Below are 261,378 nucleotides of genomic sequence, written 5' to 3'. Positions count from 1 at the left end.
AATTGGATTTTGACTTCATCCAGACTTCAGCAATGCTGGGAAGTTTTGTGTCACAGCACATCTGGAGTCCCAGTTGGGAAAGGATCCCAGGCAGCGTGTCACACCACCTTACTCCATGGCATACTTTAGCATTGATCTCATTGCTTTCTACCTAAGTCTGGATAAAGCTTCATGATTCAGCACAAGGTACAAACAAATTTTACGAACTGGATTTGACATTCATCATGAAAGGATCTTTTCAAACTCTAAACCAGTACTCAAAGCAGTGGTGACAGTCCGCATGGAGATAAAGAGCTTGCACCAGAAAGTTATATAGTACACTGCTTCCTTCACTGAGAAATGCTTGCTGTGTAAGAAATATCGGTTGAATGAAAGTTTAGTGATATTGATTTATGGTTTCTTCCAAAGTTCCTTTCTCTTTAAGAAACGGTAACAGTTTATGGACCACAATGTGAGTAACACTGTCATAGACCATAGACACATGCTGGTAAGGTACCTGCTATTAGCCATTTCTGTGTAGCTGGTACCCAAGGCACATGGACACATCAATATTTATTGATGCAGACAGGAGGTTGGAAAGAGAAAATGAGATATGGAGAAGTGGCTGGTGGGTCTCGGATTCTCGACACCTACCACACTGATTTGCATCAAAGATGGATGGATGGGGAGTGACCAAGATGACAGACTAGGAGGACTTGAGTTTGCCTCTCCCCAAAGGCACACTAAAATTGCAACTATTTACAGCGCAGCTATAGATGAGGAAGGCCTGAAGACTAACAGAGAAGATCTCCTATATCTAAAGATATAAAGAAGGAACAGCAGGAGAATTCCCTGGTGCTACAGTGGTTAAGATTCCACACTTTTGACACAGGGGATGCGCATTCTGTCCCTGGTCAGGGAACTAGGATCCCATGTGCCGCTTGGCCAAAAAAAAAAAAAAAAGTATGCCAATATCATCATAATAATTTTTTTAAAAAAAAAGAAGGAACCACAATGAAATGGGTAGGAAGGGCAAAGATGTGGTATAATCAAGACCCATACCCCTGGATAGATGACCCACAAATGGGAGAATAATTACAATTGCAGAGGTTCTCCCCCAAGAAGCAATGGGTTTGAGATCCACATTGGAGGTGGGTGGTGGGGGGTGAGGGGGGAGATGGGAGGTGCTTTTTTTCCCCCAGTTTTACTGAGATATAATTGACATATAACACTGTCAGTTTAAATGTATGGATTGATTTGATACAATTGCATATTGCAAAATGCTTACCACCATCTACTATCTTGCATAATTATCATTTCTTTTTTGAGGTGAAACACCAGCATGAGTGCTAAGTCACTTCAGTCATGTTCGACTCTATGCAACCCTATGGACTGTAGCCAGCCAGGCGCCTCTGTCCATGGGGTTCTCCAGGCAAGGATACTGGAGTGGGTTGCCACGCCCTCCTCTAGGGAATCTTCTCAACCCAGAGACTGAATGTACGTCTCCTGTGTCTCCTGCATTGATAGGCAAATTCTTTACCACTGAGCCATCTGGATCTATTTTATTGTTGATGTTTTTCACTCGTTTAGTTGTGTCTAACTCTTTGTGACCCCATGGATGGTAGCCTGCCAGGCTCTTCTGTCCATAGGATTATCCAGGGAAGAATACTAAAGTGGGTTGCCATTTCCCACTTCAGGGGATCTTGCCGACCCAGGAATAGAACTCACAGTCCTGCATTGGCAGGTGGATTCTTTACTATTGTGCTACCTGGGAAGCCCTATCTATCCTGAAAGCTCCCTTCTGTATCTCCCAGACACTCCCTTCCACCAAGAGAAAGCAGATAAAGTCCCTGCAGTGAAGGCAGACAGCTCCTACCATCACCAGGCAGTAGAGAGAGGGAGAGGGAATCAAGGAAGACTTACAGAAGGAAATGTTTTCCTGCTGTGATTTGAAGAGCAAATTCCTGCCCTGCAGGAAGGGAGGCTGTTTCAGGCAGCAGGAAAAGCAGAAATGTCAAAGAATCTAGTATAGGGGGTGTCTGTGTCTCTCTTTGCCTCCCATCCCATCCTCTGGGAAAACAAAAAGCTGGGACTTCCCTGGTGGTCCAGCGGCTAAGGCTCTACGTTCCCAATGCCCAGGGCCCAGGTTCAATCCCTGGTCAGGGAACTAGAGCCCACATGCTGCAATGAAAGACCCCACACAGTTAAATAAATAGCTATGTACTTTAAAGTACTTAAAGAAATCAAAAAGTCACCCTAACACCAACCACTTTCTGATTAATATTCTAAGGATTGATATTTTAATATTCTAAGGAGAACTGTGAGCAGCTCTTAGAGACCACACTATAAATAACTTCAAGACAAGGCACCAAGAGAAGGATTTGTGGGTCTTACTGAATCAGGGCGCTGGGTCAGAGGTTCCTCTTTGGACACCTTCTAGCTTATTCCTTCTCCAAATTTGGCACTGGGGTGGGTAGGTGATGGTAGGGAATTCAGAATAGATGAATACTCTGGGGGTTTTCCCCAGAAAGGAAGGGTCCACCCCTACCCCCACCCCCCCTTCTGCATTGTGAGCAACAGAATGATGTCACAGACCCCCGGCCCAGCCCCTTCTCCCTCTCTCTGCCTGTGCTTGCTCCAGGCCCAGCCTCTCCACTCCCACCTCTCCCCCACCCGCACCCCAGAGGAAAGTAGTCAGCTTTGCCAAGCAGCCCAGGCAACTACTCACAGCCATGGATCCAAATCAGGGCAACCCCTCAGAGCCCCAAGACTCTCCGGAGATCCCCAAGCCTAGCCTGAACCTCAGCTCAATCCTGGCAAAAAGCACCCTCCCTCAGGAACCCCCCAGCATGGTGGGCGACAGACTGCCCCCAAAGACTGGGGCGGTGGTCATCGACATGGGCACAGGCACGTGTAAGGTGGGCTTCGCCGGGCAGGCCCGGCCCACCTATACCGTGGCCACCATCGTCGGCTGCCAGCCCCAGAAACCGGCCACCTCAGGGCAGCCGGTGATGGAAACCTTCATCGGCGAAGCAGCCCGCAAACGCCCAGAGCTGACGCTAGTGCAACCGGTGCACAGCGGCATCGTGGTGGACTGGGATGCGGCCGAGCTCATCTGGCGCCACATGCTGGAGCATGACCTCCGCGTGGCCACCCGCGACCACCCGCTGCTGTTCTCCGACCCGCCCTTCAGCCCCTCCACCAACCGCGAGAAGCTAGTGGAGGTGGCTTTTGAGTCGCTGAGCTCCCCGGCCATGTACGTGGCTTCTCAGTCAGTGCTGTCGGTCTACGCACACGGGCGGGTCAGCGGGTTGGTGGTGGACACGGGCCACGGAGTCACCTACACCGTGCCCGTCTTCCAAGGCTACAACCTGCCCCACGCCACACAGCGCCTGGACCTGGCGGGCACCCACCTGACCGCCTTCCTGGCGGAGATGCTGCTCGGCTCTGGGCTACCCCTGGGACAGCAGGACCTGGACACGGTGGAGAACATCAAGCACAGATACTGCTACGTGGCCCCGGACTTCCTGAAGGAACAGGCCCGGCCAGAGCTGGAATGCCGCCAGACCCTGAAGCTGCCAGACGGACGGACGGTCACGCTGGGCAAAGAGCTGTTCCAGTGCCCCGAGTTGCTGTTCAGTCCCCCGGAGATCCCAGGGCTGTCCCCCGTGGGCGTCCCCACCATGGCCCAACAGAGCCTTTCCAAAGTGGCCGCGGAGCTGCGGACCAACTTGGCCCAGAACGTGCTCTTGTGCGGGGGCTCTTCTCTCTTCACCGGGTTCCAGGCGCGTTTCCAAACAGAACTGCTCCGCAATCTGCCACCAGAGGCACACGTAGTGGTGATGGCCCAGCCAACCAGGAATTTCTCCGTGTGGATCGGGGGCTCCATCCTGGCCTCGCTGCGCACCTTCCAGTCCTGCTGGGTCCTGCGGGAGCAATATGAGGAACAGGGGCCCTACATCGTGTACCGCAAATGCTACTGACCGGGGGCGGGGGTGGGTGTTGGCGAGGTGGGGTGGCGGGGAGACAGTCCTGAGCAGTAAAGTTTCTGCTACCCAAGCTGGTTCTGTCCTGCCTTCGCCCAGGTCCACTGCTGAACCCATCCCGAGGCACCTGGTTCCCACGCCACAGACTCACCTTCCCCCACCCAAGGTGGTCTGCCTCTCAAGATATCTCTGGTTCTTCCCTGCCTGCATTCACCTCCCATGAAAGTGAAAATTTTTAATTACTCAGTCGTGTCCGATTCTTTGCGACCCTATGGACTGTATCCTTCCAGGCTCTTCTCTGTCCATGGGATTCCCCAGCAAGACTACTGGAGTGAATAACCATTCCCTTCTCCAAGGGATCTTCCTGACCCAGGGATCGAACCCATGTCTCCTGTATTGCAGGCGGAGATTCTAGTCTGAGCCACCAGGGAAGCCCCATGATACACCCCAATTCTGACTCCCAGAACCCCCCTCCCCCACAATCAGTCCACACTGCACACACACACATACCATCATGTCTTAACTCTGTCAGACCCAGCTTCCATGATCCAATGGCAACCCACTCCAGTGCTCTTGCCTGGAAAATCCCATGGATGGAGGAGCCTGGTAGGCTGCAGTCCATGGGGTCGTGACTGGGTGACTTCATTTTGACTTTTCACTTTCATGCATTGGAGAAGGAAATGGGAACCCACTCCAGTGTTCTTGCCTGGAGAATCCCAGGGACGGGGGAGCCTGGTGGGCTGCCGTCTATGGGGTTGCACAGAGTCGGACACGACTGAAGCGACTTAGTAGTAGTAGCAGTAGTAGTAGGATCCTAGTCTCCTACAAACTCAGGTTGGGGTCTACTTCCCAGGCCCATCCACAAAGACATATCTGGTTCTGGGCACCTCAAATCCACCCTCTCATTGGCCTTTCAGTTCTCATTATCCAAAATTTTCTGACACCCTGATGTCCTGAACATCTCCCCAAGTGCTGAACCCCCACACCCATTACAAAGATCCCAATTCTGACCCTCAGGGTCTCTCCCTACAGTGACTCACTAAAGGATCCCATGTTCAAAGCTCATCCCCTAAGTTCCACTTCTGCCCACCCTGCATGATCTGTTTTCCCAAACTTCTTCCATCCAGATGCTCCCACAACCCCACCCCATCTGTACTCCCAGAGGACACCATGCTCTGAGACCACCCCATCCCCCTCCCCCGCCCCAAGAATGGTGCCCTCTGCTCTCAGCCCTCCCCCTTGCTCTGCAACTCCCCCAGAAACCCTCCCACATGGTTTCTCAATGTACTTCCGGATCACATTCTTCAGCCCCTGGAATGATCCTAGGAAAGCTCCAATCTCCAGGATCATCCTGTGACGATCCCACTAACACCCTAGGCTGACCCCTGTGTTCTGATTCTCCAACTGCCTCCCCAAAGACACTTTCCCAAGGCTGCCCTATGGTGAGCCCCAGAACACCCACCCTGGGGTTCTCAGACTCCCCAGAACTCACCCCCAGGACCACCCCCCCCAAGGTCCCATCCCTTTAATTGAGACACCAATGGCCAGTGACATTCACAAGAGCGGCCCAGGACAATGTAACCCTGAGGCATGCTTGGGGTAGAGGGGGGCTCCCCCTGGACTCTGGCTCCCTCCTGCCACCCCCATACAAGTCTGCAGGGGCCTATCGTCCTGGGATGTCCATTCCCCATTCCTTCCATTCCTCTAGTAATTCATTCCAAGTTAACTCCATCTCCCCAAACCTCTTTCAACCTATTCCTACTATGCCACCCCAGGGACTTTCTCAGGGACCTGCCTGAGGACACCCTAGGTGGTCTCTCGTACCTCACCTGCTGGGGAGGGGCCAGACATTCTCCCCAAAGGGTGCCCTCAGTCCCCTCCACTCCACCCTGCCACCCTCATCCTCAGACACCTGGGCCCCTGCTGGAGGCAAGACTCTTTGCCTTTATGCCATCCAGCCTGGTGAATATCAGGACCCCTGGACACATCCTCCCAGTGTATCAACAGAATTAAGCCTGAGCTGCCAGAGCTTTATCCATGTTTACATTTGTTCCAAGGGATCCTTCATTCATTCCTTCAACCAATCATTACTTACTGAGCATCACTGCCTGTCTTTGTCTCTCCGTGAGTCTTTCTGTGAGTCTCTTTGTTTTGGATTTTTATTTGCAAACTAGATGTGTCCCTCTGACTCACCGCCTAGCACTACTTCTTCTTTTTTTATTTTGTTAACAGTTTAAAAAAAAATTTTTTTTATTTGGCTGCACCGAGTCTTAGTTGCAGCATGTGGGACCTAATTCCCTGACCAGGGATCGAACCTGTAGCCCACCGCTTTGGGACTACAGGCAGAGTCTTAGCCACCTGACCACGGGGGAACTCCCAAGAGGTTAGGAAGTGGTGAGGGGAATTGCTCATTCTTCCCACCAGGGGGCAGCCCCTCCAAACACAAGGCTACCGGGGAGCGCAGCACGGAATTTAGAACCACAATGACTGCAGCAAACCTGGCACCCTAGACCCACCCACACCACAATATTAGGGCACTGCCAGGCACACACACACACACAGAAGGGATGTGGGACAGGCTGAGACTCAGAAATCACAGAAAGTGATGATGCAGAAATCCCCACGACCCTTGGGCTGCTGGGAAACCCAAAGGACTCTCATTTAGACCACACTAAGCTTCTCCCAGCTCCAAACCTTCCCTGGGACAGAGATTTGCTCTACAACCCTCTGGAAATGTGCCTCTCCCACTTGCATACTCCTGGGAACAGGGAGCTCACTACTTCAAATCTGTTAGAAATAGCAGTTCCTCCCAGCAGACTTAGGTAAACCTCTGCACTCTGCTTGCCACCCTCAATCCAGAGGACTGAGGGCTACAGAGACTCTGAGTTCCCCCCACCTCAGGCGCACGAGCACCCGTGGAGTCTGCTGCTGCTATTGCTGCTGCTAAGTCACTTCAGTCGTGTCCGACTCTGTGAGACCCCATAGACGGCAGCCCACCAGGCTCCCCTGTCCCTGGGATTCTCCAGGCAAGAACACTGGAGTGGGCTGCCATTTCCTTCTCCAATGCGTGAAAGTGAAAAGTGAAAGTGAAGTTGCTCAGTCGTTTCCAACTCGTAGCGACCCCATGGACTGCAGCCTACCAGGCTCCTCTGCCCAGGGGATTTTCCAGGCAAGAGGACTGGAGTGGGGTACCATTGCCTTCTCCACCCGTGGAGTCTACTCTCCCAAACCCAACATCATCAAATTTTCCCACTTCTGGTTTTAAGTCATTCATGCATCCAGTCCAGAAACATTCACTGGCCACCCACTACATGTCTGGCATTCTACTCAAATCTAAGGAAATGAACAGTGAACAGGAAATGCAGTCTCAGCCTACCAAACCCTCCTTGGAAGGTCCTACCAGAGAAAGTGGGTTGATCACTTTCCATCAATTTCCCACTGGCTGATATCTGTTCCACACACTGACCCACAAGTCCTTCCCTTCTTTTTTTTTTTTTAAGTAATTTATGTATTTGTGGGTCTTTATTGCTGCACGTGGGCTTTCTCCACGTGTAGCGAGCTGGGGCTGCTCTCAAGTTGCAGTGCATGGGCTTGTCACTGCAGTGACTTCTCTTGTTGTGGGGCATAGGCTTTACAGCATGGGCTCAGTAGTTGCAGCGCACGGGCTCTGTTGCTCCAAGGCATGTGGGATCTTCCCCAAACAGGGATCAAACCCATGTCCCCTGCATTAGTAGGTGGATTCCTAACCACTGGACCACCAGGAAAGTTCCAGTCCTTTCCTTCTTGTGGCTTCAAAACCACCCACTTCCTTCCTTCGCACCCCAGCCCAAGTCCCTTCATTGCTCACTTGGAAGATCAGGGGAGCCTCCTCACTGGCACTTCGGTCACCCCTCTCACCTTCCAGAAGACCTTGCAGAGGATTTTTGCAAACTGCAACTTAAAACACTCTGGTGGAAAAGAAAAAACCAAGTTCTCACGACAGCTCTGAACCCTCTGCCAACCTCTCCAAACTTTTCCTTGGCTTTCCTTCCCACCACCTTCTTCTTCTGGGCTTCCCAGTTGGCACTAGTGGTAAAGAACCCACCTGCCAATGCAAGAGACATGGGTTCTATCCCTGGGTCAGGATGCTCTCCTGGAGGAGGCAACCCGCTCTAGTACTCTTGTCTGGAGAATCCCATGGACAGAGGAGCCTGGTGGGCTACAGTCCATGGGGTTGCAAAGAGTCAGACATGACTGAGCACATCTTCATCGTTACCACACCAGTCACATCTTTGTTCCTCAAAGGGAGTACTGTCGTGGCCTGCACTGTGACACTGCCACCACCCCCCACCCCGGCAAATTCGTATGTTGAAACCCTAACCCCAGCACCCCAGAATATGACTGTGTTTGGAGATATGACCTTTAAAGATATAATTAAGATAAAGCCATTAGGGTGGGTCTTAGTCCAATATGGCTAGAGTCCTTATAAAGAGGGAGAAATTATTATACCACTTGGAGAAAACAGCCTCTGAGGACACAACGAGAAGACGGCCATCTATAAACCAAGGAGAGAGGCCTCAGAAGAAACCAGCCCTGTCAACATCTCAGTCTTGAATTCCTAGCCTCCAGAAATGTGAAAAAATTAATGTCTGAAGTTTAGGCCACACAATCTGTTAAGTGTTTTGTTATGGCGACCCCAGGAGACTAAGAGAAATTTGGTACCAAGGGTGGCTCAGAAGGTAGTTATAAATATCGGCTACAACCACGTGACAAGTTACACAAGAAATGACTACAACTCTCATGAGAATTTCTCCCCTGTTTTGTTATGAATATGTGTGGATAGTACAAATTTACACATATAATTGCTTCCCAGGTGGCTCAGATGACAAAGAATCCACCTGCAATACAGGAGCTGTGGGAGACGCAGGTATACAAATTAAGCAAATACCTTTGTTTTCCTCCCTTTTTTATTTCCATATCATGTAACAGAAGATGTGTTGACTTTATAACATAGTGTTTAAGTATCATTAACTTCACATCGTAGTATTTTTTTAATTCTTTATTTGTTTTTGGCTGCGTCGTGTCTTCGTCGCTGTGCACGAACTTTTCTCTAGTGGTGTAGAGCAGGGGTTACTCTCCAGTGGTGGTACACAGGCTTCTCACTGCGGTGGCTTCTCTTGCTGTGGAGGGGCTCCAGGGCGTGCGGGCTTCAGCAGTTGCAGTTTCCAGGCTCTAGAGCACAGGCTCAGTAGTAGTGGTCCATGGGCTTAGTTTCCACATGTCATGTGGGATATTTCCAGACCAGGGATTGAACCTATGTCTCCTGTCTTGGCAGGCAAATTTTTTACCACTGAGCCACCAGGGAAGCCCCTAGACCGTAGTATTTAAATTAGGATATCAAAGAGAAGGGTAAACATCACTCAAGGACTTTGTCTCCTCTTCTGAGGCAAGGGTTAGCATGTTTTCAGTCATTTGCAGGACAGTTTTATCATATTAGGTGGGAGCATCATCTTGTTATTGCCTTTTTTTGCAGATTAAGTGTGGTTTAAGGAGTTTGTGTGCATGTCAGGTTGACAATGGGTAGATTTGTGATGGCTTATTTTATGTATCAACTTGGTGAGGCCATGGTGCCCAGAGGTTTTCAAAGACCAGTCTAGATGTTGCTGGGAAGGTTTTTTTGTTTTTGTTTTTTTTAGATAAGATTATCATTTAAATCAGTAGACTTTGAATAAAACAGATTACCACCACCACCCCCCCCCCCCCCGCCAATAATGCAGATGAGTCTCATCTAATCAGTTGAAGGTCTAAGGAAACAAAGACTGACTGCCCCCAAGAAAGGAGGAATTCTTCAGCTGACTGCCTTCAGATCAAATTGCAACGCTTCCAGGGTCATTAGTCTGCTGGCCATCATGCAGATTTTGGACTTGTCAGCCTCCACAACCACATGGGTCAATTCCTTAAAATGATATTCCCTCTCTATGCACACATCCTGTTGGTTCTGTTTCTCTGGGGAACCCTGACTTACATACCTCAGGATCTTTGCACCTGCTACTCCCTCTACTCAGAATGCTCCTTTCCACCTCCTATCTTATCAAAGGAAGGCCTGCCTTGTCAGTATAACACAAAGCTCTGATGCCATAAAAGGAATAACTAGAATAGTTATCTCATGTAAACATCAAAAAAAAATCTGGTAAAAATCACCCTGAACAATGTTAAGACAAATGACAATTCAAAAATAATAAACTCTTAAAAGGCAAATGACAAATAATAAACAAAGGGGCGTAACACAAAGGGACAATGTCCTTAATATATAAAGAACGCTTAGAAACAATAAGAAAAATATTACAACAGTCCATAAAAATGTGAACAAAGGATATGAACTTTGAGCTCACAGAGGAAGAGAAACAAATGGTTCTTAGTCACAAGAGAAGATTCTCAACTTCATAAGGGAAGTGAACATTAAAACTACACCACAATGCAATGTTTAACCGATCAGATTGGCAAAGATCAAAAGGTTTGATAACACCTCCTGTTGGTGAGGCTCTGAGGAAACTGGCACTCTCTTATTCTGATGATGAAGAAGGAAACTGGTATCAACTCTATGCAGAACAAGTGGTAATATCTACCTAAATGACAAATGCACACAGCTTCCAAGCCAGTTATCACATTTCTAGGAATTTCTCCTTCAGATACAATCGCTTGTATGTGAGATGACGCAAATGCACTTGTCCATCACACACTGCAGCACTTTATTGTGGCAAAAGGTTGGAAACAACATTATATGTTGCCAACATCATGTGAGCATCCATGAGAACACATCCATGAGAACATACATTTCATTCAAACATAGAGGAATACTGCTGCTGCTGCTGCTGCTGCTAAGTCGCTTCAGTGTCCGACTCTGTGCAACCCCATAGACGGCAGCCCACCAGGCTCCGCCGGCCCTGGGGTTCTCCAGGCGAGAACACTGGAGTGGGTTGCCATTTCCTCCTCCAATGCATGAAAGTGAAAAGTGAAAGTGAAGTCACTCAGTCGTGTCCGACTGTGCGACTCCATGGACTGCAGCCTACCAGGCTCCTCCGCCCATGGGATTTTCCAGGCATAACTCTAAAAAAGGGACCAGCAAGCTCTGTTCACTGACATGGAGTGTTCACCAAGATATACTCAAAGTGAAAAAAAAGAAGGCCACAGGATGGTTTGTGACCATTTATGCTAGAAATATAAATAAATAAAGGAGGGGCTTTCCTGGTGGTCCAGTAGATAAGAATCCACCTGCCAATGCAGGGGTCACAGGTTCAATCCCGGGTCCAGGAAGATTCCCACATGCCTCAGAACAACTGAGCTAGTGCTCTAGAGTCCATGAGCCTCAACTACCAAGCCCATGTACCACAACTACTGAAGCCCGAGCACCGAGAGCCTGTGCTGTACAACAAGAGAAGCCATTGCCACGAGAAGCCTGCGCACCCCAATGAGGAGTAGCCCTCACTCGCCACAACTAGAGAAAGACCATGTGCAGAACAAAGACCCAGTGTAGCCATAAATCAATCTTTTTTAAAAAAATGAATAAATGGAAGTGTAGGTATTTGCTTGAAAATGCCTAGAATATCTCTGGAAGTTCTCAGAAAAAAATCTGAGTAGTGGCTGCTATTAGATCAGAGGTTCTCAAACTTTATTTCATTATTACACATTAAGGAGCAATCATTTTTAGACATTTTTTAATTGCCCTGTATAAAAGTTTAATGCCACAGAACCAGTATGTATCTACCATATCTAAACATATACAGTCTATGTATGTCTGTGCACATATCCCCAAACCACTTTTCACTCTTTGAGGATAATATCAGGCTGCTCAGGTGGCTCAGTGGTAAAGAACCCGTCTGCCAATGCAGGAGACATAAGAGATGCAGGTTCGATCCCTGGGTCAGGAAGATCCCCTAGAGGAGGGTATGGCAACCAACTATAGTACTCTTGCCTGGAGAATCCCATGAACAGAGGAGACTGGCGGGCTACAGCCCATGAGTTCCAAAGAGTCAGACACGACTGAAGTGACTTAGCATTTCATGAGCCAGAGAAGGAGCCACAGGAGACCTGGATTTGATCCCCGGGTCTGGAAGATCTACTAGAGGAGGAAATGGCAACCCACTTCAATCTTCCTGCCAGGATAATCCCACGGACAGAGGAGCCTGGCAGGCTAAAGTTCATGGGGTTGCAAAGAGTCAGACACAACTTACTGACTGAATAAGTCTGAACAACTGAAAGATTGCATCTTAAAATTTGACACTTTGTTTATCATGGAATTTTTTGCATTAATGTTGATTTTTTTACGTGCATTGATGCCAGGAGCTGAGGGTAGAGAGGGATACAGAGTGATGTCTATGGGTATGGGGTTTCTTTCTGGGATGATGAAACAATTCTGGAGGAGACAGGGGTGATGGCCGTACAACCTCATGAATATACTAACTGCCTCCGAACTATACACTTCCAAAGGGTGAATTGTATGGCACAGAAAACACTCTCAATTAAAATCATTGCATTGGGACTTCCCTGACAGTTAGGACTCTGCTTCCACTGCAGGAGGCATGGGTTCAATCCCTGGTCAAAGAACTAAGATCCTACCTGCTACATGGTGTGACCAAAAAAAACCCCAAAACAAACAACAAAAAACATTGCACTGAAATATTATTTACTTTATAAGCCCTAGAGATTTAATGCACAGTCTAGAGCATATAGACAACAATACTGTAATCATCAAATTTGCTGAGACTGGAACTTTATTATTCTAACCACTAAAGAGAAATTATAATAATGGAACAGAGGTGATAATGATAGTGATGTGCGTACGTGCTAAGTCACTTCAGTCGTGTCCAACTCTTTGGACCCCATGGATTGGAGTGGGTTGCCATGCCCTCCCCCAGGGGATCCTCCCGACCCAGGGATCAAACCTGCATCTCTTAAGTTTCCTGCATTGGCAGACAGGTTCTTTACCACTAGCTACCTAGGAAGCCCCAGTAATAGTGACAGAGGTATAAATATTACTACAATGGCAATCATGTTACAATGTAGCAATATATCCAATTAGCATGTGGTACACCTTAAATTTACACGATGTCATATGTGAAGCATATTTCAAGGTTTATTCACTTTGATTACTGAGCTGTCAGGCAGAATGCCTCACTCGCCTTGCCCTAATCTCAGCTGTGTGGATGAAGACAGGGGAGGCGGTGAGGCACTGAGACAGTGTGCATGAGGCTGGCCCAAGAAGTAGAGACTGGAAGGTCAGGCTCCTGGAGACCCTGGCCACAGGGCTTCCCATGGAAACCAGGAAGTCATCGGCACCGCCACCCATACCCACGGTGGGACACCTGCAGCTGCTTCTTGGCCCCCGTCCAGCTCACTGCCCCAGGAGAAGAGGGACACAGCCAACACTCACCCCACCCAAGCACAGTGTAATTAAATTCTGGTTTTAGCAGGACTGTTCACACAATCACACATGTATTCCTACCCCTATTACCTGAGGTCTCTTGAAACTTTGCATGGACAGACATGGCTGCCAGATGGGGATGGGGAGGTGGAGGGAGTACTGGGCCAGGTGACAGGGTTCAAGGTCAGGGGGACTTTCCCTCCACCTCAGGACCTTTGCACAAGCTGTTCCCTCCACCCAGAGCACTTTATTTTCTCATCTTTCCCGAGTTAATGCTATGCCCCTGCTTCAGATCTCAGCTCTGGGAAGCCCTTTGTGACCACCCAGGCAGGTCAAGTCCTCCAAGCACCAGGCTTCAGCCTAACATGTATCAGGATTATACATTATGTCTGTCTGCCCAGGTGACACAACTCACTTCAGCCTCCCCCAGTGAACTGTGACTTCTGGGAGGTCTGGACACTGATACATAGTAAGTCCTCAGCCAACACTTACTTGACAGTTTGAGAGCTTTCTGCCCAGTGGAAGAAACAGATAATAAACATGGAAAGAAATAAGACACATGGTAGAAAACGCCCTGAATAAAATTAAACAAGGTGATGTAGGACCTCCCTGGTGGGCCAGCAGTTAAGACTCCTCACTATCAATGCAGGGGGCCCAGCTTCAATCCCTGGTCAGGAAACTAGATCCCACATGCCACAACTAACACGTGCCACAACCAACTAAGTATGTATAAATAAATAAGAAAACAAGAAAATTAAACAGGGTGACGGGATGGGTGATAGGAGAGGATCCAAGAAGATGAGGGAAAAGCATTCCAGACTGAAGGACCCACAAGGACCAGCTTGACGGGTTTGGAGATCACAGTGGATTGGGTGGGAGGGAGCAAGGGAGGGGTGACCACAGGTCATGCAGGCCCTTATGAAGCACAACAATATTAAACTTGCCTGAGACTTCAATATTAACAATATTAAACTGCATTGATGGTACAGTGGTTGACAATCTTCCTTCCAATGCAGGGGACATGGGTTTGATCCCTGATCAAGGAGCTAAGATCCCCCATGCTGCAGGGCAACTAAGCCCACACACTGTGAGGGAACTAGAGAGAAGCCCAGACCCCACAACAAAGACTCAGCGCAGTCAAAATTAAATTAAAAACATATTTAAAAACAATATTCACACATTATAAATCAACAATACTTCAATTAAAATAATTAATCTTAATAAACATACTTGGCTGTATGTGAAATAGAACATACTCCAAAACATGTAAAAATTTTTTTTTAAATAAACTTTACCAAAGCTCTGTGATCTTGGAAAATGCTGAAGATTAAGAATCCCCTTCCCAACCTCTCATGTTCCACCTTTCACGGTTACTCTAAGGAACCACCCTCCCATATGACTTAGAGGAGTCCCACAGACAACATGCTCTGATGGTTAATTTTATGTCTCAACTTGACTGGGCCACAGGGCCCAGATATTTGGTCAAACATTATTGTGGGTGCGTTTGGGAGGGTGTTTGTGCATGAACTAACATTTAAATCTGTAGACTGGGTAAAGCAGATTGCCCTTCCTGGTGAGGGTGGGCCTTGTCCAATCAGTTGAAGGCTGACTAGACCAGAAAGCTGACGGTCCTCCTACTAAGACAGAATTCCACCTGCCTGAAAGACCATCTGTTTTCTGGCCTTGGGACTTGAACTGAAACCTCACTTCCTCCTGTTGATCTCAGTTGAGCCTGTAGATCTTGAGATTTGCTCATCTCCATAATCACACAAGCCAACTCCTTATAATAGATATTCCAGGCTACAGACATATATCTAGAGCTACAGGTAGATCTATAGACAGATATTATATCAAAGTGGATAGATATCTAAATAGATATAGATATACATATGTAGTATGAAGTGAAAGTGGAAATCACTCAGTCGTGTCTGACTTTTTCCAGCCCCATGAACTGTAGCCCACCAGGCTCCTTTGTCCCTGGGATTTTTCAGGCAAGAATCCTGGAGTGGGTAGCCATTCCCTTCTCCATGGGATCTTCTCGACCCAGGGATTGAACCTGGGTCTCCCACTTTGCAGGCAGATTCTTTACCATGTGAGCCCCCAGGGAAGCCCAATATATAGTATAGATATGTAATATATAGATATATTATGGATATGGGCTTCCCTCGTAGCTCTGTCAGGAAAGTATCTGCCTGCAATGCAGGAGATGTCAGCAATGCAGGAGACTCGAGTTTGATTCTTGGGTCAGGAAGATCCTCTGGAGAAGGAAATTACAACCCAATCCAGTATTCTTGCCTGGGAATTCCCATGAACAGAGGAGCCTGGCTAGAATGTATAGGTATATAGAGATATCTATATTAAGATTTAGACAGATCTATAGATATCTCTAAGATCTATAGATATCTATATTATATAGATATTATCTATATATTTATAGCCATATGAAAAGTGAAGTGAAAATGTTAGTTACTCAGTCATGTCCAACTCTCTGTGGCCCCATGGACTGTAGCCTGCCAGGCTCCTCTGTTCATGGAATTCTCCAAGCAAGAATACTGGAGTGGGTTACCATTCCCTTCTCCAGGGGATCTTCCCAACCCAAAAGTCAAACATGGGTTTCCCGCGTTGCAGGCAGATTGTTCACCCTCTGAGCCACCAGAGAAGCTCTTATAGCTGTGTAGAGATAGAGAGATAAATAGATAGAGGTATATATAGTGGATAAAGAGAGACAGATGAAACTGTAGATTGATAGAAAGATGATAGATAAATAGATAGATGATTGAAGATTGATAGATGATAGATAAGATAGACTGATCCACTCTATCTGTTCTATGAAGAATCCCAATACAGATTTTCTTGTGTGCCTGTAACAAGACCAGATGCCAACCCTCCAAATTTCCATTCTTTGCCTCCTAAATGAGTAGCTGGACTGGGTGTCCCCACTGACCAGCTAGAACAAAATGCTTGCCAACCAAACTTTGCTTAACTCCTCTCCTTCCTTCAGGTCCCTGAACCTAAGCACCAGCAGACAGCCCACTGAGAACAGGCTGGCCCAGCGCAAAGTATCCTCTCATCCGGTATTTCATCCTGCCCCTCTCTCATCCCCTCCCTACACCTGGTCCTCTTCTGCCTTGTTCACTGTCTTCATGAAAAGAGCACCCTCTGGCCTCACTCTTGGGAGGCTTGCAGACTCCACAGTCAGAGCCTTCTCCCCAGGGCATCATCTTTCTCCTCTCCCCTTGCCATAATCCTTTTGAATAAAGGCTCTCCTTACTAAGTCTGGGCTTCCCTGGTGGCTCAGACAGTAAAGAATCTGTCTGCAGTGCAGGAGACCTGGGTTCGATCCCTGGTCCAAAAAGATCCCCAGGAGAAGGAAATGGCAATCCCCAACAGTATTCTTGCCTGAAGAATCCCACGGACAGAGGAACACGGGAGGCTATGGTCCATGGGGTCGCAAAGAGTCGGACACAACTGAGCGACTAACACTAACTAACTTACTGAGTCCAGATTTGTTTTTTTAACTGACAGCTGCAGGGAAGACTTCAGATTTTTTCTTCTAGGAGCAATAGGGCCCCATGGAAGGCTTGAGAGCAGGGGCGGGGCGCCTTTGGGACAACCAAGTGGATTCAGGGAAACCATGAAAATGCTCAAGCTGTAGATCTAGCTGGAGAATGGACAGATTTAAGCTGCATTTTAGAGGGCGAGTGGGCAGAACTATGAGAATTAGAGGCAAGTCTCTGGAGGTCTCCAAACCTCCAGCAAGTTAAATTCCAGAGAGTTCCACTGTTTGTGGCAAGAACAGCCCAGGAAGGTGGCTTAGCATCGGAAAATAAGAGTAACCTTGAGGCAGAAGAGTTGTTGTTCATCAAGGAGGCTTAGAACCACAGAGCATCGGAGCGCTCAAGGAAAACTGGCTGCCCGGTGCGCCCTCGGCACAGCCGGATTCGAACCCAGGTTCCCTGTCTCCCAGATCCGGCTGGTCCCACTGCTCTCCCTTATTTCCGGAGAATCTGAAATTTGAATGATTCCTAGGTTTCACCAGGGAGACAGGAGACAGACATTCTGGGTAGCAGACCACCAAGCTTCCGTGTGGAAGCTGGAGGCAGCGGGGAAGTGGGGCGGAGCTAGGGGCAGGAAGTGGATAATAATAGCCTCTAGCCCTTCCTACCTGCCAGACTCAGCTGCGCTCACCGCCCAGTGCGAGTCACCACCTGCACTCGTCTCTCTGAGGTTGGGACTAGTTGATATTATCTCCGTTCTACAGAAGAGAAGACTAGGGCCCCGGGAGGGGATGCTAAGATCCCTGAAGCAGTCCAGAGCCGCCTCGGCCTGGGACCCCGGGGCTAAGAGGGCGTGGCTCCCAGCCATTCCCCCGACCCCGCTTTAGAGCCCCCCACCCAGGCCCCAAGACAGGAAGACAGTGGCCAGGACAGCCCTGCTAGAGGGCGGGGGAGGGGATGCGCCAAACCGCGGACAGGGTTTCTCAGAATTTACAGTAGGATGGGGGGAGGGGACGCTTGGGCTGCCCCCCAGGGCCTGCGCAACCACAGGGAGAGTGGGTGCCGGAGAGGCGGGTGATGGGGGTGGGGAGGCCCAGCTCAGGCCTTATGAAAAGGGCCTCCTCTCTCCTCCATCCCTCCACCTCACCCCCCACATAATGAGGAGACTTGTGGGGCCCCCTTTACACTAGGCGTTAGCCTGTGTGTGCATGTGTGGTTCATGTCTCCACGGAGGCCCCGGTACACAGGTATACATGCATGTCATGTCACACATGCACACCCAGGCCAGGGGGGTGCGCGCGCACATACGCGCGCACACCTGCTCAGTGAGTCAACTCAGGTAGACCCAGGCGTTTCACCCCCAGTCACCCAGGTACCTCACAAAACCCAAGATAGATAAGCCCCCAAGCTGAGCAGCTGGAGTTCGTCCCCTATGAACAGAAACTCCAAAATAGCAGAAGCTAGAGCAGAGTTGAGCCTTGCCCAGATAAGACCGCAGATTTCTCATTCTGGAAGTCAAGGAGACCTTCCTGATTACACAAGCGCAGAAAGGCTCCTTGGAGGTCAGAAATGGAGTGATGTCAGCCTACTGATAGGCCTCTTTGCTGGAATTCATCTTGGCTAAGAGATGCGCACGCACACAGGAGGACGCTGGGATACACCCAATACGGGCTCAGGAAAAGCAAGATGAGAGGCCAGAGGAAACCCGGAAGACATGCCCCATAAAAGTGATTCAAACTACCAGGAGGGTGCGACTCTCTCCGAGCCCACCCGTGTGTCTATCAACACGTACCCCTTTTTCCTCCTAACAAGCACTTTACTTGTTTCACTACTTTCTGTCTCTGTGTGGAAATTCATTTCTGCACAGCTGACGGGCCAGGGGCCTGGTCACTGGCCAGTGGTCCCTGGTGGTCTGGTGGCTAGGATTCTGTGCTCTCACTGCTGCAGCCAGACTTCAGTCTCCGGCCGGAATCGAAACCTTGATTCTAGCGGCTGCAGGCTGAGGCCACCGGAGATGGCCCCCGCCCCCATCTCCCTGAGGGCAGTGTGTACAGGCTGGGACCAAACCCGGGGCCATGTCCTTCCTTCCACATTCCCCCTGCAGGTTGAACCCAGTTCTCTGGCCAATTTCTTCCTTTCCATCCCTCAATTGGCCATCAGTCCTCTGTGCAGGACAGACTCGATGGCAAATTTTTTTTTAACTTGAGGTGAAATTCACAAAACAAGAAAAATTAACATTTTAAAGTGAACGATTCCGAGGAATTTAATGCATTCAGCACCACCTCTATCTCAGTCCAAAACATTTTCATCACCTCCAGAGGAAACCCCCTGCTCAAGAACTCATCACTCCTGACTCCCCCCTCCCCACCCCCTAGCCTCTGACAACCAACCATCAACCACTATCTGCCTGTGTGGATTGGTCTATTTTGAATATTTCATATAATGGAATCATACAACACGTGGCCTTCAGGGACTGGCTTCTTACACTTATGCTTTCTAGATCTCAGATCAAATGTCACCTCTTCCAAGGGACCTTCCCTGACCTCCCCCATCCCCAGAAACCTTGGCCCACAATCCTCAGCAGCATCTGACATAGTCTTGACCTTCTGATTCCCTCAGTGGTCCTTCTCCCCAAAGGCACAGGCTCTAAAGGACAAGGACAGGTTTCATCCTCTCTGGAAAGTTGTCAGTGACTGAATGAATGACCCGTGTGACTCTGTCCTTTCCTGTCTCTCTCTGCCCGGTAATGTAGCCTCAACTTCCTCTTCAATCCTCAGATTCAGTACAACAGTATTTAATCATGCACCTACTGCTTGAGAGGTCCTGTCCCAGATACTGGGCTCCCCCAGGGGAAACAACAGGTGGGATTCCCTTCCCCACAGCACCTTCATCATCCAGGTGGAAGCAGTCTACCTGGTGTCAACTTAAAAACTATTTACAACCTAAAAGTTGAGAGTTATGTTTTATTCAGTGGAAATTTTTAAGACTTTAAACCTGGGAGACAGCATCTCAAATGACCCTGAGAGAACTGCTCCTCTGAGGAGGCAGGGGAGGAGACAGGTTATTTAAAAGTTTTGCAATAAAAGATAAGTAGTCTGAACATCAAAATATGATTGTTAATTAAAGAAAACCAGATATCCCAAGTTAAGGAATTTAGCACTTTTCTATGTAGGGGAACATGCAAGAGCCTGGAGTCACTGAAATTATTCCTTTCTTATGCAGCTCAGCTCTCCAGGGCCAGTAACCTTTGTTTTCACATCTTGAGCTCCCTTGGTGCTCACCGTAGGGAGTGGCTGCAGTCACTGATAACTGCTGAACATGTTAGTTGCTCAGTCATGTCCAACTCTCTACGACCCCATGGACTGTAGCCCACCACGCTCCTCTGTCCATGGAATTCTCCAGGCAAGAATACTGGAGTGGGTAGCCATTTGCTTCTCCAGGGGATCTTCCCAACCCAGGGATGGCTGCTAGACTGTAGGTATTCTTCTCCTTCCTGAGTGCTCTTAGGGCTCACTGGCTCACCTTGGAGGGTTGCAATCGCTGATAAACTGTGACATCCCTGTTTACTGATATGGCATAAAATAGTCAATTTCTCACTGCCGACACAGGATTTAACTGCAATCAAAGTTGTTACTAGAAGGATCAACTGTTCCTATCCAACTTGCTTATTCATTCCACAGATATTTATGGAAAACTTACTGTGTGTAGGATTGACATAAATATTAATATCTGGTATTTTACAGTGGGTGTTGAAGGATAGTCTTGCCCAAGAGAGCAGTGTTTGGGACTTCCCTGGTGGTCTAGTGGCTGAGACGCTGCACTCCCAATGCAGGGGGTGGAGGTTCAATCCCTAGTTGGGGAACTAGATCTCCCCTGCCACAACTAAGAGTTTGCATGCTCCAACTAAAGATCCCACATGCTGCAACCAAGACCTGGACAAGCCTAAATAAATAAATAAATAAATATTTTTTTTTCAAAAAAGTAATGTTTGAACCAAGAGAGAGTCATTTAAAGACTGAAGGTAAATAAAGCATTATAGGGAGAAGGAATAGAAAGGACAGAGACCTGAGGATTTCAAGGAGGAGAAAGTTGGCCATGACACCAGTGCAGTGATGAGGGGGATGAGTGGCCCATTCGCTGCTGACTGTTTGAGGTTAGGCAGCATACATTTAACTGCCCCAAGCCTCAGTTTCTCTGTCTGTTCATGAGGATATAATAATGAAGCCTTTTGTAGAAGATGAAACAAAATCCAGTGCACAGGGACCAGCTCAGAACTGGTAGCCGAGAGATGAGCCCACCTGTCCTGGGGGATGGACTCCAGGGGGTCACGGCCGTTGTCAGGTAGGTGTAAACCTCTGCCTCCTCCACCCTTTCGTCTTGCAGAGCCAGTCTCCCACTGTTGCCAGCTGGAGCCAATTATCTACAGCTTATCTACAGCCCCTCCAATTTACCTGAGCCCCCTCCACCTCAACTATTCCTGCTCACTACCTTGCTGACCTTTCCCCCCAGCCTCAGCAGGTCCTTCATCTTTCTGGCATTCCACCGCTCCCCCCATGCCAACACACACACATCTGAAAGCCCACCCTCTCACACTTGCCCTAAATGGGTTTTTGTGGAAGGCAGTTTTACGAAGCAGAAAAGAAAACCACATGAATTTTCCTTCCATGAATCCTCCTCATGGAGCAGCTTTACCTGCTTCATCCCCTCACAGCTCAGAGAGGGTCGGAAACAGGGATAGATGAGCAATTTGGCAGGAGGGCTGAGGGGGACGGCCTTTGGCCACCCGTGGGAAGATGAGGCACAGCAAGGCTGTGGTCAGTCACCCCTTTTCTCAAGATGATGAGCCAGCCAGCTCTCCTGTGCTTGTGTGGTGGCTTTATTTATTTTCACTCAGTCTCACACACCACAGGATGGAGTGGGGTGGGAAAGAAGGACAGTTATAGCAGAAATACACTCAGAAACTCCCCGGCACCCCCATCTCACTCAGAGAGGAAACCAGAGTCCTCACCTCGACCCACAGGCCCTGCGTGACCTGCCCCCCATCACCTCCCTGTCCCCACCTCCTCCCACTCTCCCCCTCCATCACAGCCTCAGCCACATGAGCTTCCTCTATGTTTCACCAACTCACCCAGCATGGTCCCATTTCCAGACCTTGGCACAGACAGTTCTCTTAGCCAAAGGAGGGGGTCTTCCCCCAGTACATATATAGATCCCTCAACTCTGTTCAAATGTCATCTTCTCAGCAGGGCCTTTCCTGATCTCTCAATTTCAATTTTTATGACTCATCCAACACTACCTCTCCCAATCCCCTTACCTCTTTGTTCTCCATGACGTTTATCACCACTGACCCTGCTATACATTTTTTCTTGTTTATTTCTTTTATATGTCTCCCTCACTAGGCTGCTGGCACTACAGAGTCAAGATTGTTCATTGCTCTTTCCTCAGTACCTGGAACATGGTATCCGATCAATAAATATTTCCTAAATGAGTAAAGGAATTTTCTAAATGAATGAATGAATGAATGGTTATGATGACTGAGCTGTAAGTTTAGCCCCAAGCCCCCTGGTGGCCAAAGCAGAAAGGGAAACAAGATTAGTTACATTCTCTGTGAGGATGAAGGGCTTCCCTGGTGGCTCAGATGGTAAAGAAAGGCAGGAGACCTGCAGTTGGATTCCTGGGTTGGGAAGATCTCCTGGAGAAGGGGATGGCAAGCCACTCCAGTATTCTTGCCTGGGAAATCCCATAGACAGAGGAGCCTGGCAGGCTACAATCCATGAGGTTGCAAGAGTCGGACACGACTTAGGGACTAAACCACAACCCACCACAAAATGACACACACACATACACAAAGAGATGGGTTAAGCAAAACTTATAAACATTTATGGGAACATTTAGGAGACTATCTTTATGACCTTGAGGCATGGAAGGATTCTTAAAAAAGACAGAAATGTACAACTGTAATAGAAAAGAAGGATACATTTGGCAACATCTGATTTTAGAACTTGTCTTCAACAAAATCTGCCAGAAAAAAGATGAAAAGACAAGTCAGGCAAGAATGCTGTGATGTTCACATGTGACAGAGGATGTATATCTGAAATATATAAAGAGCTCTGAGAAATCAACAAGAAAAAGTTAAATATCCCAGCAGAACAGGCAATTCATAGAAGAGGAAACCCAAGTGGTCAACAGATTTTGGCAAAGATGTTCAGCAGATGAATGCAGGTTAAATTCATTTTACACTCACCAGATTGACAAAAACCAAACAGTTCATAAAAATCATTATATGTCAGCACAACACGGACATCCTCTGCATACAAAGGAGTGTGGATTGGTAATACCACTCAGTGGAACACTTTGACAGTGTCAAGGTTGAAGACAAACACCATGCAAGTCTGCAATTTCTCTCCTGGGTATATACCAACAGTAAACTATGGCCCTTGGGCCAATTCTAGCTATACCTGTTTAGGGAAATAAAGTTTTATTGGAACACAGCTATGTCCACTTATTTACATACTGTCTATGGCTGCTTTCGTGCTACAATGAAAAGGTGGAGTAGATGCAACAGCGGCCATCCCACAAAGTCAAAAATATTCACTCTGTGGCTGCTCCGTACAGGAAGAGTTTGCCAAACTCTGCTCTGGGTCACTGCTTCTCAAACTTCAGTGTGCATACAGATCTCCTGGGAACCTTGTTAAAACACAGATTCTGACTCAGCAGTTCAGGGAGGAGCCTGGGACTCTGCATTTCTAACAAGCTCCCAGTGATCCTGATGATGCTAGCTCATAGATCATGACTTGAGTGTCAAGGATCCATGTAGCACAGGATTCCACCAAGATGTGTCTGTGAACCCTTGCAGACAAAACTGAGAAACGTGGCCTCATCAACATTTTCAACTCATTTTATCTCTGCCCCAAGAAGTCATCATTCAGGTGGGCAGAAACTTTCATTCAACATCTGTTGCACATTCAGTATGAGCCAGGCACACCCGAAGCAGGAAGGGAATCTCATGCATTGATAGCCAAAGAAATCTCCCCAGCCTACAAGGATGGGTGGAAGAGGAAACATAACATGTGGTCGCACAGTGTCCTAAAATCTGGTCCCCAATTCAATCATGTTGTTGCACACATGACCCAAGGGGCCCGTGGATGCCCCAGGGTGGAACATGGCATGGGATAGTTCTTACAGCAGCAACTCCCAGGCAGCCACATGGAAGGCTGCAGTTGCCTACTGGCTATCAGAGGGCAGAGGCCACACCTACGGCCCCAGAGCCCATCAAATGAGTAATCGAGAACAGTTTAGACATTTGTGCAAGTTTCCACTTGCAAACACTTCAGTGTGGAATACTTCTTCCCTCATCCAGTTCCTGTTTGACACACAGAAGGAGATTAAAAAAAAACATTTATTGAAAAATATATATGCATTTGATGAATGAAGAAATGATTCATATTCAATCCCAAGAACCATCATATATAAATGACATTGACAAAAAAATAGTAAAGAGCCAGGTCAGGGTGAAGGGAAACAATTTTGAAGAATGAGAGGACATTTCCCCTGAAGACAGCACTACTCTGGGGTTGGGAGCGTGAGTGCTTTCTAAAAAGGAAGAGAGAGGAGTTAACATCTGTCGAACACTTGTGTATGAAATGCTACACATTAGTAAATGAGATTTAATCTTCTCAAACCATCTGAGGTAGGTGTGGTGGTCTCTACTTTGGAGAAGAGGAACCAGAGGCTCCACAGGTCACCTCCAAGTAGAGGGAGGGGTGGGGCAGGGGGTCTGAGTGGTCCCCTGTGGTAAGAATAGGATCAGAGGTAGAAGTTTTCAAGCAGTGGGTTTTGGCTCTAGAGAAGGAACAGTAATGGGGTTTTGAAGGGAGTGAGTTCTCCGTCCCTAGAGGAATTCAGGTAGAGACTAGATAACCACTCATCACTAGATTCTCGGAGCCCCTCCAGATGTTGAAATTCTATGACCTGTTTTAGGCAGATCCTTCTCTGGGCTTTTCCAACTGGAGCTGGAAGGTTAAAAGGGACTTGAATGATCCAAGGCCTCCAACCCCCATTCCCCTGAGTACATGGGGTGTGAGTGAGCTGGGCTCAGACACTTCAGACACACCAAGTGAGTGGACTCACCAAGAGGAAGCACCAAGCTACCCACATCTCCCAGAGGTGGTATGCTACGCCCTGACTTCCTTCTTCTGTCTACTTGTCAGCATTTTTTAACATTTCTAGGGCCAAGCCTGCATTTAAGGCCTCTATGCATGATCACCCACAACTATGTGGCATCTTTATGTTGAGAGCCAACTTCTCTGCACCCCCAGTCTACCCCTTTCCAACAGTGGGCTCTGGCTAAGAAGGGAACAGGCTAGAGCTGCCACCTCCAGGCAGCCCTCCTTCCTGTCTCCTCAGGATCTTCTTGGGAGATGTAAGTCTTCAAGCCCAGGATGTGTTCTGGGGCTGAGAGGTCTTCTAGGATACAAGTAGCCAAAGAGAGAGAGAAGACTAACATACACACCCTTAGATACTGAGGATCTGTTCCAGAGGCTTGGGCTGTGACTCAGCACACAGAGGAAGCCACCTGAACTGGGTAAGTCTGACCTCCACACCAGGTGGTAAGTACACACACCCGATCCTGCAAGAAGTGAGGAGTCAGACATCCTAAAATTTTAATTCCTCCTTCAGTATGGCCCTCAGTGTGTCTGTTCCCAGTCCCCACCATCCCCCTAGAATAGGAACCCCGAAGCCAGGAAGCTGTTCTCATGCTTGTTACTAAGCTGGGCACTATGAGTTGTAAATAAATGAGTGAGAGAATGAATGAATGATCAACTGAGCACATGAATGAGTGATTAAATGTATAAAAGTATTGATGAATGGACAGACATATGGGTAGGTAGATGAATGGATGAATGGATAGGTGTGTAGATTCAGAGTAAAGTGGTTGGGTGGATGGATCAATAGATCTAAGGATGGATAGATGGAAGGAAGGGTGGGAGAAAGGGAGAATGGGTGGGTGAGTTGATGTGATTAGATGGCTGAGTGTTCAGATGAATGAATAGACAAATAGAAGAATGGAAGGAAAGTAGGATGAATGGACAGATGGATGGACAAATGCATAGATGGGTGGATGGATGAGTGGACAGATGGACACATGCAAGGATCAGTGAATGGATGAATGGATGGGAGGGCAGACAGAAGGATAGACGGATGGATGGATGGATAAATGGAAAGAGGAAGAAAAAGTGACTACCCAAAACATATTTCAGGCAGAATAGGAACCATGATATGACCCAAGGTCCCACAGACTGTCCTCTTGAAAATCTGGTCTGGACACTAAAAAGTGGATTCTATCCCCAGCCTTGCCCAGTTTTTGGAGCTGGGTCAAAGCCAAGCCACTCATACTCCCAGACAAACCCATGATCAGTCCCCACTACAGCCTTGCAGGCCTGGCCTTGCCCAGGGGAAGCTTTCAGATGGGGCTCCCGCCACTCTCCCAGCCCCAAGGTACTCTGCTGGAAGCTCGGGACTTGATTCTCAATTTATGGGGCAGGGAGGCCTGAGCCAGATCCTCCTGGGGATGGTTCTCAGGGACCGGGCAGGCCACTCTGGGAGGCAACCCCATGGGATCCACACCGGCTGTCAGCAACACGTCAGAGGACCCTGAGGCCTGGTATGCAGTGGATATGGGTGACCACAGCCCCCAGCAGGGCCTGAGCTCTGGTCTGGGGCCCCCATGCCTATCCAGGAGGTGACAGCTGAAGAAGGCAGCAGGCAGGGCAGCCTGCAAGGCCATGTCCACTCTTTTTGAGGCAGGGTCCTGGAGGGACCTGGGGGGAGTGGCCAGGCTAGTCCACCTGTGAGCCACTAGGCAGCGCCAGCATCCTGGAACCCCAGCGTCCGAGGAACACGGTCTCAAGAGGCAACCGTGGGAGCCAGGTAGAGTCAGGGTCTGATCAGCCCTAGGACTGGAGTCCCCAGGCCAGGGGGAATCCCATAGCAGAGCAGGCAGGGTCCGGGTCCCACCCGTGGCGGGCAGGAGGCCAAAGCGATGCTTGAGCGCCCGCAGCTCAGCCCTGAGCAAAGCATTCTCCTCGAGCAGGGTGGCCAGCCGGCCCTCCAGGGCCGCGTCATTGAGACGGCGCTTCTCGCGGGATCTCTTGGCCGCCTCGTTGTTCTTCCTGCGCTTCTCCCAGTAAACCGTGTCCTTCTTCTCTTCCGGCGTGAACTCCCGCTGCCGGCGCACGGCCGGACCGCGGACCCGCGCTCCCGGCAGAGTTTTGCGGTGACCCTGGGGTACATCCGGGAGGACCAAGAGACCCACATCCATGGTCGCCTGGGAGCCCTGGGGGAGGAAAGACGAATTCTTGGACTGGAAGCAGGAAATTGCCCTGAATGAGTCCCTCTAATTTATCCTGTATCTCCACCATCCCCAGGGGAGGGGCCCAGGAAAGAGTGGAAATTGGGCTGGAGAGCTGGGTGGGGGCAGAAAGGAGTGTAGCAGAAAGAGTGGGGAGCTGATGGGATGGTTTGATGTCTGAGGGAGAAGTGGGTGAGGCTGCCAGAGAGAGGATGGATTTCGGGCTTAAAAGGAAGCCACTGGAGTCAGGGAGAGTAGGTTGGGTACCATATCCTCAGGAAGACGGAGGCTCTTTCCCAGGAGTTCTTACTACTGAGGAGGTCAGCACACAAGCCAAGGGCTCAGTTCAATCTGAGCTTCAGGGTAGGATTCTTGGAGACCCAGAGAGACACAGGAGGAAAGCCAAACCTAGAAAAAGAGAATATGTGTCCGTGGAGTTAAACTGAGCCAAGGTGGGGTCAGAAGATAAGCCACTACTCACCTGAAAAGTGCCAAGGTTGTACACCAAGATCTCCATCTGCAGCCAGAGGTTTCCACCTGCCCATCCACCCTACTTATATATATTCATAAGGTCTTCTATTCGCCCACTCACTCAGTCATACACCCTTCACCGACCTACCTAGCCAGCTCCCATTCCATCCATTCATCCCTTCATCTACCAAGCATCTATTTATCCATCCATCCTGGTCCCATCACTTCCTGGCAAATAGAAGGGGGGGAAGTGGAAACAGTGACAGATTTTATTTTCTTGGGCTCCAAAATCACTGCAGATGGTGACTGCAGTTATGAAATTTAAAAACGCTTGCTCCTTGTAAGGAAAGCTATGACAAAACTTCACAGTGTGTTAAAAAGCGGAGACATCACTTTGCCAGCAAAAGTCTGTATAGTCAGAGCTATGTAGTCATGTACAGGTGTGAGAGTTGGACCATAAAGAAGACTGAGTGCCAAAGAATTGATGCTTTCAAATTGTGGTGCTGGAGAAGATGAGAGTCCCTTGGACTGCAGGGAGATCAAACCAGTCAATCCTGAAGGAAATCAGTCCTGAATATTCATTGGAAGGACTGATACTGAGGCTGAAGCTCCAATACTTTGGCCACCTGATGAGAAGAGCCGATTCATTGAAAAAGACCCTACCTAATGCTAGGAAAGATCGAACGCAAAAGAAGGAAGTGGTAGAGGATAAGATGGCTAAATAGCGTCACTGACTCCATGGACATGAATTCCATCTCCATGGATATGAATTTGAGCAAACTCCAGGAGATAGTGAAGGACACCCATCCATCCCCCATTTGATTGTACAATCCTCTGTCTATTCCTTGCCCAGTCACTCATCCATCTGTCAATTCATTCACTGTTAGCTTTATTTTTAAAATAATATTGTGCCTACAGGAAAAATAAAAAATAGACAAATTGGACCTCATGAAAATGTTTAAATTTTGCACAACGAAGGACACTATTCACAGAATAAAAACGCAACCCACAGAATAGGAGAAAATATTTGCAAATCATAAAGCTGATATAATTTGCAGATTACATAGGTATTTGTATCCAGAATATATAGGAAACTCCTAAAACTCAACAACAACAAACACCAAACAACTCAATTCAAAAACGAACCAAGGACTTGAGTAGACATTTCTCCAAAGAAGCTATATAAATGGCCAAAAAGTACATGAAAAGATACTCAGTATCACTAATCATTAGGGAAATAAAAATCAAAACCACAATGAGATACCACCTCACACGTCCTCAGATGACTACTATCAAAACAGCAGAAAGTAGCAAGGGTTAGCCAGGATATGGAGAAACAGGAACTTTTATGAACTGCTTGTGGGAATGTAAAATGGTGTAGCCATTGTGGAAAACGTTACGATGGTTCCTCAAAAAAAAATTAAAAATAGAATTACCACATGATCCAGCAATTCCACTTCTGGCTATACCTGCTAAATCACTTCAGTCGCGTCTGACTCCTTGTGACCCCATGGACTGTAGCCCACCAGGCTCCTCAGTCCATGGGATTCTCCAGGCAAGAATACTGAAATCAGTTGCCATACCCTTCTCCAGGGGATCTTCCCAACCCCAGGTATTGAACCACCCTCATCTCTTAATCTCCTACATTGGCAGGTGGGTTCTTTACCACTAGCACCACCCGGGAAGCCCACTGGATATATACCTAAAAGAATTGAAAGCAGGGTCTCAAAGAAACATTTGTACACCCATGTTCGTAGCAGCATCATTCATAATAGCCAAACGGTGGAAGTAACCCAAGTGTCCATCAACAGATGAATGGATAAGTAGTCCATCCATACAGCAGAATATTGTCCAGCCCTTAAAAGGAAGGAAATTCTTAAAAGGAGACCCTGCTTTCAATTCTTTTGGGTATATATCCAGTGTATAAGGCTTCCCATGTGATGCCAGTGGTAAAGAACCTGCCTGCCAACGCAGGAGACATAAGAGAGGCATTATCCATGCCTAGGAGTGGCTTGGCAACCCACTCCAGTATTCTTGCCTGGAGAATCCCATAGACAGAGGAGCCTGGAGGGCTACAGTCCATAAGGTCACAAAGAGCAGGACGCAACTGCAGTGACTTAGCACACACACTCATGTGTATAACCAATGTACTTAGTTGTACTCCTGAACCTGACACAACGTTATACTACAATAAAAAGAATTTTTGTAAAAAAAGGAAGAAAATTCTGACACGTGCTTCAATGTGGACGCAATTTAAAGGCATTATGCTCACTGAAATAACCCAATGACTAAAGAATAAATTCTCCTTTCGTATGGTTCCACTTATTGGAGGGACTTAAGGTAGCCAAGAACGGTAGCCCACCAGGATCCTCCGTCCATGGGCTTCTCCAGGCAAGAACACTGCTGTGGAGCTCCATGCCCTCCTCCAGGGGGTCTTCCCAACCTAGGGACTGAACTTGGGTCTCTCTCACGGCAGGCAGATTCTTTACCATCTGAGCCACCAGGGAAGCCCTGAGTAGTCAAAGCCACAAAGACAGAAAGTATTGATAAAACGTGGTGGTTGCTGGGGCTGAGGGAAAGAAGTGAGTTAGTGTTTAACGGATATAGAATTTCAGTTTTAGAAGATGAGAAGAGTTATGAAGACGGATGGTGGTGATGGCTGCACAATCTGTGTCACGTGAACATACTTAATACCACTGAACTGTACGCTTAAAAATGGTTAAGGTGATAAATTTTATGATATGTGTATTTTACCACACTAAGAACATTTTAATAATAATAATTTTGTGCCTTTACTAAGCGCCAGGCATCTTTCCGTCCATATATTCATTTACTGGTCCACTCACCCGCCTTCTGTTCCTCCATCCTCTCATCCATCTAACACATCCTTCCTATGTGCCAGTCATCCTTCCACAAATCCATTCATTCATCTCTATATCCCTCCATGAGTCCACCCATCCACCCAACTAGTAAGAAAGCAATTGATAAGAACTTCCCACATGACTAGTGTTGAAGAACCAGGATGTTAAGAATAGGAGCAAGGGACTTCCCTAGTGGTCCAGTGGTTTAGAATCCACTTTGCAATGCAGGGGATGTGGGTTGGATTCCTGGTCAGGGAACTAAGGTCCCCACATCCCCTGGAGCAACTACTGAGCCCACACGCTCTGGAGCCCAAGTACCACAACTCGAGAGCCTCTGTGCTCTGGAGCCCCACACCACAGCTGGAGATCCCGCATGACTCAACAAAGGTCCTACATGTCACCATAGAGACCAGATGCAATCAAATTTAAAAAAATATTAAAGAAGAGGAGCAGATGAGGACTTGCCTGGTAGCTCAGCTGTAAAGAATCCACCTACAGTGCAGGAGACACGAGTTTGAGTCCTGGGCCAGGAAGATCCCCTGGAGGAGGAAATGGCAACCCTCTCCAGTATTCTTGCCTGGAGAATCCCATGAACTGAGGAGCCTGGCGGGCCACAGTCCATGGAGTGTCAGACACAACTACGGGACTGAGCAGACAGAAGAAGCAAAGTCATTAGATTCCCAACCCCTAGAGTGCAGCTCAGAAAAGATGCCCCGGGGACACCCCAAGGATGGGGAACCACCTCTTTTACCATAGCCCATTTCCCCATGTTGGTTTTCCTGAATTTTCTGATACAAAGATCCGGTCTCTACTGAACCCCTGGGTTCCTGGCACCTAGGATGTCATCACCTTCTGTGATTCTGATGCAAAACAGGATGAGAGGAAAACCAGAGCAAGGTATGAGCATTCTGACTCAGCATGGGCTCAAGGGAAAAGTGGACACTGGGGGCTGACAATTTTGTTCCAAAAAACCACTGAAAAACCTCCATGAGGACAGCATGTGCCTTTTTTTTTTTTTTTTTTTTTTGGTCTACCATTGTACTCCTGTGCCTGACATTGGGCTCATAGATAGTACTGGGTAAATAAATATTTGTTGAATGAGTGAATAGCCACATAAATGAATAAAAACAGAATCTTGTTCACACATAGAGAATGTTTGGCCCTCCCATTGAACTGCCAGTCTAAAACTGTGAAACCCACTTCATCAGCCTCCTTGCTTTGGCCACCAGGAAACTCAGCACTGGGTTTTGAGATGAACTCTAGTGGTTTCTTGAGTTGGGAATGCAGTTTTTCTCCTCTAATGTTATTGTTTGAAGTTAGTCTTTTATTCTGTGCTCTTGGCCGTGTTTGAAAAAGCATGGAGGCATAAACAGTCAAATAACAACACTCCTAGGAATTCTGACCATAATCCTAGACCCACATTTTGCAAAAGTTTATTCTCAAGAATCCCAGTGGCCCAGCTTCCCTGATGGCTCAGTGGTAAAGAATCAGCCTGCCAATGCAGGAGACAACGGGTTCAACCCCTGGTCCAAGAAGATCCCACGTGTCGCAGAGTAACTGAGCCCATGCACCACAGCTATGAGCTTGTGCTATAGAGTCTGGGAGCTGAGACGCAACTACTAAGCCCACTCGCCCTAGAGCCCATACTCTGCAACAAGAGAAGCCTCTGAAATGAGAAGACCAAGCACTGCAGCTACACAGTAGACTCACTCACCACAGCTAGAGCAAACCCCGTGCAGCAACCAAGATCCAGCACAGCCAAAAACAAAGAAAATTATTTTTTATAAAAGAATCCCAGTGGCAACAGTGTTCTGCCAAAAACAAGAGATAAAAATATATTTGAAAAATATTGCAATCCTTGTTCTTATATGAAAATCACAAACACGTGGGAATCATTAAAGGCTCTGACGAGTCCTGCAAAAAGGTTTAACTTGTGTTTGACTTGGAAGTTCTCAAATGTATTTGGCCATGAAATATTAACTTCACAAAACATCTTGGGATATATATTTATTCATTCGCTCATACAACACTGTGCCAGGTTCTAAGGTGGTTACTGGGCTGGCAGAGGAAAACTGAACAGTCTCCCTGCCCTCACAAAGCCAGGAGATGACGGGTGTCAAAGGCATATCCCAGGACCCTGGGACCAGCGTCCAGAGGGCACCATTCTGGCTCGGGGAGAGAGGATGGGGGCCAGCTGGGCTGGAAAGGGAGAAGGATGGCCTAAGGGTCACCTAAGCCTAAGTCAAAGCCAGCAGATGCCCAGGGAAGGAGGCAGTGCGTGGGCTGGTGGTCAGTTACAAGAGGAACCGGAGGCTCTCACGCTATGCCCATGAGGCCGACAGGGTTCAGCCTCACTGTGCGGCTCCCTGCCCGAGTCCCCTCCTCTCTGTGGCTTGGCCAGAGGCCCCCCTAACCACCACCCCAACACCTCCACAGGAACCCAGAGGGAGATGGGGCAGTAGATAGCTCAGCTGCCTGAGTTTATTTAGAGAATACGCAGCGAGCGCTGGGCTGGGCCTTCCTGTGGTCGTGGAGGAGGTGCTGGTGGGGGCAGGCAAGTCAGGGGACACTTCCCATGAATCGGCCAGTGAGGGGAAGAGGAAACCGGAAAATCTCCCTCAGAGATGGCCCAGCACAACTCCACCCCAGCCCCATCACCCTCCACTGACTGACTGACTGGTGGCAGTCAAGGCTCTTCTCAGTTCCCCCAAGTGACGGGGAACTCATTCACTAAAGTCAGCCGCTGCGAGGCTGGGTGACTTCTCATAGTCAAGAAGGTCTTTCTGACAAATACCATATGGTATCACTTATATGTGGAATCTAAGATAGGACTCAAATGAACTTCTCTACAAAATGGAAACAGACTCACAGACGCAGAGAGCAGACTTGTGGTTGCCAAGGCAGACGGGGTGGGGAGGGAAAGGATTGAGAATTTGGGATTACCAGTTGCAAATTATTATATATGGGATGGATAAACAACAAGATCCTACTCTAGGGGCTTCCCTGGTGGTTCGGTGGTAAATATGGGTTCAATCCCAGGTACAGGAAGATGCACATGCTCCAAAGCACCCATGCTCCACAACTATTGAGCCTGTGCTCTAGAGTCTGGGAGCCATAGCTCCTGAGCCCATGCACCATAGAGCCTGTGCTCTGCAACAAGAGAAGCCACGGCAAATGAGAAGCCTTCACACCAGAACTAAAGAGTAGCCCATGGAGAAGGCAATGGCACCCCACTCCAGTACTCTTGCCTGGAAAATCCCGTGGACAGAGGAGCCTGGTGGGCTACAGTCCATGGAGTCGCTAAGAGTCAGACACGACTGAGCGACTTCACTTTCACTTTTCACTTTCATGCATTGGAGAAGGAAATGACAACCCACTCCAGTGTTCTTGCCTGGAGAATCCCAGGGACTGGGGAGCCTGGTGGGCTGCCATCTATGGGGTCACGACTGAAGCGACTTAGCAGCAGCAACAGCAGCAGAGAGTAGCCCCTGCTTGCCTCAACTAGATAAAAGCCCATGCAGCAACAAAGACTCAGCACAGCCAAAAATAAAAATAGAAATAAATTAAAAAAAATTTTTAAGATCCTACTGTGCTTGCCTGGTGGCTCAGATGGTAAAGAGTCTGCCTGCAACGCAGGAAACCTGGGTTCAATTCCTGAGTCAGGAAGGTCCCCTGGAGGAAGGCAAGGCAATCCACTCCAGTAATCTCGCCTGGAGAATTCCATGGACAGAACAGCCTGGTGCGCTATAGTCCATGGGGGTTGCATAGAGTCAGACATGACTGAATGACTATCACTTTCACTTTTCACTGTATACCACAGGAAACTGTATTCAATATCCTGTAAAAAAAAATCATAATGGAAAAGAATATGAAAAAAATATATGTGTATAACTGAGTCGTTTTGCTGCAGAGTATAAATTAAACACTGGAGAAGGAAATGGCAACACACTCCAGTATTCTTGCCTGGAGAATCCCAGGGACAAAAGAGTCTGGCAGGCTACAGTCCATGGGGTTCACAAGAGTTGGACATGACTGAGCAACTAAACCAGCACCATAAATTAAACACAACATGGTAAATCAATTATACGTCAATAAATTTTGTTTAAAAAAAAAGAAGATAAAGAAGAAGAAGGGGAAGAAGAAAGAGGAGGAAGGGGAGGGGAAGGAGGAAGGGGAGAATGAGGAGGGGGGAGAGGTCTTCCTGGTACAGAGCAAAATCCACCTTCACCAGACTTTTTTCCCGTTAGAATGTGTTCTCTGTGTGAGTGTTCGAGAAACTCCTCTCTCTGGCCCCTAAAGATGTGATGAACTGACATTCACATTCCTCTATTCCTATTCCAGTCTCTAAGGAAAGTAGTAATGTTTACTGAGCACCTACTGGCATCTGCGTGCCAGGCATATGCAGTGTCTTACTCTGCACTCACCACCACTCAAAGAGAAACACTCAGTTATTGTCCTCATTTGACAGATGAAGAAACAGCTGAGAGACCCCGTGACTTACCTGAGTCAGCAACAGACACCAGAGCCCACACTTGAACACATCCACTGAATCCTCCCGGCTTTTCCCCTACTTCTTCCACTGAGGACAGAGTTTTGCGTTTGTTTAGCACCTCTGAAGAATAGAGGTCGGTGTCCACAGAGGAAAAAGGGGTCCAGCGACCGAACAGCTGGCAATGGGCAGGGCTGAGATGAATGTCCAGGCTGTCAGAATGATGCACGGATGGACAGAGGAAAGAGCTTCAGCCAGTTCTGCCTGGGTTCAGATTTTCCCTCCCAGCTAAGTGTGTGGGGGCAAGTCCTGTCACCCCTCTGAGCTTCCAATGCCTCATTTAAACTGAAGGTAATAGTGGTACCTACTTCACTGGTTCTATAAAGAATGAGATCATAGGTGTGAAGAGCCAGTACATAATAGTACAAAATGAGCCACAGGGTTATTTTTTATTTTATGGTGATGGTAGAATCCTCTCCCACTAAGCTTCTGCTGCCAGACCCTAATGGTTATCTGTGTTGAAAACACCCACACAAAATGGAAACAGACTCACCGACCTAGAGGACAGACTCTGTGGTTGCCAAGGAGGAGGAGGTGGTGGGGGAAGGAAGGATTGAGAGTTTGGGATTAGCAGACGCAAACTGTTATATATGGAATGGATAAACTTACAGTCCATCCAACACAATGGTATCGGTTTATAGATGATGAAATTGGACTTCCATCCAAGATGGCAGACCAAGTACCCACAGAGACCTCCCTTGTTCCTCCTCCAAACACTTGGACAGAGAAGCGCCAATGTGAACCAGAGATCAAAGCAGAGATGCCCAGTGACAAGGATGCCCCCACCCACAGAAATGTAGGGCCCCTAATATAGGATGTCAAAGATGCACATTCTCAGAAGACTCAGAGGACAGGGGAAGAGATCCTGAAGAGATGAGGAATTCACAACCACTTCATGAAGTTGCCAAAAACTCCCCAACTGGAAGAATTTACATCTGCAGAAATAGAGATAATCAGTGCAATCTTCAAAGAGTTTTACAATGAATAGATAAAGCGATTCAAAAAGATAAAGGAGGGAATACTAACCATAAGACCAGAACAGGAGGTTATAAAACAAAAGGAAGTAGATATTTTAAAAGAATGAATTTCTCAGCTATGAAAAATATAGTTACTAAGAAAAAAAAAAAAACAAAAAACAAAAAAAACTCAAGACATGGGTTGCCTAGTAGAAGCAGAAACCGAGATCCAGATTTGGGAACAGACTTACCAAGGTCAGATGGAATTTTAGTGGCCAAAATGGAAATAGTACTCAGAGCTCAGCTTTGAAAAGCCCAGAACTGAAGTCTAGCTCAGGACCTGAGCCTGAGGCCATCTATGACTCTCCAAGAGTGTTCCATGGCTCCCCTCTCTCTCTTGTCTGTTTTTCTTTCCTTTCCCTGTATTATAAGGTTGCTGCTGAGCTGAACTTCAAAGTTCCTTCCTGATGAGAAACAGGGCTTCCATTGTCTGACTGGACAGGGTGGGAATGAAGGGTACGGAGCAAAGCATGGCCCTCTCCTCCCAAATTAGAATTTAATTAAACAGAATCTTAATGTCAGAAGAGGAATAGTTAGTATTGGCCATGGGATGCTGGTCTCTGAGCCTCTGATTCCTCATCCATAAAATGGGTTCACTTCACTGACAAAGATCCATCTAGTCAAAGCTATGATTTTTCCAGTAGTCATGTACAGATGTGGAAGTTGGATCATAAAGAAGGCTGATCACCAAAGCATTGATTTTTTCAAATTGTGGTGCTGAAGAAGACTCTTGAGAGTCCTGTGGACTGCAAGGAGATCAAACCACTCAATCCTAAAGGAAACCAACCCTGAACATTCATTGGAAGGACTGATGCTGAAGCTGAAGCTCCAGTACTTTGGCTACCTGATGCGACAAGCTGATTCACTGGAAAAGACCCTGATGCTGGGAAAATTTGAGCACAGGAGAAGAGGGTGACAGAGGATGAGATGGTTGGATGGCGTCATTGACTCAATGGACATGAATTTGAGGAAACTCCAGGAGATGGTGTAGGACAGGGAAGGCTGGCATCCTGCAGTCCTTGGGGTCTCAAAAAGTTGAACAGGACTTAGCAACTGAACAGCAATAAAAATGGGTTCGAGGGGCCCTATCACATGGAGATGTTTTGAGAATTAAATAGTAAGTTGTGTGTACAAGACACATGGCATGTCCAGATGGTCTCACACAGAACACTGGAGCTGAGCAAACTCCTTCCTTGAGCCCAAAGACACCCCAGATAAGAACAAACTACAATCACTTGGGGTCTCAACCACCAAGACAGCAGAGAGAAAAAGTTTGAAAGGAAAATTTTAAAGGTGAGGGGAAGAAAAAATGAATCAAAGAAGAGACACTATGCCCATAAATTCCGCACCCATGTGGCCAAAAGGAGCCCACAAGCTTTCCCCTTGTTCCATGCTAAGTGGGGAGCTACAAATGACCACAAACTCTCCAGTGGGTGTAAGACTTCTTAACACTTAACAGCAAGAAGTGGCATTCATGTGGGTGATGCACCTCTGGAAAAATGGTTTGCCCCCATAAGAGGAATACTCATTTGTTTTCATTTACACAATGAGATACTGTTTTTTTCCAACTGAAATTGGCAAAGATTTTAAAAAACGATAAAACCCAATGCTAGCAAGGATGCGGTGAGATGGGCACTTCTATATCTAGAAGGCGGAGGTGTCAATTGCTTCCTGGCAAAACAATTAGGCAATATGAAACACAGTTAGGCTTAAACCCTGTCTGAGGAGTAAAAGTGCCCCTTTCTTCCCACCTGGATCACTGCTTCAAGCATCTCCCTATTTTGCCCTCAGTAGCCCCAATATCCCTCAAATACACCATTCCAGCCAGTTAGAACCTCTTTCATTTACTGAAAAGATGTTCTCTCATCTCTACATGCTGTTTCTTCTGCCTGAAACATTCTTTCTCTTCCCTCACCAATTCTCCAGCCAAATCTTATTCACCCTTCAGAACTGAGCCTAGATTTTGCTTCACACAGGAAGCCTACCAGACTGATCCCTCTTATCTAGACCAGGAGCATCTTCTGGCTCCCTGTACCCAGGGGCTTTCACCATCACCTCCACAGGGATCACTCTTGAGTCTGCCTCCCCATGTCCACCGATCTCCAGAATTTGTTGTCCTTCAGTTGCTAAGTTGTGTCTGACTCTTTTGTGAACCCACGGACTGTAGCCCACCAGGCTCCTCTGTTCATGGGGTTTCCCAGGCAAGAATACTGGAGTGGGTTGCCATTTCCTTCTCCAGGGAGCTTCCCTACCTAGGGATTAAACCTGTATCTCCTGCATTGGCAGGCAGATTCTTTACCATTGACCCACCAGGGAAAACGCAATCTCCAGAACAGATGTTCAGTAAATGCAGGAGGAGTGAAATATTTGGAGAAGGGATGTGCTCTGTGTAGTCCCAGAAGGCAGAGAAAGAACCACAGAGAGGGAGAAATTTTTCTTAAAATTCCAGCAGAGGCTGTCTCGAGTGGTAATGAGCTGCCTGTCACAAGAGCTATGCAACTGGGGGGTCAGAAACTGCTTCTCTCAGTCCCTCTCTCTGACGTATCCACCCTTCCCTGCACAGATTCAGGGCCCGGGGGTGCCTTCCTCCCCAATCTGTTCATGTGGCCCTCCTCTGACTCAGAAGGTGACCCAGGGAAGAGAGAGGACTCACAGGAGCTGTTCCCACGGCCCTAGCGCAGCCCAACCCATTCCACTGAAGAGTCGCAAGAGGCTACATCCTCACAGAGTTCAAGGCGCCGAATAGCGCCTCCGGGCCGCGCGCTCTCGCTCTGAGAGAACCCTACTTCACAGAAGCTCCAGCGAAACCTACCTCTAAAACCGAGAACCCTGTGTGGGAACTCAGATTTCAAGGCGAAAAATGCAAGGCACTCTGGTCTGCGGGCAGCCCTCCCCTCTACCCTCCCGGGGCGCAGGGAGTGGCCGGAAGCCGTTGGTACCTCTGTGCCCAGCCCACAAGCCCAGCTGGAGTCCCCGGAGCCAGGAACTGGCAGGAAAGGGGCGGGGAAGATGGGGGAGGGGTGTCAGGAGCCAGGCCATGGGTTCGATCCTTGAGGTGGCAAGGCACATATCCTAACTTGACACAAATTCCTGGTCTTTGCCAAGCCTGTCTTTTCACCTGTCAAACGGGTACAAGGTCGGTGCCTGTGTTGGTAAGTAACCCAGGTACACACTTAGTCCCAAAAGGTAGTGGGTGTTGCTTGTCAATGCCAAGCTTCAGGGAGGCACACAGGACTCACGGGGAGGGGGGCGGGGGTCTGATCCAAGGGCAGGTTGGCTGCCTGTGAGTGACAGCCCAATGGAAATTCACCTCCTGCAAGTCACATGGAAAAGAATCCATCTCTGGTACCTAAAGCCTTCCGCCCCTGACCAAACAAATCCCTCAGGCTCTGCGTCCCCATCTCTCCAGCCCAAACCAGAACAACCCCCAAAACAAGAGGAACCCCAGCTTCTCAGTGCCTGGCAGGCTGGGGTCTGGCTGCCAGTTAGAAGCTCGAGGCCCTCCCTAGCCCGGAGGTGGTGTCACTGGAGGGGCTGAGGGTACCTGGCCTCAGTCACCACTCACACCATGTCCCACCAACGTCAGGACCCAGCCAGCCCCTGGGCCCACTCAGTCTCCTGCCGGGAGGGTCTCTCTGCCAGGCAGCCAAGCCTGCAAATGACTCTGCAGGTGACCAGACCCCATCCAGGCCCCCCGGGGCCTACACACACCTACACTGAGCCTAGTAGCTCTGGCTCCCCTGGCTCACCCTGCTCTAGCTGCACAGGCCTCCTCACTTGTTCCCCCAACACACCAGGCCCGGTCCTGCCTCAGGGCCTTTGCAGAGGCTGTTCCCTCTGCCTAAAATGCTGTTCCTCCAGATGCACACGTGGCCCCTCCCTCACCTCCTAACAGGTCTCAGTGCCTCAGCAAGATCTGCCCTGACCCCCCCAGGCTAAACTGCCACCCACACCCCCATTCATTTTCTCTCTTGCTTTGCATTTATTGGATGAACGTATCACTGTTTTTGCTGTTGTTCAGTCACTCAGTCGTGTGCAACTCTTTGCGACCCCATGGACTGCAGCACACCAGGCTTCCCTGTCCTTCATCTCCCAGAGCTTGCTCAAACTCATGTCCACTGAGTCGGTGATGCCTTCCAACCATCTTGTCCTCTGTCGCCCCCTTCTACTGCCTTCAGTCCTTCTCAGCATCAGGGCCTTTTACCACTCCCTTATTATTACTTTTTTTTTTTTTTTTGGCCATGCCATGCAGCATGTGGGATCTTAGTTCCCCAACCAGGGATCAAACCTGTGCCGCCTGCATCTTGCCTTGGAAGCATGGAGTCTCGCCCACTGGATCACCCAGGAAGTATCTCCCTTACTTTTTCATTACTGACTTATTTGCTTAGTGTCTTTCAGTTTCTAGAATGCCAGCCCCTGGGCACCCTTCTCTGTCCCCAGTGCCTACAACAGCACCTGGCATGCAGTACGTGCCAAATAACTATCCATATAGCTATTTATTGAGTGAATGAACCAACGTGAACAATCTTGTTTCATTCTCATAGCTTCCCTGGAAGTCAGGTTCTCCCCTTTTTTCCACAGAGGCTCAGAGAGGTACAGTATCTTGCCCAGAGTCACACAGCAGGTCATGGGTGATCTGGACCCTGGAGCCCACTCTCTGGAGCCTAAGATACAGCCAGGGGTGGGGCATGGGAGGTCTCGAGCCACCTTGAGGCTGTTACACGGCTCCTGGCTCAGGATTCAGTGTCTGTGGAGCCCCAGAGCCTCCGTCTTTCTACTGAGCCAAGCCCAGGAGCATAATGAGAGTAACAGCTTCCGGCCCTGGGAGGCCTGCCCTCCAGGCCAGGAGTACCGCTCCTCTGCCATCTCTGCAGCTGCCCTCAAAGTAGAGACACCCCACTTTCCCAGCCCCCACCCTGAGCTGGATACTCTGTGGTTCCCAGGGACAAGCTGGAGCTGTCCCTGGGGACCTCGACACAAGCAGTGACTAGACCCTGTGATTTCTCTGGGTTCCCCAAACCCTCACTGGCATCATCGGGGGCCCTATTTGGGTGCCCAACCCTGCCTGTGCTAAGCACTTTACAGTCACTATCTGTTGGAGCAATCTCTTTCAACACACAAATCAGATTATGCCACTTTCCAGTGAAAAACCCTCAACAGATCAAGACCGAAGCTCCCACGCCCCACCCAGGGGACCCTGCGCAGTCCAGATGGAGCTGGCCCCCTCTAAGGTCCCACCACACTGGCCTTCTGACCTCTCCAACCCACCACAGGGTCTTTGCACATGCGGCCCTTCTGCCCGGACCACCCTTCCTTGGTTCCCCTGGTTGCCCTGTTCTCATCCTAGGATTGCAGCCTCTCTGAGGAGCCCTTGCTGACCTCCCAGGATAGTTCACGCGCCCCTGCTCTGCACCTACTAAAACAAGGTGTTTCCGCTGCTTAGCACTCATTACACTCACTTGTGTAATTCATTGACTCACATCTCTCTTTCTCCTTTGAGACCAGGGCCTGGGTTTCTTCTCCCCAGTGTTTTCCCACCCCTGGGCCAGGCACATAGTAGGCGCTTGATAAACAACTTGTCGAATGAATGAGTGCATGTACTGAATCCTGGCATCTCTCCCAGGCTCCCATTCTACAGGTGAGGAGACCAAGGCTTGATCACCTGAGGTGGTACCAGGGCTCCTGACTTCTCTTCTGCAAAGCCTGCCCCACCCCCAATCCCACAGCATCCTCTCACCTCCCACTCCTGCTTTAAGACAGTGGTTCTAAACCCAGGGGATGTTTGTCAATGTCTGGAGACATTTGTGGTTGTCATCACAAGGGGAGAGTGTCTCTGGCATCTAACGGTAGAAGCTGGAGATGCTAAACATACCATAATACACAGGACAGAAGACTCTCCAGCACCAATGTCAATAGTGTGTGTGGAGAAACTCTGCTTTAAGGGAGGTGCCCACATCCAAGCCTGATTTATTAAGACCAGGTAGGTCTGGGACTTCCCTGGTGGTCCACTGGTTGAGAATCCACCTGCCAACTCAGGGGACACAGGTTCGATTCCTGGTGTGAGAAGATCCCACATGCATTAGAAGCCACAAGTACTGAATCCCACGCATCTGGAGCCCATGATCTACAAGAGAAGCCACCACAATGAGAAGTCTTCACACCACAGTGAAGAGCAGCCCTTGCTCACCACAATGAGAGAAAGCCCGTACACAGCAGCGAAGGCCCAGTGCAACAAAAAGTTAATTAATTAACTTTAAAAAAAGACCAGGTCTGGTCCCAGGGGCTATTTTATTGGATCAGAAGCGGCACTGGTCTGGTTGGAACCCTGTGCTGTGCTAAGTCGCTTCAGTTGTATCCAACTCTGCGACCCTATGGACTGTAGCCCACCAGGCTCCTCTGTCCATGGGATTCTGCAAGCAAGAATACTGGAGTGAGTTGCCGCGCCCTCTTCCAGGGGATCTTCCCAACCCAGGGATCAAACCCATGGTTCTTACTGTCTCCAGCATTAGCAGGTGGGTTCTTTTCCACTAGCGCCACCTGGGAAGCCTAGGTCCCCAAGATAGAGCTCACCTGGACCCAGCTTCCAGGTGGCTCAAGTGATAAAGAATCTACCTGCCGATGCGAGACACGGGTTCAATCCCTGGGTCAGGAAGATCCCCTGGCGGAGGAAATGGCAACCCACTCCAGTATTCTTGCCTGAAAAATCCCATGAACAGAGGAGCCTTGCAGGCTACAGTCCATGGGGTTGCAAACGGTTGGCTACAACTGAGCACATAACAGTGGTGCTAGTGATAAAGAACCCACCTGCTAATGCAGGTTAGACATAAAACACACAGGATCTATCCCTGGGTTGGGAAGATCCCCTGGAGGAGGAAATGGTGACCCACTCCAGTATGCTTGCCTGGAGAATCCCATGGACAGAGGAACCTGGCAGGCTGCAGTCCATAGGGTCGCGCAGAGTCAGACACAACTAAAGTGACTTAGCATGAGCACACGACAGCACACACATGCACCCAGCTCTTGTGTATCAAAAGACACTATCCACAGAGTAAAAAGGTGACTCACAAATGGGAAAAAAAACATTTGCAAATCATATATCTGATGAAGGATTAATATCCAGAATATATAGAGAACTATGATTCAACAACAACACTCAATTTTGAAAATGAACAAAGAGCTTGAAAAGACATTTCTCCCAGGAAGATACATGAATGGTCAATATGCACAGGAAAAGATGCTCAACATCAATCATCATTAGGGAAATGCACAGTAAAACCAAAATGAAGTCCTGAAACTAACACAACTTTGGAAATCAACTATACACCAATAAAATTTAAAACAGGAAAAACCACAATGAGATACCACTTCATACCCATTAGACTTCTATCGAAAGACAGAAAATAGTAAGTTGGCTAGGGTGTGGAGAAACTGAAACCCTTGTACCTTGTTGGTGGGAATGCAAAATGGTCCAGCCGTTGTGGAAAACAGTCTGGCAGTTCCTCAAAAAATTAAACGTAGAATTACCATAAGAGCCAGCATTTCCACCTGCAGGTATATATCAAACAGAATTGAAAGCAGAGTCTGGAAGAGATAGTTGTAGACCATGCCCATAGCAGCATTATTCACAATATCTAAAAGGTAGGAACTACCCAAGTGTCTATTGATAGATGAATGAAAGTGTGAAATGGGATCCTACTCAGCCTTGAAAAAGGAAGGAGATTCTGACACTTGCAAAACATGGATAAACCTTGAGGACATGATGCTCAGTGAAAGAAGACAGACACAGAAGGACAAATAGCCTGATTCCATTTACAGGAGGTGCCTAAAAGAGTCACCTTTTAGAGACAGTCACCTCATAGAGACAGAAAGTAGACTGGAGATAGGGGCTGGGGGAGGAGACCTTTTATAAGGTGAAAAGAGTTCTGCAGATGGATGAAGTTTATGGGACAAAGCTTGCCCCGGGGTGGGAGAAGGTCTCTGAGACACAAACCTCCAGCCCATTTGCTCCAAATGAACATGCGACTCCACACTCCATGCCCACCATTAGCCCCCAGGCACCCACTGTGGCCAGATGGTAGCCACATCATCAAGCATGTCGATCAATGTGGACTGCAGTGGGACAGAGAAAGAAGAGGAGAAAGAGATGGACAGAGGAAGCAGAGAGGGAAGGAGAGACAGAGCAAGTGAGAGAGCTGATGGCCACCTACCCACACTCCACACACCCACACTCCACACACCCACACTCCACACACCCACACTCCACTGCTGCTGCTGCTAAGTCGCTTCAGTCGTGTCCGACTCTGTGCGACCCCATAGACGGCAGGCCACCAGGCTCCCCGTCCCTGGGGTTCTCCAGGCAAGAGCACTGGAGTGGGGTGCCATTTCCTTCTCCAATGCATGAAGGTGAAAAGTGAAAGTGAAAAAGTGAAGTCGCTCAGTCGTGTCCGACTCAGCGACCCCATGGACTGCAGCCTACCAGGCTCCTCTGTCCATGGGATTTTCCAGGCAAGAGTACTGGAGTGGGGCGCCATTGCCTTCTCCGCCCACACTCCACAGACCCCAGCAAACAGCCACCCATATCTGCAAACCGCCCATATCCATCCTCCACGGCCGCTGGAACCTCATCACCAACATGCCAGAGCCCAGAGACCCTCAAATCCTTACAATAACTGGCTCCCCACAGTTATTACCTAGTCAGACCCCACAGCACACCAACCCTGAGCACACATACCCACAGGTCTGCACTGCAGCTGGAGCCGCTTCACCACCAGATCCCAGAACACAGTCGGACTCCTGAGAAACAAACCTGACCCTCCCCTACAGCCGGACCCCTTACAAGACCACCCAAGAGCAGACCCTCCCTGGTCCCTGAAGCAGCCTCTTCTGAGACCTCAACCCCCCACCCAGTCTCCCGGCCACCCACCCCCATCCCCAGGAGGCTGCAGTCTCCCTTAGGGACCCACATTCTTGGGTCCTTTATGGATATGCACAGAGCCTGTGTTTTTTCATCCCATTAGAGCTGACCAGGCTACAGCTAGCCAGACATCAGCCATCAGCAGTTGCACCATGTGGAGGACAGAGACTGGGTTTTAGGGGGTCGGCAATACCCACCGAAGGAACAGAAACACACGACAGGAGGTCAGGAGCCCTGTGATGGGAGAAGCGGCAAGAAGCAAGGAGAAATGTGGGCTTCGGGGAGAAGAGGCTGCAAAGTGGCCCCCCAAACGAATGTCAGCCTCATTCAGGGTCTGAAGCCTGATGCCCCCCACACCGGGCTCCATGGGGCCTGGGCCTGGCGCCACCTGCACCAGGCGGCCCTCCCGGCTCCTTCACCAGGACAACACCTACCACCTTTCTTCCCCTCACGGGCAACATGGGCAGAGGAGGCAGAAACTAAGAAGGGAGAGGAAGGGGACCCTCGGGTTGGGGTAAGCCTGTTCTTCCCCGCCCCCACCGGCGGGAGAGTGGGGGTTGGATGGGACAGAAGGGACAGTGGCAGAGAGAGAGAGGGACAACCAGGGCAGGGTCACTAAAAGAGAAACCCGAAGAGCCACAGATTCTCAGATCCAGAAACCCAGAGAGAGAAAGAGCGTGCTAAGACAGGGAGAGAGACACATTAAGTGCCGGCGCCAGGTAGGAAAGCGAGAAAGGACCTTGTCGAGAGAGGGCCTGAGATGCCAGGGGGAGATGGTCACGGTGTGGATTCCCGAGGCCCCCCGAGCCTCCCCACCCCGCCCCCGCCACCAACCCGGTCCCGGGACGTTCACCAGCCTGGCTGGGCCGCTACCTGCCTGCGAGGATTACCTCCGGGTTGCAGCATCCGTGGCGAGTCCCCCGTGAGCCACATCGGCCTCACGGGGCCTCAGACTCCTCCGCGGAGGAGTCAACCAGGGCTTCCGTAGAGGCAACACCCGGCCCCCGCCTGTAGTTCGTGGCTTTCCCTGCAGGGCTGTGCTCCCCCGCACACCTGGTGTCTGCCCAGAGAGCAGGTGCTGTGGGCTGGCTCAGGCTGGGGTCGGGGGCAGGGGTATCACCAGGGAGCAACAGCCCCACCAGGAGGGTACATGGGGAAGGGGCACCCGCTGATCTAGCCACTGGTCACCAAGGTTGGAGAGAGTATCGGGCTGAGCAAAGTTATGGCCTCTCACTTTCAGCCCCTGAAGACTCTTCTAAGTTAGATCAAGGGGCACTTGATCTACCCGCAGGGACACTGTCCTGCTCAAGCACCTTCTGTGGCTCCCCAGTGCCCTGCAGATCTTCTGATTCCTCCGTTTGGACGTAATTTCTCTATCCAGGCTTCCCATCAGAAGAAACTAAGGCACGGAACACCAGGAGAAAGTGGGTCTAGGGACTTCCCAGGCAGTCCAGTGGGTAACACCTTGCTTCAAATGAAGGGGATGCAGGTTCAATCCCTGGATGGGGAGCTAAGATCCCACATGACTCATAGCCACGAAAAGAGAGAGAGAGAGATAATATAAACAATGGAAGCAGTATTGTTCTGCATTGAAAATGGTCCACATCAAAAAAAAAATTTTTTTAAGGGAGTGGGAGGGGGCCTTCCCAGGTGGTAGTCCAGTGGTTAAGAATCCACCCTGAAGTGCAGGGGATGCGGGTTCAATCCGTGGTCGGGGAACTAAGATCCCACATGCCACAGAGCAACTAAGCCTGGGTGCCACAACGGGGACCTGATGTAACCTAATTCATTAATTGTGTGCTTAGTCGCTCAGTCATGCCCAACTCTTTGCGACCCCATGGACTGTAGCCCACCAGACTCCTCTCTCTATGGATTTCTCCAGGCAAAAATACTAGATCCCTTCTCCAGGGGATCTTCCCAACCCAAAGATGGAACCTGGGTCTCCTGCATTGCAGGCAGATTCTTTACCATCTGAACCACCCAGGAAGCCCCCAATTAATTACTTTTTTAAAAGATAGAAAGTAGGTCTAAATCTTTCCAGTATGAGTTTTCTGAGTGAGCATCAATAAACAAGAATAAAAACATTCCAGGAAGGGGAAATAGCTGGGCAAAGGCTCAGAGGTAAGGATCAGCAGCTGTACATTCAGAGAGTCCTGCAAGGTGAAGGGAGGTGGGCAGAACTGCTTGTGGGAAAGATCTCCTACGTGGCCTCTGGAGGGGAATGAACAGACTGAAGAGGCAGGATGGGGACCTGGAGGGGGCGAATAATCTGAGGCTCCCTCTGCATTCTGTGTGTGTGTGTGTGTGTGTGTGTGTGTGTGTTAGTCGCTCGGTCACGTCCAACTCTGACACCCCAAGGACTGTAGCCCGCCAGATTTCTCTGTCCTTGGGATTCTCCAGGCAAGAATACGGGAGTGGGTCGCCATGCCCTACTCCAGGGCATCTTCCCTACCCAGGGATAGAACCTGGATCTCTTATATTGCAGACAGATTATTTACCGTCTGAGCTACCACTGAAGCCCCTCTCCACCCTCTGTTGGAGCCCAAAACCTGGCCTGATTGAGGCAGAATCGTTCCTCGGTGGAATTGAGCAAGCCTTGATTTGGAAACAGCGGCACCTGGTGGGAGACGTTTGAAACTGCACCCTTATTCTTGGGTTCCTCACAGACGGTTATTGCAAGCCCAGCGGCCTTGGAAAGAAAATCGACATTTTCCAGTCCTGTGGCCACTGCTGATTTTCCCAAATTTGCAGGCATATTGAGTGTAGAGAAGCTCTATACAGTCAGCAAAAACAAGACCGGGAGCTGACCGTGGCTCAGATCATGAGCTCCTTATTGCCAAATTCAGACTTAAATTGAAGAAAGTAGGGAAAACCACTAGACCATTCGGGTATGACCTAAATCAAATCCCTTATGATTATACAGTGGAAGTGAGAAATATATTTAAGGGACTAGATCTGATAGATAGACTGCCTGATGAACTATGGACAGAGGTTCGTGACATTGTACAGGAGATAGGGATCAAGACCATCCCCATGGAAAAGAAATGCAAGAAAGCAAAATGGCTGTCTGCAGAGGCCTTACAAATAGCTGTGAACAGAAGAGAAGTGAAAAGCAAAGGAGAAAAAGAAAGATATAAGCATCTGAATGCAGAGTTCCAAAGAATAGCAAGAAGAGATAAGAAAGCCTTCCTCAGCGATCAATGCAAAGAAATAGAGGAAAACAACAGAATGGGAAAGCCTAGAGATCTCTTCAAGAAAATTAGAGATACTAAGGGAACATTTCATGCAAAGATGGGCTCGATAAAGGACAGAAAAGGTATGGACCTAACAGAAGCAGAAGATATTAAGAAGAGGTGGCAAGAATACACAGAAGAACTGTACAAAAAAGATCTTCAAGTCCAAGATAATCACGATGGTGTGATCACTCACCTAGAGCCAGACATCCTGGAATGTGAAGTCAAGTGGGCCTTAGAAAGCATCACTACGAACAAAGCTAGTGGAGGTGATGGAATTCCAGTGGAGCTATTCCAAATCCTGAAAGATGATGCTTTGAAAGTGCTGCACTCAATATGCCAGCAAATTTGGAAAACTCAGCAGTGGCCACAGGACTGGAAAAGATCAGTTTTCATTCCAATCCCAAAGAAAGGCAATGCCCAAGAATGCTCAAACTACCACACAATTGCACCCATCTCACATGCTAGTAAAGTAATGCTCAAAATTCTCCAAGCCAGGCTTCAGCAATATGTGAACCGTGAACTTCCATATGTTCAAGCTGGTTTTAGAAAAGGTAGAGGAACCAGAGATCAAATTACCAACATCTTCTGGATCATCAAAAAAGCAAGAGAATTCCAGAAAAACATCTATTTCTGCTTTATTGACTATGCCAAAGCCTTTGACTGTGTGGATCACAATAAACTGTGGAAAATTCTGAAAGAGATGGGAATACCAGACAACCAGATCTGCCTCTTGAGAAATTTGTATGCAGGTCAGGAAGCAACAGTTAGAACTGGACATGGAACAACAGACTGGTTCCAAAGAGGAAAAGAAGTACATCAAGGCTGTATATTGTCACCCTGCTTGTTTAACTTCTATGCAGAGTACATCATGAGAAACGCTGGACTGGAAGAAGCACACGCTGGAATCAAGATTGCCAGGAGAAATATCACTAACCTCAGATATGCAGATGACACCAGAACTAAAAAACCTCTTGATGAAAGTGAAAGTGGAGAGTGAAAAAGTTGGCCTAAAGCTCAACATTCAGAAAACAAAGATTATGGCATCTGGTCCCATCACTTCATGGGAAATAGATGGGGAAACAGTGGAAACAGTGTCAGACTTTATTTTGGGGGGCTCCAAAATCACTGCAGATGGTGATTGCAGCCATGAAATTAAAAGACGCTTACTCCTTGGAAGGAAAGTTATGACCAACCTGGACAGCATATTGAAAAGCAGAGACATTACTTTGCCAACAAATGTCCGTCTAGTCAAGGCTATGGTTTTTCCTGTGGTCATGTATGGATGTGAGAGTTGGACTGTGAAGAAGGCTGAGCACCAAAGAATTGATGCTTTTGAACTGTGGTGTTGGAGAAGACTCTTGAGAGTCCCCTGGACTGCAAGGAGATCCAACCAGTCCATTTTAAAGGTGATCAGTCCTCTGTGGTCTTTGGAAGGAATGATGCTAAAGCTGAAACTCCAGTACTTTGGCCACCTCATGTGAAGAGTTGACTCATTGGAAAAGACTCTGATGCTGGGAGGGATTGGGGGCAGGGGGAGAAGGCGACGACAGAGGATGAGATGGCTGGATGGCATCACTGACTCGATGGACATGAGTCTGAGTGAACTCTGGGAGCTGGTGATGGATAGGGAGGTCTGGCGTGCTGCGGTTCATGGGGTCGCAAAGAGTCGGACACGACTAAGCGACTGATCTGATCTGATCTGATCTGAACTGATTCGGAAACAGCGGCACCTGGTGGGAGACGTTTGAAACTGCACCCTTATTCTTGGGTTCCTCACAGACGGTTATTGCAAGCCCAGCGGCCTTGGAAAGAAAATCGACATTTTCCAGTCCTGTGGCCACTGCTGATTTTCCCAAATTTGCAGGCATATTGAGTGTAGAGAAGCTCTATACAGTCAGCAAAAACAAGACCGGGAGCTGACCGTGGCTCAGATCATGAGCTCCTTATTGCCAAATTCAGACTTAAATTGAAGAAAGTAGGGAAAACCACTAGACCATTCGGGTATGACCTAAATCAAATCCCTTATGATTATACAGTGGAAGTGAGAAATATATTTAAGGGACTAGATCTGATAGATAGACTGCCTGATGAACTATGGACAGAGGTTCGTGACATTGTACAGGAGATAGGGATCAAGACCATCCCCATGGAAAAGAAATGCAAGAAAGCAAAATGGCTGTCTGCAGAGGCCTTACAAATAGCTGTGAACAGAAGAGAAGTGAAAAGCAAAGGAGAAAAAGAAAGATATAAGCATCTGAATGCAGAGTTCCAAAGAATAGCAAGAAGAGATAAGAAAGCCTTCCTCAGCGATCAATGCAAAGAAATAGAGGAAAACAACAGAATGGGAAAGCCTAGAGATCTCTTCAAGAAAATTAGAGATACTAAGGGAACATTTCATGCAAAGATGGGCTCGATAAAGGACAGAAAAGGTATGGACCTAACAGAAGCAGAAGATATTAAGAAGAGGTGGCAAGAATACACAGAAGAACTGTACAAAAAAGATCTTCATGACCAAGATAATCACGATGGTGTGATCACTCACCTAGAGCCAGTCATCCTGGAATGTGAAGTTAAGTGGGCCTTAGAAAGCATCACTACGAACAAAGCTAGTGGAGGTGATGGAATTCCAGTGGAGCTATTTCAAACCCTGAAAGATGATGCTGTGAAAGTGCTACACTCAATATGCCAGCAAATTTGGAAAACTCAGCAGTGGCCACAGGACTGGAAAAGGTCAGTTTTCATTCCAATCCCAAAGAAAGGCAATGCCAAAGAATGCTCAAACTACCACACAATTGCACTCATCTCACACGCCAGTAAAGTAATGCTCAAAATTCTCCAAGCCAGGCTTCAGCAATATGTGAACCGTGAACTTCCTGATGTTCAAGCTGGTTTTAGAAAAGGCAGAAGAACCAGAGATCAAATTGCCAACATCTGCTGGATCATCAAAAAAGCAAGAGAGTTCCAGAAAAACATCTATTTCTGCTTTACTGACTATACCAAAGCCTTTGACTGTGTGGATCACAATAAACTGTGAAAAATTCTGAAAGAGATGGGAATACCAGACCACCTGATCTGCCTCTTGAGAAACCTCTATGCAGGTCAGGAAGCAACAGTTAGAACTGGACATGGAACAACAGACTGGTTCCAAAGAGGAAAAGAAGTACATCAAGGCTGTATATTGTCACCCTGCTTATTTAACTTCTTTGCAGAATACATCATGAAAAACGCTGGGCTGGAAGAAGCACAGGCTGGAATCCAGATTGCCGGGAGAAATATCACTAACCTCAGATATGCAGATGACACCACCCTTATGGCAGAAAGTGAAGAGGAACTAAAAAGCCTCTTGATGAAAGTGAAAGAGAAGAGTGAAAAAGTTGGCTTAAAGCTCAACATTCAGAAAATGAAGATCATGGCATCTGGTCCCATCACTTCATGGGAAATAGATGGGGAAACAGTGGAAACAGTGTCAGACTTTATTTTGGGGGGCTCCAAAATCACTGCAGATGGTGTTTGCAGCCATGAAATTAAAAGACGCTTACTCCTTGGAAGGAAAGTTATGACCAACCTAGATAGCATATTGAAAAGCAGAGACATTACTTTGCCAACAAAGGTTCGTCTAGTCAAGGCTATGGTTTTTCCTGTGGTCATGTATGGATGTGAGAAGTGGACTGTGAAGAAAGCTGAGCACTGAAGAATTGATGCTTTTGAACTATGGTGTTGGAGAAGACTCTTGAGAGTCCCTGGACTGCAAGGAGATCCAACCAGTCCATTTTAAAGGTGATCAGTCCTCTGTGGTCTTTGGAAGGAATGATGCTAAAGCTGAAAATCCAGTACTTTGGCCACCTCATGTGAAGAGTTGACTCATTGGAAAAGACTCTGATGCTGGGAGGGATTGGAGGCAGGAGGAAAAGGGGATGACAGAGGATGAGATGGCTGGATTGCATCACCGACTTGATGGATGTGAATTTGAGTGAACTCCGGGAGTTGGTGATGGACAGGGAGGCCTGGCATGCTGCAATTCATGGGGTCGCAAAGAGTCGGAGACAACTGAGTGACCGGACTGAACTGAACTGAACTGAATGGTTTAGTGGTTTTACCTACTTTCTCCAATTTTACCACTAGGTGGCAGGAATTCTTTATCTGACCCAAACTTAACTTAAGCTAGAAGTACTCTTGCCTGGAAACTCCCATGGACGGAGGAACCTGGTGGGCTGCAGTCCATGGGGTCTCGAAGAGTCGGACACAACTGAGCAACTTCACTTTCACTTTTCATTTTCATGCATTGGAGAAGGAAATGGCAACCCACTCCAGTGTTCTTGCCTGGAGAATCCCAGGGACGGGGGAGCCCGGTGGGCTGCAGTCCATGGAGTCGCTAAGAGTCGGACACGACTGAGCGACTTCACTTTCACTTTCACTTACAGGCTAAGGAATCAATTTGTACATTTACTTCAAAAAAAAACCCACTATTATCTTTATCTTGGAAATCATTATCTCAATTTTGCAGATAAGGAAACCAAGGCATAAGGAGATTACATCTCTTGCTGATAAGGGATGGAGCCAGGGCTTGCATCCAGGCAGACTCTGCAATTAATAATTACATTGGACTGACACCCAGCTCTATCAGATTTTCTGTGTAACCCTGAGTAAGGTTGCTATGCTCTTGTGCCTCTGTTTCATTTCATGCAAAACGAGAGAACCAAACTAAAATCAAAAGTTCCCAACCTGGAATGAACAATCATGATGACATGTAACTGTCCAAGAGACACAGATATAGATGCCAAGGGGGAGAGATGGGAGTGGGATGAATTGGAAGACTGGGCTTGACATATATACATTATTGATACCATGTATAGAATAGATAACTAATGAGAACCTACTGCATAGCTCAGGCAACTCTACCCAGTGCTCTGCAGTAACCAAAATGGGAGGAGAATCCAAAAACAAGGGGATATATGTATGCATAGAGTTGATTCACTTTGTTATACAGCAGGAACTAATACGGGCTTCACACGGGGCACTAGCGGTAAAGTACCTGCCTGCCAGAGCAGGAGACATAAGAGATGTGGGTTGCATCTCTGGGAGTAGCATGGAGACCCACTCCAATATTCTTGCCTGGAAAATCCCACGGACAAAGGATCCTGGAGGGCATAGAGTCGCAAAGAGCTGGACATGACTGAAGCGACTGAGCACACACACACACAGAAACTAACATAACGTTGAAAAGCAACTATACTCCATGTATGTATGGCCAAGTCTCTTCGTTATTCACCTGAAATTATCACAATATTGTTAATCAGTTATACCCCAATACAAAATGTTTTTGGTGTTTGAAAAAACATTTTAAAAACTAAAAAATAAAGCAACTATACTCCAATTAATATTTTTTTTAATTTTGGAGTAAATATATTTGGACGTGGGGGGAGTTGGGGTCAATGGATTGGAGGTAGTCTTTCGATTCAATTAGATTTCCAAATATGTCTGTGATCCAGAGAAGGTTCAGAAACATTGCATGATATCCTCTTCAATTCTTATTCCAGGTGTCAGCTTCCTATTCGAATTGATACCAAATGCCACAATTACAATTGTGCAGGAACCAAGCAAACCTTACAGAGAACAGTCTCGGTGACAATGTGGTCTGGTCCGTGACACAGCAGTACTGGACTGTGCTCAAGGCCAAACATGACCCTGGTCTTAATCTCAGGCTTGAGTAGAACACTTCTTTCTAACACACCCTCTATTCTTCTCTTGGAACTTAACCAGTTCTGGGCTTGTCACGGTGTCATGGTGGGGGCGGGGGTTCAGTGAGGGGCGTTGTTCTCACCCTGCCCCATGCAAGGTTCTGTTGCTACAACTTTAACCTCTGAGCCTTACGTCTATATCCACACCCAGAACAAGCAGTTAATGATCACGTGCTGCATGTGGAGTCGCTGTAGCCCACCAGGCTCTTTTGTCCATAGTATTTTCCAGGCAAGAATACCAGAGTGGGTTGCCAGGTCCTCCCCCAGGGGATCTTCCTGACCCAGGGATGGAATCCACGGCTCTTACATCTCCTGCATTGGCAGGCGGGTTCTTCACCACCGGCGCTATCCAGCAAGCCCCAGCGATAATCACAGGAACTACCAAAAAAAAGTCTACAGCAGATTCTGTCTGAAGCAGCCCTTGCCTAATCTTCCAGGAGTCTGAAGTGAAGTGAAGTGAAAGTCACTCAGTCACGTCTGACTCTTTGCAACCCCATGGACTATGCTGCTGCTAAGTCACTTCAGTCGTGTCCGACTCTGTGCAACCCCATAGACCGCAGCCCACCAGGCTCTGCCATCCCTGGGATTCTCCAGGCAAGAACACTGGAGTGGGTTGCCATTTTCTTCTCCAATGCATGAAGTGAAAAGTGGAAGTGCGGTCACTTAGTCGTGTCCAACTTAGTCGTGTCCAACTCTTCTCGACCCCACAGACTGCAACCTACCAGGCTTCTCCGTCCATGGGATTTTCCAGGCAAGAGTACTGGAATGGGTTGCCATTGCCTTCTCCCCCATGGACTATACCGTCCATGGAATTCTCCAGTCCAGAATACTGGAGATCTCCCCCTTCTCCAGGGGATCTTCCCAACCCAGGGATCAAACCCAGGTCTCCCGCCTTGCAGGCAGATTCTTTACCAGCTGAGCCACAAGGGAAGCCCAAGAATACTGGGGTGGGTAGCCTATCCCTTCTGCATCAGATCTTCCCTACCCAGGAATCAAACCAGGATCTCCTGCATTGCAGGTGGATTCTTTACCAACTGAGCTAGCAGTCCTGGATTCTGACTCATTGTAAATGTTTCTGGTGGCTTGGTGCTTCCCTGGAATAAGCTGTTATCTCTCACAGCTGCTCACCGCCCACCCTCACCTCCACCCCCACCAGCCTCCTCTCTGTTCTGTGCCTGCTCCTATCTGCCCCTGCCTTGACTTCCGACAGCCAACTTTGGTCTTCCTACCTGCCTCAGGATCTTCACACTAACCTGATATCAAAAGCTCCTACAGCTGTTCACAGCCACTAGCCTTAGGTGTCCCCCGCGAGATCCCCCTCTGCCATGACAGCCCAGTTCACCGTAAGTTGCTCATAAACTTTGCTGTGTGGTGCGAGAAGCGTGCAGACTTTTCCTCTGGGTGGTGGAATTTTTGCCAAGCAGTGTCTGACCAGAAACTCAAACCCTGTGAAAGTCTTTGGGATGGCAGGATCCCAGGGAGAGCATCCCATCTTGCAGGGGAAAGGGTGGGGCACCCACAGGCAATCAGGTAAGTATGCAGAGATCCCACGTGGGTGGTCTGTGAGAAATCAAGAAAACAGAACTGGTTCCCCTAAAGGGTTGGGCCCCGGGGAAGGTGGGTTCCATGGGGCAGAAACTTGGGCCAAGAAGCAAGCAGGAGAACACAGGCCCTAGAAATTTGCAGAAATCTACGGGGCAGGCTTGGGCTCCCCGCAGGTTGTAGGACTGAGGCAGACACCAAATCTATGAGGCCTGAGTAACCCTGGCTGACATCTGGGTAACAGCTGTTATACAAAAGAGCCGGTCCCAGCCAGAGAGCAATAACCCCAGCAGGGCTTTCAAACACCCAGTGTGGTGTGTGTTTTTTTTGTTTGTTTTTGGGGGTTTTTTAAATAGGTTTAGAGAGATTCTTTCACAACAACAAAGTCACTAGGAGCCTTGGCTCAGCTGCAGGGCAGACACACCCCGAGACACACATGTCCACCACATAGAACGACAACCTAATGTTTCACATGTGGGCAGCGTGCATCGGATTCTGCACTCTCTCTTTACACATAGTAATTTATGCAATTCTTTTTTTTTTTAAGGAACCATTTTTTTAAATATTTATTTCTTTATTTGACTGAGCCGGGTCTTCGTTGCAGCAGATGGGGTCTTCAGTCTTCACTGGGGCATGCAAAGTCTTAGTTACAGCACGTGGGATCCAGTTCCCTGACCAGCAATCCAACTCAGAGTCCCCTACATTGGGAGCAAGGAGTCTTAGCCGCCACTAGCTCATCAGGGAAGTCCTTCAATTGTACAATTCTTTTTTTTAATATTTTAGTGTTTTCTTAATTTTATTATTTTGGTCTGTGCTGGATCTTCATTGCTGGACACGGACTTTCTCTAGTTGGGGTGAGGGGTAGGGGGCCACTCTTCCTTGCAGTGAGCAGGCTTCACATTGAGGTGGATTTTCTTGCTGCGGAGCACGGGCTCTGGGCTTCCCAGGTGCTCGGTGGGTAAAGAATCCGCCTGCAATGCAGAAGACACGGATCCAGTCCCTGTGTTGGGAAGATCCCCTGGAGAAGGGCACGACAACCCACTTCAGTATTCTTGCATGGAGAATCCCATAGACAGAGGAGCCTGGTGGGCTATAGTCCATGTGGTTGCAAAAGAGTCGGACACAACTGACCATACACACATGGGCTCCATGTGCACAGGCTTCCGTGGTTGCAGCACACAGGCCCATGGCTTGTTGGCTTAGTTGCTCCACGGCATGTGGAACCCTCCCAGACCAGGGTTCGAACCCATGTCCCCTGCAATGGCAGGAGATTCTTAACCACTGAACACCAGGGAAGATGCTAATTCATATAATTCTTATAACAACTCCTTAGAGTCAATGCTGTCATCATCCGCATAGCAGGCAGGGGACTTGCTTCAACACCCTCCCGGGGTGAAAGCCCAAGCCCCTCTTCTTACCCATAGAGACCCGCATGACCTGCCATGTCCCCTCCCTGCCCTCACCTCCTCCCACTTCCCTCCTCGCTCATTCTGTTTCACCCATGTGAACTCACGGAGCTAACTCCTGCCTCAGGGCCTTTACACATGCTTCTCCCTCTGCCGGGGGCTTCCCAGTGGGTACAGAATTCATCTGCCAATGCAGGAGACATGAATCTGATCCCTGGCCGGGAAGATCCCCTGGAGGAGGGAAGAGGGGGATGCCTAGATGCCTTCACTGATCCCCACACCCCAGTCCCTGGAGCCATTCATTCCTTGGATGAATGGATGTTGAATTCTTTTTTGATTTTGTCTTTTTTTAAAAAAAATCTTAAATGGTGGGTAATTACTTTACAATATTGTGATGATTTTTGCATACATCAACATGAATCAGCCGTAGGCATACAAGTGTCCCCTCGCCTCTGAACTCCGCTTCCACCCCCATTCCCCGCCCCATCCCTCCAGGTGTCACAGAGCACCGGCTTTGGATGCCCTGGTCATACATCTAACTGTTGAGTTCTTACTGTGTTTTAGACCAGGTGTCGAGGATAGGGGATGAAGAAGCAATCATAGTCTCTGCCCTCTTGAAGATTACACTCCAGGGGAGAGACAGGAGTGCAATGAACATGGAAGAGACAAAAATCATGATGACAGATTGAGGTAGGTACCACCAAAGAAACAAACACGGATCCGTGCAAGGGAAGACAGGTGGCTGTAGCCCAGTGTCATCTTCTCTGAGGACGGTAGGGCTCACTGTTTACAAAGCCAGAGGTGGGGCTTCCCTGGTGGTCCAGTGGCTAAGAATCCGCCTGCCAATGCAGAGGACACAGGTTCAATTCCTGGTGGGAGAACTAAGATCCCACATGAAGGGGGCAGGAAGTTGAGATGGGCTGAGGGGGAGTGGGAGGGCAGGGGCCACTAGGACCACGCCCCACAACTACTGAGCGCACATGCCCTAGAGCTGGTACTCCGCAACATGAGAAGCCACCACAGTGAGAAGCCAGACCACTGCAACCAGAGGAAGCCAGCATGCAGCAACGAAGACCCAGTGCAACCAAAAATAAATAATAGAAAACTAAACAAAGGAAGGAACTTCCTTTAAAATAAAATAAAAAGGAATGAAATGATGATACACCAAGACCAGCAGTGAATCTCCAGTGCATTCTGCTAAGGAAACTAAGCCAGACTCAAAAGGCTATGTGTTGTATGATTCTGTGTGTACACTATTCTGGAAAAAGCAAACTGTAGTAACAGAGCTCAGACCAGTGGTTGCCAGAGGCTGTGTATGGGGCCATATTCTGTATCTTGACTGCGGTGGTGTTTTTGCAACTGTTGTTGTTCTAAGTCATGTCCAACTCTTTGCTGCCGCAGGGACTTCAGCACGCCAGGCTCCCCTGTCCTTCACTATCTCCCAGAGTTTGCTCAAACTCATGTCCATTGAGTCAAGGCTGCTATCCAACCATCTCATCCTCTGCCACCCCCTCCTCCTCCTGCCCTCAGTCTTTCCCAACATCAGATTCTTCCAATGAGTCGGCTCTTCGCATCAGGTGGCCAAAGTATTGGAGCTTCAGCTTCAGCAACAGTCCTTCCAATGAATATTTGGGGTTAATTTCTTTTGGGATTGACCGATTTGATTTCCTTGGTGTCTAAGGGACTCTCAAGAGTCTTTTCCAGCACCACAATTTGAAAGCATAAATTCTTCGGTGCTCAGACTTCTTTTATGGTCCAACTCTCACATCCGTACATGACTACAGGGAAAATCATAGCTTTGACTACATGGATTTTTGTCAGCAAAGTGATGTCTCTGCTTTTTTAATACACTATCTAGCTTTGTCATAGCTTTTCTTCCAAGGAGCAAGTGCCTTTTAATTTCATGGCTACAGTCACCGTCCACAGTGATTTTGGAGCCCCAGAATGTAAAATCAACCACTGTTTCCACTTTTTCCCCATCTATTTGCCATGGTACAACTATATGTATTTGCCAAATACCAGAACTGTATACTAAAATGGATGGATTTTACTGTGTGTAAGTTACTTTACTTTTTTTTCATGAAAGGGGGGGATAGAGCCAGTAGGAAAGACATACTATCCAGTGAAAATAATGGCTGAATAGGAAAGGAAAGGCTGTCTGTACTCCACAGACCCACTTCCTCTCCCCCAACCTCTTGTCCAGGCTCACAGTCTATTCCTGATCAGACCATGTTACCTTGACTGGTTGTGCTTATGCTTAGTTGCTCAGTCGTGTCTGACTCTTTGCAACCCCATGGACTGTAACCCACCAAGATCCTCTGTCCATGGGATTTTTCAGGCAGGAATACAGGAGTGGGTTGCCATTTTCCTCCTCTAGGGGATCTTCCCAACCCAGGGATCGAACCTGTGTTTCCTGTGTCTCCTGCATTGCAGGTGGATTCTTTACCCGCTGAGCCATCGGAAAAGCCCTCCAGCTAAATGGCTAGGGCCATCCTCTCGCCCTGCTCATTCTCCTTGCCCTTCTTGTTGCTAAGTCCCATGGATATTGGTGAATACTCTCTTCTGCTTGAGACTCAAAGCTCTCTAGGATCCTTATGCAACTTCTCCCGCTTGCCTCCTCCATCACTGACAGCTCCTGTTCTGTCTCCTCCCCAACTCCTCAACAAACACACCACCCCCTGACCTGGGCCATCCTGTTTGTGGCTTCACAAATTAAAAACATACCAACCATACCCAGGTCCTCCACACCCCATCCTGGTGTCTCTTGAGTTTAATTTGTACTGGCCTCACCTCCTTAGTTGTCCATGACATATTTCTATTAATATGACCTGGGATCCAGATTTGACTCACATTGTGCCTTGTGGTTGGTTGAACTCCAAGCCTGTTTCCCACCTAATCTGTGCTTTGAAGTTTCAAGATAATGTTTGCCAAGTCTTCCCTGAACTTTCCTTGCTCAAAAATCTCTCATGGGATTAAAGACCTAGAGTTAAGAGTTAAAACTATAAAACTCTTAGAAGAAAATATTGGGGGGGATTCTTAGTAACATTGTGAGAAATCATGACGTTGAATTTGGCAACTGTTTCACCTATCAATGTGCCTGCTCAGTTGCTGAGTCCTGTCCAACTCTTTGTGATCCCCATCAGGTTCCTCTGCCTATGTGATTTTCCAGGCAAGAATACTGGAGTGGGTTGCCATACCCTTCTCCAGAGGAAATTCCCAACCCAGGGATCGAACCCTGGTCTCCTGCATCTCCTGCATTGGCAGGTGAATTCTATACCACTGAGCCACCTGGGAACCCCAGTGTGTCAAAATATGACATTAAAAGCACAGGTAACAAAAGGCAAAAGTAGATAACTTGAACTTCATCAAAACTGAGAACTTTTGTGCATCAAAAAACACAAGAAAGCAAAAAGACAACCTACAAAATGTGAGAAAATATTTGCAAATCATATACCTGATAAGGAATTAGCATCTGGGATATATAATGAATTCTCATAACTTGACAATAACAAAAATTCAAAACTGGTCAAAGAACTTGAAGAGACATTTCTCCAAAGATGGCCAATAAGCACATGAAGAGATGTGTAACAGCATTAGTCATTGCTGCTGCTGCTGCTGCTGCTAAGTCACTTCAGTCGTGTCCAACAATTAGCCACTCCATGGACTGCAGTCTACCAGGCTCCTCCGTCCATGGGATTTTCCAGGCAAGAGTACTGGAGTGGGGTGCCATTGCCTTCTCTGGCATTAGTCATTCAGTTCACTTCAGTTCAGTCACTCAGTCTGAAAGTGTCCGACTCTTTGCAACCCCATGAATCGCAGCACGCCAGGCCTCCCTGTCCATCACCATCTCCCGGAGTTCACTCAAACTCACGTCCATTGAGTCGGTGATGCCATCCAGCTATTTCATCCTCTGTCGTCCCCTTTTCCTCCTGCCCCCAATCCCTCCCAGCATCAGAATCTTTTCCAATGAGTCAGCTCTTCGCATGAGGTGGCCAAAGTACTGGCATTTCAGCTTTAGCATCATTCCTTCCAAAGAAATCCCAGGGCTGATCTCTTTCAGAATAAACTGGTTGGATCTCCTTGCAGTCCAGGGACTCTCAAGAGTCTTCTCCAACACCATAGTTCAAAAGCATCAATTCTTCTTCACAGTGCTCAGCCTTCTTCACAGTCCAACTCTCACATCCATACATGACCACAGGAAAAACCATAGCCTTGACTAGACAAACCTTTGTTGGCAAAGTAATGTCTCTGCTTTTCAATATGCTATCTAGGTTGGTCATAACTTTCCTTCCAAGGAGTAAGCGTCTTTTAATTTCATGGCTGCAAACACCATCTGCAGTGATTTTGGAGCCCAAAAAAATAAAGTCTAACACTGTTTCCACTGTTTCCCCATCTATTTCCCATGAAGTGATGAGACCAGATGCCATGATCTTCGTTTTCTGAATGTTGAGCTTTAAGCCAACTTTTTCACTCTCCTCTTTCACTTTCATCAAGAGGCTTTTGAGTTCCTCTTCACTTTCTGCCATAAGGGTGGTGTCATCTGCATATCTGAGGTTAGTGATATTTCTCCCGGCAATCTGGATTCCAGCCTGTGCTTCTTCCAGCCCAGTGTTTCTCATGATGTACTCTGCATAGAAGTTAAATAAGCAGGGTGACAATATACAGCCTTGACGTAATCCCTTTCCTCTTTGGAACCAGTCTGTTGTTCCATGTCCAGTTCTAACTCTTGCTTCCTGACCTGCATATAGGTTTCTCAAGAGGCAGGTCAGGTGGTCTGCTATTCCCATCTCTTTCAGAATTTTCCACAGTTGATTGTGATCCACACAGTCAAAGGCTTTGACATAGTCAATAAAGCAGAAATATATGTTTTTCTGGAACTCTCTTGCTTTTTTGATGATCCAGCAGATGTTGGCAATTTGATCTCTGGTTCCTCTGCCTTTTCTAAAATCAGCTTGAACATCTGGAAGTTCACAGTTCACATATTGCTGAAGTCTGGTTTGGAGAATTTTAAGCATTACTTTACTAGCGTGTGAGATGAGTACAATTGTGCAGTAGTTTGAGCATTCTTTGGCATTGCCTTTCTTTGGGATTGGAATGAAAACTGACCTTTTCCAGTCCTGTGGCCACTGCTGAATTTTCCAAATTTGCTGGCATATTGAGTGCAGCACTTTCACAGCATCATCTTTCAGGATTTGAAATAGCTCAACTGGAATTCCATCACCTCCACTAGCTTTGTTCGTAGTGATGCTTTCTAAGGCCCACTTAACTTCACACTCCAGGATGTCTGGCTCTAGGTGAGTGATCGTACCATCGTGATTATCTTGGTCGTGAAGATCTTTTTTGTACAGTTCTTCTGTGTATTCTGGGCGAAGGCAATGGCAACCCACTCCAGTACTCTTGCCTGGAAAATCCCATGGATGGAGGAGCCTGGTAGGCTGCAGTCCATGGGGTCGATAAGAGTCGGACATGACTGAGCGACTTCACTTTCACTTGCACTTTCTGTGTATTCTTGCCACCTCTTCTTGATATCTTCTGCTTTTGTTAGGTCCATATGATTTCTGTCCTTTATCAAGCCCATTTGCATGAAATGTTCCCTTGGTATCTCTAATTTTCTTGAAGAGATCTCTAGGCTTTCCCATTCTGTTGTTTCCCTCTATTTCTTTGCATTGATCACTGAGGGAGGCTTTCTTATCTCTTCTTGCTATTCTTTGGAACTCTGCATTCAGATGCTTATATCTTTCCTTTTCTCCTTTGCTTTTCACTTCTCTTCTTTTCACAGCTATTTGTAAGGCCTCCCAGACAGCCATTTTGCTTTTTTGCATTTCTTTTCCATGGGGATGGTCTTGATCCCTGTCTCCTGTGCAATATTACGAACCTCCGTCCATAGTTCATCAGGCACTCTGTCTATCAGATCTAGTCCCTTAAATCTATTTCTCACTTCCACTGTATAATCATAAGGGATTTGATTTAGGTCATACCTGAATGGTCTAGTGGTTTTCCCTACTTTCTTCAATTTAAGTCTGAATTTGGCAATAAGGAGTTCATGATCTGAGCCACAGTCCGCTCCCGGTCTTGTTTTTGCTGACTGTATAGAGCTTCTCCATCTTTGGCTGCAAAGAATATAATCAATCTGATTTCGGTGTTGACCATCTGGTGATGTCCATGTGTCAAGTCTTCTCTTGTGTTGTTGGAAGAAGGTGTTTGCTATGACCAGTGCGTTCTCTTGGCAAAATTCTATTAGCCTTTGCCCTGCTTCATTCCGTATTCCAAGGCCAAATTTGTCTGTTACTCCAGGTGTTTCTTGACTTCCTACTTTTGCATTCCAGTCCCCTATAATGAAAAGGACATCTTTTTGGGGTGTTAGTTCTAAAAGGTCTTGTAGGTCTTCATAGAACCATTCAACTTCAGCTTCTTCAGCGTTACTGGTTGGGGCATAGACTTCGATTACTATACTATTGAATGGTTTGCCTTGGAAACGAACAGAGATCATTCTGTCGTTTTTGAGTGCATCCAAGTACCACATAATGCAAATCAAAACCACAATATGATACAACCTCACATCTACTAGGATGGCAATTAAAAAAAGAGAGAGAGAGAAAGCAAGTATTGATGATAATGTGAAAGAGGAGAGTTAAAAAGCTACCTTAAAACTCAACTACTGCTACTGCTACTGCTAAGTCACTTCAGTCGTGTCCGACTCTGAGTGACCCCATAGAAAACTCAACTAAGATCATGGCAAATAGATGGGGAAACAATGGAAACAGTAACAGACTTTATTTTGGGGGGCTCCAAAATCACTGAAGATGGCGACTGCAGCCATGAAATCAAAAGACGCTTGCTCCTTGGAAGAAAAACTATGACCAACCTAGACAGCATATTAAAAAGCAGAGACATTACTTTGGCAACAAAGGTCTGTCTAGTTAAAACTATGGTTTTTCCAGTGGTCATGTATGGATGTGAGAGTTGTGCCATAAAGAAAGCTGAGTGCCAAAGACTTGATGCTTTTGAACTATGGTGTTAGAGAAGACTCTTGAGAGTCCCTTGGACTGCAAGGAGATCAAACTAGTCAATCCGAAAGGAAGTCAGTCCTGAATATTCATTGGAAGGACTGATGCTGCAGCTGAAGCTACAATACTTTGGCCACCTGATGCAAAGAACTGACTTCTTAGAAAAGACCGTGATGCTGGGAAAGATTGAAGGCAGAAGGGGATGACAGAGGATGAGATGGTTGGATGGCATCACGGACTCTATGGACGTGAGTTTGAGCAAGCTCTGGGAGTTGGTGATGGACAGGGAAGCCTGCTGTGCTGCAGTCCGACAAAGAGTTGGACATGACTGAGCAACTGAACTGACTGATGTGAATGTGGAGAAACCAAAACCCTCACACATTACTGCTGAGAATGGAAAATGGAAAACTATGGAAAACAGTTCGGTGGTTCTTCAAAGAACTAACTGAGAGTTATCCTATGACCCAGTAATTCTACTCTCAAATACATACCTAAAGGAATAGAAAGCAGGAACTCCAAAACAAAAAATCTGGGGACTTGCCTGGTGTTCCAATGGTTAAGATGTTATCACTGCATGGGGTATGGGTTTGATCCGTGGTCAGGGAACTAAGATCCCTCATGCTGTACATGACTCTGCATAGCAGCATAACTCACAGTAGTCAAAAGGTGAAACAACCCAAGTGTCCTTCAACAGATGACTGGGTAAATAAAGTGTGGTCCATCCATACAATGAAATAGTATTCAGCTTCCAGAAAGAATGAAATTCTGACACATACTACATCACGGTTAGACGCTGTAAACATGTAAAGTGGAAGAAGCCAGACATAATGAACAAATATTATATGATTCCTGGTGCTAGTGGTAAAGAATCTGCCAGTGTAGGAGATGCAAGAGATGAAGATTTGATCCCTGGGTCAGGAAGATCCTTTGGAGTATTTTGCACTTTCCTAGTGTCTCACATGGTGAATCTGCCTGCAATGCAGGAGACCTGGGTTCCATCCCTGGGTTGGGAAGATCCCCTGGAGAAGGGGATGGCAACCCACTCCGGTATTCTTGCCTGAGAAATCTCATGGACAGAGGAGCCTGGCAGGCTACAAGTCCATGGGGTTGCAAAGAGGCAGACACGACTGAGTGGCTAACACACACACACCACTTACATGAGGTCCCTAGAAGTGTCAGATTCACAAAGATAGAAAGTAGGATGGGGGACCAGGGGGTAGGGGAGGGGATGAAGAATGTTTCCCAGCTAATTCCCGATGCAGCCAGCTCTGCACCTGGCTCCACTTTAATGGAGACAGTTTGAGTTGGGAAGATGAGAAAGTCCTGGAACCGTACGGTGGGGATGGCTGCTTGGCACTGAGAACGTGCATAACACCAGTGAATTACACACTTAAAATGGTTACGATGGTAAATGTTAAGTTAAAATTGTTAAATGCAATTTTACCACGATTTTAAATCTTTTTGATTCCCTGGAGGTCCAGTGATTGAGACTCTGCCTTCTAAGGCAAGGGGCACTGGTTCAACCCCTGGTTGGGGAACTAAGGTCCTACCTGCCTCAGTGTGCAGCCAAAAAAAAAAAAAAACACCTTTTTTTAAGAGCCTGCCATGACTCCTTATCACTTCACTGACTCTTAAACACCCCAACCCTCTGCTCCAGCCAGCTCCTCGCCTTCCCTCTAACACCCGCTCCCCACACCTTTGCCCACGCGGTGCCCCCCACCTCCGTCTTCCCAGATCAACCAGCCCTGCCTTGCAAACTCACAGACCTGCTCCCTCCTGGAGAATGAGGGCAAGGCAGCGAGGTGGGGGCTTGTCCTAGGATCTGAGAGGGGTAGTAGCAACACTGGTGTCGGGGCAGCAAGTTGAAGCAGGAAACCACCCTTGGTGTATAGTTAGAGAGGCTGCTCCCCAAGACAGCTGCAGATGCAACTTGAGAAGCCAGAGGTGGAAAAGGCAGAGACAGGGGCAGGGGCGGATCCTTCGAGCCCTAGCAAGGGCCCCCAGGTCAAGGCATCTCGGAAACCAAGCATTTTCTCTGCATCCTGAACTGTGTCCCAGCATCTCTGTCTCACTGGCAATAACAGCGACAACAGTAATCATAATAACAGCCCCGGGGCAGCCAGCTCTGCATCTGCCTCCACTTCCCTGTGCCTTCCTGGACGGCACTTCTCGGGGCCACCCAGGGGCGAGACCTGGAGTGACTGAGTCCCCGGGGTCCCCACAGCCAGAGATGGTGGGAGAGGCCAGAGTGGGTGGGCAGAAGGAGGTGGAAGGTGAAAGGCAGGGAGGGGGGAGGCTGACCTGCCAGAAGGGCCGCAGAAGGGGGCTGGGCACAGGTCTAGCGGCTGGACCGAGGTGGGAACCAGGCCAGCAGGGCGTGTTTACTTTCTGTGGCCTCCCACTGCGACCCGGGATTGGGGGCCCGCGGGGGACCAGATGTTTCTCTCCTGAGCTAATCTCTGGGCTTCATCCCAGGGGACTCTGCCGGTTTCCCAGAAGACACGCCCACCTGGAGAACCCTCTGACACCCAAGAGCCTGATCCGGTTCGCAATCTTGCCTCTCCGCCCCACCCCTCCAGGAGTCCCACAACTCCAGCCCCCAGTCCCGCCTGGGCTGACCCCGTCCAGCCTCGTCCTGAGCTCCTAATTTGGCTGCCCAGAGTTTGCAACCCCGCTGGGCCACCCCAGAGAGAGCCGCGGGATGCCAGCCCTGTTCTCAGGTCCTGGGAAGAAGAGGAGAGGGAGGAAAACTCTGATGCTCGGCCAGAGCCTGTGCCTGAAATTCCGTCATTCAAGTTTCCCCTTTGGGTTAAAGCAGTTGTTTCCTTTACCTATTTCAGAAAAAACCCTCCAGTCCCTCCCAAAAATGCTTCCGAGGGGGAAAAAAATGCCAAGGGGGCACATAGGTTGTGGAAAGTTGTGAGTGAATGAAAGGCTCTGAGAAGACCTGTGTGGAATGGCCCCATTTAGCTCTGCTAATCACCACACTTGGCTCCAGTTCCACAAAACATGCTCTGGACGTCCACAGCCCCAATTAAATGCCCATTGTGACAGCCCGGAGGGGCGGAGAGCCATCAAACTGCAGAGAGAGGAGGTCAGTTTGACTGGACCTGGAGGGAGGGAATGTGGGAAACAAAAGCCCCGAGAGCTACCGTCAGTGAGAGACCAGAAACAACCACAGAGGGCAGGAGAGGGGGCTCAGCCCTCCTGCCCCAACCTTGGTCCTCGCTCCAGCCCCTGGCTCTCTGATCAAACCCTCAGTCCTGCACCTGAGATCTCAGATTCCCCCAGCGCCTCCTGCTGTCCCTACACCCACGTGGCCATGGCAGGGGCCATGCTGCTATCCAAGGCATGGCAGGCGTTGTCAGTGACCCAGATGCCATGAGGGCACATTATAAAGACCTATGATAGCAGTTAGACTTTAACGAACACCCTCATCTCTTATTCCTGACACCAGGACAGACAGGTATGGATTCGAATTGTGAATGGAACATGATTGTTCAGGGAAGAGTTAGCAGCTGTGTGATCCTGGGGCCACAAATTAAATCAGTTGGCAGACCTCATCTGGAAAATGGGGCCAGCAAATGAATCCATCACTGGATGAGGACGAGGGTTCTGTGAGATACGGAATCTGCTCTTGCGCTATTTCACCCTTCTGTGGAGTCTCCTGTCCCTTCTCTACCCACAGCCCTCCAGGGCTCCCACCTCCCTTGGGGTAAAAGCCCAAGTCTTTTCCCTCCTTTCTCTCCCCACCTCACTCAGACACCTGTGTGAGTTGTTCAGTCATGTCCAACTCTGGTGATCCATGGACTCTAGCCCACTAGGCTCTTCTGCCCATAGATTTCCCAGGCAAGAATACTGGAGTGGGTGGCCATTCCCTTTTCCAGGGGATCTTCCCTACCCAGAGATCCAACCCCAGTCTCCTGCATTGCAGGCAGATTCTTTACCATCTGAGCCACACATTGGCCTCTTAATGACCCCAGAACAAGTCAGGTACATAGTCCGACCTCAGGGCATTTGCACCAGCTGTAACCTCTGCCTGGAACACTCTTGCCCCAGATCTCCCACACTTCCATCAGGTCCTGTTCAAATGTCACCTCCTCCAGGAAGCCATCCATGATGTCCCACACTGAAATAGCCCCTGGACTAGGTTGGATAGTTGTTATTGTTGTTATTTAATTGCTCAGTTGTGTCTGAGTCTTTGCTACCCCATAGACTGCAGCACACCAGGCTTCCCTGTCCTTCACTATCTCTGGGAGTTTGCTCAAATTCATGTCCACTGAGTCGATGATGCCATCCAACCATCTCATCCTCTGTCGCTCCCTTCTCCTCTTAAACATGTGGCTTCTAATTCAGGCCTGGAGGAGGCCAGACTCCCACTGATGGCCAAGACAGGAGGTTTTGCCAAGAGAAAGAGGTAGTAGATGGCCAGCCTGGCTGGATGGAGGACAGACAGGCCAGAGGGTGGTCAGGCACGTGGTTCTAGGAGTCTAGACAGACTCCTAGATGAGCAGGAAGGCCATCCCAGCCATTCAAGACACTCACACTGTCACACACTAGCCTTTCTGAGCCTCCGGGTCCCTCTCTGATGATGGTTGTTGATGGAAGTGCCAGTAGGGCAGGACTTTAAATGTTCACTAGTGATTGTCTGATGCTAGGGGTTTTCCAGTTATCAAGGCTCTTTCTTCATTTCAGTAACAGCTAGGAAGATACCTTGGAGAAGGAAATGGCCACCCACTCCAGTATTCTTTCCTGGGAAACTCCATGAACAGAGGAGACTGGTGGGCTACAGTCCGTGGGGTCGCAGAGTCAGACACGTCTGAGTGATTAAATCACCACCATAGCTACTGGGTTCTGTTCTAAGTGGTATGAGGGTGGCCGCTCACCTGGATGAGCCAGGGGGCAGGATGGAAGTCCAGGACAAGAAAGGAGGCTGCATTTGAAGTTTACATCAAAGTGACAAACTGCTTGAGTAGGATCGCCCCCCACCGGCTCTGAGGGTGGCAGAGGAGGACAGCTGAGACGTCTGTGTCCCAGGAGCAGAGGGGAAACTGAGGCCAGCCCGCAAATCAACACTCTAGGATCAAGAGTGATGTCCCTCACATGCACGCACACCAAGTTGCTTCAGTTGTGTCCAGCTCTCTGCAACCCCATGGCCTGTAGCCCTCCAGGCGCCTCTGTCCATGAGATTTTCCAGGCAAGAATACTGCAGTGGGTTGCCATTTCCTTCTCCAGGGCATCTTCCCAATCCAGGGATCGGACTGGCGATTCTTAGATCTCCTGCATTGGCAGGTGGATTCTGTGCTACTAGCAGAGGGACAAGGGACCTGTGTTGGGGGTGACTGGGGAGGAGGGGGTGCTGGGGAGGCAGTGGGAGGGAAAACCTCCAGGGCTCATTGGAAACTGAGGGGGAAGGTGGGAGGGGTGTGTCACCTTTACAGGGCAGACTTTGGGGGTTTGGACTTGTTGTTTTTCCTGCAGCTTTTTAAAAGTATGACAGTGCTTTTTAAAAAATAATTTTATTTATTTATCTATTTACTTTTGGCTGTGTTAGGTCTTCATTGCTGTGCAAGCTTTTCTCTAGCTGTAGAGAGCAGGGGCTACTCTCCAGCTGTGTTAATTGTGGTCCTCAGGCTTCTCACTGAGGTGGCTGCTCTTGTTTCGGAGCACAGGCTCTAGGGTGCACGGACTTCAGTAGCTGTGACTCTGGGGATCTAGAGCGCAGGCTCAACAGTGATGCCACACGGGCTTAGTTGCTGTGTGGCACGTGGGATCTTCCCACCAGGGATTGAATCTATGTCCCCAGCTTTGGCAGGCAGATTCTTTACCACTGAGCCCCCAGGGAATCCCTCCTCCAGCTTTATTGAGATATAAGTGACATGTAACATTATGTAAGTTTAAGGTGTACAACTGCAATAATGTAATACAATTCTATGACATTAGCTAACATGTCCACCACAACACATGATTACCATTTCTTTCTTGCAGTGAGAACACTGATGGTCTACTCTCTTAGCAACTTTCAAGTACTCAGTACAGAGTTACCTGCAGTCATCATGCTGTCCATTACATCCCCAGGGCTTATTCATCTTCTAATCAGAAGTTACCCCCTCTGACTGACATCTCCCCCCTTCCCCAAGCCCCAGCCCCTGGAAACCACTATTTTACTTCAAATCCACACAGAAGTGAGACTGTACAGTATTCGTCTTTCTCTATCTGACTTTTGGGGAGGAATTTGAATAAATATTCACTCCAGACACAGGAGTGAATCCAACATTCCCTTCCCTCTCCCACCCCAAGCTCTGCACTTGCTGTGTTCTCAGCCTGAACTCTCTTACCTCTTCGATTGCCTAGTCATTCTACAGATCTCTTATAGAATGATGTCTCCAGAACTTCCCAGTGGTCAAGAATCAGCCTTCCAATGCAGGGGACATGGGTTCAATCTGCAGTCAGGGAACTAAGATTCCACATGCCACAGAGCAATTAGAAAGAAGCCCGCATGCTGCAGAGAAGATCCTGCATGCCATAATTAAGACCTGACACAGCCAAATAGATACTTTAAAAAAGAAGAGGAAAAAAATCAACTTTCAACTTAAAATATATATGAATATGTATGGCTGAGTCCATTTGCTGTTCACCTGAAAATATCACATCGTTGTTTGTTAATTGGCTATACCTCAACACAAAATAAAAAGGTTAAAAAAGTAAATCTGTATTAAAAAAAAGTTGTGGTTTCCTCTGGAAAGCCTTTCCTGACCCTCTGACTTAGGAGCTGCTACTGCTGCTGCTAAGTCACTTCAGTCGTGTCTGACTCTGTGCAACCCCATAGACAGCAGCCCACCAGGCTCCCCCGTCCCTGGGATTCTCCAGGCAAGAATACTGGACTGGATTGCCATTTCCTTCTCCAAGGCATAAAAGTGAAAAGTGAAAATGAAGTCGCTCAGTCATGTCCGACTCCTAGCGACCCCGTGGACTGTAGCCTACCAGGCTCCTCCGTCCATGGGATTTTCCAGGCAAGAGCACTGGAGTGGGGTGCCATTGCCGATTTTCCAGGCAAGAGCACTGGAGTGGGGTGCCATTGCCTTCTCCGAACTTAGGAGCAGATGGTCTTTTTGTCACTTTCAGCTGACCTTGAGCAGGTGCTATTTGTCTCAACATTTAAGGGGATACCAACCATGTGGCTGGGAAAAATATCTGGCAGGCGAGCTACAGATGGGGGCTCCAGACTCCATGATCCTGTTAGGGCAAGCACCCTGATTGAAACCATCCACCCTGGCCAGGTACCATAGTAACTATTTGCATAAGTTCACAGGAGGTCCCAGTAAGCAACACGGAACTAATAAGCCTCCACCAACCGGAAGAGTTCAGGAAAGGTCAAAAAGAGACACCACATGTCAGACCACCTCTCAGAATCCTTCCCCTGGCATCCATCTTGGCTGAACAAGGCGTGCACCACCAGGAAGGACTCTGAGTCAGAATGATTGGCTAAAAACAACCCAGAAACTAATCCCATCACCATAAAACCAGACACTGCGAGCCACGTGGCAGAGCTGTTCTCCTGGGTTCCCTTACCCCGCTGCTCTCCACCCAGGTGCCCTTTCCCGATAAAATCTCTTGCTTTGTCAGCATATGTGTCTCCTCGGACAATTCATTTCTGAGTGTTAGACAAGAGCCCAGTTTCAGGCCCTGGAAGGGGTCCCCCTTCCTGCAACAATCCCACTCTTCCACCTCGAAGCTCACCTGCCTTCCCTCTAGATGCTGCTGCTGCTAAGTCGCTTCAGTCGTGTCTGACTCTGTGCAACCCCATAGACCGCAGCCCATCAGGCTCCCCGGTCCCTGGGATTCTCCAGGCAAGAATACTGGAGTGGGTTGCCATTTCCTTCTCCAATGCATGAAAGTGAAAAGTGAAAGTGAAGTCGCTTAGTCGTGTCCGACTCCTAGCAACCCCATGTACTGCAGCCCACCAGGCTCCTCCATCCATGGGATTTTCCAGGCAAGAGGACCGGAGTGGGGTGCCATTGCCTTCTCTGCCTTCCCTCTAGGTTGTCAGGTAACTGGTGATTTGTACCTTGGTTCTATTCTGGTTCTGCCACTCCTCAATGAGCAACCTTGAGCCTCTCCATGGCTCAGTTTTCTCAGTTGGAAAATGGCTGGGCTGATGTGAAGTTAAAACGATGCTTCAGCATCGCAGGCATCGTCATTATTTTCCTATCTTCCCTTTTGCTACAGTCCAACGGCAACAATGAGGATCCACTGCGCCCTCCTGTGGCATCACTGGAGTACTGCATCCCTTCAGGCCCAACTCATTACATCACTCCGGATTCTAAAGGTTGCAAGTTACCAAAAAAAAAAAAAAATCTTTTAAATCAGTCCAAGCTGGTTTAAATCAAAAGATAATGTACTGGCCATAACAACCTCTGCACTTGCTGTGCCCTCTTCCAAGAATGCCCTCACTCCCCGCCCCCACTTCCTCCTCTTTAACATTCAAATCACAATGTCTATGCCACCTCCACAGGGAGCCGTTTGCCAGCTCCCGGTTTAGTCAGTACTAAGCACCAACTCTGGGCCAGATCCTGCTCCAGGCACGAGGGATACTGCTGTGGACCACACAGATGAAGATTCTGTCCTCAGAGCTGACATTCTGATGGGAAAGATTGAGAATCAACAAATACAAGTATTCCATAGAGTATGTCAGGCGGTGACTCACGCCGAGTAAAAAGTCAGAAAATGGGAGAGAAGGAGTGGGGAGGGGAGGCTGTAACCTTGAAGTGAGAGGGGGCACAGTGCGGGTCTCACTGAGGGGGCTACACTTGAGATTAGACTTGAAGAATAAGATGCAGTGGGCATTCCAAGCAAGTGGCGATTGTCCAGTCACCAAGTCCCACCTGACTCTTTGCAGCTCCATGAACTGCAGCACGCCAAGGCTTCTCTGTCCTTCACTATCTTCCAGAGTTTGTCCCAAGCATAGAGAATAAAGAGAACAATAAGTGCAAAGGCCCTGAGGCAGGTCAGTTACCTTTGGGGGATGGAGATTGTCATTGCTCCTGGCTGTGTCCCCAGTACCTAGAACAGCACCTAGCACAAAATAGCGCTTAATAAAGATTCCCTGAATGGAAGCCCAGCTATGGGTTTCAGGAACAGCTAGTTTAGGGCTGAAATGAGGGCCCTGAGGCTATTACCCTCCTCTACCTGGTGGTCCCGGTCACTGTTTGTTTGTGTTTAGTTGAAGCATAGTTGATTTCGGCTTCCCTGGTGGCTCAGGGGTAAGGAATCTGCCTGCCAATGCAGGAGATGTGGGTTCAATTCCAGGGTCTGGAAGATCCCCTGGAGAAGGAAATGGCAACCCACTCCAGTATTCTAGCCTGGGAAATCCCATGGTTAGAGGAGACTGGTGGGCTACAGTCCATGCGGTTGCAAAGAGTCAGACATGACTCAGTAACTCAGTGACAACACAGTCGATTTACAGTGTTGTGTTAATTTCTGCTATTCAGCAAAGCAATTCAGTTATACATACATACATTATTTTTCATATTCTTTTCCATTATAGTTTATCACGGGATATTGAATATAGTTTCCTGTGCTGTACAGTAGGACCTTGTCGTTTATCCATCCTATAGGTAACAGTTTTAATCTACTAATCCCAAACCCCAACCGTTCCCTCCCCCATCCCCTTCTCCCTTGGCAGCCACAAGTCTGTTGGCTTCAGTCTTCGAAGATGTCTCTCCCATTGTCTAAGATGGGGTTGTTGTTCAGTTGCCAAGTCATGTCCGATTCTTTGCAAGCCCATGGACTGCAATACACCAGGCCTCCCTGTCCCTCACAGTCTCTCAGAGTTTGCCCAAGTTCATGTCCACTGAGTTCATGTTCCCTAAGATGGGGACTCAGTTTCAAATGCTACAAAAGTCTGTTTCCCAGGATTCCACGCAAAAGCCCTGACATAGCTTATTAAGGGTGGTTTTCGGGCCCATCCTCCCATCAGTCCAGGAACCCAGGAGATGGGATGTGGGTGTGGCTTACAGCCAAGTTACACGCTTTACCCAGACCACACCTAGTGGGGAGAAAGAGCACCCAGAGGACATGTGGGCCTGTGGCATAGATGCAAAGAGCCAGTTTCCCAGATAATTATGAGGTTTTACAGCTAGTAAGTGGCCGAGCCTGGGAGCTCTCCCGGCTGAAAGCAGCTCAGAAATTCTCGGTGCTGTCTGGTGGCCACCCATCAGCAGACTAAGGGCCTGTGGCTGGACCAGACTGGGCTGAAAGGAGGAGCTTCTAGCATCAGGGCAAACAGAGAAGACAAAGGCAGCCACCCCCCACCTCGGACGGAGAAAGAGGTAAACAGAGGCACCTCGGGGCGGGCTCCCAACAGGCCCACGAGGGGAACAGAGGGTCAGGCTGGCAGAGGCAGAGAGGGCTCATTTAGACTTGCTCCTCCCTGCCGCCAGTGGGTAGCAAACATGAGGATGGGCTGCCCCTCCCCTCTGGCGGGGTGGGGGGGGGCGGGGGTGGGGGGTGGAACAGGGTGGGATGGAGGTGGAGGGTCAACTTGGTGGGAGCTCCAGGAGGACTGTGGTATTTACAGAGCACCTACTGTATGCAGGAGCCCTGATATGTCATTCCAAGTTCAAGGCAAAAACAAGTTTGCTACAAGGAGAACCCCTCCCCCAGCGGCCCAGTAAAGGCTACTACCGGCCCCCTCAGCCACCCAGGGATGAGGAAGCCGAGGAGGCCAAGGGCAAGGCCAGCCCAGCCTCTGCATAGCTCCCTGGGGGCCAGGCCTGGAAAATACCTGGAATGGTGAGGTCTAGGGGTCACCGCCTCGTCCTGTCCGGGAGCTTCAGCCTCCTGGACAGATGTCCAGAGGCCTGAGGGGGAGCCGGCCACGTAGGGTTTGAATCCCAACCTTGCTCTGACCTTCCAGGTCACCCTTGTTCATACATTAGCTCCTCTATGGCACACTGACCCAGGGGTGTCCAAAACCCACAGGACCCCTACTCTCAGAGAGCGTTCACTCTCCCCCCACTGTCTGGCCTCAGTTTCCTCTTCTGTGAAATGGGCCCAGTCAGGCCATGCCCAGGCTTAGGGCTGGTCAAACTCCCAGAGGGTAGAGCTGGGAGGGAGCAGGTTGAGATGGATCCAGCCTCCCTGGGCACTGTGCCTGGCACACGGGAGGCGCCCAATAAATGCTTGCTTGAGCGAGGAGGAGCCTTCAATAAATAACAGCTGTTGTGGACGCTGTGGATGCTAGCGAGGGAGTGGGCCCTCCCCTCCCCCTCCCTGTTCCCCCTTCCCTGCCTCTGATCCCCCCACCCGATTTTGCCGCCTCCCCCTCACCCCGCCTCTTTCCCTTCCATCTCCCCCTCCCCCGACCAGCCCCCTGCTCCCCTTTCCCCGTTTCCCTTACCCCTGCCTAATTCTCCCTCCCTCCCGATACCCTGACCCTCCCCTCCCCCACTCCTCCGCCCCCTCCGCTCCCCCAGCCCCCGCCCACTGTCCCCGCCCCCACTGTGTCACCCCCCTCTTCCCCCACCCCTCCCCCGCCCCCACGGCGGGGCGCCGGTCCGGGCGGGGCCGCCCGAGCTCCCGGGGCCCTGGCTCGGGTCCAGCCCGCGGCCCAGGCCGGGCGGCGGCGGGCGGGGTCCTGGCGGCGCGCGGTTTGGGGGTTTTTTATAACCCTGGCAGGCGGCTCAGGAAGTGCCGTCCCCGCGCCCCCTCCCCCGGCCACGCCGCCGCGCTCGCTCCCTCCCTTCCTGCGCGCGGGCCGGCGAGACCGCGGCGGGACAGCAGGCGGAGGCCCGGGCGGGCGGCCGGCCGCGGGTAACGGAGCGGGCGGGGCGCGGCGGGCCGGGGGGCTGCGGGCGACCCTGTGCGTCCGCGTCGCAGCCCAGGGGTGTCCCTGGGCCGCGGGACGGGGGACGTCGGGCCGTGGGGGCCGCAGCGGTGTGTGATGTCCCTGAGCGTGTGCGACACTCAGCGCGCCCCTGAGGTCCTGGGAGCTCCTGTCTGGGTTTGTTTGCTCCGTGTGTGCGTGTGTGTGTGTGTGTGTGTGTGTGTGTGTGTGGATGTGGATATCCACGTCTGTATAAATGCCGTGTGTCGGCGCCTGTGTGCCTACGTGAAAATCTGAATGTCTGGCTGTGTTTGAACTTGTGTGTGATGTGTGATGTGGGTGTTGTGTATCTGCGGAAGTGTGAGCGTAAGCCAATGTGTGCACGGAGTTCAGTGTCTCCTGGGTAAGTGTCCGGATGAGTGTGTATTTGCACACATCTGCCGGCGTGTCTCCCTGTGTGTGTCAGGGTGTAAGGAGTGTGTAAACGCCTGTGGGTACATACATCTGGTGGGTCTCGAGGCTTGCAGGATTGTGTGAGTGTGTTCCTGGTCTGTTCTGAGTGTGTACGTGTCTGTGCACGTAGGCCCGGGTGTGTGTGTCTGTCTGTGGGGTGTGTGTGTGAATGAGTGTGTATGCACACAGATCTGGGGAGTCTGTGGTTGTGTCTCTGGTGTTGGGATGTGTGAGTGTGTACTGAGTAGGGGGGTTGTCTTGTGGGTCTGGGGTGTCTGATTGTTGGTCCCCCTGCTGCACAGGTATGGTCACCCTCAAGTCTCTGTATATGTGTGTGTGTGTGTGTGTGTGTGTCTGGGTGTGGGAGGGCCGCCGCCCACTTCCCCTGAGTTGGTGACTGGGGCCTCGGAGACGGAGGTCTGTCTCCGGTGTCTCCAGCCAGGGGCTCAGGGCCTTTAATTAGCGGCTGGCTGCGTACCCACCGGGTGCCTGGGTGCCGGCCTCCTCCGGGCTGGGCCTTTGTCTGCTCTCCTCTCCAGGCAGGGACTCCTGCCTGGCCTTTGCCCCAGGGCAGCCTCCATCTCGGCCTTGGCCTCCACAGGGAGGCTCTGTGGCCCTGGCCCCCAGCTCAGCCCTGGAGTCTGGATGTAGAGCAGCGGGGGTCCCCCCAGGATCCCCAGGATGGGATGGAGTCTCCGTAGAGGCGGTTTCCGTCCGGCATTTCCTCCCCCAGCCTCCAGCGAGCTGGCACCCTCCCCCACACCGGCCACCTCCCTCCTGCCTTCCAGGAGGAGGAGCTGGGGGGAAGGCCAGGCCTGGGTACACACACACACACACACACACAAACACACTCCTGCAGCCGCGCGCAGGGTCACATGGGCAGACACCACACACAAAGTCACCCAGTCGCAGACGTGTGATCACCCCCCACATGCAGCTTGGGGGGACCCCCTGCTGACATGCTGTTGCCCCCACCCCTAGAGGCTCAGGCCCAGGAATCCTCTACCTGTCCCCTGGCCTCCTCTCTTCCCTGCCCCAGAGCAGCCAATCTGTTCATGGGCCCCACCCCCCACCCCCTGCACAGGCTGTCCCCCTATTACAGATGCTGGCCTCCCCCTGGTAGACCCTTCGTACCTGTACCCTCCCAGGCTCCTCCCACCCCACACCCCACCCCACCCCACCCATCACCTGTGCTGGGTCCTCCACCCTCTCCACTACACCCCCTTGAGCTGGAAGCACCAGAGGTGGGTGAGGTTGTTGGGGAGAGGGGCCCAGCTTCAGAGGAATGAGGTGAGGACTGTACCAGGCCTGGCAGTGCGAGGAGTAGGAGGAGGAGGAGGAGAGACAGGACTGGGGCGAGGCCAAGGGGCTCCAGCCTCATTTGCAGTGAGAATGCTGCCGCCTGGACATGGGGAGGTGGTTAAGGCAGGAAGGGGCTCAAGGGACCCCCACACAGGGAGGGCTTGAATCCCAGAGCTAGTCAGGGATGGAATAGGAGAGGAGATGGGGGTGGGGTGGGAGAGGGGGACAGAAGTGGGGGAGGAGGGAACTTTGGGGGAACGGGGGCTAGGAACCAAGGGAGGATGAAAGCCAAAGGGAGGTTGACCAGGGCTGGGGAGAAGGTGTCCTCAGTGACCCCTGAACTGCAGCCCCAGCTCCTCTCTCCTCACTGCCCCTTCCCACCCTGTCCAGGCTCCCAGAAGAGGCGCTGAGGCCCAGAGGGACCCGCACACAAGGGTTCGACACCGCGCCACCAACTGAAGCCCCCGTAAGGTAAACAAGAGGGGGAAAAAGAAACCCCTGGGGTAAACATCAGCCTGTCTGAAAAGAGCAACACAAAGAGTGAGAGTGAGCTCCCCATCACTGGGCTGGGCCGAGGGGCTCCAATCAGAAGAGGGGAGAGGTCAGCTTCTAAGTCAGCATCTATCTGGCTTCATCCCTCAGGAGCTGAACTGCCCTGTTTGGGGATCAACTCTCAGACTTGGCCAGGCTGCAAAGAAAACAAGACAGTGTGTGATTAAGGGGGAAATTGCACAGAGGAGGAGGAGGAGGGCGGAGACAGGAGGGGGTGGAGGGCTTGGCACAGGGCGGTGGCCCAGAGCGGTGTCTGTGGCAGGCTGGCCCAGGGTAGATGCTGGAGAAACAGACCAGGGTAGATGCTGGAGAAACAGACCTGCCCCGCAGGCCTGAAGCTTCGAGGAAGAATCGGAAATGAGAGGAAGCGGGACTAAGGGCCAGGCTGGAAGGGCAGGGTGGAGGAGAGGTCACAGGAACAGAGATCAGGATGCAGGGTGGGGTGAGTGGTGCTACCCATGGCAGAGACTCCCAAGGCAGGACCCCTCACCCAAGGTGGGAGGGGCACCAAGCACTGGCCTTGGGTCTCCTCTGGGTTGAAAATGCACGCTGACCAACCTTCATGTGTCCCAGGCCAGTCTCCCTCTCCCCTTGTGGTCCTCCTGCGCTGGCCCTCAGGGTCGTGGGTCCGCACCAAGCTCCTCCCTGCCCCCGGGACCTTGCCCCCTGCTGCTCCTCCACCTGGCACACCCTCTCCTGTCTCTTCATCCTCCCACCTCCACTTCCAAGCCTCTCGGTTATTTCTCATAAAGAGCATGGCCTGATCTGAATCATGTGTCTCTTCATTTACTGGTCTGTCATCTTGCTCCTGGGAGATTGAGACCCATGGGTTGAGGGGGGAGTGGGGCAGAGACTGTATTCATATTATCCATGGACTGTACCCTGCCAGGCTCCTCTGTCCATGAGATTCCCCAGGCAAGAATACTGGAGTGGGTTGCCATGCCCTTCTCCAGGGGATCTTCCCGACCCAGGATTGAACCTGTGTCTCTTGCATTGCAGGCAGATTCTTTACCGCCTGAGCCACCAGGGAAGCCTATATTATGTAGTCACCACCTGATGAATGAATCCTAAGGGTTATCATGGAGATGAATGTGCTTGGCCAGTAGCCAGCACATAGTAGGTGCTCGTGGAGTCCAGATCCTCAGCTGTCCTAAGAGGATAAGGGGGATGCTGGGGGCGTGGGGGGAAGGGGAGGGAGTTTGCTGAGCTAGAGATGCGTTCAGAGTCTTCAAACCTGGATTGGGAAGAGGGTTGGTTGCAGGTGCCCTTGTCCACCTGGCAAGGGACCTTGGCACTGCTCCAGCCGGCAGTAGGGCCAGGCCCCCCTGACCCAGCTCCCCACCCTTTCGCCTCCCAGGAGCCCGGTGATGCTGTCCAGGCTGTGAACAGGGAAGGCAGCGCTGCATGGGCTGCCAGCAGCCGGGGCTGGGGAGAGACATGTGGACACGTGGCCTCTATGGCTCCCGCCTGCCAGATCCTCCACTGGGCCCTCGCCCTGGGGCTGGGCCTCGCATTCGAGGTCACACACGCCTTCCGGTCTCAAGGTAGGCCCAACCCAGGGTGGGGGGTGGCAGTGGGAACTGAACGGAGATCGTGGGCACTGGGGAGGCCCTGGGGTTGGTGAGGCCAGAGTCTTGCGGCCAGTGACCCAGATTCAGGGGCCACTGAAGCCAGCCTCACTCACCCTGCAGCCAAGCAGGCAGGACACAGGGCTCCTTCCCGGGGCCCACCCCAGGCCTCTGACCCTCACCCATAGATGAGTTCCTGTCCAGTCTAGACAGCTATGAGATCGCCTTCCCCACCCGAGTGGACCACAACGGGGCGCTGCTGGCCTTCTCGCCCCCGGCCCCCCGGAGGCAGCGTCGGGGCACGGGACCTCAAGCAGAGTCCCGTCTCTTCTACAAGGTGGCCGCACCCAGCACCCACTTCCTGCTAAACCTGACCCACAGCCCTCGCCTCCTGGCGGGGCACGTGTCCGTGGAGTACTGGACTCGAGAAGGCCTGGCCTGGCAGAGGGCCGCCCGGCCCCACTGCCTCTACGCGGGCCACCTGCAGGGCCAGGCCAGCAGCTCCCACGTGGCCATCAGCACCTGCGGGGGCCTGGTGAGTGGAGGGTTCTGGGAGATAGGGAGGAACGCCTACAAGCTTGGGAGTTAAGAAAAACACTTATATAGGTCACAGAAGGAATCACAGTGGCAGGGGTTTTTATTAATTCCAACTTTTTTTCCCCCTCTCTTTCTTCCTGTCTTTATTCAGCTGTGCCAGGTCTTAGTTGCAGCACACGGGATCTTTAATCTTCATCGTGCATGCCGCATCTCTAGTGGCAGCACGCACACTCTTAGTTGTTCCATGTGGGATCTAGTTTCCTGACCAGGGATTGACCCCGGGTCCCCTGCCTGGGAAGTGCAGAGTCTTAGCTACTGGACCACCAGGGAAGTCCCCTTCCGTGGGAGTTGTTGAAACATTTTGAGCTAACCGAGAGGATTAGCTATTTTAAGATGCAGCTAAAGCAGGACTTAGAAGAAAATGTGTAGCCTTAGGTCAGGCTGAAAATTAATGAGCTGAACACCCATCTGAAGAAACTGAAAAGGCAGTAGCAGCGTAAACCAAGTAAAACGGAATCAAATCAGAACGACAGAGATAGGGCCCCAGGGGTCCCGGGACCCGGAACCTGACCGAACCTTCTGTCCCACTTTCCCGACCCCCAGCACGGCCTGATTGTGGCAGATGAAGAAGAATACTTAATCGAGCCCCTGCAAGGGGGGCCCAAGGGGCACCGGGGACCGGAGGAGAGTGGCCCCCACGTGGTATATAAGCGTTCCTCTCTGCGTCACCCTCACCTGGACACAGCCTGTGGAGTGAGAGGTACAGCTGTCTGTCTGGGGCTGGGCAGAGGCACAATACCTGTGCCTCAAGATAGAGGTGCATGCTGGGGTCCCTCCACCTGGAAGGTCAGCTGCGTGCAGGGAGCAATGCAGACGGTCAGCAGGGCAGTAGGCAGTGGACAAGCCCATCTGTCACTTCCAGAGTCCGATGGCCCAACAGTGAGTGAGAAAGGCAGCTGGATAGCCAGCCAGGTGCTGTAAAACCATCCATCTGTGGGATTATCGTCTGATCAGACAGTTAAGCAGCAGGATAGTGGTAGCAGATACTGGAGCAGTTGCACAATGGAAAATGTCAGGAGAACTTAACCACCATTTGGGAGATCAGATTTACAACCAGATGTGCAGGGGGACAGTTATAACACCAGATATTTAGGGGATGGGAAAGGAAGTAAAGTGTTAGTTGCTCAGTCGTGTCCAGCTCATTGCAACCCCATGGACTATAGCCTGCCAAGCTGCTCAGTCCATGGAATTCTCCAGGCAAGAATACTGGTGTTGGTAGCCTTTCCCATCTTCAGGGGAACCTTCCCGACCCAGGGATCAAACCCAGGTCTTCCACATTGTGGGCAGATTCTTTACCATCTGTGTTACCAGGGAAGCCCCAAGAATACTGGAGTATGTAGCCATTCGCTTCTCCAGGCGATCTTCCCAAACCAGAGATTGAACCCAAGTCTCCCACATTGCGGGCAGATTCTTTACTGTCTTAAGCCATTAGGGGAGCCAGCTGGACATCAGTGATTCACCAGGATAGTCATAGAGCTAAAAACAATAATCTCTGTCCGTGAAAATACAGACCACTGGAATGTTGTTAGTTGCATAGCTGACAGTCTCAAAGTAGCATATCGTGGCAGACACACAACCACAGTGGGTTGTACTAACAGAAAAGTGGTGTCATAGTTGGATGACCAGTGAGACAGCTGATCAGAAAAGACTGTCAGGCAGGGGGATTATTCTACAGCCAGACAGTTGGGCTGCAGGGTGAGTAAAAAGTTGCCCAGTCAGAAGGCCAGGGAGCCATACCAGCACACAGTTCTGGCAGTAGAGCAGGCTGCTACACACCTCTATTTGGGCAGTAGAATTGTCGGGAAGCTGCATGGTCATGTTAATTGTCATGGGATGCTGGGTGGCTGTTCGACCAATGAGTTTGGCAGTGGGGCAGCCTCACCACTGTAGAACCAAGAGCAAAAGAATGAGGTGTTGGACAGGCAGATGAACCGTCAGACAGGGACTCGGACAGCTAGAGAAAGCAGCAGAATGACCAGAAATTGCCCATCCAGATGAGAAACCGTGGAAGGGGCGGCCGTGGTGGCTGCGCACCCTGAAACCGCCACCTGCCCGGCCCCTCGGGAATGAAACAGAGCGTGGCCAACCAGGCCTGAAGCGCTCCGTCAGCCGAGAGCGCTACGTGGAGACCTTGGTGGTGGCTGACAAGATGATGGTGGCCTACCACGGACGCCGGGATGTGGAACAGTACGTGCTGGCCATCATGAACATTGTAAGTGCCTCCCCCTCCCTGGACATGGACCCCCAAAAATGTGGAGCCCACCTCCAGAGTCAGGAAAAGGGCTGTCACCATCCCCCCCATCACTGATCAAATGCCAGTGAAACAGAATGGGAAGGGGACAGGGTGACTCAGAAAGAAAGCCTGTTAGTGAAAGTAGCCTAGCACAGTGGTTAGGAGCATGAACTCAGGAGCTAGCCAACCTGGCCTTAAGTCTCAGCTTTGCCAATCTTTGACTGTGTGCCCTTGGGCAAGCTACTTTGCCTCTCTGCCTTGGATTACGCACCTGTAAAATGGGTTTAATCATAGTACCAACTTCATAAGGCTACGTGGATACAGTGAATTGCTAAAGTGCTCACCATACACCTAACTCATAGTACTTACCCTATAATTGTTTACTGTATAAAATTAAACAGGCAGCTTGCAGGTACTTGTTGAGGTTAGCAGTACACTTATGGGCGTGCGTCTCTCTGCATGCAGGGCTCACCCGAGCACCTTCCTGTAAATTCATACAAGATGAGCTGGCTGACTCACACTCAGAGTTGGTGCCCGTCTTGGATCTTGATCAAGACTCTGGACCTTTCTGAGCCTCAGTTCCCGCCTCTGTAAAATGGGATTCTAATAGTACCTGTCACAAAGCTGTGGTGGGAGGGAAGACAGCTAGACAACTTGGCATGTAGTCAGGGTTTGATGAGTGATGCTGTTGTTCCACTGAAGCAAAAAGGGAAGAGAGAAAGTTTAGCACAGACAGATGACCTATTATGTAGACATAATATCATGCCTAACCCCACTGGTTTCTGCCCAGGCTCTGCCTCCCTTCCTTGGGCTTCCAAGTTTCCTCAAACCTGCCAGGGTTTCTGGGGAGTTTCCACATGGGATGGTGATGGCTCAGGGCTTCAAGGTCATTGCACAGAGTGGCCTCAGTCATCCACCTCCCCTCTGACCACTGGCTCCAGAGCTTCCAGCCTCCACACATCCACTTTCCAGTGGTGATGCTCAAATCGGTGCCTTCAGACAGTATGGAATGAGGCCAGATGTGCACATCTTTCAGGCCGCCTCTGGGCAGAGACAGCTATTGGGTGGGCCTCGAGGATGGAGGACAAGTAGACAGGCTGAGCTGGGGGTTTGAGTCAGAAAGACAAACGCTAGCAGGAAGGCTTAGCCAGACTGGAGTTCCACTTTCAGCACCTACTAGCTGTGCGTCCTGACCTCTCTGAGCATCGGGTGGCTTATCTGTAAAATGGGAATACTAATATCTACTGTGAAGATCTGGGCGGCAGGCATAGCCTGAGCCCCAGCACTCAGTAGGCTCTTGATTGATACAAGCTGTTGTCCTCATTTCTTTTTGTTTCCTATTCTGGGCCCCTCTTAAGACTCGGTCTCTCTTGTTTCTTGGAGGTCAGGTTGCCAAACTTTTCCAGGACTCGAGTCTGGGAAACATCGTTAATATCCTGGTAACACGCCTCATCCTGCTCACAGAGGACCAGGTGCGGGGGTGGGGGGAGGTTCCCCCACCTTCCACCACCACAGAATTCAGCACTGCCTGCGTTGCCCCCGGGTGGCTGGTACCCGCGTACCTCACTCTGTCCATCCTCAGCCCACCCTGGAGATTACCCACCACGCCGGGAAGTCCCTGGACAGCTTTTGTAAGTGGCAGAAGTCCATCGTGAACCGCAGCGGCCATGGCAATGCCATTCCGGAGAACGGTGTGGCCAACCATGACACGGCAGTGCTCATCACGCGGTGAGGGGCAAGGAAGGCTCCGGGGGGCGCCTTCTGTTGGGGAGGGGGCCGGGGGAGGAGCAAATGGTCCAGGGGATTGCCCAGGTCCAAGCAGAGGTCACTTCTGCTGGGAGATGGGAGAGACCAGGACTGTCCAGTCGCCCTGTCGGGGAGCCAGGGAAGGGGAGGGGCTGCTGCAAGCCTGAGAATGTGGGGAGGCAGGTGGGGATCTATTTGGGCACTTGACGCATCCCTCACTCTGTCCTTTGTTCAGTCGGCCACTCGTGCACCCCAGCATCTCCAAGGCTGGCTGGGAGAAGAGCATGAGGTTTCGGTTCAGGGGCAGGACTCAACCGTGAGAGGGTTGAGGGAGGGCGGCCCTTAGGGAGGCAGCCCAGCCTCCTGACTCCTCCGTCTCCTCCCACAGCTATGACATCTGCATCTACAAGAACAAACCCTGCGGCACACTAGGTACCCGGGTCCCCTGGGTTTCAGGCACCTCTGAAGGCAGTGGGCTGGGTGACACTGGCCCCGGTGGGGGTGGGGACCTGGCAGAGTGGACAGAGCCGACAGACACAGCCCTGAGCCCCCAGCCCCGCCCCACCCCCACGCCCATTCCCCAGGCCTGGCCCCTGTGGGCGGCATGTGCGAGCGAGAGAGAAGCTGTAGCATTAACGAAGATATCGGCCTGGCCACGGCGTTCACCATCGCCCACGAGATCGGACACACGTGAGGCCGGGGACACGGGAGGCGGCGGGCAGGAGGAGCAGGGAGTGTCGCCCGGCACCTGGTGGAGCTGCTCACTGGCCCTGTCCCCAGGTTTGGCATGAACCACGACGGCGTGGGCAACAGCTGCGGGGCCCGTGGCCAGGACCCAGCAAAGCTCATGGCGGCTCACATCACCATGAAGACCAACCCGTTCGTGTGGTCCTCCTGTAGCCGCGACTACATCACCAGCTTTCTGGAGTGAGGATCTGCCCGCCCGCCTGCCCATCCCGCCCAGGGTCTCACACTCATGTTGCGGGGAGAGGGGCTGCCTCCGAGGAGGGGGATACGCTCAGGGCTGCTCCCCAGGGCCCCTGTGTGCTTGGCCTGCAGCCCTCCAGTGTGACAGCCGCACTCTTCTCTCCACAGCTCAGGCCTGGGGCTCTGCCTGAACAACCGGCCCCCCAGACAGGACTTCGTGTACCCAACCGTGGCCCCTGGCCAGGCCTACGACGCGGATGAGCAGTGCCGCTTCCAGCATGGAGTCAAATCGCGTCAGTGTAAATACGGGGTAGAGAGAGCCTTCCTGCTTTCCTTCCTGGGAGGGGAGGGGGCCCACCACCACCAGGGTCAGGGGTGGGGTGGGGAAAGGGGGTGGGGATGGGAGAGCTGGGAAGGGATGTGAGCCTCAGTGGCGGGTTCAGGGACAGAGATGGATGGGAGGGTTATACAAATGTCATACGCAATCTCAGTGCTCAAGGACAAGAATGGGATCCCCTTGCTTCTCCAGACCCCTGTTTTGGGGGCTGAGCTGGGGAGAACCTGGGGGATACCCCTTCTGTTGCAGCAGGACCAAAGTCCCAAGATCCCTAACGGGGCCATTTTTAACCAAACATCCAGACTTGGTGGAAATAGTTTCCCAGGGGATGAACCATCTTCCCCACTTGGCAAAAAAATGGGACAAAGGCTTCCAGGGACACCCTGTCTTCATTCCCTGCATCCCCCGCTGACTGGTTCACAAGATCTCTTGGCCCCAGTCCTTAGCTGGACAAGCTCTGAGCCTCCTGATCACGCCCCACTCTTTCTTGAGGCTTAGGCTCAGCTCCCAAAGCCCCATCCACCCAAAGAGAAGCGAGCTGGGGGTGCCCTCCCAGCTCCTCCCAGGAAACTGGTGCCCCACTGGCTTCCCTCTTCAGCCACCAGGGACCCCCGGCTCATCTAGGGCCTGCCCCTCCCCTGCCCATCTTCCCCAATTCCCTGAACATGCTCCCCAACTCGTTACAGGCTCACCCCAAATAGCCCAGCCGCAGCCCTTCACATCTTCAAGACTCAAAAAGATCAGTTTGAATGTCCAAGCTGAGGCTGTGTCAACTCCAAACAGGGAGCAGGGAGGTGTTAAAAGCCCTCACTTTATTCCAGTGCGAGACAGGGAAAGAAACCCTCAATCCATTAAATCTTTTTAAAGATTTATTTTATTTACTTATTTAGCTATTTTTGGCCGTGCCAGATCTTTGTTGCTGTGTGCAAGCTTCCTCTAGTTGCAGAAAGCGGGGGCTACTCTTCGTTGCAGTGTGTGAGCTTTTCGTTCCAGTGGCTTCTCTTGTTGCAGAGCACAGGCTCTAGGCACATGGGCTTCAGTAGCTGTGGTTCCCAGGCTCTAGAATGGTGGCTCAGTAGTTGTTGCGCGCACAGGCTTAGCTGCCACATGGGATCTTCCCAGACCAGAGATCAAACCCGTGTCTCCCGCGTTGGCAGGCAGATTCTCAACCACTGTACCACCAGGGAAGCCCCTTGATCCGTTTATATTTAACCCACTCTTGCCACCCCACTCCACCCAGCTTGGCTCCCTCTAGTGAATTCCTAAAGAATTCAGAAGCCACTTGAGCCTCTGCTGTGTCCCAGGGGTCCTAACTGTGACGGTGATGGCAGACACTTACTGAATGCCCACTAGAGGTCCAGCATGCCATACCTATCATCTCAGTTAAACTCCTGACAATCCTGACAGCCACACATTGCGGGGGGGACGGACTGAGGAATAGGAAGAAGGCCTTACCCAAAGTCACAGTTCAAGAACATGGTGGAGCCAGGATTTGAGTCGAGGTTTTTTTCTGAATCCAAAGTTTATAATGAGGTAGGGAGGTGGAGGAAGTGCCAGATTATCAAGCACAGACCACTGCTGGTTGTATGTTGCATAGACTTTTCCTTTTATTTTTCCAAGGAACATCTTCTGGGTCCTCCTGGCAAAGGGATAAATAATGGACTACATGTAACTCAGTTAATATGTGTAAAGAGCTGGACCTGAGGCATGGTCCAGAGGTAGTCGCGGCCTTTATCACTCTGTAACAAGATGTTTGTGCAAGCTCTTTCATACTGACTCTGTCATCACATGCCTGTCAGGCATATGTAGGCAAGGCCCATCTTACAGACAAGGCCCAGAGAGGGGGGATGTGTTGCAAATCAGTGGTGGAGTTAAAGTCTCCCAGAGTTAAATGAGACCCAGGGCTCATTTCTTACAGACCATGGCACGTCCTTGTGGAAAGGAGGATGAGCAGAGCTAGACTAGGCAGTTCTCTTTAAGAGGTGTCAGAAGTGGGATCTGTCATATTTTAACAAATGGCCAGGAGAATATAACCCAAGTGAAGCCAGAAAACCAGGCTGAGGTGTTTTTTTTTTTTTTTTTTTTTAATAATTTTATTTATTTATTTATTTATTTTTGGCTGTGCTGAGCCTTCATTGCTGTGCGGGGTTTTCTGTAGTTGCAGTGAGCGGGCGCTACTCTTTGTCACAGTGCCCAGGATTCTCATTAAAGGAGTTTCTCTTGTTGTAGAGCACAGGCTCTAGGGTGAATGGGCTTCAGTGATTGCTGCACACAGACTCAGAAGTTGCGGCTCCCGGGAACAATAGTTGCGGCACACTGGCTTAGTTGTCCCGAGGCATGTTGGATCTTCCCAGACTAGGGATTGAACCCATGACTTCTGCATTGGCAGGCAGATTCTTTACCACTGAGCCACCAGAGAAGCCCCAGGCTGAGTCTTTAAGATGAGAGTATCCTTTGAGGGAGCAAGTTTGAGGACCACCTTGTAAGCTTCTCATATGTGTGCAGTTGTCTCAGAGGCTGACACAGGAAATGTCCCTTCCTACAGCCATTGATGGGTCCAATCCCAAATCTTCAAAGCTTAGGAGGATCAGGTTCGAAGAGAAGATTACATGTGATTGTAAAATGAGGCAAGAAGGATTTCCACATCTCAGAGGCAAGACTCTAGGAAATGAACAGGATGTAGGCTAGAAGGTCAGATTTGGCCACACCTGAACCCAGTAAAGCTTGTCCAGGGATATTAATTAACCTGGACCTAAAGGGTCAGAATGGCTCCCTGGGACTGATCCAGCTTCCTGCCATGGACAGGACCTGCTGCCAGAGTCTTTGTGTTGTGTGTTTAGTCACTCAGTCGTGTCCAACTCTTTGTGACCCTTTGGACTGTAGCCCACCAGGCTCCTCTGTCCATGGGATTTTTCAGGCAAGAGTACCAGAGTGGGTTGCCAGGGTCTGGGCCAGCCCAAGTAAGACTCAGGAAGAAGATGGGCTGATTTTTCACTGGGAGAACTAGAGCAGCTTTCCACACAGACCTAGCCTGGCCTTATCCCCTCTCAACCTTCCATAGATTAAAACTTTGAGGAGCTTCGCCAGTTTAGGTTGGGGAAACAATAAGAACCACCTGCTGGGGGAATAAAAAGTTAGAGCTGGGGCCCTTGACCTGAGCCATCATCAAGCCTGGATTTTTCAGAACCACAGCTCTTGAGGTGGGCTGCTTTGCCCACTCTAAAAAGAAATCCAGCATCCTTCCTCCTTATTCCTCAGCCGGTCCCAAGTTTCCTTCTAGAAATTTGGGAAGTGCCAGGGGTTGAACTCCCAAAAAGATCCCCTGGGGAAGGAAATGGCAACCCACTCCAGTATTCTTGCCCAGAAATCCCATGCATAGAAGGGCCTGTGTGCTAAGTCACTTCAGTTGTGTCCAACTATTTGTGAACCCGTGGACTGCAGCCTGCCAGGCTCCTCTGCCCATGGGATTCTCCAGGCAAGAATACTGGAGTGGATTGCCATGCCCTTCTCTAGGGGATCTTACCAACCTAGGGATCGAACCTGTGTCTCTCACATCTAACCTGCATTGGCAGGCAGGGTTTTTACCGCTAGTGCCATCTGGGAAGCCCAATCCATGGGCTTGGGCTACAATCCATGGGGTCGCAAGGGTGGGACAGGACTTAGCTACTAAAGAAGGGGCTGAACTACAGAGGGATTAGATCGTAGACCCAGCTATCGATTAAAGTTCTGGGATAGAATCCAGATTGCCTCCTTAGTAGCTGTATGACCTCTAGCAAATGACCCTACCTCTCTGATCCTTGGTTTTCCCACAGTAAAATGGAGAGTATAGTGCCTAAGGGAGTTTGAGGGTCTCCTAGGTGTTCGATAGGACTTCCCTTGTAGCTCAGCTGGTAAATAATCTGCCTGCAATGATGGAGACCTGGGTTTGATCCCTGGGTTGAGAAGATCCTCTGGAGAAGGGAAAGGCTACCCACTCCAGTATTCTGGCCTGGAGAATTCCATGGACTGTATGTATAGTGCATGGGGTCGTGAAGAGTCGGACCCGACTGAGCGACTTTCACTTTCACTAGGTGTTTGATAAGAGCTGCTTATAGCCCGAGAAGAGGTCCCTTCCTATACCCTGCCAGTAGTTGCAAAAAGAAACCCAGGAAAGGAAGGCTGGAGCCCCACTGAGCGGGTCGCCTGGGTTCTCCCAAGGAAGGTGGGAGGGAGGGTCCGAGCCTGAGCGGGCACCTTGGCCCGCAGGAGGTCTGCAGCGAGTTGTGGTGTCTGAGCAAGAGCAACCGGTGCATCACCAACAGCATCCCGGCCGCCGAGGGCACGTTGTGCCAAACACACACCATCGACAAGGGGGTGAGCCTCGACCGGCCTGGGCCACCGCCGGGGCCCGCCATCGGCTTTGGCCACGCCCACTGCCTGCAGGTCCCGCCCCCTGCCCGAGGCCACACCCCTCCCAGGCTACTCCCTGCATGCTTGGCCCAATACTAGCTCCACCCACTGCTGGGGACTGTGCTTAGGCCACGCCCCCACATTACCCTGTACTATCCAGGTCTACGGACCCCACCTCCATCCTCCCCCTTTCGCCCCACCCCCCGAGGGCTTAGAGCTCCAGCTGTGGGCCTGGGGAGGGGGTGGGAATGATCGCCAAGGCCTCGAGACTGCAGAGTCCGACTCACCTGCCTCATCATCCCACCCGCAGTGGTGCTACAAGCGGGTCTGCGTCCCCTTCGGGTCGAGGCCGGAGGGCGTGGACGGCGCCTGGGGCCCGTGGACCCCGTGGGGTGACTGCAGCCGGACGTGCGGTGGCGGCGTGTCCTCCTCCAGCCGACACTGCGACAGCCCCAGGTCAGTTCTCAGGCCCTTCTGCAGGAGAGGCGGGCGGCCCCTCCCCGCGTCCCCCCTGCCCCATTTCTCTCCTGTCCGCCCCCGCTTCCAGGCCGACCATCGGGGGCAAGTACTGCCTGGGAGAGAGACGGAGGCACCGCTCCTGCAACACCGAGGCGAGTTCCCCCAGGACCTCAAGCCGGGTCCCTCTGACACGAGGAAAGAAAGGCATAAGTCAGTTTCCAGTGAGCTCTGACCGGGTGGCCACCATCTCTTTGGAACCTGCAGCGGCCACCCGCTCCTTTCCGGGCCCTCCCCACACCTGTCCTGGGTCCCAGCTCCTTCCAGCTCACACATTTGCAGTAGATGCATCTCGCACCAGCCACAACGGGCCCCTTCCTTTACTGCCCAATTCTACTCCCCACCAAAGCCCCACCCCTGCTCCAAAGCTGACCCTGTGCTCCTTGCCAATCCAGTGGCCAGGTTTTCATTGCATTCCTTTCTGACCAGGGATCACCGTCTCCTGTCCAAAACTCCCAGCCACAAGTCCCACACGCTCATGAAGAGTGTGCTTGACTCCTTTCTAGGCCCGCTCTCTCAAGAAAGGCCCCATGGTCTGAAGCCAGAAACCCAGGTGTCATTCTTAGCTTGCCCACAAACTCGAGTGAGTCACCTACTCCCATTGCAGAGGCACCTGTCCCTCGGGCCTCCTTCCTGGCTTCCCTGCCTCCAGTCTCAGAGCATGAGTTCTCCAGCCTCTGGGCCTCTGCCCTAACTACATCCCCCCATACTCCGTACCTGGCCTCCTGACTTCGCCCTTCTGGTGCCCCCCAGGACTGTCCCCCAGGCTCCCAGGACTTCAGGGAAATGCAGTGCTCTGAATTTGACAGCGTCCCCTTTCGTGGAAAATTCTACACATGGAAGACATACCGGGGAGGTGAGCAGGGAACTGAGAAGGTCGTGGAGTGGAGGGGGACAGCTGCAGGTGGAGGCAGGATCATGGGTTTTGTCTTGAGCAGCCCCTCTCCCAAGGAACCAGAGTGCCCATGAGTGCCTGGACTATACAGCGGGGACCCCACTTCCTCTGCTCAACCTGCCCATCCTCGTTGGGTCTGGGGTCTGGCCTTTGGTCTAATGGGGCTGTGCCCCCCAGGGGGCGTGAAGGCCTGCTCTCTCACATGCCTAGCAGAAGGCTTCAACTTCTACACGGAGAGGGCAGCAGCTGTGGTGGACGGGACTCCCTGCCGCCCGGACACAGTGGACATTTGTGTCAGCGGCGAGTGCAAGGTGGAGGGGACTCCCAGAGAGAGGGCAGGGGAGGCGGGTGGCTGGAGGTGGGAGGCGGCTCCCTGACACCCCCTCCCCCACCACTGCCCTTCCCAGCACGTAGGTTGTGACCGCGTCCTGGGCTCCGACCTACGAGAGGACAAGTGCCGAGTGTGCGGGGGTGACGGGAGTGCCTGCGAGACCATTGAGGGGGTCTTCAGCCCAGCCTTGCTTGGGACTGGTGAGAGACCCCAGCTTCTCTCCTACACTCCCCCATTTGGCAGCTGGGGGCACAGTTCACCCCAAAAGATTCAGGAGTAGTGCCCCAGGTCACAGTCAGGAACTGGCTTGGGCTCTGGTGCCTAAACCTTCACATTGAAAGCATCCCAGGGGGTGGGTACCTAAATCTCTCCCATGCCCCATCCTGAGGGTCTCATGCCATCTTGAGGAGCCAGGAGCATGACTCTCCAAGGGGACTGAGGGGCTGTCTGTGCCAGACCACAAAGCTTACTAGGGGCAAGGGTAGCTGCAGGGTGTGGTAAGTCGAGGGCTTCCCAGCCTTGGGCTGAAGGAAAGAGACCCCAGGGAGTGTTTGGGGGGCGGTGAGAGTGGGAAAGTGTTAGGGGCCCAAACAGCCACTGAAGCCCAAGTGTGGCGTCCAGGGGACAGGCAGTTAAACCAGTATGCATGGGGGATGCAGGTGGGCAAGGATAGAGGGTCCACAGGGGCCCAAGATCATCCAGGTCATAAGTGATGGAGCCCACTGCAACCTGACTCTGACTGCTAAAACCATCAAGTCACCGTATATGGCTCAGGAACCCCATGGTACCCCCTTCCCTCTGCCCAAAGCTCAGTCCTGCTGCTTGTCTTAGGGTGGGGGTGGGTTGGACCATTTTAGTGGTTTGAGAGGTAAGAAAGTTGGAGGTCAAATCCCAGCTGAACCACTTCCTAGCTATAAAACCTAGGCAAGCTGTTTCATCTCTTTGAGCCTCAGTTTTGTCATCTGTAAAGTGGGTATGATGACGTGTCTACTTAACAGAGCCAGAGACACAGTGGGCCTCTCTGTAAGCGCTTAGCACAGTAATGGTTACCTGCTGTCATCAGGGACCAGGAGTGGGGGGTGGGGTGGGCAGGCAGGTACAGGGACAGACCAAGCCTGTGACACCTGAACTCCCCTCTCCAGGGTATGAGGAAGTCGTCTGGATCCCCAAAGGCTCCGTCCACATTTTCATCCAGGACTTGAACCTCTCCCTGAGTCACCTGGGTGAGCCAGAGGTGGGGGAATGAGGACTGGGGTTAGCGGGGGTATCAGTGTGGCTGGAATTCTGACCTCTTTGCTGTCCCCCAGCCCTGAAGGGAGACCAGGAGTCCCTGCTGCTGGAGGGGCTGCCTGGGACCCCCCAGCCCCACCGCCTGCCCCTGGCCGGAACCACTTTTCAGCTCCGACAAGGGCCGGATCAGACCCAGAGCCTAGAAGCCCTAGGACCCATTAATGCATCTCTCATCATCATGGTAACGGCAGGGCTGGGAGCACGGTGCAGGAGGACGTTAGCATCCTTTTGGGATCTCAAACTTGGCTTCTATTTGATTCTCCCCCACCCCCCATCCCCCACCGCTGCGACCCCAGGTACTGACCCAAACTGAACTGCCTGCCCTCCGCTACCGCTTCAATGCACCCATTGCCCGTGATGCACTGCCTCCCTATTCCTGGCATTACGCACCCTGGACCAAGTGCTCAGCCCAGTGTGCAGGCGGTGAGACCCAGGAGTGGGACGGGATGGGGCAGGTTCTGGTCACCAGGCTGACCTTTTGGGCCAGGCAGGGCTGAGCGGGCCTGTCACCCGCCCCCAGGCAGCCAGGTGCAGGCTGTAGAGTGTCGGAATCAGCTGGACAGCTCCGCCGTGGCCCCCCACCACTGCAGCGCCCACAGCAAGCTGCCCAAGAGGCAGCGTGCCTGCAACACGGAGCCCTGCCCACCTGAGTGAGTGCCGGTGGGGTTGCAGGACCGGGGCGACAGGCTCCTGGGGTCAGAGGAGTCAAGGCTCCCTAAGGTGCAGACAGGGGTGTCCCAGAGTCAGACTCAGAGCAGTGGTGCTCCCTGATGTGCCTCCCTGCCCCCAGTGAGGGTCCAGAGTAAAGATGTTCTGAGTTTGGGGTGTGGGGTGGTGGGAACAGCAGGCATTCGGGTGCCAGTTTCCATAAGGATGCTGGTTGTTAGGCGGGAGGACCTGCCAGTGCCCCGAGGTCAGGGTGCTGCCCTGCCTACTGTCTCAGACCGCTCCTCCCCCCACAGCTGGGTGGTAGGGAACTGGTCGCGCTGCAGCCGCAGTTGTGATGCAGGCGTGCGCAGCCGCTCCGTCGTGTGCCAGCGCCGCGTGTCGGCGGCCGAGGAGAAGGCGCTGGACGACAGCGCTTGCCCGCAGCCGCGCCCCCCAGTACTGGAAGCCTGCCACGGCCCTGCCTGCCCTCCGGAGTGGGCCGCCCTCGACTGGTCGGAGGTCAGCCGCCCCTTCCCGCCCGCAGCCCACCCACTACTCCCTAGGCAGAACAGGGAGGGGCCGGGGTGGCCCCACGTCGGGTGCCGCCCCCCCAGGCGCCTCCCCACTCCCGCTGGCCCTAGTGGGCCCCCCGTGATTGGTCCTAAGTTAGCTATACCGTCCTCCATTCCCACTGAATCAGCATCCTCCCCACGGCTTGTTCAAGCGGGGAGCAGGGTGCCCACTGAGCATGAAACGCCCCCTCCCAACTGCAGTGCACCCCCAGCTGCGGGCCGGGCCTCCGCCACCGCGTGGTCCTCTGTAAGAGCGCAGATCACCGCGCCACACTGCCCCCCGCGCATTGCCAGCCCGCGACCAAGCCACCAGCCACCATGCGCTGCAACCTGCGCCGCTGCCCTCCGGCCCGCTGGGTGGCGGGGGAGTGGGGCGAGGTAGGCGCGTGCACCCTGCCGAGCGGGGACCCAGGGCAGGGGTGGCAGGGTGGGCGGCGGTGCCAGGCTTCCGCTCATCGGCGACTCCCCACAGTGCTCCGCGCAGTGTGGCTTCGGGCAGCAGCAGCGCCCTGTGCGCTGTTCCAGCCACACCGGGCAGCCCTCGAGCGAGTGCGCCGAGGCCCTGCGGCCACCCGCCACACAGCAGTGCGAGGCCAAGTGTGACAGTGCGCCCCCGGGGGACGGCTTGGAAGGTTTGTGGGGCTGGGGGGCTGAGGGGCACTGGGAGGGCCCTGTCCAGAGGATGCCATAGCTAGGAGAGCTGAGGGACCCTTGTCCCTAGGGTGCCTCCAAACACTGACATCCCTTTCTCTGTCACCTCCAGACCATCTTTCATCATCTCCTGCCTGCCAACATGTATTGGGTACCACTGTGTGCCAGGCGTTGTAGGAACCTGATTTTTCTGGGGGTCCAAACTCAGGTCATTCCTTCAACCACCTCCTTGACTCTAACCCTCCCTGTTCATTTCCATCTATGACATTTGCTGTTGTTCACTCGCTAAGTTGTGTCTGACTCTTCGCGACCCCATGGAAAAATTGCCCTCCATTCTTTCCCAGTGTGAGCTTCTCTTGTGGTTCTGACTAGCAGAGAATCTGCCTGCAATGCAGCAGACCCAGGTTCGATCCCTGGGTGGAGAAGATCCCCTGGAGAAGGCAATGGCAACCTACTCCAGTATTCTTGCCTAGAAAACTCCATGGACAGAGGAGCCTGGCAGGCTACAGTCCACAAGAGTTGGACAAGACAGCGACTAACACTTTCACTTCCCCAGTAGAATATTGAATACCTTCTGATCTGGGGGGCTCATTTCCCGTGTCCTCTTTTTGCCTTTTCAAACTGTTCATGGGGTTTTCACAGCAAGAATACTGGAGTGGGTTGCCATTTTCTCCTCTAATGGACCACGTTTTGTCAGAACTCTTCACCATGACCTGTCTGTCTTGGGTGGCTCTGCACAGCATAGCTCATAACTTCATTGTTATGCAAATCCCTTCACCATGTCAAGGCTGTGATCCATGAAAGGGATCTGCTACATTATCTGCCTGATGTTTTTCTTTCAATCAGTTTCTCAGCCTCGGGCACTATTGATGTTTGGGGCCAGAAGGTTCCTTGTCTTGCGGGCGGCCCTGTGCATTGTCAACGGTTCAGCATCCCTGACCCTGCTAGATGCCAATGGTACCCCTCCTCCCAGTGGTGAAAACCGAAAAATGCTTACAAACATCTCCAAATATCCCCTGGGAGGCAAAACTGCCTCCCTTGGAAACCACTGCTCTAAATATACCCATCTCTTTCTACCTAAGTAAATGTATATTTCATAGACAGCTATAGGTTACTTACTCCAGGCACTGGGACCAAACTGCCTGGATTCATCTTCCATCTCTGTGTCTTGGTTTTCTTATCTGTCAAGAGGCAGAGGAGTGGTGGTATGTGTTAATATATTAACTGGAGGTAATACCACCTTAAGCTGCTGCTGCTGCTAAGTCGCTTCTATTGTGTCCGACTCTGTGTGACCCCATAGACGGCAGCCCACCAGGCTCCTCCATTCCTAGGATTCACCAGGCAAGAACACTGGAGTGGGTTGCCATTTCCTTCCCCAATGCATAAAAGTGAAAAATGAAAGTGAAGTCGCTCAAGTCGTGTCCGACTCTTAGCGACCCCATGGACTGCAGCCTACCAGGCTCCTTCGTCCATGGGATTTTCCAGGCAAGAGTACCAGAGTGGGTCACCAGTGCCTTCTCCATACCACCTTAAGGAGAGAGACTAAATCCACGTGAAGCTCTGTATTAGCCCAGGCTCTGTCATACGTCAGTGACTGCTAAGTGAGAACCCTGGTCCATTGTCAGGAACAGACTGTCAGTTACCCTGAACACAGAATACACATATACCCTAAGAGGAAGGACCACACTGGAGTTCAAGGTCCCCAGTGTGTGACAAAGGGAAACGAGCAAGGGTTATATACACCAAACGGGTAATTGGAAAAGGAACACTTTTCTCGTCATTTTAACACGGTGTCCAAGCCCCAGACCTGCACTCTCTTTCAAAATTCTCCAGAGAGCCTAGTGACATGGTTACTGTTAGAAGCCCCACTTTGAGAGCTGAGAAGCCAAGGCACAGAGAAGCTAGGAAGCGGTGTGCAGCCATTGGTCGCACTACGGGGGGAGGGGGGAGGCGCTGAGACCAGATTCCCCTCCCCTTCCTCTTCTCCCGCCCCTTTCAGAGTGCAAGGATGTGAACAAGGTCGCCTACTGCCCCCTGGTGCTGAAATTTCAGTTCTGCAGCAGAGCCTACTTCCGCCAGATGTGCTGCAAAACCTGCCAGGGCCGCTAGAGGGCGCTCGGCCTTCGGAGCGAGCCCTGGATGTGCGCGGGCTGGGGGTGGGGGGAACCAGGCCTGCAGCTGACCAGCCTGAAGGAGCCCGAGGGGGCAGGAACTGGGAGTGAATGGTGAGATGGAGCTGGAAGTTATTTATTGGAAACTCCTGCAGGGCTCCTGACTGGGGGCGGGGGGAGGGGGTGAGGGAATGGAGAGGGGCTGGCCACGCCCACGGCCCCTCCTCTGCGCACCTCCCAGTTCACAGAGAGACCACCCCCTCCAGGGTGAGCTTGAGTTGGAACAGTTGCTCTCCCTAGAACTCTTGCCACCCACCTTTAGGGAGCCCCCCCTACACAACACCCGCCTTTGATCGGAATATGTACTGTGAAGAGTGGGGGTGGGGAGGGGGTCAGCCGGTGCCCTGCCCCCTCCAGCACTGCCCTGCCCCTCCACTCTGAGCTGGGGGGGGGGAAATCTATGTCCGCTATGGGGGAGGGGATTAGCACCACCTCCCTGACACCCTGCCCCCAACCAGACCAGCTAGAAGCGGGAGGCAGAGCTGGGAAGACCCACCCCATTCTCTGCCTTACCTGCCCCAGGGGGACCCCGTCATCCAGGCTACCCCCATGATGGTGCTACAGGCCCTGCCCTGGGGCCCACACACCCCCTCACCAGGAAGCCCTACATCAATAAAGTTCTGTCTTGTGTAGATTTCTGTGCCCGACTGTGTGTGTGTGTGTGTGTGTGTGTGTGTGTGCGCGCGCGCGCGCGAATGGGTCCCATCCAATTATCCCCCCGCCCTGGAAGCGGCCACACCCCCTCACAGGTCGGCCCCAACAGCCCAAAGGGGACTTGTACCAATACAGACTAGAGCCCAGTAACCTTAGGTCAAAAATACAGTTGCTTCTTGGACTTCCTTGGTGGTCCAGTAGTTGAGCGTCCGCCTGCCAATGCAGGGGACACAGGTTAGATCCCTGGTCCGGGAAGATTACACATGCCCGTGGGCCAACTAACCCCGTGCACCACAATTCCTGAGCCCGGGCTAGAGTCTGTGTGCTGCAACTACAGAAGCGGACCAGCCCCATACTCTGCAAGAGAAGCTACCGCAATGACAAGCCCACACGCAATAAGGAAGAATAGCCCCCACTCGCCGCAACTAGAGGAAGCAGGGTGCAGCAAAGAAGACCCAACAGAACCTAAAATAATCTTTTTTTTTTTTTTAATACAGCGTCTCTTAGAGACTCTCAAAGCAACGCAATCTGGCACCTGTTACCCCAGCCACCACACTCCCTGTGACTCTGCCATCTCCAGCCGCCCTGGACTCCTGAAATTTCCTCAGAGTCCCCATCTTCCCATCTTAAGGCCTTTGCTAGAGCTGTTTTCCTCTGCCAGGTGTACCCTCCCGTTCCCCCTTCACCTGGTTAACTCCAGCTCACTTCGCGGTCTCAGCAAAAAAAGTCGCCTCCTCCCAGAAGCCTCCCCTGACGCCCTCAACAAGGTGGGGGGCGGGGGTGTCGACCTGACTGTTCACTTCTAGTGCCCTGGAGACATTGCTGAGGTTTGCAGGCACCAAGCCCATCGGTTGAGAAACGGGCTGCTCCCCAGATGTGGCCACTAGGGGGCGCCGCGGCACTCCAGTCTCCGCGCAGGATGCGGTGTGTGGCCTGGAGCGCGGGGATACCCGGGTGTGCAGGCCTTCCTGCCAGGTTCTCCCAGGGTCTGTTTCTGCCTCCGCCACTTCCCCACTGTGTGTGGCAGACGACAGCCTCTGGGAAATGCCATTTCCTCAAACGTCAGGAGGAGACCAGCACACGGCCTACTGGTCTCCCAAACATCAGAAGATGGGCCATCATTTGATGGATGTCATGTGCTTCCTTGGTGGCTCAGACGGTCAAGAATCTGACGGCAATGCTGGAGACCCGGGTTCGATCCCTGCGTTGGGAAGATCCCCTGGAGGAGGGCATGGCAACACACTCCAGTGTTCTTGCCTGGGAAATCCCATGGACAGAGAGGCCTGGCGGGCTACAGTCCATGGGGTCACAAAGACACGACTGAGCGACTAATACTGATGTGCGCGCCAGGCGCTCCCGGCAGGATCCCCAGCCCCACCGCCGCCGTTTTAGGATGAGAAAATGAAGAGAGCTGGGGCGGCGGGTGCAGTCATTAATTCTAGACGTAACATTCAAAGTCTGGGACCTTCCAAATGCCCCTGGCTCTCGGGACCCTCCACTCCCCTGGCAGAAACGCACCTGATTCCCAAGGGCCCTCCTGGAAGAAGGACCAGCGGAAGCGGCTTCGGAAGTGAGAGTTTGCCCAGGGATGCCCAGAGCAGATACACATCTCAAGTGGGTCTGGAAGACTCCTAAGCAGCCCAGGACAGAGCAATCAGTCCGCAGCCAACGGATCCTTGTCCCGCCTGCTGCAGCCGCGTCCCGCGGGGAGCGGGGCGGGGCGGGGGGCGCGAGGGAGTTGGAGACTCGGTTTCCTGGGGTCTGGCAGCTGCTGCCTTCCATCCTTAACCTCTCCCTTCGGGCTCTGGGCTCCAGACCAGCAGCTCCCTCGGGCCAGTCTGGGCGCTCTCCCCGCCCCCAGGCTCAGCTTCCCTCCCCGGTAGCCGCGGGCCCCTCCCGCCAAAGGAAGTGAGAAGGGGGCTGTTGTAAGAGGAACTAGGGCCGGGAGTCTGCCGGAGGAGCAGGAGCAGGGCCATGCCCGAGCCGCCCCCAGGAGCTTCCTGAGCCTGCACCCCTTCCACGACCCCTCCAGGCACCTCCCCAGGGACCCAGACACCAGCCCCTACCATGGTAAGTCATTCAGGGTGGGCCCTGAAGTGCAGCAGTCGGGGGCACGAGTCAGATGGAAGTGCCTAGAGGCCACCACCAGAAAGTGGGGCCATGGGAATGGGCACAGCAGACCCTTCGGGATTCTGCAGTACAGCTCAGGTGCTCCAAGCATCCCACACCGGGCACCAAGCTCCCACTGGATGGTGGACAAGATGCCAGGGTGGGGATGGGGCACCAAGGATGGAGCAGTAACCGGAGGACAGAAGGTGGTTTTGAAGGCTCACACAGTGCCTGCAGGTGCAGGGACAAACCCCTTTTCTGGGGCGTGGGGAACCCAGTTCCTAGTCGAGTTTGGTGCCTCATCTCCGTGTGGCCTTGGGCCAGTCACTTCCCCCTCTGCGGGTCTCAGTTCCCACACATCATATTTGGAAGTCTCTCAGGATGTGGAAGGTGTTTGGGGGCTCCTCTCCATTGGAACCTTCAGAGGGTCTTGGGATCCAGCCTCTGTGAGTCCACCAGAGTTGGGAGAGAAAGCTGGGTCAAATGGGTGGTGGGTTGCCATGATGGTGGCATGCCGGCATCCCAGTGTGGGTGACAGGGTGGTTTGGCAGTAGTCATCACAGAAGCGGGAATGGGTGAGATGAAACATTCCACACCACCACGGGTTCCTTCTGCTGGAGGACAGCAGGGAAAAAACACTACACCCAGAAGCCTCACCACCTGCTGAGACTGAGGTCTGATGATGACTGTGGTGATAAGGCTGTGGAGATGGTCATGGTCCTCGGTCTAGATCCAGTAGCATCATGTCACACGCATGAAGAGGAGACTTGGCTGGCTATAAATGTCACACCTCCGTCCCCCGCAGCCAAAGTTCCATGGCTCTGCAAGCCACTTCAGCTTTCATTTTTTGTCAATCTGTCCATGAGGGCGTGTGGCTGGGGTCAGTCACAGAGCTAAAAGTGACAACTGCAGAGTTGCTGGCAGTTGCCGCAATGTGGAGGCAGGGGTTGTGAGATCACCCTATTTCAGAAAGCCAGTGATAAATGGGGCACCACGGGCCACGGACCCCTCTGGTTAACCGGCAAGCAAACCATCAACTAGAGCTCTGGGCTTGAGACAGAAGCCCTTCCAAGACAGAGCCAGGCCAGGAAGACTCCTTGATCAAAGAAGCACAGGAAATAATTTGCTACTTCAGAGAAAAGCAACCCCTCCCAAGGAAACCATGTGAAATGCTGAGTCAATGATCTCCTTGGCCAACTGGGTCTGGGAAGGGAGAAACTCACCCAAAAGGATCATGAATTAAAAAAAAAAAAAAGAGTGGAATTTATCCATGAGGTTAATACCTCTGTCTAGAGGTGCTGACATCTTTCTGGAGGAATGCTGGATGCCAGAAAGAGGTGTTGAAAGATTCAGTGAAATGATGTTCGTCAAGTGCTTCACAGAGCACATAATGTGCTCCATACACCGCAGAAGCCATATTCACGGTGGGAGTTAGCCATGGTGATGGATGGATGTGGCTTCATTCTTGGTTCCTGTAGAAGAATTGGGCTGTTGATGTCATTGTTCATGATGGTGGTCATTGCTGTCCGTTGTCCCATGTTGGTGGTGTGGTGGTGGCAGTGATGGCTGCTTTTAGTGCCAGCTAGTGTTCAATAATGGTGGCTGGTGGTTGCTTGTTTTCCGCTGGAGGGTTGATCTCTAGAATAATGGCAGCTGGTCATCGTTTGAAGTTGGGTGGTGACAGTGATGTTCGTTTGCTGTTGGTCATTCATTGATGATCTGGGTGACTGTCTTGGGACTGGCGGTGATGCACTGTTGGTTTGGAAAGGGGTACGATTGAAGGCTGAACTTCCTAGGTGGCTCAGTGGTAAAGGATCTGTCTGCCAACACAGAACACTGCATTTGATCCCTGGGTCTGGGAGATCCCCTAGAGAAGGAAATAGCAACCCACTCCAGTATTCTTGCCTGGAAAATCCCGTTTACAGAGGAGCCTGGCAGGCTACAGTCCACAGGGGGTCACAGAAGAGTCTGTGACTACTAGTTACGATTTAGTGACTAGACAACCACGACTGCTTCAGTGGTGGTAGGTTACCTGTGTTTGTTGATGGCTACTATTGTGATCGTGGTTGTTACTGTCCATGGTGATTGGTTATTATGGGTTGTTGGTGCCGGTGGTAATGCGTGCTGATGGTGATGAGTGATGGTAAGGAAATGGGTGGTGGAATCTTTTGTACTTCTGCTTTATATTAGCTGGCATTAAGGTTATCAGCAGTTTCTGTTCGACTTCGGCTCAGGGGCAGGTAAAGGCAGCAACTGGTTGTCCTCAGTTGATAATGGTGGTGACATGAGGGTAATGGTGGTTGTTTTGAAAGTACAGATATGAAGCTGGGAGGCCAGTAATGTGGCTGCTTGATCCAGGGGCAGCAGTCACAGGGATGGACAGAAAAGGCTGGAGGCCAAGAAAGGGTGAAGGAAAAAGATTCTAGAAGGACAAGGATCCCCAGATGTTGGAGAATGGCCTCTGGTTAGGGTCAAAGAGCCTGAGACACCCCTCCCAAGGGAGGGGGAGACCTGAGAGCTGTTGGAGGTGAGAATGTTGTTTGCGTGGGGTAGAGACACAGGGTGTGTCCCCAGAGCCCCACAGAGCAAGACCCAGGCTCCAAGGGCACATCAGGGGGCCAGGGTGGGGCCAAGGGCTGAGGGCAGCTCCAGCAGCCACTGCCACAGCAGCTTCACCTCACCACCGGCTGGCAACCACAGCACACAGGACCCCGGAGAGGAAGGAAGTGGCTGTTTCGTTGTTGTCTCCAGTCTGGGGCTCTGCTCATCACCACCCAGGAGCAGGGAGGCCAGAGCAGTTGGTGCAGATTGCAAAAGCTGGCTCCTCCAGCCCTTCCTCCTGGCCCTGTGTCCCGAGCCTGTGGGATTGGCCAGCTTAAGGCTGCTGCTGCCACTGGCGATGGGGAGAGAGGCTAGTGTTTCCGCTTGACAAGCTTCACCTCGTTGAATCTGCACAGCTGCCCACGAGGCCCATAGTCCTCAATGTTCCCATTTGCCCGATGAGAAAACAGAGGCAGGGAGGTTCAGCTAGCTGCAGGACAACCCAAGATAGTAGAGAATTTCAACCAGTGATCCCCAAGGTCACACTTTGAACAGCCACCTTGATCGACAACCTCTTCCTCCTCCTTCCAGCTGAGAAGCTACCTGAGGGTGTGGGCTGACTCCTATAGTCTAGTTTTAATTCAAGCAACAAGAATGCTGGTGTGCCACACACACCCAAGGCCTTCTGGCCCATCGCTCCAGCTGCCACTACTGACAACATTCTGAAATATTCATGTTTCAAGGTCTATCTCCTACAGGAAGCCTGCTCTGATTGCCTCAGCCTCCTACAGGAAGCCCTCTCTGATTGCCTCAGTTCTTCTTCGTGCAGTCTGATTGGGATCACTGTCTCCCCTGGACAACTCACTTCTGAGCTACTCAAGAGCAGAGTCTAGGCCTGGTCCCCACAGACCTCCACGCACAGTAGGAGTTCAGAAAGTGTTTTCACTACAGGGCTCCAATGCCCCAGCCCTTGGTTCTCCCTTCTTTGGCACCAGGGAAGCTGCAACCCCATGCCTCTACTGTAAGTTGCGGGGGGGCGGGGGGAGCCTCTCTGAAGAGCTGAAGTTAGAGACTATGTTCTCTTCTGTCCCAGTCACCTCGCGCCCCTGACTATCTTTCACAAGAACTCCAGCCTCTTGAGTCATATCTGACTTGTGGTCAACTGTGACCACAAGCTCTCTGTTACACCCTCACCCCTAAGGGAGGAACAAACAGCTTCAGCTTGACCCTCGGAGACTTGGGGGACACAGAGAGATGGATACCAATGACACAGGATAAGAGACAGTCTTATTGCAATGATACTTCATTCATTTATTCATTCAACAAGTGTACATTGACCAGTTCCTCTATATTATCAAACACGGACCACTTTCACTAAATGCTCCTGGGGACACTGGCTGCCATTTCCTGAGGTAACCCAGTAGGTCTTTTCTCAGCACCGGCTTGTTTATTTTCCCCAGCAAGCCCACGGAGGAGATTTATTATGGCACCCGTTCTACAGATGGGGCAACTGAGGCTTGGAGAAGTGAAGTGGCCTCCCTAGGGTCCCATAGCCAAGTGTCAAGCCAGGCCTCACACCCAGTTCATCCCTTGCCAAAATTCTCGACTCTCCTCACACTATACCCTCTTGAGCAAAACCTCTCTCTCCGCCACAAACAACCCATGGGTTTTTTTGTGTGATTGCGTAGAACTCGGCTGGATCCAGGAGTCCCAGCTTCCTGGGGCTGGACACAGAAGGAGGGATTGCTAGAGGCAGAGGCCCATTCCACTGGGTGGGGAAAGAAGGGAGGGACAGGAAGAGGAACCAAGTTCTCCGGGCCAGGAGAGCCAGCCAGACACAGCCGGCCTCAGGGCCTCTGACCTCAGAGAAAGGAAGTGGCCTGAAGTCTCAGCTGAGCCCGAGGGGGTCCCAAGAGCATGGACATCAGGATGACCCCAAAGAGGAAACCCTGGACAGGACAATGTGTGTCTCCTCCCCGTCCTCATCTGACCTATAGCACCAACCCTGGCCATTCCCGTCGCAGACCCGGCTTCCCTTTCTGCTGTTTGACCTTAGAGAGGACACCTAACCTCTCTCTCTGGGCCATAGTTTTCTCTTTCGCAAAATGGATCTAATCAGAGCAATGACCCAGTCGCGTGCCCAGAGGATGCGATGAGATAATTCACGGAAAAAGCTTAGACCAGAGTCTGGCACAAAATAAGTGCCAGTGGGGCGTGAACTTTTGTTACCTATTGTTGTTCCCTGTTACCATAGTTACCACCCACGCCCCACCCTTTGAGGTCTTCAGAGAGAGAATCCACTTCCAGTTCGCCCACCCAACCTCCCCACCCTGACTCAGGGAAAGGACAGCCCCAGCAGGTCCCTGAATGACACCACTTCATCCCCTGTATTTAAAATTTCATCGGCTCTTCTCACCAACAAACCAGCTGGTCTCCTTATTTTAAAAGCAGAAAATACACTCCCCTGACCCCTCTTCCCCACAAGCCTATTTCCCTCTTTCCCCTTCTTGGCCAGACTATCCAAAAGCAGTCCTCTCCCTGTCTATAGCTCCTGACCTCCCAAGTTGACTCCTGACCCTGAGGTGTCCATGGGGGACCCTCTGAGCCTCCAGTGAGCGTAAAGTTCTTTAGCATCTGGGGGTCCAGTCGACAGCTCCCTGCTTCTCCAAACCGGCCACCCCAGGTCCTGGCTGTCTCCAAACTCAGCCTCTTCCGTGGGCATGCTTGCTAACCCCTCCACGCTGCTGTTTCCGAAACCTTGTCCTCCCCTACCTACCCTTCCTGCTGTATCCCAGGGCTCTCAGCGCATCACACCAGCTGTTGTTGTTGCTCAGTCACTGTCTTGTCTGTCTCTTTGTGACCCCATGGACTGTAGCCCACCAGGCTCCTCTGTTGATGGGGTTTTCCAGGCAAGAATATTGGAGTGAGTTGCCATCTCCTCCAAGGGATCTTCCCAACCCAGGGAGAAAACCCACGTCTCCTGTATCGGCAGGCGGATTCTTTACCACTGAGCCACCTGGGAAGCCCATTACACCCCCTTGTACCAAACATCTTAGCAGGCCCCCTTGAAACACTGAAATGAAATTCACATGCAGCAAAACACACTAACTTCCATCTTTCAGAAACATTGAATGTGGTCCCCCACAAGACCAGGAGAAAGTCATTTAGAATAAAATGTGCACGAAAAGATGAAAGTGCTCGGGCCAGTGGCCCAAGAACTCTCACTGGAGTGGCCGGGTGCTCACACCTCAACACAGGTGTGTCTCAGCCCGCGAGACAGCCGCAACCCCTGCCCCAAGTAGGACACACACATTAACCTCACGAGCAACGTAAGCTTCTAAACACTGGATGCTTCTTTCTTTTTCTTACATTAGTTAATTTACCTCTTTATGGCTGCGCTGGGTGTTGTTGCCTGTGGGCTTTCTCCAGTTGCAGTGAGCAGGGGCTAATCTTTGCTGAGGTCACAGGCTTCCCACTGTGGTGGCTTCTCTTGTTGCAGTGCCCGAGCTCTCGGGCGTGCAGACTTTACTAGTTGTAGAGCGAGCTTAGTTGCCCCACCACCAAGTGGGATCTTAGTTCCCAGATCAGGGATCAAACCTGTGTCCCCTGCATTGGCAAGCGGATTCTTAACCACTGGACAACCAGGGAAGTCCTCGCACAATTCTTAAAGCACCCCCAGGAGCAGTATACCCCCAGATAGCACTCAGAACATCCAGATCGGGGATGGGGTTATGGAGAGGGATGCCCAGAGAGTTGGCAGATGTAGAGGGAGCGCTTGACCTGGACTGGAATCAGGGAGGTCTTCTCGGAGGAGGTGTCACCTGAGCCGTGTCTAAAGGCAAAGGTTGGCTTTTTTATTTTGGGGCTGCACTGAGTCTTTGCTGCTGCATGTACGCTTTCTGTAGTTGCCACGAGCGGGGGCTCCTCACTAGTTGAGGTACAAGGCCTTCTCATTGTGATGGCTTCTCTTGTTGCAGAGCATAGGCTCTAGGCACACAGGCTTCGGTAGCTGCAGCAAGCAGACTCAGGAGTTGTGGCACATAGGCTGAGTTGCTCCGCAGCATGTGGGATCTTCCCAGACCAGGGATTGAACCCGTGTCCCCCACATTGGTTGGTGGGTTATTAACCACTGGACTGGTAGGAAAGTCCCTAGATTGGCATTATTAACCAGGCAGGAAGGATGTTCTGGGCAGAGGGCTCAACATCTGCAAAGACTTAGAGGCAAGGTAGTGAGGAACTGAGTTCTTCCTGAAGTCCTAGGTTACTGGCGCAGACTAGGTGCTCAAGAAATCTCTGTGGAGTGGCTGCATGGGGATGGCAGTGATGGGAAGCCACCGACAGAGAGATGGTGTCATAATTGCCATTGGAAAAATTCACACTTGGGACTTGCCTGGCGGTCCAATGGTTAAGACTGCACTTTCAATGCAGGGGGCATGGGTTAAATCCCTAGTCAGGGAACCAAGGTCGCAAATCTGCATGGCACAGCCAATAAATAAATTAAATAATAGTAAGAATAATAAAATCGTGTTCTTTTTTAAAAAAGAAAGAAAATCTCACTCTCAATAATCAGGCTAGAAGCAGTCTCAGGGGTTCCAGCCCTGCCCCTTCCTCCCCGCTACCCTCCCCAAAACACTCCCTTCTCTGCCTTCTCTTCTGCTTCAGTCACACCTCTGCATTTGCCCTGGCAGTTCACTCTGTCTGGTGAACCTTTTCTCCCTGTACTTGATCAAAACCCTTCTCAGCTTTCACATACCATCCCCAAAGACCCCTGGGGCCCAGCCACTCACGACTGTAGATGCAAAAACCTGGTCTTTGCTGTCAGATGACCCCAGATTTGAACCCCACGTCCTTGGAACCAGGTTAGCTGCATCCTTAGTCAAGGGTCAAATCCCTCTCAGGCACCAATCTCCTCCCCAGACTTTACCACACTGAGCTATGACGATTGCCGATAATATGGGTGACATTTTGCATGGCTGAGTCCCTTCACTGTTCACCTGAAACTACCACAACATTGTTTTTTAATCAGCTATGCTGCTGCTGCTGCTGCTAAGTCGCTTCAGTCGTGTCCGACTCTGTGCGACCCCGTAGACGGCAGCCCACCAGGCTCCCCGTCCCTGGGATTCTCCAGGCAAGAACACTGGAGTGGGTTGCCATTTCCTTCTCCAATGCAGGAAAGAGAAAAGTGAAAGTGAAGTCGCTCAGTCATGTCCGACTCTTAGCGACCCCATGGACTGTAGCCCACAAGGCTCCTCTGTCCATGGGATTTTCCAGGCAAGAGTACTGGAGTAGGGTGCCATTGCCTTCTCCGGTTAATCAGCTATACCCCAATGCAAAATAAGTTTTTAAAAAAATCAGCAACACGTGCTTCCAGCATCGGGCATGTCATAGATGCTTGGTGAATGTTAATTCCGTCAAGTGTCCCTCTTCCAGGAACCCTCCCCCTTCCCCACTTTGTTCCCCCAGAGCAGCTAATCTCTCTTATCAACCCTGGGAAGTAAGGCTGCTTCTCCCTTTTTACAGATGAAGTCACTGAGGCTCAGAGCAGTGTTAGGTCACACAGCCAGGATCAGAACCCAGATCTACCCCACACCCAAAACTAGGCTCATTTCCTGTCTCTGGATATTCTTCCATGAATCCCACCCCTCCCCCAACCTCAGGGACTGTCAGCATGACCAGAATCTGAGCTAGCACCTCCCCTGCTCAGGAACCTTCTATGGCTCCCCAATGCCCCCTGGGGAGCACTGGGTGGAGACTGGCTTCTCATCTATCTCTGCCCTGGAGTTGCCCACACTGACCCTCCCGCTTGATCTCTGCCTGAATCCCCTCCCAGATGGGCCCAGCACACCATCTCCATTTCCCTGGCAAGTCCTGGTCATCTTTGAAGACCTGACTTTGGTTCCCAGTATCTTTGCTCTTGAGCTTCCCAAGTGGTGCTAGTGTTAAAGAACCTGCCTGCCAATACAGGGGACATAAGGACTGCGGGTTCGATCCCTGGGTCGGTAAGATCCCCTAGAGGAGGGCATGGGAACCCACTCCAATATTCTTGTCTGGAGAATCCCATGGACAGAGGACCTGGTGAGCTACAGTCCATAGAGTTGCAAAGAGTCAGACATGACTGAAGGGTCTTATCACATATGCATTTTTGCTCTTGGGGGCTTCCTCTGAAGCTGGGTTTCTTTCTTTGCCCTTGTCCCTTGCTAGGCCCTCCCTGCGGGGGCTGAGAAAGGACTCAGTCCAAATCCCTGTCCTCCAGGAGCTCCAGGTCTGGGGCAGGTGTGGGGATTTCTGCAGGAGGGACACCTTGTCTGAGCATGAGTTACCAGCCAGGAGAGCTCCAGGTCACCACCGCTCTGTGTGCCAATCCCTCCGTGACAGGGTGTATTGAACGGAGGCAGAGAGGGCCTGTGAGAGTCAGTGTGCTGAAGTGTTTAAGGTGCCGGATGAGCTCAGCTGGGCTGAAAGGAGAGAGCATTCCTGGCAGGCTTCCTGGAGGAGGAGTTTAAATGGGGAACCTGTGTCTGAGTCTCCTCCTTGGGGCCTACGGAAGGTGTCAGCTGATGAAAAGCTGAGGGAGAGAATTAAAAGGGAAAGTGGGAGCTTGGAGTGTGCCAGAACTGGCTCTCTAAGGATGGAGACCACGGCAGAGGTGGTGGGAAGCCTGGGGGACCTGAGGACCAATGTCATAGCAGGGCACTGAGACATGGTGACTGAGAGAATCTCAGGGGGATGGGCCAGGAGGATGCCAAGGTAGGAGGAAGCAAGTGAGGGGGAAGAAAGTCATCTTGAGGTGAAAACGTTGTTGTTGTTCAGTCACTCAGTCGTGTCCGATTTCTTTGCGACCCCATGGACTGCAGCTTTCCTGTCCTTCACTATCCCTAGTTTGTTCAAACTCATATCTGTTGAGTTGGTGATGCCATCCAACCATCAGCTTCTGCTGCCCCCTTCTCCTTTTGCTTTCAGTCTTTCTTAGATCAGAGTCTTTCCCAATGAGTCAGCTCTTCACATCAGGTGGCCGAAGTGTTGAAGCTTCAGCTTCAGTATCAGTCCTTCCAATGAATATTCAGGGTTGATACCCTTTAGGATTGACTAGTTTGATCTCCTTGCTGTCCAAAGGATTCTCAAGAGTCTTCTCCAGCACCACAGTTCGAAAGCATCATCAGGACTCACCCTGCTTTATGGTCCAACTCTCACATCCATACATGACTATTGGAAAAACCATAGCTCTGACTATATGGAACTTTGCCAGCAAAGTGATGTCTCTGCTTTTTAATACACTGTTTGTCATAGCTTTATCTTTCAAGGAGCAAGCGTCTTGGATCAAATACCAGGGAGAAGTCAGGAACTCAGCCTGGGCCAAGGGAGGGAGAGATGGGCTGGGGATGTGACAGAGAGGGTGGGTGAGCTCCCCCATCAAGCCTTCGCTGATCCCCTCCTCCCCTCCCACAGTCGCCAGATCCCCAAGCACACTCTGCCCCACTGGACCAGGCATCACCCTCTGCTCCATGGCAATGGGATACAAAGTGGAGGGATGCTGGTACCAAAAGAGAGAGGGCTGAGGGACACATCCAAGCTGTCATTCTGTCTGTCCTCCTCTTTGGGGAGTAGACCTTGTCTCCCTCTCCTGTCATCCCTGAGATGGGGAAGGAGGGAGGGAGGTGGCAGGTGGGCAAGGGGACAGCATCAGAAGCTGATGATGTAGGTGAGCCAGGTGGGAAGGGGAGGAGTGCTCAGGCACCAGTCCCCACCACGCCCCCTGCAGGGGCTCATCATCACCCCACCGCCCCCACCCCCAGGGCAGCAAGGAGCGCTTCCACTGGCAGAGCCACAATGTGAAGCAGAGCGGCGTGGACGACATGGTGCTTCTACCCCAGATCACTGAGGACGGCATCGTGGGCAACCTCCGCAAGCGCTTCATGGACGACTACATCTTTGTACCCTGGGCCGTGGGCGGGGTGGGCAGATGCAGGACTCAGGGACAGAGGACGACTGACCAGCGGATGGAGGGATGGTGGGTGGGTGAGGGCAGGGGAGGATGAAAGAGAGGCTGTAGCACAGAAGGGACACGCATACCTGAGCACAGGAACAAAGTGGGGATGGGCAGCAAGAGCAGGGGGCGTTAGGACACAGGGGACAGCAGAGTAACAGCGGGGCTCCAGCTGGGAGTGGCCGTGGCTCTCACTGCTCCCTCTGCTCGAGGGTGACTCAGGCACAGCACCCTCTGTTCCCCTCAATCTGGATCCAGCTCAGTTTTTCCCTAAGACACCTGGAGTATCTCCATCCTTTCCTCCAAGCCACGGGGCTCTAGGAGGCCCCAAGGGAGCAGGAGGAGGGGGCAGGGCCCCTTGAGGGACTCAGCTTGCCAGGACGCTGCATGGCCCTTAACCACCTCCACCCCAGACCTACATTGGCTCCGTGCTCATCTCCGTAAACCCCTTCAAGCAGATGCCCTACTTCACAGACCGCGAGATCGACCTCTACCAGGGCGCGGTGAGGCGGGGGCCGGGTGGGAGCCACAGCCCCAAGGCCTCCCCCCGACCTTAGACCTAGGCTGAGCCCTGATCTCTCCCACCAGGCCCAATATGAGAATCCCCCGCACATCTATGCCCTCACCGACAATATGTACCGGAACATGCTTATAGACTGTGAGAACCAATGTGTCATCATCAGGTACAGAGTGGGAACCCCAGACCCTCCTCCCCAAGGTCCCCTCAAACAGCATCACCACCCCAGGGAGGTTTAATTGGAATTCCGGATCCAAACAGAGCCTTGCTGTCCCTCTCCACCCCCAGCCCCACTCTACTTAGCCGCTCACCACCTGATCCATGACGTATTTTATGCATTCATTCTGTTATTGCCCACCTGTTCCATCTAAGGGTCAGGAAATTTAGATCCATCTTGTTCACTATGGTATCCCCAGTAGCCTGGACTATTGCCTGGCACCCAATAGGCGTCAATGAATGAACAATCAGAGCCCCAACCGGAAAGGGCACTTCCTCCACCTCTGATCACTCATCATCCTTTTCCCTCACCCATCCTCAGTGGAGAGAGTGGAGCTGGGAAGACAGTGGCAGCCAAATATATCATGGGCTACATCTCCAAGGTGTCGGGCGGAGGCGAGAAGGTCCAGGTAAGGCAAACCAGGAAGAGGGGCTGGGTCTCCCCACACAGAATTTCATCCCCTCACCTCCAAACTCCCACACCCTACCTCAGTCTGACCTCTTCCCGCCCCCACCTGCCTCTTTCCCCAGCATGTGAAAGATATCATCCTTCAATCAAACCCACTGCTGGAAGCCTTTGGCAATGCCAAGACAGTGCGCAACAATAATTCCAGTCGCTTTGTGAGTCTCTGTGGCCTCTACACTGTTTGTCTCTGTCTCTTTCCTTTATCTATATGCTCAAGAGTACAGGAAATACCTGCTCCTCAATGGGAGACTGGCTTCCTGTTCATGATCCCTCTGGAAAAAAAAGTCCCCGATCAGCAGTTCTATGGAGGCCAGGACATGTTCGTGTACCATTCTTGAATACTCCTCCCATGGCTGCAACTAGGCTATTCTGTTCCTACTTGCATTTCAGGTCCCTCGTTCATTCTTTCTTTTATCAAATGCTTCTTGGAGTCCTTCTCTGTGTCAGGTGCTATGCTGAGCCTAATGAAAGACAGGATAGGTAAACAGACTTGGGCTTGTCATCATCTTCTGTCACTGTTTGGATGTGTGGCTTGGACAAAAACAAACCAATGTAACCTTGTGGGTCTCCTCTGTTGGAATGGGATGGTGTGGTGGCTCAGACAGTAAAGAAACTCCCTGCACTTCAGGAAATCCAAGTTTGACCCCTGAATTGGGAAGATTCCCTGGAGGAGGGCATGGCAACCCACTCCAGTATTCTTGCCTGGAGAATCCCATGGACAGAGGAGCCTGGTGGGCTGTGGGGTCGCAGAGAGTTGGACACAACTGAGTGACTAACACTTTCACTTTCATAGACTTCAATAATTTCAGTAAATGCTTGAACATGGAAATGGCTTAATGAATTCTGACACTAATGAGATTTTTTCCCCTGGATATTATTATCTATAATATTAATTATATTTTATTTTTGAATATATTTTAATATAATTATATTTGAAGTATTTTCTCCAACATTTTATTTTAAAATTTTCATATACATGGAAAATCTAAACACTACAGTAAACGCCTGTATGCTCATCTCCTAGATTCTACCATTAATATTTTACTATTCTTGCTTAATCATATGTGTATCGATCCACTTTTTTTATGCACTATAAGTTAAACACCATACCTTTCCCTCAAACACTTGAGCATGCAGATGGTTAATCAGAGTCCAATATAAATTTGAAGCTCTCTTTCATTTCTTTTAAAGTTAAATTTGCATATAGCAAAAATGTAAATCTAAAGGGGACTATTCATTAATTTAGATGAGTGCAGACACCCATGCAACCAACACTCCTATCAGTACACAGAATATCACCATCTCTGCAGAAAGTCTCCTCTTGTCTCCTTCTAATCAACCTCTACTTCTACCTTATCCAAGAAGAAGTCACTCTAATTTTTTTTTTGCACCGTAGATTAGTTTTAATAGTTTCAGAATTTCATATAAATAGACTCACACAGTCTGTGTTTTCAGACCACTAATATACAACAAAACATGGATGAACCGCAAGAACATGTAATTCTATTTTATTTTATTCTATTGCTGCTGTTGTGCTCAGTGGTGTCCAACTCTTTTGCGACCCCATGGACTGTAGCCTGCCAGGCTCCTCTGTCCGTGGGATTTCCCAGGCAAGAATACTGGAGTGGGTTGCCACTTCCTTCTCCAGGGGATCTTTCCAATCCCCTGGATCAGACCAGAGGTCGAACCCAAGGTACTTATGTCTCCTGCATTGGCAGGCAGATTCTTTACCACTGGTGCTACCTGGGAAGCCCTTTATTTTATATAATTTTGGCTCAGACGGTAAAGAATCCACCTGCAATGCAGGAGACCAGGGTTCAATTCTTGGGTTGGGAAGATTCCCTGGAGAAGGGAATGGCAACAGGGCTAGAGGCCCCAGGTTAGGGCTTGAATCATCAGGGAGCAAGGAAAAGGTATTCCTGGCCCAGGACCCATTTTAAGCAAGGGCTGGAGGAAAGGAGCTGGTGAGAAGAACAGTAAGTGGAAGTTGGGGAGAGAAGAGCTACTTGAGGTCACTTGGGGAAGAAGGCTCATAAGACCCATCCCCTGTCCTTCCTCACCTGCAGCCCTGGGACCCTGGACAGGTACTGATGTGCCTTTCTTGGGTTCAGGGCAAGTACTTTGAGATCCAGTTCAGCCGAGGAGGGGAGCCAGATGGGGGCAAGATCTCCAACTTCCTGCTGGAGAAATCCCGCGTGGTCATGCAGAATGAAAATGAGAGGAATTTCCACATCTACTATCAGGTGCAAGGAAGGTGGCCATGGGCTGGGGCAGAGGGAGCCTCGCTGGAGCCCAGGGGGCATACCATGGGAGGGTCGGTGTTTGGGAGCCCGTGACGGCGAGGACTGGGGGGTTACGAGGGCTGCACCCGTCCACCACAATGGGAATGAGCTTCACTCGCCCTCCAGCTGCTGGAAGGGGCCTCTCAGGAGCAGCGGCAGAACCTAGGGCTCATGACTCCCGACTACTATTACTACCTCAACCAGTCAGACACCTACAAGGTGGACGGCACCGATGACCGGAGCGACTTCAGTGAGACTCTGGTGAGCACCGTTGTCGCTTCAGCCCTGGGAAACCTTCTTGTATTACAAATTGGGAAACCAAGGCCCAGAGAGGGACAGGGACTTGCCCAAGGTCACACAGAAAAAAAAAAAAAAAGCCAGGAGAGGGGTCCAGGTGTCCTGATCGTTCCCCCTGCCCAACATGTGTGTGCTGTGGCCACTGAAGCCTAACCCGCGGGTCGGCTGGAGGTCAGCCTTTGCACCACAGGCTCTGTGCCCCATGTGCCTACAGAGCGCCATGCAAGTCATCGGGATCCCGGCCAACGTCCAAGAGCTGGTCCTGCAGCTTGTGGCAGGCATCTTGCATTTGGGAAACATCAGCTTCTGCGAAGACGGGAATTATGCCCGGGTGGAAAGCGCAGACCGTGAGTGTCGGTGCTGCGGAGGGTGTGGTGGAGGCGTGTGTGTGTGTGTGTGTGTGTGAACTGCTTCCTCCCAGTTGTGGCCCCCAGAAGCTGAGGACCTAAGTGGACAAGATCGATGTCACGGGGCAAAAATGGGGAGAGATGGGAGCCCCCGTGTGAGGCCCAAGAACCCGACCGGCTGCTCCCTTTCTCCCCACCCCACCACCTGGCAGTCCTGGCCTTCCCCGCCTACCTCCTGGGCATTGACAGTGGGCGGCTGCAGGAGAAACTGACCAGCCGCAAGATGGACAGCCGCTGGGGCGGACGCAGCGAGTCCATTGACGTGACCCTGAACGTGGAGCAGGCAGCCTACACGCGGGATGCTCTGGCCAAGGGACTCTACTCCCGTCTCTTTGACTTCCTCGTGGAGGCAAGTAGGGCTCTGAGGACAGGGGTAGGGGAAGACGGGCTCTGGGGCAGCACCAGGCCCAGGGCTTGGACCAGCCAAGAGGGGGAGGGGGAGCGTCTTGAGTGTCATGACCTCGCTAATGCTCAGCTTGGGGAGGTACCACATAGGGCAGGAGGTGATTTGATGGGACATTTAAGGTCTTCCTTAAAAACTAATCTGTGGGCTTCCCTGGTGGCTCAGACAGTAAAGAATCTGCCTGCAAAGGAGTGAGATTTGGGTTTGATCCCTGGGTAGGAAAGATCCCCTGGAGAAGGGAATGGCAAGGCACTCCAGTATTCTTGCCTAGAGAATCCCATGGACAGAGGAGCCTGGTGGGCTACAGTCTATGGGGTCACAAAAGAGTAGGACACAACCGAGTGACTAATACTTTCACTTTCACTTTGGCTGTTGCATGGAGCCCAAGCAGGAGGGGGCTATGGGAAATGTCCAGGCCTGGATCAAGAAGGGGGCTGCTGGAATGGAGAGGGGTGGGTGCCTTAGAGAGAGCCACGAGAGCGGCTGTCAGAAGGACAAAGTGATGGACCAGGTGATGGTGGATGAGAACAGGATTTGTCAAGGTCAAGAATGGTGACTAAACGTGCAATGATTGCAAACAGCAGCCTCCTTGGTAGTGTAGGTGGCCTGTTGCCTAAGGGATCTTGGAGACAGTCCTTTCCAGGGGACATTCATGATGGACATGCTGCCCCCTCTCCCCAGTCTAGGCTCTAGACAGGTGTGCAAGGTGCCTTTGGAAAGCCCCAGGGCCCAGTGGCCAGGGTCCACCCTGGCCAAGTCATGATGTCCATCCGCACCAAGCTGCAGAATAAGGAGCATATGTTTGAGGCCCTCCACAGGGCCAAGTTCAAGTTCCCTGGCTGCCAGAAGATCCATATCTCCTAGAAGTGAGGATTTACTAAGTTTAATGCAGATGAATTTGGAAACATGGTGGCAGAAAAGCGGCTCATTCCAGATGGCTGTGGGGTCAAATACAGCTCTAATCACTGCCCCCTGGACAAATGGTGGGCCCTGTGCTCACAAGAGCCTGGGCACTGTCCCCTCCTGATTCGGGCGTGCTAAGTCACCTCAGTCATGCCTGACTCTGCGACCCTATGGCCTGTAGCCCACCAGGCTCCTCTGTCCATGGGATTCTCCAGGCAAGAATACTGGAGTGAGTTGCCAGTTCCTCCTCCAGGAGGTCTTCCCAACACAGGGATAAAACCTGTCTCTTGCACTGATAGGCAGATTCTAGCACCACCTGGGTAGCCTGCTCTTTACTCATGCCCACCAATAAATCCCACTTTCCTGTCAAAAAAAGAAAAAAGGATTGTGACTGTAGTAGTCAACACTCCATAGCAATTAATTCATACCAGCTATGGTTCCGTTCTCCATGCACTGATTTATTTAATTCTTAAGAAAAAGCCCTCTAAGAGAGATGCTACTGTGAACCCATTTTAAAGATGAGCAAATAGAGGTGCAAAGTGGTTAAGGAGCAGAGCCAGCTCCCAAGGCAGGAACCCTAATGTCCTAACACCTGGTTTCTTGTAGGAATGATGGACAGGGGTGAGGGTAGGTACAGCGATGGGGAAGGCAGGAGAGACACTGGTGGGAGGGGACAAGAGCATTTCAAGAGAGTGGCAGGCCTGTGTAGCCACTCACCTAGTGTCCCTGTGCATCACAGGCCATCAACCGTGCCATGCAGAAGCCCCAAGAGGAGTACAGTATCGGCGTGCTTGACATCTACGGCTTTGAGATATTCCAGGTATGACCCTGTGGCCAACCCACACCCACCCTGAGGGAGGGGGGGCTCCAGCATCACCCCACTGAGAGAGGCACACTTTTCCTCCCTTGGCAGAAAAACGGCTTTGAGCAGTTCTGCATCAACTTTGTCAATGAGAAACTGCAGCAGATCTTTATTGAACTCACTCTGAAGGCTGAACAGGTGGGCAGGGGAAGACAACTGGCCAGGGCCAGGGGTCACTGGGGAGGAGATGTGGGACCATGAAGGTTGCCAAGCAACCAGGGACACCTCAGCCCCACATGGACACTTCTCTCTGCTGACATGTCCAAGCTCCTTCTTCATAGGAGGTTTTCTACCTCTAAAGCTCTGATGAGGGCTGGAGCATTGCCTCTTTGTTCAAACCTTCAATGGGCTTCCTGGTGGCTCAGACAGTAAAGAATCTGCCTGCCAATACAGGAGACATGGCTTTGATCCCTGAGTCAGGAAGATCCCCTGGAGGAGAGCATGACTACCCACTCCAGTATTCTTGCCTGGAGAATCCCATGGACAGAGGAGCCTGGCGGGCTACAGTCCATGGGGTTGCAAAGAGTCGGACATGACTGAGCAGCACCTGCTAGTAGCAGGCACTGTTTGCAGTGCTGAGAAGACCCCCATGAATGGGATGGACAAAATCCTGCCATTTTCATTCTACCCATCCTGCAGAGGCAGAGCCTGCGACTAGGATTCAGGGCAAATACCAGGAGATGATTGAAGAAGTGAGAAAGGGATTTTTTTTTTAATTATTTATTTATTTTTGGCTACACCACACTGCATGTGAGATCTTAGACTCCCACCGGGGATTGAACCCATACCCCCTGCAGTGGAAGAGCAGAGTCTTAACCACTGGCCTTTCAGGCTCTGAAAGGGATTTTTTTTTTTTTTTAAGAGGCAAATGGGATGTATTCACGAAAAGATCACACTTCGGGTAACTGGGGCTGAATTCTGGGACCCCAGAGGGAAGGTCTGACCTCCAGAGAAATGAGATTTGTTATCGGAGACAGTCCTAAGTGATGAGACTGGAGGGACAAGTTATGGGGGGGACATCTGTCACACTTCCTCCACCCATGCTTGTGAAACTAACATTCTAGAAACACTCACATCTTTGCCCAGATGCCCGGTCCCATCCCTGCCCCCTTTGCCACCCCCAGGAGGAGTACGTACAGGAGGGTATCCGCTGGACCCCCATCCAGTACTTCAACAACAAAATCGTCTGTGACCTCATCGAAAACAAGCTGGTAAGGGCTAAGCCAGATTTGGGGGTTCTCGCTGGGCCCCAGTCAGAACTAGGCTTGGGAAATCACTGTGCCCCTGAGCTGGGCTTGGAAGAGCTGGGAGAACCCTGGAGGTGGGCCGCTATAGACCCTTCTAACCCACGCTCCCCCTTAGGCAGATGGAGGCCCACGGACATACGCATCAGCCACCACGTCCATTCACTCTGCTCACCTGTCACTTATTCACTCCACAAACATGGCCCCCAAGGCAGGCTGCGGGGAAGAGAGGGGTCAAAGTTGACAGGTCCCCCTTCATCTCCATCTGGGGAAAGGATAGAGGCACGGATCCCTTATGGGGTTCCCCACCCCACCCTGTACCAGAGAGCTTCTACAGCATCCCCACACATCGGAGCTTCCCATCACTTCCACTCCCTCCCAGGAGCGGCAAGGGGTTGGGGCCAGGCCGGGCTGAGCCCTTCCCCACCTCCTCACCCCACAGAACCCCCCAGGCATCATGAGCGTCCTGGACGACGTATGCGCCACCATGCACGCCACGGGCGGCGGCGCCGACCAGACGCTGCTGCAGAAGCTGCAGGCAGCCGTGGGCAACCACGAGCACTTCAACAGCTGGAGCGCGGGCTTCGTCATCCACCACTACGCTGGCAAGGTGCGCCCTGTCCCCGTCCCTCGGACCCCGCCCCTCGGATCCTCAGACTCCGCCCCTCAGACCCGACCCCACCCATCAGACCTCGCCCCTCGGACACGCCCCCTCAGACCTAACCTGACTCCTCCCCTCGGTCTCCGCCCACCAAGACCCAACCCCGCCCATCAGATCCCACTCCCTCGGGCCCCGCCCCCACTCCTCAGACCCTATCCCTCGGACCCCGCCCATCAGGCCCCGCCCCTCAGACACCCCCACACACACCTCCAGAGGCTTTTTCCCGCTGCAGCCTCCCAATCTTCCAACAGGAGTTTACCCAGACACCAGCCAGTGCTAAAGAACACTAATCCCCTTCTCGATCCTTTCCCCTACTGACCAGAAATACGATGCCCCCCTCCCACTGACCCCCAGGAATTGGCCTAGCCCCCCCACTATCATGGCCTTTCAGCAGGGCTGGTAAACCCACTGTCCACTCCCCTATCAAGGCCACAGCGCTCCCAACTAACAGGACGGCGACACTTGCCCCTTACAGACTTCTTGGGTGGCTCACTGGTAAAGAATCTGCCTGCCATTGCGAGAGATGTGGGTTTTATCCCCGGGTCAGGAAGATACCCTGGAGAAGGGGATGGCAACCCACTCTAGTATTGCCTGGAGATTCCCACGGACAGAGGAGCCTAGTGGGCTACAGTCCAAAATGACTGAGTATCCCCCCCCACACACACACCCTACAGGATACAAACTCCCTCCCATCAACCCCAAATTAGGCAGCAGAGCCCCCTAAGCCCTAATCTGAGCTATAAGCCCCAGTGTCCCCCTGACCCAGAACATGGCCACCCTTCTTCTGATCCCAACTTGGAGACCCCTGGATCATGCTGCAACCTACCACCTCAGACAGACCCCCTACAGACAGACCCCTACCCAAAGTTTCAGAAACCCACTGTCCTCCCACCCTGGCCAAGGTCCCCCTCCCCAGTTTACAAGACTGCGCACTTTCTCTTTGATCTTATCATGGGCAGTAAACAGTCCCAGTGGTTCCCTGACTGTGCTGCAGCCCACCATTCCTAAAATGGGCTGGGGCTCCATGCTCCTCATCCTGAGAGTAGCCCGACCAGAACTATAGGGAGCCTGCACCTTGGATGCAGACCCAGTCTACATGCCAGGCTGAAACCCCCCCACCCACCCACCCACCAAACTCCAGTCAGTGCTATAACCCTCCTGACACAATCCCCCAGGCTCCCAATCAACCAGAACACAGAGGCTCAATGTGACCTTTTGATTCCAAATTAATTAGCAGACACCCAGGGACTGCTCCCCCCTACCCTCACTCCCCAAGCTGGGCTATAACTGTCACCTCCTCCTTCCTCTGATCCAGCCTGCAGCTGCCTCCCCCAATCTGGACTGTAACCCTCCATCTTCTCTCCCCTCTGACCCAGACTGCAGTCCTAACCCTCCAATCTCACCTTGAACATGAGACCTCCAGGCTGTCCCCCAACCAGGTCCATGCTGCTCCCGACTGCCTAATGTGAACCATAGATACTGCCCAGTCTTCTCACCCCAGAGCGGGTCCCCATGGGACCCCCCATCCCTCACTTCAGATTCTCACTCCTCCCCGTGCCACCTTCTTCCAGGTCTCCTATGATGTCAACGGCTTCTGCGAGAGGAACCGTGATGTCCTCTTCTCTGACCTCATAGAGTTGATGCAGACCAGTGAGCAGTGAGTGGTCTCAGGCGTGGAAGTCTCTGGGCAACTCCCCGTGGGGATGGGGGAGGCCCAGGGACCACCTCACCTTCCCCAGAGCTCCCATCACTCCATAGAGTTTGTGGGGACAGCTGTTTCTAGTCAATTTTGTTGTTCAGTGGCTCAGTCGCTTCTGATTCTTCATGACCCCATGAACTGCAGCATGCCAGGCTCCCCTGTCATTCACTGTCTCTCGGAGTTTATTCAAATCCATGTCTATTGAGTCGGTGCTATCCACCCATCTCATCCTCTGCCACCCCCTTCTCCTGCCCTCAATCTTTCCCAGCATCAGGGTATCTTCCAATGAGTCAGCTCTTTGCATCAAGTGGTCGAAGTATTAGAGCTTCAGCTTCAGCATCAGTCCTTCTAGTGAATGCTTAGGGTTGATTTTCTTTAGGATTGACTGGTTTATCTCCTTGCAGTCCAAGGAACTCTCAGGAGACTTCTCCAGCACCACAATTTGAAAGCAAATGGAATATAGCACAGGGTGAATGTTCTAAGACAGTGGTTCATAAAGTGCTGATATTGTGGTTTCTAGAATGGTAACATGAGCATCTTCTGAAAGAAAGAGAATCTCAGGCTCCACCGTAAACTGAATGACTCAGAGTCTGCATTTTAACAAGATCCCAGGAGCCATGTGTACATTCGAGTTTGGGAACCACTGATTTAGAGCAACACTGTCCAATATTACTCCACATCCAGTAAAACTGAGTCTACACAGACACTTATTTTTAAATGGCCTGATTCAGATATAAATTGCATTCCATTAAATGCATCCATTTTTAGAAATGATTTTTAATAAATGTACAGAATTGTACAGCCATCACCACAATCCAATTTGACACATGTGCCTTACCCACAAAGATCCCTCATGCAAAACTGCAGTCAAATCCCCATTCCTATCACTTGTGTGGGCTTCCCTGGTGGCTCCAGCAGTAAAGGAACCCGCCTGCAATGCAGGAGACGCAGGGGTTCCACCCCTGGGTGGTGGGGAGAAGATCCCCTGAAGGAGGAAATGGCAACCCACTCCAGTATTCTTGCCTGGAGAATCCCATGGACAGAGGAGCCTGGTCCATAGGGTCGCAAAGAGTTGGACATGACTGAGCACGCATGCGTGCAAACACTAGTCTGCATCTCACTCAAGGGGTCCACTCATTCTGGATTATAGCCCTCAGGGAGGATCTCATCAAAGAGGAATGTAACAATGAACATAACAATGTAGCCAAACCAAACTCAGGCCTGTCCACCTGACTCACTGCAAAGTCAACCTACCAAAACTAGGAGGCGGTGAAGGAAAGTACAGCATTAATTGCAGGTCCAAGCAAGAACAGGTAGGTCTACTCAAAAGACCCCAAACTCCCCAAGGGCTTTCAGGGAAGGATCTTTACAGTGTGAGAGAAAGGGTCACAGGGTGTGATCCTTTCACAATTTTCTGATCAGTTGATGGTGAGGTAACAGGGTGATGTTTCAGAAATCTTAATCAACCTGGTTCCAGCTAGTCTGGGGTTTACATGCTGCTGGTCAGAATGTATTTAACTTCTTCTACCTGGCAGGGGTTTTAGTATCTGCAAAACAGCTTAAGGATATGGCTCAGGATATTATCTATAGCCTTTTGTTGTTGGTTGCCAAGTCGTGTCCAACTCTTTGCGACCCCGTGGAACTGTAACCCCTCAGCCTCCTCTGTCCATGGGATTTCCCAGGCAAGAATATTGGAGTGGGTTGTCATTTTTTTTTTCTCTCCAGGGAATTTCCCAATCCAGAGATTGAACCCTTGAACCCTCATCTCCTACACTGGCAGGAGGATTCCTTACCCATGAGCCACCAAGGAAGCCCTCTACACCCACTGAGGAAGAATTGAAAGTCTTCAACTTTCTTTTACAGCTAAACTATCATTATTTTTTCCTGCTTGACTGCTTTCCTTTGTTTCTTTATTTTCTCACTTTTCTGATTAAATTTGCCCTTTGGATTTCAGAGAAGGCCTAGGAGGTTAAAACTTTCAAACAGAAAATAGGCGGGGGACATGGGAAGGAGGAGGAATTGTCTGTCTTTGGGAAGTTCCCCTCAAGGGTCCTGCTCAGGTTCACCAAAGTGAATTTAACCAATCCCCTGTTGATGGACACTGAGGTTGTGCCCATCTGTGGGTATCACCCACGGGGCTGGAGCATCAAGGTCCTTGTCTTTATTTCCCTGCACGCATGTGCAAGCCCCTGCCTGTAAGACATTTCCTCCAAGGGGACCTACCTGTGATGCCAGAGATGCCACATCACTTAGTCAAACTGTCTTCTTTTACTTGCTACCCAAGTCATGCACAGTCACGGAGGGAAAAGTAACAGTACAAATAAATCAAGGAACCAAAAGGATGAAACCCACCCTCTGGTTCTCATCATCACACCCACCAACCTTCAGGGAGAACCGCACATGTACAGCATGGTCTCTGGGTCCCAGACACCTCAACAGCCCCACCTCCAGGAAGGCACCCAAGGTTCACCTGCACCTCCAAACTCCTTCTCTTCCCCCACCCAGGGCCTTCCTCCGGATGCTCTTTCCCGAGAAGCTGGACGTGGAAAAGAAGGGCCGCCCCAGCACTGCCGGTTCCAAGATCAAGGTGGGCATGGGGAGGGACAGGCCCAGTTCTACCATTCCTGTGTCCATCTCTCCCCATCGCAGAGCCTCTGCCCCTCCCTCTGGCATCTCCTATTCAACAAGGGCTTCTTCCAGTGCTGGGGTTGGGGAGCTTGGACCAGCTTCCTTAATGTCCTCCTAACCCCCTAAATCCATACATCAGCCATCATCCTAATGATTTTTTTTTTTTTTTTTGGTCTTTTGGTCATTTGTCACTTTCTTCTTCGTTATGGTAAAATACACAAAAAGTCAAAGTGTTAGTCACTCAACTGTGTTCAATTCTTTGGGATCCCATGGACTGTCACCAGCCAGGCTCCCCTGTCCATGGGATTCTTCTCCAGGCAAGAATACTGGAGTGGGTCACCATTCCCTTCTCCAGGCAATCTTCCTGACCCAGGGATTGAACCCGCACCTCCTACACTGTCCGGAGGATTCTTTACCTTCTGAGCCTTAACCATTTTTAAGTGTACATCTCAGCGGCATGAAGGACATTCACATTCTTATGCAACCATAACAACCATCGATCTCCAGAACTTTCTCACCTTCCCAAACTGAAACTTTGTCCCCATTAATCACTAATTCCCCATCCTCTTCCCCAGCCCCTTGCACCTGCCATCCTGCTTTCTGTCTCTATGGGTATAACTCTTCTGGGGATTTCCTATAAGTGGAATTGGACACTTATGTGGCTGGTTTATTTTCCTGAGCATAATATCTTCAAGGTTCACACATGTGTCAGAATTTCCTCCCTTTTTAAGGCTGGATAATATACCATGGATATAATGGATATTTTCTTATGCATTCCTCCACCGATGGACACTTGGGCTGTTTTTACCTTTTGGCTATTGTGAAGAGTGCTTTTATGAACATGGGTGTACCATCATAATAATACTTTAATAACAGTATATTGGGCACTTCTCAGTGCTGGCAGCAGACACGAGACACTTTACAGACAGGAGATTAGTCCCACCTGGCAGATGGGAGGCCAAGGCTCAGAGAGGTGCAGTCACTGGCCTGGATTGCACAGCAGAACTGTGATCCATGCCAGGCTCTCTCTACCACTCCTCCAGTCTTCCCCCTTGGAACGATTTCCTTTCTAGTCTCCTCTAGAGACTACCTCTCAGGCATACACGTGTGATTCTCTGCTTTTAAAACACCTGTGCCCCAAAGGACAGGCAGAAATAACCAGGGAGTGTGTGCTCCCACGTGCTCAGCTATTCCATCAACAAACCTTCGCTGAGCACTTACTCTGCGCCTGGCTAAGCAGTGAGTGCGGCAGGGGTTCAAGGGTCAGGTACACACACATGATATCAACCCCATGTGGTATGTGCTAACAGAGCCACACAGGGACCAGGGATACCTGAGTCCATCAGGTGCCACCCTCCACGTTCCCGTGCAGCATGTCACAGTCTCTTGGGGCTGTATTCAGAATGGGAAGAGAGAGGGGCCAGAGGGTTGCATCTGTGCCCCCCATCCCCCATCTTCTCTCCCCTCCTTAGAAACAAGCCAATGACCTGGTGTCCACGCTGAAAAGATGCACTCCCCACTACATCCGATGCATCAAGCCCAATGAGACCAAGAGGCCCCGCGACTGGGAGGAGAACAGGTGACCCCACCCCACCCCCGCCCCATCTAAGCCAGTCCACACTGCCTGTCCCCAAGACTGACCCTCCCTCGCAAACCTCCCCCCCCCACCCAGGGTCATGGAATCCATCACAGGTCTCACCCAGGCTAACCCCTAGGACCAGCACAAATTTACACCTAGCACTGACCGAGGTCTCCAGGGAGGATCCCAGACTGTCTGTGGAACTAATAATCCAGTCCCCCTCATTCCCCAGACCCCAGGACCCACCCCTAGAATTGATCCTAAAACTGACCACGAAGCAAACACCGACCCCTCCCCCTAGAAGCCAGGCCCCCAGTGCACAGAACTAACTCCCAAGTGGACCCCTGGACCAGCACTGAACCCCCTCCCTAGACCTCAGAACTCACCCCCCAAACTGCTCCCAGCATGAATCCAGACACCCCCGGAGCGGTGAGGCCGCCACCAGGGGACTCAGGCTGCCCTCTCCCCAGGGTCAAGCACCAGGTGGAGTACCTGGGCCTGAAGGAGAACATCAGGGTGCGCCGCGCGGGCTTTGCCTACCGCCGCCAGTTCGCCAAGTTCCTGCAGAGGTGAGCTATCTCTGCCACACTCACCCACCGCCCGCCCCACCCCGTTCCCCCGTCTGCCCCCCGCCCCCCAACTCCAGTCGCCCCACCACCACCCGACGCTCCGCCCACCCTGCCCGCAGCCCCACCAGCCGCTCAGACCCTCCCCCGCCCCGGCCTCAGGTATGCCATTCTGACCCCCGAGACGTGGCCGTATTGGCGCGGGGACGAGCGTCAGGGGGTCCAGCACTTGCTGCGGGCAGTCAACATGGAGCCGGACCAGTACCAGATGGGGAGCACCAAGGTCTTCGTTAAGAATCCTGAGTCCGTAAGTGTGTGGGAGAGACAGACAGACACCAGCATCACTTGCATGGTCCTGTTCTTCAGGTGCCTGGGTGGCCGTGGGCACGTTTCCTCCCCGCCACCCTCAAGCCTCGGTTTCTCCATTTGGAAATTGCAGAGAGTCCTAGTCACCCTGCAGGATCAACGTAAGAATTAGACAAAATGGGAAGTCCGAGGCACAGTGCTCAGGAAAACTAAGTTAGTGGGACTTCCCTGGTGGTTCAGTGGTTAAGATGCTGAGCTTCCAATGCAGCGGGTGCAGGTTTGATCCCTAGGGGAGGAACTAGGATCCTTCATACCAATGGGCATGGCGGGGGAAAAAAAAAAAATTAGCTAGAGGGTCCTTGGGGCCAGGAAGCTGCTGGAGAAACACACATCCACCTGCGGTGATAGCCCGTTGGAAGGGACCAGAATGTCTTTTTGTCCCTTCCTTTCTTTGTTCTTTCCTCCATCTCCTTCTATCATCTTCATTCCTTCCTTTGCCTTCCTTCCTCTTGTCCTGTTTTTTCTCTCTTTTCTTATTTCATTCCTTCATTCATGAGTACCTGGACCAGAGATTCAGGTCAAAGTGGCAATTTTCTTAGTTTATTTTTATGTGTTCTTTGGCTATGCCACACAGCATGCAGAATCTTAGTGCCCTGATCAGGGATCGAACCCAGGCACCCTGCAGTGGAAGTGCAGAGTCTTAACCACTGGCCTGCCAGGGAAGTCCCAAAGTGGCAATTTTCTTGTTATAAGACAAACCTCATTTCACATCCTCCAACATAGAAATAATCCTTCCAGCACACTGTCATCAGTTTCTAGCCTTTTATCAAAAGGCTAGACGCACCTGAAACTTTATGCTGCCTCTACTTTCAGGAACAAAAGCAACAACGAGTTCTAGGGATCTAATGTACAGGGCAGTGTGGTGATTAAGGCTGGCAGTACTGTATTATATACTGGGGGCTTCCCTGGTGGCTCAGACAGTAAAGAATCTGCCTGCAGTGTGAGACCTGGGTTCGATCCCTGGGTTGGGAAGATCCCCTGAAAGAGGTCATAGCAACCCACTCCAGTATTCTTGCCTGGAGAATCCTCAGGGACAGAGGAGCCTGGCAGGCTATAGTCCATGGCATCGCAAAGAGTTGTACATGACTGAGTGACTAAGCTGCTGCTGCTGCTAAGTCGCTTCAGTCGTGTCCGACTCTGTGCGACCCCAGAGACAGCAGCCCACCAGGCTCCCCGTCCCTGCGATTCTCCAAGCAAGAACACTGGAGTGGGTTGCCATTTCCTTCTCCAATGCATGAAAGTGAAAAAGTGAAAGTGAAGTTGCTCAGTCGTGTTCGACTCTTAGCGACCCCATGGACTGCAGCCTACCAGGCTCGTCCACCAGTGGGATTTTCCAGGCAAGAGTACTGGAGTGGGTTGCCATTGCCTTCTCCTGAGTGACTAAGCACAGCACATTAAATACTGGGAATTTGCTTAGGGAGTAGATCTTCAGTGGTCTTGCCACAAGAAAGACATGGTAATTATGTGGTAATTATGTGACAGGACAGAAGGGTTAGCTAACCTATAGTGGTAATCATTTTGCAACATAATAGGTGTATCAGATCAACATATATGTGTACACTTTAAACTTACACAGTGCTGTATGTCAGTTATAGCTCAATAAAGCTGGGAGGGGGCAAGTTTTTAAAAAAGCAACAGTGACAAGAATAACAAAAAGAAACCAAGGTGACGAAGCCCCTAAGGGCCTGTCTGGCCACCTGCTTTGGTGTGAGGACTGGAAAGTACACAGAGAGATGACCATCTCAGTGAACTGGGCCAGTTCACCTGACTTCCAAAGGAATTAGGTTCCAGAGAAGCTGGAGCACGGGGGCAAGGTGTGCTGGGGGTGTGGGCCACGCCCAGCTGTGTGCCCATCACGTGCATAATCACGTCACCTGCTCCATAGCCTCTCAAGGACTTTATGAATACAACCAGGGGATTGTCTGGCTGATTCCCTTAATGTTACTATAACTTACAAGTAACTGTTCTCTCAGCAAAGCAAAAACGTAACACAGTGGGGTGGAGGCTTTAGAGAGATTCCATAGCTACAAAAACAGTCTCTTTCTTGGAAGGTCCAGATTCTTCATCCCCCAGATATGTTGGCCTTTACCTCCTAGAGCTTTTCACTATGGATGTACTTTGCTCCAAAGAATAAAAACAGTTATAGAATCACATTCAAGATAGATATTGTTAGTGATAGAAACTTGGGCTGCTCTGGTGGCTCAGATGGTAAGGAATCTGCCTGCAAAGCAGTGAGACCTGGCTTTGATCCCTGGGTCGAAGGGAATGGCTACCCACTCCAGTAAACAGAACAAACCAAAACTGTCTGAGGCTAAAACTGCACCTGGAAGAATTTAAGTGTTAACACATAAGAAAGAGAAGAGAGAGGGAGGGGTAGGAAAAAAGAGGAAAACGGGAGGGTGAGAGAGAGAAAGAGAATCCATCTTGCTGGTTACGGGCAAGTTGGAATATGTGACTCTGAAAGGAAAAGATAAAAATTGACACACACACACACACAGACAAAAGAATGCTCAGTTCAGTTCAGCTGTGTCTGATTCTTTGTGACCCCATGAACTGCAGCACACCAGGCCTCCTTGTCCATCACCAACTCCCAGAGTTTGCTCAGACTCATGTCCATAGAAATCAGTGATGCCATCCAACTATCTCATCCTCTGTTGTCCCCTTCTCCTCCTGCCTCCAATCTTTCCCAGCATCAGGGTCTTTTCCAATGAGTCAGGTCTTCCCATCAGGTGGCCACAGTATTGGAGTTTCAGCTTCAACATCATTCCTTCCAATGAACACCCAGGACTGATTTCCTTTAGGATTGACTGGTTGGATCTCCTTGCAGTCCAAGAGACTCTCAAGAGTCTTCTCCAACACCACAATTCAAAAGCATCAATTCTTCGGTGCTCAGCCTTCTTTATGGTCCAACTCTCACATCCATACATGACTACTGGAAGAACCATAGCCTTGACTATATGGACCTTTGCAGCAAAGTAATATCTCTGATTTTTAATATGCTGTCTAGGTTTGTCATAGCTTTTCTTCCAAGGAGCAAGGGTCTTTTAACTTTATGGCTGCAGTATGAAAAGAATGCTAGCACTGGCTAAGACAATAGAGGTAAAATCAAATTTTGACCAAAATTGCGCTCTGCACATTTTGAGGGGGGAAAGGTGAACTAGCTGGAAATAATGAAGCTCATAAAGGTAAAAGCTTGGTGGGAAAGTTTTTAAACTTTAGTTTGTTTAATTTTTGGCCCCACGCTGCAGCATGTCGGATCCTAGTTCCCCAACCAGGGATCAAACCCACACCCCCTGCATTGGCAGGTAGACTCTTAACCACTGGACCACTGGGGAGGCCCCTGGTGGGAAAGTCTCATAAGGAAAAAAAACAGAGACTAAAAATTTGCACAGGAAAAAAAAACCAAAAGAAAACTATTCCTAATGAAAATAATTTTAGTAAAATGGAAACAGTTAAACTGTGGTTTCTCAAAAATTGATCAAAGAATTAAGTTAATTAATGGAGTTGGAGCTTTTCTCAACTACAGATGCACTTATTTAGAGTTGGGTCTTGTTTCTTGTAATCATGAATTCAAAATGCCTCAAATGTTTAATACATTTGGCGACCCATTATCCCAAGCTTCCCGGGGATGCTGTAAGAGAGTACCACAAACTGGCTGACTTAACCTAGTAAAAATTTATTTTCTCAACGTTTCTGAGGCTTGTGCTTATGCTCAGTCATGTCCAACTCTTTGCTACCCCATGGACTGTAGCCCACCAGGCTCCTCTATCCATGGGATTCTCCAGGCAAGAATACCGCAGTGGGTTGCCATTTCCTCCTCCAGGGGATCTTCCCAATCCAGGGATCAAAGCTGAGTCTCCTGCATTGCAGGCAGATTCTTTACCTTTGAGCCACTTGGGAAGCCCATTTCTGGAAGCTAGAAATCCAAAATCAAGGGCTGTGAGCCCTCTGAAGGTGCCAGGGAAGAATCTTTCTTTGTTTCTCCCTAAATTCTGGTGGTTGTCAGCAATCCTTGCCATTCCTTGGTATACAGATACATCATACCTATATTGTTGGTGTATAGTCTCTGCCTCTGGCACCACATGGCCTTCTTCTCCGTGTATCTGGGTCCAAATTTCCCTCTTTTTTTTTTGACACACCATGGAGCATGTGGGATCATAGTTTCCTGGCCAGGGATCAAACCCACACCCCTTGCATTGGAACCATGGATTCTTAACCACTGGACCACCAGGGAAGTCCCTCCTTCTTATAAGAACACCAGTTAGATTGGATTTTGGATTCACCCTACTCCAGTCTGCTGCTGCTGCTGCTGCTAAGTCTAACCTCATGTTATCTTGATTACCTCTGCAAAGATCCTCTTTCCACATAAAGTCACATTCACAAGTTCCCGCCAAGTGCACCTAAGTTTGGGGAGAATGATATTCAGTGCAGTCAAGCTCAGATCTGGGGTGTATGTGTCATCCACCTTAAGCACACCCACCCCTGCCCTTAGCAGCATGGAAAGAGATGCCTTTAATACTGTGGAGAAAGAAAGATTTTATTTCCCCAGCTGAAACCAAACCCTCTCTCCTGGGCAGAAATAACAAGGTTGGAAGACACTTGTCCTGGTTGACTGGTCTGCCCCTAGTTCTGCACGGCTGGTCTCCCTTTACTCAGACCTGCCATTCCCTCAGCAAACCACAGAATGCATGTACGTGCCCTCCAGACACCCTATACAGGCATTACTTGCACAAGATTTGCACACAAACTCCTGGATCCACAGAGTACTGGTCTGAGAAATAAAAGAATATGTAAATACCACTCATTGGAAAAGACCCTGATGTTGGAAAAGACCCTGATGCTGGAAAAGATTGAGGGCAGGAGGAAGAGGGGACAACAGAGGATGAGATACTTAGATAGGCATGAATTTGAGCACTCTCTGGGAGATAGTGGAAGACAGAGGAGCCTGGTGTGCTGCAGTCTATGGGGTCACAAAGCGTCAGACAAGACTTAGCGACTGAACAACGACAAAATACCCCTCAATCGCCTGCAACCTGCAACAGGTTGTTTTTTCCCTCTGGTGAGAAAGAAAACCTACTTTTTATGATCAGTTATGAACACTGTTGACTTAATAGTCACAACCGAAAAGTTGAGAGTTATGTCTTGCTCGGTGGGAATTTTTAGGACTTAAGCCCGGGAGACAGAATCTCAAGTGACCCTGAGAAAACTGCTCCAAGGAGTTAGGGGGAGGGGTCAGTTTACGTAGAAGTTTGCAACAAAGAACAGGTAGTCTGAACGTCAAAAGTATTTTGTGAATTAAAGAAAACCAGACACCCCAAGTGAAGGAATTTAGCACTTTTCTATGTATGGGAAGATGCCAGAGTCTGGGCTCACCGAAATCACTCCTTTCATACGCATCTCAGCTATCTGGGGCCAATATCCAGTGTTTTCATATCTAGAGTCCCTCAGTGCCCACTGTAGGGAATGGCTACAGCCTGATGACTCTCAGGTCACACAGGTATTCTCCTTCCTGAGTGCCCTTAGGGCTCAGGTATTTACATTTGGACGGCCAGAATCACTGATGACTGAAATCCTTGTTTACTGACATGGCAGGAGATACTCCAGTGTTCAATACTCACAGATCTACAAGCCCTCCAAGATATTATGTATTTTTAAAGTGAGCTTGAACCAAGTACCGGCAGGATTCTTTTAGTCCTGCCAGGGAAGTCTGGGGTTTCTAGGAGACATTAGCCATCAGTGTCATCAAAATGGCAGGCTTTCAGCAGTGATGTGATGTTTGTGTATTTGAGAAAACCCTCTGGCTGAAGTGCTAATTATTTTTTTCTAAATAAAGCCCAAGTTTATTTTCAATTATTTTCCCATCGTCACTGATTGACCATACTGTCCTTTTTGTCACTAAATTTCCATTTGAACTACAGTGTTTTCCAACTATCTGTCGTGGTCCAAGGTTGTTCTATTCTTTGATCAACACTCCATTTTTTAAATTACTGTTATTGTTGTTCAGTGTCTTACTGTTCACAACCGCACGGACTACAGCATGCCAGGCTCCCTTGTCCTCCACTATCTCCCAGAATTTGCTCAAATTCACGTGCATTAAGGCAGTGATGCTATCTAACCATCTCATCCTCTGCTGCCACCTTCTCCTTTTGCCTTCAATCTTTCTCAGCATCAGGGTCTTTTCCAATGACATTTCGCAGCAGGTGGCCAGAGTACTGGAGGTTCAGCTTCAGTATCAGTCCTTCCAATGAATATTCAGGGTTCATTTCCTTTAGGATTGACTGGCTTGATCTCTTTACTGTCCAAGGGATCCTCAAGAGTCTTCTCCAGCACCACAATTTGAAAGCATCAATTCTCCAACGCTCAGCCTTCTTTATGGTCCAACTCCCACATCCATACATGACTATGGGAAAAACCATAGCTGTGACTATACAGGCCTTTGTTGGCAAAGTGATGTCTCTGCTTTTTAATACGCTGTCTAGATTTGTCATAGCTTTCCTTCAAGGAGCAAGCATCTTTTAATTTTATTACTGTAGATTTGTAATATTTTATCCCATAGGTTCCTTCCCTGATATAGTCGCTGGTTATTATTCCAGGTGACTTGCTCTAATAATTTATTCTCTATATCCTGTCTGGGTGGAGACTCTTAAAATTCAAATTTTCTCTGCTTTTCTATCAGGGCTTCCTTTCAGGGGCTGCCATGCATGGGTGTGCAGGTTGTATCCTGTACAACCACATGGTCACTAGTCACTTCAACAGGCCTGTCTGTCCAATTTTCATATTTACAGTACTTTTATTGGTTTTCCAAGATGCACATTGGTTCACATTTCTAACATCTCTGAAATGGATATGGACCTCCCACGGATGGTAGGCCATAGCTTAATAAGGGTGAAAAGTCATGATGTTGTAACATTTCTGGCAAGACCACATAGGTGGTAAGTGACAGAGCTGGGATTTAAACCCAGCAAGCAAATCTACAGTTGTAATTTAATGCAGAAATTATGCTACATATTGGGAGGGATTCCTGGGTCTGGTCATTTGGAAAAAGACAAAATTTTTTGTCCATAACGTAAAAGCATGTATGCAGGTGCCTGTCAGCAAAAGCACATGGGTGGGGTGGAAACACAGAGGAAACTGGAAACTGTGCCCCCTGGGTAGATTCCAGGACCCACCAGCCCTCCTTCTCCAGCTCTTCCTACTAGAGGAGATGAGAGAGCGCAAGTTCGATGGCTTTGCCCGCACCATTCAGAAGGCCTGGCGGCGCCATGTGGCAGTCCGGAAGTATGAGGAGATGCGGGAGGAAGGTGAGAGGCTGCAGGTGGGAAGCTGGGGCTGAGGACGGATTGGCTTGGGGGAGCCAAACCATGACCTCTGCCCCCCTGACCCTGTGCCCCCACAGCTTCCAACATCCTGCTGAACAAGAAGGAGCGGAGACGCAACAGCATCAATAGGAACTTTGTTGGGGACTACCTGGGGCTGGAGGAGCGGCCGGAGCTGCGTCAGTTCCTAGGCAAGAGAGAGCGCGTGGACTTTGCTGACTCAGTCAACAAGTATGACCGACGCTTCAAGGTGAGGTACTAGCAGGCGGCCATATCCGGGACCCTGCCCATGCCCCACCAGAGGTACTCCTGCACCTTGCCCAAACACATCTGCCCATGGACATAGGCTCAACTAATGTAGATATGGCTGTATCAGATATATCCTTATATATAGCCCAGACACACTTGTCCATCAGATATATCCTCACCAGGTCAGACACATCTGTCCAGAACTGCAAGTTTACCTTGTTCAGCTCTGACCATGGGACCACCTTCACTTATCCAAGACACACCTATCCATTAAGTATCCTCTCACGCAGTCTAGACAGGCCTCTCAATTAAACATACCTTCACCTAGCATGGATATATCTGTGTACAGGTAAACTCTCATCAGGCCTTTACACTCATGTCCAGCAAACATACCTTCACCTATCCTGTACCTGTTTATTCCCCACACTCCTTTCTAGCCAGCATAACCTTATTTAACTTCCTGTTTCTTATAAAAAGTAGCCACTCATATACCTTCATGTAGAGGGACCCTCCCCTGACCTGTCCTTCATCTGACCTGCCGACACTACCCCTCTGCCTGGGCTGATGCCCTGAGGCCAGGCTTCCCATGCCTCGGGCTCCTGGCACCAGCCTCTCTGGTCTTGTATCCTCATAGCCCATCAAGAGGGACTTGATCCTGACACCCAAGTGTGTGTATGTGATCGGGCGGGAGAAGGTGAAGAAGGGGCCTGAGAAGGGCCAGGTGCGTGAAGTCCTGAAGAAGAAGCTGGAGATCCAGGCGCTCCGGGGAGTTTCTCTCAGGTGAGGCCCCCTACTAGCACCCTTCATCATCAGCTGCCCTCCTGTCACCCCATCTGTCACCCTGGACATGTTACCTTCTATACCTGCAACTTTCTCTTGGTCCTATCTGTCACCTTCACTTGCCCTCAAATTCATGGTCATTTGCCAACAGCACCGGTCCCCTCCCCTGACTCTTCTCTATTACCACCTTTTCTAGCTCCTTGCCACCTCTCCTGTTTGCCCCCATCTGTGTCACCCCTCATTTGCCCCTTCCCTGTTGCATCTCAAATATCAGCCCTTCTGCCAGCCTCACCTGTCACTCTCACCTGCTTTTCCTCCCGCCCCTCCCCCAGCACGCGGCAGGATGACTTCTTCATCCTCCAAGAAGACGCGGCCGACAGTTTCTTGGAAAGCATCTTCAAGACTGAGTTCGTCAGCCTCCTGTGCAAGCGCTTCGAGGAGGCGGTGCGGAGGCCCCTGGCCCTCACCTTCAGCGACACGTACGACCCCCACCTCCGTACCATCCTCTGGCTTGGCTTGGCACAGCGCCCCCTCTCCCGCTTCCCAGACTGACCGCAATGCGCCCTTGCCTTGTCCCCTCCCATCTCAGCCCGGGTCCGCAAGGATGGGATGAGGAGGTGACCCCTGCTTGGCGGGTGGGGACAACCACAGCTTCCTCCTCTCCTCACAGACTACAGTTCCGGGTGAAGAAGGAGGGCTGGGGCGGAGGTGGCACCCGAAGCGTCACTTTCTCGCGTGGTTCCGGCGACGTGGCGGTGCTCAAGGCTAGCGGCAAGGCCCTCACAGTCAGCGTGGGTGACGGACTGCCCAAAAGCTCCAGTGAGTCTGCGCAGAACCAGGAGATTGGAGCACAAGGGGCTGGCCCTGTAGGGGGTGGGATCAGAGACAGGGACCAATCAAAACCGTGGGGCGGAGCCAGTGAGGGAGGTCAAAAGTGGGTAATGGACGAGGCCACGAAGAGGGCAGGGCTAGAGAGGTGACCAATAAGTGAGCGAGAACTATGGAGGGGCGTGGCCATAGAGTAGACACGTGTGTCAGTTGCTGAATGGGAAGATCTTTGGAGAGGGCGGTCCCAAAAGCCAACGAGGGGTGGGTCCTGGGGAGGCGGAGCCAATTATTGGGGCTTCCCAGATAGCTCAGCTGGTAAAGAATCCGCCTGCAATGAGGGAGACCTAGGTTCGATCCCTGGGTTGGGAAGATCCCCTGGAGAAGGGAAAGGCTACCCACTCCAGTATTCTGCCCTGGAGAATTCCATGGACTGTATAGTCTACGGGGTCGCAAAGAGTCGGAGACGACTGAGCGACTTTCACTCCCTCAATCAGTATTCCAGTAATTAAGGGGCTCTGTCCTGATGAGAGAGCCAGTGAGTTAGGGGGCGGGGCCCGGAGTAAACCGGACTTGGGGGTGGGGCCAAGAATCTAGTGTGGCCACCACTCAAATCCCTATATCTTTTCTCCTTTCCCTTTCAGAGCCTACACGGAAGGGGATGGCCCAGGGAAAATCTAGAAGGCCAGGCCAGACTGCTACCCGGGCAGCTCCTGGGCCCCCCAGAGGTGAAGAGACACCCGCCACTAAATGTCTTCCTTGCCTAAGACAGACCTCCTGTCAACGGGATCTTACAAACAGTGGACCACTCTCTTCTTTTTTGTCCAGAACTCTCTATAGTCCCCATCTCCCATAGAATAAAGGCTAAGCATAGTTTGGTATTCAAAAACCCTTCAGATTCTGACCCCAGCTAACCACTGACCTCTTCTCTCCTGCCATCTTAAACTCCTGTCATGCAAGCTACATCTTATTTTGCCAATTTACCAAATTTTGTCTTCCCTCCAGGCCTTTGCTTGAGCTGTTTGCTCTGCCTGTCTCCCAAACTCCTATTCCATATGAACTCCTATTCATCCTAAGACCCACCCACAAAAGCCCTCCTACAGAAGTAGGTGGGGGAAAATCTTACCCCTGGCAGAGTGTCAATCTATGCCTTCCTAACCCCAGGGTCTCTTTCTCCAGGCCAGTCCTTATCATACAGGGTTGAGAGTAGCTGCCTCTTCCCTCAGGGAACTTGGAGCTAAGTCCTCCTCAAATCCTGCTAGCATCACCCTGACAAATGCTCCCATCCTTACTCTTGCTGCAGGCCTGGACCGCAATGGGGTGCCTCCCTCTGCCAGAAGGGGCCCCTTGCCCATGGAGATCACATCTGGAGGGGGCTCCCAGCGGCCACCACGGGGCCCTCCGTCCTCAGCCTTGGGGGCCAGCAGACGCCCACGGGCACGGCCCCCCTCGGAGCACAACACAGAATTCCTCAATGTGCCTGACCAGGGCGTGGCTGGGTAGGTGGTGTGGAAGGACAGCCCCAGGAATGGGATGGGGAGTATCTGGGGCTGTGATGAGTGCCCTCATGTGCCCACAGCATGCAGAGGAAGCGCAGCGTGGGACAGCGACCTGTGCCTGGTGTAGGCCGACCTAAGCCCCAGCCACGGATCCATGGCCCCAGGTGCCGGGCACTGTATCAGTATGTTGGCCAAGATGTGGATGAGCTGAGCTTCAATGTGAACGAGGTCATCGAGATCCTTATGGAAGGTGTGTGTGCCAGGGCAGAAACAGAAGGACATCTCCAAGGTCTGGAGGTCACCTCCTAAGCAACCCTGGGAGCCTGGCCTGACTGTATCACACCCAAAACCCCAGCCTCATTTTCCCCACCTGTCAAGCACTAGGGCCACTAACAGACCTACCTTATGAGTTGGAAATGGGCCTTGTCTGGATGGCCCAGGCCACCTCCTACTTTGCCCCTAGGTTGCACCTAGAGGAGCTTCAACAGCACCCTCTGCAGGTGGGTGGGGAATATCTTAGGAGTTATTCCTGGGTCCCCCGTGGGGATCATGGGGATGGACCTATATGAGAAGGATGAGGGAGTAGCACCAGTGGATGGTCTAGAAAAATGAAAGTGTGAGCCAGGGGCAAGGCAAATGCACGTGCAGCTCCATCCCTTCTTTCTGTCTTAGAGAAGACAGTCTCTGCCCTATGCCGGGCCAGTGGAGACAAGACAGACACAGAGCCAGCATGAAGGCTTTCTCTGGGGCGAGCTGGGCATGGGATTATATCTTCTCCTCTCCCACAGATTCGTCAGGTTGGTGGAAAGGCCGGCTGCATGGCCAGGAGGGCCTCTTCCCCGGAAACTATGTGGAGAAGATCTGAGTGGGGCAGGGGCCTGGGACCCTGCCCTCCCACCTGCCTACCTGGATCCTGCAACATGGGTCTCGTTTCCCTCGGCTACATTGGCCAGAAGGTCCAGTTCTGTGACCTCCAGCCCGGCCTAACCCAGGCCCTGGGTCTAGGGGTCACCACTGGAGCCCCTGTCCCCCCGCCCTGGACCCTGGCCTCCCGCAAGTCACACCTGTTTCCTCCTGTGTGAAACAGGGCTAACACGACCTACCTCACAGCTGCCTTGTGAGTAGGATATGAGCTGTGTCCCAGGGGCAAAGAGCCAAGCACATTTGGGGGGACCTTGACAAGCTTGACTTCCCTCCTCTCATAAACGAGGCAATAAATGTTTGCTGAGTGAAAATATGAATTAACTTACTGAGTACCAACAAGGACTGCCTTCTCATAACTCTGTTAGGTAGGATCAGCAAACAACCCCGTCTTACAGATGGAAAAATGGAGGCTCAGGGAGGTTTAATCACTCACCTAAGATTCCACAGAGCCAAGTCTTGAACTCGGATACACTCCCGTCCCTCACAAAGCTTGAGTTTGTCTCACTTGCTGGCTTCCAGAAGCTTCATGCCAGCTCTCCTGCAGAAAATGTTCTGGTGGGCCCTGTCAGCTTCTGAATCTACACACCTCCCCAATACCAAACCCAGCTGGGACCCTGAGGAAGGAGGCAGGTCCCACATGTCCCCCCCATAATCGACTCAGAGTCATCCCTGGACCCTGCCCCCACCCCACGTCTCTTTCCTTAGCTGTCACTCACCTGGAGTATGGACGGGTTCTGACATTTGAGGGCTTTCTGCACTTATGTCATGGTGAAGGAGGGGTCGGCCTGGCTACCTGTCCACCCCTTCCAGCTGTCCCAAAACCAGTGCTGGAGTCTGAGCCTTTCAAACCTCCCCATACATGCAGGTGAATCCTTGGATCTGAGCCTAAGGATGAACACCCCCTCTGTGCTCAGCTCCACAAAGAGCAGTCCGTCTGGGAGAGATGGAACCAGATAAGTGAGGTCAGGACTGAGCCAGAGAAGGGACTGGGGCTAGAGCAGGGGACAGGAGTGCAGAGAGAGTGTAGGCGTTGCTGGAGGAGCCAAGAAGGATGAAAGGGTCAACAGATCTTGATGGTGAATACTACACAGAGTGATCTACGCTGTAATGGAAGGACTCCAGATGGAAGACACCTACCCACCTGGAGGATGGGAGATAGGTATCGAAGAAAAACTGGTCAGAAGAGCCTTCTTCAGGATCCAGATCTACCTGGAAAGCTGAGTGTGGCTGGAGAAAAAAAAAAATCCCAATTGTGCCTCAACAGCCCTGTTATTAGTCTATCATTACACAAACATTTAACCTGTCTCTTGAACTGGGGGCTTCCCTGGTGGCTCAGACAGTAAAGAATCTGCTTGCAATGCAGGAGACCCAAGTTTGATCCCGGGGTCAGGAAGAACCCTTGTAGAAGGGAATGGCAACCCATTCCAGTATTCTTACCTGGAGAAACCCATGGACAGAGGAGGCTGATGGGCTATAGTCCATGGGGTTGCAAAGAGTCAGGCACGACTGAGTGACTTTCACTTTCACACTTTACAATCTCTTGAATGTCCCTGGTTCCCTCCATCTATGATTTTTGCCCCTCCACTGCCCGGCTACCACTGTGCCTGTCTCTCAGCAACAGTTAGATTGGGGGACAGACTGTGGGAGGACTGTGTGAGCCACAACACCATCAGTTGGGCATTTCCTGGTATTGAAGGGGAATGAAGGCTTCTGTCTCCTCTCTGCCTTAGAACTCACCATGCAGGCTGCCCCTCTTCCCAGTAAGGGGTATAGCCCTGACGCCCTACTGCAATAACCATCACCACGTTTTCAGGAAGTAGGGCTATTCACTGGGGATGAAGAGGAGAGTAGGTTTGACATCTTCTAGCAGACAGCATCTCATATCTAGGTTATAGCATCTTCAGACTGCAAACCTCAATCATCTCAGCCCCGCCCATTCAGCAACATCCTGTTGACTCTGTTACAAAGTTTCTTAAATCGGGCCCCTCCTCTCCCTTTCTTGGTTCTCTGTCCTTTCTGAGACCTCACTCCACCCTTGCCCAGATTGCACCAACCTCCCCTGCACACGCACACACGCACACACACACACACACCTCCACCCTTCCTAAAAAGGATTTTTTAATGAGTTTTTAACCATATTAATGATAATCAAAAGAAAATTGTTTTTTAAAATTCAGACAGCCCAAAAGTGTGAAAAATCTGTCTTCCCTCTCACTGCAAAATTCCTGTCTGTCCCCCTCCACCCTAGTTTGTTGATGTCTCCTCCCAATGATATTCTTGGCATATAAAAGCAGATAGGTACATATTAACGGAGTAGAAAATGGCAACCCCCTCCAGCATCCTGGCCTGCAAAATTCCATGGTCAGAGGAGTCTGGCAGGCTACAGTCCATGGGGTCGAAAAGAGTTGGACATGACTGAGCCACTAAGCACTCACACGCACATCTTATGTACATAGACGGAAATACATTGTATATAAAGCCAACACTTGCCTAGAACTCTCAAATGCTTAAATAATGTATTCCAGAGATCTTACAGCAAAGATCCACTTTACTGTCCCAACAATGATGCATCCTCCAAAGGACACCCAGCAATCAGATGGTGTACCTCCCCCTGCTAAAAATTCATCAGCTAGAATAGAGACCACACACCTCTCTTTCCACGGTTTACTAGGTCCCTGAATGACCTTTCTTGAACCATGTCTACCTTCTGATCTTCACTCCCTGCCTCCACCTGGCTCCAGCAGTGAGCTGATCACTTCACTGTTTCTTGAAAAAGATAAGCTTGTCCCTCCCCAACTCAGGCCACTTGCACCAGCTATTCTTTCTTCCCACAGCGATGTGGCCTCCTGAACTTCCATTGGGTAACTCCCTCCTGACAATCAGGCAACAGCTCAGAAGTCATCTCACAGAGAAACTTCCCTGGCCCATGACCATCACATCCTTCTGGGCTTTTTTCCCCCCTTTATTGTGCTCAGCCAGTCAGTCAGCAGTGACTCTCTGCAACCCCATGGACTGTAGCCTGCTAGGCTCCTCTGTCCATGGGATTCTCCCCAGCAAGAATACTGGAGCGGGTTGCCATTTCCTCCTCCAGGGGATCTTCCTGGCCAGGGGATCAAACCAGCGTCTCTTACATCTCAGCATTGACAGGCGGGTTCTTTACCACTAGCGCCACCTGGGAAGCCCTTTTTCCTTTATGGCACTTAATATAACCATAAGATCATTTCCCGCATTTGTTGATTCATTGTCTGTTTCCCCATTTTAAAACTTGAGTGCCCCCTGAGAGCAGGAATGTTGGCCTGTCCTGTTCATCTCTGGATCCCCAGAGCCTAGCACAAAGTAGGCACTCAAGGAACGTAAGTTGGATAGGTGACTCATTTCATGCCAGGGCTCTCCACCTATCCTCCTGAAAACACACACTGCTCCATCTTTAGGCTACGCACGTTCCGGGTGTCCTGAGGAAGGATAGTGAACTTGTTTCCCGCCCTTGGCTATCTCAACAGATCCATTCCAACTTCCGGACTAAGTGCATTGAAAATGTTGAAGTCTGTGGCAATTTCCCTCCAAAGACGCAGCCCTCTAAACATGACCTTCTCAAAACTTGAGAACTGCTGTTTATCCTCCTTCGAGATATGGTGACGGGACGGGAGAAAATGAAGATGCTCATTTTGCACAGGAGAACACAAAGGCCCGGGAAAATTTTAATCCTAGATCTCTGCACACATTTTCTGGGCATAGCTGCTGCTGGGGCTGCTGCTGCTGCTAAGTCGCTTCAGTCGTGTCCGACTCTGTGCGACCCCATAGACGGCAGCCCACCAGGCTCCCCAGTCCCTGGGATTCTCCAGGCAAGAACACTGGAGTGGGTTGCCATTTCCTTCTCCTATGCATGAAAGTGAAAAGTGAAAGTGAAGTCGCTCAGTCGTGTCCGACTCTTCACGACCCCATGGACTGCAGCCTACCAGGTTCCTCCATCCATGGGATTTTCCAGGCAAGAGTACTGCAGTGGGGTGCCATTGCCTTCTCCCTCTGGGCATAGCAGTTCGGGAGAATCCTGGATCTCAGGCCCCGCCTCCTGGCTGAGCACAGTGCGCGTACCCCGCCCCCGTTCTCGCGAGACCTAGGAGCCGAAAAAATGGCGCCGACGTGAGCGCGAGCCCGCGGCCACCGAAGGAGTCGCCGCAGCCTTAATTGGAGCCGCTGAAGCCGCGGGAACAAGAGGCTGAACCAAGCTGAGGATGGTGAGCGCGACACCGGGGATGCGGACGCGGCGAACAAGCAGGGACTGGCGGGGAGCGGCCTTCTAAGCCTCCTGCCGACCCCGCCTCCACATCCGGGCAGTCGCCCGCCGCTGTCACTCAGGGAGCACCCTACCCCCTACTTCCGGTCCTGGCTTCGACTGGGCCACGCCTACAGGGCTCAGGCACCGCCCCCTGGTCTTTATATGTTTGGGGTCCCAACACCTCCAGTTCGCCTGCACAGCTCGAACCCCTCTGGTAGCTATATCTCCGTTCTCAAACACCCACTTGGCCACTTCTGGCCCTCCAGAATCTTCCTAGCCGCGCCCTGTTCAGAGCCCCGCCTTTGCACCGCCCACTCCCTCTGGGCCACGCCCCAGCCTTGTAGTGGGGGGGGGCCCCCCAGCTTTCCAAGTTAGGATCAGAGCATGCTTATTTCATATAGGGGCTTCCTGGAAAGGTACCCCCTTCTACATTTGGCACACCTCCCAACTCTTCCAAAGGACGGGGACACTGGAGGCAGACGTTCAACCCCCTCACCCACTACCTCTCCCTATGATGGGGGCCGACTGGGTGATGTCTCCGGGGCATTCGCTGTTTCAGAAACACCCAAGGGTTATGGAGGGGTGAAGGGATTCCTCTAGCTGGCGCAGGCAGACCTGGGCCCAGGGGGTTCTCCCCACCTCTTCCTTCCACCAGGATGAGGAACCCTCGGGGCCCAGCCTGGACATGCCGGCTACTGCAGAGCCCAGCTCCAGTGAGACCGACAAGGGGGTGTCCCCAGTTCTGGCTGCTATAGACAAATCCTCTTCTATGGAGGAGGAGCCGGGCCCTGACCGGGCAACCACACCCCCAGTGTGGGAACGTGGAGGGCCCACCGGAGGGACCCAGCAGGGTGCCTCCCCAGCCCCAGACAGTGGCCATCCCGGACCTGGACACACCCTTGGCCCAACCAGCACTGTCTCCGGGACCAGTGAGGACCTGCGGCCTCCCAGACGACGCCCACCACCAGGTGACACGTGATGGGACCTTCTGGGGGATCACAGGCCTGGAACAATAGAAGTGCAGACTACTGAGTATCTCCAGACTGGGGGCCCACCTAGAGGGAATCACCACTTGCTGAGCCCCATTGTGTGCCAGGCTGTGGCTCCAACGAAGAGCCAGGGAAACTCAGCCGCTATTTTCTGGTGGGGGAGGCAGAAGGTAAAGGCCTCAGTAAGAAACCATAGTTAGTAGTTGCAGGGTAGTTGCAGCCCCATAAATGCCTCTCTGGGGCAGAGCCCTGGACAACGTGGATGACGAAGGGATGGTGACCCTCCCCCTGCTTCTGTGCATCCTTCAGGGAAGCAGATACCGTGCTCCAGCCCAGGCTGCTGCCTCAGTTTCCCCAGCGTTCGAGACCTGGCACAGCATCTGCGTACCCACTGCCCACCCACACAGTCCCTGGAAGGTAGGGCCAGGGTAGATGGTGGGGAGGCAGGTTAGGGTGGGAGGCGGGCAGAGCCTCCCGGCCAATCCTGGCCACCCAACTCCACTCCTCTGTCATTCATCCCTGCGCCGCCAGGCAAGCTCTTCCGCTGTTCCGCCCTGAGCTGCACCGAGACCTTCCCCAACATGCAGGAACTGGTGGCCCACGGCAAGCTGCACTACAAACCCAACCGCTACTTCAAGTGAGACCTGGTCCACCGTGACCTCTGCTGGTGTGGGGGACCAGGCAGCTCCCCCTGACCACCGATTTTGACAGCTACTACCTGGGGTCCTGGCTTTTCTCCCTTCCTTTTCCGAGGGGGTTGAATCAGGAAGAGGACGTGATCTAGGGCCAGCCTTGCCCTTACCTGCCCAGAAGAGACTGGTCCCTAGAGCCAATTCCAGGGACCCCGAGGGCGGGGCTTGGGAGGGAGTATGTGTGTAGAGGGGGACATACATGGCACGACTCCGCCCAGTCCTCTACTTCCCAAGAGGAAAACTGATAACCTAAGTCAAAATTGAGACTTCCTTCCTCTTCCCAGGGTTCCGACCTGGAGAAGTCCGGAAGGGTCGCGACCACTGTGGGCGGCCGCTTAGGGCAAACTCCTCCCCCGCAGGTGGGGGAGTCAGGTTATTTGGGCCCAGGGTCCTTGACCACCCTGGAGCGGCGTATCTCCAGGTTACCGCGGATAGGCCCCTCCCTGGCTCCCCTGGGAGACCCAGCCCAGCCCTGTGCTGCCCCCCAGGTGTGAGAACTGCCTGCTGCGCTTCCGCACTCACCGCTCGCTCTTCAAGCATCTGCATGTTTGCGCCGAGCATGCGCAGAGCCCAGCCCCACCGCCGCCACCCCCGGCCCTGGACAGGGAGTCGCCGGCGTCCGAGCGCCCCCCGGAGTCCGACCCTGCGCCGGCGCCTGGCCTGCCGTACCCGCTGCTCGAGCCGTTCACGACCCCTGCCCCTGCCCCCACCGGGCCCTTTCTGCCCTACCTGAACCCCGCGCCTTTTGGCCTAAGTCCCCCACGCCTGCGCCCCTTTCTGGCCGCCGCTCCGGGGCCTCCTGCCTCCAGCGCCGCCGTCTGGAAAAAGAGCCAAGGTGAGTGTGGGCTATCGGGGCCGCCTTCAGGGTGGGCTGGGCTCACTCTGGCTTCTGACCTTGACCCGCCCGTTGACCGCAGGTGCAGGCGGCAGCCCGCGAAGACCCCAGGGCGGCTCCGACGCGCCCTCAGGTGCGTGCAGGTGACCACCAGGGAGGGTGGAGGGGATTTCTTTCCTGCGCCCGGCGGGACCTGGGGATACCCACCCCCTTTCCAGGTGCCCAGAAATGTCTCCCCCGAAATACAGGATTTTGCCTTTAAAATTGCGGCCCCTGCTCCTTCATCTGCGCCGGCGTTTCCGTGTAAAACTCGCGCCCGGATCCGGAGCCCTTCCCTCCCACATGGGTTCAGAGGATGGGAGGAGGGGACGCGGATAAGTCAAGTTTAGTGCCCCCAGACACTTGGGGAAACGATCGGGAGAAACGGATCGGCCAGGCCAGCGCCCCCCGCCCCACGCCCCCACTCCCGGGAGCTGATGGGGAGGCTGGGAAAGGTCCGACCCGCCCTCGCCCAGGGCCGGGGCTGACCGGGTCCTGCCTGCCCGCAGGGCACGCGGCTCCCAGCCGCATCGTGTGGGAGCACACGCGCGGCCGCTACTCATGCATGCAGTGCGCCTTCTCCACGGCCTCGCGGCCCGCCATGACCCTACACTTGGAGGACCACCGCCCCGGCGGCCCCGCGGCCCCGGCGCCCGGGCAGCCGCGCCCCGACGCGCCGGCGGGTAAGGCCAGGGGGAGCGCGCGGGTGGGAAGGGTGGGGGGCCCTGAGGCGAGGACCGGGGCTGAGGCTCAGGCGCTCTCTCCTCTGCCACCCAGACCCGGCCCCGCTGGCACCCAAGGCATCGCCGCTGCTGTCTGAGGGGGAGTGTCCGGTTTTCTCGCCGCTCTGAACGCCGCCGCGTAGGGAGCGGGCTGTGGGTAATGGTGTCGTTTTAGGGAAAGCCTGAGATGGCAGGGGTGGGGGGCAATAAAAGAGGCAGATGAGCCAGCTGTAGATGTGCCGTGTGTCTGGGTCCCTTGCTCCTCCACTGCAGTCCTGGGGCACCGCCACCTTGGGAGGAGGCAGGTCCCCCCTCACTGCCCACCTGTGTCCCGCCTCCCCTGTCACCTCAACCCTGGGACAGCTGTTGGTGACCTTCCCTTCTGTCCTACCACTTCCAGAAACCAGATGAGATGGCACTTGCCAGTTTTATTTGAAAAGTCCCAGGAGCACCCAGCCAGAACCCCCCAGATCCTGAGGCCTGTGCCAACCCTCAGGGAGGTGACAGAGCAATCCTGGCAAAAGTGGTGCCAGGTCACCCGGGCTGGACGCTGTGTGGCAGGCTGGGGCTTAGGCCTCATAGCCACTCTCCCTCCCTGTCCTCTGGACTGTCACTGTGGGCTGCCCATCTCCCCTTTTATCTCCAGCCCTGAGGATGAGGCTGGGTGTTGGCCAGTCCTCCAGAGCCTGGCTCCCTCCCTCCTCCTCTCCCCCATATAGGTTCTCTCCTTCCTTTTCTTCCTGGGAGTCAGGTGGGGGCCAGGGTTCAAAATCTGGTCCCACAGCTGCTGTCACCAGAACCCTGAGGGTCGAACCTCCAGGGTATGGAAGCCCCATCCCTCTGGGCCTGGCTTTACCTGCTACATCTTTCTCCCTTCCAGCCCTGTGGCCCCCTAGCCCAGACCTCATCTTGCTTGGTCCTGGGCACCAGAAGCAGTCCTCCACCCCCCGCCCCCACTTCCATCCAGTCTGAAGACCCCTGGAAACAAGTCTCTTCCAATCGTGCCCCTTCCCATGCCTAGTACCCCTATCGCTCCTCTCAGCTCTCTGGATGAAGATCCTGTCCTCCTAGTAGCCCACAGGGCCCCATCTTGCACATCTTCCCCTCTTCCTATCAGGGCCACACTCACCATCCCTCTCCTCTTCCTCCTGGGGAACCTAGACATCCTGTGAGCAAGAACCCAGCGACTCCTAGCCCCACCCCACCCCGTTTCATCCCTTACCTCCTCCATCTTCCAAGTTATCAGGGTTGTCCTCTGTCTGCCACCAACAAGACACTGGTCACCCCCTGGGGGGAAGTCCCCGGGCCCCACCCCTCACCCAGCAGCAGCCTCCTGTCTTCCTCTTTTCTCCTTTCCTGTCCTCCCCGAGTCCTCCTCAGAATCTTCATCTCTCAGTCTCAGAGCCAAGCAAGGTCCTCAACATGGAAGCCATCCAGGTAAAGCCTAGCTGGGGTATCGGCTCAAACACCTGCTCCCGTTAGTGTGGCCGCTGTGTCTCCTCGAAGTTGAACACTTCCAGGTTCCGAAGGCCCTTCTGCTTCTCCTGGGAAGGGCAGTAGGGAGATCTGGTGCCCTTAGGACCTATCCCACCTGGACATCCAGGAGCCGGACTGCCTGCCCTCCATCCTCGGGCTCTCAAGGGGCTTCAGGGCTCCAGTGTTCTTGATGGGGTTGCAGCTGAGGCCCAGGTAACTCCGGCCAGGTGACCACGCTGCCACCATCTCCAGGCCCCCAGGCCCCTACTGAGGCAGCTGACACTGAACACGAGCTGTGGGACCATTAGGGAACCCTGGGGGCTCCAGACCCCCATAAGCTCCCCCGACACACACTTCTCAGCCAGAAGCCTTGGATCCACAGCTGGGTGACCCTGGGGAAGATTCAGCCTTTTGGGGGAGCCTTTTGGGTATGACATGCAACATGTGGGACTTTAGTTCCCTCACCAGGGATCAAATCCATGCCCCCTGCACTGAGAGCACAGTCCTAACCACAGGACTGCCGAGGAAGCTCCAAGACCGACCCTCTAAGTATCTCACTTTTCTAGTCCTTAAAGTGGGTGTCATGACAGTCTGCCTTTGGAGTTCTTGTGAGAATTCACAGAGGGATGGGGAGAGAGGGAGGGGGCTTGAGAAACGTTGGCCAGCAGTTGACATCCCTCCAGCCACCAAGCCTGTGGCTGGCTGCCTGGGGCCCTCTCAAGAACCTGGGGAGGAGGTGGGTCAAGGGCCCACTGTACAGATAGAGAAGGCGAGGCTAGGTTGGTAAGCTGACTGAGCCCAACTCTAGCCAGGCTCGGTTCCAAAGTCACACTGATTTCTACACGACCCCAGAAGTGGGACACAGTTACCACTGATGAGAAAACCCAGGCACTCTCACCTTTTCCTGCACCTCCAAGGCCCTAGACACCTTTGGGAATATGGCCCTAGGCTCACCCTTTCCTGCATCTCCAAGGGACCAGGGTCCCCCAGCGCCTAGAAGTCTTCACCCTAAGGCCCTCGTTCAGCCACCCCCGAATCCAGGCCGTGCCGTGTGTCACTTCCTAGTGTGTCAGGACCTTTCCAGAGAGACTCAGAGCCAAATGTTGGCCCAGGTACCTGCCTCCCAACTCCATCATCCACGTAGATGCAACAGCCCCTCCCATGGGTACAGTGGGTCCACGGTCCCCATGCTCCCCGGGCCCCTCGCTGGCCTCTGGAGCAAGCTGAAAGTGCTCTGAGGCCTGGCGAGTTGGGTCACTGGAAACTGCCTCCTACCCTCGTGCATGTGTGTTCAGTCGCTCAATGGTGTCCAACTCTGTAACCAGTAGCCTGCCAGACTCCTCTGTCCATGGAATTCTCCAGGCAAGAATACTGGCATGGGTTACCATTTCCTCCTCCAGGGGATCATCCCAACCTAGGGGTCGAACCCACGTCTCTTGTGTCTCCCACATTGGCAGGCAGATTCTTTACTACTGCGCCACCTCCTACCCTCATCCCCTCCCAACTCATGTCCAATCTTTGTCTGCTCGCTTGGGAAGTCTTACTGCTCCCAATGTCCCCAATGTGCCTTATGGGCCTCTGCAGCCCCTGGCCTCTCTCTGACCAACCAAGCTGTGACCTCAAAGAGGGTTCCTCCACAGCCCCACCACCTCAACTCCAAGATGCCTGAAAGCAGTCCCTCTGAGGGCCCCAGCTCCGCCCAGCAGAGGGCGCTCAGGAGTGTCCATCTGAAGGGAGGATGAATGAGGGGCCCACGTGTCCAGGCAGGCACCCACCTTGTGCAGCTACCCGAGGGCGCAGGTTGGCCAGAGACTGTAGGTTCCCAGGCTCAGCAGCTCTGGGACACAGACCTCTTCATCCTCAGCCTCAGCCTCCTACTCGGAGGGGAACCCACACCAGGAATGTGACCCAGAGTGCATGTTGGTCTGTGCAGGGCCCTAGGGGCCCCAGAATCCCAGAGCTCTGCTCTTAGAGCAGACACACAGGCGGAGTCACTGCCAACTGCTGTCTGTAGCCTTCTGGAAACTTCAAACATCCCTGCTAGTCTAGGTGTGATCCTTGGACCACAGTATGGGCATCATCTGGGATGCTTCAGACTCTGACAGACCTGAGGCACAGCTCACACTTTATCGGGATCCCAGGGTGACTAGTGGACACAAGTTCTTTCCCAGCTTCACATTAGAATCACCCTGAGGGTATGTAAGAAATCCCCAGGCTCAGGCCACAACCCAGACCAATTAAGTCAGAATCCCCAGGAACAGACTTCCCTGATGGCTCAGTGGTAAAGAATCTACCTGCCAGTGCAGGGGACATGGGTTTGACCCCTGGTCCAGGAGGATCCCTCATGTTGAGGGGCAGCTAAGCCCCTGCACCTGTGCTCTAGAGCCTGGGCCCTGCAACTACTCAAGCCCCGCCCCAGCTCCCTAGAGCCTGTGCTCTACAACAAGCGAAGTCACCACAATGAGAGAAGCCTGCACGCTGCAACTAGAGTATCTCTGCTCTTTGCAACTTGAGAAAGCCTGCAAAGACCCAGTGTAGCCAAAAAGTTTTAAATTAAAAAAAAAAAAAAAGGATCTCCAGGAGTTTCTGTTCACCTCTGTGAACTCTTCAAGGGACCCCGACGGTGTGGCCAAGCTGAGAATCAGGGCTCTGCTCTCCCCCACTGGGTGTTTTCTCCTTTCCTATGAGCCCCAAGGTCACTGACCTCTTGGGAACCAAGCCAAGCCATCAGGGTTTCCCTCCAGACAGTGCTGGTCTTGTGCCCCACCTTTACCCCCCCTTTGCCGGTCTCCCAGCCACCCCCATTTTCCTCCTTCCCTAGTCCTCTGGGAACCTGGACACTGCCCACCCATCCGCCCATCACCAAATCTGCCACCCCACCTGGGCCGTCGGCCTGTGTAGCAGCTGTCCCTGCAACAGGAAGTCCTGAGTCCTGCTCAGAGCTGGAAATCGGGACTGCAGGGAAGTGTTGAAATGAGGAAGGCATCTTGAGGCAACAAGGGCCAGCAGGAGGGCCTCACCCACCCGGCTCACTCCGACTCCCGAGTAAGCGTGAAGCTTACCATGTCCCTTCCCTACTGAGAACTACCCCTCCCCTCGCACGGAGGCCCTGGCTGGAGGTGGCCTTGGCCTGCCTCTGTTGGCAGGAGGCCCTCCTGGCCTGGCACAAGTCCTCCCTGGAGTTCGGAGGCCAGCACACGGCAGGACTGGGGTGGCAGTGAGAGGGCAGCGGAATCTAGAAATGAGTGACTGTTGGGAGGGATTCTGCTAACAGGATGCCCAAAGCTTGCAGGGCAGGACAGGAATTCAAGAAGCACTGACAGGATCTGAGACCAGGCTGGGGCTGTCCCCGCCTCTGCCCCTTCCTCCCCTCCCCTCCCCGCCTGGCCAGCAGACCCCACCCCGTGGAGCAGAAGCCACAGTCACTTCCTGAAGGCAGCGGTCCTGGCCTGGGTCCCACTCGCCTTGTGGTCCATCGCCCTCCTGCAGCCATGGTGAGTGAGTCTCCAGGGCTTGGGAGAGCCCCACACTGGCTGGAGGTGAGGGATGCCACGGGTGGAAACCAGAGGGGCATATTCCAAAAGTGGGGCGGCAGAAGGGCAGGAAAGCTGTTGGGGACATGAGAAAGACCGCCACAAATGCCCAGAGGTAAGAAGCAGCCGGAATCCACTTCTGGGACAGCTCAGGCTCCGAGGGGCGGCGATGGGCTGAGGCTGTGACCAGAAGGGGAACAGGTGGGCCTGCTGGGGTGACTCCCCTCCCCCAAGGTCAGCATGAACAGCCACCGGGTAACAGGCAGCCAGGGTGAGTGGCAGGGACTTCCTGTGGGTGACAAAGTAGGTCATATACCTGCTTCCCACCCCGCCCACCCCAGCAGTCCTCCAGGCCCTGACCTGCTGACCTGACTTCTCCGGCCCCCTGGGTCACCTGGGAGCCTATCCCAGCCCAGCTGGTGGGGGGTGCTTTCATAGGTATCTCAGGCCCTAGGCAGGAACTGCCACCCTTCCTTGTTCTCTGGGTCAGGGGAGAGTGAAGCTCAGACAGGGCAGATGAGTGAGGTCCTACCCTTCCCCTCCCCAATCTCCTAGACCCCAGGTGAAGCCAGGCCCAGGGGCCTGTGGCAGGGCCACTTCTGGGGTCATTTGTCAGTCAGAGCAGCCCTGGCCTACTTGTGTGTCTCCTGTGTCTGTGACCGAGGGTGTAGGTCCTGTCGAGACGGGATCCGGGATGGACTTCATGTGCCAGGGCTGGTGCACCACATCAGACTGGATGTGGCAGAGTATATGCTGTTTGTCTCAGTGTCCAGTATATATATATAGATAGATAGATAGATTTTTTTTTTTTTTTTGCCGTGCCACACGGCATCATGTGGGATCTTAGTTCCCCAACCAGGGATCAACGCACCTCCTGCATTGGAAGCATAAAGTCTCAACCACCGAGCCACAAGGGAAGTCCCTAGTAGATTCTTTATTTCAACAAATAGTTACTGAGCATCTTACTGAGTGCGAGGCACTGGGAAGACAGCAGCGCTGCTGCCCTCGTGTCACGTTCAGGGGCAGCGGGGGAGGGAGTTGACACACACACACACAAACCCTAAATAGTCAAGACATTTAAAAAACAGTACTGGGTGGCAGTGTAGCGGTTACGACTCCTTGCTTCCAATGCAAGGGGCACTGGTTCAATGCCTAGTTGGGGAACTAGGAATATATAGTAGCACATGCTACGTGGCATGCCAATAAGTAGTAAAAAAAAAAAAATAAGTAAAAATAAATAGGATGATATAGAGTGGTAGGCACTAAGAGAAAAATCAGGCAGGTTGGGGGGATCAGAGTCCTAGGGGGATCCTTTTTTTTTTTTTTAAATCAGGGTGTTCTGGGAAAAAAGGCCTCTACCACATGGAATAAAGGAGTAGAAACCCGGAAGAGGAGAGAACGTGCAGTGGGAAGTGTGGCCCAGGCAGGCCAGGCGGCAGGAGCCAAGCAGGAGAGGGAGGCCAGGGAGGCGGCAGCAGGGGGAGGTCAGGCGTGCCGTTCAGGGGGTTCGTGAGCTCTGGAGCTTTTACTGTGGGGAAGTGACAGAGCACACCCAGATTCAGTGCAGACAGACTCAGGCCTCCTCTGGCTGCTGCGGGTGCACTGACCCGGAGTGGGGGTGTGGGGCGTCGGGGGCAGGAGAAACAAGGAGGAGCCTCTTACAGTAATGCTGTTGCAGGGGAGGCCGCCTCCCCTGGGTGGATTCCAGGACAGGGGTGCAGGTGGTCCGAAGTTGTTCAGTTCCAGATATACTAATATACATTTCTTGCTTTTGGCTGCACCGGCTCTTACTGGTGGCACGCGGAATCTTCAGTTGAGGCACATAAACTCTTCATTGTGGCATGTGGGATCTACTTCCCCAAACAGGAGCTAGGAGACTTAGCCACCTGACTGCCAGGGAAGTCCCTCCAGATACATTTTGAAATAAGAAAAGAAAGGCCTAGGGACATGCAGGAGGGGAGGAGGAGCTTGAGGATGCTCTACAGAGTTCGGGTGGGGGCAGGTATGGGAGCAGAAGGCCACAGGGGACCCCAGGAGCGTGGGTCCAGAGTGGGGTGAGGTTGGGTGCACATTCTGGGCTTAAGTGATGAGGTCAGAGGGTGTGTGGTAGTTCAGGAAGAGAGCCTGGCACTCTCACGGGGAGGCTGGAGACAAAAACATGGGAGTCTGGTCAAAAGAAGAGAGTCAACGGCAGAAGGCCGGGAGGAGGACGACAAGGGTGTGTGTCTGTGGTCGGTCTGCTTGTCCCCACGTCCGTCTCTCCATGGCCCCCATGTGTATGAGTCCCTTGCCTGCCTGTGTCCCCTAGGGGAGTCATCAGGACTTCCGGAGCCTTCAAGCAAAGTTCCAGGCCTCTCAGCCGGAGACTGGTGACCTCCCCAAAAAGCCCCCGAAGCCTGAGTTCCAGAAACTCCTAAAAAAGTTCCCACAGCCAGAGCTAGGCGAGCACCCCAAGAAGCCCCCACAGCCTGAGTTCACTGACCTGCCCAAAAAGCCTCCCAAACTTGAGTTCAGTGAACTCTCCAAGAAGTTCCTGCAGCCCGAGGCCACGCCGCTCCCCAGAAAGCCCGAGGTCCCTGAGGCCCCCTCTCAGCAGCCTGAGCTCAGCAACACCCCCAGGCCCCCCGTGGAGCCCAAGTTCAGTACTCCTCATAAGAAGCCCCCGCAGCCTGAGTTCTGTGGGCTCCCCAGAAAGCCCCCACAGCCTCAAGTCGGTGGCCTCCCTAAGAAGCCCCTGCCGCAGCCCGAGTCCAGTGAGATCCCTCCAGTGCCCCTCTTAAAGCCCGAATTCAGTGAGCCCCATCCCCACTCCTCAGAGCCTAACTTCAGTACTCTTCCCAAGAAGGCCCCGCAGCCTGAGTTCTGTGAGCTCCCCAGAAAGCCCCCACAGCCTCAGGTCAGTGGCCTCCCTAAGAAGCCCCTGCTGCAGCCCGAGTCCAGTGAGGTCCCTCCAGTGCCCCTTTCAAAGCCCGAATCTGGTGAGCCCCACCCCCACTCCTCACAGCCCGACTTCAGTACATTTCCCAGAAAGATCGCCCGGCCTCAGCTGAATGACCTCCCCAAGAAACCCCTGCCACCTGAGTTTGGTGACCTCACCAGGACATCCTCGGAGCCGGAGGTCAGTGTGGTTCCCAAGAAGCCACGCCAGTGTGAGTTCAAGGTGCTCTCCAAGAAGCCCCCGCAGCCCGAGCCCACCAGCCTCTCGAGGACATCCTCGGAGCCCGAGTTCAGCGTGTTCCCCTCAAAGTTTCTGCAGCCCGAGTCTCGGGGGCCCCCCCGCAAGCTCTCCCAGCCGGAGCCCGGTTCTCTTCCCAGGAACCTCCCAAGAAAGCCCCTGCTCCCTGGCTCCTTTTCAGAGAGCTCGCTGCCCTCTGCAGTAGCGGGCTCCAACCCCCGGGTCCCGCTCAGCCCAGGGTTTGGGGCACGGCAGCAGAGATCAGGAGCCCTCGCTCGGAGTGCTGGCTCCAGGCTGGGTCTCAGACCTGGTCACCTGCCCCGACGGAGGCCTCTACCCCCGGCCAGCAGCCTGGGCCCTCCCCCAGCCAAGCCCCCACTGCCCCCAGGCCCCAGGGACATCCAGAGCTTCCGGAGAGCTGCAGCAGCAGACACAGGTGGGTGTGGATGGCCCAGGTAGAAAGCAGGGGCAGGCAGGTCGATGCTCCCTGGCCTACCCACGTCCCCACCTCCCATCTCATCTCTCCGCAGCTCTGCCCAGGACCTCCTCTTCTGCTGGCCTCTACTTAATCCCACAGTGAGCATGGGGAGTCAGGGAGCACAGGCATGGGTCACGGGGCTGAAACAGGCCCTCACTCACGTCAGGTATCCCTGCAGGGACCCAGACGAGGTGTACGATGATGTCGAGCCCACAGACCACTCTGGACCCGGCCCCAGGAGCAGAGGTGACAGAGCGGGACACTCAGCCAGACCAGTCTGCTGAAGCATCCAAGGAGGGGGAACAGTCATCACAGGGGCCTATTCTGTCCATGTTGCTAGTACCAGGCCCCATGACAACCCATATGCCTGAGGGATTGAAAGCAGAGCTGCTGCTGCTGCTGCTAAGTCACTTCAGTCGTGTCCGACTCTATGCGACCCCATAGACGGCAGCCCACCAGGCTCCCCCATCCGTGGGATTCTCCAGGCTAGAACACTGGAGTATAGCTAGGGGAGAAAAAAAGAGAGAAAGGGGTCAGAGAGGTCATGGCAGCTCCTGGTGGAGGAACAGGAAGGACAGCCAGAGGCCAGCAGCCTGACCACGGTGCGGCCAAGCCAAGGGTTATGTCCCAGGGTGGTGGCCGTAGACATGTAGAACAGGGGAAGAATCCCATAGAGGGGCATTTCCCTGGTCTAGTGGTTAAGACCCTGAACTCCCAACACAGGGGGCACAGGTTTCATCCCTGTTCCAGGAATAAGATCCTGCAAGCAGCGTGGCCAAAAAAAAAACAAAACCCAAAACCGGCAAGGATGTAATGGTGTATCACCAGGGATGATAGCAAGCAAACTCAGGATAGGGATGAGGCTTAAATGTTGAGCCTGCACCTGGGTGTCAAGTGGAGGTGACCCTGAGTAAGGAAGAGGTGTCAGGAGATCCACAGCACTGGAGGTGCCTGAGGGGAAGGGCTTGGGCCTGAACTCAAGAAGGAGAGGGCTGGAGCCAGGATATGGCCGACCCTCCAGATCCATGTGCTCTGGGTATCCAAGGCCCCTTTTGTCTCGTTTTCCATGCCTCCGCTCCTGGAGAGCAGGAGGAAGGCCAGGCAGGTCCAGCTCAGGGAAGAGGCATTCACCGACCTCACATGAGAAATGCACCCCATCTCCCCACCAGCACTTAATGGATGTGCACTGTGCCCCCCCACCCCCATTTTACACAAGTGGAAGCTTGAGACATGACTTGCCCCAGCTCACAGCCAGCACATGGGAGCCTCTGCCCCCAGGCTGCTTCCTGCCCTTATCTCTGGAGGATCTCCTGCCAGGCAACCTCTTGTCAGAGGTACCCGAGGGGTCCCCAGCTGCTGCCCCTCCTCACCAGCCCAGCCCCCAAAGCCTGCTGCCTCTATGGCTTGACTCCTTCCTGGGCCCTGCTACTTCTCCTGGGCTTGCTTTCCCCAGGGGCTGCTTGCAACACCTCTGTGAGCACAGAGCTTCCTGACAGGGCCCCTCTTGCTTCCGCTCTAGTGAGGCTCTGTGGCTCGGGTCTGGAGGGGGCTGCCACTCCTGGGGATGTGGACCTCTGAATGCGCCACCTCCAGCAACTCTGCAGGCATGAGCCCACCCTTTTCTGTTTCCCCAACCCCAAGTAGACCAGACACATCCTTAGCTTAGCTCACTGTCCCCCATCCTGTGCCGGTCATTCTCCAAGACTCTGACCCAGTACCACACGCTTGCCCAGATCTCTCCCTCTCGAGGGGTGGGGGTGGGTGCTCACAGCAGTGCAGACTGTCCCAAAGGCTGCTCTGCCCCTTTCGTTTATCCCTGACCTGAGGGACTCTGGGTGCCTCCCTCACACTCTCTGCCTCACTCGGAGCAGTGGCAGCTCGCTGCACAGACAGGGAGCTCCTCAAGGGTCAGGAGCTGAGGGCAGCCTGCTCAGGATCTCACTGCCCAGGGTGCCGGGGCTATAGGGCGCCAGGGTCTGCCCTGCTCGGCTGCACCCAGGGCTGTGTGCACTTAGGTTGCGGGAGGTGTATAGGAGCCCTGGGATGAAGTCAGTACTGCTTCCAGCTGGGTGACAATCTCCAGCCCGGGTGGCCTCTGGGTGTGACTGTCACTTCAGTACCAGGCTGAGGCTGGAGGCAAAAAGTGTCTGGGGAGGGAAGAGTGCACCATGCAGATATGCAGCCCCCTCCCCACCCCAGCGTGGTCTGGTATGCCCAGGGCGGCACTTCAAATCGTTCAGAGAGGACTGCAAGAAGAGCTGGGGGCTACAGGTTCTAGATCCTTCACTCACCCAGTGTTCATGAGGCTCTCACTGTAAGCAGACCCTTGGCCAGCAGTGCCCTCACCTAAAAAGCTGGTCATCTGCCAGGTAGTGAGTGGGCTGCCACCTGGGTGACTCCTTCCAGTCCAGTCTCCTCATCAGCCAGACCAAGCAAGAACCCCAGCCAGACACAGCCCCTTCTCAGAGGCAGGCTTTGTTTGCTTTGAGGAAACACTTTTCTTGGCCTTCTTTTTTGACCCATGCCTCATTAGAATTCCCAAAACCTACGTGCTGTAGGAGGGAAGGGTGAAACTGCCTCAAAAGCTAACAGAGGAGCCCTGCCTCTACCATTTAATGGCTTGGTGGCCTTGGGCAGGCTGCCTTACCTCTCCAGCCCTTGCTACCTCCTCAGCAGGCAACTTGGGATGACAGCCATCAAGAAAGTTGAAAGAAGGGACTTCCCTGTTGGTTCAGCGGCTAAGACTTCACATTCCCAATGCAGGGGGCATGGGTTCGGTCCCTGGACAGGCAATTAGATCCCACATACTGCAACTAAGACCCAGAGCAGCCAAATACATTTTTTAAAGAAAAGAAAGTTGAAAGAAATGGTTAACGGTTTCTGCCGTGCCTGGCCTGTGGCAGGAGTTAGGAAAATGGAAGGGAATCTACTATGAGAGGCCTGGGCAGCTGAGGGTGAGGAGGAGACTCAAGTCCTGAAAACTGACCAGAGAACATCAGGCCACCAGAGCCAGAGGCCCACACTCAATGGCCCTGCCCTAACTCGGCACTCTGACTGTCCCAGATGAAGCTTTGTCGGCTCAGCAGTACCCGTGGAGGCCACCTCAAAACCCAGAGCTCAGGTACCAGAGGGAGGTGGGCAGGGCTGGGCTGAGCTGGGGAGAACAGTAAAAGGGGGTCCCTGAGAAGCATAAGCACCTAATTCCTTGGGGGGGCGGGTGCTCAGGAAGGAGAAGGTGCCCCTCCAGCCACCGCAGGTGCCGCCCACGGACCTGAAGTCCCTGAAGCAGCTCCGGAAGGCAGAGAAAGCTGAGCGGGAGTTTCGGAAGAAGTTCAAGGTGTGAAGAGTCCTGGGAGGGCTGGGCTCGGCCCCAGGTGGCCACCGCCCCACACGGGGTTCTGAGGGCAGCAGGGCAAGCAGCAGCTCTTGTGTCCCCCTCCCCAGTTTGAGGGAGAGATTGTGGTTCAGACGAGGATGATGATCGACCCCAATGCCAAGACTCGCCGTGGGGGTGGCAAGCACCTAGGGATCCGGCGTGGGGAGATCCTGGAGGTGATTGAGTTCACCAGCAAGGAGGAGATGCTGTGCCGGGACACCAAGGGCAAGTGTGAGTGAGTCACCAGTGGAGGGCAGCCTGGGAAGGCAGGCCACCCAAGGAGGGAGGAGACCTCACCCACCCACCCTGCTCTCTTCACAGATGGCTATGTGCCTAGAACAGCTCTACTGCCCTTGTGAGTGCCAGCGCTGACTGGGGACAGGGGGTGGGGGTGGGGGTGTGACAATAGGGCAGGGTGACCCTGACCGACCCAACTGTGCTCTCCACCAGGGAAACGGAGGTGTACGATGACGTCGCTGCCTGGGGTATGCAGATGCTCTGGGTGGATGGGACGGGTGGGGCGAGGTCCTCTGCTACTCCTCCAGGGGCTGCTGGCTACCTGCTCACAGGGAAAGGGTCACTGAAAGTCACCTTTCTTGGCAGATCCTTTGGACAGCCAACCATTGCCCTAGGGACAGTAAGGCTGCAGGTGTGGGGATGAATGGACAGCCCACCAGTCCAGTCACCTGCTAATCAGGAGCTCTGGATCCCAGCGGTTGCCTGGGCTCCTGTCTGGCCACGTCCACAGACCACATAAAGTCCCTCTTTTAAAGTGACTCCTGTGTCTTGTCTTTTCTTTCCCTGCTAATGACCACACACAGTGGAGCCATGATCAAATACTGGGGGGAAATCTGTGAGGTCCAGGTCTCCTCACCCCTCAAGGATAAAGGCCAGAAGGGAAAAAGGAGGGCAGGGGAAGGTGGCAAGGGAGGGGGCCACTCTTGGAAGCTGAGCTGAGGGACCCTCTGATGGCACCAGGTCAGCTGCGGTCAGCGAGCAGAGGGAGATGCTTGGGGGCCCTCCACGTCCAGCACGACAAGCAGCTGCTGCAGCTCCTCACGGGCAATAGCCCAAGTCAGTCACATTGTGGAGAGAATGTGACCCAGTTCTGACCAAGTACAGTATCAAGTTCAGCCGAAACCTCTGACAGGGCAGAACATGCTCAGAAACCTACACTCTTCTTGGTCTGTTTTAGCAAAGAAAAGCTGCTATGGACTGAAGTTTGTGTTCTGGCTGTCAAAAACAAATTCCTAAATTGAAAACCTACCCCTCTAGGTGATGGCACAAGAAAGCATGAGGTCCAGAGGCAGAGTCCTCGTGGATGGGATTTGTGCCCTATGAAAGAGGTCTGGGGACTTCCCTGGTTGTCCAGTGGTTAGGACAATGCACTTCCATGGCCAAGGGCCTGGGTTCAGTCCCCATCCTGTTTGGAGAACTGAAGACCCACAAGCCACATGGCACAGCCAAATAAAATATTGTTTTAAATATCTGAGAAAGTTCCCTCGACGACTCCTGCCACGTGAGGTTACAGCTAGAAAGTGTCATCCATGCACTAGGACAAGGCCCTCACCAGGCCTGGATCTGCCAGCACCTTGACAGGACCACCCACCCTCCAGGACTGACAGAAACAAATGCTCCTTTCAGCAGCTGGGGCAGACTGGGACAAAGTCTGGAAGTGGGCCCCTTGCAGTATCTGTGCCCCACAGAATCACTGCACTGGGGAGACAGGCTGGTTGTGACAGCCAAGTACACCACCACTGGCACTGGAGACTCAGGCCCACTCAGGACTCGGTTTCCATAAAGAGATTTTTCTCAAGAGGCTGAGGGCAGTGGCCTCTCACCTCAAGGGTCCACACAGCTCCAAGGGCAGAAAGGAGACTGAGTGGCTTTGGTTCCTCAACCTCAGGTGGTTACCCCACAACACACACACAGAAGCAAGCAGCTTTCAGGAACTGGTATTTATTATCAAAGTCATATTCGATGTCAACAAGATGCCACAACTACAAAAAAAATTGCGCACATTGCAATCTCAATGCAAACAGTCAAATGGAACCCCAGTCATTAAAAAAGTAATTCAAATTACCCCAAAAAGCAACTGAATTTTTTAAACATCTTTATACATCCAGCCAACAAATTAAAATGGTTAACAAGAAAAAATACAAATTCAGAGGTCTGGTATCGATGTTTAAAAAAGGCAACTGCTTAAGCATTTCTATCGATTCGAACATCAATCTCTCGGCCACTCAGCTTCATCCCATTCATCATCCGGCAGGCTCTCTCAGCCACCTCTGGCGACTCAAACTTAACCACACCGCACCCCTTGGACTTCCCATTCTCCATCTTGATGTCAGCATACAGCACGTGGCCTGGGCACAGGGAGGGAAGAAGAGACCACAACTCATCAGGCAAACCCAGAGCTCAGTCTGGGCTCCACTCAGTCCAGATCACCTGTTGGATTTCGGTTGACAGAGTCAAAAGGGAGAGCGGCCCTTGCGCCTGACGCAAGAATGCTCAGAACACAGCGGCTGGAACCCGGCTACCATGGCCCTCCACCACACTGCCATTCTTCTGCCCACGGGACAACAATCTGACTCATGATAAGCAGTCCTGAAAGTACACCTTCATGCTCAAGGGTTATTAAAAAAAATACGCTGTGTGAAGCCAACTTTATAGGCAAATTTTACAGAGGCTTCACTTTTAATACACTGCTCCTCTGTGTTTACAAGGCCATCGCCAATACCATGGACACTTCTGTACTGTCCAAATACAAGCTTTGTAATCATTAACAAGCAGGTTATTCCTTCAAGCTCTGGTTAAGCATCCTGGTTATGTGTCAAGCACTGTGGAAAACAATACAAGGGAAGAGCTACAGAAACGCAGGGCCAAGAACACAAGTGTAGCGGGGCTGGCCTGCACAGCACTAGGGCCATGAACTCTGCTTAAGAGAAGGTCAAGCCCTGGAGGGCTTCTCACAGGCAAGTTCTACAACAGCTTGGGCAGACACTAAGTGGTACAGGGCTTGTAGTTTTGGATTTCTCTTGCCAACAGAGGGACAGACACCTCCAGACCTGGGAGGGGAAGTGGCATGATCCACTTGACTTTTCTACTACAATCTGTGAACTAAGGAGTAGGGAGAGAGGGCAAGAACAGGGCAAGAAGGCAGGCTATGGCTCAATAACTGACCCAAGAGAAGAACCAGGAGAGGCTGCAACATTGGTGAAATCTGAGTTACTGCGGCAAAAGGAAATGAGAAAACACTGAGGAAGCCTTGATCCAGAGTCAGCCAGGCCTCTGGCTTAAGGCTGGGGCTCCCAACTTGCCATGGTTCAAAGAACAAAAGTGGTGGGGGTGAGGGGCAGTGCCTCACCCAGAGACAACAGAACTTCCTTTTGGCCACAAAGCAAGCCATCCAGAGTGGCTGCCCAGTTTGCCAGGAAACCACACTGCACACAAACTAACACCTGCCCTGAGCCCGGGAATCCTCATCCGTGCCTGCTGGGTGAGTGCTCTTTGAGACACAAACCCATGGTGCGGTTGTGGAAGGCACCCTTGTCTCAGATGTACTTATTTTACTGAGCTTTGTCACTCAGAAGCCATGTGATCTTGGCAAAGTGACTTTGCCTGACTCTGTACAATGAGGACAATGCCCACCTCTTTTCAAAAACCGGAAAAGGCACACAGCAAAGATGAAATGAGAACAGGGGTGAAGAAGTGTCTGACACATAACAGGAAACTCAACAATCGGCTTGAGCATTTGCACAGGCAGAAAAATGGCAAGTCCCATCCGTCCTCTATAGAGTCATGGAAGGTGTCTACAAGACAAGGATGGGAGCCTTGACACAAGCCACAACACAAGGAAGCATTTAGGAAGCCGCTCTCAAACACTTACCGCATTCGTTGAACTTGTCTTTTAGCATCTTCCATGTAAAATCAAACGGGAGCTGAGAGTGGAGAAAGGGGGAACTGGTGAGTGATGCAACCAAATCCTAATGCAGAAACCTAAAATGTCTCAGGATGCCTTTAAAACCTCTCATTACACACAGATACTGGCTGACCTTCACACTGCGGTGATCAGCAGAAAACAAGTCTGTCTGGGTGAGGTCCTAAACTAGCACAGCAAGTTCATTCCCTGTTATCTGAGGCAACTTCACACAGGGAACAGGACGCACAGCTGCCCGTAGTCAACAGCCCACAGAACCACAGCACAGTGGCTAAAAGTGGTCCATCTGGTGAAGGTAATTCAGATATAGCCTTCTCCCCACTCTGAATTGTCATGCCAGGTATTTAGCAGCTCATCAAGCTGAGAGTTAAAAAAAAAAAAAAAAAACCTCAAGTTCTCCAGATCAGTCTTCTCTACCTAGTAGTCAGAGAAGCCCAGGATTTCACAAAACCCACTATTTCTGCTGCACAAGTGTCGTAAGCTCTCATGTTCCCACCTCATTCTACCGACACCAAACCTTGGGGACAAAGGCAAGGTGGCCTTGCATGCTAAGCTCTCCTTCTGAGGCCATCCCCTCTCACTGCAACCTGCCACCCTTGGTCCTGCTGACCTCTGCCTCCCTCTTCCCCATGTGCACAGGGGCCGAGATGTTCCTGAAGAGCCACTTACATTTCTCACAAATATCTGGCAGGCCTTCCTGGCCACCCCAGGGGCATGGCCTCCAGCTCCACCAAAGGAACCCGCGAAACTTCCTCCAAAGTTGCCACGCTCCATCTCGATGGCACGGTCAAAGCTGGCACCGCCACCGCCACCCATGGCCAGGCCCATGCGCTCAATGCCAGCGCCCAGGGCCGGGCCCATGGCAGGACCCATACGCTCTAGGCTGTTGGCGCCCATGCGCTCCAGGCCCATACGCTCGAGACTGTTGGCGCCCATACGCTCCAGGCCCATGCGCTCCAGGTTGTTGGCGCCCATGCGCTCCAGGCCGGTGGCCATGCGATCCATCACGGGGCCCATGCGCTCCAGGCCTGCCCCCATGCCTGCGGGCACCATGCGCTCCATGCCCAGGCCCATGCGCTCGATGGCAGGGCCCATGCGCTCCACACCAGAGCCCATGCGCTCGATGGTCTGGCCCACACGGTCAATGGGTGCGGCCATTCGCTCGAGGCCAAAGCCCATGCCGGCACCCATGCGCTCCACGCCAGAGCCGATGCGCTCCATGGTCTGGCCCATGCGCTCGATGCTGGAGGCCATGTGGTCGAGGCCCAGGGGGCCCATGCGCTCGATGCCAGAGCCCATGCGCTCGACGGAGCCCATGCGGTCCATGACCAGGCCCATGCGCTCAATCTCGGAGCCCACACGATCCATGCCGTGGCCCAGGCCTGCGCCCATGCGTTCCATGCCGGCCCCCCCGATGCGGTCAATGCCAGGGCCCATCCTCTCAATTCCAGGGACACTGCCTCCGCCTCCACCTAAAACGGAGACACAGAACAGGTGTATATCAGGGGCTTGAGGACCTGTGTGCACATTGTGCCTGGAGGGCTCCCTGGGTGCAGAGGCCTGGGCAGTTTACAAGCTCAACCATGGTTCAGCAATAATTTATCATAGATAACCCTCAAAAGCTGGGTAGTGAGTACATCATTCTTCCTACTTCGGTGCCACAGTTAATTTCCACAGAAAAATTTAAAAGGGGGGAAAACCCACCCGAGGACTTTTATCAACAATGTCCTTCACATCACTTTGAGGGTGCTGATACTTGGGACAAGCTTTGTGAGCAACAGACATCAATTCCTGAGAACTCTGCAGTGCCCCCCCAAAAAGACATTTATAGGGGTGGGGGACAGAAGCCCCACACTCAGCTGGTCACCCAACCAGCTTACATGGAATATAAATAGTGACAATTAGGATTGCTCACAAGCTCTATCATCCCCCAACCTGTCCTCTACAATCCCCTGCTGGTAACCAGTTTGGCTGCATGTCCTTAGCACCTCCACAGCATACAGAAGTTATTACACAGCCATGTGATCAGGAAGAGACAAATAAAACCAAAATCAACACTAATACAGACCCTTATCTATGAATGAACACAGCCAGCCACTTCCAATGAACCTCACTCTGTCTGTCAGGGAAACCGTCACCTGACTGTGCCATGTGTAACTCTGCCAGCTTTGAAAGAAAAAGCCGATGGCACTGCAGAGAAGATTCTGGAAGTGGCCTGGGATCAGTCCCTCACTGCCATGGTTCCTGGTTCAGCTGGACACTGAACTACGGCAGGTCAGCAGGGCACAGGGACCCTGAGATACCTGCAGTTTTAGAGAGGAGGGTCTGCTCCATCACCAAGGCACCGCCCACCAAGTTTTTCCACATGCAAAGCCCAAGGGTTCCTCTCATTCAAGTTTCACCACCACCACCACCGGCCTCTGAAAAATGAGCAGCTGAGCACCCAGCCTGCCACTACTGAATCAAGTAGCCAAGGCCAGGATGCAAATCAAGAAGAGGAGATTCTTTGATTCTCTAACTGACCAAGCCCATGACCGTGCACAAGTCATGCCACTTCTTGGTGACTCTTTTCTTCTCTGAGTAACAACATACCAAGTGGCAAAATATAAACATAATTTTAAGTATATTAAACTTTCAGAGCCAAAATATCTCAGAAACTATAAAAATGTTAACAAGTCTAGAGAGGTTGGATAGCATACCCAAATGATTATCAAAAATGAGTGTGACACTTTAGATGCCAAGAGCAGCAGAGAACTAGGAAGAAACAGTACCCACATGGAATTCTAGAATCGGCCCACCACAGAGTAACTCCAGCAAGTGGAGTTAGCAAGGACATGCCAAGATGCTCAGAGCCATAAGAAAAAAAAAAACAAAAACTTTTTTTCCCCCCTTTTCTGAAATAACTACATTTAGTTTTAGGTACCCGTCAAAAAAGGTATACTAATGCAAGAATGTATTTCAAAATATTTATAGCATTCATCACTGGGCAGTGAGATTTCAGGTATTTACGTTCTTCATAATTTTCTGAATTTGAGGTCATGTATACAGTCCATTTGTTATGATTAGGTGGTGTACACTTTTATAATCAGGTTAAGATATTTACTTTTAGCAATTTGCAATTTTACACTAGAAACAAGTAAGTCCCCAAATCACATGGACATTCTGACAATGGCAAAAGTGTACACATTAACTCATTTCCTTTACAGACCAACCCTATGAGGTAGGTACCATGATAGCCCCATTTTACAGCATGAAAAACAGAGAAGTTCAGTAACTTGCCAAGTGTCACACAGCTAAGAGAAGGCAGAGCTGGTTCCCCACCCCAGGCAGTCTATTTTTGAGCCCATGCTTTCAGCACTACACTCTACTACCCCCAGTAACACAAGCCTATTCTAAACATCAAAACATCAAAACTAAGCGTTTCCTACCTCCTCCCTGCTTTGCAATGATCTCTCCTCTCTTCAGGGCATTACTTAGGATTTCTAAGGAAATCAGGAAGAAAAAAAAATTAGCCAAATTCCTCTATGGAAATAGAAATTTATCACAGATTCCAGAGCAGGACTACTACTAATTAAAAAAGGAAAGGGGGAGGGGTTGAGAAACACACACACAGACAAGGTCATTTTACTGGGAAGCTGCAAGAGTCCTGACGACGGGTCAGATGGCAGGGCCCATGGAGCTCCAGGCCCAGGCCTGCTCGGGAGGGCCTCTCGAAAGAGGCACCCGTGAGCTGAACTTGGTAAGTCACAGCAGGAACGGGGGGCCAGCAGCCCAGTTTTCTAAAGCCGGTCCAGACCCTCAGGACTCGCAGACTGAAGAGCGCACTCACCCGCCCATTTCCAGTCAACCCCTCACAGGTACTCTTCAACAAACTGCTGTAGCTACACTGAGAGCCCAAACCATAAAAACCAGCAGTAACCTTGTGCAGTGCTGGAAGTTCGTCCCAGTCCACAAGCCAGGCCAGGCAAGGCGGTAGCCAACTGAGCCCACCAGCCCTGCGTGGAGGGAGCTACATGTGATGGTGACCAAGTGACGGACGCCACCGCAGGCGAACAAACCCCAATATGCTCAGCTGTCCAAAACAGCAATACTGCTGCTTGCTTGCTGGCGGTTCAGAAAAACCTATTTTAAGCTAGTGTTAGCGTTTCAGTTTCTTCTGGGTCTTTCATTATGTAAGAGAGACCTGTCCCCACCCTCTCACTGGTCTTGAAGAGTACTAAACAACATGGACAACAGCCATACAACACATCTCATATTGTGACGAGGAGACTGAACCCTCGCCCTGCAGCTGTTTTAAGTGTTACAATTACCTGCTAAAGGAAGGGGGCGGGAAGGTACACCAAGAAGCAGACCTCCCACCTGCAAGCAAGACCAGGGCTTACTCTTGCATGACGCCTGGGAGCCTGCTCTGTATGCCCAGGCCTGTGGTTTAGTTCCTATAATATCACATGGATCAAACCATTCCCTGCAAAAGACTTCGCAGTCGGCCCACTGCTGATTTGAAGAGAAAGACCAAATTATTTTCACAAAGGGCATTCACAGGCCTCTCTGCTCTGACTCTCAATTTTAATCTGTTCTTCCCATCCAAGGTAGACCAACACCTCCAAGCCTCTGCAACTGACTCTGTCAGCCCTCTCTATGGGCATGGACCCTTCTACCATGCTGAAACCCAGCCCTCCAGCGTGCCCTGCAGTTACTGCATCATCTTCCTGCACCCCCACCACTTCTACCAGTCAACTAGAGTGGTGCTTTTATAAATCCTAACACAGAGAAAACAAGAGCCTTTGTGTGGTGCTCACATGGTTGCCAAGAGCCCAGGAGCCAGCATCTCCACGGCTCCCTCAATTAGGTCACTTCTCCGAGTTGACCTGTGGCGCTGCCCTGAGCCACTCTTAGCATTACTCCTAGGTGACAGCACACTCTTCAAGGTCAAGGATCCATCTACGTCCCTGCAGTACAAAGTACAGCTGTCCGTACAGAGAGGTAGAGATCTACTGCCTTGACAGGAAGGGACACCGAATGGCACACCAAAATGACCTGTCGAATAAGCCACACAGGAATACAAGGCCAGAAACTGAATCTGAAAAACCACCCAGGCAACTCCTCTGAAAACCTGACTTCAAAATTTGCTTTGTTACAAAGACCGTTTTGCTAACTTGGGTCTGATCCTAAGAAGCAAGAGAACAAAAGCTCTTTACTGTTGCTATGGCCACTGTGGGAAGGCTCAGGACAAACAGGATGCGGTCTCAATCAGAGAGAAGGCCCAGAGGAGCAGGAGAGACCGAGGCCGGCAGTGGCCGTTCTGTATTCAGGTCGGGAGAGGACAAGTTTCCTGGCACCACACAAGAGGACCTCAGCAGGCCACCTCCTTCCTGGGCCACCACAGGACCTGGGGCAAAGCTGACAGCCTCGTCAGAGCTGAGAGGTACCCAGAGCAGCAAAGGATCAAGGCTCAAGAGGAGGAGAAAGTGCCTGAGGGAGCAAAGTCATGTGCCATTTTGTTCTCATCTACAAATTAGTATTTGCAGTCAAACGACAATAACTAATTTTTTTAATATCCCACCATTCCAAGACACAAAAACAAAGACAGTTATGGCAACAAGAAACTTGTAACTGACCTAATCACTTACCCCCAAATTCTAAAGCTCAATCTAGAATAAAGCAACAGTCATAACAAGCAAGCCAGGAAAAAAATCTTGACTACCAGTCAATGTCGATACAAGAAAAGTCACTCAACTTTCCTAACCACGGTCAGGGGGGTAAATGAACCAAAGTTCAACCGGCTACTCTGAAAGAAACAGTTCTTAATAATTCCTGATTTTCATGACATAAACACAGAAGACTGGGTTCCTGGAGATAAGCTGCAGAATGTTGAACCCTGTCTCACTGATGACAAATTTTCTAGGGCCTTCATAAATTCTAAGAATACAGCTCAGCTCACACAAACTAGACATAAAAAGGTTAAAATTCTCACACCCAGCCCAAGGTGTCCCACAGAGACAGAGGCTGAGCACTCTGAGGCTAGGACCTAGCAGCCGCCTTTCTGCTCAGGATGATGTGCCAGTGAAGATGGGGAAAGGGGGCATGTGTGTGGCGGGGGGGAATTATCCACGTTCTAAATCTCCTGAGAGAAACAAACTCTAGAGCCCATGAATAGCCAATCTCCTTGTTCCACGCTAATTAACAGAGAAGAATTAGGCTGACAAATTCTTAGAAACATCTAAGCTCAAAACAGGGGAAACCAACTATGGAAAAGTAAAGAATATACTGCTCTGCAAACTAACCAAAACTACATTTAGATGGACCCAGTACTCAAAGTCTTCCAACATTAGGAAACTTCCCTGGTTCACCAAGAGCTCTTTCACATGCAAGAGCAAGCACACCCTCATTCAATTGGAACCCTACAGGCCACTGGACTAAGGAGACTCACACCCCCGCTGAGCCTTGACAATGTTCCCCATGACTAGAGAGCCACAACCTCACATAAATACAGCAGTCTTAACTCTGCAGCAAGAAAACACCTTATACCAATGTGAAAAAAGCAGCCATTTGAAAAGACTGAAACAATAATAGTGCTGCTGCTGCTATCAATAAAAAATTCAAGGACCAAAAGTTTGTATCAGGTCTAGAAAACATACATTTTTTTAAAAGCCTTCAGAAAAATAGCTGACTTGCCTAAGAACCTCCCAATATCAGGGTGAGCCTGCACCCCTGGAGGGTTGACCCTGCCCACATGGGGTCCATGGGGCCTTCTTACCCATTCCTCTGCCAAGGGGCTCTCCAAAGCTTCGAGACATTCCCATCTGCTTTCTGGCAAAGTCTCTCTCAAATCCTCCACCCCTGCCACGCTCCATCTCTGTGGAGAAAAACATTACCCTCGGCCTTTCCAGGAATGCCATTATGTTTTAGACATTAAACCCCAAAACTATAGATACACAACAACTACCAGCAAGTCAGCACGTTTAGTTTTCTACAGGAAACCAGTATTCATCCTCTATTCCTTAAAAAAGCAAGTCACCACAAATGAATCCCTGAAAATACCCTACCTTCAGTCCACTGAGATGTAACTTCCGCTTACATCACAATCACACAGAGAGTGCACTGAGCACCCACTCCCGCAGTAGCTGGCGTGGGAAGACTACAGGAGAGCCTGCCCAGGTTACACACAGCAGCAGCAGCAGCTACCCGCTCTGGGGCACCCCCTCATGCTTGCCCAGCCCAGGGCCTTTACATGTGCTATGATTTCATGGACTCCTCATAACCAGCCTGCACACCTGCATCACCCTCCACCACTACTGGCCCCAAAGTGAGGCTCAATGACTGAGAAACTGACCAATGTCATATGCTCCATAAAGAGGGAGGCAAAGGCTGGAACCTAAATCCAACACAGAAGTCCACGGTCCAGTCACCAGCACAAGAACAGAAAGACACCTGTGGACAGACAACACAACTGCTCTTCCAATAACTGGAGCAGTTTGATCTATATAATGGGGTTTGGGAACTTCATTCTTCTACACTGACTGCAGGAATACTTATTATTTTTTCACAACGTCTTCTAGAAACAAAGGTCTTAGCTCCTGTGCGGGAAAAGCCCTGCCACTGCTGTCACCTGTTTGAGAAACCCTTTCAGGATTCCTGTCATTCACTACTTCTTCCCTTGTACATTCCTCTAAAGCAAGACAGAGTGTGCATCACACTGTCTCCTTTCCATATTGAAAGGTCCTTGGAAAATCTGGTTTATTAATTTGCTCCTGAGAAACATGAGGTGTACAGGTGCTATATAATGGATGCTTTCTATTGCACAATTATCAAAAATGCAGCTGGAGCCCCTATACTTTCAAAGAAGCAAATGAATGCATTACATATTTATAAACATGGAAGCAGGCCAGCATTATGAATTAATAAGATACAGCAGATAACAGCAGTGGACTTCAGTCACAATTGAATCCACCCCACTGAGCGTCACAGGTTGGTGGCTCGCTATCTGCTAGAAATACATCTAACTCAAGCAAGCCTGTGTATGGTAGGCAGAACAGAAATCCCAGAGTGGTAACGGATGGGAGCTCTGCCATGCACCTTTAATCCTTATCATAAGCCCATGAAGAAGGCAACATCCCCCAACAAAGAAATCATATGCAGGCATTAACGTGTTGGCAAAGGCCTCAGAACTTATCTTCCCAAGCACAGGGAGCACTATACAAACTCCAAGGTACTCTCCCCAACACAAAAAGGAGAGCAAGAGTCAGAGAAAGAAGTTTCACTGTCAAATACTGCATCAAACCAATCACTGCTTGATATGTAATGACCTTCCCATAAAAAAATGTTTGTATGTATCCTAAGATTTGACCCTCACTGGCTGGTTGACTGGCCCTGAGAATCTGATCTCTAACAGTCTAATGTCAGCACCCGTGACCATAATGGGATGGCATCATGATCATCAACTAAACATTAAGAGTTAAATCTGACACATCTTTATTAACTTCTCCAGTGACTGAAACCTTCCTTGGACCCAGCGCCCAAGGGCTCTGAAGCCAATTCAACTCAAATCTCAAAACAGCTCCAATGCAGGAACCTCCAACTCTCTGCTGCAGAGGATGGAGGAGGACGACTCCGAGTCTGGATCTGGGAACATCCAAGAACACAAGAGCAACAACACGTCCTCCACTATGGCTCTTCAAGACACTCAGCACTTGGAACCTTGAATCACCAGGCTCACAAGCGTAACTGCTGAATTCCATTGGCCAGGTTTCCCAAGACTTAGTCCCCATGGCTCAGCATAGGCCCACCCTCATTTCCATCAACTTCTAAATCATATCACTCCACTCCTCAGAGCAACAACCCAAATCTCCTTTTTAATGGTTCATCTGCTCTGAGCAAATACTTCATCAAGCCAGACTTCTCCAATTCTTACTTTTTATTAAAAATCCCATGCACACATGAGCTAAAGACAAGCCTGAAAGTACACTGGAAACACAAACCTCTGTTCCTTCATTTCTTATTATTCTTCCTAAATCTTTTTATCATCATCTAGAACAAGGTACTCCATGAAGAAGAAGGGCAGCTTATTCAACAGGAATCTGTCTTTCCAGTTTGATAGTTACTATCTATCCTAGTAAGGTTCTTACTTGCTCTATACAGTCTTCACATGGTATGTTACACAGACCAGCAAAGAAACATTTAAACCGAAATCCTTACGTGTATAATAACTGAGTTACTTTGCTGTATAGCAGAAATTAACAAAACATTGTAAATCAACTATACTTCAATTTTAAAAGTTAAAAAAAAAAAAAAAAACCCTCCAGCCCCAAATTCTTAATAACTTCTCATTCCACAAAAGTTAGTAAAACAGCAGCATTCCCACAGCTGTGGGTCACAGAGGATTTCAGAAAGACTCTCAAAAGCAGCAAGATCTTCATGGCCCTCTATAGCCCTATTTGGGGGAAGGATAGGGTGGGAGGGAGTGGTGTCTATGTTGGAGACAATTCTAAAAGGCAGGATCTCAGATTAAGAGCCAAGCTCTGGAGTCAGACAGCCTGGGTCCACATTCCATCATTACTAGCCATGTGACCTTAGGCAAGTCACTCTGGGCCTCAATTTCCAATGAAATGGGGATAACAGTACCTACACATCATATGGTTCTTACAAGAACTAAATGAAATAACAGTTTTATCATTATACTTGACATAACTATGTCTCAGTTATTAAGATGGGAGGCCTGTACGATTTAAACAGTAGTACACCAAATTTCACATGATATAAATACAAAATTAAACAAATGCTGCATCCACTCCCAATTTGCAGACATCAGAGCAGATGATCAAGCCTCACCCAGTCCAGCACTCTAGGGGAGACAAGTGCTGGAGGCCACAGGAATGCTTTAAAGTTTTTAAAGTTTTATTGGACAATTACCGGGAAGATCTGAAACAGAAAACCTCAAGAGTTTAGTAACTAAGAGAATGAACACTTGCCTACCATTAAATCTAGCTTCTGGAATACAAACTATTTAAGGCAATTCAAAGTTATCAGATTCAGCACAAAAGTGGGAGGGTGAAATCACTTATTAAAAATCAGTCTGCTGCCTAAAGGTCACCTAGAGCCAACAGACAGGAAAGGGTAGGTAGGCACACAGAGCTTACCGTTTATTCTGCCCATGTTCATCCCAGATCCAAATCGACCCATGTTTTCCATACCACCACCAAAGGGTCCTTCCATGCCTGAAAGAGACATATTTACATTTTAGCAGCAGCCTAACAAGACTCAAAGTGAACAGGAATAGAAAATGTTTTCACAAGTTTCACCTAGGGCATGTGCTGCCAAAAACTTACCAAGTCTTAAGGGCTTTTGGAGAAAAAAGGCTAGAGCCCTTACTTAAAAATCACTATCTTCAAAAGGCTGATCTGATCCAATCCAGTCAATGAACAGACAAGCAAAGAGAGACCCAGAGAGATGGAGTGACTTGCCCAAGGTCACAGAGCTAGTCAGTGAGAAAGCCAGAACCAAAAGCCAAGTCGCCCAATAGAAGGATCAATGGGTAAAAGTAATCTCTAGACTTAAACTGTTTGGAAACCCAAGTGAAAATTTCATGCAGGGCTTAAGAGAAAAGCAAAAGGGAAGAAAAGAGGGGAAACCATACCTAAAAGTAGTTACATTCATACTTCATTTGAGTTGTCTTACCTCCCATTTTATTTATTCCAAATCCTATGCCTTCCATTCCCATTCCTTAAAAAGAAAAAGTCAATGCAAACTAAAATTATGTCAAAGCCGTAATGTTTGAACTTAAAAAGCACAAGAAATTCCAAACAGCAAAAAATATCCCTGACTCCAAATATAGTTTAATTGTCAAGGGGGAAAAAAAAATGGGGTAGGGGCTCCTCCATTTCAACTGACAAACTAGTACATCCCAAGAAAGCAACTTATGCCTTTAACTAAATAATCATCCTGTGACTCAAAATTTGATAGTGTTCATACAGTTTCACTAAATGACCAAGTTAGACATGAAATGTTAAGTTTTAGGAAGAGAGTAGGGCACATTCACTTTTTAGAAGCTTACTTCAGGGAACAGAAGTACATTTTAAAATCTCCTTTAAAGGTAAAATTCTCTAAGAGCAGTTCCTAAAAACACTGAGGCTTCCCTCTCCTCAACCCCAGACTCTCCTCTGAGGTGTCAGGTCAGGGGATGTGGTGTTCAGATCAGTAAAGCCACCTGAAACACTTTCTTCAGCCCCAGAGCTTAATCTGGGAGGGAGACAAAGGAAAAGCAGAACTGACGGTAGCAGGGTTGAGAGTATCCATCTTGCAATTCAAAGAGCTGCAAGCAAGACATAAGTCTGAGGCCATAAAAACGCAGTATGTTTAAATGATATGAATGCCTCATTGCACAAAAACACCAAAAAGTGAAGTTTAAAGTTCATTCTACATGTCAAAGCTTTAATCGTTAGCTATTGCTTTTCTTCTTAAACAGGCCTAGGAGAGCTATGTAGTCATGCGACGAGGCCCTCCATGTCTTTCTGCATCCGACAATGCCCCTGCCTCAAGAAGCCCTGTAAACACCAGGGGACAGCCCACAGGCATCTGGGTGATAGATGGTGGCAGTGAGGTGGTCCCAAGATCAGGAATTTCTGTCACTAACTGATAGTGTGACCTTGAGCAAGACCATCTCTCTGGCTTGCCTCCTCTTATCCAAAGGCTTAACTGAGTATCTCAGCTCAGAAGGACTTGTGAGGATAAAATGCAAAGCACGAAAGTATTCACTTGGTAAAAATGCAAAATACTGCCTTAATCAAAACGTTAGTTAGTCGCTCAGTCGTGTCTGACTTCTTGTGACCCTCTAGGCTCCTCTGTCCATGGAATTCTTTAGGCAAGAATACTGGAGTGGGCTGCCATTTCCTTCTCCAGGAATCTTCCCGACCCAGGGATTGAACCCATGCCTCCTGCACTGCAGGCAGATTCTTTACCGTCTCAGTCACCAGGGAAGCCCAATTAAAATGCATCAAAGATAAATAAGGAAGGAATTAATTTTGTCCCAATATGAGCCTCATTCCACTTGAACTACTCAATGTCCAATTATCCCAAAAATTATTAAGATAACTTTAACTTCCCCAGAAATCCCCAGTCAAGAGGCACACTGTACTTCTCACCTGCAGGTCCCAGGTTGCCCATTCCAATGCCTTTATTCAAATGGTTGGCATCAATAGGCTGCCCTCCTGGTCCTAACCCCATGCCAATACCACCAAGTCCATCTGAAAGGAAATGAGAAAGTCAGAGTATTGATTCTACTTCCTTAGGAAGCCCTGACCCTAAAAGTTAAAAAGACCCTTTGTTTACTGTGTAGTAGCTGTTACACTCGCCCCACCGCCCATCTGCACCACCAAATCCAGGGCCTAATCCATGATTCAACACTGATGCATTTGGGAGCTCTCCCTTTAAAGGCATAAGCTCTCCTAAAACAACAGGGACTAGAATGTGTGATCTATATAAAACGAGCGCAACTAAAAATCAGTTCACATGAGAACTACAGAGAAGATCTGTGAACAACAACCCACACAGTGACAAGTTGTGAGCACCTACTTGTTTCCCTGAATAGTGAAATGAGAAATGTTTAATCAGAAAAGGCAACTGGAGACCTCACAAAGAAAGCAGCACAAATACGCCCAACCCTCATCTCTCAACCTGGTGACCCAAAGGACTTTTCTCCGGAAAAAACAATGTGATAAACCAGCCAATTAACACATTGGGCTTAGGCTATTCTCTGACTCTGCTGCAGGTGGTTTGAGTAATGAAGCTAGTGTATCCAAGGAACCCATCTAGTACCCAGAAAGTTTCCTGAGCCAAGGACTGCACCCTACCCACAGAATACAGGCCAATCTCAAAACAGCCAACGAGGCCTCAGAGTATATGATACTTGCAATGCTCTGGGTGATTATGGCTTGGAGGCTAAGACCAGGTGAGATTTTTAAAAATAGGAACAAAGTTCACTTAAAAAAAAAAACATTGACAAAACAAAAAAACAACAGTTCTCCAATTTTTAATCTGATAAAAACCGTGTTCTGAAACCGCACATAAACAGCAGCAAGAGCTCACCAAGGTTACTTACTCCCCAAAGCACTGAAGTCAACCTGAGATTTTTTGGGGAAACCAAAAGCCACAGATAATGGGCTCCCTGGAGCCCAGGGTGCCAGTCTGGCTGCCAAGCAGCCCTCACCTCCTCCTCTAGGCACAAAACCAGCAAGAGCCAGCACCCTGTTCCTGGTAATTACCGTAAGAGACCACACAGATTATGACAAGGAAATGGGGTCCATCTCTAAATAATGCTAACTTTCAACAGATTACCCATCTTATATTCGTGAAACCATGGACTTCCCCTCAAAAATCTGTCTCTACTATGCTTCTATAATCCTAAACTGCAAACAAGAATTAGTATGCTAGTCTAGGCTCCCATTCAATTCAACCTCTGATGGCTAAGCATTAGGCATGAGCCACTGCTCCAGACAGGAGGTGGCCCTGGCCGGCCCTCCAAACACCTCAACCCCACAGCCTCACGTGAGGAAAAGTCCTCTCTCTCAGACACCAGCTGGTCTGGCCCTATCCCAAGCCTCAGTCTGCCTCCCACAGGCCAGCCCTGCCTGCACTGCTGACACACAGCCCCTCAGGCCACCACAAACCTCCCCTCCACTGCTCCCTGTGCTCAGGCTCCCTGCCCTTCTGTGGGCTCACCCAGGATGACTTCACTATTACCCGCTCTTCCCACCTATGCCTTCCCTGCCCCAGGATGGACTTTCACCTGGATGTCACAAATAACCCTATATAAAAATTCTGACTGTTATACTTCACACACCATAAACTTCACCCTTTCTCCAGGCCCTGGCAATCACAATCCACCTGTCTTATGAACTCGCTTATTCTAGACATTTCCAATAGACAGAATCAAATTCATCCATACTGTAGCATGTTACCAGTACTTTGTTTCTTTTTTACAGCTGACCTATAGTCCACTGTATAGATTTACCATGTTTTATTTACCCATTCATCAGCTGAAACCATGCAGTCGTGAATATCTGTGTACAGGTTTCTGTGTGGGTACAAGGTTTCAGCTCTCTTGTAGTGTACACCTAAGAGTGGGACTGCTAGGCCATATTGTAATAACCAATCTCTTCTGAACCCAAGTGCAAGCTGGCTTTCATTTTTTTTTGCAGTTTGTTTCTTCCCAGCTACACCTTCTGTGTCCTGGGCAGCCTGCCTCACCGCAATGTAATCCTAACAACCCTTCCTATATTGTCTCTCTGCTTATTTTTCACCCCAAAAAAATTTATAAGGAAAACAATCTTTTTGAATGTTTTGCTCAAGAACAGTCTAGATAACTGCAGACTGACAGCCCAAGTTCAAATGTAATTGTAATTTTCTGGTTAGAATATGTTAAATTCAAAATCGTAGCCATAATAATTGAGACACTTACGGGGAAGTTGTTGTGGACGCTCAGGAGGGAAAAAATCTCCCTTTGGTAAGGCCCTCTCATCCTGAAAGAGAAAGTGAATAAATCTCAGTATTCCCTGCAGCACTGCCAGCATCAGCAAAAGCTGGAAACAATTCCTATCAACAGAGGACAGATCAGAGACATGATGATACACCCATGCCACGGAAGAACATGCCAAGTATAAATAAAAGAATATGGGGGAAAAAAAAGAATACGGGAGAGTTGCGATCTTTCATGTAAAGGGGGAAAGATAAAAAATAAACGTTCACGTCACTGTGGAGGAAGAATGGGACCTGGACACAAAGTAAGAGAAAGACTCTCACACTCAACTTTTCATGTGTTCTGACTTTTGAATCACATGAAAGTGAAAGTCGCTCAGTTGTGTCCAACTCTTGGTGACCCCATGGACTGTCCATGGAATTCTCTAGGCCAGAATACAAGTGGGCAGCCTTTCCCTTCTCTAGGGGGTCTTCCCAAGACAGGGATGGAACCCAGGTCTCCCGCATTGCAGGTGGATTCTTTACCAGCTGAGCCACAAGGGAAGCCCAAAAACACTGGAGTGGGTAGCCTATCCCCTCTCCAGCAGATCTTCCCAACCCAGGAATTGAACCGGGGTCTCCTGTGTTGCAGGTGGATTCTTTACCAACTGAGTTATCAGGTGAATCATGTGAAGCAATTATCTATTCAAAAAGCTAAACTGAACGCTTAAAGGAACAAAACAAATCCTTAATAGTTTCTTCTGTTTTCTTCCTGACCTTCAGTCCTAACTAGATGACCCTCAGCACGTTCCAGTCATGCCTGTATTAATCATTAATACTGTTATCTTTGGCATCTTTGGCACAGCCACAGCTGGGCTAATGTTTATACTAAAATGCTCCAAAAGAACTTTAAAGGCTTTCTGAATCAGACTTCATTATGTTTACAACAGACAGGATGCTAACCAAACATACTTTTAATACTCTGAAAATTGAAACCTATGTATATAACCATTCTCTGAAACCAACCATTTGCTCAAGTAGGATACAGGATACTCAAGTGACTCCTGATCATGCAAAGGAAAAAATATCTGAAGAGCTGCATGAGCAAAAGTTATTGGTTATTTCTGTCATAAATTTGCTCAACATACTGCAGACTCTGACTCAGACTGATCCATAAATAAAGCAGAATGGCTATGTGCATGTACACTCTTAAATAATCCCATGTTTTTGCTAACCTTATTTGGGTATATTAAAGAGATCCTTGGAATTCCCTGGTGGTCCAATAGTTAAGAATCCACCTTCCAATGCAGGGGACACAGATTCAACCCCTGGTCCAGGAAGATTCCACATGCCACGGAGCAACTCAGCCCATGAACCACAACTACTGAAGCCCATATGCCCTAGAGCCTGTGCTACACAATAAGAGAAGTCACTGCAATGAAAAGGCCTGTGGCCCACAACTAGAGAGTAGCCCTCACTCCCAGCAACTAGAGAAAGTCAGTGTGCGGCAACAAAGATCCAGCACAGCCAATAAATAAATAAAAGATCCTACTAACTTACCATTTTCACGTGCATTGGTCTGTCAAACAGCAGCTGGCCATTAAACATAGCTGATATTACAATTAAGGCTATTTCTTGCAATTCTAAAAACACGCATAGCACGAGAGAAATACCCAAGAGAAAAATACTCCAACTGCTGCCACCAGTCCCTCTAAGTAGTGAATTTATGAGTAATTTTGATTCCTGCTTATACTTTCAAGTATTTGTTCCTACAGTAAACATAAAAGCAACAATAAACAAGGCTCAAGGGGGATAAAACGAAACCTCTGCTTACTCCTTAGGTGTGGATCTTCATTCAAAAAACCTTAAAAAAAAAAAAATCTTATACTTCTCACTAAACCATTCTCCTCTTAAAAAGCACTCACATTAGGGACTCCCTCCATGGTCCAATGGTTCAACGTCATGCTTCCAATGCAAAGAAAGCAGATTTGATCCCTGCTTAGCGAACTAAGATTCCATGTGCTACATGAACGCCCCCTTCGCCCGCCACCTCCCCGCAAAAAAAAGAACAGCACTGACATCAGTTTTCCTAGTGCGTCCAATAAGCCCGGTCTTCTAGCATGTTTTGAAGTACTGTGTTTTCTGGCTAATATACTCAGTGACAATCTTACCAGAGTTTAAGATCAGTGTTCCTGTGTGGTATCCTCTCTGTGGTCACTCTAGAGTGAGCAGCCTAGAGTCAGAGAGGTGCTTCTTCCAGAATGTCAATCCACTGGAGAAGACAGGCCCTGTAAGGATTTACCTCTCCCTTCAAATCAGACCCTCTAAAAAGAAAACCCTGGAGAAGACCACCCATTGACATGTGCCCATTTTCGAACCATCGCTTCTATCTACACAGTATTGGACTCCCGTAATAATATCCACAGTAACATATTCTCAATCCCAAAGAAAGGCAATGCCCAAGAATGCTCAAACTACTGCACAATTGCACTCATCTCACATGCTAGTAAAGTAATGCTCAAAATTCTCCAAGCCAGGCTTCAGCAATATGTGAACTGTGAACTTCCTGATGTTCAAGCTGGTTTTAGAAAAGGCAGAGGAACCAGAGATCAAATTGCCAACATCTGCTGGATCATGGAAAAAGCAAAAGAGTTCCAGAAAAAGATCTATTTCTGCTTTATTGACTATGCCAAAGCCTTTGACTGTGTGGATCACAATGAACTGTGGGAAATTCTCAAAGAGATGGGAATACCAGACCACCTGTCCTGCCTCTTGAGAAATCTGTATGCAGGTCAGGAAGCAACAGTTAGAACTGGACATGGAACAACAGACCGGTTCCAAATAGGAAAAGGAGTACGTCAAGGCTGTATATTGTCACCCTGCTTATTTAACTTATATGCAGAGTACATCATGAGAAACGCTGGGCTGGAAGAAGCACAAGCTGGAATCAAGATTGCCGGGAGAAATATCAATAACCTCAGATATGCAGATGACACCACCCTTATGGCAGAAAGTGAAGAGGAACTAAAAAGCCTCTTGATGAAAGTGAAAGAGGAGAGTGAAAAAGTTGGCTTAAAGCTCAACATTCAGAAAATGAAGATCATGGCATCACTTCATGGGAAATAGATGGGGAAACAGTGGAAACAGTGTCAGACTATTTTTGGGGGCTCCAAAATCACTGCAGATGGTGACTGCAGCCATGAAATTAAAAGACAGTTACTCCTTGGAAGGAAATTTATGTCCAACCTGGATAGCATATTCAAAAGCAGAGACATTACTTTGCCAACAAAGGTCCGTCTAGTCAAGGCTATGGTTTTTCCTGTGGTCACGTATGGATGTGAAAGCTGGACTGTGAAGAAGGCTGAGTGCTGAAGAATTGATGCTTTTGAACTGTGGTGTTGGAGAAGACTCTTGAGAGTTCCTTGGACTGCAAGGAGATCCAACCAGTCCATTCTGAAGGAGATGAGCCCTGGGATTTCTTTGGAAGAAATGATGCTAAAGCTGAAACTCCAGTACTTTGGCCACCTCATGCGAAGAGTTGACTCACTGGAAAAAGACTTTGATGCTGGGAGGGATTGGGGGCAGGGGGAGAAGGGGACGACAGAGGATGAGATGGCTGGATGGCATCACTGACTCAGTGGATGTGAGTCTGAGTGAACTCCGGGAGTTGGTGATGGACAGGGAGGCCTGGCGTGCTGCGATTCATGGGGTCGCAAAGAGTCGGACACTACTGAGCAACTGAACTGACTGAACTGAACGTATTTTCTCTAGTCATGTGTACATACACGTTCACTTGTGTCTGACTCTTTGAGACGCCAAGGACTGTAGCCCGTCAGGCTCCCCTGTCCATGGGATTTTCCAGGCAACAATACTGGAGTGGGTTGCTATCGCCTCCTCCAGGGGGTCTTCCTGACCCAAGAATCATACCCATATCTCTTGCATCTCCTGTACTGGCAGGTGATTCTTTACCACTAGCGCCACCTGAGGATCCTCTAGTAACACAGGAAATGCTAATACACAAAATTAACCACTTCCCCACACAAACCTGCATTACTAATACAACATTTAAGCCAAACTAAATTCACTAAGTTGAATTCCAAAAAAAGGATACATATAGCTTGCACGGCTTCAATGGACTGTTCAAAAGTAACAGTGCCTATTCCACGACTTTTTCCGTCTTTATCCTCAAGAATGTCTGCTCGGACCACCACACCAGCCATACTAAAAACTTCCTTCAGTTTCTTCCAGCCAACTTTATAATCCAGCTAATCAAGAGAAGAGAGAGGCAAATCTCACTGTAAACATTTTTACTACATGAATGTGACATGCTTTGGGTAGAAAACAAGCATTAGAAAATGTTACAAAAATAATGTCATAAGCCTATTTTAACTACTATTTACTGAATAGTAAAGTCTTTTCTCTAACGATTTAAGTCACCTCATTCCTTTCAAGGTAATGCTTATTTTGTGAATACTAAAAAACTTTGCTCCCCTTTTAAGGTTTACCATCATCCTCCCCAATCCACTTTTTCCCTTTGCAAATGACAAAGGTTTATTACCATACACCCAGACGTAACAAGAAGGGAACATCAATATACAACCTCTGTTCATATACTTTACCCGGCACGTACTCTTACAAACACAAGCAGAACTCAGTAAACATGCCCCAACAGGACCATGGGTCAAGCCTGTGTGACTTATGACTACTGTGGTCATTAGGGGACAAAGCCCATAACCCTCCTTTAGCTCCCCCACCTCCCCACCCCCAGCTCAAATGTCAGAGCTACTGTTTTAACTCATTGACAAGACCATCTAAAGCAGTAACTCAAACTTTACGAAACAATGTGTCCATTTACTTACATTTGCTACAAATACTGTGCTTCCAAGTCTTCCAGCCTGTAATGCATGGATAATCTCATTTGGGATGTTAGGATTATTTAGGATACTGGGTGGGATATTAATCATTCCTGGGCCACCTGGTCCCATACCCATCCCACCAGTCGTAGCCATCACCTTTTGCATTGCTCTCCTGGCATGTTCACCATCAGGATCCTAAAATAAGCACAAAAGGGTTATATTTAACTGACCCAGTGACAATTAAAACCAGCTCCAACAGTTAAGTGATGCTCCTAAAATTTCAGATACTGAGAGGATGTTTAGAAACCATTTCTCAAAATCTGTAACAAGAAATTCAAATGAACTAAAACCAAATTGCCAGGCCAGGAACAATTCCAGCCAAAAGAATGAGGAAGAAAGGAAGGGTATAAAATTTAGCTCTCAATTTGAACTAAGAAAAAAACAAAAGGTAAAGGGGTGGATGAAATGATTAGCCAGAACTTCCAGGTTGAAATAAGATCTTCAAGGGCTTGGTATAATTGAATTCTCACTAATTCAATGAGGTTTTATAATTTGTGTAAACCCCATTGGTGATTTCCCAAAAGTTTGAAAACACAGCTCTAAATCACCAAGGTTATTTACTTCATCCTTCAAGAATTCAGGTATTCAACTCATGAGTAATGTGTGCAAAGGTTCATGAATCGCTGGTGTTTATTCTTGAACTCTGCTGTTTTGTGTGCCACCTTCACATGAGAGCACTCAAGTCCTACCATGCTTCCTCTCTGGCCTCTGTGTACTTACTGACCTTCCTTCAAGAGTAGGAGGTAAAAATAAGTCAAGGAAGGATTGAATTAACCAAAAACCTCCCATTTTCATTCAGGGACAGAAGACACCTGATTTGGATTAGCTACGAAAAAGAACTCAAACACATTTAACAAAAAAAGATGAGGATTCAGACTGAGTAAAACTGCAGATGTAGAATACCTTAAAAACAAACACACACACAGCAGAAAACCATGGGCTCAGTTTGAGTGGCCAAACCAAGGCAGGCTGGCCTAAGACAAACCACAGGTGTCAGGAAGGCAGCAGGCAGTGGCTCAAGACATGTTCAGCCACTATCCCAAAGTTCTTATGGGAAAGATTGCTGAAGCCTGCGACTGACCCTCCTCTTTACAAAACAACAGGACGATCTGCTCTGTAAAATGTCACCAAGGACTATGTCTGTCTTTTCCTATCTCCAAACAGGGACAACTCGACAACTACAGATGGTATCCACAGTGTTTCATGAGCTTACTTCTTTGACTTTCAGTGGTCTTCCACTCAGACTATGCTTGTTTAGAACTTCAGCAGCTTTTTTCATGCTCTCTTCCATCTTGAATTCAACAACACTATGAAGAGTCAAAAGGAAATGAGTGAAACCAGTCCTACAGCTAAGAAGGTTCAATTGCCAATAAGTAATGAGACAATACTTACGCACATCCCTTTGGAAGAAGCCACAGACCAGTCAGAAGAGCAAGAGGGGGAAAAAAGAAAAAAAAGTAAATTTCAGTGACAGTTATAAATTAAAACTATGATTTTTGTAACAGTTTTTAAATTAACCCTTCTAAGGGGAAGCTGACAGAGTGTCTTGCCTGGCCTTCCTTATTAAGAGCTCCGCTCCTAGCGTCTCCTCTCTTCACATTACCAGCTTTTGCACTAGTGCTGCTGAAGTTATAATGAGCAGACCTAATTCAGGTTCTCCAAGAAATCACACAAACTTTAGATCTGCTTCCCTCGGCACTCAATCAATTCCTTGTCATACTCCTCCTTAAATCCATCCCTTCCATAAATTAAGCTCATCCTTTTGATTATTCTAAGCCATTCTATTGCACGACAGAAAATAGTTAATTTTCTCTTTAAACGAGGCCAATTTTAAACGTTCACATTTTATTATTTGTTTTACAATTTACTGGCACAAAGGCAACTTTTCAGAATCTTTGGTTCACACAACTTTCAAATTCAGCAAACAACCAAAAGTAACATTTTCTAGACAAGAACACACGTTTTACATTAATATACCACCGCTAAAATTCCATGCATAATTCACACACAGCCAATTCCTCTGTTAACAAAGAGACAATGCTGCTCTTGGTCCCCAGTTATCCAAATTGGGCATCCAAAAAGAATACCAAGAAGCTCGTTGGCCAGCCATTTGGAAAAGCGGGACTCCAGTTGGCAAATCCCCTCCCACCCCACTCGGATGTTTGGCAAACCAAACATAGCTACTGTAACATGAGCACTCACTGCCTTCCTGATTTCATTCGATTCCACGCCACCATACAGTTACATTTTTCATGTAGTAAATCCACAGAAGAAATTCTCTCAGACACTTACCCTTGACTTTCCTTCAGCGTCCATTAAGAGCTCCACGTATGTTACCTCACCAACTACAAATCAGTTTCCAGACGACACATAAACCAAGGGAGAAAAGCCAAGAAAACAATGGGAATTTAGAACAATCATCAGCAACCTTGTATGGAGCCTCTGCCTTATAAGAAAGCCCAGAAACACTCCATGTTCTCTAAACCGCCACACTAGGCATTACAGGTGTGCAGTAAAAGTAGGTGAAACTTGTTAACAATATGTCCTTGATTTTCCTCCCACCTCAAACAAGCTATTTCCCTGTCTGAAATGCTCGTTCATGACTACAGGCAATCCAAATCTACAGGAAAGAAGTCTGCATGATTCACTTTTGGGAAGAAGGAAGGAAAACACTTTTACACATACACTGACTGCTGAAAGCAGGTAAACAGCACACTAAATGCAATGCCACTGAATGAGCTCAACTGTTCACTACAAAGATATGTACATGTATATGCTCAAAAGGCGCACACACAGCGTGGCTGGCTACAGGAGTGTGCAACCTGTCCAATCGCATCGGGCTCTGCTGAGGGCCATGCACATAGTTAACGCTCTGCTGCTGTCTTGAAATGCTCAGTAGTTTTTAAATAAGGGGCCCGGTGCTTTCATGTTGCACTGGGCCCCACAAATTCTGTGGCTGATTTCTGCACACAGCACTAGGCTTCATAACTATCACAAGCAGGATGTATAACTTATCCATCACAAAACCAGAGCAGCATCTGCATTCTTTTCAATGAATTAAGCCAGGCTTTATTCTCACTGCTCTCTCAACCTTCTCACTACAGGACACAGATAAATGCAGACTTAGAGCTCAGTTGGCACCTCAAGAGCTACAAAGACTCACTCAGAAGGCTAGTCGACACAAAAGGGGAAAAAAACAAACATTTCCAAAGAACCCACAGATTTTCCTCCAGGTTTGGATTGCCAATTCATGACCACCACAACCAGATGTTAGAACCCACCAAGACAACCACCAAAATGGCTGCTGAACTTGAAGATGGCACAAACACACCAAAAAAGCCTAGAAATTTTAGTGTTAACTTGGAGGAAATAACAACTAAGCAGACTCTCCAAAGTCAAGAAAGGGCTTTTGTTTCAAGAAATATTTTTTTCATTTTCAGGATTATTCTTTATGATGATAAAGCCTCCTCTCACTCAGTTTTCAATTTGGTTTAGCAGTACAAAAATAAATCTCTTAATGGCCCCAAGTCTTGCCTAGCCTATTCCTTTGTTCAAAGGATATTAAAATTATAAGGATTTTTAAATTAATATACCACAAAAAGACTTAAGTGCAAAGTAAGATTAATTTTTTTTAATTTGAAGAGCATACTTATTAGTAATATATTTGCATGGCAGTGGACAGGAAGAAGGTCAAGGATTCAAAGTTTAAATCTATAGCCTCACCTCCTTTGTCCTTTCCTGAAATATTACAGACTACACCAGCACTTTGCACAAAACAGGAAGGAAAATCGGTGCAAAGAAAAGAAATTAGGATTATTTCTAAAGAAAAAATTAGGAGGAACTGGTTTAGTTTAACTTTTGGAGTATGCACAATTGAAAAATGATCACAGCCAAGGAATAAATAGTCATACAAATTGGCTTTCTGTCATCCTTACAAAAGTAAAGAAAGTCCAAAAATGCTGTGGTCATTCTTGAGGCCATGTTAAAAGCCATTTATTTCAATAGCAGCAGCCATTTGAGGACCAACAGCCCTTGACTCCACGTTGATGAAAATGTCAAGTTGTATCAAGACAGTGAAAGAGACCCCATCCCAAGTTAACCTCCTAGAGCTGAGACTACTACCTAATAACCTTAAAAATAAATTTAAAAATCACAGTATCTAACTCTGACAGCTGTAACCATGTTGTCAGAATTCAAATACTGTTGCATTTTTAGAAGTTTCTAGTTTGTGCCTATAAAGACACTGATTTATCAAAAAGTTGTCACTGCAACCCAGAAACCAAGCAAGTCTAAACCAAACCTTTTTCCATGATCATAACCATTTTAACCAAAAGCCAGGTTTAGAAATTAGGACTTTGTCTACTTAACATTCTAGAGACAGCACGAATCCAACTTCAATCCTCTCTACCAATAACTCTGCTTAAAGGGTTCTCTCTTCCCCAAAAGGTACAGCTGCTTATTAAAAATTATATTTAAAAGACCTCCATCCTCAGTTTAGCTATAGGTCAGGCAAGTCTTGCGGTTCTACCATGAGTAGCACTGTTTCCATAATAACCATGTTCCTCATAAATTCATAATTTTCTGATCTCTACCCTGAGAGACCACATGAATTCAGAGGTGTAAGCAAACCACTGTTAGACAATCTGCAACAGTTACCAATTCATACTTCTCTACAGGAAGATGGTAACAAAACCTTTAAAAAGGTCACCTCTCCTTTAGTTTTACATTATTAAAGCAAAGGCCTGTTAAGTACAGTCAGTGCAACTATTAACACTTTGAAGGCAAAATGTGTCAACTATTCATAGTCTAGTCACATTCAATGAAATGAAGTTTAAAAGAACAAATCAACCCAAGCACAGAAGTTAAGGCTGTGAGGCAGAGTTAACAAACTGGCAGTTTCAAGTCTCGTAGAGATAGAATCTGCAGGTATTAATGGAAAATACTGCTGCTCCTCTTGTTCCTGATCATGGATGGAATCCATGGAATCCCAAGAGTAGACAGACTGCTAAAACAAATTCTACTGCAGCTTTAAACATCAAAGTTTCTGAATGAAAAAACGAAGTCTTTGAAAAATTGAATGCCACATGTTATTACCTACCTTTATTTTAAAATGCTCCAAGAACTCACTGTTAACCAACATTTAGGTGGATTATTCAAAATATTACCTCAAGAATAAAACATGATGAGGATAAGAAAATGAGCAACTCCCAAAGAACTCAGGTAGTCCCTTGGAGCTACTCTGCTCTAACACTCCTGCGCATCTTTGTATCAAAGTACAGGGGCTAAAGCTTCACTGAAGAAAACTCGTAAGTGAAAGGAATAAAGGGGGTGGGGGAGGAGCTCAAAACCATGTTATCAAACATTGTCACTCAGCCAATGCTCAGGGAGCCACTCTAATGGAGGGGTGCACGGGGAAAAATGCGTATTTTAACTTGGAAAGCGTGTTTCTTTGCTATACAGCTAACTTGACACAAAGCAAAAAACATTATCCGATACAATGAATATTCAATTCATGGACAAGTTAGAAAAAATGATTAAGCACATTCTTGCTGCTAATTCCACACAGCAGAACACTGCCTCTCTAACTTGACCGAAACCCAACAAGTAAGACAGGCAGGCTGTACTGTTAAGGTTTGATCCAAGTACCCACAAATATGAATGCTGCAGCAGCAACAGACCTTTCCAAAACGCAGGCTGAATATCCAACAGAGGATATCATAAAGGAGTCACAGACTTGGTATTTTTACCAAGGGATTTTTACTTAAATTGAAAATAAAGTTCTGCTCTGCAGACTCACAATGTAGATTATCACTGAGAGCCAACAGACTTACTATTGGACTATACTTGCCCTCTGGGCCTCAGTTTTCTGTCAGCTGGAATTTGAAATTTACTTAAAGTGACGCATTCAATAAAAACAGAAGGATTAAGTGCTTAAGAAATCCTTGCTTACACAAGTTAAACTGACTGCTGCTACCCTTGAGATTGACTGAGAGTAAGCTGTACCGCTGGCCTTCTGTCTTCCTCACACTGCGCTCCAGCTCAGTCCTGCCAGGGTGCAGCGGCCCCACCTCCAGGCTGCTGGAGAACAGCTCAACTATGAGCTTTCCTTGGGCACACAGGACTTCTCTAAAACGGTGCATGACACCCTTCAAGTTTACAATTCCCAAAATCAATCAATCACCCTTTGCTCACAGAAGTCTTAATTTTTCGCCCAGACCTTACAGTCAAACACTCTTGAGATGTTCGTGTCTACCAGTATTTGTCAAGTGATGAAAACCAGGCAGTTGTGAGACTGTTCAGTCACTTGCAAACCTAGTCTGGCAGTCTCCAATTCAAATTTATCTTACATTGGATTTCAGTTTTTGTTTCAATCCACTCTTCAGTGTTCATGGAGTCATATGTTCCACATAATATCTCCATTAAAAATAAGCATGATCACAGGGACAAAGGAAAACATGAGGAGCCAAACAGGCTGGGTAGGGACTTTTACTTAAATTGAAAATAAAGTTCTGCTCCTAGATACACAATGTAGATCTTCTTGAGCCAACAAAAAACCTCTCTGCGCCTTCAGGACATTCAGAGCAGGAACAGGGAAGCTCAAGGAAGGGTGAGTTCAGTTCTGTGGGCTGTTTAATCCATCTCTCCCTGAATGGTTTATGATGCAAGAGGGGGCAGCGGAAGCAGCCTGGCACAGAAGGAAACAAAGCTCTCATACCTCTTCTCTTTAAAACCAGCAATGCTGACTGCATGACACTGCCACCAAACAAGCTTTGTGATCCCATCCAGGGGAAAAGGCACCAGCGGCCTGTTCACATAAGACATGCATTACTAACAGGTGCTCCGAGAATACTATTAAAAGCTAACAGAGAAGATACACCTGGTGTCCGAGGAGCAGGAATTAGGGAGGAGTACATGATGAGAAGGCTGTTAAAAGCTAACAAACAGAGAAGATATACCTGGTGTCCGAGGAGCAGGAATTAGGGAGGGGTACATGATGAGAAGGCTGTTAAAAGCTAACAAACAGAGAAGATATACCTGGTGTCCAAGGAGCAGGAATTAGGGAGGGGTACAAAAAGCTCCTGTCTTGCCATCTCAAAGCTACTGAGTTCTGAGATGCAGCTATTATATATTATAGGTAGTGCTGCAATGACAGAGCACTTTTCACATCTCTAAGCCGAGGACAACTAATTCTAGCCATCTCACTAGTTTTCTGAAAACAACAGGGGTATGATTTCATCAGGAACAGACCTTAAAATATAGACTGATAAAGAGTGGTTGGATCACAACAGCCCATTATTGTGGTTTGCCCACTTCAGAGACTGTCCTGAGAATAATACTTTTAGACTGTAAGAGCCTCTATCCCCAACTTTTTTCTCCCCTGTGCAATAACAAGTCTTCTAAAACCTTAAAACATTGCGACAGATTTTAAGAATATATTTCAGATTTCAAATAATCATTGAAACATATTTTTGTTTACCAAGACATGAATTAAAAGTTTTAAAAACCTCAAAATGAAAATAAGAACATTTGTACTTACATAAACAGTAATTTTCTTTTGACTTCACATACTGAATATAAGATTTACCATGAAAAGATTACCTTTCTCTTATGAATCCCTTTATCCACAATCCAATACTGCTAAAACTTAATTAAACAGAAAGGTAATTAATTTAACCTGTACAGGGGAGCGCTAAACAAGAACATTTTAAGGTTTATTAAAAATAACTCATTTACTGCACACCTGTAATTCTAAATTACACCACCAAAAATACACTGAAAGGGCTGAGCCAGGGCATTCATAGCAGTATGCCAGGGGAATATGAGAACCAGTTTGGAAGTATCCGAATAAACCACCAGGCTGGCTCCACACTTAATACAGTGCAAATAGGAAGTTGAGGTGAACTGCTTCTACATCCAGAAACGTCATGGCTGCTGCTGCTGCTACCAGCTTTAAGGCTCCCAAAACTGAATTACTGAATGGTAAAGCAGTAAAAATGTCACCTACTTTATCCATCATGTCCCAAAACTGGTTCACACACTCCTAAAAATGGAAAATAATTTGGCCTGCAATCTCTTACAAAGTTCTAACAATTGCATTTTCAAAGCCACATTCCTGGTTCTTGGAACTACTATACCTTATTATCAATGGATGTATCCATTCAGCGGTTCAACCAAATCGCAAGAACACAAATTTGGAGGTTATTCCAAAAACTAATTCGAATGAGACCCAACTGTGCTGTACAGAAATTCTAAGCTTTATTGAAGCAGCAGTCCCAAAAACCAAGAACACTGCATCTGGGATGCCTCGTGACACGCCCTTCAGACAAAAAGAAACTTCACTCGTGCCCTAGGAGCACTGGCAGGAATGATTTGGCTGATCAAGGCAGGAAAACAAACCTCACACCAGAACGTTTTTCCATCCATGTTACCTGGAGAAATACTACATGGGAGCAGCCTACATGACTGTACAGAGAGGTTCACAGTGCCTAATGCTTCTGGCATGTTGTGGTTGAATTAAATGATGGGACCATGATGGCAGTGGGCCGTTCATAATTTCAAAACCCAATGCTGGGAGCACCAGTACACATACCAAAATGGCCTATCCAAGTGGCATCTGTCTGTCACTGAGATGTTAATCATTTGACAAATCAAGCTCAAATCTCTTTACATTATGAATGCTCCAGAAAAACCAGTACCTTTCAGTCCTTCAAAAAGACTCCGGTTAAGAATTATTTGATTCTAGGTTTCCCATGGGGTAAGAGTGAGGGGAGACCTCCAGGCCTTTAGACAAATGGTTCTCTATCAAGTTTCATCTAAACCAGGGCTGAGCAATCTCTTTAGCCCTGTGTGCCACCAGCAGGGCCCAGAATCAGGAAAAGACGACAAACGCAGCAGAACAAGAGTGTGACGAGGAGGAGGACACACACGGTGTGCACAGGAGGCAGAGACAGAGGACACGGGGGCAGCCAACCGCCCAGGGCCTCCTGGTGGCAGCAGGGCTTCCGTTCCTTCCTCTGCCTCAACCAGACTCTGGACACCAGGGTTGGGACTGGTGGGTGCCTGAAGGCACCAAATTACACAGCGGATGCTTTACTTTGAGCTACCCAACTGCCGATCGAGTCTGTGTTTTCCTCCCCAGGGCATGGATTTATAATTTAGAATCTGAGCAGCACACGTTCCAGCCACCAAATTTTGATCCCAGGAAGACATCCGCAAAATTTAGACAAAGTACTACCTTCCCACCAGAATTTTAAAACAAAAAGGGAAAAGAAAAAAATTTCTCCCACCTAATAGGAAGAATTCAAAAAGTTTCCTTAATTCCCTAACAAAGAGGCTCCCCTCAAGTTTAATCGAAGCCCTGTTAACCATACTAAGCCAGTGAAATCATTCATAGGCCAAGGGATCATACAAATGCCCCCATCTGACACACAAGTGCATGACCACAAAAAAAAGGAAAAAAGGTAGGGTGGATGGGGACGGGGCTTAGCTCTCAAGCCTGGAGAGAACACATGCTCTACTCAGAACAGCTTCCACTGACAAAAAATAACCAAGGAATTAGGTACAGAGAAGATGACACACCAACCTTCTGACCCTACTCAACCACCAGTACCATTACCTTTTTCTTTAACCAGGTCTTTAAGTGACTGCCATTTCACATCAAAAGGTATGTTTGTAATGAAGGCTCTGTATCTTTTAGTTGGATTGGCATATGGCTCAAAGCGATTGCCTCCTCTTTTTATGTTTTTCTCCTTCCTCTTCTCATTCTGAGCAGGTCGTTCTCCTTCACTGAATTCAAAAGAGGAGAAAAAAACATTCACAAGTTAGCACAACCCAAAAGACAATATTTGATTTTCCAGGCAAATTATCCTGATTATCTCAGGCAAAGTTACATATAACACAAGAATATTGAGTCACTCAAACTGAAGTGGTCCATAGAGCAGAAAACTGCAGTAGTACACTCCTGAAAATCCACCTATCAAAAAAACCATTTCCAAGACAAATGTGCTTTCCTAGGCCTTTACACACTCCTGTGGGGCTCTAACATGTGGGGGGTGCGGAGGCCATCTCCCTACCTGAGGTGCTTTAATTCTAAGACAGTAACAGGAAAACAGAAGGGAAGATTTATAAGACTTCATGGAACCCCAAAGAGGTGGTACACATAGGCCCAACAAACTTCAGCCCTACAAATAAGTAAGTTTCATTGTGGGGGCAAAAAAAATTTTTTAAGTGGGAACGTAAAATGGTGCAGTTACTACAAAACAGTTTGGCAATTACTCAAAAAGTTAAAACATAATTACCAGAGGACCGAGCAATTCCACTCCTAGGCAGTTATTATTCACAGTAGCAAAAGGTGAAAACAACCCAAGCATACACCAAAAGATGAACGGAATAAACAAAATGTGGTAGATCCAGGCAATGAAATATTACTCAGTCATTAAAAAAAAAAAAAAAAGGAATGAAGTGCTGATACATGTTGCAAAAGAGATGAACTTTGAAAACATTATGCTAAGTGAAATAAGTCAGGCATAGAGAAAAAAAGGAGAGGTAAAGTTACCCAGGACTGGGGAGAGATGGGAATGGTGAGTTACTGTTTAATGGCTACAGAGTTTGTTTGGGATGATTAAAAAAAAAAAGTTCTGGAAATGGTGAGTGAATAGGTACAACACTGTACCTAATGCCATTAAATTGTACATATAATCATTTTAAGATGGTGAAATTTACATACATCTTACCACGATTTTTTTTTTAAGTTTTTTTTAAGGGAAAGAAACCTTTCTCTACTCAACTCCATTACTTTGAAGCTAGGGAAACTGAAGTCAAGCAACTCTGGTAGGTAAAAAGCAGGCTAACAATTCTTTAGTAGAGAAGGGTGGATTTTTTTTTTTTTTTTTTTGCGTGGACTTTCCTGCAATACTCTCTACCTTTGTGTGTTAGGTGCTTCCACGGAGTAGCATTTCTAAACCCTACAGGTACAAATGTGGCTTAGAGTGAGCAGGAAAAAGGTTCACAAAAAATGCAGGCTCCCAAAGGACAGAACCAGACAGGATGGAAGCCCGGGCCAAAGCCCAGGAACTGGCCAGAGTGTGTACACAGCCAGGGCAAGGCTGGGCCGGCTGAGCAAGACTGCTCCCTGAGCCCCCGTGATCACAGGCGGACACCAGTGAGAGCTGACCAGGAACAAGTAGGGAGCCAGCAGCCACAGAAGTCCTCTTGTGCATCAAGTCCAGCACTGTCTGCTTCCCAAGCCCTCTGCTTTTCTACCAGTGAGAACTGAGGGACTCCCACAACTACAGATTCCAGTAGAGACTTTGTGATCCATGACAAAAAGGCAAAGAAAACAAAAAAATCAAGACTATGGTATTGATGATTTACAAGACCACGTTTTTTAAAGTAAGAGTTGATCTTTATTCTAGGATATGTCTTCCCTGCAGTGGGGAATGGCAGCTGGAGGACTTTCTTTCAGTGTACCTGGAAAAATTAAAGTTAGCAACTTATTTTAGTCCCCAAGGTATTTTTTTAAAAACTGGTCCCTCACAGCCAAATACAAGTGTGCCAAATGTTAAGGAAAGCAACTTCCTCCATGATCTGATTGATACCAATATCAACATGCCATCAACAGACCTCCTTCACAAGGGCTGGCAGATGACAGAAAGGGATAGGGTCACACAATCCCTGGATTCCTAGAAATCTTTACTCTGTCTACCCAGGCTCATGACAGACTCTCCTTAGGCTGACTGCACACCATAAACACAGTCCACCTGTCTACTCCACAGGAAAGCCCAGCACCAGGGCTGCCAAACAGCACGCGTCCATGCGTCTTACCCTCAGCAGATGAGAAGGACAAGTATTACAATTAATAAAATGGAGATCAATTTTCATTTCATGGGCCTAACTACAGAGGGTCTATGGGTAGAAAAACATTGTAACAGAATTGGCTTCTTTTGAAGCCGAAATATTCCATCAGCAACATTAAAAAACATTATTCTGACACAGGGTCCATGACACAGTTACAGTTTCAGCCTGTGTTTTAACAGACTGCTCAACTCACCTTATAAATTACAAAATGTATAAATAACTCATTACAAGACAAAGGTAACAAAGTGTCTAGGCCAAATTCTGCCATGCAGCATTACTGCTAAGAATAAACTGCCCAATCTAACCACAGATGATGGGGATTTGGTTTGGGGTTAATCCACACCACAGGGCTCGCCATCCAGAAGGCAGCTCATGTGGGTTATGCCCAAAGTATGCCCACAGCACCACTATACCCAAATCCTTCTCCAGCTAATCATTTCCTCTCTCTGAGAAGTTTCCTCCTAAGTAAAACAGGTGAACTATCTCATCACTTGCAGTTTCTTAAAAAATTGACCTTTTCATAAATCTAATAATCATTATCAACTCTATTCTTTACAGAATAGTAGAGAACCATCCTCAAAAAAACCTCACATGACACATATTCAAGTACAGATGATATAACTGAACAAAATCCCATTTTTAAAAAATGTTCAATTTTCTCATTTATCTTCTAGACAGAATTAGGGGAATATTCTTCTAGCCCTAAAATACATGTAACACAACTGTAAACACCTTTTAGAAATACATTTTTACAGGTAGATTATCATTTAGCTACACTGACGAAAAACTGTTTTATCCTAAATACCCCAAATTTATGAGATTATAAATTCAAAATGTTAAAATACACCTACCATGTTATGCACAACTAGATACCCAGAAGAAAATTAACATATTCATGCAAAAACTTATACCTGAATGCTCGTAACAACATTATTTATTCCAGTTTCCCAAAAACTGGAAATCTAAATGTCTACCTACAAACAGGCAGAGATCAAGCTTCCCTGGTGGCTCACTAGATAAAAAATATGCCTGCAAAGTAGGAGATCCGGGTCAAACCCTGGGTTGGGAGGATACCCTAAAGGGAACTGCTACCCACTCCAGTATTGTTGTCTGGGAAATCCCATGGACAGATGAGCCTGGCAGGCTGTACAGTCCATAGGGTCACAAGAGTTGAACACCACTTAGCAACTAAATTCACCACTAACAGGTGAATGAATCAACAAACTGTATTCATACACTGAAATACTATTCAACAGTAAGTAATGAATTACACACAACATGGATGAACCTCAAAATAATTACACTCAAAGATACCAGACAGAAAAAGCGTACATATAGTATGACTTCACCATGTAAAACTGTGTGAGAAAATGTAATCTGGCAAACTAATTTACAGCAGGTTCTCTCAGCCTCAACAGTATGAACATTTTGGGCCAGAAAATTCTTTTGTTGTTTGAGCCTGCCCTATGTGCTGCAGGATCCCTGATCTCTTCCCAAGGGAGGCCAGAAGCAGCCCCATTCCTCAGATCTGAAGATGAAGATAAGGGGGGGAAAAAAAATCCCCAAGACACTTTCAAATGTCTCCTGAAGGGAAAGAAATCTCCCAATGAGAAGCACTGATACATACTGATGTGGAGAACAAACTAATAGTTGCCTGGAGGTGGGGGAAAGGAGGACTCAGGATTACCAAGGGGCAGCAAAAACTTCTACAGGTTATAACTGTATTATTTTCATTCAGTGATGATATCAAATCACACACTTCCAACCTGTGCAGTTTGTTGTGCCAATTACACATTTCTTAAAGTTTCTGCTGGTTTCTCAAATTCCAAATCTTACTCCAACATAACTTGACTTGTAACTGCTATATAAAGCTAACAAATTTGCAATCTTTCAAAGAAACTGAAGCTACCTAAACCAGCTAAATAAATGCCTTACCGATAGTCTCCTTGCTAACTTGCTTCCAATTGTCAATAAACACCCTATTTGATTCTGGTACCCAATTATCTATCTGAAGTTCTAAATAGACCCAGTATGTTAAAAACTTTTCCTGACAGTCTATAACCTAATTCCTAATACATCGATAAAGATAAGTCCAAAATACCTTAAGAAGCTTCTGAGTCAGTCAAGTAAGATTAATTATGATTAATATGGTTTTGGAACTGTTTTCCTGATTATACTCTTTGAAGATTGGTAACTTACCATGTCACTGCTCCACCGTACTAGAATTATACTTTACATAAGATCACAACTAAAAAAAAACAAAATACTGAGTGCCTAGTCCACAAAGAGCTGCTACATTCACTAAGTAAAACAGTAAATCCCTACCCTCTCTTACGCTTCCACAGGATTCCCATGTATAATGCTCTCATAACTCCTGGAGTTTTTCAATCAGGAGTGTAGTTTGAAACAGCAACTACAATATCTTGAAATCCTCACCACATCTCTTGAGGGAAAAGACCCCCCTCAACCTCCATATTCCCTTCAGAACTATCCCTTATATAGAATGAGTCTTCACAAAAATCCTTTCAATCCTGAACTCCACTAATGTATTGAACATGTAGAGAGCACCATTCTAGCTCCAGGTCTACCACTTAACTACCCACGTGAGTCCAGTTCTTTACCTCTATGGGTCTTTACCAGCAAAACCAGCATAACCTGTATCCACGCAGCTCACAGGGGTGTTGTGAGAATCAACAAGCAGCCTGACAAAAAGCAGCTTGATAAATGTTCAGCGCAGTTATCTAAGAGGGTAGTACCACATGTGACTAAGAGGTAGGGTCATCTAAGTCTGAACCCCAATGTTACCAGCTCTTTGCCAGGCCTCAGTTCCTTCATCTGCAAAAGGAGGTTACTATCCACACTCACAAGTTTAAAGGAGAAGCTGGCACACTAACTATGACGATGACGTATTTTTGTACCAAAAACTTTCTGGAGAATGATTCACTCCTTGCATTCTACCACTGCACATAGTGATTAGACTTTAAGCCCACTGGGGCCGTGGCTAAGGAAACCTAAACACTGTACTTGCTGTTTAGCGCCGTGTTTGACTTTGTGTAGTCTCTGACTCTTTGTGACCCCAAGGACTGTAGCCCACCAGTCTCCTCTGTCCAGGGGATTTCCCAGGCAAGAATACTGGAGTGGGTTGCTGTTTCCTTCCCTAGGGATCTTCTCGACCCAGAGATCGAACTCCTGTCTCCTGTATTGCAGGCAGATTCTTTACCACTGAACCACCAGGGAAACCTCCACTGTACTCATCACAGACTACCAAAACGGTAATTCAAATTTAACCTCACTGCAAAACACGGTAATGGAGGAGTCTATCTGAGAAGTCCCAAATGAAACAAGCAACCTAATCTTTGCAGACTAGTATCCCCCAGCCTAGCCTTGAATAAAATCAAAAAAGCAAAGAGCTAGCAGCATGCATTCCAACAATCCAGAGCCCCATTCTAATCCTGAGCTCACCATCAAACATGTCTCAAGATTATCAAGCATACAAGCACTTCTTAAAGTGCAGCAAACACTCAAGTTACCGCAAAAAGCACAAAGAATCTGGTTAAAAATTAAAAAAGAAAAAAAAAAACACTTAAAACGTCTGTTTACTGAGAGGTTTGCTGTGGAAACAGCAAAAGCCTTGAAGTCAAGATGGCCTCCCCCAGATTCTTAGCGTCAATTTCTTTAACCTGAATTTTCTCAATTGAAAAAAAAAAAACCTTTTCTTGACTGTAAAACAGTCTTAACACTAACCTTGCATCCCCAGAAATTTACACTAAATACAAATTTTTATTTTTAAAATAGCCCATCTCTCACCTTTCAGATTCGGCCACAGGTTAATCTGGAAGTGGAGTAGGTTAAGTCACTGATTTTAAATGTATAGTGTAACCTCTATTTTTAAACAATAAAAAAAAAAACCCCTAAGCCTATGTGTCCCTCTAAAATGAACATTTTTACCCCCAATACACTCTAACTCTGAATCTTGACTGTCCTTAGATGGAATGCATTTCTCATCAATATAAAAAAAAAAAAAACAGTCGGCTTACAGCTGGGAGAGAAAAGGGATTGCAAAACGGGCTGTGCTTTTCATGGTCCTCATGAAGCCTGCTGTCTCAGTGCCTTTTCAGCTTTCAGCACACTCCACTCCTGGTGGAGACAAAGGTGAGAAGAATCCAGTCTCACTTATTTCCCATCCCGCAAAAGTGGCTCAGCTGGTAAAGAAACCACTTGCAATGCGGGAAACCTGGGTTTGAAAGATCCCCTGGAGAAGGGAAAGGCTCCCCACTCCAGTATTCTGGCCTAGAGAATTTCATAGACTGTATGGGGTGGCCAAGAGTCGGACACGACTGAGCGACTTTCACAAAATCACAAAAAAGCTCTCAAGATAAAAATCTGAACTCCCTAGTCTGGAATTCACTGCCCACCAGCTGGCCCCCAGTGCTCCAGCAGTTTCAGTTCTTTATAAAGAAAGTAAAAGGAAAATGAAGTTCTTTATAAATATATATATCAAACATGTCAAAATCTTTGAAAACTCCTCTCTGCTTCTCTCCAATGATCACCTTTCATCCTCCTCCTCCTAGGGGAACACCTGGTTGCCCCCAACAGCCTAGGATTGAGGGAGGGGAGTTCCTCCAAGCTCCCCACACCTGTAATTCCTTTTACTTATATCAACTTTACTACAAAAATATCCATTGGTCCCTCCCTATGAGCAGGAAGACTGTTTTCTAAAGAGCTCTGCTTTAAAGGCTTCCCGAGGCAAAACACACACACACACACACAAAAACACCCAAAATACAAACTTTTCCAATGGCCCTACAAAATAGATCTAAGTGTTCCTAACTGCCTAAAATATTCTCTATTTCAAGAGTCTCAGACTGAGGTTCTCCCAACAAAGACTTTTTTAAATTTCTGAAACCTTCAGATTCTTTCTGAAGGCCCTGTTTTATGTTTGTCAAATGAATCAGTCACAAAATGACTATTTGGAAATGGACTGTGGAAAATGGGAAATTTGGAAAATGTACCCCAGATGCTATAATCTGTAACTAATAACTTCTCACCTAGCACGATTCTAGCAGCACTCCATCCTGTGATAACTGGTTTGAAAGAAAAAAAAAAAAAAAGGACATAAATGTATATCTTAAAGGCCTCCAAACATGGTCCTCAAATATCCTACCAGGCTCCCTTAAACAAGTTATTTAAAAAAGTCTAAATGAACACGTCCCTTTCCAGAGTTTTCAATAACAAAAGAGTTGGGAATACTTCTAGGATGCCTTTCTCTCGATTTCCAAGGACCAGTAACCACGGTATTCGGCTCCTCCCCACCTCAGGAGAGAGAGTTTTTAACAATATAGCTAGTATTTAGTGAGTGTTCATAAGCAAACTACTCTTAACTACACTCACTTTTAATCCCCATGAACTCTAATTATACACATTAAAAATTGGTGGGAAGGTAAATCCATAGGAGACAGAACGCATAGCACAGGTATCCAGGAGAGGTGAATGGTTAAGTTAACTGCTTAATGGCTACAGTTTCTATTTAGAGTGAGGAAAAAGTTTTCAGCGTGGATATTCGTGATGCTGCACAAAACCGCGAATGCACTCGATGCCACGGAATCATCCACCTAAAAATGGCTGAAACTGTAAATTTCACCAGGTTTTTAAAAAAATGTATGTGGGAAATCAAAAGTGTGCCCAAGCCTTCCCCTCACCTCCCCCTACAGTTGGCGGGCGAAGGCAAAACGTCTTTCCGCACCTCTCAGCCGACTGTAATCAGAATGAGTGGGGTTCACCAGAAACATAAGACGATGCTTTAACGCTTTAAGAAAACTTTCAAAACCGAGGACCTGAGACAGAGCCCCCAATAGGACTCGAAACAGGTGAACCCGCCTAATGATGCAAAATCTTCCCCTAGAACACGGAAAATGTTTCCCTTTTTCTTTCTTTCCTCTTACACTTTGTTTCTACGGATGAACACTGAGCAGCAGATCCGATCGCTCCACATACACCTACCGCGGACCTGGGGAGGAGCTGAGGGACTAACTCCCGGTCGGAGCTTGGGGCAAGGGGCAGTTCCGATCGAGGCACTTCCCGCGGGGCCGGGAGGGGGGAGGGGAACCGCGCGCTCCGGGGCGGAAGGGGGAGGGGGAGTCCGACCGTCCTCGCGGTCCTTCCCGATACCTACCCGCCTCCGCTACCGTTTACCGGGACCGACCGCGCGCGAGGTCCTGCGTGCGCACTTCCTCCCCTATCCCCCACTTTACGGATCGGGAAACTGAGACCCCGGACGACGGCGAAAAGACGGGAAGCCACGCGCCCAACCAAGGTCACCCGACAGGCCAGCAGGTCGCGGACTCCGGGTCTCGTCGGCTCTGGGCCCACGCGCCATTATCCTTGCGCGCAGAGGCCCGGCCTAAGGCCTCAGCTTCGGACCCGGTCTGGAGAGACCAGAGGAGCTGAGACCCGATGCCTGGGAGAGAGCGGTCCTACAGGCGCTCACGGGGCCGCCCGGCTTCACCCCTCACAGCCTGGGCCGCCTCCACCCTCGGCAGACTCTGAAGGGAAAGAAAGCCCAGCTGAGGCCGCGCCGGGAGGAGGCCCCAACAGATCTAACGGAGCCGCCGCCAGCCACCGCGAAAGCGCCCAGCCTGGGACAAGGAGCCGTAAAATACTCACCCTTTCGGGCCCGGAGCTCCGTTGCCGCTTGGCACGCCAGGCGCGCCGCTCTCCTCCTCCATTTTGGGCTCCGTCGCCGCCACCTCGGCCGCCGCTTCGACCCCTGCCGCCATTTTCTCCGCGTCTGGGCTTTGTGTGAGCGAGAGGGCTGCGCGGCGCTGCGCCTGCGTGCTCACGTGACTCGGGGCGACCAGTAACGCCTGCGCGCGCCGCGGCGGCCTCCGGTCTCCTTCCCTCTCGGCCCGGGCCACGCCCCTGCTCCGGGCCACGCCCCCGCCCCGCGCTCGCACGCACCGTCAGCTGTTATTAATTCATTCTTAGAACAAACTTCTTTCGCTCCTACTGGATACAGTATCCTCTCTCCAGGTGTAATTGTTGTTATTATGGCTCAGTCGTGTCCGATTCTTTGCGACTCCATGAACTGCAGCATGCCAGACTTCCCTGTCCTTCATTTTATCCCGGAGTCTGCTCAAACTCACGTGAGTGGGTGATCCCATCCAACCATCTCATCCTCTGCCAGATCTAATGAGGGAGGCATCTCTCCACCCGCCACACCTGGACCTCGTCACTCCCAGCTTTCTATAATCCGAGCTGGGGTAGAATGACAGCTAAAGTTCTGTTTCCTAGGCTATAAGGAGTTAGCCAGGCCAGGGTAGGACACTGAAGGGCCAAGCAGTAAGACAAATGTGCAAAATGTTAACAATGTCTCGTTAAGAAATTATCTCATCCTACACCAGGAATACCTGGGCTCAATCCGGCCTGAGAACTCAGTGCAGAGCCCATGGCCCAAATCTCTCTCACTAAACAGCCATCAACTAATAACAGGATGTCTAGCTGGAGACTTCCTTTGTGCTTATGAATGTTTGTTAAGTGAGTGCACAAGCAAGAAGCCAAACCTGTTGATAGAAATCACATGATGAAAGAAACGATTGGACTCCTTCCTGCCTGACCCTGGGTCCTTCTGCTCTGAGAGCTTGGCGCTGTCCTCAGATGGGTTTTCAGGGTTGATACAGGGCTGTGTTCTGGGGCAGCCACAGTGGCCTGGGAAGAGTCCAGAGCCCCCAGCCTAGACGCCTCAGGCTCCCTTCCCCAGCAGCCACCTCTCTCTCTGGTGTCTCTGGTACATTGAAATGTTTCACTGGAACTTGCAGCCATTCCCATATAACCCCCAAACTCTCTCTAAACTCACAAAGGGAAAGAGTTTTGTTGGTTTGTTCTTGTTCTTGTTGTCGTTTTACCCTCTCTCACTGAATAACTACATTCATCAGCCTCTGGGAAACTCTCTCACTTGCTACATCTTCCACCAAATTAAATACTTAATCCAGCCTGGTGATTCTGACCCTGGCTGAGAACTGCAGGCCCAGAGAATAAATTCAGTAAACCCAGCATGAGGCAGAGGCTAAGCCCCACTCACTCTTTCTGCTATGGGGGTTTTGGGGCTTCCTAGGTGGAGGTAGGGCTTCCCAGATAGCTCAATTGGTAAAGAATCTGTCTGCAATGCAGGAGGCCCTGGTTCGATTCCTGGGTCGGGAAGATCCGCTGGAGAAGGCATAGGCTACCCAGTCCAGTATTCTGGCCCGGAGAATTCCATGAACTGTATAGTCCATGGGGTCGCAAAGCTAGTGGTAAAGAATCCACCTGCCAATGCAGGTAGACGTAAGAGACCCAGGTTCGATTCCTACATCGGGAAGATACCCTGGAGAAGGAAATGGTAACGCACTCCAGTATTCTTACCTGGAAAATCCCTTGGACAGAGGCAGGCTACAGTCCATGCACTTGAAAACAGTTGGACATGACTGAAGCGACTTAGCACACACTGTTGAGGTGGAGGCTAGGCCCCACCCTCTCCTGCTCCCAATCCCAGTTCAGTTCAGTTCAGTCATTCAGTCATGTCCGACTCTTTGTGATCCCATGGACTGCAACACACCAGGCTTCCCTGTCCATCACCAACACCCAGAGCTTGCTCAAACTCATGTCCATTGAGTCGGTGATACCATCCAACCATCTCATCTTCCGTCATCCCCTTCTCTTCCTGACTTCAATCTTTCCCAACATCAAGACTTTTCTAAGGAGTCATTTCTTCACATCAGGTGGCCAAAGTATTGGAGTTTCAGCTTCAATATCAGTCCTTCCAATGAATATTCAGGACTGATTTCCTTTTGGATTGACTGGTTTGATCTCCTTGCAGTCCAAGGGACTCTCAAGAGTCTTATCCAACACCACAGTTCAAAAGCATCAATTCTACAGTGCTCAGCTTTCTTTATAGCCCAACTCTCACATCCATACATGACTACTAGAAAAACCATAGCTTTGACTAGACAGATCTCTGTCAGCAAAGTAATGTCTCTGTTTTTTAATATGCTATCTAGGTTGGTCATAGCTTTTCTTCCAAGGAGCAAGTGTCTTTTAATTTTATGGCTGCAGTCACCATCTGCAATGATTTTGGAGCCCAAGAAAATAAAGTCTGTCACTGATTCCATTGTTTCCCCATGTATTTGCCATGAAGTGATGGGTCCGGATGCTGTGATTTTAGTATTTAAGCTAAGTTTTAAGCCAACTTTTTCACTTTCCTGTTTCACTTTCATCAAGAGGCTCTTTAGTTCTCCTTTGCTTTCTGCCATAAGGGTAGTGTCATCTGTGTATCTGAGGTTATTGATATTTCTCCCGGCAATCTTGATTCTAGCTTCTGCTTCATCCAGCCCGGCTTTTCACATGATGTACTCTGCATATAAGTTAAATAAGCAGGGTGACAATATACAACTTTGACATGCTCCTTTCCTGATTTGGAACCAGTCTGTTGTTTCATGTCCAGTTCTAACTGTTGCTTCTTGACCTGCATATAGATTTCTCAGGAGGCAGGTAAGGCAGGTATACCCATCTCTTTAAGAATTTTCCAGTTTGTTGTGATCCACACAGTCAAAGGCTTTGGCATAGTCAATAAAGCAGAAGTAGATGTTTTTCTGGAATTCTCTTGCTTTTTCTATGATCCAGCGGATGTTGGCAATTTGATCTCTGGTTCCTCTGCCTTTCCTAAATCCAGCTTAAACATCTGGAAGTTCTCAGTTCACGTACTGTTGAAGCCTGGCTTGGAGAATTTTGAGCATTACTTTGCTAGTGTGTGTGAGATGAGTGCAATTGTCCCAATCCCAAGCACTTCTCAAACTTCTTGTCTCAGAACTCCTTTCTCTCCCCCATCTGCAAGCCCCTCCTCCTCTCATCTTGGCCCCTCACGGCCTTACCCTTGCCCCTCCCACTCAGAAATCTCTGATCTACTAAAATCCACCCTGCATACCAACCCTTCTCTGCTGGCCCCACTGGAATCTATCTCAGTTTAACGTCTTCTCCCTTCGACCTCTCTGACCAGAGTGGCCCTTGAACCAGAGGAAGCCTCACAAATCTCTGAATTCCCTTGTCCAGCAGGGCTCAGAGATAGCAGAGGAAGGTGACAGCAATCTGTCAGAATCATGGAGAGGAGTTCGAACACAAAGCACTGGGGACAAGAAGCCACTTCTCCTCTGATCCCTTCTCCCAAAGTGGGTGTGACTGGAGATCAGCCACAAGCCAGACCCAGGGAGAAGACAAACTCTCCACTATAGGCTGGTGGATGTAACCCCACCCTGACCAAGTTCCTGGGTTTTGTCATCGCCTGGGCTATTAATTCTTTCACACTTTGCTGTAACTGATGCTTTACTGTCTTTAAAAGAAGGATGTTTGAGGAATTCCCTGGAAGTCTGGTGGTTAGGACTCGGCGCTTTCACTGTCAGGGCCTGGGTTCAATTCCTGATCAAGGGCCTAAGATCCTGCAAGCCTCACAGCTTGGCCAAAAAAAAAAAACAAGAATGATAAAAAAGATGTTTTAAAATGTTGCTTAAAGAAAAAAAGATGTTGCTTTACCTCACAGCCCATATGAGGAAGACCTGAATTTGATCTCTGGGTTGGGAAGATCTCCTGGAGGAGGGCGTAGCAACCCACTCCAGTATTCTCGCCTGGAGAATCCCCATGGACAGAAGCGCCTGGTGGATTACAGTCCATGGGGTCACAAAGAATCGGGCACAATTGAGCAACTAAGCACAGCACAGCACACAGCCCATATTGAAAGCTTGCTATAAATAGCTTATTGTAAAGAACAAGAGATGATGCTATTAAAGTACACATGCAGTCGTAGGCTCTGCCAAAGGCTCTAAAACTTGCTCTCTCTTTGCTAGAGTTAAGAGTCATGAAAGACAGCCTAGCACCAAACTACAATTTTCTCTTTGATGTCATGGAAAGTATTGGAAGAGGTTTGCAAGGGAAATAGCTTTCTCTCTTCACGATAGCATACCCTGGGGCCTCTTTACATCATCCAAAGGGCACCACATTCTAAAGCTGGCCTGAGGGGGTGGGTGCCAGTCCTATGTAGAGGGAGACGCTACAGAAGCAAGAAAGGCCCCAAATGACGACAGTTAATGCCTGAGGGTGAGCCTGTTTCCGCAGATGCCTCCACGTGATGCTCATCTTTCTAACTGCCTCTCTCCTACCCCTCTGCCCCTCAGTCACAGGGCTCCATGCATAACCCATCTGCCATGCTGCTCCTCCTACATGCCTCTCAGGTGCCAGCTTCCAAGCCTCCACCCCTGCATCCCCGCTGGCCTCCCCGGGGCAGAGGGAACTTTACTTTTAGGGCATGCGTGCTCAGTCACAGTCATGTCCAGCTGTTTGTGACCCCATGAACAGCACCATGCCAGGCTTCCCTGTCCTTCATTATCTCCCAGAGTTTGCTCAAACTCATGTCCATCGAGTCGGTGATGCCAACAATCTCATCCTCTGTTACCCCCTTCTCCTGCCCTCAATCTTTCCCAGCATCAGGGTCTTTTCCAATATTCGTGCCCAAAACAACAGAATAGCCAGATGCTGTGCTAGGCCCACTGGGGATGTGCAAACTCAGGTGAAGGACCCTATGGTGGTTTTGAGCCTCAGTTTGCCCATCTGCAAAATGGGACTCATAAGGGACCCCCCCCCCCCGCCCACAGAACCCACTTTCAGGGGGGTGCTCTGAGTATTCAATGTGGCCTGAAGCAAAGAACTATCAAGTGTAAAAAGCTCAGAAGTTTCCTCAGGAAGCAGGTGCTGTAGTTAGAATGACCATGTTCAGCTTCTTTACCTGGGTCCTCCTCAAGGAGAAACACAGAGGCCAGCACAGGGGCCATGCAGACCCCAGGGTCAACCCCCAATTCCACTTCCTGGAGTTGTTATAGTGGAATTCTAAGGAATTCCACTTCTTTAGACAAAGGCTGCCTTGTTCTAGGCCTCAGTCTTCTTGTCTGTAAAATGGGGTTAATAGCCATTCCTTCTGCTGATAATGGTAGAGGGGGTTAAAGGGCAGATGTCTGTTGAGGTTTAGAACTGGGCCACATTCGGGGTGACCCTCCATAAGTGTGGATGTTACGTTAGTGAGTGCGAAGGGTCTAGCATGGTATCTAACCCACGGGAAATACACAGGAAGTGAAACCTATTCTTCTCATGTATATTTATTTTAAATCATTTACTACGTAGCCCTGCTACCTCCTTGTCCCTGGAAAACTCAGACACTGCTTCTAGCCCTGCATTTCACAATGGATCCCTCAAACCAGTTGGGAGCATCTGCTGTTGCCACTGTTACCTCTGGGTAGTCCCTGACCCCCCTCGGTCCCAGGCCCTCCCTTTGAGGTCTCAGAAATGTGACTGACAAGTCCGTTTTGTCCAGCAAGGGGCTCCTTTTATTCATTCGGGGGGGGGGTAGTGTTCTGAAATGTGGTGCAACGTTATAAAGTCAAGGGTGCCTGGAAAGCGAGCCTGCCAGGTGCAGGAAAGTGCAAGAAGCCTGCAGAGCCTTCTGGCCCGATGGGCACTCAAGACTTGCCTCTGGCTGCGACTGGTGGCCCAGGAGGGGCCAGAGAGACTTCAGAATGAGATCAGGGTGCCCGCTCCATCCGGAGCTTGGGACCACATCTGTCTGTTCATCATCCTCGTGTACAAGAGTGTGCAAAATCAATCTGAAAACAGCTTCACTCAGGAATCACAGAATCGGCTCCTCCGCTCGGCATCTCTTGGCCTGAGAAGCGCTCTGGCCGTGCAGCAAGGGTCAGGCAGTTTCTGTCTTTCTGAACACCAGGGCATTGCCAGCTGCCTCCAGCCCAGGCAGCAAGGCCGGCCCGGCCTTCACACGGGTGTCTCCTCAGCCACCTTCTTCAGGAGTCCGGCCGCCAGTGGGGAGTGCTGGCTGCCCTCGGAGCCATCAGCCTGCATCTTCAGGCGCACTTTCTGGTTGGTCCTTCTCCACTCGGAGTACAGCTGGCAATGGTAGCGGAATGAGACCTGCAGGGCAGGGTGGACATGAGCGGGAGGGCCAGTGGCTGGAAAACTAGCGCCCCTGGGGCCTCTGCCCTGACCCAGATCAGCACCAGGCCCCTGCTTCCAGAGGCAGCGGCAGCATCAAAGCGGTTCTCACATGGACAGAGCACATACACCCACTCACTCGCCCAGGGACCCTCCCCAGCAGCACTGAGGGCCCTGCCAAGGGTGTGTGTGTGTGTGTGTGTGTGTGTGTAGAGGGGGTGGTCCCTTTCTGTTTCTCAGAAGGTGGCAGTGAAGTGATACAGCCCCTTGCGTGCATGCATGCTAAGTCGCTTCAGCCATGTCTGACTCTGCGACCCTATGGATGGTAGCCTGCCAAGCTCCTCTGTCCATGGGATTCTCCAGGCAATAATACTGGAGTGGGTTGTCGTGCCCTCCTCCAGGGGATCTTTCCGACTCAGGGATCGAATCTGTGTCTCTTGAGACTCCTGCATTTGCAGGTGGTGGATTCTTTACCACTAAGCACCACCTGGGAAGCCCATTAGACTATTAGTCAGCTCTAAAAAGAAATGAGTTATCAAGCTGTGAAAAGACATGGAGGAATCTTAAATGCATACGGCTGAATGAAAGAAGCCAATCTGAAGAGGCTACAGGGAATTCCCTGGTGGTCCAGTGGTTAGTTAGGACTCGGCACTTTCACTAAAAAGACCACTTACTGCGAGATTCCACCTCTATGACATTTTTAAGGAAAGGCAAAACTATGGAGACAGTAACAAGATCAGTGGTTTTCCAGGGATCAGAGAGGGAGGAGGGATGAATAAACAGAGCACAGCATTTTTAGGGTGGTGAAAACACTCTGTATGATCCCATAGTGGGAGATACGTGTCTTTATACGGTGGTCTAAACCCACAAATTGTTCCACACCAAGACTGAACCCTTGATGTAAACTGTGGCCTTGGGTGATGATGCGTCAGTGTTGGTTCATCGACTAATGAACTTGCCGCTCTGGTGCCACGTTGACCGTGGGGGAGGCTGGGCAGGTGTCAGGGAGGATTTTGGAGAACTCTGTACTTCCCGCTCCATTTTGCTGTTAAACCTTGAACTGCTCTAATGAATCAAATCTGTTAAAAAAAAATTTTTTTTTCCCCCAGTAAATGTCAGTGGTTCCTACTCTTTGACCAAGGAAGTTCCAAGAAACATTTGCACGGGTGGCACCCAAAGCACTGTTTATAACAGCAAATAAAGGAGAAGGAAAAAAAAATTGGAATAATCCCTGTGTCCATCAAAAGAGATTAGTTAAATAAATATAGCACACCCACATAATGAAGGACTGTTGGGTGACTGCCTTTTTTTTTTTTTAAAGGATGTTAGCAAAGTGAAAACAAGCAGACTGCAAAGCAGGACCTATGATGCATCCTACTTGTATTAAGAAATCTGCGTGGTGGGTGCACTGGCAAATAATTCTTGAGGAGGGGGCACCCCCATAGCTGTGGTTCTATCTGCGGGACCTTCCCCCCGAGTGAGGGTTCTCATGCCTCCAGATCCCAGGGACAACACCCCTACCACACTCACTCTCTCCCAACCCCAGTCACCTTTTCTCTCAGTCTCTTTATTTTTTATTTTCTGGCTGCACCACATGGCCTGTGGGACCTTAGTTCCCTGACCGGGGATCAAACCAAGTCCCCTGCACTGGCAGCCTTAACCACTGGACTGCCAGGAAGTCTCTCTCAGTCTCTTGATCGTCCTCTCTGTCTCTCTCATTCTTCTGCCTTTTCTCCCACAGTCTTTCCAGTGGCTCTCTGCCTCTCTCCCTTCCCCTTGCCCCCAAAACCCAGACAGTCCAGTCTTAACAGGACTCGTGGCTAGTGGGGCCTGCACTCAGCTGAAGTGATCCTGTGATCTTGCATTCCTCGGGCAGAAGCCTCACACTTGGCTCCTGGGACCTCAAACCGGCCCGGAATCTGGAGCTCCATGAGATGCTGGGAGTTGCTTCCACCCCACGGTCCAGCCACAAGCCCAGGCAGGCAGAGTGCCGCCCTGTCCCCCACCCCAGCTCCATCCAAGTCACTGCCCAAGCCCCTGACCTGTCTGCTCCCAGATGCCTGCTGTCTGGCTGGCAGCCACTCACCAGCGTCCAGAGGACATAGATGGTGAAGAGGGCGATGGTGAGGGCGATCAGCCCCAAGGCCTCCAGATGGCTGTGGAGCCGGAGGTGGTCCTGGGCCCCTCGCAGGCACAGCCAGCCTGAGATAGCGGCCAGTGGCGTGATGAACAGGAAGCACACCACATCACAGCACAGCGTCCGCTTCTCTGTCCGAGGCCCGGGATCCTTCAGCCACTGCGGGGAAGGAGGGAGGGGGAGCCGGTGAGAGGGACCACCACACACTGCCCTGCTACGAGCCTATGCCAGGGGATGGGGCATCAGGGCCCTCTCTGCAGACACCCATCTTCATCACTGTTCCTGCAGGACCCTACTCCTGCCTTGCCTCCTACAATCCTTTCTTTCTTTCAGATACTTACTGAGATGATGACAGGACAGGCCTGGGTAGGTGCAGGGCATTTCTGCCCCTGGTTTTGTTTTTTTTTTTTGCCACATCACAAGGCTTGCAGGATTTTAGTTCCCCGACCAGGGATAGAACCTGCACCTCCTGCAGTGGAAGCTCAGTCGTGTCTGACTCTCTGTGATCCCATGGACTGTAGCCCACCAGGCTCCTCTGTCCATGGGATTCACCAGGCAAGAATACTGGAGCCGGTTGCTGTTTCCTCCTCCAGGGGATTTTCCCGACCCAGAGATAGAAACTGCATCTCTTGCATCTCCTGCACTGGCAGGCAGATTTTTTTTTTTTTTTTTTTTACCACTAAGCCACCTGGGAGGCCCTAGATGAAGAGTGGAGTTAACCACTGGACTGCCAACGAAGTCCCATGCCTATTTTACAGATGGGAGAAACAGAGGGCATAGAGGGGCTGACTCCTTTGTGCAAACTCACATGGCTAGTGGTCTACAGAGCCAGAACTGGAGCCCAGGAAGTCTTGCCTCAGGGTCTGTGTGTCCTTGGCTGCTATGCTACACTGCCTGCCACAGATGATGGGTGGTAGGAATCCCTGCCTGCGGCTTCCCTGCTGGTTGGGGGAGAGAGGAAATGACTGAATGATCAGGGTTGGGACTGCTATGCTGAAGAGGTAAGGCTGCTGCTGCTGCTACTGCTGCTGCTGCTAAGTCGCTTCAGTCGTGTCCGACTCTGTGCGACCCCGGAGACGGCAGCCCACCAGGCTCCCCGTCCCTGGGATTCTCCAGGCAAGAACACTGGAGTGGGTTGCCATTTCCTTCTCCAATGCAGGAAAGTGAAATGTGAAAGTGAAGTTGCTCAGTCGTGTCCAACTCTTAGCGACCCCATGGACTGAAGCCTACCAGGCTCCTCCATCCAAGGGATTTTCCAGGCAAGAGTACTGGAGTGGGGTGCCATGGCTGCAGAAACCCAATTGAGCAGAAGGAACCTCATGAGGAATGAGGGAGATGTGCTCCAGGCTGCAGAAACAGCATGTGCAAAGGCCCTGGGGTGGGAGCATGTGTTCCACACAATGGGTAGTGGGGAGAGGGTGAGCTGTGTGGACAGGCCGGCTTGCCCTCCCACTGTTCTCTTAAGAGTAGGTCCTAGGCGGGCCAGGGGCTCTTCCAGGAGCCCCCACCTCAGCTCAGTGACATCACCCCTTGTAGTTCTCAGATGCCCCATGCCAAGCTAGGCTGGGCAGGGAGGAGTCTGGAGGGCACCCTGGTGAGCAGCAACTGCTCTGGGAAGCCGTGTGGCTCCCACCACACTTGGAAATACCTTGTCTCGACCCCGACCCACTGCACTCAAGCTGAGTTCTCGGGATTGGCCCACAAAGTCCCCCGGCCAGGTCACCACCCCTCCTTCAGGGCCACTGTCCTCCTCCTTTAACTCCCTTCTCTCCAACCACGTGGGCTTGACCAAGGACACCAAGCTCCTCCTCAAAGGAGGCCTCAGGGCCTTTACACCTGCTATGCCCCCTGCCAGGACTGTCCTTCCCCAGGTTGGGGCTCCTCATTCCTCAGGTCTCAGCTCTAGGGTCACCTGAAGTGACCAAAACAGGGAAGGGGCACAGGACCTGTCAGATCTGGAACCTCAGGCCCAGTTCCCACCCCCATCAGCAGAAGTGGCCCCAGGGAGAGGAGAGAGGGTCCTCCCTCTAGAGAAGCCGCTTCCCCAGCCCACTAGGATCCTCCAAGGCCATTTCCTCCTTCGGCCCCATGTCTGCCTTCCTCCCTTCTCCCAACTCCGGCCTCTGGCTCCCAAGCGTACCTCTGTGAGAGATCGGGACCGCTTCTCCACTGCAAACTCTGTATGGCACAGCTCGCAGTAGCTGGTGTTGGATGAGGAAAGCCACCTCTCCAGACAGCTCTTGTGCACAGCGCCCAGCGTGCCACTGCACCCACATGGAGACAGTAGGCTCTCCCCATTTGCCCCCTCATGGCAGATCCGGCAGAAGGGACCATCGCTAGACACAGAGATGGGACACATGAGTAATGGTTGAGCCTCCTGCCTGCTCCTGCTTCACTCTGCCCTGGATCGTAAGCTCAGTGCTGCCCCTATATACTGCTTTTTGGCAAACCCCTATTCATCCCTCAATGCCCAGCTCCAAATGTCCTTTTCTCTTGGAAAGCCTTCCCAGACTCCCACAGGTGGAGTGATGTGCTCCCTCCCCAGGGTTCCTGCAGCATCGTTTTAGGCCCAGGGTGGGCATCACTTGTACCTGCCTGCCCAGTGTCTGCTCCTCCTTCTATACCACCACTCTAACTGTGTTGGGCAACTGCCCCAATCTCAAGAGGACACCCCTGATGACCCCAGGCCTGACCAATCAAAACACCACACATCTCTGGTCAGAGAGGCTGACTCAGGGAAGGGCACATGTGATGCAGAGCCACTGGAATTGATTTCTGAAATTCTTCTTTTTTTCTTCTAAACTCCAGAACTACAGGCAGCATGGCTGATGTAAGTCTGGAGCTGCTGGCAGCAGCTCGGGCTCCACCTGGAGTCTGCAAATGATGCTAAAACAGAGGATCACGGAGCCAAAAGGTAGGGAGAGGCAGATTCTCAAGAACATCATCAGAAGCACCAGATCCAGCCACACCTGAAGGCCATGCCACCGGAGAAACCTGTGCATCCCAGAAGAGCTCCTGGGCTCCTCCACTCTAGTGAAGCTGGGAAAACAGACATAAAAAGGCATCTACAGGAAGCCATTTCCCATTTCAGGGAAGTCTCTGCCCCAGCATGGTCTCAGGGGATTCTGGGTCCTTCCTGGGGCAGTTCAAGAGACCAAGGGCATGGCCTTAGTGGGCCCAGAGGCTGTCCAGCACATGAGTCATTGTTTTCCAGACATTTCTGCCCAGAAAGTGGATTGCAGGAACACATGAAGAAAGTGGAGCAGGAGAGCTGTTTTCCAGACAACACTGCCAGTTTCCCCTAGGAAACTTTCTCTCCTTTTCTCAGTGTCCCTGCTGTGGGGGTGGGGCCCAGCTGCTTTGAAACCCAGGAGCTGAGAGCTGACCCCTCAGGTCTGCTTTCTGGCCCTTGGTCCTATGCGTGGGGTGATGCTTTCTCCTCCGACATCAAAAGGGCCTGCCCAGCTCCCCTGTGCTCCCACACCCTGATCCCATGTTCCCGACACACATTCAGTGAACAGGAAAGACATCCCTGCTCTAGGAGCCAAGCCAGAAAGTGCAAGCAATGAGGACCAGGAGAGCGAGTTACGTTGGTTTGGGGGGTTTGTCCCGGGGAACCCTACGTAGGAGGTTCAAGTTCAGAGAAAATGAAATATGGGTAAGCAAAGCACACACTGACTATGATGGAGCGCTGATCAGGTCCCACACACCATTCAAAGGGCAACATGGGGGTTAATCTGTTTCGTTCTCACAGGGAGCCTGGGAGGAAGGTGCTGTTATTGCCCCCATTTCACAGATGTGGAAACTGAGGTATTGAGAGGTTGACTTGGTTGTGCCAAGTCACACTGGATTTGAACCCAGGAAGTCGCTCCAAGGCCTGTGAACCTGGAACCACTAGGTTGCCTGCCCCCAGAAGTAGGGCAAGAGAAGTGGGCTCTACTGTTTGAAATTCTGGCAGGAAAATCATGCAGAGGAAACAGGAGAGGAGAAAATGGGACGGGAGAGTGGGTGAGACATCCACAGGCCGCTGTCGGGCTGCCCGGTGCAGGCTCCACAGAAGAGAGATGTGAACAAGAAAGGAAATGGAAGCCATGCCCAGTGACGCTGGCAGGTATCCAGTTCTCTCCAGGCCTCGGCTTCCGCAGGTATCAAAAGGGAGGGTGGGGCAAGGTGCCCCATGGGAACCCCATGGAGGGAGAAGTCCTCCCCACCCCCATGCTGGCAGCTCTGGCTGGGAACCCCCTAGGCCTGCCAAGGGTCCCCTCACTCCCAGGCTGGGTCATGTGGCACAGACACCTTCCTGACTCAAGGTGTCTGATGGAGATGCATACAGAAAAACCAAGACCCTGGAAGAAGCCCAGAAGGAGCCCTCCAGTCTCACTGGGCTCAGGCAAGGCAAAGACCTGTAAGGGGCCCAGCACTGGGCTCCCTCCACAACACGGCAAGGCTTCCATCTGCTTCTCTGTATGTCTGAATGAAAAGTTTATGAATTAATTCTGACACCTGCTACCCATGTGGATGAACCTTGAGGGCGTGACACTGTGAAAGAAGCCGGTCACAAAAGGACAGACTGGCGAATTCCACTTCTGCAAGTTTTCTAGAGGGAAGTCAGATCCAGAGACACAAAGTAGGAATGGTGTGGGGCCCCGGGGCTGAGGAAGGGGGAGGGGGAGTGAGTGTTTTAGTGAAGACAGAGTGCAAGATCAAAAGAGTTATGGGAGGGACTTCCCTGGTGGTCCAGTGGTTAAGAATCTGCCTTGCAATGCAGAGTACATGGGTTCGATTCCTGGTCAGGAAACTAAAATTTCACATGCTTCAGGGCAATTAAGCCAGTGTGCCGCAACTACTGAGCCTGTGTGCTCCAGAGCCCGCACGCTACAGCTGGAGAGTCTGTGACCCACAGTGAAGATCCCAAGTGCTGCAACGAACACCTGACAGGGCCAAATAAATAAATATTAAAAAAAGAAAGTCGTGGGGCTGAATGATGGTGATGGTTACACAACACCATGAATGCACTTAAAGCCACTGAACAGTACACTTTCAAGTGGCCAAAAAGGTAAATTGTATGTTATATCTTAACCATAAAAAAACTAGAAGGAAAAGTTTATGAATTTGATGATCTGAAGGAAACATCATGGTAATACATTAGACTTGAAAAACTGGTGGCTAGCTTAAATCTTCGGAGAAGGCAATGGCACCCCACTCCAGTACTCTTGCCTGGAAAATCCCATGGACGGAGGAGCCTGGCAGGCAGCAGTCCATGGGGTCGATAGAGTCAGACATGACTGAGCGACTTCACTTTCACTTTTCACTTTCATGCATTGGAGAAAGAAATGGCAACCCACTCCAGTGTTCTTGCCTGGAGAATCCCAGGGACGGGGAAGCCTGGTTGGCTGCCGTCTATGAGGTCGCACAGAGTCGGACACGACTGAAGCGACTTAGCAGCAGCAGCAGCAGCTTAAATCTTAATGAGTTAAGGCAGATTTAAATTGGCGTGGGGTTTCCTTGGGCTTCCCGGGTGGCGCTAGTGGTAAAGAACCCGCCTGCCAACGCAGGAGACATAAGAGACCAGGGTTCCATCCCTGGGTTGGGAAGAATCCTTGGAGGAGGGCACGCCACCCCACTTCAGTATTCTTGCCTAGAGAATCCCACGGACAGAAGAGCCTGGCAGGCTACAGTCCATGGAGTTGCAGAGTCGGACACGACTAAAGCTACTTAGCACGCACACATGGGGCTTCCTTAAATCTCTTTCCCTTGATGATAAGTTGGTGAACCAAGCAGATTCAGCTCACACATGTGTCTGGAAGATTGGCACCGAGGTTTAAGTACATTAATCGAAAACTTTGCATGCTCAGTCGCTTCAGTTGTGTTCGACCCCGTGGACTGTAGCCCGCCAGGCTCCTCTGTCCGTGGGATTTTTCAGGCAAGAATACTGGAGTGGGGTGCCATTTTCTCCTCCAGGGGATCTTCCCAACCCAGAGATCGAACCTGTGGCTCCTGATTATTTACCACTGAGCCACCAGGGAAGCATTATGAGGTGGCAAAGCCCCTTGTGAGCAATATATGGGGACCATGGCCATGCACTTTCAGAACCACTCAGCAAGAAGGTGCCCCAGGTTAGAGATACAGGGGAGCAGCAACTTTTGCCAGTCCTACATGGAGAGAGGCTCCCATCCCACGTGGGCACCAAGCCCAGGTACCTTGAGGCCACAACCAGCACTACCAGCTACTTCCTTGTGCGGCCTCCCCAAGATGTGAACTACTCACCAACATCAGATCTCCGAATTTCACCCAGTAATCTGGAGTTTCAGCTTTTCCTGAAGAATCTGACCTGTCTACCCAGTTTCCATGTGGTGATTACTCACTGGGCCCCTTTCGCTGATTTATTTGCCTACCTGGCCCCTCTAGGTGGTGAGTTTTTCTTTTCTTTTTTTTTGGCTGCACCACTTGGCATGTGGGATTTTAGTTCCCCAACCAGTGATGGAACCCACGACCCCTGTGGTGAAAACGTGGAGTCTTAACCATTGGACTGCCAGGGATGTCCCAGGTGGTTGGATTTCTGACTGCAGGCGGGGCTGGGAATTAACTGGGCTGGAGAGTGAAGCAAGTGAAAGCATCAATTCCTGCTCGGTCACCACTCACCTTGGTGTCTCCAAAGCCCGGATGACAGTCGAGAGGAGCCGGCCATCTCTTGAAGTCACCTGGGCCACATACTGGGGTGGTCCGAGGCCTGTGGCCTCCACGACCTTGGAGAAGGCAGGGCTGTCGGAGCAGTCACACAGGGAGCCGGGGAGGTGACAACAGTCACCCGTCGTCATGGCCACAGGGCGCCCTGTGTCCTCAGGGCCCAAGGCCCATGGTCCCAGGAGCCTGGGGAGAGGCCGGCCGGAGGATCAAGAGCAAGGTTAGCAAACCACACACAGCACAGAGCCAGCTCTCTGAGCTGTGGTTGAACAATCTCTAAGATGGGCCTTTGGAGGGGGGCTATGAGGATTCAGTCAGGTCACACATGCAACTCAGGCCAGGCCTGGCGCATCTCAGGGGCCTGGCTATATTCTCTCTGGCTCTCCTAAGAAAGGCCAGCCTGGTCTGGCCCACAAAGCATGCAGGACATCACCTTTCCAGCCTGGATAGCAGTGGCTAACAGTGACTGAATACCATCTGTGTGGTAGGCCCAGTGCACGGTGCTCTCTAGGGCCAGAACTATCCCTGCCAAAACCATGGAGAAACTGTTCCCCGTGGACTGGATTCCCAGGGTTGGACTCAGAGCGGATAAGCCTGCCATGGAGTGGGCTAGAACTGAGCTACAAACTTGGCCCAAATGACCAGGATGGTGAGTCATTTTGACCCTGCTGGTTCATGGCTTCTTGTGGGCTCTGAGTTTCTTGATAATTCAGGCTATCGAGGAAGTGGTAGTCCAGAATGGGGTAGTGTCTGTCCCCACCCAGAAGAGCAACCACTTAGAGCAGTGCCTCTGTCCCCAAGGAGAGGCCATGGGAGATAGCCAGAGCCTCAGGCAGCAAGCTGAAGTCTGCTCTGGTGGCGAGGGTGGGGACTGACTTCAGCAGGATTCCATCCCCCTACCTCCCCACCCCAGGGTCTGACCTGTCAGCAGGAACCCTTGGCAAGCTCCCCTTCCATCCCAGAACCAACCAGCAAGGCTTGTGTGTTTCCCTGTGAGAATTTCAGGAAAGGGACTGAGGCCTCTGGAAGCCAATAAAGGTGCCCCAGAGATTAGGATCTCCATCCCAAACTTATCTCACCCTCCACTATCTGCCCCCAGGAACTGTGGTCCAGAGACCCCAGAAACACTCACCGAGGTACCCCTCCACACACACACAAGTGGTTTTTACCCACCCTTGCTAGTCAAACTCTGAGATCCAAAGAGGGGCGGAGGGAAGCAGTGCAAGTCACTGGCTAACTTTGTGTACCAGGACAGTCTCCTGTGGATCAACAATCTCTGAACAGCTCAGCCAGAAGCACTCTGGGCCCAACAGGCCCTTCTGAGCCTTCTAAGTGGGGCCACACAGTCAGCCAGATAAGCAAGTGTCAGCCCAGAGGCAGGAGGAGCCTTCGAGGAAGGCTGCATGACCGAGATAACACCCACAGGCCAGTGGCCAGGCTGCCACGTCGTGCACACTGCTGTCCCTCCCAAGTGAGGCCAGCAGGGAAGTTGCTGGGCTACCCAAGGGAAAGGCTGCAGAGGGGACTCCACGCCTCTTGCCCCTCCAAGGATTGGCCTTCACATTTCTGCAAGTAATTGGGCGTCCCAAGACACATCACAGCTCCTATGCATTAAGTTCTACCATTTCTTTTATTGTCAGAGGAAAAGCAATAACAGAACCAAAACAACACTGGTAAAATCTGCTCATGCAAGGCTTGCAAATCAACCAAATGATGCTAGCAGCTACTGCAAAATAAACTCATGGTTGCCGGGGGAAGGGATAGTTAGGGATAGTGGGAAGGTCATGTACACACTGCTATATTTAAAATGGATAACTGACAAGGACATTTCGTAAAACACAGGGAACTCTGCTCAATGTTATGTGTCTGCTCTGATGAGAGAAATTCTGTTACTTTCATGTAATTCTCAGAGGGAAACACACAAGCCTTATTGGCTGGTTCTGGGATTGGGCGGGGTGGGGGGGGGCAGTGTTGGAATGGATACATATATATGTATGGCTGAGTCCCTTCCCTGTTCACCTGAAACTACCACTACATTGTTAATCGGCTATACCCTAGTACAAAACAAAAAGTTTGGGAAAAAAATAATAGTGGCTACTGTAAGTAACTGGTAGGACATCCCCAGTGGTCTAGTGGCTAAGACTCTGGGCTCCCAATGCTGGCGGACCAGGTTGGATCCCTGGTCAGGGAACTAGATCCCACAAACCTTGACTAGAGATCCTACATGCTGCAACTAAGACCCAGCTCAGCGACAGCATGGACTGTAGCCTGCCAGGCTCCTCTGTCCATAGAATTCTCCAGGCAAGAAAACTAGAGTGGGTTGCCATTCCCTTTCCAGAGGATCCTCCCTACCCAGAGATTAAACCCAGGTCTCCTGCATTGCAGGCGGATTCTCTACCATCTGAGCCACCGGGCAAGCCTAATATATATATATATATAAAAATATATATATATATATATTTAAAATGTACCTAACCTCAGTGCTATATTTAAAATGGATAACCAACAAAGGTCTATTATATAACACATAGAACTCTGCTCAGTGTTATGTGCCAGCTTGGATGGGAGGGTGGTTTGAGGGGAGAATGGAAACATGTGTATGTATGGCTGAGTTCCTTTGCTGTTTACCTGAAACTATCACAATGTTGTTAATTGGCTATACCCCAATACAAAATGGTGTAAGAAACAATAAAAATTTAAAAAAAGAAAAGGTACCTACTACAAGCCAGACACTGTGCTGAGTTTATTGAACTCCAATAGTTGTTATAAACGTTCCTTCAAAGGTCACCTCCCCAGCAAGGCCTTCCCTGATCACTCTGGTTGAAGTGCTACTCATGTCCACATTATTGCCCTCACAGATGTGTCCCTCTCTGAAATGCTCTTATTTCTTTTTCTTTTTTTTTTTTTGCCCACATGGTGAGGCTTGTAGGATCTTAGTTCCTTGACCAGGGATTGAACCTAGGCCCTCAGCAAGGAGAACACAGAGTCCCAACCACTGCACCACCAGGGAGGTCCCTTTAATGTTCTTATTTCTTCATCTGCTGTTTAAACCACATCTGTCTTCCACTATCAGTCATCTCCAGCGCCTGATCCAACGTCTGGTACACAGTTCCTGTATTAATTCCTCAGCCCCTCTTCTGTGTAAGAGCAGGGTGGGAGAGCCAGTCCCTTGATCCCCAGACCCTGGTTTGCCAGCACCCAAGATGGGAACCAGAAATCTTCAGAGGCTGGAGATCTGTGCAAAGCACAGAGGCTTGGGCTCAGGAGAGGCCAGTCTCGAGCCTGGATACAAGGGTAGGGTGGCTGCAGGCTGGACTCAGCTCTGGGGCTGCTGGGAGGGGTGACTAAGCCAATGCCTCCAGCAAACTTGGCGCAGTGCCCAGGAGATGGATTTCACTGAATCTTCACAACAAACCTATGATGGAAGTCCAATAACTATCCCCATTTGACAGTTGAGGAGGCTCAGAGAGGGGCAGTTACTTGCCCAAGATCACACAGCTAAGTTGGGACAGTGCAGGATTTGAACTTAGTCCAGTGAGTGGGTCTGGGACCCAAGAGATCTGGGTTCTTTTAAGTCCTGACTCTGGTGCTGATGCTGTGTATCCTGGGACAAGTCACTTGGCTTCTCTGGGCCTCATTCTCCTCTTTTGTCAAATAAGTTGATGAAGCTAGTGCACTGTGTCTGCTGAAGGGCTTCATAAGAAGAAGGGTCAATTCAGGCTCAATTCCTCCAGCAAAGCTTGTCCTTGGCTAGGCTTGTCTGGGGTGGCACGGGGGCACCACAACATTTTGAACAGCTTCTTTTTTCTGAGGGCAGGAAACTGAGGGAAGAAGAGTCAGATGGCCCTAATTCCCCCACAGTGTTGTCTCAGTTCAGTTGCTTCACTCCCTGGGCCTCAGTTTTCTCTTTTGTATAACGGGGGGTTGCAATGAGACCCAGCTCATATATGCATAAGCATGAATAAGTTGATAAATTTTAGCTCTTATGATAATTATTGTCCTCAGCTTACAGACAGCTGTTGGGAGGGTCTGATAATACAAGGCACAGTCAGTGCCTGGCACACAGTAAGCACTCAACAAATGCTCAGTTATTTTTTTTTAGGATAAATGTGTAGTCTGTGAAATGCATTCATTCCTCTTCACTTAGCAAAGAGAAGCTCCTGTGTGCCCTTCAGCACTTGCATAGCCCTGCACTGGAGGCCAGACTCTAATCCCAGCTCTGATCTTTACTCACTATGTAGCCCTGGTTGAAAAGCTGGCCCTCTCTGAGCCTTGACTTCCTCAGCTGTATAGCAGAGAGGGGCTTCCCTGGTGGCTCATTGGTAAAGAATCCACCTGCCAATGCAGGAGATGTGGGTTCGATTCCTAGGTCAGGAAGATCCCCTGGAGAAGGAAATGGCAACCCACTCCAGTATTCTTGCCTGGGAAATCCCATGGACAGAGGAACCTGGTGGGCTACACTCCATGGGGTCGCAAAAGAGTCAGACACGACTTGGTCACTAAACAACAGCAACACAGCAGGGAACATTTCTTCCCTTGAAGTACTTGAAGTATCAAGTACTTCCACTCGATATTGTCACTAAAGGATTAAATGGACTAAACCTATAAATTCTGGCTGTCCTGTTTTGAGCACCCACTAACAGCCAGGCTCTCCGCTAAGCAAATGCCTGGGTCATCATCTTGACTATTTTCCTGGCAGAGCCCCTCTGAGGAGGAGGTTGGGGAAGGTGACTGGTCACTTATTGACCGCCTACTATACGCAGGGCGCTTTCTTCGTCTGCACCTCCTTAATCTTCACAACAGCCCCGTTAGGTTGGTCCTGGGATGACCTAGTTTCACAGATGGGGAAAGTGAGGCTCAGAGAGGCACCTACTGTGCGCCAGCCCCCCGGAGACCTCCTGCCTTCTACAAAGACGGAAACTGAGAACACCTACTTGCTGGGAAGGCTGAGGCCGACGGTCCGAGCCTGGCCGTCCTTCAGGGGGCCGGGCTCGGGCCTCGAACTCTGGGCCATGCAGCAGAACGGCACCCCTCCACCCCAACCTCCCGCCCGTGCCCACCTGATCCGCGGCCGGGCCGGGCGGCCGCGCAGGCCCCTCCGCTCGCCCCGGCCCTGGTCCCGGCCCGGCCGGTCCCGTCAGCGCCGCTAGCTCCGCTCTGGCCGGTACCTGCGTCTGGACACCGCCCGCCGAGCCGACGGTGTCACGGGCCAATGGCGACCACCTCTCGCCTACACTGGCCAATTGTCATGGATGTCCCGCCCTGGAAGGCGGGGCCACAGGCGACGGGGACGTTCTGGGCCGCACAGGCCCGGCGGCGCCGCAGCTACTGACTCCGCCCCTGCCGCGTCCTGGCTCCGCCCCAACCTCGGTCCCGCCCCCCGATTCCCGACCCCGCCCTATCTCGACTCGGGGCACGAGCGGGGCAGGTGGCGCCACCTGCAGACGACCAGTTAATAAATTAAACCGTTACCGAATTCAACGTGACACCAGCAGAGGGATTTGTGTTCCTCACCTCCCTTAAGCGTCTCATCAATTCTGGCGGCGGGATGAACCATCTGATCACATTTCGCAGAGAGGAAACAGAAACCTAGAGAGGTTAGGGGGCGTGGAAGAGCCTAAAGCCATCATTCATTCTCATTCATATATACAACAAATTAATTGATTAGATGTAATAAACATCAATATGAGCCAGGCACTGTGCTAGGCGCTGTGGACACAATGTTTAATATGGTAAATAGTGCTGCCCTCACGGATCGCAGTGTAGGGGGTGAAGTAGACGTTAAACAGTCAATAATGTAATTATTAATTGCAAAGGTGATAAATTGTAGCGAGCGAGAGAGGCATATCACGGAATATTTGGAAAGTTCAAAAGTAATTCCCTAAAGAAGCAATTGAACTGACACTGTCACATGCAAAGTGTCTGAGGTGGGATGGAGAATTTCATTAATACTCCTTTCTTCCCCTGCCTTTATTGAGTATGTAGATCCAGCTTAGTCACCTTAGTCAAATTATTTCGTGTTGTACTGGCTTATATTTTTAAAAAAATGGAATTATAAATCATATAGGTTACCTATAGAGGGAAGTAGAATAGAAAGGACAAAATAGAAGCTACACTTTTTAATTTTTTTTTTTTTTTTTACTTTTTGGCTGGACTGATTCCTCACCAGGAATCTGAACCTGTGACCTGCATTAGAAGTGTGGAGCCTTAACCACTGGAGCACCAGGGAGGTCCCAGAAGCTAGGCTTTTAAAACTGTACCTTGTTTTATACATTCAACTTTACAACCATGTAGATATTTTATATAACTTTAAAACAAAATTTTAAATGTAAGATATCTAAAAAACAAAACTGAAATAAAATGAATTAACCTGTATATCCAATTGGTGACAAAATAACCCAGAGATGAACTCCTAGTGACTTTAAAACACCAGAATTTGACTGTCCATACTCAATATAGTGATGGTGGTGGTGGTGGAGATAAAATGGTTATTCTGAGCTTGTTGCACACTTAGTCTGGGATAAAGCAAAGGAGTGATTATGTCAGTATCAAGAACTGGGTTTTTCATAGGGAGTGAAGGAGGCACAGATGTAAGATTGATCACATTAAAGGAAAAAAAAAAAAAAACCTGCGGTCTTGAATTTGGAGTATCACGATACATTTCGTCTTTATAAAAAGCAAACATTTGCTGCCTGTGTCCACTGAAAAGCCTGCAACAAGCATCCCACAGTCCCAGTTGTGCTCAGTCGTGTCCGACTCTTTGTGACTCCATGGACTGTAGCCCACCAGGCTCCTCTGTCCATGGAATTTTCCAGGTAAGAAAGCTGGAGTGGGTTGTCATTTCCTTCTCCAGGGGATCTTCCTCACCCAGGGATCAAACCCATGTCTCCTGCATAGGCAGGTGGATTTTTTTTTTTCTTTTTACCACCGAACCACTTCGGAAGCCCCCATAAGCCCAGACAGTGGTCTCTAAATACCATTTCCATTTGAAAGAGGCTAGGAATATTGAAAAAACAACAGACTGAGTCAGGGGCAGGAAATGTACAGATGAACATGGCACATCTTTAAATACCAGAAAGGGAGTTATCAAAGACATTACCTACTAACATAATGTCAATGGGAACCAATTAGCAGCTTCCATTGGCCACAAATTAGACTATTTCACCTTCAATAAAGATCATGATCGCAGATCAAAATGAAGCAAATGTTCAACTTCATGCACTTGGGTTTTTAATTTTTTTGTTCTAAAATAATGTCAAATTGATGAAAAAGTTGCAGAAATAATGCACAGAACTCCCATAAACCTTTTGCCCAGATTCCTCAATTGTTAACATTTCTGAATCCTTTGAGTATAAAATAGATATATGGTGTCTCATTAACCCTTAATGCTTCAGTGTTTATTTCTTTTTTAAAATTAATTATCTTGGGCCATGCTCTGTCTTTGTTGCTGTACTCAAGCTTTCTCTGGCTGCGGCAAGCAGGAGCTATTATCTAGTTGTCGTGCACCAGCTTCTCATGGCAGTGGCTTCTTTTGTTGCGGAGCACAGGCTCTAGACTCATGGGCTTCAATAGTTGCAGCACACAGGCACAGCAGTTGTGGCACACAGGCTTAGTTGTCCCTTTGAGAGTGGGATCTTCTCAGACCAGGGATGGGACTCATGTCCCCTGCATTGGCAGGTGGACTCTTAACAACTGGACCACCAGGGAAGTCCCAGGGCTTATTTCTTAAGTAAAGTACATTCTTCTACATAATTATAGTATTATCTTCAAAATCAGAAAATTAATATTGATCCAGTATCACCAGGTAGTTCCCAAATCCCATTCAAAGTTTCAATAAAGTTCTTTAAAGCTCCAGACTCCATTCTAGGATCACCTGTTGTATTTTGCTGTGTAATTCAGTCTCCTGCAGTCTGGAACAATTCCTCATCCTTTCCTTGCCTTTCATGACCTTGATATATATGTATTTTTTTACATATGTCCATTTATTGATTGCTGGGAATACAGCTTATTGAGAATACATTGACATGCATTTGAGGGGAGAAATTAACCAAACCTGAAAGGAAGCCATTCAATAAGCCTGAGAGTTAATAAGGTAGGAGAGATCAGATCTAAAGACACAATGTGTGGGGTGACTCCAACAACCACGGAGTCATCCTTGAGATGCCAGCTGCAAATACTTGGGGAACGTCTCTGTTCTGAATTACTTTGGAACTACCAAGAAAGAGAGAAGATCACCTTGCCTCTTTAGTTTAAACTAATACGAGAAGGAAAGCTGTTCACTGATGTGCCAAAAAACAAAAAACTTGCTGTCACTTCGAACTGTTTTAAGGCAATTCCATTTTTACAAATTCTTCCACACCAATTTGTATGCTTTAGATTTATAAGCAGCTATAAGACTTAGGAAAGATTCACAACTGATGCAAAAGACTGTAGCCATATCATTCCAGTATCTGCTGATTCATGCTCTGTTTTAATACTAGCAGATTTTTACAGCATACTATTAATTTTTCCCCAAGGTGTTGAACTCATTGATATGATAAAGTGATATAAATTCAAAGAATTCCAGTTACACTTAAAAGGACAGAGAGATTAAATTACTGGAATGTCTCAGATCGTAATTTAAAATTATTTAATGATATATGTGGTACATACGACATAAAGATTTTCGTCTAAAGGTGGATAAAGCACTGAGACATACTCCTAACTGCAGAGCTACATGCCACAGAGTTTCTCCCAAACTTTTTAATGGGTATTATTTTCTTAAGATGATAACATCAATGTTACTTGATATTCGAAATGGTTTGAACCGCTTTCTGTGGTAGCAGGAATAAAAAAGAGAAAACAGAAATGGACATACCCCAGCCCAGTGGAATAAAAAAAAAAAGGTGGGGAGAAGATTTTGGCTTTTTTTTTTAAGAGGCAGTCTGTTCCTTCCATGAACCGTGTTCTTTTTCCTTAAAGCTCTGGGGGTGGCGGGGGCGGGGAACCGGTCATGGCTTGCAGCGCTGAACAAACCGAGGGGACAAGCGCACATCTTGGATGTGATATCTGTCCAGAATCCAATGACCTTGATATTTTTGAAGATTACTGGCTAGTTACTTTGTAGAAAGCCTCTCAATTTGCATTTCTCTAATATTTCATCAGGGACAGAAACCACCGAAATGATACTGTGTTCCCAGTGCGTGTATCAGGAGGCAGACAATGTTACATACACAGACATATATAAATTATTTTTCATATTGTTTTCCCTTATAGGTTATTACAAAATATTGAGTAGAGCTCCCTGTGCTATACAGTAAATTCTCCTTTGTTTATCTATTTTATATATGGAGTGAGTGAAGTGTAGGTCGCTCCGTCGTGTCTGACTCTTTTCAATCCCATGAACTATACAGTCCATGGAATTCTTCAGGCCAGAATACTGGAGTGGGTAGCTGTTCCCTTCCCCAGGGGATCTTCCCAATCCAGGGACTGAGCCCAGGTCTCCTGCATTGCAGGCAGATTTTTTGCCAGCTGAGCCACCAGGGAAGCCTAGTAGTGTGTATATGTTAATTGCAACCCGTCCCTCAACCCACCAGTCATTTTTGAAGGCTACTTGGGAACCAACTCAAAATCTTAAAAATTATGAACCTTGAAAATTGACAGGCAAATAGAGAATTAATTATTTACACTGGCTTATACCATCTGTGGGGCTTCCCAAGTGGCACTACTGGTAAAGAACCTGCCTGCCTTTGATGCCTGGGTCGGGAAGATGCCCTGGAGGAGGAAATGGTAACCCACTCCAGTATCCTTGCTGAAGAATTCCACGGACAGAGGAGCCTGGTGGGCTATTGTCCATAAGGTCACGAAGAGTCAGACATGACTGAAGCAACTTAGCACGAACACACACATACCATCTGTAGCTCCAGGTAACCACATAGATGAAGGGAAATTTCTCTTTACATATGTATTTCAAAAGTAAATAAAGAAGAGGAAGGGGATATATGTATACTTAATAGCTTATTCACATTGTTGAACAGAAGAAACTTTACAAACAGCATTGTAAAGGAATCAGAATAATTTTTCTCCAATAAGAAAAATAAATAAAAATGAAAAAGGAAATAATTTTAGAAAAGAAAAAAGAGTAAATGAAGAAGGATAGGATTTGAAAATAAACAACAGTTATCATTTTGTAACTCTTAATAGATTATGAATCTAGGTGATGCTTCTCACCAGCTGCTACCACCATGAATGAGAAACGCACTGACATTACCTGCCACCTCGGGTTACATACACGTATTACCTACGAAGTGTCCACTCCTAAATGCAATCAACCTCTAGATCCAGCTATTCATTTACATCGTTGGAAGGACTGATGCTGAAGCTGAAGCTCCAGTACTTTGGCTACCTGATGGGAAGAGTCGACTCATTGGAAAAGACCCTGACACTGGGAAAGACTGAAGGCAGGAGGAGAAGGGGGCGACAGAGGATGAGCCGGTTAGATAGCATCATTGACCCAATGGACATGAGTGTGAGCAAACTCCAGGAGACGGTGGAGGACAGAGAAACCTGGCAAGTTGCAGTCCATGGAGTCACAAAGAGTTGGACACCACTTGCCACTGAACATTCATTTACAGGAAATTTGGGGGACAGTGGGACACATTAATGCCACCCTGTGTCCACAGAGACAGAAAGCAGATTAATGATTGCCAGAGGCTGAGGGATGGAGAGAGGAGGAGGGAGTAACTGCTTAATGGGTTCTGGGTTTCTTTTTGGAGTGGTAGAAAACTTCTGGATTAAATAGTGGTGAAGGTTGCCCAACATTTTGAATATCCTAAAAACCACCAAATGTATTTTTGAAACAGTTCTTAAGTGGTGAATTTTATGTTATGAGAATTTTGTCTGCAATTTTTAAAAAGCAAAAAGATACTCTAGGGATGCCATAAACAAGAAACTACAATACAATTGACCCACTTATTTAACAGAAAAAAAGGGGGGATATTGGGAGATTGGGATTTACATACACACAGTACTATACATAAAAGAGATAATAAGAACCTACTGTATAGCAGAGGAAACTCTGCTCAATACTCTGTAATGACCTATATGGGAAAAGAATGTAAAACAGGGTGGATATATGTTGAATGTGTATAATAACTGGCTCACTTCACTGTACAACAAAAACTAACACAATATTGTAAATCAACTGTACTCCAATAAAAATTTTAAAAATAGGGACTTTCCTGGTGGTCCAGTGCAGAGGATACAGGTTTGATCCCTGGTCCGGGCAGGTCCCAGGTGCCATGGAGCAACTGAGCCTATGCGCCACAGCTACTGAGCCTGCCTGCTGCAACCACTGAAGCCCACGCACTTAGAGCCTGGGCTCCACAACAAGAGAAAAATCAGGTTATCCCCTGATAACCACAACTAGAGAAAAATCTGTGCACAGCAACAAAGACCCAGTGCAGACCAAGATAAATACATAAAATTTAAAAATTAAAGAAAAATAGAAAATAAAAAGTTTAATGGCAAAAAAAAAAAAAAAGGCAAGAAAACAAAGGGATCAGAGGGGGAGAATGTGTACATTAAAAGCGATCAAAGAGAAGTGTCAACCAATTGGAGCCAGTGGACCATGAGTCACATAAATCATTAACAAATTATAAGACAATCAGGAAAAGCAAACACTAGCTCTTTGGTAATATTAGGGAATTACTGCTCATTTCTTTAGGTGGGATGATAGTATTGAGGTGATGTTTTTAAAAGCCTGTATTTTAGATAAACACACAGAAATATTGATAGCGAGAGCATGTTGGGGATTTGCAAACAGGAGATTAGGGTGAAATTAGATGGGTTGAAGTTGGGTGGTGGGCTGATGGGGATTCATTAAACTAGTCTGTCCACTTTTATGTGTTAAATTTTTCCATAAATTAAAAAAAAATTTTGGTATGCTTCTTCCCAGCCTTTTATCTCGGCATCTTCTCCATTTATTAGGGCTTTCTGGCTTATGGTTGCTGCTGCTGCTAAGTCACTTCAGTCGTGTCCGACTCTGTGCGACCCCATAGACGGCAGCCAACCAGGCTCCCCGGTCCCTGGGATTCTCCAGGCAAGAACACTGGAGTGGGTTGCCATTTCCTTCTCCAATGTGTGAAAGTGAAAAGTGAAAGTGAAGTTGCTCAGTCGTGTCCGACCCTTAGCGACCCCATGGACTGCAGCCTACCAGGCTCCTCTGTCCATGGGATTTTCCAGGCAAGAGTACTGGAGTGGGGTGCCAGTGCCTTCTCCTCTGGCTTATGGTAGACACTCACTAAACATTGGGTAAAGCCCCACAGCTTAGCGGCTATAAACCCAGCTCCAAAGTTGAAATCTGCTCACTTCTTACTAATCGTGGGACCCTTGGGGTGTCACTCATTTCTGTTCCCCATCTCTAAATTGGGGCTATTAAGTTATGCCTACCTCCTAGGCCTACTGTAAATAGTATATAAATGAGATGTAAAAGACTTATTTTTTGTGTGTGGTATCATGTTCTTTTACATATCAGTTTATTTAGGTTAACACAATTCCACAAAAAATTAAACACAGAATTACCATGTGGTTCAGCAATTCCACTTCTAAATATGTGTGTGTGTGTGTATCAGTCACTCAGTCATGTTTGATTCTTTGCAACCCCATGGACTGTACCTGCCAGGCTCCTCCGTCCCTGGGGTTTTCCAGGCAAGAATACTGGAGTGGGTAGCCATTTCCTTCTTCAGGGGATCTTCCCAACCCAGGTCTCCCACACTGCAGATTGCTTACCATCTGAGCCACCAGGGAACTTCTCTGGGTATACATTCAAAAGAAATGAAAGCCGGAAGTCAGATATTTGTACCACTGTGTTCATAGCAGCATGATCCACAAGTGCCAAAAGATGGAAGCAACCCAAGTGCCCATCCACAGAAAAATGGAATATCCATACAGCCTTAAACGGGAAGGAGAGTCTGACAGCTGCTGCAACGTGGATGATGTGATGGACGTGTTGCTCAGTGAAAAGAGGCTGTCACAAATGAGGATTCCACTTATAGGAGGTCCCTGCTGCTGTTGCTAAGTCACTTCAGTTGTGTCCGACTCTGTGTGACCCCATAGACAGCAGCCCACCAGGCTCCCCCGTCCCTGGGATTCTCCAGGCAAGAACACTGGAGTGGGAGGTCCGAGAGGAGTTAATTTCACAGAGACAGAAAGTTGAATGGTGGCTGGCAGGGGCTGGAGGAGGGAGAAAGAGGAGTTAGTGTTTAGTGGAGACAGAGTTTGAGTTTTGTAGGGTGAAGTTTTGGAGATGGATGGTGGTGATGGCTGGACAACAATATGATATTTAATGTTGCTGAACCATATACTTAAGTGGCTAAGATGGTTTTTTTAAGATGGCATGCTTTATGATATATGTATTTTATGGTAATTATGTGTATTTTAGCATTAAAAAAATACTTCAAGAGCAGTGCCTGGCACAGAGAGAAAACACTGTGCTTATTTTTTTTTTTTTTTTTAACACTGTGCTTATCAAATCACTGTAGAGTAATCGAAACAGCATTGCAGGACTGTCACCCCCCCAAGGGCACAGGGACACATATTCTTGTTCTCAGATATGTGCCCCAGGCCTGGGTCATCACAGAGGCTCCATTAAGACTTGATTTTTGGGGGGTAGGGGGTGGGGACGCTGCTTGCAATGCAGGATCTTAGTTCCCTGACTAGGGATTGAACCTGTGCCCCCCTGCAGTGGAAGCAAGAAATCCTAATCACTGTACTGCCAGGGAATTCCCAGATTTCCTCTTCTGATCACCTGACACCCTTCCGGTGCCTCATCACTTTACCTGGCCCTCCTGAGCCCTCTTTACACCATCCATCCTCTCCATGCCCTGCCCTGTCCAAACCCAGGGGAGTCAGCACCCCCCAGGGGCTGTGTTCAGCCCTGGAGTGTGCAGTCCCACAGGACCCCCAGTTCTCTCACTGGCCTTGGCCCCCTGGACCACACATCCTGATTCCACCTCCCAGGTCAGAACACCCCTGCGGCTCTGGGCTCTGAGCTCTTCCAGGAGAGATGTGTCAGGGTCTGTCCATCCTTCCTGGCAGGGCAGCCGGAGCCTGGAGGGCGTGCCACCACTCCTCCCCCCCGCCCCATCCCACTCTGGTGGCTCTCCTAGGGCTCAAGGGCACAAATGGCTTCTCCCAGAGGCTGGAGCTTCTAGAACAGCTGCCAGCGCTCAGATGATGGGTGGGGGGAGACACGCGCGTGCGCGCGCACACACACACACGCACACGCACACACTCACGGTTATGTGATCAGAGTGGGGCGGGGCATTGCTCTGCCCCCTCCACAGTGAGAAGTGATCCTCAGGCCAGTCCTGCCCACACGGGCCAAGGGGAGAAGCTGGGTCCTGAGGAGACCCAGAGGAACCGTCAGCGCCCTCCACCCCTCCTCTGTCACGGGTGTTCCCCCAGTGGGCACTCCTCAAAGGCTGGTCTAGGATGGAGTGAGCTGGGGTGGAGCTGACATCGAGCAAGGTGACGGCTGAGGAGAAGGCCAGGTGGGCGGTAGAATGTCAGCTGCTGCTGCTGCTGCTAAGTCGCTTCAGTCGTGTTCGACTCTGTGCGACCCCATAGACGGCAGCCCACCAGGCTCCCCCGTCCCTGGGATTCTCCAGGCAAGAACACTGGAGTGGGTTGCCATTTCCTTCTCCAATGCGTGAAAGTGAAGTCGCTCGCTCAGTCGTGTCCGACTCTCAGCGACCCCATGGACTGCAGCCCACCAAGCCCCTCCGTCCATGGGATTCTCCAGGCAAGAGTACTGGAGTGGGGTGCCATTGAATGTCAGCAGTGAACCCCAACCTGGGGGCTGAGAACGGGGAGCAGTGGACACAGCCCACCCTTTCACACCCTCAGGTCTTAGGCCTGGCAGTCCTAGTGCCGGGGGCGTCTAACTGCCCAGCCCCCAGCCTTTCCTGCCTCCCTGCCTCGGGGCGGCAGGAAGAGGGTCCACCCAACCACACCCTCACCCACCCCAGGACCACGGTGGGATCTGCTCTGTCCTGCGCAGGGGCTGAGCCATGGCGATGGGCGCCTGCAGTGAGACCCCAGCTCAGGAGCGCCACCTGGCAAAGAAAAAGAAGACAAAGGCGCAGCGGCAGGTTTCTGTACAGGAAGTTCGAATTATACATTTTAGTAACCGGGCGAGAGAAACGAGGCATCCGGGCAACAATGCAGGGGCCACAGGGAGAATAAGAGATCGAGAGCTAGGGTTTGGCGTAAATCTTACAAAGTGTATAAAGAATCTGTGTTTCTCTACAATAACAAAAAACCAAAGGCTACAAGAGCGGTTGTATATACAAAACACGGAGATATTGCTTCACTTGCAAACAGGTTCCTGACCAGACGGGGAGACAAGACAGAAAGGGGGGCACAGGATGGGGTGAAGGCTGGAGAGCGCGCTGCGTGCAAAAAGGAGGGGGAGGTGGGGAGAGGGTCTTCTCCCAGCATAAATCTACAGGCAGGAGCTTGAGTCGCGCACGCGCGGGAGAGGATGAAGGCGTGCGCGGTGCCGGCTGTGCGTGGGCGAGCAGGCGGTTGAGAGCCAAGTGTCCGCCTGCCCAGCCCCCGGCGCCTTGCTTGGCTGGCTGAATCAGCCAGGAGTGGGGTTCGGGGTGGGAACCCGCCAGAGAGGGAGGGCGGCGATCGCTCCTCTGAGGCTGCCGTGGAAAACTGGAAGAGCCTGCTGCTCATCCCCCTGGCCTCTGGCCCGCGCCTTCCTCCTACCACCCTCCCCGCCCCGCAGAGATGAGAGGCCCACTGGAACCCAAGGAGAGCAGGTGCAGCAGCCAGGGGCTCCTAGCTTTCCTTGGTCTGGTTCTTCGAGCGGAGCTTGAGGGGAGGGCCGGAGCCAGTCGTAGAGGGGCGGGAGGGTGGGGGCGGGGCAGTGAGAGGGGCGGAGGGCCGGGACGTGCACGCACGCTTGGAACAGGTGCGGGGCGGTCACAGGTTCTGGCAGCACTGCAGCTTGTTGGGTTTCTGTCCGTCGGTGGTGGGCGGCACGCTGATGTCCACAACGTTGTTTCCGGGGGACTCGTCGTGCGCTGCACGGTCCGCAATTTGCTTCTGTGACACGATGCGATAGATCTCTACGGGGTGGGGGGAGGGAAGCACAGGGTGAGGCCGCAGTACTCTTCCGGATGTCACCTCCTCCAGGCAGCCCTCCGGATGCTGAGTTGGAATCCCTCCCAAAGGCTCCCACTGTGCCCTGGGCGCCCCTTAATGGGCTCCCGGAGGTTCCCCCCAATCCCCAAGGCTAGCTGTGTACCCGGAAACAGAAGGACCCACACCTGTCTGCAAATGTACCTCCCACCCAGGGCCACTCGTTCTGTAAGATCAGAGGCCTTCTTTTCCAAGGAGAAATTTCCAGAAGCCCGTGGGCTCCGAGTCCCTGAGGCCACATGCCTCCCGCCGACCCTGCAGGCTGTTCTCTAGTGAAGCTACCAGGACCCACCTGCAGGAGGGTCCCTGTGTTGTGAGTGACAGTACGGGTGGGACCTGGCCTCATGCTGTGGAGCAGGCCCTGTCTGTCCCCATGTCTAGACTGAACAGTGGTTTTCATGAAGGAAGGTTTGGGGGCTGTGCTCTGGAGCATGTGACCTGGGTGGCTGGGGCCCTGCTCATGCCCACCCTCTGGGACCCCAGCTTGGCCCTGTGACCACCTGTGAGGATGTTCTTAAATGCTTCCTCCACGTTGGTGGAATCCAGGGCTGAGGTCTCAATGAAGGACAAGTTGTTCTTTTCTGGAAGAGAGGATGTGGCCCAGGTGAGTCAGCTGGGGGGGTGGGGTGGGGGGCACCCCTACCCTCTCCTGGGGACCCTGCCTGCCTGCCCACTCACCTGGTCCAGGAGATGAAGGTTGGGGGCCAAAGGGGTAGGACTGGATACTTACTCTCGGGGAGGGGAGACTGGCTCTGTGGCCACAGGCATGGAAGATGCACCCAGTGTGGGCCAGCTGCCTTGCCTGCCTTCCAGATGCTTCTCTGACACCTCAGTCAGAGTCCCGCTCTCAGCAGCATGGCCCCTCGAGGCCCCGGCCAGAGCAGATGACCCAGAGTGACCCCCTGGCTGCCCTCTGGCCACCCCTTCAGGTCTGGTGGGCACTCACCTGCGAAGGCGCGGGCCTCATCCGTGGGCACAGCCCGCAGGTGGCGCAGGTCGCTCTTGTTGCCCACCAGCATGATGACGATGTTGCTGTCAGCATGGTCCCGCAGCTCCTTCAGCCAGCGCTCCACGTTCTCATACGTCAGGTGCTTGGCAATGTCATATACCAGCAGGGCGCCCACTGCACCACGGTAGTACCTGCGAGGATGGAGGGGTGGGGCCAGGTGTGAGCTGAGTCAGTGCCTGAGGGGGCATCCCAGGCTCCATGGGCAGCAGCTCCTTGGCCTGAGGGGTGACCAACATGGCCTCGAGAGAGAGGTGCGTGTCCTGAGGCCCCAGGCTCCACCCCCCAGATTCAGCTCAGGAATGGGGAGGCCTGAGAGAGAGTTGGGAATCTGGGGTCAGAAGACACTCCTTGGGTCAACCACTAAAAGGAGAAGACCACCACACAGGGAAATGCCCTGTGTGGCCTAATGCCTGCTGTGGCCTGTCCTGTCCGGGGCACCAAGCAGATGGATGGACAGGCATTCAGTCCAAGAGATCAAGGAGCGGAGGAAGGGACCTGGCCTCAGTGAAAGGAATCCAGGAGGCAGCAAGTGGCTGATGGAAGTTGGAAGGGTCAGGGAAGAGGCAGCCTGTGGGGTCATGATGGCTACTGGGAGGCCAGGATGGAGTGGGACATGGTGAGCACTGGTGGGGGGCTGGGCGGGCTGAGCAGACAGGATGGGGCGCAGGCAGAGGGGAGTGGCCCAGGCCAAGACTGACGATGACAGCCCTCACCATGCAGCCAGTGCCCAGAGGCACGGCAATACGTCAACAGGACCCAGGGGTCAGAGGGGCTGTGGGGCGTGCCCACCTGGGGGTCACAGCATGGCCAAGACTGGGCACCAGCCTTCTAGCGGGTCCACAGCTCCCAGGGATCTTGTCCCTCCACCCTGGGCCTCCTGCTCTCGGGGTTGTGTTCACGATTCCCCTCTCCCCTGGCCCCGCTGCTCACGCCGAGGTGATGGCGCGGTAGCGCTCCTGGCCAGCAGTGTCCCAGATCTGCGCCTTGATGGTCTTGCCGTCCACCTGGATGCTGCGGGTGGCGAATTCAACGCCGATGGTGCTCTTGCTCTCCAGGTTGAACTCGTTGCGGGTGAAGCGGGACAGCAGGTTGCTCTTCCCCACGCCCGAGTCCCCGATAAGCACCACTGGGGGGAGGGGTGGGGAGGGGCACGAGTGAGGCTCCCTGGGCCAGAAGCGGGCAGTGCCCCAGAGCCGAGACCCCACATGCCACCCACATCCACCCACAGGGCCTTCACAGCGGCGCCCAGGGTGCTGCAGACGCATGACAAGAGTCAGATGGAGCGGAGTCAGTACTGTCCTGGGCCCCTAGCATGAGGTACGACACGAATAGGGTCCTTTAGAGCAGGGCTGCCCCAGATGGGACCCAGGCACTGGGCAGAAGGCAGCCTGGGGAGTCGCAAACCTCGACAGTCCCAAACTTCCCTGGTGACCTGGGAAGTCAGGGCATGCCTGAGAAAGCCTCAGGACTGGGTGACCTTCCGCAGGTCACTTAACCTCTCTGGGCTGCCTTTTCCACAGGAAGACAGTGACGGGAGCACCTTAGGGAGGGGGTCATGGGAATGCCTGGGATCGGAACTCAGCCAACATCTGGTACACTAGGGCAGGTTTGCAGGGCAGGTAGGGGGGTGGTGTCAGATCATCCTGCAGGCACGACGGAACAAGAGCCTGCCTGAGCCGTGAACGCAGAGCAGGGCAGAAAATGGGCGAGTCTCTCTCCACTCTTCCCTTTATCGTGCTGCCTGTCCCCAGCTGTGTAAGCCCTGCCTCTGGGGGCCCAGCCACTCCAGGCTCTGGGCTGGAAAGGCCAGGAGGGGCTGTGTTCAGGCTCAGAACACAGTCCCGGGGACTTGTGTCCGTGTGTGCACCGTGTGTGCGCAGTGCAGAAGAAACAGCGTCTCTCTAGATGCTCCAGTTGGAAACCACAGGGACGCCCAAGCGTTGGTCTTAGGCTCTGGCACCCCAGGGGCTGCGGACATGGTCGGTCGCTCAAGGCCCCAGCGAAGTTTTTCCTTGATGAGAAATTCTATGTGTGCGCGCCCAGATTCCTGCTGCTTGTTACAGCTTCGCTGCTCCCTGACCCCAGACAGGAGCTTCTACGTTTATTCTCAGCGTCGACGAACAGGCTGTTTTCCTCTACGCCGCCAGAGGGCGACTGTGAGCACCCAGAGTGGGTTCCCCCCCGTCCCCTACCCCCTCATAGGGATCCCACCTCCAAAGTCCGGAGCCCACAGGGCCCTGCATGACCTGCCCCGTCCCCTCCCTGCCCTCATCTCCCCTCTTTTTCCCCCCTCACTCACTCTGTTCCAGACACGTGGGCCTCCTCGCGACACTACCCTTTACCTGGAAGGTTATTCCCCAAGTACCCACCAGGTTCCTGCTCTCCTCTGTGTGGCCCCTCTGGTGGCACTTGATCAAGGAGGCCAAACCCTGCCATTTTCTTAAAACGTCATTCCCCAGTCCCCTTCCCTGCCTTTCCTCCATAGCTTCCAACCCACCACACTCGCCAGCTTTCATTTAATGATTTTTTTTGTCACTCTGCCTCGAGGGCAGCCATCTTGGACAGTCTGGTTTGCTTGTCGTATCCCCAGGACCTGGCGCGGTGTGGCGCACAGGACACACCTGATTAATACCTATTGGATGAACGAATGCCAAAGGAGCTGGCGGAGCTTCCCAGGCCCACCTCTCCCCCACTGGGAGATGCCCAGGTCACCATCCTCGGGCTCTAAGTAAGGAGGGGTAGGCCAGGCAGCTCCCAGGACTCAGTACGCTCTCTGGACTGGCTGCATTAGAGCCAAGAATAACAAGAACAAGAAGAATGTTCTGTGCTGAGAAAGCTCTTGATGTGCTATCACCTCACATATACATCACATGACGCATTTTACAGATGAGAAACTGAGGTGCAGACAGGCAGCCACTTGCGTGGGACCATCCAGTTGAAGAGTGGTTCAGCAGGATGTGAACCCAGGATTCCTAAGTACAGGGCTGAGCTCAGGGGTCTGGGTTTAGCCTCCTCTCCCACCATCTGGGGTATCCTGACCCCCTACAGTAGCTGGAAACTCCTTTTCATCCTTCAAAACCCCTGGGTTCAGGCACTCCTCTCCTCTCAAACTACCACCAAGCCACTGATGACAATGCCAATGTCCTCTCCTGACACCATGGGCACCAGACACAAGAATGCCAAGTTGACTTCAGAGAATGGTGGAAAGAGGTCAGTGAACATGGGCCTGAGGGCCAAGGACTCCCAGCCATGCCAGTGGGGCCACGGCTGGACTGACTGTGGGCCCACTGTCCACACCCCCAACCCCTGACCTCCTTCCCATGGTGATGGCATGAATCTGGCCAAAGCCAAGAAGATTTGCACACAGGTCTCATGTCCTCAGGAACAGAACAGGAAATGCAGAGGAAGAGGGTCCCTTTGGGCCCGGCCCTGTATTCCCCCTACCCTCTCACGGTCTTCCCAGCCTTGTCCATCTGTCCAGCCTGGGGGTCCCATTCTCCACATGGGGTCTGCTCTGGCCCAGCCAACAATCTCTTGAGCCCCACAGGCCAGGCCCAGCCCTAAGGGCTTTGTTATGGAGTTCGCAAGGCCACCCCAGGGACAGATGCTCACATGATCATGTATAGTTGGGGATGCTTAACCCAGAGTGACCAAGTCCCCTGGCCCAAGGTCACGCCATGAGAAGAGTGGAGCCCAGAGCCACACAAGGGCCACCAGCCACAGCCCAGACAAATGGCCCAGAAGGCAGGGCTGCCCCCTAGGTCCCTGGCACACGGTGCCCAGTGCAGAACTGGCTGGTGAGGCAGTGGCCAGGCCAGTCCTGTGTGCAGGCTGTGGAATAAGGATGGCATTGTCCAAAGTACAAGTCATCTGTTGTCTCAGGGAAAGAAAGAGCCCTTGAGGACATGGCCCCCAGCATTTCCCCAGAAGTTGGTGGCATCACTGGCCGGGACACAGTCCCCCAGGGCACACCACTTGGCTGGCCAAGCAGGCAAGCCCCGCTGGCAAAAACAAAGAGCTGGCACCTCTTGGAAACCCTTGGTCCCCTGCCCTGCCCCAGGACAGTGCAGCACATCTAGAGTCCAGCCTCTGACACTCAGGCCACTGAGTGGCCATCAGAGGCACTGCCCCCCCCATTCCAGGCTGATCAGGGGTCACAGATGCTCCCACTGTGGACCTCACCACCTGGTCCATCAGAGGAGAGGTCAAGGGAACCCCTGGGGAATTGACGGGCAGGCTGGGGAAATGGCCCTGGACTGAAAAGGATAAAATGTTAGCAGGATAAAAGTGAGGGTCTATAATTAGATACAAATAAATAAACTCACTTCTGGGGGTGCGAGGGATGAGCCTAGTGGAAAAGGAGAAGCATGTGGGAAAACCCCCAGGGGGACCTGTTGGCCTTGACCAGGAGGACAGGGGAGCCAACCTGTGATGTGGCTGCCAGAAAAGCACATTGGTGCCGGGAGGGCTGGGCAGAGGGCAGCCAGTGTCCTGAGTGAGCGGTGTGGCCCCTCAATGCCCAGGGCAGGGCCAGGGAAAGGTGACTGAAGCCTGGGGGAGGCTGGGCACAGGATGGGGGATGGGAAGATCACAAACCACTCCACTCCAGAAGGGCTCCCCCGACCAGGCGGCAGGGCGGGGGAGCTGTGTGGTGAGAAAGTGGATCCTTGTCAACCCTTCCAGCACAGCTGTGTCTGGACACCTCTCTACTGCCCAGGCCTGACCCTCTGCAGGCCATGGGGTCACAGGAGGGCCTGTGGGGGGGCAGCTTATTCACATTTCTGTCTACTTGCCATATTTATGGCCAGTGATGTGATAGTGGCAGCTCGCTGCCTGCTGTCTTCCTTCCTTCTTTATTTCCCAGAGTCAGAATTTCCTTTTCCTATTTAACTGAGTGGATTTAGAGACAAATATTAAAAGATAATTGGCAGGGGAGGGGGAGGGTTCTTCCCTGGTGGCTCAGTGGTAAAGAATTGCCTGCCAATGCAGGAGACACAGGTTCAACCCCTGGTCTGGGATGATCCCTCATGCCATAGGGCAGCTAAGCCTGTGTGCCACAATTATTGAGCCTGGGAGCCAACACTACTGAAACACGCATGCCCCAGTGTCTATGCTCTGCAACAAGAAAAGCCATTGCAATGAGAAGCTGACACCACCACAGAGAAACTAGCCCCCTCTTGCCGCAACGAGAGAAAAGTCCGCACAGCAACAAAGACTTAGCACAGCCAAAAATAAATAATAGAGGGTCAAAAAATAATAGAGAGGTCCTCTGACAAGGCATTAAGTGTGAAGGGAGGTCTCAGATGACCAGACTGGGAACCGCTGACCTTGTGGGTTAGACTGTCACTTCTGACCCGGCTCGAGGTCAGCAGGGCACCTGCTAGAGCGCAGGGGGAGAGGGCAGTGGGGCAGGCGGGCATTGCCCCCTGGGGCCAGTTGTCCCTGAAGTATTTCCAGAAAGAGGACTCAGGAGATGGGTCCTGGGAAGCGCACAGCCCAGTTCCAGTGCCCCTGACCCAGTAACTGTTCTTCTGGGAACAGACTTCAAGGAAATAAACCAAAGGACAAAAGATGACTCGTGCAAACACTTGGAGCTGGATTATTTACAACAGCAAATTGTTGTGTTCCGAGTGGACCTGGAATTAGCTCTCAAGGGTGGCCAATGTCAGCTGGGGAGCCCAGCTCAGCGGCACAGGACCTGACCAAAGCCTAGGTTCACACAGAAGACTCTGGAAAGTCAGTGACCCCTAAACCAGCCCTGCAAATAACAAGTGAGGAAGGACCACAGAAACACTGGGAGGGGGAATTTCCCTGGTGATCGACCCAGTGGCTAAGACTCCATGCTCCCAATGCAAGGGGGCCAGGGTTCAATCCTTGGTCAGGGTACTAGATCCCACATGCCGCAACTAAGTCCCAATGCAGCCAGATAAATAAATATTTATAAAAGAAAAGAGACTCTGGGAGGAACGCCCCCTACCCAGGCCTGCCCAGCAGTACACATGCAGGTGGGAGCCAGTCAGCACCTGGGGAGCAGCCCCCTGGAGTAGGCTGGGTAGACATAGGCACCATGTGCTGCAGGACTGGCATCCAGGCCACCTGTCACCCACCCTCAAAGCCCTGACAGTGTCCATTCTCGCCTCTAATGTGAGACCCCCCAGGGCTCAGTCAGCACCTGAGCCAGATGCCTGCTGACCACACAGCCTCACCTGCTGGCAACCTATGAGCTTGCAAGCAGCTCCTGGAGCCCACAATGCTGTGTGACAGAGTGGCACAGGGGCTCCCTCTGCCCAGAAACCATTCACTACTGGAGATCCCACTTTCTACATCCCCAAGGTCCCCAGAACCCCAGACTCAACCAGGGATGATACCACAGACACATAGTGACGGGCACACTACATTCCCAGCCATGGCCAAGCTCCCCCAATGAGGCAAAGATGCCAAAGGCTGGCATGGGAGGTAGCATGGCAAGGGTGCCCCGAGTGGGCCTGGAGTTAGCTCTCAAGGGTGGCCAATGTCGGCCGGGGAACACAGCTCAGTGGCACAGGACCTGGCCAAAGCCTAGGTTGGCACAGAAGGCTCTGGAAAGTCAGTGACCCCTAAGCCAGCCCAGCAATGGCTGCCTGACCTGCCCACGTCTTACTTGAGGCCCCTAGAGCCCTCTGCTCCCTGGCCAAGGAAGATCCTTTGGTAGGTTGGAGGAGGAGGTCTGACAACCCCAGGTACACTGCTTAAATGGTCTGGGTTCAAATCCTGCTCCACCACGTAAACTGTGCCCGTTTCCAGGTTCGTAAAGAGAAAGACTGGATAATACAATACCGACCTCACTGTGGCGAGGGCTTCAATGAATTCACGTGTGTAAAGTGCTTAGAAAAGTGCAGGTATTTGGAGAGCGCTCTTAAAAGAGTTCTAAGAGTTAACCATTAGGTCTGGGTTTAGCACACACAGTCCCTGACTTCCCCCCCCACTCCAGGTGCCCCTCAACGCATTTCCGACTCCACTTCCCAATCCAGGCTCCACTGCCCTCCCACCACCACCACACCTTGATCCCCATTGTTCTCCCCTACCTTCCCGGGCACCCTACAGATGCACTGCCACTAATCAAAACAGGCCCCTCCCACTAGGTGAGAGCACCGCCCCCATTCGCCCAGCCCATTTCTTGGACACGCCCACCACATCCTAGCACCGCCTCTAACGGCCCCGCCCCCATCGCGAAGGGAGCTTTCCACTCAGCCCGGCCCGCCAAATGCTGGGGCGGCCCCGCCCCTCTGAAGGCCCCGCCCCTAACGGCCTCTCCCACTGCCCGGGGCCCCACCCACTCTGGGCCCTGGCCCCGCCTCGGCGCATCCCGGGCCCCCAAGCCTCTCTGGGCAGCCGGCCTCGCATGGCCGCGCACCCTGGCCCGAACTTGACCAAGACCGGCCTTCACTGGCCTTTCTCGGCTGCCCGGCCTGCTGGGCCCCAAGCTTCGGGCTGCGGCCTAGGCCCAGAGGCCTGAAGCGCAGCCTCGGCTCCTGCCTGCCACCGCCCGCTTGCCCGTCTGTGCCCCACCGACCGCACCTTTGAATAGGTAGTCGTACTCGTCGTCCCGGGTCCCCATTGTCCTGGCGCTTCCGGCGGGATCGGCGACTCCGCAGCCCCACCACAAACACCCGACGGGGGCGGAGCCGGCGCCGCGCAGAGCGGCGGCCGAATGGCCAATCAGCGGTGGGTGATGTAGCGACCGGCACCCAGGGCAGCCAATAAGAGACGGAAGCAGAGCCTCTGGGGTGGGCGCCTCCGGAGACCCACCTTCTTCGCCCTCGGTCTCCCGGAGAAAGGCGGAAGGAATGCGGACCTTTCGGAAGTGACAGCCTCACCAGCCTATCAGAAGCGAGTTCTGGAAGGCGGGGCGGAAGACTGGAAGAATGGAACGGATTGACGGGGCGAGTAGCCAATGAGAGGTTTGATTCAGATAGTACCGGGCCACCAGATGACCTGTCCGGGAAGGGAAATAGGGCTACGTCCAGGTAGTGTTACGCTATTTAACGTCCCGATGACGTCATAGGTCAATGCGCGCTGCTCTGCGGTACGCCCACTCCCACCCTCGCTGCCCCAGTAAATGACAGCTCCTGGCGGGCATCTGTGTGTGGACCTTTTCTTCTTAGAGGTCCCCTTCTTTCTGGGTTGCAGTTTCCATCCCTACGGCGGCCTCGGTTTCCTCACTCTGTATAACAGGGAAGAAATCTTAGGGAATCTTGGAGTATAACTAGATCATTGATCTAAACAGATCTAATCTACCACCACCGTCAGTCATTGGGTCTTTGTTTAACAAATATATATAAATCCTTACTGGATGTCAGAATCCCTCTGCCAAGCAGGAGATGCAGGTTTGATTGTGGAGAAGGAAATGGCAACCCACTCTAGTATTCTTGCCTGAAGAATCCCATGAACAGAGGAGCCTGGTGGGCTACAGTCCATAGGGTTGCAAAGAGTCGGACACAACTGAGCGACTAAACAACATCTGGGATGTCAGACACTCTCCCCTTCTCTGTCTCTTTATCTTGTTTTATTCCACATCTCTTCTGCCGTAAGGAGGATTTATTTATCTTCCCTTGACATTAAAGTATATTTCCCTCTCAATCCTGTTAATAAACAAAATTCAACTGAGTAAATGTGAAGATCTTATTGCCCTTATTAAAAGGTTCATGAATCAAGCAACATCTCATCTGTCAAGCAGAGATAATTCCCAGTTGTTGTTGTTCAGTAACTCAGTTGTGTCCAACTCTTTGCGACCCCATGGGCTGCAGCACCCCAGGCTTCCCTGTCCTTCACCATCTCCCAGGGTTTGCTCAAAACCATGTCCATTGAGTCAATGATGCCATCCAACCATCACATCCTCTGTCACCCTCTTCTCCTGCCTTCAATCTTTCCCCGCATCAGTGTCTTTTTCAATGAGCTGACTCTTTGAATCAGGTGGCCAAAGTATTGAAGCTTCAGCTTCAGCATCAGTCCTTCCAATCAACCTTCCATTGAGGGTTCATTTCCTTTAGGATTGTACAAAATGGAAGACTTTTATAGAAAAGAGGGTGGAACAAAGAAGTCATGCACAACAGAAAAATGAAAGCCTTCAGGTGAGACCAGCTTTTGATTGGCTGAATTGTGGTGTTTCCATTGGCTGGACAGGAAGAAAGTCTTCTTTTCTCCCACTTGAGTGAAGTAGTAGCAGTTTCTGTTTGGGAGCGTAAGGTGCCTCTCTTCTGGTTGGGGTCTGTAACTGATATCTTCCTGTTTGGGGTAATTGAAGAGTGGCAGGTCATAAGAGCTCCCTCTGCAAGCCTTTTTAACTCCTTTTTCTTTTTTTAATTTGCCTGCGCTGGGTCTTAGTTGCCGCATGCGGAATCTTTTAGTTGAGTCATGGAGGCTCTTAGTTGCAGCATGTGGAATCTAGTTTTCCTGACCAGGGATCAAATCAGGGCCCCCTGCCTTGGGAGTGTGGGATCTTAACCACTGCGTCACGAGGGAAGTCCCTTTGATGCCAATTTTAGTTGAGGTTTCCTGTTATTAATTTTCACAAATATATTTACATATTTAGTTTCTGTCCCCCACCAACAGAGCATCAACCCTGTGAGGGCAGAGACTGTGTTTGTGGCCATCACTGCTTTGTCATAGCTAGTGCACAATAAATGGTTGATTAATGATAGTGTAAGTGTAGGGGCTTCCCAGGTGGCACAGTGGTGAAGAATTTGCCTACAATGCAGGAGATGCAGGAGACTCGGGTTTGATCCCTGGGTCAGAAAGATGGAGGAGGAAATGGCAACCCAATCCAGTATTCTTGCCTGGAAAATTCTATAGGCAGAGGAGCCTGGTGGGCAGGCTACAGTCCATGGGGTTGCAACAAGTCAGACACAACTGAGCATGCAGGCATGCTCTATGCAGTGTAAGCATAGAGCTCATGTGCTAATTATAGTAATTATTATAATTGCCTCCTGGACCTCATCCTTGGGATGTTCACCAGGCATCCCAAACACAAATTTGACCTCTTTTCCCGTATTCTCTCCTCCTCCTGTGACTCCATCCCCCCACTCCCATCATCAAAGCCAGAGGTTGTGGACTCCTCTCTTTTTCTCATCCTTTATTCCCCTGCCCCTCTCTCCCATCCCCTCCCTCAATTGCATTACTCTGCCCCTCCTCCCTCCTAAATTTCTGACCACTTGGCACCCTCTCCTCTGCTGCTGCCCCTGTCCCAGCCCTGTCATCACTACCTGGACCTGTGTTTCCTGTTCCCAAAATTCCCTGCTCTGTGCTCACCTCATACAGTCTGTTCTTCGCATAGGAGTCAGAGTCTTTCTTTCTTCCTTTCTTTTCAAATTGAAGTATAGTTGATTTACAATGGGATTCCCTGGTGGCTCAGATGGTAAAGAATCCACCTGCAATGCCGGAGACCTGGGTTTGATCCCTGGGTCGAGAAGATCCCCTGGAGAAGGAAATGGCAATCCACTCCAGTATTCTTGCCTGGGAAATCCCATGGACGGAGGAGACTCATGGGCTACAGTTCATGGTGTTGCAGAGTCAGACATGATCGAACCGACTAACACTTTCACTTTCACTTGATTTACAAGTATATAAATCACTTGATTTATATACTTTCAAGTATATAGCAAAATGATTCATGTAAATATATATGAATATATATTCATATAAATATATATATCTCAGATTATTTTCCATTATAGGCTATTGCAAAATATTGAATATAGTTCCCTGTAGTGTACAATAGGCCCTTGTTGGTTACCTATTTTATGTTTAGTAGTGTGTATATTGGAGCAGGAAATGGCAACCCACTCCAGTGTTCTTGCCTGGAGAATCCCAGAGATGGAGGAGCCTGGTGGGCTGCCGTCTATGGGGTCACACAGAGTCGGACACGACTGATGCGACTTAGCAGCAGTGGCAGCAGCAGCAGTGTGTATATGGGGCTTCCCTGGTGGCACTAGTGGTAAAAAACCTGCCTGCCCATGCCGGAGATGCAAGAGACATAGGCTTGATCCCTGGGTTTGGTTCGTGGGTCGGGAAGATACCCTGGAGGTCGAAATGGCAACCCACTCCAGTCTCTTGCTTGGTGGTGAATGGATCCCATGGACAGAAGAGCCTAGTGGGCTACAGTCCATGGGGTTGCAGAGAGTCAGACATGAACTGAAGCAGCTTAACACGTGCACACACATACTGAGAAAGTCATACCTTTTTTTTCCAGTTCTTTTTTTTAAGTTAGTTCTTTATTGAAGTATTGTTGATTTACAATGTTGTGTTAATTTCAGGTGTATAGTACAGTGATTCATATATATATATAATATATATTCAATTATATATGGAGACATATTTTTCAGAAATTTAAAAATATTTATTTTTATTTATTTGGTTGTGCCAGGTCTTAGTTGCAGCAGGAGTGACCTTCAGTCTTCATTGCAGCATCTTTAATTGTGGCATGTGGGATCTAGTTCCCCGACCAGGGATTGAACCCGAGCCCAGAACACTGAGAGCCCAGAGTCTATTTATTTAATTTTGGCCGATCCATGAAGCTTGTGGGATCTTAGTTCCCCTAAACCAGAAATTAATCCGCACCCTCAGCAGTGAAAGCACAGCCTCCTAACCGCTGGACGGTCAGGGAAGTCCCTCTAACTGGAATTTGAAAGCATCGGCATTGTTTTTTCACCGAGTTTAGTTTTCCTAACCTATTTATAGCAAGTGATATGGGTTTTCCACATGCTGTAGAGATATGCCTCTACTTTTTAAAAAACTCGGTCAATAAGTCCCTGTATGCCTAGGAGTGTGTCGTCTGGCTTAATTATTAACAACACACCCCCCTTTCACTCTCAACAGTGTCTCCATTTGGATGATCAATTAGAAGAGTGTCTCTGTTTGGACCCTTATCTGTAATGGGAATACATGCATGGTGCTGAGACAAATCTTTTAAAAATTTATTTATTTTTATTCATTTGGCCGAGCCAGGTATTCGCAACTGGCCGAGCCAGTTGCAGCAATGGGGATCTCTGATCTTTGCTGTGGCATATGGGGTCTTTTGTTTCGGCATGTGAGATCTAGCTCCCTGACTGGGGTGGAACCTGTGTCCCCTGCATTAGGAGCATGGAGTCTTAGCCACTGGACTGCCAGGAAAGTCCCCAGATGAGGATCTTTCTGTTGACTAGCGTGTCCCAAGCACTTGGGACAGGGCTTGGCCTTTAGTAGGTGCTTAAGAAATATTAGTTGAATTTATATGTGTGTGTGTGTGTGCACACCCGCGCGCTAAGTCACTTCAGTCTTGTCTGCCTCTTTTGTGACTGCATGGACTGTAGCCCGCCAGGCTTCTCTGTCCATGGGGATTCTCCAGGCAAGAATACTGGAGTGGGTTGCCATGCTCTCCTCCAGGGGATCTTCCCGACCCAGGGATCGAAGAACGTGTGTCTCATGTCTTCTGCACTGGCAAGCGTGTTCTTTACCCCTAGTGCCACCTGTGAAGCCTATATATATATATATGTATATATACACTACATACACATACACACATATATATTTTTTCTTTTTATTCACCCCTCCTCACCCCCTATATGTATATATTTTAAGGCTAATTTAAAGGAAAACTTTTGCAGACATAGCCAAAAGTGGGAAGAGTTTACACAAAACTCTGCATTAATGTAAGAGTAGAGGGAATTCCCTGGCAATTCAGTGGTTAGAACTCTTGAGCATTCACTGCCGAGGTCGTGGGTTCAATCCCTGGTAGGAGAACTAAGATCCGCAAGTTGCAAGGCAAGGAAAAAAAAAAAAGTAACACAGTAGAGCTGGGTTGTGCAAGATGGTGGCCATTGGCCACTGTGGCTGCTGAGCCCTTAAATATGGTCGGTCCAAATGGAAATGTGCCGTAAATGTGACATCTATACCGGGTTCAGAAGACTCAGTACGAGAAGCCACGTCAAGTATCTCAGTAACTTTTATATTGACCACATGTTTAAACTGCAATATTTTGAATATATCAGGTTCAATCAAGTACACTCCTAAATAATTTTTTCTTTCTTATATATATATATATATTTTTTTTTTTTTTTTTTTTGCCCATGCCACAAGGCATGTAGGATCTTATTTCCAGACCATGGATCAAAGCTGTACCCCCTGCAGTGGAAGCTCAGAGCCTTAACTACTGGACCACCAGGGGAATCCCCTACTTTGTTTCTTTTTAAACTTTAGCTGTTTTTATTTCCTTTTTCTTTGTTTTGCAAAAACGTGACCCCTAAAAAAAAATAACATTAAATATGCAGCTTACATCCCTATTTCTCTCATGTGGCCAGACACTAAAAGGTTATCAAGATTCATGTGCATAAGTATGATCAGGAAGAGCATCAAACTTTCTCTATTACCTGCTTCCAGAAGGACGAAATGAGGGTTTTGCTTTGTACCTCTGAAAATGAACATGAGATCTCCATTATGAAACCATAAGTGAAGGAAGTTGAAAGCAGATGTTGGAGACGGTGGGGATGACTAGCATTGTCCTCAAGAGCCCTGGAGTGTTCACCCTCCACCCTGTGAGCCTGTTTATGCGGACTCTGAAAACTGTCCACTTTGAAAAACAAACCAAAGGACATAAAAGAATGAAATGTTTTGAAGTTGCTTTTATTCCGAGAATTCTGTGGGTTCCACCCAGACGCCGTGGGCGCCAGCTGACTCACAGCACCCAGGCACCACAGTACGGTGAGGGTGCCCAGGCCTACGGGAAGCCCTGGTCCTCCAGCCAGTCAATGTGACTGAATCCACTGGCCATCGAGGGCCGGCCTGGCTGCCCCACCCCCGCAGGGTCCCCTCTGCATCCCCTGCTCCTTGGCGGGTGAGGGGGGTTTCTGTGCCCCTCTGTCCCACGTTTTCGGGGTCTGTGCCCAGCAGCCCTACAGCCCTGCTCTCCTCAGAGGGCATTTCCTGCAGCCTCCCCTACTCATCAAGGGGACCTCTCCAGTCATGGGCATCTTCTCTGTCCTCGAGGCTCCAGACAGCCCTTGCCTGGAGCCCCTGCCCAGGCAGGGAGTGGCCACACGTGGACAAGAGTCACTGTCCTCTGGGGGCCTGAAACCAGGCCCCAGAGAGGAGGCTAGGAGGCCGCTGTGGGCTGTACCAGGATGGTGGTGGCCTGCAGTGGGTAGTAGCGGCCCCGCCAGGTCTTCCAGAAGATGCCCTTCTTACGCTGCTGCCGCTGCCTTGGAATGGAGTGGAAATACTGGCCGTTCAGGTTGGAGTGACTGCAGGTGCCAAACCACCAGCCACCTGCCAAGGTCAGAGAAAAGGGGACATGGTCAAGCCTGTGGGTCCTTGGGTCTCCAGTGGGGCCGAGGTGGGGAGGGGGCTGGGTGTTGGCCATCACCCGCTTTAGATGAGAGAACTTTGGCAGTGGTTGTCAGACTGTGTTCCAAGGAACCCCAGCTTGTGACAAAGGCACCTCAGGGGCTCAGGGCACCTCCCCACCCCATCCTGGTAACTGCGGCTTTTACATCTGTGACCCTGGCAAGTTACTTCTCCACACTTGCCACATGGTGAACATTTATTAAAGCCTTTCTATGACTGTCGTGTGTTTCACTAGTTTGTATCACACTGAACCATGTGAAATTAATCACTATTCCATCCTTCTTCCCAAGACGGAAATGGCAACCCACTCCAGTGTTCCTGCCTGGGAAATCCCATGGACAGAGGAGCCTGGCGGGCTACAGTCCTCGGGGTCACAAAGAGTTGGACATGACTCAGTGACTAAACAACAAACAACCATCCTTCTTCGACCCACCACAAGGCAGTTTCATCTGTTTCACTTCATAGGTCGTGGGCTCTGCCTTCAGTTTGTCTTGGTGGCTAGCCTGTGGCAAAGTCATCTCATTGTATTAATATTTTCATAGCAATCATGTGGTGTGGGCAGAGTGGTTATACCCTTTCTTTTTTTCTGGCCTCACCATGCAGGATCCTAGTTCCGTGACCTAGGATTGAACCCATGTCCCCTACAGTGGAAGCTCAGATCCCCAACCACTGGACCACCAGGGAAGTCTCTATACCCATTTTAAAGATGGGGAAAATGAAGGGGGGGAGGCCTTGTCAGTTGCCTAAGGGTCCACAGCAAGTAAGGAGAAGGGGGCACAGAAATAAGGACTTCCCTGGTGGTCCAATGGTTAAGAATCTGCACTCCCAATGCAGGGGGCACGGGTTTGATTTCTGGTCAGGGAACTAGATCCCACATGCTTCAACTAAGACCTGGCACAGCCAAAAAAAAGAACAGTGGCATGGAAACAGATGGGGTTGAAGGCGGCGGGGCAGGGATGCAGAAAAGCTGTGTGGAGAAGGGCAAGATGGGGAGGGACAGGGCTCGCTTACCAGAGAGGCTCCTGGCGCAGTTCTTGTCTCCGCGGAGGTCGTGGTCCTGGTCCCAAGTGGAGAAGGGCAGGGAGAGGCCACTGGGCGAGAAGGTGGTGGCGCCCAGTTTGCTGGCCACTGGTGGCGTGAGCTGCAGGCTGTAGGCAGTGTCTTCACCCCCCAGGTGGATGGGGAACTGCAAGGACTCGGCATTGCCCTCCCAGTCCTGCAGCTGCACAGCCAGGCGGCTGCCACGGTCCCCAAGGATGTGATGCACCTTCTCCAGGCCCAGCCAGAACTCGCCTGCCACGGGAGAGGCCAATCCATGAAGAGGACCCCCAGATCTGTAACACTCTCCTCCCCGCTATGCCTCTGGCCTGCAGGAAACACCTACCTTGGGGGTCTCCGAAGCCATCTTTGTAGGCTTCCCAGGGCTGGTTAAAGTCCACGGAGCCATCCTGACGCCTCTGAATTACGGTCCAGCCTCCATCTGCCCAGAAAAGTGCGAGGTCATCAGGAGGATTCTTCTTATAAGGGATCCTGCCTCCCCTGTTTGGCTCCCTAAACCCCAAAGCACCTCTAAACCCAGGGAGAACAGTTCCTCTCACCCACCCCAGCAGGATGGGAGGAAGACTGGCAAAGAAAGAAGGTGAGCTGGCCAGTAAGCTGGGGGTTCTGCCTAGATCTTTGTCCCAGGACTCAGCAGAGAAGGAGGAAGTGGGGAATAAGAAGTGGCTGCACTTGACGGAAAGACAACCAGGCCTGTGATATTCAGGGTACCTGGGGGCCAGCCCAGCCCTACCTGAGGTCATTTTGCAGTTAACCAGGAAAGGCGGGGATCCCTGGGGCTGGATCTGGAACAATCCACTTTCCCTCTCTCCCTCTTCAAACAGCTCCTGGCAGTCCCTGGGCAGTCCTGAAGGACAGACAAAAGATGGGGGGGATTGAAACGGAGAGCCGTCCTAGGGGCGTCTAAGGAAACAGGCATGTCTGGGGGCTAGGCAGCATGTGACAGGGGCAGGAGGGGCCACTCCTCAGCTCACCGTGCCCCCTTCCACTTGCCTAAAGTTGCCCATGACTCCCCAGGACCAGCCAGACCCATCCTGCCTCCTCCCACCCTGAACGCCCATCCTCTGGCCACACAGCCTTCCTGGTAGCACACACGCTCTGGCCACAGGGCCTTTGAACATGCTAGTATTCTGCCTAGGACCTCTTCCCTCATGCAGTTCTCTGCCTCATATTAAAAGTCCCAGCTTCTGGAAAGGATGATGTCTCAGACACCCATCCCTCCCCACCCCTCCCCCACATCCTGTTGCAATAAATAGGGAAAAAAGAGGAATGAGTTTTTTTCTTTCCCTTTCCCGAGAACAAAGAAGATAAAGAGAACAGTGATCAGGCCTGAACATTCCTAGTTGTTTCCTTTTTCTTACTTTAACTGCTCCTAACTCTGCTTGTCTGTAAGGAAGCTTGCTCTTCGGCCTTTCTGGGGTTTACCCTTACAACACCCTTCCCCTTGTAGTTACACACTGGAAAGAAGACCACAGAGCCACGGAACAGCCAGACTCAGTCACTGAGTTACCAACACCAGACTATGGCTGTCTTAGAAACAATGCAAGAGGGAGAAATCAAGACCCTGTCACCTTTGTTCCTCATCACCGACCCCTGACTATCAGCCTTTGCCTTATATAAGGCCCGAGACTCATCATGGGCGTTGAGGGGGCACAGTTCTTGAGGCATGAGCCTACCGTGTTTCGAAACTCTTTGCTGGCTGAGAATTAAAGCCACCTTTCTATTCCCTCCAAACTCTGTCTCTGTATTTTTTTCTTCGGCTTCAGTGGGCAGAGAAGGCCAAGATTTTGGCCATCATTAGCCCGAGACCAGGCTAAGGGCCACTGAGGACTTCCTACTCCCCAACACTGGGGACATCTGTGATCTCTCCACAACTTCCCATACTGTATGAAGTCCCTGAAGTCAGGAATGAGGAATGGCTCTCTGCCCACCATCTGGCACCAGCTGATGCCAGCCCACAGCAGATGTTTAATAAAGATGCCATGAAAGAATGATTGAAGGAGCTGGACCAGAGTGGGGGTGGGGCGAGAACAGAGAGAAACAGGAAGGGGCTCTGCTTCCTCCAGCCTCGGGTGAGCATTAGGCCTGGATAGGGTTTGGAGGGCACCACAGAGGCCCCACCCGGGGTCCCGGGCATCTGAGAGGGAGAAGGAAGGATTGAAGAGTGAAGGAGGGAGGGATGGAGGGATGGCTTGGGCATGTCTGCAGACTGGGGAAGTCCCTGGCCCCCACCCCAGCAGGAAAAGTAGGGGAAAGGTTGAAGAGGGAAGGGCAGGCTCAGGTTGAGGGGTGAACATGTTGGCGCTGTGGGGGTGGGGGCGGGCCCAGAGTGACTGCCGACATTTCCCGGCTCCTCAGGCAGCTCCCCTTTCGCCTACTTTCCTCTCTTCCAATCACAACAGGCAGCCGGCCAAACCACCAGTGTGGCTTCCATTAGCACCAGCTGTTTGTCTCCTCAGCTCTGACCTTTCTCCGGCTTGGCAGGGCTGAGCCTGGAGTCCCCCAACCTACACATGACCCCCCCTCCCCCATCACATTCCTGAGGTGGGACCTTTGCCTGCTGGCCCCTCCCAGAAGCCCCTCATGGCAGGGCTACCATTTGGGAGGGTGTAGCGGACCCTTCCCCTTCCTGGTGGGGGAGGTGGTGGGACCAAGAGGTGGGAGAGCCCTCAAGACCAGAGGGCTGGAAGCCAGCAACCAGCCCGAGGGCGGGTGTGAAGAGGGGGATTCGAACTTTCACCCGGTTGGCTGTAGACTGCTGCAGATGCCAGTGGGGGGATGGGGTAGGAGGACCTCAGGGAAGTCAGCCAGGTCTGGACCTGTGAACTTAGGGTGGGACAGAGACACTGGGGAGCTGGGAGCCAGGGTCAGACACCTACAGACATGCTGGTTTGGAGATGTGGGGTGCTCTGGGGCACACACAATAAAGGATCTAGAACTTGTAGGAGTCGGGGCAGGGTGAGAAGGGGCGATCAGCACTTCCAGGTCAATAGAGCCGTGAGAGCCAGGCAAGGTGCATGGATCAAGGGCCCCAGACTTGTTAAGAGATGCAAGAGTGAATGGTGTGACTGGCCGGGGAGATGGGGGTTCCCTGCCTTAGTCTCCCTTCCCAGATCCACACTCTAAAATGAGGGCCCAGAATTCCCTGGCCGGCCTGTGGTTAAGACTCTGTGCTTCCAGTGCATGGGGCGTGAGTTCAATCCCTGGTCAGGGAACTAGGATCCACATGCCAAGTGATGCAGAAAACAAACAAACAAAGAACAACAAACACCTGGTGGCCCCAAACGTCAGAACATCCCCCTCCCCAGCAGCCGTTCTCTTTTAACCCAAGGGGGGCTCCAGTCTCCCAAACTGGCACCCTTTTGTCCACCATCCCGCCCTCCTGCAAGGGTCCAACCCCCAGGAAGGTGTCCCTGAGCCATGCCAGCCCTTTCCCCACACCCTTGCAGCTCAACCCCCTCTTGGACCCACTTTCCCAACCCCTGCTCCAGTTAGTGGCTCTCGAGGCTTTGCGAAAATCCCACTGACTTTCTGGGAAGAAGGGTTTGAGGGGAGCCCAGAGAGGAAGGGGAAGGGCTGAAGAGGGGGATGTCCTGGTCACCCCTTCACCAGAGACCTGTCCTCCCATGAGGATGCACAGCCAGAGCCTCTCTCTTTCTCAGTAAGGTGGACCCAACAAGGAAAGGGGAAAGAATGGTAGGTCGGGGAATGAGGGTGGGGGTTGGGGGGAGTTTGCTAGAGTCCAGCAAAAGGTTGGACACTCACTGTGCAGGCGGCTGATATTGTGAGCTGGGCCAGCAAGCTGGGCCATCTTGGGCAGCCTCTTCCTCCTGGCGGGCTTGGCCATCTCGTGGCCCGGGTGCCTGGGGGCCAGGTGATCCATCTAGGACAGGACCAGGAGGAGGATGTCAGGTCTGGCTGGTTCAGGCTGCTCAACCTGCCTGGCTCCACAGCCAGACCCACAGGGTCCACCTTGAACCTCCCTCCCCATCTGGAGCAAGCACTGGCACCTGGCTCTGTAGATTCTGGATTCGCAGCTGCTGCTTCTCCAAGTGCCGCTGCTGCTGGGCCACCTTCTGGAAGAGTTGCTGGATCCTGCTGTTCTGAGCCTCCAGCTGAGTCTGGGGAGAGTGTAAAAGTCTGGTGAGGATCCGGTCTTCTGCCACCACCTTCTCCATTCATCCGCTGGTCCTGCTTCCAACTCTCCATCCTTTGAGGCCGGGGCAGAAGAGCCCAGGCTTCCCTGGTGGCTCAGTGGTAAAGAATTCGACTGTCCATGCAGAAGATACAGGAGAAGTGGGTTCGATCCCTGGAGATCCGCTGGAGGAGGAAATGGCAACCCACTCCAGTGTTCTTGCCTGGAGAATCCCATGGACAGAGGAGCCTGGAGGGCTACAGTCCTGTGTTGTGCATAGTCGCTCACTCGTGTCCGACTCTTTGCGACCCCATGGACTGTAGCCTGCCAGGCTTCTCTGACCATGGGGATTCTCCAGGCAAGAATAACGGAAAGGGTTGTCATGCCCTCCTCCAAGGTATCTTCCCAACCCAGGGATCGAACCCACGGTCTCCTGCACTGAGGCGGGTTCTTTACCGTCTGAGCCACCAGGGAAGCTCGTTACAGTCCATGGGGTAGCAAAAGAGCCGGATATCACGGAGCGACTGAGCATGCAGGCAAAAAGGAGAGACCAAGGTGTTCGGGATGCGCCCCTTCTTGTTCACTCCCTTCCAGGGCAGTAGCGTATATGTACCTTCAAGCTGCGGAGGGTTTCTGGGGAGGCGTCGCCGCCGCCGGGATTGACCAGATTGGCCTGGGCGCGCGGAGGCGCGGCGGACCCCTCAGGATCCTTGCAGGCGGCCCCACACGCGCCCAGACGCCGTTCCAGCTCGCCCAGCTGCCCACGGGTGCGCTCCACGTGTTCGCGCAGCCCGTGGCCGAGCTGCAAGAGGCCGTGTGCCAGCACGTTCACCTCGTCCCAGGAAGCAAAGCGCGGCGTCTCGGGAGGCTCCGGGCGGCCCTGAGCGCTCAGCAGCCCGGCGGTGGCGGCGCACAGCATCAGGGCTGCTCCGGCTGTCGGCGCACAGCGCATCCTTCCTGGTGGTCCAGGCTTCGGAACGCGGAGATTCGGAGAGGCAGGAATGAGGGGGCGCCAGAGAGACTCTGGGGTCGAGGTGCGAGGGCTGGAAACCCGAAGGCCCTGGCGGAGGACTCGCTTAGGTGCAGAAGCCGGAGGAAAGACTCGAATGACAGCCCCAGGCCCTCGGCTTGGTGTGTCTGTGCGACGCCCTCTGTTATAAGCGCTGCGCGCGCGAGGAAGGAGGAGCCTAGAAGGCGGGGCGCGTGAAGTTCCGGGGGCGGGGAGTGGGGGCCGGGGTTGGGGTTCAGTACGCTGGAAGCAGGGTAGTTATGCCGGCTCTGGGAAGCCGTGGGAAGTGCAAAAGTCTGGCTTCTCTCACCAGGTCCTGATGTGCGTTTTCCGTCGTGCCTTCTCTGCTGACCATGGGAGACGTGACTTCCTCTCCCCGCGGTCCCCTTCCAGGCACCGGCATTCCGAGGCCCTACCCCCACCCCACCCCAGCCACGTTCGGTGGGGAAACGGCGCCGGCAGGAACTGCATGCCCGGCAGCATTCCTGACCCCCACTCTCCAAGTCAAGAGCTAGAGAAGAGGGTTCTGGTATGTCGAGTCCAGCAGGACCAGGCAGGAAGCCCGGAAGCACGCAAACATCCCCTCATCCGGGAGAGCATATCAAGCCCAGGCTGGACCCCCTGGGGAGGCATCTCCCAGGCTTCTGCTCTCCTTCCTGCTCAAGGCTTCATCATCGCAGATGTGTTGGTGGGATTTTCGTTTTCTTTTTTAAATTTGAGTGTGCTGGGTCTTAGTTGAGGCATGCAGGGTCTTTAGTTCCCTGACCAGGGATCAAACCTGGGTCCCCTTCATTGCGAGCTCGGAGTCGCAGCCACTGGACCACCAAGGAAGTCCCTTTGCCTGATTCTTAAACATCCCTCATCCCACTCCTTGAAACTTAGTGCCCTGGTGGCAGGGCCCAGATCTGTCTTGCTCAGTCTCCAGCTGGGGCCTGTCTCCCTAATGCCCACTCACCCTCAGGGTCTTCAGAGTCTTGAGTATTTGCCTGTACTGAAGCAGGAAACTCAGAAGGGAAGAGGGGCTGCATGGAAGAATGTTCTTCCATGTTCAGTCTCCCTCTCCTGCATTCATTAATTCAAAAAAAGGGCCCTCTGCTCTACTACATGGAGTCCCCAGGGTGGTGGAAGGACCCCACCATCTGAGCCTGGGGTAGGGGCACAGTTGGGACAGAGGAAGAATTGAATTGAGGCCATGATGCAGACCACGTTCATGATTTGGGCTGCTACTGTTTAGCTGCTCAGTCTTGTCCGACTCTTTGGGACGCCATGGACCACAGCCTGCCAGGCTCCTCTGTCCATGGGATTTCTCGGCAAAAGTACTGGAGTGGGTTACCATTTCCTTCTCCAGGCTTAGCACTTATTTGACAAACTTTTACTGAAGTCCTCCCCCTCCAGCCCCACCAACTTCCCTATACCTTGTACAAAAATTGAGGCTGGCATAGAAAACCTGCCTGCCAGGAAAAACCCAGGGCACATTGGCTCAGACAGAGAGAGCACAGGCAAGAAGAACAGAGTTGACTCAGCGGGGCTCTGGAATCTGAAACTCCCCGCCCCGGGGCTGACGTGCAGGTCACCACTCATACACTTGGCTGAGCCAGACCAGGATGGCAGATCCCGGCAGCTGTGACAGGCAGATGGGAAGGGCGGGGAACAAAACCTTGGCAAGGAGTACATCTAGACAGCCACCATCTGCCCAGGCAGCCAGCTGGTTCAGCTGCCAGGCCTCAGCCTCTTTCTGAGTGAGGGTCACTGGTCTCCCAGAATGGGCTCTTCTCTCTGGCTTCTTCTTCTTTTGTCAAAGATATATTTATTTATTTAATTTTTGGCTGTGCTGGGTCTTTGTGGGCCTTTTTCAGTTGCAGTTCGCAGGCTTCTCATTGCAGTGGTTTCTCTTGTTGGAGAGCACGGGCTGCAGTAGTTGTGGGACACGGACTTAGTTGCTCCTCGGCATATGGGATCTTCCCGGACCAGGGATGGAACCCGGGTCCCCTGCATTAGCAGGTGGATTCCGTACTACTGAGCCACAAGGGAAGCCCACCTCCCTGGCTTCTTGAACTGAGAAAAATGATCAATTACTTTTTCAACCTGATGGCCATTTCCTGATCCACTTCTCAGGGGCTTCTATCTCTGTGCTGTGTTTCAGAGGGCACAGAATACACCCAAGGCTCTTAGAAACTCCTGTAGTGAACAAGCTACAAAAGAGTTTCTCCAGGAGCCTGGAACTGACCCTAGACTATATCCTAAAAACTGCTCTGTGGAATATGCCTTTGTTCCAGCAATAATTTATCACCATGATGAATTGTTTCTTTGGCACCTGTTTTGCTCTGGCTGGGGCTTCCCTCATTCAAATGGTAAAGAATCTACCTGCAATGCAAGAGACCAGGTTCTATCCCTGGGTCGGGAAGATCCCCTGGAGAAGGGAATGGCTATCCACTCTAGCACTCTTGCCTGGAGAATCCCACAGATTCTATATAGTCCATGAGATCACAAAGAGTCGGACACCACTGAGCATGCACCATGATGATCTTTTTAAAAAGGCAATTTCGAGGCTTCCTTGGTGGGCCAGTGGTTAAGATTCCGCCTTGCAATGCAAGAGACAGTGGTCTGATCCCTGGTCTGGGAAGATTCCACATACCATGGGGCAACTGACCCTTGTGCTACAACTACTAAGCCTGTGCACCCTGGAGAGAATGAGAAGCTCTCGCTTGCCACAGCTAGGAAAAGCCCACATGGAGCAACAAATAACCAGCGAAGCCAAAAATAAAGAAAGAAATAAACTGAAGCCACTGAGCAGCAGCAGCGAATCAGTTCCATTCAGTCGCTCAGTTGTGTACGACTCTTTGCGACCCCGTGGACTGCAGCATGCCAGGCTTCCCTGTCCTTCACCATCTCCCAGAGCTTGCTCAAACTCATGTCCATCGAGTCGGTGATGCCATCCAACCATCTCACTCTCTGTCGTCCCCTTCTCCTCCTGCCTTTAATCTTTCCCAGAATCAGAGTCTTTTCAAATAAGTCAGTTCTTTGCATCAGGTGGCCAAAGTATTGGAGCTTCAGCTTCAGCATCAGTCCTTCCAATGAATATTCAGGACTGATTTCCTTTTGGATTGACTGGTTGGATCTCCTTGCAGTCCAAGAGACTCTCAAGAGTCTTCTTCAACACCACAGTTCAAAAGCACCAATTCTTCAGTGCTCAGCTTTCTTTATGGTCCAACTCTTATATCCATACATGACTACTGGAAAACCATAGCTTTGACTAAACAAACCTTTGTCAGCAAAGTAATGTCTCTACTTTTTAATATGCTGTCTAGGTTGGTCATAGCTTTTCTTCCAAGGAGTAAGCGTCTTTTAATTTCATTCCTGTAGTCACCATCTGCAGTGATTTTGGAGCCCAAGAAAGTAAAGTCTGTCCCTGTTTCCATTGTTTCCAGGTCTATTTGCCATAAAGTGATGGGACCAGATGCCATGTTCATTGTTTTTTGAATGTTGAATTTTAAACCAGCTTTTTCACTCTCCTCTTTCACTTTTATCAAGAGGCTCTGTAGTTCCTCTTCGCTTTCTGCTGTAAGGTGGTGTCATCTGCACATCTGAGCTTATTGATATTCCTCCCGGCAATCTTGATTCCAGCTTGTGCTTCATCCCTCCCAGCATCTCGCATGATGTACTCCGCATATAAGTTAAATAAGCAGGGTGACAATATACAGCCTCGAAGTACTCCTTTCCCAATTTCAAACCAGTCTGTTGTTCCATGTCCAGTTCTAACAGTTGGTTCTTGACCTGCATATAATTTTCTCAGGAGGCAGGTAAGGTGGTCTGGTATTCCCATCTCTTTAAGAATTTTTCAGTTTGTTGTGATCCACACAGTGTATAAAATACACACAGAGGAAAAAAAAAAGATAATCATGCAATTTTTTTTTCCTGAACCACTTCAGGATATGTTGCAGACTTGATTCTGCTGCAGACTTGATTAGTGCTTTTACTAAGAACAAGGACATTCACTTATGTAACTGCAGCACAGACAGCAACTTGAGGAAGTTTGACCCTGACATAATGCTATTATCTAATCCATGGTCCAGATTCCAGTTTCATCAACTGTGCCCTTTACAGCAATGTTTTATCTCTGGCGTTCCATCCAGGATCACATGGTGAATTTCCTTGTTGTGTTTCCTTAAGTATTAGTCACCTCTGTCGTGTTTGACTTTGCGACCCCATGGACTGTGCCCGCTAGGCTCCTCTGTCCATGGGATTCTCCAGGCTAGAATACTGGAGTGGGTAGCCATTCCCTTCTCCAGGGGATCTCCAGGGATTGAACCCGAGCCTCCTGCATTGCAGATGATGTCTTTATCATCTGAGCCACCAGGGAAGCCCCAAGAATACTGGAGTCGGTAGCCATTTCCTTCTCCAAAGGATCTTTGCAACCCAGGGATTGAACCAAGCTCTCTTGCACTGCAGGTGGATTCTTTACCATCTGAACCACCAAGGAAGCCCAAAGTAGGATCTTGCTGTTTATCCATCCTATATATAACAGCTTGCATCTGCCCAGTCCACCCCTCTCCCACATCACTCCCCCTTGAGAACCACAAGTCTGTTCTCTTTGCTCTATATTTAACCACTTAACTTTTTTTTGTGACGCAGCAGGTGGGATCTTAGTTTCCCGACCAGGGATCGAACCCAGGCCACCTGAATGGGAAGCTTGGAGTCTTAACCACTGGCCTGCTAGGCAACCCCTAACCACTTGACTTTAGTATTGGGTGATTGATGCTGTAATGGGAAGCACAGAAGGTGGCAGAGAAGGGGCCACCCCCAGCAGGAAAGGCTTTTGGTGGGGGGCAGGGGGCAGCTGAGACTGAGGATAAGATTATCCAGACGAAAAGTGTCTGGAGTGAGTGACCCAGATTGGGGAAGACAGTGAATAACGCACTGTAGCCTGGGATGTGTGTCTGTTTTTTCCTGGACCAGGTCAGAGGGACATTGGGACTCTGTGTGTAGACATCCTAAAAGAAGCTGCAGGGTCTCTGTCCAGGAACGGCCCCCTCACCACCTTTCCTGTCAGAATCTAGTCACATCCAGGTCACCAGGGAAAGTCAGCTTTAGGGCAGGAGGCTCAGACCAAAAAGGATGACTCAGATTCTGGGCTGAGCCTCCACAAAGAAATGGCGTGGACTCTGCCCAAGTCATTCTTCCCACCTCCTCTCGCCTCCCGCCCAGTCCTGTTAGCCAAGGTACTTGCGTGCGTGTAAACCTACAATCTTTGGACCCCAGGGCAAACAGCCCTGAACTCCCTCAGGAAAGAATAAGTGCAACAGGGCACATTAACTTAGCATTCACCTTGATCCCATTAGGCACATGCATAGTCCAGTCTTCTGTCACTCTCAAATCAGCCCTGAAAATGAAGGTGTTCCTTTCTCTTTTGGACTGACCGGAAAGTTGTGAGGTTCTGAAATGTTCACATACTTGACTGAAGACAGCTTGGAAAGGCCAAGATTTGAAACTTGTTCTCTCAAGTTCCTAACTAATGAATCTTAATTTTTTAAAAAAATCTTGCCTGTTTTTGTAAGTTACGGGTTTCCCTGGTAGCTCAGCTGGTGAAGAACCTGCCTCCAATGCTGGAGGCCCCAGTTCGATCCCTGGGTTGGGAAGATCCCCTGGAGAAGGGAAAGGCTACTCACTCCAGTATCCTGGTCTGGAGAATTCCATGGACTGTATAGTCCACGGGGTCCAAAAGAGTTGGACATGACTTTCACTTTCACTTTGTAAATTACAGTTTTGAATGGGTGAGGCATTAGCATTGTGCCAAGCCCCAAAAGTCTAAAAACCATAGCCTGAAGGACTTCTTTGGTGGCCCAGTGGCTAAGACTCCGTGGTCCCAATGCAGGGGGCCGGGGTTCCAGCCCCGGTCAGAGAACTAGACCCCGCATGCCGCAGCTAAGAGGCTGCAACTAAGAGCCCACATCATGCCTCAGCTAAAAGACCCCACCTACCACAACCATAATAAAAAGATCCTGAGTGTCACATGTCGCAACTGAGGCCCAGTGCAGCCAAATAAATATTTTTAAAAAATAAAAAATCAAAACCCATAGCTGGAAAAGTCTCCCTTTCCTTAATCATGTGTTCACCTGAAACTTTGTTCAAGAGTGTTTATTCAGGTTTATTCATAATCATTTTTGAAGTTCTTTGTGGGTCTAAACATATTTCTTTTCAAAACTTCAAAATTGTTATGGACTGAATGTTTGGATTCTCTTAAAATTCATATGTTGAGTGCAATGAGCGACAAAGATTTACTGTATAGCACAGGGAACTATAGTCAATAGTTATCTTGTAACAAACTATAATGAAAGATAATTTCAAAAATAATATGTGTATGTGTATAACTGAATCACCTTTCTGTGTACCCGAAACATTGTAAGTCAACTATACTTCAATAAAATATAAATATTAAAAAATTTAATTCATATATTGAAGCCCTAAACCCCCAATCTAATGGTAATTGGAGGTGGGGACTTTGGGAGGTGATTAGGTCATGATGGGGCTTCCCAGGTGGCTCAGTGGGTAAAAGAATTCTGCCTGCAGTTCAGGAGACACAGGCAGACATGGGTTCAATTCCTGGATGGGGAAGATCCCCTGGAGAAGGGCATGGCTACCCACTCCAATATTCTTGCCTGGAGAATTCCACGGACAGAGGAACCTGGAGGGCTACAGTCCATGGAGTCACAAAGAGTCAGATATGACTTAGCATAGCACAGCAATCTGTACATACTTCAGGTGCACGATCTAACCAACTTTGACCTATGTAAACACCTGTGACTCTATCAGCATAATAAAGGTAATAGAAATCTCTATCACAGCCCAAAGTTTCCTTGTCCCTCTTAGGAAGCTCCCACTGGCTCCTCCCATCTTCTCCAGATAACCACATCCTGCTTTCTGTCACTACAGATAAGTTTGCATTTCCTAGAATTTTATATAAATGGAATCACATAGAATGAACTCTTTTCTTTTTTGGTCCACTTTTTTTTTTTTTCATTCAGCATGATTATTTTGAAAGTCATCCAGTACTCTTGCCTGGAAAATCCCATGGACAGAGGAGCCTGGTGGGCTGCAGTCCATGGGTTTGCTAAGAGTCGGACACTACTGAGCGACTTCACTTTCACTTTTCATTTTCGTGTATTGGAGAAGGAAATGGCAACCCACTCCAGTGTTCTTGCCTGGAGAATCCCAGGGACGGGGGAGCCTGGTGGGCGGCTGTCTATGGGGTCGCACAGAATCGGACACGAATGAAGCGACTTAGCAGCAGCAACAGCATGTTGCAATGTGTATCAATAGTATGGTTATTTTTAATGTCTATATGGATAAACCAACAAATGAAATCCATTCATCTGTTGAAGAACATTTGAGTTGTTTCTGGTCTTCATTTATTAAAAATAAAAGCTTCTGGGACTCCCCTGGTGGTTCAGTGGTTCAATGGTTTCATCTTCCAATGCAGATGGTGTGAGTTCAATCCCTGGTTGGGGAGCTAAGATCCCACATGCTTCATGGCCAAAAACCAAAACATAAAATAGAAATTGTAACAACTTATATTGTAAAATATTGTAACAAATCCAGTAGAGACTTTAAAAATTGCCCACAACAACAAAAATCTTTTTAAAAATACAGCTCCTATGGACAACTCACATACAACTTTCAAGAAGTTTTTTTTTAATTGAAGTATAGTTTATTTACAATGTGTTAATTTCTGCTGAACAGCAAAGTGATTCAGGAATATATATATATATATTCTTCTTTATATTCTTTCCATTATGGTTTATCATAGAACACTGAATATAGTTCCTGTGCTGTGCAATAAGACCTTGTTCTTTATCCAGGCTATATATCATAGTTTGCATCTGCTAATCCCAAACTCCCAATCCTTTCTGCCTCCTTGGCAACCTCAAGTCTGTTCCCTATGTTTGTGATTCTGCTTCAGTTTTGTAGATAAGTTCATTTGGATCTAATTTTAGCTTCCACATATAAATGATATCATATGGTATTTGCCTCAGTTTCTGATCTGCTTCACTTAGTATGTGAATCCAATGTCAGGTACAAGTTTTTGATGGAATAGTGCTTTCATTACTCTTGGAGAAAAAAAATTTAATTAAAAATTTTAATTTCAATTTCCCTAGTACTCCTGTCCTTTAGCCATCCAGTTCCCCTTATACATATTCATAATCACTGGCAATAGTAAGTATATATATATTTATATCACCGAGTCACCTTTCTGTAACCTGAAACTAACACTACATTGTAAATCAACTATAATTCAATTTAAATAATAAAGACCAAAAAAAATTCTTCTAGGTTTTAAGTCACAGAAAATCTTTATTGCAAGGTAAGATTTTCCTTTTCTACTCTGTTGCAGAACATTTATGGTTTTATTTTCATGCTTAGTTATTTGATGCAAATTACAACATCTTACAGCTCTGAAATTAAAACATGCTTGCTCCTTGAAAGGAAAGCTATGGCAAACCTTAATAGCATATTCAAAAGCAGAAACATCACTTTGCCAACAGAGGTCCATATAGCCTAAGCTATGGTTTTTCCAGTGGTCATGTATGGATGTGAGAGTTGGACTATAAAGCTGAGTGCCGAAGAATTGATGCTTTCGAATTGTGTTGCTGGAGAAGACTCTTGAGAGTCCCTTGGACAGCAAGGAGATCAGACCAGTCAATCCTAAAGGAAATCAGTCCTGAATATTCATTGGAAGGATTGATGCTGAAGCTCTAGTACTTTGGCCACCTAAAGCAAAGAGCTAACTCACTGGAAAAGACCCTGATGCTAGGAAAGATTGAAGGCAGGAGAAGAAGGGGGTGACAGAGGATGAGATGGTTGGATGGCATCATCAACTCAATGGACTTGAGTTTGAGCAAACTCCAGGAGATGGTGAAGAACAGAGGAGCCTGGCATACTGCAGTCCGGGGGGTCACAAAGAGTCAGACATAACTTGACAGCAACTGAACAACAATATCTTAATGAATCAACTACATCACTTCCCTAACCAGTGATTTATTGTAAGTGACTGGCTCACAGTCTGGAAACAACCTAAGTGTTCCAGCACGAGAGTATGGCTATCCAGTGTAACGCGCCAAACCCACTTTCAAATGGCAAATTATTTCAAGGAAGTACTTAGTGACCTCTGAGAAATATAGGCTGTGTTAAGTAAGAAATTCAGTGTGTCCAGTAACATTCCAATGTTTCTTTCTTTTTTTAAAAGTTAAAGTACAGCTAATTTACAATGTTATAGTACTTTAAAGTGTACAGCAAAGTGATTCAGTTCCAATGTTTCTTTTTAAACATGTTTATGAGAAAAGAGGCTGGTGAGAAACACAGAAATGGATTAACAACCTCAGGCAGGATGTCTGTGGGCCTGTTCATTTATTCATGAAGATATTTGTTCATGTTCGGATTACAAAAGGAGGAAGTTCTGCATCTCTGCTTGACAGTGCCCATCACCACTGATGAAGTAACCTTGCTGAAAAATCAAACTTGAATCTAAAAAAAAATCTCTAGAATGTCCAAAATCCAAAATAGTAGCAATGAGTCACCTGTGGCTGTCAGACACTTGAAAGGTGGCCATTCCAAGTTGCCATGTGATGTGTTCTAAGTATAAACAACACATCACATTAGGAAGACTTGGTTAAAAAAAAAAAAGTAAAATATCTAAGTTTTTTATATGTATTGCATGTTGAAATCATCAAATTTTGGGTGTGTTAGATTGAAATTAATGATTAAACTAAAGAAAGAAAATAAAGAGAAAGACAAATACCATATGATTTCATTTATATGTAGAATCTAAAATATGACACAGCTTATCTATGAAACAGAAACAGATTCACAGACATAGAGACAGACCTGTGGTTGCCAAAGGGGAGGGGTGGGCGAGGGATGGATTGGGAGTTTGGGATTAGTGGATACAAACTCTTATATACAGGTTGGGTAAACAACATGTTACTGCATAGCACAAAGAACTGTATTCAATATCCTATGATAAACCACAATGGAAAAGAATATGAAAAAGGATATATATGTATGCATAACTGAATCACTTTGCTGTAGAGTAGGAATTAAC

At 50.3% G+C, this 261,378-nt stretch overlaps 11 protein-coding genes, 2 long non-coding RNA genes and 1 pseudogene across 32 annotated transcripts in view; 7 read left to right on the top strand and 7 right to left on the bottom strand.

Annotated features, from left to right (window-relative positions):
• LOC133250776 (heterogeneous nuclear ribonucleoproteins A2/B1-like) overlaps nucleotides 1–2,566 on the bottom strand; it is a 25,871-nt gene extending 23,305 nt beyond the window's left edge. The window contains exon 1 of the mRNA XM_061422405.1: nucleotides 2,374–2,566. The gene's annotated coding sequence lies outside the window, so the exon portion shown is untranslated. The remainder of the gene's footprint in view (nucleotides 1–2,373) is intronic.
• A 33-nt stretch (nucleotides 2,567–2,599) lies between these two features.
• Nucleotides 2,600–4,028, top strand: ACTL9 (actin like 9). Its single transcript, XM_061422403.1, has one exon. It carries the CDS (start codon nucleotides 2,712–2,714, stop codon nucleotides 3,960–3,962), a length of 1,251 nt encoding a protein of 416 aa, XP_061278387.1. The 5' UTR covers nucleotides 2,600–2,711; the 3' UTR covers nucleotides 3,963–4,028.
• A 20,255-nt stretch (nucleotides 4,029–24,283) lies between these two features.
• On the bottom strand, nucleotides 24,284–28,960 carry NFILZ (NFIL3 like basic leucine zipper). The gene has a single exon (XM_061422402.1). The coding sequence runs from the start codon at nucleotides 27,181–27,183 to the stop codon at nucleotides 26,326–26,328; it is 858 nt and encodes a 285-aa protein (XP_061278386.1). The 5' UTR covers nucleotides 27,184–28,960; the 3' UTR covers nucleotides 24,284–26,325.
• A 46,695-nt stretch (nucleotides 28,961–75,655) lies between these two features.
• On the top strand, nucleotides 75,656–97,590 carry ADAMTS10 (ADAM metallopeptidase with thrombospondin type 1 motif 10). 5 transcript variants are annotated; one of them, XM_061422375.1, is made up of 26 exons: nucleotides 75,656–75,767; nucleotides 77,926–78,006; nucleotides 79,445–79,631; nucleotides 79,844–80,190; nucleotides 80,796–80,952; nucleotides 82,247–82,464; nucleotides 83,874–83,957; nucleotides 84,068–84,213; nucleotides 84,620–84,663; nucleotides 84,816–84,921; nucleotides 85,012–85,158; nucleotides 85,327–85,468; nucleotides 89,741–89,917; nucleotides 90,195–90,340; nucleotides 90,432–90,495; nucleotides 91,154–91,256; nucleotides 91,473–91,606; nucleotides 91,703–91,826; nucleotides 92,769–92,849; nucleotides 92,934–93,097; nucleotides 93,213–93,339; nucleotides 93,437–93,566; nucleotides 93,879–94,083; nucleotides 94,338–94,514; nucleotides 94,609–94,768; nucleotides 95,634–96,780. In XM_061422375.1, the coding sequence occupies exons 3-26, from the start codon at nucleotides 79,544–79,546 to the stop codon at nucleotides 95,870–95,872; spliced, it is 3,510 nt and encodes a 1,169-aa protein (XP_061278359.1). In that variant the 5' UTR covers nucleotides 75,656–75,767; nucleotides 77,926–78,006; nucleotides 79,445–79,543; the 3' UTR covers nucleotides 95,873–96,780. The 5 variants fall into 5 exon arrangements, with proteins under 5 accessions (XP_061278359.1, XP_061278362.1, XP_061278360.1 ...); XM_061422376.1 differs by having other exon boundaries at nucleotides 75,659–75,767; nucleotides 89,741–89,848; XM_061422379.1 differs by lacking the exon at nucleotides 95,634–96,780 and adding an exon at nucleotides 96,787–97,590 and having other exon boundaries at nucleotides 75,663–75,767; nucleotides 89,741–89,848.
• Nucleotides 86,336–99,477, bottom strand: LOC133250771 (uncharacterized). 3 transcript variants are annotated; one of them, XR_009737414.1, is made up of 4 exons: nucleotides 99,131–99,477; nucleotides 98,299–98,831; nucleotides 90,172–92,845; nucleotides 86,336–88,156 (listed from the first exon to the last, which is right to left on the bottom strand). It is a non-coding gene; the product is annotated as an uncharacterized LOC133250771 (long non-coding RNA). The 3 variants fall into 3 exon arrangements; XR_009737415.1 differs by lacking the exon at nucleotides 98,299–98,831 and having other exon boundaries at nucleotides 99,131–99,476; XR_009737413.1 differs by lacking the exon at nucleotides 99,131–99,477 and having other exon boundaries at nucleotides 98,299–99,124.
• Nucleotides 99,478–99,548: 71 nt separating this feature from the next.
• Nucleotides 99,549–137,274, top strand: MYO1F (myosin IF). Its single transcript, XM_061422381.1, has 28 exons — nucleotides 99,549–99,682; nucleotides 110,056–110,193; nucleotides 110,660–110,749; nucleotides 110,835–110,929; nucleotides 111,302–111,389; nucleotides 111,511–111,600; nucleotides 113,557–113,688; nucleotides 113,854–113,988; nucleotides 114,239–114,371; nucleotides 114,584–114,780; nucleotides 116,477–116,557; nucleotides 116,651–116,737; nucleotides 117,724–117,810; nucleotides 118,286–118,453; nucleotides 120,076–120,161; nucleotides 122,709–122,790; nucleotides 124,304–124,410; nucleotides 124,881–124,979; nucleotides 125,139–125,283; nucleotides 132,529–132,643; nucleotides 132,739–132,908; nucleotides 133,542–133,687; nucleotides 134,020–134,166; nucleotides 134,358–134,506; nucleotides 135,157–135,240; nucleotides 135,816–136,011; nucleotides 136,092–136,261; nucleotides 136,800–137,274. The coding sequence occupies exons 1-28, from the start codon at nucleotides 99,680–99,682 to the stop codon at nucleotides 136,874–136,876; spliced, it is 3,297 nt and encodes a 1,098-aa protein (XP_061278365.1). The 5' UTR covers nucleotides 99,549–99,679; the 3' UTR covers nucleotides 136,877–137,274.
• On the top strand, nucleotides 115,384–115,469 carry LOC133252209 (small nucleolar RNA SNORA70; annotated as a pseudogene).
• Nucleotides 137,275–141,046: 3,772 nt separating the features above from the next.
• ZNF414 (zinc finger protein 414) lies at nucleotides 141,047–144,721 on the top strand. The gene is made up of 8 exons (XM_061422396.1): nucleotides 141,047–141,170; nucleotides 141,867–142,179; nucleotides 142,510–142,617; nucleotides 142,732–142,837; nucleotides 143,381–143,727; nucleotides 143,810–143,860; nucleotides 144,276–144,449; nucleotides 144,544–144,721. The coding sequence occupies exons 1-8, from the start codon at nucleotides 141,168–141,170 to the stop codon at nucleotides 144,615–144,617; spliced, it is 1,176 nt and encodes a 391-aa protein (XP_061278380.1). The 5' UTR covers nucleotides 141,047–141,167; the 3' UTR covers nucleotides 144,618–144,721.
• An 86-nt stretch (nucleotides 144,722–144,807) lies between these two features.
• PRAM1 (PML-RARA regulated adaptor molecule 1) lies at nucleotides 144,808–157,302 on the top strand. Of its 3 annotated transcripts, none has more exons than XR_009737412.1 (10): nucleotides 144,808–149,458; nucleotides 151,806–153,108; nucleotides 153,203–153,248; nucleotides 153,329–153,396; nucleotides 156,214–156,271; nucleotides 156,376–156,487; nucleotides 156,595–156,761; nucleotides 156,848–156,881; nucleotides 156,977–157,011; nucleotides 157,130–157,184. XR_009737412.1 is itself a non-coding variant. In XM_061422383.1 (10 exons), the coding sequence occupies exons 1-10, from the start codon at nucleotides 149,456–149,458 to the stop codon at nucleotides 157,156–157,158; spliced, it is 1,851 nt and encodes a 616-aa protein (XP_061278367.1). In that variant the 5' UTR covers nucleotides 144,808–149,455; the 3' UTR covers nucleotides 157,159–157,302. The 3 variants fall into 3 exon arrangements, 2 of the variants coding, with proteins under 2 accessions (XP_061278367.1, XP_061278366.1); XM_061422383.1 differs by having other exon boundaries at nucleotides 156,595–156,757; nucleotides 157,130–157,302; XM_061422382.1 differs by having other exon boundaries at nucleotides 156,595–156,757; nucleotides 156,977–157,302.
• Nucleotides 157,303–158,469: 1,167 nt separating this feature from the next.
• Nucleotides 158,470–198,529, bottom strand: HNRNPM (heterogeneous nuclear ribonucleoprotein M). 10 transcript variants are annotated; one of them, XM_061422393.1, is made up of 17 exons: nucleotides 198,350–198,529; nucleotides 189,447–189,616; nucleotides 182,123–182,175; nucleotides 181,223–181,230; nucleotides 181,044–181,137; nucleotides 179,927–179,965; nucleotides 179,774–179,809; nucleotides 179,026–179,179; nucleotides 176,475–176,524; nucleotides 174,919–174,979; nucleotides 172,604–172,705; nucleotides 171,141–171,185; nucleotides 170,603–170,680; nucleotides 163,895–163,948; nucleotides 161,136–161,938; nucleotides 160,416–160,467; nucleotides 158,470–158,892 (listed from the first exon to the last, which is right to left on the bottom strand). In XM_061422393.1, exons 1-17 carry the CDS (start codon nucleotides 198,460–198,462, stop codon nucleotides 158,729–158,731), a joined length of 2,076 nt encoding a protein of 691 aa, XP_061278377.1. In that variant the 5' UTR covers nucleotides 198,463–198,529; the 3' UTR covers nucleotides 158,470–158,728. The 10 variants fall into 10 exon arrangements, with proteins under 10 accessions (XP_061278377.1, XP_061278376.1, XP_061278370.1 ...); XM_061422392.1 differs by having other exon boundaries at nucleotides 179,774–179,965; nucleotides 198,350–198,519; XM_061422386.1 differs by lacking the exons at nucleotides 182,123–182,175; nucleotides 189,447–189,616; nucleotides 198,350–198,529 and adding an exon at nucleotides 167,224–167,322 and having other exon boundaries at nucleotides 181,223–182,088.
• A 5,532-nt stretch (nucleotides 198,530–204,061) lies between these two features.
• MARCHF2 (membrane associated ring-CH-type finger 2) lies at nucleotides 204,062–218,685 on the bottom strand. 3 transcript variants are annotated; one of them, XM_061422397.1, is made up of 6 exons: nucleotides 218,459–218,685; nucleotides 214,446–214,514; nucleotides 213,483–213,710; nucleotides 208,981–209,176; nucleotides 206,790–206,999; nucleotides 204,062–204,682 (listed from the first exon to the last, which is right to left on the bottom strand). In XM_061422397.1, exons 1-6 carry the CDS (start codon nucleotides 218,536–218,538, stop codon nucleotides 204,527–204,529), a joined length of 939 nt encoding a protein of 312 aa, XP_061278381.1. In that variant the 5' UTR covers nucleotides 218,539–218,685; the 3' UTR covers nucleotides 204,062–204,526. The 3 variants fall into 3 exon arrangements, with proteins under 3 accessions (XP_061278381.1, XP_061278382.1, XP_061278383.1); XM_061422398.1 differs by having other exon boundaries at nucleotides 218,585–218,675; XM_061422399.1 differs by lacking the exon at nucleotides 214,446–214,514 and having other exon boundaries at nucleotides 218,585–218,680.
• A 9,971-nt stretch (nucleotides 218,686–228,656) lies between these two features.
• On the bottom strand, nucleotides 228,657–238,503 carry RAB11B (RAB11B, member RAS oncogene family). Its single transcript, XM_061422400.1, has 5 exons — nucleotides 238,282–238,503; nucleotides 231,655–231,850; nucleotides 230,662–230,855; nucleotides 230,216–230,296; nucleotides 228,657–229,642 (listed from the first exon to the last, which is right to left on the bottom strand). Exons 1-5 carry the CDS (start codon nucleotides 238,319–238,321, stop codon nucleotides 229,497–229,499), a joined length of 657 nt encoding a protein of 218 aa, XP_061278384.1. The 5' UTR covers nucleotides 238,322–238,503; the 3' UTR covers nucleotides 228,657–229,496.
• Nucleotides 238,504–238,640: 137 nt separating this feature from the next.
• On the top strand, nucleotides 238,641–244,326 carry LOC133250772 (uncharacterized). Its single transcript, XR_009737416.1, has 2 exons — nucleotides 238,641–238,730; nucleotides 244,038–244,326. It is a non-coding gene; the product is annotated as an uncharacterized LOC133250772 (long non-coding RNA).
• A 17-nt stretch (nucleotides 244,327–244,343) lies between these two features.
• Nucleotides 244,344–251,450, bottom strand: ANGPTL4 (angiopoietin like 4). The gene is made up of 7 exons (XM_061422395.1): nucleotides 250,887–251,450; nucleotides 250,149–250,259; nucleotides 249,904–250,021; nucleotides 246,872–246,985; nucleotides 246,464–246,559; nucleotides 246,091–246,372; nucleotides 244,344–245,001 (listed from the first exon to the last, which is right to left on the bottom strand). Exons 1-7 carry the CDS (start codon nucleotides 251,223–251,225, stop codon nucleotides 244,829–244,831), a joined length of 1,233 nt encoding a protein of 410 aa, XP_061278379.1. The 5' UTR covers nucleotides 251,226–251,450; the 3' UTR covers nucleotides 244,344–244,828.
• Nucleotides 251,451–261,378: the final 9,928 nt, after the last annotated feature.

Source organism: Bos javanicus, chromosome 7, assembly GCF_032452875.1.
Source record: "Bos javanicus breed banteng chromosome 7, ARS-OSU_banteng_1.0, whole genome shotgun sequence".
Taxonomy (NCBI): Eukaryota; Metazoa; Chordata; class Mammalia; order Artiodactyla; family Bovidae; genus Bos; species Bos javanicus.
This window is presented reverse-complemented; position numbering and strand designations above follow the sequence as displayed.

Bases quoted from the DNA above. Each gene is read 5' to 3' on its own strand.
- ACTL9 (XM_061422403.1), top strand. From the start codon at position 2,712: ATGGATCCAAATCAGGGCAACCCCTCAGAGCCCCAAGACTCTCCGGAG.
- NFILZ (XM_061422402.1), bottom strand. From the start codon at position 27,183: ATGGATGTGGGTCTCTTGGTCCTCCCGGATGTACCCCAGGGTCACCGC.
- ADAMTS10 (XM_061422375.1), top strand. From the start codon at position 79,544: ATGGCTCCCGCCTGCCAGATCCTCCACTGGGCCCTCGCCCTGGGGCTG. The intron at 89,918-90,194 runs GTCCCGCCCCCT...TCCCACCCGCAG, and splicing joins GCCACGCCCACTGCCTGCAG to TGGTGCTACAAGCGGGTCTG. The intron at 90,341-90,431 runs GTCAGTTCTCAG...CCCCGCTTCCAG, and splicing joins CGACACTGCGACAGCCCCAG to GCCGACCATCGGGGGCAAGT.
- MYO1F (XM_061422381.1), top strand. The intron at 124,980-125,138 runs GTGAGCTATCTC...CCCCGGCCTCAG, and splicing joins TTCGCCAAGTTCCTGCAGAG to GTATGCCATTCTGACCCCCG. The intron at 136,262-136,799 runs GTGTGTGTGCCA...CCTCTCCCACAG, and splicing joins CATCGAGATCCTTATGGAAG to ATTCGTCAGGTTGGTGGAAA.
- ZNF414 (XM_061422396.1), top strand. The intron at 143,728-143,809 runs GTGAGTGTGGGC...CGTTGACCGCAG, and splicing joins CGTCTGGAAAAAGAGCCAAG to GTGCAGGCGGCAGCCCGCGA. The intron at 143,861-144,275 runs GTGCGTGCAGGT...GCCTGCCCGCAG, and splicing joins CGGCTCCGACGCGCCCTCAG to GGCACGCGGCTCCCAGCCGC.
- PRAM1 (XM_061422382.1), top strand. The intron at 153,249-153,328 runs GTGAGCATGGGG...GTATCCCTGCAG, and splicing joins GGCCTCTACTTAATCCCACA to GGACCCAGACGAGGTGTACG. The intron at 156,272-156,375 runs GTACCAGAGGGA...GCGGGTGCTCAG, and splicing joins CCTCAAAACCCAGAGCTCAG to GAAGGAGAAGGTGCCCCTCC.
- HNRNPM (XM_061422392.1), bottom strand. From the start codon at position 198,462: ATGGCGGCAGGGGTCGAAGCGGCGGCCGAGGTGGCGGCGACGGAGCCC. The intron at 179,966-181,043 runs GTAAGCTCATGA...TGCTTATTTTAG, and splicing joins GACCACTGAAAGTCAAAGAA to GATCCTGATGGTGAACATGC. The intron at 158,893-160,415 runs GTAAGTGTTTGA...CCCTGTGCCCAG, and splicing joins AGACAAGTTCAACGAATGCG to GCCACGTGCTGTATGCTGAC.
- MARCHF2 (XM_061422397.1), bottom strand. From the start codon at position 218,538: ATGGCCCAGAGTTCGAGGCCCGAGCCCGGCCCCCTGAAGGACGGCCAG. The intron at 209,177-213,482 runs GTGAGTGGTGAC...CTCTGTGTCTAG, and splicing joins CGGGCTTTGGAGACACCAAG to CGATGGTCCCTTCTGCCGGA. The intron at 207,000-208,980 runs GTACGCTTGGGA...CCTTCCCCGCAG, and splicing joins GGTCCCGATCTCTCACAGAG to TGGCTGAAGGATCCCGGGCC.
- RAB11B (XM_061422400.1), bottom strand. From the start codon at position 238,321: ATGGGGACCCGGGACGACGAGTACGACTACCTATTCAAAG. The intron at 230,856-231,654 runs GTGAGCAGCGGG...CCATCCTCGCAG, and splicing joins TACCGCGCCATCACCTCGGC to GTACTACCGTGGTGCAGTGG. The intron at 230,297-230,661 runs GTGAGTGCCCAC...CCTCTCTTCCAG, and splicing joins TGAGGCCCGCGCCTTCGCAG to AAAAGAACAACTTGTCCTTC.
- ANGPTL4 (XM_061422395.1), bottom strand. From the start codon at position 251,225: ATGCGCTGTGCGCCGACAGCCGGAGCAGCCCTGATGCTGTGCGCCGCC. The intron at 246,986-249,903 runs GTGAGTGTCCAA...TCTGTCCTTCAG, and splicing joins CAATATCAGCCGCCTGCACA to GACTGCCCAGGGACTGCCAG. The intron at 246,560-246,871 runs GTAGGGCTGGGC...TTTTCTGGGCAG, and splicing joins TAACTGCAAAATGACCTCAG to ATGGAGGCTGGACCGTAATT.